Source organism: Garra rufa, chromosome 3, assembly GCF_049309525.1.
Source record: "Garra rufa chromosome 3, GarRuf1.0, whole genome shotgun sequence".
Taxonomy (NCBI): Eukaryota; Metazoa; Chordata; class Actinopteri; order Cypriniformes; family Cyprinidae; genus Garra; species Garra rufa.
Window position 1 is genome coordinate 19,047,972 of NC_133363.1, and position 288,358 is coordinate 19,336,329.

At 37.4% G+C, this 288,358-nt stretch overlaps 7 protein-coding genes across 8 annotated transcripts; 4 read left to right on the forward strand and 3 right to left on the reverse strand.

Moving 5' to 3' along the window:
* Positions 1-5,383: 5,383 nt before the first annotated feature.
* On the forward strand, positions 5,384-11,037 carry cct7 (chaperonin containing TCP1, subunit 7 (eta)). The gene is made up of 11 exons (XM_073835805.1): positions 5,384-5,445; positions 6,358-6,511; positions 6,643-6,749; positions 7,155-7,333; positions 7,432-7,603; positions 8,637-8,801; positions 9,032-9,220; positions 9,462-9,559; positions 9,737-9,869; positions 10,095-10,301; positions 10,397-11,037. The coding sequence occupies exons 1-11, from the start codon at positions 5,440-5,442 to the stop codon at positions 10,625-10,627; spliced, it is 1,641 nt and encodes a 546-aa protein (XP_073691906.1). The 5' UTR covers positions 5,384-5,439; the 3' UTR covers positions 10,628-11,037.
* Positions 11,038-12,638: 1,601 nt separating this feature from the next.
* On the reverse strand, positions 12,639-38,245 carry hspa12b (heat shock protein 12B). The gene is made up of 13 exons (XM_073835804.1): positions 37,966-38,245; positions 36,169-36,240; positions 33,483-33,577; positions 32,385-32,509; positions 32,088-32,274; positions 31,772-31,876; positions 28,760-28,876; positions 25,084-25,261; positions 21,207-21,293; positions 20,023-20,127; positions 13,718-13,976; positions 13,525-13,628; positions 12,639-13,436 (listed from the first exon to the last, which is right to left on the reverse strand). The coding sequence occupies exons 2-13, from the start codon at positions 36,212-36,214 to the stop codon at positions 12,769-12,771; spliced, it is 2,076 nt and encodes a 691-aa protein (XP_073691905.1). The 5' UTR covers positions 36,215-36,240; positions 37,966-38,245; the 3' UTR covers positions 12,639-12,768.
* A 4,993-nt stretch (positions 38,246-43,238) lies between these two features.
* LOC141330990 (polyadenylate-binding protein-interacting protein 2B-like) lies at positions 43,239-54,213 on the forward strand. 2 transcript variants are annotated; one of them, XM_073835808.1, is made up of 4 exons: positions 43,239-43,373; positions 51,261-51,421; positions 51,664-51,834; positions 53,380-54,213. In XM_073835808.1, exons 2-4 carry the CDS (start codon positions 51,272-51,274, stop codon positions 53,434-53,436), a joined length of 378 nt encoding a protein of 125 aa, XP_073691909.1. In that variant the 5' UTR covers positions 43,239-43,373; positions 51,261-51,271; the 3' UTR covers positions 53,437-54,213. The 2 variants fall into 2 exon arrangements, with proteins under 2 accessions (XP_073691909.1, XP_073691908.1); XM_073835807.1 differs by lacking the exon at positions 43,239-43,373 and adding an exon at positions 44,607-44,765.
* Positions 54,214-56,634: 2,421 nt separating this feature from the next.
* Positions 56,635-63,306, reverse strand: nagk (N-acetylglucosamine kinase). The gene is made up of 10 exons (XM_073835806.1): positions 63,242-63,306; positions 62,966-63,050; positions 62,751-62,849; positions 62,523-62,664; positions 62,322-62,432; positions 58,767-58,879; positions 58,587-58,674; positions 58,408-58,505; positions 58,246-58,324; positions 56,635-57,117 (listed from the first exon to the last, which is right to left on the reverse strand). The coding sequence occupies exons 1-10, from the start codon at positions 63,268-63,270 to the stop codon at positions 56,927-56,929; spliced, it is 1,035 nt and encodes a 344-aa protein (XP_073691907.1). The 5' UTR covers positions 63,271-63,306; the 3' UTR covers positions 56,635-56,926.
* Positions 63,307-64,812: 1,506 nt separating this feature from the next.
* Positions 64,813-87,771, forward strand: dok1b (docking protein 1b). Its single transcript, XM_073836885.1, has 5 exons — positions 64,813-65,165; positions 74,941-75,234; positions 77,070-77,160; positions 84,498-84,670; positions 86,087-87,771. Exons 1-5 carry the CDS (start codon positions 65,109-65,111, stop codon positions 87,197-87,199), a joined length of 1,728 nt encoding a protein of 575 aa, XP_073692986.1. The 5' UTR covers positions 64,813-65,108; the 3' UTR covers positions 87,200-87,771.
* Positions 87,772-89,544: 1,773 nt separating this feature from the next.
* Positions 89,545-152,317, reverse strand: m1ap (meiosis 1 associated protein). The gene is made up of 9 exons (XM_073837595.1): positions 152,066-152,317; positions 150,908-151,090; positions 148,309-148,492; positions 95,431-95,619; positions 95,092-95,251; positions 93,197-93,338; positions 92,864-93,061; positions 92,376-92,561; positions 89,545-91,059 (listed from the first exon to the last, which is right to left on the reverse strand). The coding sequence occupies exons 1-9, from the start codon at positions 152,315-152,317 to the stop codon at positions 90,892-90,894; spliced, it is 1,662 nt and encodes a 553-aa protein (XP_073693696.1). The 3' UTR covers positions 89,545-90,891.
* A 43,675-nt stretch (positions 152,318-195,992) lies between these two features.
* On the forward strand, positions 195,993-275,976 carry sema4f (sema domain, immunoglobulin domain (Ig), transmembrane domain (TM) and short cytoplasmic domain, (semaphorin) 4F). Its single transcript, XM_073835812.1, has 14 exons — positions 195,993-196,666; positions 256,449-256,597; positions 260,857-260,916; positions 262,696-262,794; positions 263,083-263,194; positions 263,459-263,578; positions 263,702-263,856; positions 264,108-264,289; positions 264,411-264,552; positions 270,791-271,013; positions 271,123-271,232; positions 271,400-271,536; positions 271,639-271,682; positions 273,029-275,976. The coding sequence occupies exons 1-14, from the start codon at positions 196,585-196,587 to the stop codon at positions 273,796-273,798; spliced, it is 2,385 nt and encodes a 794-aa protein (XP_073691913.1). The 5' UTR covers positions 195,993-196,584; the 3' UTR covers positions 273,799-275,976.
* Positions 275,977-288,358: the final 12,382 nt, after the last annotated feature.

Below are 288,358 nucleotides of genomic sequence, written 5' to 3' on the forward strand. Positions count from 1 at the left end.
CCTCATGGGTGCTGCCATGTTGATATCACATGATGTGCTAAAACAATAATAATAATAATAATAATAATAATAATAATAATAATAATAATAATAATGACTTTTTATATAGCCTAACACTTTCAGTAAGTGCTCTGTGCTCAGGGTGCTTTACAAAGCAGAAACATGAAAGTACCAAACAATACAACACACAAAATATATACTACTACTGTTAGAGTGATGGTATTGATTATTCAGTCCAAAATGAATGTGTTTGGCTTAGCCAATTAGACAAAAATTAAATAATAAACCTCATACATCCAGGCCAATAGGTGTCACTATAAATGTTATTTTTGTTCTGCAGAGAGTCCAAACTGTCAATGCCAGACTATTGCTCCAGTAATTGGAAGCAGTTACACTCTTAAAAATAAAGATGCTTCACGATGCCATAGAAGAACATTATTTCTCTAAATGGTTCCATAAAAAACCTTTAACATCTGAAGAACCTTACTGTTTCACAAAAGGTTCTTTGTTGTGAAGAAGGTTCTTCAGATTATAAAAACATAAAAAAGAGATGGTTCTCGAAAGAACCTTTGATGGAATGGTTCTTTGTGAAACCAAAAATGGTTCTTCTATGGCATCGCTGTGAACAACCTTTCTAAAGCACCTTTATTTTTAAGAGTGTATTTTGGTTTATTTCTTCCCATTTTAAGTAACCCAGTAATATGTCATTAATAAAACAAACCCTGTTCAGCCACAATTTTACAATACAGCATGACCTTTTGTTAAACTATACAATCTTATTATAAAGCATAGCTGTTTTTGTATCAGGTTAATAATATTTTATCACCTAACCCAAACCCTAAAGTACAACCCCAAGTCCAGAAATGTTGGGAAGTTTTGTAAAATGCCATTCAAATCAAGAATATGTTATCTGTTCATTCTCTTTAACCTTTATTTAACTGACTAAAGAACAAAGAAAAAAATGTTTTCAGTGGCCAACTTTTAGTTTTATTTTGTAAATATGAGAAAATTAAATTTTCCATGGCCAAAAAAGTCCAAAAAAGTTGGGACAAAGGCTAAATAAAAGTGAAAAAGTTATAAAATATCCAAATTTTGAAACTGTTCACAGTAAGCAGGTGAGATGGAAATAGATGAGGTTATCATGTTTGGGTATAAAAGGAGCATTTCAGTCTTTGCAAGCAAAGTTGTACTATGTCTCATAACTTTGTGCCAAATTTTATGACAAAAGTGTCAAACAAATCAAAAATCTAATTTCTAAATAGAAAATCACAAAGAATTTTGGTCTTGCACTAACTACCACACATAATATTGTGAAAAGATTCAGGGAATCCAGAGAAATGTCAGTCTGTGTAGGGCAAGGCAAGATACCTGCATGACCTTTGAGCCCTCAGATGGCATTGCAGAAGAAACCATCATGCTGCAGTTTTAAATATAGCCACATGGGCTCAGGAGTACTTCAGAAAACTGCTGTCACTTAACACATTCTGCAGCTGCATCAATAAATGCAACTTGAATTTCTGTTACTCTAGCAGAAAGCTATACATCAATTCTATACAGTGATGCCATGGGGTTCTCTGGAACATAGCTCATCTAAGATAGTCAAAAATATGATGGAAATGTGTGCTGTGGTCAGACGAGTCCATGTTTCAACTTGTTTCTGGGAAAAAAATGGTTGTTGAGTTCTCAGTACCGAAGACCAAAGGGACCATCAAGACTTTCATCAGCGACAGATGCAAACGCAAATGACTGTCATTGTATGGGGTGCAGCAGAGCAAATGGCATTGGTGACTGCATAATGTGCGAAGGTACCATTAAAATGGAGGCAGGTATTGGGACTGTACAGACACATAGTGCCATCAAGATGACATCTTTCATAGGAAGTCCATGGTTATTAGATCAAGACAATGCCAGGTCTCATTCTGCATGTGCTACAAACGGCGTAGTTTCATAGACTGAATGTGCTAAACTGGCCTGCCTGCAGTCCAGATCTGTCTCCTGTTGAAAATGTATGACCAGTCATGAAAAGTAAAATCAGACAATGACGATCACAGACTGCTTAGCATCTGAAGTTTTTTATCAAGCCAGACTAGACAACAATTTTTGCTTGCAAAACTTAAAGTATTAGTTTCCTCAATTCCCAAACAATTAAACATTGTAATTAAAAGGAAAGTTGATGCGGCACAGTGTTAAACATGCCTCTGTCCAAACTTTTTTGGAATGTGTTGCAGCCAACAAAGTCCAAATTTGGTTATATTTACTAAATAACATTAAAAGTTTGCCACTGAAAACATTGGATTTTTTTGCTTTGTACTTTAGTAAGTTAAATAAAGGTTAAAGAGAATGAACAGATATCATTTTCTTGATTTTATGGCATTTCACAAAACTTTTCTGGAAATGGGGTTGTATAGTCAAACCTGTCCACACATATACAAAGACACACTACTATACAAACTCACACATTTTGTTGTCGAAAGATTAATGGCAGGCCAAAACAGTTATTAGGACAAACACCCCCACCTTTCAGAGTGAGACGGTATTGATTATGTGATGGATTGGCTTTTTAATTGTCTAGCATGATGCAAGTGTTCAGATTAATGGCTCACCTAGTGCTGCACATTCACAACCCTTTTGGTGGCCATGGATTTGCTTGTGCAAGTGAGAATATTTACATGAAAATTAGTTAGTAATGGATGAAGAAACACAAACGTATGAATGCACACACGCTGTTATTGCAAATTAAATATCGAGCCCTCTAAACTGATTTAGTCCTGCTATACCATTTCTTGGATCCAAATCACTGCACATCGCTTTAATGTCTAAAGATATGTGAACCCTATACACATCCATCTCCCTGAATGTTGTGTCATGTTTAAATTACGGTTTGCAGCATTCTTAGAGTGGAACTATTTGGAACTACCCAGGCTTATCTCACCAATCTATAGCTGCATTTCTGTGCTAGTTGGAATCATCAAGTCCACATGAAGCACCCAGTGCTTGGTGGTCCATATAATAGACTGAGGAGGAAAAGATGGTCAGTGCCAAAAGCCTCCAACAGCCCCCATTCATCACTGGTGTTTGTGATTACAGCCTGAACTCTATCACACAGAGGACACATATGGAGTGGCAAGGCCACATTAAAGGGTACAGTAAAGGAGGAGAGATTGGAAGGAGGGTTGATAATAACAGAGGGACAAAAAAACAGGGGGAGAAAGAGAGAGAGGGCATAAAGGGAGAATAAGATCTGTGGTAGGTCTCTTTTGAGTGCTAAGGCGGGGTGCCTGAGATCTAGTTCAATTTGTAAGGGTTGTTAGGGAGGGCTCAGCTCTGAAGGCTTTGACTGGCAGTTCAAATCACATTCAGAGAGCTTGAGCTTGAGCTTGACCAGTCTTGACTTTGGTCTGGAGCAAGGCAGGTTTTATTCTGTATGTTTTTTCAGAGCACTGGATCTTCATCTTGTGCAGTCTCACAGATGGGTGGGTCAGCTGCCATAGATGCCAGAAATATCCCAGTTAAAAGGTACCCTCCATAAGGGCGAGGCAGGGTGCGTATATATAACGTCTGATAATTACATGTGTCTAAAACAGGGAACCCTGAGAGCTTCGAGTTCAGCCACAAACTGCAGACACATCACAGAAAGAAACATGCGCCACCCTCACTATCCAGAACCACTTGTAAACCACAGCAGCCTAAGCCTGTAGTTACACTGGGTTAAAAAAAAATAGTATACATATCCAGTTACATCTAAGACATCTTAAATATATAGAGACGAATACAGTGCATAAACCAGGCCAATGAACATGATGTGTGTGTGTGTGTGTGTGTGTGTGTGTGTGTGTGTGTGTGTGTGTGTGTGTGTGTGTGTGTGTGTGTGTGTGTGTGCACCTGGTATTCATCACGTTGTGGGGACCAAATGTCCCCACAAGGATAGGAATACCAGTAGATTTTGACCTTGTGGGGACATTTCTCAGGTCCCCATGAGGAAACAGGCTTATAAATCATGCACAATGAGTTTTTTTGACGAAGTAAAAGTATGCACAATCTCCTGTGAGGGCTAGGTTTAGGTGTAGGGTAGTGTAGGGCGATAGAAAGTACGGTTTGTACAGTATAAAAACCATTACGCCTATGGAATGTCCCCACAAAACATGTAAACCCAACATGTGTGTGTTTGTGTGTGTGTGTGTGTGTGTGTGTGTGCGCAGGAAACAGAGAGAAAAAAAGTATTGAAGTTTAAGTGCTGTTATTTGTGCTTTAAACACTGTGACGCATCTTGACGTCTGTACATCATGTTCGTCTATTTGTTTTAATTTGACCAGGATCTTATTGTTCTGAAGGATAATCTCTCTGTGGTTAAGCCACAGACAGAAAAAAAAAAAGTTAAAGGATGTAAAATTATGTAACAGTTGGTATGGTGATAAGATAAAGCCAGACAAATGAGAAAATTTAAAAATATATAAATAAATATATATATGTATACATACAGTCAAACCAAAAAAGACACCTTTAACATTTCTGACATTATCACAGTTTATTCCCTATAGTTTACAATCTGGTATTAAAATATGACAAGGGCTAGTTAAGTAAAACTGTGTTAACAAATTCATCTTAATAATGTCCGATAACTTTGATAGAAAGATACTATAGAGTTTGTTTGTTTGTGTAAATAAATGGAAGACACAGTGAAAACTAATAATTTAATATTTAGGATAAATTAGAAATTTTAAATAGCTTCCTGGTGGAAATGTAATATTGCAAACATTTATAATATATTATGGATGTATTAATTTGAAACATTTGAATGACTATTTTACATACAGCAGCTAAGCAGGCATTATTGTTACCTGTTAGTTAATTTATTGTTTGCTTGTTCGTTTACATTTAATATTTTAGCATGTAAACAAATCACTTACGTTCCATATCACCAAGTATATTTCCTGGCGGAAATGTACATTTCTATCTATCTATCTATCTATCTATCTATCTATCTATCTATCTATCTATCTATCTATCTATCTATCTATCTATCTATCTATCTATCTATCTATCATTTGTTTGTCTGTTTACATTTACTATTTTAGTATGTAAACAAATAACTTACTTCCCCCTTTTCACTTTACTTTTTCCTGGTGGAAATGTATATTTGTCCTCCAAAGGCAAAACTTCTTTTTTTCTTTCTTTCTTTCTTTCTTTCTTTCTTTCTTTCTTTCTTTCTTTCTTTCTTTCTTTCTTTCTTTCTTTCTTTCTTTCTTTCTTTCTTTCTTTCTAGTCACATAGTTGAAAAATATATTTTCAGGTTGCACAGCAGCAGACATGAAAACTATAGTAATAGCGCCATCGAATGGTCATCATCAGTTTAACAACAGACGCGTCTCGTGTGTTCTAGAGAGTTCTAGGTGCATTGTGGGAACCTCACCCGGCGTCGTTCTCCTCTATCCTGCAAACATGATGGTGAGTGCTCTTTCATGCCTGTTTTACCTTCAAATCCATCGTCATCTGATCGGTTGGCGCATTTCCCAGTGCTGGAAAATAAACATCCAGGGGGAATAAAGCACAAAGGACATGTCTGCGAGATTATTTCTGTTTTAAATGAGATAACACGCCTAAAGTGTTAAATTGATGCTAGTTAGCTTGGTTGCTAACGATTCATTCTTCTGTATGAGAGTGACAGGCAGAATTTAGAAATTTGCATTACGACGCGTGATGTGCAAAAGTTGACTTTGTAGGTCATACGTATATACGTTTTTTTTTTATGTTTCACTCAATAGTTTTAATCTGTGTTGTTGTTAAATGATGCTAGAAGCTTTAGTTTAGCATCATTTGGGTAGTGGAGAAAGAGCTAATGAACCGGTTACACCCTTCAATACTGTTCGTCTCTACAGTTATACTATGATAAACTTGTGACTATATGAAACGTTTTTTATGAATAAAGGCCCTCAATTTAACACGTAAGGACTCGCATAGAGAGACATTAGTGATATTTTTGATATTATCTCTTTTGTGTATGACAGCATGCAGTTTTTCAACTGCTAAGACAAGAGCAGGTATTACTGTCATACGTATTGTATTACGTTTATGCATATTTAGAGATCAATATATATGTAAAACCTTTATAAATAAAGATCACAGCACTTTATTAATGTGTAAGTGTATAAGAACTGTTAATAGTCTCCCATGGTCATGGAAAAACTTTTAAATCAGTGCATGGAAAAGTCATGGAAATTCAATGTCTATTGTAAATAATATGATTTTTCTAACATGATATGCACTTACAAATATTAACATTTTAATAATTAACATTTTTGGAATTCAGAAGATGGTGTAGTTATGATAAAATAGTGATTCATGAACATCTCCCCTCAGCCCACTCCAGTCATCCTCCTGAAGGAGGGCACAGACAGCTCTCAGGGCATCCCACAGCTGGTCAGTAACATCAATGCCTGCCAGGTTGTGGCAGAGGCTGTGCGGACCACCCTCGGCCCCCGTGGCATGGACAAGCTTGTGGTAGATAACAGAGGTAAGTCTGAATTTCTAAACAAGTGTTGTTTGATTGGTAGGGATTCAGACTGATATATTTCTTGTTTATCATATTATCATGATGCTCTGTTTTTTCATGCTGTGGTTTACGTGACATTGTTGGTCTTGCAGGCAAAGCCACTATTTCTAATGATGGAGCCACAATTCTGAAGCTTTTGGATGTTGTACACCCTGCAGCCAAGACTCTGGTAGACATTGCCAGATCTCAGGATGCTGAGGTACGATTCCCTCTTCCTGTTTGTATATTTATTCTGCTTTATAAAATATAGTTTTAGTTTTTAGTGTTGACAAAATAATGTTTACGCTATGCTAAAATACACAGTGTTGTTGAAGCCATGATGTGAAACATCTGTTTAATTGACTGCAAAGCACATTTAGGAATTGCTCTGTTGTTTTAGCTTTTGAAACTATATTTTGCAGCAAAAGGATAGTACTTTGTTTTAATGAGAAATTATTTTTTCATTTTAGTTTTATAAAATCTGTAGACAGTATATAAACCTAATATAAACTAAAGGGGCTATATGTTATGTTTAACATACCAAGTTGGGCTCAAATTGCATAATTACCTTATGACTAGTTAAATGCACAAAAATGTATCGTCTTCATTCTGTGTGTTTGTTCAGGTTGGTGATGGCACCACTTCAGTGACCCTGTTAGCTGCTGAGTTTCTGAAGCAGTTAAAGCCATACGTCGAGGAGGGTCTTCACCCCCAGACCATCATCAGAGCATTCCGCATTGCCACGCAGCTTGCTGTAAAAAAGATCAAAGAAATTGCTGTTACCATCAAAAAGGATGACAAGGAGTGAGTCCAGCTACTGTGTGCTATTATGTTTTAAAGTCATGTGTTTTTATCATATAAATGTCGCAGAGTTGATCATTTGTCCTGTGTTGCCACCACAGAGAACAGAGGGGGTTGTTGGAGAAGTGTGCTGCTACAGCTCTGAACTCCAAGCTGATTGCAGGACAGAAGGATTTCTTCTCCAAGATGGTGGTTGATGCAGTGATGATGCTGGATGATCTACTTCCTCTGAAGATGATTGGAGTGAAGAAAGTGCAAGGTGGAGCTTTGGAGGTGAGAGGGAGAAGATTTCTGGATTCCATGGAATTACATTTTTTTGTTTACACTGCAAATCAATCTTTTGGACAGACTGTATTGTGTTGGAATCTGTATGTTCAGATAGTGTAGTCATTATCTACTATCTTTATTGGTTGCAAAAGAAATGATCTAAGGGTCAGCATGGTTTGAAGCTGGAATACACCTCACATATTTTAAAATAGATTTTTAAACACTATGTGTTACCCACATTTGCCTACTTTGTAAATGGAGAAAAACTGGGCTGATTAGTATTTGAAACGCAGCAAATGGACACAAAATATAGCTTGTTAAAGGGTTAGTTCACCCAAAACTGAAAATTAACCCATCATTTACTCATTCTCAAAGCATCCTATGTGTATATTACTTCCTTTCTTTAGACGAATGCAATCAGAGTTGTAGTAAAAATAGTAAAAACTGGCTCCTTCAAGCTATATAATGCAATGGACATTTTTTTTTATATAACTCCAATTGCATTCATTTGAAAGAAAGGAAGTCATATACTCCTAGGATGCCTAATTTTTATTTTTGGTTGAACTAATCCTTTAAGAGACATGAAAATAAAATTTGTCAAAAATTGGCCTTATCATGATTTATAATCTTTGACTGGATGGGATCCTAGTCTAAAGCTAGAAAATATGCAGTCTGGTTCTGACTGTCTCCACACTTCAAATCAGGTCAAAGGTTTTGATGAGTATTCCAGCCTTTACTCATGTAGCAACTGAGAATAGATGTTTGTGTGATGAGAGAATTAAAACTGTATTTTGTTTTCGGACCTCAAACACTGCACAAATTTTAGTTGGATATGACATAAACAGATTTATCCCGCAATCTAAACAAAGCCCTTTACATTCAGGATCATTATCGTTGAATAACTGAACAGTGTGGATCTACCTAGAGTTATGTTCTCACAGATACAGAATGGGGGGAAAAGGTCGCTACTGAATTGCAGCAATAGAATCAGATGTAGATTTTAACCTTGCATTCCTTTGTTTTTGTTTCTGTCTATCAGGAATCTCAGCTTGTAGCTGGTGTGGCATTCAAGAAGACCTTCTCCTATGCTGGCTTTGAGATGCAGCCCAAGCGCTATGTAAACCCAAAAATCGCACTGCTCAACATTGAGCTGGAGTTGAAGGCAGAGAAGGATAACGCAGAAGTCCGAGTCAACTCTGTGGAGGTCAGTACTGCTCTTAACCATAACCAGTTGTCTCATTGTTTGTTGAGGCCTAATGATAAAAGGACTGGGTCATAAGCAAGTCAGAAAACGTGACTAGAAATTGATGGTGAAGATCAGGCAGTGTTTTGGCAGAAGTAAACGCTTGTTACTTTTATCTGTGTCGTTAATCCATCATAGCCCATAGAAACAAATTCAGTTGTTTTACCTCATGTTTATGTGGCTGTTTGCAGGACTATCAGGCCATTGTTGATGCTGAATGGAACATCCTATACGATAAGCTGGAGAAGATCTACAAATCCGGCGCTAAAGTGGTGCTGTCAAAGCTACCCATTGGAGATGTGGCCACACAGTACTTTGCAGATAGAGATTTGTTCTGTGCAGGCCGTGTTGTGGAGGAAGATCTTAAGAGAACTATGATGGTATGATGATATCCTGTGTTAATGCTGTCAGTTAGCGTTGGCTGTGTATCAGTACTTTCATAATTCAATTCCAGTGTATATTTATATTGGGGTAAACAGTCCAATTTTATTTTGCTGTGTAATTCTGCTATTTGAAAGCTATCACGAATAAATTAATGCCATATATCATCTCTTTTTCACGTGTAATAGTGACGTTTTGTTGACCATGTGGCAGTTAAAGCAGTTGTAATGTCTCTTCCAGGCCTGTGGTGGCTCTATTCAGACCAGTGTTGGTGCCCTGACTGATGATGTGCTTGGACAGTGTGAGCTCTTTGAAGAAGTGCAGGTTGGAGGAGAGAGGTATGTAATTATGTCCATGAAACTGGATTGTAATAATAATAATAAGCGATTTCTCGTAAACCATTTTCCATATTTATATGCATGTATATATTTATATGTATGTGTGTGTGTGTGTGTGTGTGTGTGTATGTGTATATATATATATTAGTAAGTAATTATGTATGTGTTGCATTACAGATACAACTTCTTCAAAGGCTGCCCGAAGGCCAAGACCTGCACCATCATCCTGAGGGGCGGTGCGGAGCAGTTTATGGAGGAAACAGATCGCTCACTGCATGATGCCATCATGATTGTCCGCAGAGCAATCAAGGTAGGGAAAACGTCATCTCTTGCTGTAAACTGCAGATTTATATTATTCTTAATTTCCTTTGGTCAGTATTTCTTGTGTGCAAAGACTGAAAACTTAGTATTAAGAAAGTATAATGAGCTGAATGACACAGGAAAGCAGAACTGTTTCTTAGAATGTTTTAAGAACTGCCAGCAGAGGGAGACAAATTAAAACACAAACTGTTACTCTTATATTTCCCCACAACAGAATGACTCTATTGTTGCTGGAGGTGGCGCTATAGAGATGGAGCTGTCGAAGTACCTGAGAGATTACTCTAGAACAATTCCAGGGAAGCAGCAGCTGCTGATCGGAGCCTATGCCAAAGCCCTGGAGATTATTCCGAGACAGCTGTGTGACAACGCAGGATTTGATGCTACCAATATCCTAAACAAACTGAGGGCCAAGCATGCACAGGTACATACACAAGTCATGCCTATATTTTTTTTTTCTTCATCTAAATAAATGTTAGTGTTTTATTAATCCATCTGCATAATCTCCATTTCCCTTAGGGTGGTATGTGGTATGGAGTGGATGTGAATAATGAGGATATAGCAGATAACTTCCAGGCTTGTGTATGGGAGCCCTCTATTGTGCGTATCAATGCCCTGACCGCTGCCTCTGAAGCTGCGTGTCTCATTCTCTCAGTGGATGAGACCATCAAGAACCCTCGCTCCTCTGTTGACGGCCCAGCGGCACCTGCTGGCAGAGGAAGAGGTCGTGGTAGACCACACGCCCACTAATCTACACCCATCCCCAGTACTGTCTTGGGCAGAGCCTCTGGACTCAATAGGTCAAAACAAATGCTGGCCACTTGTAGGGCCTTGATTTGTTTCCGTGACCCATTTTGTTACTCTCTGGTCCCACTAAATCCAAGCATTTCTGTGTGTTTACTAAGGCTAAAGCAGAATAAAATGCCAATCTTGCTAATTGCTCCAGATTGAATCTTCTGTTGGATAGTTGGAAATGTGAATGTTGTTTTGTTATAGTCTGAGAGCACACACAAACCATACAGACACTCAAATAAAAAGTGATCAGTTTGTCGATCTGTATAAGCACTGATATGCAGGCACTCTGCTGAGATACGTTCCTGTGTTGGTCATTCGGTGGAACTATTTATTGGACCATTAAAATCAGTACTTTTGCTTCTCAACATTTGTGTGGGATTTCATTCTTTGTGATTTAACCTTTTTAATCATGAGTGGTAATATACATTGCAATATTTAAAGGAAAATAACTTTTATTTTCAGGCACTGTGATTAGTATACAAACAGTTTCATAATATGTATAAAGCTAAAGACAAACTTTAGGTACTAATATGCCAACAGTATTATGTGATTTAAGCTTGTTTCCCTTCCCTTACTGATGTCCAACATACCTAACAGTAATTATACCAACATCTTACCTCCTGGATAGTTAAAAAGCCATCAACATTGCTTATACGATACATATGAAAAACAAAAAGTTCAAATGTCAACTATAAACGTTATAATCACTTTAAGCTTAGACCTGGAATAATTTAAATACGTGAGAGGTAGTGTTGCATAAGCTTTAGCTATTCTGCACCTAAAAAATATTTTAAAAAGCAAACCTAAATGTCTCGAACAGAATGTTTACAAATTGCATTTCATAATGTAACTACCTGTTTTGTACCTATGTAGGAAATCATAAAATTTGAACATTATTTCTGTTAACCATCCTCTTCTAAAGAGTTAGTTCACACAAAAATGAATATTCTGTCTTTAATTACTTACTCTCATGTTGTTCCAAACCTGTAAGACCTTTGTTCGTCTTCAGAACACAAATTAAGATATTTTCGATGAAATCCAAGAGCTCTCAGCTCCATAGACGGCAAGGGTCCTACCATGTTCAAGGCCAAGAAAGATCACAAGGACATCGATAAAGTAGTCCATGTGACATCAGTGGTTCAATCGTAATTTTATGAAGCTACAAGAATAAAGTTATTATTTGAGTTTTTTTGCATACGAAAAATATTTTCATAGCTTCATAAAATTATTGTTGAACCTCTAAAGTCACATGGACTACTTTATCAATGTCCTTACCTTTCTCTGCCTTGAACGTGGTAGGACCCTTGCTGTCTATGGACGGTCAGAAAGTTCTCAGATTTCATCAGAAATATCTTAATTTGTGTTTCAAAGATGAGCGAAGGTCTTACGGGTTTGGAACAACATGACTGAGTAATTAATAACAGAATTTTTTTTCATTTTTCATTGAACTTACCCTTTAATACCATTCTGGCTGATCACTTCCTCTTCTTACCTCCAGGTGGCGCAACCACAATTTAAAACTAGATGTGTTTTGATACAAGTTTTTAAATGATTAGTGTATAGAATAGAGAATATGTTTACAAAAAACGTAAGTGGCTTTATCTGATAATTAAAATACTAGTGTCTGCAAACTTAGAAGGAATACAATGACTATCTACTGTATGTGTGAAGACCACCACAAGGAGTAACTGAACTAAAACTAGTTCCTCTGTGTTAATAGGAAATGCATTTACAGAAAAATGTATGCTTCTTTGATAATTCATGTAAATGCGCTTCCCATTTCAAAGATCTCGTTAAATGTTTTGTCTGTGGTGCATGGTGTAACTGAAACTGTCATTTGTTATAATTTAGAATCTTATCCAAAGCTTGCAGTACACTTAATACAGAGACAGTCCTGATGGCTGGTGCTTTGCACAATTAAAGGGAATCCCAGTAATGCTCCAGTTTATCATTCAGCCTTCCAGTTTTTATATCTGCAATCCTTGGATATCTAGATCTTTAACCTCAACGCTATTATTTAAGCCATTAATTAATGAGATTAGCTGACGCTAAATGTCCTTCACATTCCAGTTCTCTTCAGGAACAGCACAGTAGGCTTAGTTGGACAAGAAGTCAATTGATGCCCGCACCAGTCGGCCGGTTGCCACATCAACAGCTGTGACTTTGATCTCAGTGTCTCCAAACTGCATAGTCGTGCGAATCTCTCTGCGTTCAAATGCTGATCCTTTATCGTTGTCACCAGCGCTAGCTGCCACTGCCCCTGACTCAAGCAGGTCTAGTGTGATGGCACCACATTTTCTCACCCCGGGGTCGGTAATGTAGGTTATGTCATCAGTGTCACTGCAGTAGATGTTGATGATGATCTTCCTTTGTCCTATTCTTGCTGGAGTGTAGCTCCGCCTCACCACTTCTCCCAAGGCCACCGATTGATCAACGCTTACAAAGCGGTCCAGGATGTCAGTGCACCATTCTCGGCCATCTTTGATGAGAAGCTTGTCACGAGGGTGTCGACCTTCCACAAAGCGGTTTAAAACCCCAACACCGTAAGTTAATGGGCAACGGCGTACACGGACAACAGTGGGATCTAGACCAAAGAGGACTGCACCCTTCAGGATAGTTAGACCTACATCATGTGGAATTATGATACGGCAATTCCGGCCTAGTGCATTCTGTGCTGCACGTTGAAGCATGGGCGACTCGGCAAATCCTCCAACCAAGAAGAGAAAACGCACACCCTTTACTTCCTCCTTCTGCATCAGGTTCTCTGTTAGAGTAAAAGAAATCAATAAGACTTTAGAGAATTAGCCACCAATCCGTGGTTTGGTGTTTGTTTGAGAGACAATGTGTCTTACCGATATGTTTAATGATGCTGTTGATGGTCGGCTGGAAAAGCTCATTCATGGCTTCTGCGGACAGCCTCAGCATCCCTTGAGATGACCACTTTATAAAATTCATACTGATAGAGAGATCACACATTGTTGGAGACATACTTACACTTTCAAAGACATAATTTAAGAAATAAAGTTCTCAGTGAGTCAGACGTACTTGCTCTTGCGCAGGGCAGTCTCCACACTCTGCCCCCGGTGACGCTTGTAGAAGTCAATGAAGGAAAAGGGCAGTGAGATGTTTAATGAGTTGGCCCGGCCAGGAGCCGCTGTGCGCTTGCGGGCTTCAAATGCAATGGAAAGGTCCACCCAAGCTGCTGGACGTTTAGCTTTGAAGCTCTCAATGAAGTCAGCTCCAAAGATCTGGCACAACATGGCCTCAAAGGCAAGATCCACACCAACTGCTCCATAAGGACCCCCTGAAAGAGAAACGTGTATGTACCATTTAGGTTAGGGCTACATGCCACTAGATTTGCATGTTCACCTCAGTTTGTTTCAGGTCCTAAACTACAGTGCTTTCGGAAAATTTTCACAGCGCATTTTTTTTTTTTCACATTTTGTTATGTTACAGCCTTATTCCAAAATGGATTTAATTAATTGTTTTCCTTAAAATTCTACAAACAATACCCCATAATGAAAACATGAAAGAAGTTTGGACAAGATTTGGAATTGCACACGCCTGTCTATAGCACACGCCATGTCAGAGCACAACCCAAAACATAAAGTCCGAGAAATTGTCTGTAGACCTTTGAGACAGGATTGTATTGAGGCACAGATCTGGAGAAGGGTACAGAAAAAATTCTGCTGCATTAAAGGTTCCAATGAGCACACTGGCCTCCATCATCTGTAAATGGAAGAAGTTTCTTCCTAAAGTGGACCACCCGCCCAAACTGAGCGATTGGGGGTGAAGGGCCTTAGTCAAGGAGGTGACCAAGAGAAAACTCAAGCATTTCTATGTGGAGAGAGGAGAACCTTTCAGAAGAACAACTACCTCTGCAGCACTCCACCAATCAGTCCTGTATGGTAGAATGGCCAGATGGAAACCACTCCTCAGTAAAAGGCAGATGACAGCCCATCTGGAGTTTGCCAAGAGGCACCTGAAGGATTCTCAGGCCATGAGAAACAAAATTCTCTGGTCTGATAAAACAAAAATTGAACTCTTTGGTTTGAATGCCAAGCGTCATGTCTGGAGGTAACCAGGCACCACTCACCACTTGGCCAATGCCATCCCTACTGTGAAGCATGGTGGTGGCAGCATGCTGTGGAAATGTTTTTTAGTGGTAGGAACTGGAAGACTAGTCAGGATCGAAAGAAAGATGAATGCTTTTTTGGAGACATTTGAAAATGGCTGTGCACAGACGTTTCCCATTAAACCTGATGGAGCTTAAGAGGATCTGCAAAGAAGAATTGGAGAAACTGCCCAAAAATAGGTGTGTCAAGCTTGTAGCATCATACTCAAAAAGACTTGAGGCTGTAATTGGTGCCAAACATGTTTCAACAAGGTATTGAGCAAAGACTGTGAATACTTATGTCTTTTTTTTTTTTTTTTTTGCAAAGATTTCAAACTAATTTCTTTCACATTGTCATTATGGGGTATTGTTTGTAGAATTTTGAGGAAAATAATGAATTTAATGAATTTTGAAATAAGGCTGTAACATAAAATGTGAAGCACCATTAATACTTTCCGGATGAACTGTAAATCCAATGTGATCAATCAGGACAACCTTCACCCTTTAGAGTGAAATAACAGGGTATGGCTAAAGTCAAGACTGACCACTTTTGACTCCATTCCAGCTATGGTAATTATGATTTTGCCTTGATGTCATGGAAAAAAAAACAAGCCTTAAGCCTAAAACTAGCTCTAACCATTAACTATTCCTAAAGTCAAGGTGAAGTAATAGACTGATAAGAATATTTTTTAAACCCCCAACCCCAGAGAGCAAAGTCTAACATTTTCCCTAAACAAGAGGTGATCCTGATACTGGAGGGCCATTTTCATGTAGAGATTAGCTATAACACATCATCTTAAACGTTTCTAGTGATCCTGAAGACCTTGATTAGCTGATCCAGGTGTGTTTATTTAGGGCTGAAGCCAAACCCTGCTACAAGGTGTCCCTACTGAAGCAGGATTGGACAATGCTGCCCTAAACCTGTCTGTGAAGTCAACAAGACTGTAGAGTCCTCACTTGAGGTCTAAGGTCTTAGATGTGCACCCTCGGTATGTCTTTTTGACAGTCCCACGCAAACACATCATGGCAAACACTACCTGACAGTCTGTGTGGCATTGTGTCACTAAATTGTGCACTTGGAGGAAGACAGCTTGAGCTTAAGGTGGCATTTGAGAAATGGCAGTTGATCCAGGAACATGTCCTACTTGGCAAAATCATGTTTTAAATTCAACTTGGTCACTGATGATTCACTTCAGTCATGGATCACTTCACTCTTGTCCTGAAGATCTGTGAGGTCAGAGTCATTCTTACTGATAGGCACACTGTAAAAAGTTTGCTGTAAATTTTACAGTAACTTACTGGCAGCTGGATGCCAGTAAGTTACTGTAAAAATGTTTACAGTATTATTACTGTAAGTGCATTTACAGTACTAAAAGACCTTTACTGTAATTTCATTTACAGTATTTTTACTGTAATTTCATTTACAGCATTTTTACTGTATCTTCAATTACAGTATTTTTACTGTATTTTCAATTACAGTATCAGTACTATAGAGTTTATTTTCATTTATTTTAAACTTTTTTACCTGTAAAAACAATCCAATTGTCGTATAGCACTGTATTTTAAGATTTTTACCACCCCAACCCCATAAAAATCACAATAACTCATAAGCATTAGTTCTGATAATATTCTTTTTATTTGTTGAACATTTTCTTTTTAAAAGTACAAATTACAAATGTTGACCTCTAGGATACAGCAGAAAAAAGGGCATCACCACAGTCCCCTGGAGACTTTGTATCATGGCAAACATACACATACTGAAAAGCAAAAATAAGTAAGTACACTACCAGTCAAAAGTTTTTGAACACTAAGATTTTTTTAAAGAATTCTCTTCTGCACACCAAGCCTGCATTAATTTGATGATCCAAATTACAGCAAAAGCAATACAATTGTGATAAATTATATAAATGAACTGCTATTTGAATATATTTTACAATTTAATTTATTCCTTTGATCAAAGCTAAATTTTCAGCATCATTACTCGTCTTCAGTATCACATGATCCTTCAGAAATCATTCTAGTATGCTGATAAACATATTTTATTTAATTTTTAAATTTTTCAGGATTCTTTGATGAATAGAAAGGTATTATTTAGCAAGGATGACTTAAATTGATTAAAAGTGATGATAAAGACATTCATAATGTTACAAACTATTTCTATTTCAGATAAATGCTGTTTATCTGAACCTTCTATTCATCAAAGAAACCTGAAAAAATCTACTTCACTGTTTTTAGCATTATATTAATCTCAGCAACATCATAATAATAGTTTTTGAGCAGAAAATCAGATAATTAGAATGATTACTGAAGGATCATGTGACTGCAGTAATGATCCTAAAAATTCAGCTTTGAATTAATGACATTTTAAAATATATTCAAAAAGAAAACGGCTCAAAAGTGTACTGTTTTTGCTGTACTTTGGATCAAATAAATGCAGGCTTAGTGAGCAGAAGAGACCTACTTTAAAAACATTTAAAATCTTACTGTTCAAAAGCTTTGTCTGGTAGTGTAAATAAAATAAAATCATACAGTAAAAATGAGTTTGTGTTGTGTTAAATTTTAGTAATTTTGAGTCAAAGTTGACAAGCTCTCTGATGAGAAACGGCAGAATGGGATTCAGGCTGATGCTTGTTGTTTGCACCCTCTTTCCAGAAGTCCATCTGATCTGTGACTGTCAATGCATTTGCTGCCACAAAGATTGACTGTCTGAACAAACCTGCAAGCACAAGAAAAAAAAAAGATTTTTTTAAAGCAGTGTTTATAGAATTTGCCTCAACTGTCGAACTTGATGCTGTATGCATTTTTTTATTTTTATTATATACTACATATGAACGCTGTAGTAAGAAAAAAAACTGAAGAAACTTTTTATTGAAATTTTTTATAAAGTATTTTATGAATGGGCCAGTGAATCACTGATTCAAGGTGTTTAAAAAAGGTAAATTCATTCAGTAATTAAACACTGCTGTGTGCAGAGACGCAAGACATGGCTTTGTTTAAAACCGTTTTTACTAAATGGAGCACAAAGACAATATTTTCTTCATCATTTAAATGACTTAATATTACATTCTTGTTTATCTAATTTTGTTGCCCTGACACTTAGTAAAGTCTGCCACAGACCATGCTAAATGCTAACTAATCTGTTCATATAAACATTCTAAACGTGTGTTTCCTAGAAAGTCTGTGCATATAATAAGCCTACTACGATTAAAAAAATCTCTATTTGTTGCTTTACAGTAACGATAATCTAAATTTGACAGATGGTAAGATTGCTATTATGAATTTAAAGGTTACAGTAAGGTAAAGACACCTGAAGCAGCTGCATTTTGCTGTTTAAATGCTGGTTTAATAGAAATAATTTTAATGCGCATGCAAACTCAATCTTGATGTGACAAGACATGGTAATAAAAAACATTCCCAGGGGGGTGTTCCATAAAACAAGTTTACCAAATAAGCCAGGCTTATTTCAGTTAGTCTGACTTATTGTCACTTGATTTGGCACAAAATAAGTCAGACTAACTGAAATAAGCCTGACTTATTTGGTAAACTTGTTTTATGGAACACCCCCCAGGAAATGAATACCTTACGAAATACAATAAATAACAATATAAATACAATATAACTTGCTTAGGATAAAAGCATCTGAAAAATGCATGAATGTAAATGCAATGTAAAACAAAATGTGTTTTGGGTTACCTGATTCTGCATGTCTGTAAAATGGACAGCTGGCTGTATGATGATTCTGCATCTGATGGTCAGCATCCAGTTAGTGCTTGGAGAAATCTCCTGTAACAGACAGTGTCACAACACCCTTTTAGTGTTACTATAGTTTATGATCAGAAAAGACAACTACTGTACAGTAATAAAATTTACATTTTTAATAAAATAAGCATTTATCATATTTATTAGCAAAACTTGCTATATTAATATATTGCTAGCTCGTTACTCTCTTTAAAAAGTTAACCTGTTCTGCAAGTCAGTGGAGAACAGCAGCCTGTGGCTAATTTGGCTAATTTAGTAACGTTAACATTAACTTAGTTAAATTGATGAAAGGGGAAGCTCACCTGTTGTTTGCACCGCGACGACGGCAATCACCAGAAAAGACTCTAATACACCTCCGATGCAGACGACATGACCACGAGACCACAAACTTGAAAATAAAACACAAAAGATGCAGTTAACCGCGGTGTTCAGTTTTACCTCAGTGTTTCATGTTAGCGCGCTGTTTATGTCACGTCTGTCACTGAAGGGACCGTCTATAAAGTTACATACGACATTCATACACACATTTCTTACTTAAACATCATTTGAAGAGAATTACCTTGCTAGCTATAAAGAGGCAGCGTTTAAAAGATATTATGCTGCTCTGTGACTAACGTTAAGTTTGTCAACTTCGGCTTACTGACATTATTAGCTTACCAGTTCATGTTATCGTCGATACTATGGCAGTCATTCACAGAAGAAGATCCAAAATACACCTCCGCGCTCCGACGTTACAGACGACATCCAGACCAGAAACTTGAAAATAACAAACAAAAGAAGGGCTTGAAAATACAGTTTAAAATCTCCACAGAAACAGTGGTGTTGCTTAACGCACTTTACCTCAGTATTTCACCTCAGTTTGCTGTTAAGCTTGAGTAAGGGCTCGTCAGACGAACTAACTTGCATTAAAGGGCAGCCGAATATACAAACGTGTTTCTCAGTTTAAATAAAGTTTATTTCGACTAATATAGGTCACCTTAATTTACTCACCAGTCCATGTTTTCACCATTATGGCGGCGCCCCGGCCGTCAGTCAGAAAAAAAAAGGCTACCGACATGAAAAACACGATGAATATTGTTAGTTTGCTGTTAACAAGTGAAAACAAATTAAAATTGTTCAGTTTTTCATAAAACAGAAATAATATACTAACCTTTTTGTCGAGTTATTGATGCAACATTTCTCTTTTGTCCTTTTTACCGCCACTTCCTCTCAACAGGAGAAAAAAAATCTCCCTTGCCATTGGTCAATTTTTCGCGGGCAAGTTCACTACTGTAAACGGATTTACAGTAGTGGAGAATTACAGTAGTGATCATATATTTTCCCATAATCCTTTGCAGTTTACAGTAAAATACTGTATATACATTTTACAGTATCTTACTGTAGATATTACAGTAAAATACTGTTCAAATTACAAAAATCGGTTACAGTGCAGGTAGGTGTATGAGTTTGAAGGAGTAAGATTTGGTTCTGTGCTTACCTGATGCTTTGTAAAGCTCCTTCAGAGTGCCCTGTGGCTGCTCAATCTGATGCACAGTCAGATCCACTGTCCCACCACCACAGTCTGCCACAATGTACCGGTCACCTTAAAGAATACCCACAGTTAACCTTAGTCATCTTTTTCCTGCTTAGTAACTGGTACCAGATTTTTGAAACAGGACTTGTTTAAATAACACCCTTGTTCTTCTCTCTCTCTGACCTGCTGCAGCCAGGAAGATCTTTTACCAAACAGCCTTCAGACATTTATGATACAGTCTGAGATAACAGTGGCTTAGCTTGGCTCCCGCCAGCTGACTTTACTCAACTACACAGCAATAGAGGAAAGTGCGTTTCTTGTTTGTTTACAGTGGTGTAATAACTCAGTTTCACGGGAAATGGATTGCTCTTTGTGTGTTGCTACATATGTGTGCACCATTAAGAACTGCAATAGATTATGAGAAAGCAAAGGAGATCTGTATTTTGAGTATTGTGTGAGTTCAATTGTAATAAACTCTCCCTCTCGATTCCCTCTCTCTCCAGGAAACATCTGGAGCTGAAGATCTGATTATTTTGACCCTGCACCTTGTCATTGTGCCAGTCATGCAGAGAGCACTGCACACACACACACACACACACACACACACACACACACACACACACACACACACTGTAGCCATGCGCTTAGACTGTGCAGCCAGTAATAACATACCAATGATTGCTCCATAATGAGTCTCTTACACATATGCAAAGCAATTAGAGTCGTTTAAACAGTATTATATGCACGCACATAAGGAACAAGAAAGTGTAATGGGGAAAATTATATTTTAAGAAAGGAAGATTTCACATGACACAAAGTAGTTCATTACAATACTCTGGAAATTATTACGTTGCAAAATATTGTTATGATTTTTCAGTTTTGCTTGCCTTTTTGAAATCTTAACAGTATTTTGTTTTGCTGGTCTATTTGTGGTTACTTTTATTATGATCAAAGAATCACAAATAAAAAAAGACATTCATGTGTCTTTATTAAAGCATCTTCCTGTTTAATTTGTTACAGTATGGGCACTCTATATGTTCTAGTACAGGCATCAAGAAGTCTGTTTCAAAAATACTATGGCTGAGGACATAACAAAAGTCTATTGTATAAGTTTGATAGTGAGATGTATGTGTGTCTCCATCTCTCACCTGTCTGCATCTCAGACCACAATTCTCCAGTACCACTCTCCACCAAAAAAGTTCGGCTATGCCTGGCTCTGCGGAGCTGCTCTCGGGCTGAAAGACAGATTGGCTTCCTTTAATCTGTGAATCACTCACACATGGGCAGCATTAATCAAAACCTTATCACACTGAGCCAATAAACTCAGAGAGGGGGAGAGAATGCAATACCTTAATCAATAATAAAGCAGCCTGCTAAACAGACCCTGATTTAATGAACCTAAAGCCTTTGTTTATAAAACAGGATTTTTTTAAATGTGAGCACAATTTACTTAAAGTATTGCTCTTATACCTAATAAAACAGGCTTGTTTAATGGCTGTAGTTTTATAGTGGGTGCTTTTAGTGAATAATGACCTGCTAAACTAAGAATGATCTTTGCTTCACTTTTGGGGTTACTAGGGCTATATACTGGATGCTATGTTTCCTGAGGCACTCTTTTTATGGACTGCATTACTTCTAATATTTCCTTTCAGGTACAGTCTGTGAATACTGGAGGACATTCTGCCTTACATTCCCACAGCTTGCACCAAACACAGAGAAGAGAAAACTTAACCACACTTCTGGGACAATCTGGAACTCATTTGAAACAAGACAAAGAGAGAAGGAACAAGTAAAAACAAACCAATTTGAACTTTAATTACTTTAAAACCCATGTGATTTGATACAACGGACACAGATAAATAATGCGTTCATGGACTGTAGAACTGTAAGCTAATAAATTCAGAATATGCAAAACATTTGTAGAAACCAATTACCTCAAAATATACAAGTAAACTAAATCAAAGATTAAGTTAGTAGAACTTTAAATATTTATTTTGTTCTACACAAACATGTTAACTTCAATTTAATCAAATTATTGAATAAACTATGCTAGTTAGAAACAGCACATGTTAGCAAGTGCTAATGTAACTATCAAAGAGACTATCACTATACACATGTATGTACATAGTTAAGCAACATGCAGTATATATGGCCTTGAAAGTCCATCTTCGAACTATCCACAGACTCTACTTTTCACCACAATGGTAAACCCATGTAACCCCAATATAACAGATTATTACAGTTTTTCTTGATTGCTTTGACCTGGTTAAAGAAACTAGGACCCACTCAGTTTTCATCAGACGATACGTCTTGCAAATGTGTTAACCCTTTCCGATTGGATTGACACATTTACCAAGCATCAAATTATTCTGGATCCAATTCTTTGCAAAAAGGCAAATTTGACACAGCCTTTATAGAAAGACAACAAATGGCACTGGCAATAGGCGAATGGCAAATGACGAGCAATGGTGCACTGATTCGAGTTCTGTATTTTGTATTTTGTTGTCCATTGTGTAATGATTGACTGAAAAAGCTCATATTGTTTGCAAGTTGTGTTGCTTGAATGTAAAATTTGCTTTTGTTGCATATTTTAAACGTTTTGGAGCGGTTAGAGACTTTTGCAAACAAAATGTGTCATTTTGACCATAAGTGCCACTGTTTAGGCCTGTGTGTTACAGTTTTTCTTGATTGCTTTGACATGGTTAAAGAAACTAGGATCCACTCAGTTTTCATCATCACTATCTCAGCAGAGCAGAATACACATCTTGCAAATGTGTTAACCCTTTCTCATTGGACTGACACATTTTTCCCAGCCTTTTGCAAAACAGTTAACACGGATGTCATTTAAGCAGTCCAAACTCCATTGTTTTAGCTATGGTAACCAAACAGAAACTATCTATTCCTAACTATTAGAAACTACCTAGATCAGTATGAAATCACTGAAGCACCCGTTTGACACTCCTTATAAAAAAAGGTGCCACATCTGTGTTGTTCTTTGCCAGCATGGATGGAGGAGGTCTAATGCAGATGAGAGTGAGAGTAAGAGGTAGAGGGGTCCGAGGAAGAGGAGGTGTAGTTGGAAGGGCTTCAGATGAAGTTTCAGATGAAATTCGGGCAACTGTTAGTGATCACGTTATCAATCATGGCTTTTCTGTTAGAGAGGCTGGATAAAGAGTCCAACCTGTTCTAAACAGAAACACTGTTGCATCCATTGTCAGAATTTTTTCGACTGGAGAACAAGTAATGTTGCTGTACAGTAGATACAGAAATATCTTCAGTGATATACTTTATGTAACTGTTTCCTCATTCCCATTACATGTATTCTTTATAGAATCCAAAGGCTAACATTCTCTGGTGGTAGAGGGAAATTTTTTTAGTGCTGAGCAGGCCATTGTAAACATGGTTGTGGCAAACAATCAGGGACAAACTGAAATCAGGGAAGCAGTGATTGCTTATACTTTACTGTAATAGGTTTTATTTTTATTTTCATAATTTCTTATACTCCAATAGATTTTACTCTATTTTGGTTTACATTTATTCTCTGTAATATTTACAGTATTTCAGTTTTTAGACACAGTTTGAAAAAAAATAATGTCATGGAATCAAGAAAAAAATGCATCAAAGCATTTCTTATTCTGAATCCAATTCTTTGCAAAAAGGCAAATTTGACACAGCCTATATATAAAGACAACAAATGGCACTGGCAATAGGCTACAATGACAAGCAATGGTTCACTGATTTGCACTGAGTTCTGTATTTTGTATTTTGTTGTCCAGTGTGTAATGATTGACTGAAAGAGCTCACTTGTTTGCAAGTTGTGTTGTTTGAAGGTAAAATTTGCTTTTGTTGCATATTTTAAATGTTTTGACGCGGTTAGAGCCTTTTGCAAACAAAATGTGTCATTTTGACCATGAGTGCCACTATTTAGGCCTGTGTGTTAACTGTTTTGAAAATGTGGAGTTTGAGTTGACAGCTGCATCAAAGCAATCAAGAAAAACTGTAACTGTTTTGAAAATGTGGATTTTGAGTTGACGGCTGCATCAAAGCAATCAAGAAAAACTGTAAACACTAATACATCTCCCCTATACTAATCTTGTGCAAAATGAAAATAAAAACTAAATATGTGTGAACTTCCAGTAATATTTGAGTGAAACAAACTCCAAGAAAGTTTTCAGATTCATATAAATTAGAAAAAATCGGAAGCCAGTTAAGTGTAAAGAAAAGAACACAAAAGAAAAATCCTTTGGGAGATAAAGGTGTTGAAGCTGAAGTGATTTCCTGTCCCAGTAAACACTGTCCAATTGTAAAACATGTTTTGGAAGACTACATTTTGGAACATGTATATGCTCACATACTTAAGCAAGCAAGCAAAAATGCAAGAAAGAATGAAAGAACAAAAGAAATCATCCATGGAAACTAGTGTAAGCAGTCAAGAGGGTGAGCTCATGGTCCGCAGCACCTTGTTCCAATTATGATGTGAGATGTGTGTGTATGAGTGTAAGTATATTTTGTTTGAGTGTAAAAGCAGGAATGAATAATAGTGTCTACAGTACTTTATTTTTGTTGTATATAAATGTGAAAAGAGTGTTTGTAAAAGAATACCACTTTATCTTTTGTCAAGCCCTATAAGAAAAACAGTGTCAATCCTTCAAAGAGGTTTTTTCAGCTCTGTGACCTCGGGGGACACTCTAACCTTCCAGAAAATGTCATCTCTCTCTCCTTCTGCCTTAACCCAAAACACATGCTCTTATGGTTACTAAGATCCACTTGGTTCTGAATCATTCTGACCCTAATCTAACCAACCTCCATGCATAAACCCGCACATAAAAACAAAAACAGTACTCTGTTTTCAAATGAAGAAAAACGATCCTGTATTCCCCATGCTTTAAGCATGGTTCCCATTTAACGTTTATAGAGAAACGTTATACACTCAAAGTAAGATTTGGACTCCTTCCCAGGATCAATCGAAGAGCTAGTGATATTATATAATGCTAATCAGTTGAGGGAAAAAAATCCTCTTCTTACCTTGCCTAAAACTGGAATCGAAAGGGCGGGATCCATCCATATCTAAACCATTGGTTACTGGTCGTTGACTGAGGTCAATGACCTGGTGAAGACGAAGCTTCCTGCAGTAGATGGATGCAGCCTCAGGTTCGAGAGCTATGAGAAGCTGCTCAGGAGAATCTGGAGTCACCAAACCTGCCTATAATAAAAAAAAAACATGAGCATTAATTGTTCCCAAGGGTGTGTTTAGTTCCTGAATGTATCAGCATTTGAATGAATCAGTGAAGTGAAAGATTTGATGATATAGTTTATTTTTTTGTTGCTGAATGAATCAGTATTTTAAATGAATTGGGTAATTGGAATTGAGTAAATAATTCACTGACTCAATAAGACAGTAATTTGTTTTGTTCTAAAACTAACTATGTTTTAAACAAATTGGCTGAGAGAGTAATTCAATGACTTACTCATCTAAACAGTTGCATGCTTCTTTTCCAAATGAATCAGTGTTTTGAAACAAATCAGGTAATTTAATGATTCAGTGAGTCACTCATAAAGACACTTGTCTACGCTTGGAGAAACATTTCATTCACAATGCACATTTCATGTTACTAAAGCAGATATTCTGCATCATAGCAACCACAGCATCTTAACAAAAAAAAAAAAAAACCCTGCTGCGCTCTCAAGGCCCATAGCAGGGCATTTTCAGCAGAGCACCTGGTGTTTTCAGCTGGCTAAAAACATTTTGGTGGTCAAAAGTTTACATCCCCCTGTTAATTATTTTACCAAAATAAGAGTGATCATACAAAATGCATGTTATTGTTTAATTAATACTGGCCTGTATAAGATATTTCACATAAAAGATGTTTATGTATAGTCCACAAGAGAAAATAATTGTTTAATTTTATAAAAATGAACCTGTTCAAAAGTTTACACCCCCTTGATTCTTAATACTGTGTTCTTACCTGAATGATCCACAGCTGTTTTTTTTTTTGTTTTGTTTTTTTGCTTAGTGATAGTTGTTCATGACTTCCTTGTTTGTCCTGAACAGTTAAACTGCCTGCTGTTCTTCAGAAAAAAACTTTCAGGTCCCCCAAATTCTTTGGTTTTCCAGCATATTTGTGTATTTGAACCCTTTCCAACAATGACTATAATTTTGAGATCCATCTTTTCACACTGAGAACAACTGAGGGACTCATATGTAACTATTACAGAAGGTCCAAACGCTCACTAATGCTCCAGAAGAAAAAAACATGCCTTAAAGGGATAGTTCACCCAAAAATGAAAATTTGATGTTTATCTGCTTACCCCCAATGCATCCAAGATGTAAGTGACTTTGTTTCCTCAGAAAAACACAAACGAAGATTTTTAACGAAAACCGGTGCAGTCTGCCAGCCTTATCATGGACGTGGATGGGCACCAAACCTTTAAAAGTAAACAAAAACCTGCACAGACAAATCCAAATTACACCCTGCGGCTCGTGACGATACATTGATGTCTTAAGACACGAAACGATCGGTTTTTGCGAGAAACTGAACAGTATTTATATCATGTTTTACCTTTGATACACAGCCACGTCCATCTGTCATGAGCACGAGTTTGGCATCAGTCACGTCACATGTGCTCTAGCGTAGAATACGCAAACGTCGTAAGGGGAAATCAGTGAAAAGTCCCGGATGAGTTTGCGCAAGCAAACATAATCTTTTAGCTTTAAATCGGTTTAAACAATCAGGATACGCGCAAGTAATTACCATTTTGAATAGCCGCTATACCCACAATCTCTGTGCACTGTGTAAACAATGAGTGTCGTATACACGCGACAGATTGCTTCCGGCGTTTGCGTATTCTACGACAGAGCGCGTGCACATGTGACGTGATTGATGACAAACTCGTGTTCAGGACAGATGGACGTGGCTGTGTATCAAAGGTAAAAAATGATATAAATACTGTTCAGTTTCTCACAAAAACCGATCATTTCGTGTCTTAGGACATCAATGTATCGTCACGAGCCGCAGGGTGTAATTTGGATTTGTCTGTGCATGTTTTTGTTTACTTTTAAAGGTTTGGTGCCCATCCACGTCCATGATAAGGCTGGCAGACTGCACCGGTTTTCATTAAAAATCTTCATTTGTGTTTTTCTGAGGAAACAAAGTCACCTACATCTTGGATGCCCTGGGGGTAAGCAGATAATCATCAAATTTTCATTTTTGGGTGAACTATCCCTTTAAGAGCTGAATTTGACATTTTTTGTCTTTTTTTAAACTATTTTGTCTTCTGGGAACTTTCTTCTGTAGCCTTTTAAGTGTAGTACTAAAAAAAAAAAAAAAAAGATATTTAGGCGAAATAAGAAAAATGTACACATCTCCATTCTGTTCAAAAGTTTTCACCCCCAGCTCTTACTCGATACGTTGGAGCATCAGTGAGCATTTGAACCTTCTGTAGCTAATAGCTGCATATGAGTCCCTCAGTTGTCCTCAGTGTGAAAAGATGGATCTCAAAATTATACAGTCATTAAGGATGTTTCTGAAGAACAGCAGGCAGTTTAACTGTTCAGGACAAACAAGAGACTCATGAACAACTAACACTAAACAAACAAACAAAAAAACACAGCTGTGGATCATTCAGGTAAGAACACAGTATTAAGAATCAAGGGGGTGTAAACTTTTGAATGGGGTCATTTATTATTTTTTCTTGTGGACTGTATGTAAACATATTTTATGTGAAATATCTTATTCAGGTCAGTACTAAATAAACAATGCATTTTATACGATCCCTCTTATTTTGGTAAAATAATTAACATTTTGCAGATTCAAAAAACATGTAAGCAATGAGCACAACTGGTAGCAAGTTAACCACAGTAACAGAAGAAAGGGTGTCCACATATTGTGAAAGTATCAGTTAACTGCCCCAATGGGTCATGGAGTTATGATGGGAGATGGTGGGCTGCCTCATTCCCCCTCTCTTGCTTGGCTTGGACAGGCGTGGTTTCCTGTGTTTGTGTGCCGGTCTTTTGCATTGTATAACCTCTGTGACACTGCAGAGAGGAAATTAACCTGCCATACCTCTAGTAAGTTATATAGAAATAAAGATCTGACGCTACTACAAATACTGTTCTGACATAAGGCTGTTTAGTATGTAGAGCTGTTGGCTGGTTTGAGTATAAATGCAGGGAGATTTCAGTGGTCTTAGAGTCTGAGCAGCTGGTAGTGATTGACTCAACAGTATTTATTCTTTAATGGCAATTTCTGCACTGTTGATTGTTGTATGGCCTGAGATACATATTGTGCTAAAAATAATCCTTGTGATTGATTTTCTAGTGTTTCACTCATAGGAAAATTTACAACTTTCACAAGGGCAAGCACACACACATATATAATGGATATCAGGTTATAGTCCCCTCTTGACACACTATACCTCATACACTCATACAAAAGTCTTTCAACATTCCTATTTACTGCATGTGTGCAGTGACTTTTGCATTCTTTTTCATATGCGCACATTTCCTGAACTTCACTGGGGGGCTGGAGGACATTATGTTCAATTTGGGAGTATGCATTTGTGCATGTATGCATGAGAGAAGAAAGAGAAAAAAGGAGAAAGAAAACTAGGGAAAAATAGGGAAAAAAGAGAAACAGTAACAGAAAGTGTTTGTATTTAAATGTGTAATTTTCATTTTCTCAGATTAGTTATTCTGCATTACCAAATATGCAGCTTCTCGCATGAACTGCTTGGCTGGTTGCCGCCACACCGCAGGAACAGTGATGACCCATCGTACTTCATTACCTTCCAGCACAGAGGAAGACTGGTCCTTCACCTCCTGAAAAACACACTCACAAACATTACTACTTTTCCTACTCTTATCTACACCACATTCCACAGATAACATTTTCATACGTCTATTAGGTATTGATTTCCCTTATTTCCGTTTCACTCTAAAAAGTGCTGTGATGTGTCAAACTCATGACCCACAAGCATGGCCGGAGGTTTGGGAGAAATCTCCATGTTAATGTTTTCCCACAAGCCTTCAGGGGCTCCACGAAGAAGGAGGAAGAAGGTTTGGGTCTAGCCAAGACTGACTACATACAAATTGGCCCAGAACCCCCACCTCTCCCAACCCCCCACTCTTCACAGAGACTGGATATGTTCTTGTTTGAGTGAAAGAAAAGTGCATCCTGAAAGATTTGGACCAAAGCCATGTACAGCACACCACTGCTCTACATTATACTAGTGGTTCATGTTCAGTCTGGCCCTGGAGGGAGAAGTTGCACAACTAAAATAGGAAACAAATGGCTAAATAAATAAAAGAATAACCAAAACAGTAACAACACTTTAAAAAAAGTTTCACAAATGTTCATACAATTCTTGAGTAAGTCAATAACAAGTACAAAGATATTTAATATATAATTTGTATGTAAATACTGTATATAACAAAACATTAAAGTAAATCAGTTTGGATTGCTGTCCATGGTTAAGGATTCAGTTTAAATTACTTAAAAATAAGTAAAAAATAAAGTAAAAATAAGAAATACAAGTAAAGTTGTGGTGGTTCAGCAACAGTTTACCCTACAATCTTACAAAAAATAGTGCCTTTCGGTGTGCAACTGCCTGTCACCGGGGTAGTACCTTCATAAGGCATTAATATATACCGTTTAGATGCTAATAAGAATCCTCTAGTGTACTGATATGACTCCTTTAGGGGTTGTACATATTCTCCTGAACTTTTGTTGAGAACTTGTACTTCTTCTACTGTCTTTGTACTACTCTGCCTCCCCTTATGAAACAAAAATATATGGACATATGTTTATACTTCAATATATCCATTGACCGTGTATGGCTATATATTAATTCATTGTTAAAGGAGAGTAAATGTTAAAATTAAATTTTATTTTGTGTGTTTTTGCTCAATATTAATATAGGGGGTGTTCTGTTAGTGCTTAAATGGGTCATTGAATGCCCCCAGTTGATATAATTCTTTAGGGCCTTAATGAAAAGTCTATAACAAACTAAATTTCTCAGTGGTAGTGTAAAACAACACCATTTTTACCTTGTCAAAAAAGCTCTGTTCACAGCGAGCCCTTTAAATGCTCATGAGCTCTGCTCACCCCACCCTTTCTTCTGTGGGGTGATGAGCAGTCAAAGCCAATAGTAGGCAAGCCAAAAAGACTTTAGCCAAAAAAAACAAAATGGCTAATGCTAACGCTTCCAGTTTGTGAAAGGAGACCAGTGTCACGTTGCAGGCAGGAACACACGAACAACGACGTAAATAAAAGACGTATATTTAATAAATCCAACGGAATACAGGCAGACACAGGAACACCAGGGGAAAACATCCATATAACATTAAAGACCGACAAGAATACAGGGGAAAACACACACCTTAAATAGACAGACTGATTACAACATCCAGGTGACAACAATGAGGGAGAAACCAAAATACTCAGAACTGCGGGGGAAAATGGGAGAAACCAACATGAAAGTCCGGGGGTGTGACAACCAGAGGTCATTTTTTTAATAGGTGTCAATGGAGGAGAGGCTACACTAAGCTGAATACCCTGTTGAAAAACCTCATATGCTGGTTAGGTAGGTTTTGAAGCATGGATGTTGGTTTAAGCTGGTCATGTGCTGGTCCTAAACTGGTCCTGACCAGCTTATGGACCAGCAAAGGACCAGCTCAAACCAGCATCCATGCTTCAAAACCTACCTAACCAGCATATGCTGGATTTTTCAACAGGGTAAACAGCTTTTCAGAGGAAACACCTTTTTATATAATGAATCGACAGCCTATCGGCTAATTTTCAACACTTTTGGGTTGAACTGTTTTTAATATTTAAGTTACGGCAAATCCTATTCATTCCTATGGTATCCTCTCATCTCCTAATAGTAAGACAATCTCTGGAGCAGGTCTCCCAGACTGTAAACTTTAGCAGCATTTAGCCGCGGAACTTGCTAACTAGCACATTATTAGGAAAGACGATTTGTCTTTGACGATTTTTAAAGATTCATAAAAAAACCTTATACTCAGTATTTCTGTAGGTGAAGCTAAATCATGAATGATTCGCATGAACATAGATGCATTCCCTTCAAAAACAAAAGTAACCCATTGCATCTTCAGCGGCTCAGATGTTGGGAGTAAATGAGGACTGCTATGTTCATTATTACATTCAACAGCAGAACACCTCAATCGCTAAGGAGACATTCTTGTCTACCCCTGCTCTGGCGTCGAAAAAACAGCTAAAACAGCACTGTCTGTCAACAATCGTGGGAGTGGCCTTGGTTTGTGTAATGGCACACAGCCAGGAATCTGAGAATGACTTGATCTGAGAAAGGGGATATAATTTATAGGGATTAAAAAAAGCACTAGGTTGATTTTTATAATTATAGGGTGGTTGTGTATACACACTGCCAACACACATTTATGTTCAAACAACATGTAAAAGTGAATTTTGCATCTGATTACCCCTTTAATGTTCTATTATTTTGTAATTTAAAAGGGTTTCTGGTATGTCTGAGTGTTTGGGGTTACCATAATGCTGAATAGTAGAGCCTGTGATTAGGTTGACAATTGGCTGAACACCAATAAAACTATAATTTATTTAAAAAAGTAATGGTTGTGCACTTTTCAACACAGTGATGGTCTCTTTGCTAAATATTTTAATACATGCAGGTGTGCTTGACTTGTGCTATTGTTAACTAGCTAATATGAAATGCTTACCTTTAAAGCATGCTCTCTGAAGAACCTCAAGGCGTGAGCAAACACTTCAATAGCCCGAACTCTTCTTCCACTAACAGACTCCAGCTCGGTCTCCATAGTGAGATCCTATAAAGTAAGAGAGTCTGCTGCAGAAATTCTCATGAAGATGTGACATAATACACTTCCCTTATGCTCTGCTTCAGACAGACAGTAGATGTATTTTTTGACAGTGTTGTGATTCCTCATGACCCATGCATGAGCAAGCTGAGCAGCTACTCTTCCTGAACAAAGATTTACATTAGAAACTTAGTCAAGATGCAATAGATGCTCTGCTTACACAAGTGCTGTGGATTTTCATTTTGAATTTGTCAAAGTAAAGCCAATGCCTGGCCTCCTCAGGGTCAAGGTCATGATAGCTGTCTCGAGCTGCAAAGCCAAAACTGTGGAACCGGAGATCAGGGGTCAGCAGCAGACAGGTTGGACTCTTCTGATTGGCTACACCAGGATCGCCACCCTCCCACCGTCTGTTAAAACAACAACAACAACAAAAAGAAACAAGGAGAAATGTAGGGTAAATGAGGGAGTTATAATAACTTCAGGTTAGACCATGTTTTTGTGCTGATGTCATAAATACCTCATCATGTGAATGGTCTCAGGATCTTCTGTAAAACTGAATGCATAGCCACTGGAGGTGGTGCCAAAATCTATAGCAACAACCACAGAAAATGGACGAGCCACTCGCGGTCTAACCTCTGTCCGCTACAGAGAAAAAGGGGAAAAAACAAGGTAGACAGAAAGAAAATAAATCTATTGCCTTATCACTTTTTCAAAGGGGTGGCTTTACAAAATGTTCTCCCTGGTACGGAGAGTACCTGACCCCACCTTCTCCTTCTCTTCTCTTATCTCTAGATCATTTCCCTGGCCTGAGTGTTATTGACCAAACACCTCAGGGGAGTATATGTGTAATTTAAAAAAAAAGAGCTGATTTGTTTGTATGCGTTTGTGTTTAAAAATGCAAGATGCAGGACAGTGTAATGAAAAAAAATGCAAGCACAAGAATGAAACAGTGAATATTCAAATAGAAAAACAATGTAAAAGGAGGGAACTAAATTGCAAAAGGGCTTTCTGTGTGAATAGCTCCTAAGGGGTCGTTCACACAAATGCGTTTGTGCATCGGCACTGGAATGTAAAAAAAAAAAAAAGACAAGACACTCTAGAGACACGTTTTTTAAAAGCTGAACTTTTTTAACTTGACAGCCATGCCTTAGAATGGCTTGTCATGCGTGAGATGCTGCAAAGATGTGAAACATGAGTGTTGCAGCACAGTGGAATACAAAAACATGTTCAATGTGAAAGGCCACTGGGACAGTCCTGGTTTGAGAAACCTGTTTGAAATTATTTCTACAATTCCCTTTTGTGATGCACAGGAATGATACGCTTTACCTTTAAGTGATACAGGAGTAAGCCAGCATTCTAACAAAACATTTTTGTGCTGCCTCAGATTGCAGTGCAATTCGACTGCAGGATTAGCTAATGATAGTGCTGCTTTAAACCAACTGACTGAGTGCTAAGTAAAGAAGCATAATTGCAGATTTCTGGTGGTACCACATCCTCTTTCAACATTACTGTATCTTAAAGCATCTGATTTTGGCATTTAATCCAGTTCTGAGGACAACATTTATCATTAAAAGCACTACAGACGGTGCATGGTGTGTGTCTGATGGGATCTTACTGGAGAGGGAGATGGAGTAAGAGGAGTGATACTGCACTCATTTCTGGAAGGAGATGGAGAACCAGATGGAGATGTAGAGGCTGATCTATCTTCACCTGAAGAAGACAAGATGAAAGAGAAGCAATAATAGATGAAGGAAGAAATCTTGATTACTCATACTTGCATATGCTTGCATATGCTGATTGACCTAATACCTTTATAAATGAGATGGAAATACATCTAGTTTACTTTTCAGAAGTATTTAAAGTCACGATGAAACAAGTAGAAGTGGCTTATCGAAAAGGTTCAAAAGAACTTGGTTCTATCCATTGAATATTAATTAGATTTTGAAATATGGGCATTGCATTTAACAATAAAGGCAGATCTGAATGCCAGCTTGAAGTCAGTTGTCAGTCACTACCAGTCAAAAGTTTGACAGAAAGAATTTTAAGAAACAGTAAGAATTTTAAGTCTCTTCTGTTTACCAATTCTGCATTTCTTTGATCCAAAGTACAGCAAAAACAGTAAAATTCTGAAATATTTTTTTACCAAATTAAAATAACTGTTTTCTATTTTAATATATTTTAAAATGTAATTTATTCCTGTGATCATTACTCCAGTCATGTGATCCTTCAGAAATCATTCTAATAGTCTGATTTACTGCTCAAAAAACATTTATTATTAGGTTGAAAACAGCATGAGTAGATTTTTTTAGGTTTCTTTGATGAATAGAAAGATCAGAAGAACAGCATTTATACTAAATAGAAATCTTTTGAAAAATTATAAATGTCTTTATCATCTTTTGTTTGATTTAAAGAATCCTTGCTAAATAAAGCTATTAATTTCTATAATTTCTCCAGGAATAAATTATATTTTAAAATATTTGACAATATGACTTTTACTGTATTTGGATCAAATAAATCCAGGCTTGGTGAGCAGAAGAGCATAGTGGTAGTGTATGTCACTGGAAGATTTATGAGAGAGTTATGACATTTTGATTAAAAATGACAAAGTCAAAAAAAAATAAACAAAACAATCAATGACATGCATTTAGAAAATAGTTGATGATACATTGAAAATACAATTAATTTTAAGTTCATGCTATTTAAAACAGAAGTTAAAAAGAGAATTCTGTGTTCTTAACAACATCATGACACAACATGTCATGATGTGTCCTACTCAGCATTGAACACTTTGATTTTGGGGGTCTCATATCTGTGCCAAAACTGACAAGGAAATTCAGGAACAGAATTCTGAATATTCTGTAATTCCTAACATGGTCCAATTTATGTATATTTTCCAGAACAAAATGAATTCCATGGCCAATACTTTAGTGACCCCTTATCAAGGTCGCTTTAATATGCCTGCAAATGAGCACACCCTCAAACATGGGTGGAATTTACTCAAGGGTATGACAGGAATGTTATCGACGTGTACAGATATTCTCAAGAGTGCAGAGCGTAGATAAGAGAGGGTCGCACCCCTGTCCAGTATTGTTGATGGAAAAGACAGGAATTACAGCAAAATTCCTGTGGAAATACATGTGGATGACCACAGGTTTCTACTCAGCTGCATGTTCTACATGTCTTCTGTATATAAATTCTGGCTATATACTGTGGAAGAACTTATACGGGCCATTCTACAGAATTGGTTCAAAGTCAGAGTTGGAAACATCTTTTCCCACAATCTTGTTATGTATGCAAATTGTATAATATCCAAGCCATTCACCCATTTTGCATTTTTGGCACATTTTGGAATATTTGTCCTCTCCCTTAAATAAGAAGTGTCACATTGACCAATTAGAATTTGTTTACATCTTCTTTGTAAATATATATATATATTTTCTACTTTATTTTAAAAGTTTTCAGCGGTAAATCAATAACAATGACCATTTTAACAATATTTCAAGTGTGATTTATGATATTTGTTGTATTTTGTATCCAATTTTACTTTGTAAAAGGCAAAAAGTTGATCATACTGATTTCAAACTAAAGGATTCTTTAGTTTGAACATACATTGAACCAAACACTATTATAACATATTAGCTGATAATTCAATATTTTTTTTTGACAAAACATCCCATGTTTCTGTCGTGACAGCACGTTTTTGGTAGTGACCACATCACATTACAGAATTTTAACCCACATATTAAAACACTATATTAAAACACCTTTTGTCACTACTAAAACTATGAAGTTGAAACTGTTTCTGTAGTGAAAATTTTATGTGATAACTCCCAAAAAATCCCAAAGTCACTACCTTAACTTCACCAAATGTTTCAGTCGTGACTGTTTCAGTAGAGACAATTTTAGATACGCATATAAACTAAATGTTGTACACATATAAAAACTAAATCAAAAATCAAAAATATATTTTTAAAAACAATAATGGAATAAAATGCTAAAATTATTTTAATATCATTTTCATAAGTTTAAATTTTAGAAAGGGCTTAGGGTTTGGGACAGCCACTTTCCAGCAGAGTTTGGCTCTAACCTTAATCAAACACACCTAAGCATGCTAGTCAATGTCTTACGGATCATTAGAAAATCACAGGTAGGTGAGTTTGATCAGGGTTGGAGCTCACAGCCAGATTTGAGGATCCCTGGCCTACGGTATAACCTTAGGTGCCATAGGATACTCCATAGATGTGATTTTCTCAAATCTTATTTCAAGTATCAAATGCTAAAGTTGTTCAGTAAAATGTTACCTGGCACTTGTAGACTATTGGTACTGAGCTGCAGGACGTCTGCCATTGTAGAGGTCACAGGGCTTCTTCAGCCTAGGAGTGAAAAAATAAGATTTTTTTATTTTATTAAAATCCTTTAAAATTTAAAAATTTTAAAGGATTTTTATGATGTCAAATAGTACAAAATGAAGAGAACTTTACATTTTAAGACATTTTGTCATTGGTTTTCATACAGAACAGGCATAATACACTTTTACTACACAATTTTGAATTTAAATTTGTTTTATTTTTATTTTGTTTCTCTTCCTCAAGCATCATATAAGGTCATCCTAGCTGCAACAACAAAATCATGACATGATGCTGGTGGGTGTGTATTAGTCATGCTGTCTCACTAGATTTTAAGTTTCCCAAAGCTCTTGTTGGGCTGTTTTCCAGACCAAATGATCTGAAACTGGAGAGAAACACAATAAACACTAAACTGTGTTCAATGTGATTAAACTTGTCTGATATCACACAAGGACTTCATTTCTGTGTTAAGTTACAAAATATTGGATTTGCAGTTATTTCCTTGATGAACGCAGAAGGGAAAATGTGGTGCTTTCTGAAATTTAACCTCATGTCCCCCTACCCCCCAAAGTGTTCCATTCCCTTCTATTTTCCCCATCTCTCTTGCCATAATCTTTTCTTTGGACTCTTTCCCAATTTCTTTTTCTTCCTCTGTTAATTTCAAACTCTCTCAGTGTATAGATGTAGGTTATGAGGGAAGCAGCATTCCCTTGACAGTGTGTGTGTGTGTGTGTGTGTGTGTGTGTGTGTGTGTGTGTATGAGAGAGAGAGAGAGAGAGAGAGAGAGAGAGAGAGAGAGAGAGAGAGTTTATGTATGTGTGGTGTATACATGTTGCTCAGAAGAGAAAAATGGTTTTGCAAAAGGAGAAAAGGTGGAGAGGGAGAGGTAAGGGGCCTCCCACAATGCTTGTTTAGTAAATGGATCTGACTGAAATATACTCTCCAGATGCTCATATCTGCACTGTTCTTGCAGTGCAACAAAGAACATGGTACCACATTTTCAGCATTTCAGCAATTTACTTTCTTTTACAAAGAATATATATTGACTATGGCAGAAGAGTAAGAAATACATTTGCAAATGTAAAAAGTAAAAACTTTAAAATGATACAAGCCCATTGAACTTGATTGATTTCAGATGAAATGCATTATCACTGCCTCTCCATATGGTTTCAGACACACTTCATATAGATTACAAATGACATCAAAGAGGCTTTTTGGCACTGAGTCTGAGTCGTTTGACCAAAGAAACACAATATATACAATCCATATTCCCAGTCACTATAAAATGCTGTCTAGTCAGGGTTATTATTGTTAACTAAAACTAAAAACATAACATTTTTGTTTAGTTTAAGTACTAAAACTATAAAAAGATATTAAAAAGATAACACAAACTTAAAGAGTTTTCTAGGAAAATCTTCCAATTAATTTCCACCCAAGAGCTACTTGTGACAGCGACACAGTAATATGTGCAGAAGCTAAGGTCAAGTATGATGAAGTACTGACCCCTTTATTGCTACATAGTCATTTTAAAGGATGTGCAAAGACATATTTTAATGTCTCTCAGGTAAATTCCCAGTAAAATCCCATTTGTCATTTTATGTCATACTAAAACATCCTTAAGTCACCTCTCTGGAAAGCCCCCCATCAATCGCACTCCTGTCAGTCATTACAGCATAGAAGACAAAGCAATCCACCTGATGCTGGTCTGATTAAACATTTCACTCTGTTTTAGCAACTCAAATTTGTACTTACTCTTTTGTTTAGGATCTTCTAGTGTACGTTGACTGGGGTTTTGTCCCCAAAGTCTAAAATCCCCAAAGAAATTAGAAGTTTCAGTAGCAAAGTCTGTGCAATAATGCTTTTAATAAACAGTTTCAGCCAAATGTCTGAAAGAAGAAAAGCACTGAAGGTTTGATCCGAAGTAGTTGCACAGATCCAAAGAATATTCCTGTGACTTTCTCTGTTTCTGTATCCCAGCAGTCAATCCCACATCTGCTGTGGAATGTCAGGGAGGAATGGTTGGGAGAGCCGCACGCACACACATGTACAGGGACTGGATATGAAGGTTGTTGTAGTGCAGGGGGAAAGGGAGGGGGATCTGACTTCATACTGACACAGATTCAATCACTGTGTATCGGTGTGTGTTTGTTGGACTGAGAGAGAGAGAGAGGGTGGGGAGTATTTGGAGTGGCAGCGTGCACTGATTAAGTCATCTGACCCCCCTTCTTCTGTTCCCCCTCTTTTCCTCCTGCCCACCCCCTGCATCCAACTCTTTCTTCTTCCTCAGCTTCTCTTCCAGCTTAAACTTTTTTCTTTCCTTTCTGTTTTCTTTTCACTCTCTGTTTCATTTCTTGCTGTACTCCCTTTTCCCTCTTTAAAAACTTAAAGAAACTGGAACAATATCAACTAGTTTAAAATTATACATTATACAAAAAAAAAAATATGAATCATATGAATCCAGCTCATATGTGTTCCATTAGTCTGACCTGCTTATTGTAAATGTTCTTGAACGCACACTCAAGGCATTGTTCTAACAAGGAACTCACAGGTTACAACACACAGGTGTTTTATACTTCTGGTCAGGGGGTTTTCAAATGCCTAACCTGAGATTGTAAAAAAAAAAATATGTCACTTCTCTTATATTTTATGTATTTATATTATAAACTACTGAAAGAGACAGTGTTACAAACACAAAACAATATCAGGTTAACACACGACACCAGTGTTCATAGTAACTAAACCTAAAACTATTAGAAATTGTTTTTGTTAATTCAAAAGTTCAACTAAACTTGAATATAATTATTAGATGAAGCACTTGAACTTGAAGTTGAAGTGTTAAAACTACTAAACCTAAATAATTATATTATTAATAATAATGAATTACAGCTAAATAAATAAACTAAAAAAGCTTAAAAATATACTGCATGACACTAAAATAAAGCAGAAAAATAACCTGAAAGGCCACATAAAACACTTCAGTGTACATACAGTTGAAGTCAAAAGTTTTCAGAATTTGAAAAATGTCAATTATTTTACCAATTAGATAGATCATACAAAATGCATGTTATTGTTTATTTAGTACTGACCTGAATAAGATATTTCCCATAAAAGATGTTTACATATAGTCCACAAGAGAAAATAATAGCTGAATTTATAAAAATGATCCTGTTCAAAAGTTTACATCCCCTTGACTTTTAATACTGTGTTCTTACCTGAATGATCCACAGCTGTGGTTTTTTTTTTTTTGTGATAGTTGTTTATGAGTCCCTTGTTTGTCCTCAACAGTTATACAGCTTCTGTTCCTTAGAAAAAAACTTTTTGGTTTTTCAGCATTTTGTGTATTTGAACCCTTTCCAAAAATGACTTTATGATTTTAAGATCCATCTTTTCACACTGAGGACAACTGAGAGACTCATACGCAACTATTACAGAAGGTCCAAATGCTCACTGATGCTCCAGAAGGAAACACCATGCATTAAGAGCTGGGGGTGAAAACTTTTTAAATTTGAAGATCAGGCAAAATTTATTTTGTCTTCTGGGAATCATGTAACTGTCTTCTGTAGCCTCTGAAGGGCAGTACTAAATATGATATTCAGGCAAAATAAGAAACATGTACACATCTCCATTCTGTTCAAAAGTTTTCACCCCTGACTCTTAATGTTTTTTTTTCTTCTGGAGCATCGGTCAGCATTTAAACCTTCTGTAATAGTTGCATATGAGTCCCTTAGTTATTCTCAGTGTGAAAGATGGATCTCAAAATCATACAGTCATTGTTTGGTAAAGGTTCAAATACACAAAAATGCTGGAAAACCAAAAAATTTGTGGGACCTGAAGGATTTTTCTGAAGATCAGTGAGCAGTTTAACTGTTCAGGACAAACAAGGGATGAACAACTATACCTAAACAAAAAACACAGCTGTGGATCATTCAGGTAAGAACACAGTATTAGGAATCCCAGGTAATTTTTATTAATTCAACTATTATTTCCTCTTGTGGACTATATGTAAACATCTTTTATGTGAAATATCTTATTCAGGTCAGTACTAAATAAACAATAACATGCATTTTGTATGATCCTTCTTATTTTGGTCAAATTATTAACATTTTGCAGATTCTGAAAGGGGATGTTAAATTTGTAAATAAAAACTTAAAAATACGAAGCAAAAAGTACATGAAAAAAAATGTTGGTTTCACAGAGAATTCTGAATGCTTCTTTCTTCATAAGTTATTAAAAAACATATTTTACTAAGATTTTTTACTGTAAATGTATTTATAAATGTTTGTGATAATTTATACCTTTTACTTGTAAAAGTAAAAACAAAAACCATTACTACCATTGTAAGTCAAATACTCAAATACAATTGTGCATATCAGAAATAATGTGTTCCTGGTTGTAGTTATTCATTTTACTGTATTTTCCAAAACAGACCTTCTACAGTCATACAAACTTTTAGTAGAGTTCAGGGGGTAGTTGAATAGTGGTAGGCAGGATTGCTCAACTGCTTTAACAAGAAAACTTTCCATGAATATTGAATATGATATTTCTGTTTTTCTCCAACTTAATTTGACTAAGTCTGGACCACATTACCAATAGCATTTACCTCTCTAAGCCACCAGGGCCAATCTCACAAAGGTCATTAGAGGAGCCAGCAGTCCTACTTTTTCTCTTCCCTATTTTTTACTGACAGAGACACTCACATGTTCTCTGTTCCATATTTGACTGTAAGTTAAAGTATCCATTCACAACTATCTAGGGATGCACCGATCCGGATCGGCCGATCTTGCTTGCGCGTTTTGTCAGTAAAGCCGGTTCTGTAATCAGCGGTAAATGCCATCAGGTGCGTGATTTCACGTTGAGCCATATATACTACACACAGCCGTTGTTTACCGACGAGCTGCGCACATTCACACTGATAATGAACATGGATTTGCGCATCTTGTCTGTGAACAACGGCTGTGTGTAGTATATATGTCTCAACGTGAAATCACGCACCTGACGGCATTTACCGCTGATTACAGAACCGGCTTTATTGACAAAACGCGCAAACGAATCGGCCGATCCGGATCGGTGCATCCCTACAACTATCAGCCAACCCACTCCAGCATATTCTGGTCAGGCTGTGTATAAACTCTCCAGACCACACATTGCTTTCTTGGTCAGACAGGAAACAACCAAGTGAGTTGAGAGGAAGTGAACAACCCCCGACTAAGCTACTCGTGCTGCACACTGAACCAGGAAGTGCTTTGGCTCTGATCACGAACACACCCTAAAGCTTCCTCTTTTACACCACCCTTCCGCTTTCAAAAGGCCTGCCCATAACCTTACTAACCCTCAACCTTTCTTTAGCAATTCGAATGACAAAATCTAATTGTGTAATGTATTCCACATGTTCTCCCTTTAAATCTATAGATCTATTCAAATTAATTTTAGATATTAGTTCTGTCACTCATTTTATTATTTATTATTATTTTTCATATTATGAGCACAAATACCATGCGTGTGCAAGTACCATGTACACATGAGTGTATGCCTTCCACCCTCGCCTTTCCTGTGACTGTTGTCTGTACTTGAGGAAAAGGTGGGTCCACTCCTCTGACCTCGGTCACACACGGTCACACACGGTCACACACACACACACACACACACACACACACACACACACACACACACACACACATTGCTATTTTCAATGAGACTCCTGCTTTAACTCTATTGTAATGCAAGAATTACTAGATGACTAAAGTCACACCATCAAAATCCACCCACCCATTTGAGAATGTGTAGACCAGACTGGAACAAGCTGGAAGACTTCGGGACATGGGAACCCAATGTTAGGGTGGTTTTCATGAACAATGATACTCTAGTACTGTCAGGAAATAAGTATTACAATAGGAGAAGTCCCTGGGAGAAGCATTTGGTGAACATATTGCCTTTCGGGCTGGTGGGAGTTTTGGAGAACAAAATAAATCAGAGAAGTTTGGTTGTGCAAAAAGATTTTTGTCTTAATGCAAACTAAAAACCTTTATTAAATTGCTAAGCTGTAAACTGTAAACTATGACCTTCTTCCAACAAATCAGTAGTGAGCAGTATTTCTTTGACAAACGCAACAAGATCTAGATTTTATTGGTTTAAGCTGGTCCAACACTCTGTTATGACGGAATTGTGAGAAATCACTGGAAATGTTGAAGACAACTTCTTCAAATTATGTTTCAGCAAGTCTCCATACTAATACACACCAAACATAAAATGCCCCTTGTTCTAGGCCTGTAAAAGAGTCCACTAAGGACTGCACAGTATACTAAGGAGTCAGTTAGTGTAGCTGAGGGACGAAAGCGTATGGCCTTCTCCATATATTTTGTCTCTGGAAAGTTTGAACGTTACATTTTACCAGATTGAAGCCATTTTAAATGTACGATATCAAAAGGTCCTGTATGTTTGGCTATTAATGTAACTTAAGCATTAATGCAACTGCCAGATTTTTGTCCTCATCCGAGATATTTATATGTGTGTTAAACGTTTTAATATAGGATAGAGAGGTATTAAGTATAAACAGCTTTATACTTACGCCACCTGCTGGACACCAAAATAACTTTGTGAGCTATGAAATCTTGGTCATTTTGTACATCTCACGTACTAGACCAAAACAAACAAAAAAATCATAACAAATGTTATCGAAACAACGTAACACTTCACGAAAGGAAATTAAGTTAAAAAATAAATTCCACTGACTGAGCAAATGAATCAGTAAAGTGATTTTACTGTTAACAGGCCCAAATGGTGCCTGTTCAAACGCTGAAGGTTGCAAAAAATCCACGTGCCATTGCAATTTGCAAACAACATTACTTCCAAAATCGCAAAGTTATAAAATGCAACAATACGCAAAAATCTCCAATCAATGAGTTGTGAGTGTGATCAGCTGTGGTCACGTGACAATCACATTTGGTGATTTACGTTGCACATTCAAAACATCAAGACAAAGCGACACGGTTCATCTGTCAGGACTTTATCAGTTCTGTCCTCCTTACATTTTCACAAGTCAGTAATCGATCAGAGACTATAGCCCGCGTCTTGGCCATCTTTTTGTGTCTACAGAAATATTTCCTCTGTTCTGTGTGTTTGATGTAGTTATTACCATCGGACATCGGAGGATTTGACTAAAAGTAAGTAGCGAATAATAACAGTTATTAAAACATTACACAATCACATAGAAATATAGGGAAGCATCCACAACATTATAAACCAGTTTTGTGTTGCATTACTCCGTGTTATATTGGAATTTTGAGACTGTTGAGAATGGGGAATGCCTTCTTTTCCTTGCTAAGCTTCATGTTGACATTTTGGGAAACAAATAAAGCTGTAATTTGCATGCACAAACATTTTGTTTTTCTGCACCAACTCGTTTCAAACAGTTCTGTATTTTTAAACAATGACCCCATCTTTTAAAACTACGAAACTATATTCCAGAAAACATCCTTGCATATTTTATAAATATGTCATGATCAGACGCTCAGTTGAATAAACAAAAATAGATTAATGTATTTTTGTGTTTGTGAAAGAAACGAAAAGAACGCTCGATGCATGTTTTCGACGTCCCTTTAATAAACGAATCATTCTTTTGGTTCGAATCGTTTCAAAGAAAATGATTCGTTCATGATTCACAATGAGCCGAAACAGAACATTTGATGTGAACCGACATGTGTTCATGACTGATTAAATCGTTTGATCTGTATGAGTTAACATGGATAAAGAGTATTTTTTTTATAACTTGCAAATACCCTTTTAGCCAAGTTTTGCTACCGTAATTGCTTTTGGAAAAAAAAAAAAAAAAAAAAAAAAAAAAAAAAAACTAGAACACGTGAAAGACTAAAAACACTTTTTATTACGACATATGAACACGTAATAAAACCGCAATACATGCCTGTACACGTAATATCCCAGGCTGGGGTGTCAAGAGTCAGTTTATGACGCAATTACGTAACGACGTATGGCTGAATTGTTTTCAACACGCTCCTTGAAAACAAACTATTCGAAGGAACCGATTCGCTGGAGTGATTCTGGCTGCTACTTTATGTTCAAGCATTTGTTTTCCTGTACCTTAATCAAATAAACTTAATATTATTTATAAGTGCGTTTCACACATTGTTCTTGAAAATAAGCTTGTGGATTTTACCGAATAGGTCAGGGTTGTTGTTGTTGGTGTGTTTCTAAACAATAACATGCAGTTTTTTTATAAACTCTGTACCGGACACTATTCGCCATAAATATGACGAATGATCAAACGGTCGGTTGCATATGTAATAACTGCATGTTTATGTATTTGTTTGTTTTTGAAAGAGACAAACACAGAGGGAGGAGGGTTGATGCATGTTTGTTTAAGCAGGAACCACATGACCATTTTGCTCGTAATGTGTTGTGTTTCTCTAATGGCAGTCAGCCATCTCAGCTCAGCTCAACTAACGTTACCTTGCAAATTAGGTATTAATCATTCCGTACAGTGTTAACCGAAGCTTTCCACGAGATCTGACAGACAATATAAGCGTCAGCAATGCCAGGTACGATGTTTGCACGGTTTTCAGTCTGTCTTTAGCTTGCACTGTTTTCCTCTCGGTGTGTGTATTTGCACGTCTCGACCAGACTTCACTGTGTCTGTGTGTCTCTGTCATTGACTGGACGCTGTCTTAATGTCTAAAAAAGCGGTTCCGACAGCAAACATGGCCGTGCAAACTGATTCTTGTTTGGTTGTACGTTAATTTGGAGTGCTTTTTTTCTACACGTTTAACATTGCGTTATTTTGCGTCTCGCAGTTGTGTATGAAGTTCTTCTAGATAAAAGATAACTCTAATGTCATGTCAGGGGGTTGTTGTGGCCCACTTGGGCTGTCATTGCATTTGTCAACACGACCTTTCTTCTCAGTTTACTCTCAATGTTACGTGCTTTGTCCTGTCATGAAGGTAACGTACAGTCGCATTGCTGAGAGCTAACGTTATTTGTTTGTCCTCTACATTATCCCGCTGCAAAAGTGGATTACATAATTGGCTTTAAAGTGTTTAAAGAGCGTGCAGGAAACGGTGTAAGCAATAGTCAGTTTGTATGGTTGTTTTTTCTTGAAACTTAGTTGAGATTTGGTGCGTTCATGTTTAAAGTCGTTTATTATGTTGAAAGTGCTTCATTTATTTAATGAATTTGTTTACTACTTCAGTTTATCATACAGTGCCTTAATATCAGAAGGCTTGTCTAGAAGAAAAGGTTAACTTTGTTTAGCCTTTTGTTTTTATATTTCTGACAGTGGTGTCTCTATAAACACACATGCAGTGGCGTGTTGTTGCATAAGCTTGAGATTTTCTGCAGTCAGTCTGTCACACATGCTTATCACTATGTTTGAAGGAAACATGTAACTTGTATAACCACTGCCATTATCAGCTCCTTGCATAGGCCAAGGTGTCCTGATTTAGCTGCTTTTGTTGAAGGTGTGAGGGAGGAATCTTAAATCTGTTGTCAAGTGGGTTGAATAACACTTACTCTACTCTCTAAACTCGACTAAGGTGTTATTTGTTGACCTAGTATCTTTGAACATTGTATTGGTCAGGGGCAATAAAATACCATAAAACAGTAGATAGTAGGACACTGTAGTTTTACTAAACTCTTGTTTATGACAATGGACTATGATACATGGGTGCTTGGGATCAGGCCTTGTCCCATATTTTAAAAAGAGGGCAAGCTGAGACTCAAAAGAGTGAAAATTACGTTTGTTTTTTTGGTTTGGTTGTAAAAAAAAAAATGTCAAGTTTTCCAATATTATAAATGCTATGTGTGGCTGCATTACATTTGTTTGTCTCATTAATGTTTTTGTATATGTTTGTATTTGTTTTGATTTGTGGGCTCCCCAGCTGAGTCTCAGTTTTTCCTTCATTCTACCTATACCTTAGTGATTTTTTTTTTTTTTATCACTGGCTACATTCCCACTGTTAGTGTTTGGGACTGACAACTGCATTTACTGACAGGTGTGAATCTCGAAATGTCCTATACATAGCAGCCTACAATAACATCTCAAATGCTGTCTTTATACAGTAAATGAGCAATGGGAGTCAAGCCTGTTTTCTATTTGTGACTATCACCTGTAACCAACACTGACTGAAGTAATATCAAAGATGGCAACGTCTATAAAACTAGGAAGTTTGATCACATTTGACACAACGATCAAGTGTATTCAAGGCCTAAGTTCATCCGTCAAATCTTCAATAACATCCAATAGCTTTTATGCCTGACTGGAGAATACAGGATATGAATTGCTTGCAGATCACATACCTAATGGGAGCAACTTTGTGGGAAGACCATCCTACATCAAAAAAACATAATTTTGAAGTAATAGGCTATTTTCTGTCCTGTTCTGACCCCCCTTATTAGAACGCTCCGTTTGGATGCCCACAGCTGTGATTGGCTAACGGTTGTGTATATTTGACAGCCTACATCCTTCATAGATAGACACTGCTGTGATTTAAGTTAAAACATAAATACTCAGTACTTATCAAACAATCTGTGATAACAGACAAAGCTAGTGACCATGTAATAACAGTTACTCACGCTTGTGTGATGCTTCATTACTGTCGGATCCAGTAAAGTAAGCACATCACCATCTTTTTGTTTCAATCTTTCTGAAAATCCTGTGTTGGATTGTGCGTTGTTTGTATACAGATCCGAGTTCAAATTAAGTGAGAAGCGTTGGTGTTTTGCTGCGGAGACAGTGTTTAGCCACACTGTTATAGCATAAAGTGGGACATTCCACAACCTGTCGTTTTGACAGACTGGCTTCAGTATAAGTTTGTTTTGACTTCTGAAACTAAGAGTATGTTTTTATAGTACACTGACCTCTTATATGTCAATAGATAAAGGTCATTTTCATTTCTGAGTTCATGACACCTTTAACAGAGTTTGAGAGCTGTACGTACAATAGGCAACAAGACCAATTTAACTGTCAATTGAAAGAGAGTAAAAAGGGCTGTTTACATAAGTTACTGTAGCGGTGCCCTTAATTGCCCACCAACTGTAAACTGTTGGTGTCTAAAGGACTGTTCCACAGGTGCATGTGCATGTGCATGAATTGTTTATGGTTTATTGAACAAGCATGGAAAAACATTGTATAAACCCTTTCCAATAAAGATCTTTGAAACTTATTTGAATTTTACAAAATTATCTTTAAAATACAACATCCTGATGAAAGGGACATTGCTTTTTTTGCTGCGCTTATTAGTAACTGTATATTATGCATTGAAACAGTTTGTTTATACAAACATGTTTCCTTGTGTTTGTTCAAACCTCAGAGATTGCAGCATTGATTTGTTTTGCCCTGGTACACTATGTGAAGCAATGCATGCAGTTGCACATACTTGGTACAGCCATGATCACTAGCTCTGCCAACTAGTGTAGACACGTCTGTCTGAACCAGCAAGTAGACAGGTGGCACACTGTGATTATAATGTCCTGATTTGTTTATTTCTTTTTTTTTTACTCAAGGATTTAGGCTGCAAAATGTGAATGGATTAACCCAAAAAGCGAATTGCAAATTGCAAAATAACAAATAGCAGTGGGTCCAGCTTTGCAGATGAATGTTTTGTCAGAAACCTCTCATGTGCTTGTTTTAGGTATGGTTTCTGTTTATTACATATCAGACGTGTGTGTGTGTGTGTGTGTGTGTGTGTGTGTGTGTAAGTAGGTGAGCAAGAGAGATATTTTAAGAGAGAGAGTTTAAAGCCCCTCAGTTCTCGCAGTAGCTCATCCTCTCATGTCATCACTCACAGATGAGCTCATTTCCTCCAGTGATGTCACTGCTATTATTAAGCTTTAAGCCTGATCTCTCATATACCAACTTAACACACATTAGCCAGACAGCCGCAAATGTTCTGTGAGTCTGTGGTTGTTGCTAATGAAAATGCTACCTTGCTACTGTGTTCACTGCATATTGCCTACTCTCTTTTTTCCATTTGTAATTTTGGTAAAAACAGCTGTTTTAATTTCATTTTGTGTAAAATTGCTGTAACATTAGCAGTATGATCAAATGTGAGTCAAAAAATGTTTTTGGAATCATGCCTGATTTTATTTGTGGTTCATTGATTACATTGGAAAAGGAGGGTCAAGTTGAGCATATTGTATATGGGACTTTGTACAGAATTGGTGCAAATTGCTCTCCCACAAGCAAAAAGCACATTTAAATCACACTGTAGTATTCAAATCTTAGTTTACTAAGATCCTTCTATTATCTATTAAAACCCACAATAATATTTAAAATATCAGTAAGCTTAATATAGGCCTGTATTAAAAATCATAATTAATTGGGTACTTTTAACTAGAGAGGTGCCATCATTTTAAGGTAAATGTGTTCAAAAGTCTGAAAATCTGTGTGTAACTTTAAGGAACTGTGTGTAACTTTGTTTTTTGGCGAGTTATTCCATAGCATTTAGTTTTTATGCGTGTACAACCGTTTAGAACTGTGCTAGCTAACCATGTGCTGATTAGCGTCTTTAAAGCTAAGTTCAAAAGTATCTAAAATTGTCATTACCGAAACAGTCACGACCGAAACATGTCATCTTTGTTTCGGTAATGACAAAAGGGAACACATAATCATTCATTTAGGGGAAATAAACCAATTTTAGTACGATTATAAAATTTTATTTTTGTATTTTAATATGGTTTAGTAGTGTTTTAGTATGCAAGTTAAAATTCTGTAATGTGATGTGGTCGCTACCAAAACATTACTGTCACTAGTACCGAAAATGTGCAGTTACAACTGAAACATAATAAATATGCATATATGAGTTCTCTATTATAGATTAGTGGGAAATTTTTTTTTTCAAGATTTTTCCAACTCTGCCTTTGTAACAATTCTGCAGAATGGCCCATATATGTATTGTACACACATGCTGCAGCAATAGTAAAAATAGAATGCTGCTCAATTAGTGAAAGCTTGTGCAAATATTGAAGTTGGATGTGCTTCAATGCCTTTCTCTCCACATACTGTGAGAGGCAGCATTCAGCTTCAGGTTTCAGACAATCAATGTGTAAGCAGCTGATTTTTTTTTTTTTTTGCACTGCAGCAGGTTAATGTATACTTATTGTGCATGGTTAAAACATAACCAAGTAATCATTTTAATACTATGTGAAATTAACAGTTTAATCTGTTGCATCAGGTTCACTGTTCCCTCTAGTGTTTACAGCAGGTATTACTGTAAACATTTACAGCTCATAGGAAACATGCATATGTTTTGAGTTGTGGTTGTGTCCAAATTTTTTAAAAGGCTTTAGTTGCATGCATAAGAATGCATAGTTGATTGCCAAAAAAAAACAAAACTCCAAGTCAGAGGAATTCATACAAATACAACTATTAGTATATATTTGGAAATGTGCATTACATGTATTGTGTGTTCTGTTTCTTCTCTTTTTAAGTTGGTCTTATATGATTTTCTATTACATGCGAACAGGTTGAGTGTTCAGCCATGTTGCATCATGAAATGTGATCTTGTACATGCACCAGTAGTCCATGTATGCAGTGAGTGGGTGTGGTTGTGTGTTTAAGTAACACGCTTTATGCTATTGACTCGTTTTAGCAGCCCTGCTCTTATTTTTCTGTCCTGACTGGTTTCTCAGCTCTAATTCTAATTATTGTGGACTATTTATTTATTTTTATATATATATATATATATATATATATATATATATATATATATGTACCATTCACTCACATTACTGGAATAAATAGCTATATAAATAGATAGTAAAAATTATAAGTAGTAGTTATTTTAAATTGTAATAATCTTTCAGAATATTACTGTTTTACTGTAATTTTGATTAAATAAATGCACCCTTGACGAGTATAAGAGACGTCTTTTTCGTGTGTGTGTGTGTGGGCCGGTCAGGTCACGATAACTTTTTGTTGTGCACTGTGCAGTATATTGCACCAGAAATAATTTTAAGACCATTTTATGCCACTGATAATATAACAGCATAATAATGCAAGAAGGCACACTTTTAAATGACAACTAATTTTTAATTCTTTAAGAATATATAGATCATGGAAATTAAATATTAGGTACCTTAAAAAAAGCATCTAGTAACAAAGTAACTAGTAGAAAAATGAAAAACTGAAGAATTTGTATGGGAATTTTGTAGATGGAATGCAAAAACCATAGTGACATTAATTTTATTGCACCAAAAATGATTAAGGTCATGTACATATATTGTGTGATAATATATGGTGTGTGTGTTTCGTTCAGTCTCATTAGGCTGGTTATATATATATATTTTTTTCACAGTTTGCTCACTTTGCACACCCCAGATTTTGATAATATTGGCTGAGATATGGCTGTATTACGGTACTGCTGTGATTCAGCCGTAGGTAATCACAGTGTGCCGATATACAGCCATATCTTATGTCTGAGTGTGATATTGCGTTTATACAACTGTTTGATGGCACAAGTGTGTAAATACATAAAATAACAACAGCGTGTCTTTAAAAGCCCTCTTTTGTGCAGAACTACTTCTTTCTGCCACAAATTCAAATCTAAAGTTGACAGCTGAGCCCAAGCCTCAGTTACTAATCTGAAAACGTCACTTTAAAACTAGCAATGAAGGAACATTGAGTTGCTTCATTGAAAGCTTATTGTATTACTGTATTAAAAGCTCATTGTATTATGTATTATGAGGGAGAGATGGACGAGTGTGATTACCTGCATCTGATCTGGAATTCATCCTTCAGATCGGTCTCATATTCACAATAAACATTAGTTTAAATATCTGCTGTGGAAAGTGCTATCTTTGTCGTAACGTTAATTTCCTTTTATCTGTTAAGGTTGATTTTGCTGCTCAGGGCATTTGTTCGCTGCATCAAGCTGTCGTTGAAACTGATAATAGTGTTGCACTCTTTATCAGCCAATCAGATTTCAGAACGAGAAAGAACTGTTGTATATAATATAATATAATATAATATTGCTATCAATATCAGACTTGATATCTGTGATTAATTTAGTGCATCCCTAAAATGTGTCTACGTTTTTCAGAGCCAGCAGAAATGAACGGGGCTGACATAGGAAAGATGCCAGGCAGCGGAGTTCCAGGGAGTGAGGGAAAGGACCCAGTAGCCAATGGGCATGCAGAGAATGAGTCAAACCCCTTTGCAGAGTATATGTGGATGGAGAACGAGGAGGAATACAATCGGCAGGTCTGTACACACACCAACCCACTTACAGCCCATTCAAGCCCACAGCATAAAAGCAAAAACTTGATTGATCAGGATGGGTTTTATACTTATGGCTAAGGTTTGTTTTAGGGTTTAGCACAGTTCATAGTTTTACAACCATTTTTGGACTGGACTCTTGGAATGCTGAATTGTAGATTATAAGGTTTCACATATAAGTTTTTTTTTTTTTTTTTTTTTTCATCAACTTGGACATGATATCCTAGGTGGAGGAGGAATTGCTTGAGCAAGAGTTTTTGGAGCGCTGTTTCCAAGAAATGTTGGATGAGGAGGATCAGGATTGGTTTATTCCAGAAAGGGACCTCCCTTCAGTAGGACAAATTCAGCAACAGCTCAATGGACTTTCTGTCAGCGATGGCAATGCAGAGGAAATCTTGGTAAGCTTTGAGTCCTCATGGTCATTTAGTATACAACAGGAAAATAAATGTATGTAGGATAATTCACCAAAAAATGAAAGATGTTTTTTCATGTGAAACACATAAGTAGATGTTTTGACTGTTTCTGCTTTGTTTAAACAATTAAAGTCATAGAGTGCAACAGTTGAGTTACAGAAGTAAAAAAATAATTTGTTTAACAGATTTTTAGCAATAATGTACAAACCCTTATAAACACACCTACTGTGAGCTACAAAGTTGTTAATGGACGTATTTAACAGCAGAAATTCCTGGTTAAAAACTACATTACCCAAGATTCTGAAAATAATTCTCCACCAATCAGAGAACCACAATAAACTGATCCTGCCAAAAGAAGCACTCTGAAAGCACAGGGAAAGTCAGGCTTTGCTTTTTTTTGTAGATAAATTAATATGTACTTTATATACAGTTGAAGTCAAAAGTTTACATACATCTTGCAGAATCTGCAAAATGTTAATTATTTTGTTATTTTTTTTATTTTGTACTGACTTGAATAAAAAATTTCACATAAAATGTTTACATATAGTCCACAAGAGAAAATAATAGTTGAATTTTTAAAAATGACCCCGATCAAAAGTTTACATACACTTGATTCTTAATACTGTGTTGTTACCTGAATGATCCCCTGATTTTCTTTTTTTTTTGTTGAGTGATAATTTTTCCTGAGTCCCTTGTTTGTCTTGAACAGTAAAACTGCCCACTGTTCTTCAGAAAAATCCTTCAGGTCCTGCAAATTCTTTGGTTTTTCAGCATTTTCCAACAATGACTGTATGGTTTTTAGAAGATTTGAATGCTTACTGATGCTCTAGAGGAAAATACAATGCATTAAGGGCCAGGGGTGAAAACATTTTTCTTATTTTGCCTAAAATGTCATATTTTTTGAGCCCTTCAGAAGCTACAGACGATACTTGCATGTTTCCCAGAAGACAAAAGAAGTTACATTTACCCTGATCTTCAAATTCAAAAAGTTTTCACCACCTTTAATGCATTGTTTTTCCTTCTGGAGCATCAGTGAGTGTTTAAACCTTCTGTAAAAGTTGCATATACGTCCCTCAGTTTTCCTCAGTGTGAAAAGATGGATCTCAAAATCATACAGTTATTGTTGGAAAAGGTTAAAATACACAAAAATGCTGAAAAACCAAAGAATTTGTAGGACCTGAAGGAGTTTTCTAAAGAACAGCGGGCAGTTTAACTGTTCAGGACAAACAAGGGACTCATGAACAACTATTACTAAACAAAAAAAAATCATTCAGGTAACAAACACAGTATTTAGAATCAAGTGCATGTTGATTCATGGCTTTCTTCATCATTTATAATTCATATGGGAAAAATACTCCCAGAGCCAAAGCTGTTGAAAAAGTTGTTGGCCACTGTTGCACTCTGTTTTTTCCATACAATGAAAGTCAATAGACTCCAATACTTTTTTTCTTCCATAGAATTTGTAAAAAAGGAGCACTAACTTATGTCAGATAATCTTGTGATTGATTTCTTCTACTTTTTCCCCCCCAGCGAAAGAGCATCTTAAACCCTGAAGCCAAGGAGTTTGTTCCAGGGGTGAAATACTAGGGATCATCATCGCCCTCCTCTCACGCATCTGATCATATATGCAGAGACTGTTGTGCCCATGTTTAGGATGGTCACATAAATGCGCTCTTCTACACATTTTCGAAGGGGCAGGAATACTGAATTTTTTTTTTGAATGGGAGGGAGGTGCAGGCTAATTGTCAATAAGCTTTATATTTCTGTTATGTATAAACCAAGGGTATTAAATTGAAACGTGACCTCTAGGAGGTGCTGTGACTAACTAATATCATACTCATTACCAGGCTGTTTTATTTTTCTCTACCCTTGCTGAAAGGGCTCTTCTTGTCAGCTTTCATTGTTTCACAGTTTGTGCCTGATCAGGGGGGTGTTCCATAAACCAAGTTTACCAAATAAGTCAGGCTTATTTCAGTTAGTCTGACTTATTGTCACTTGATTTGGCTCAAAATAAGTCAGACTAACTGAAATAAGCCTGACTTATTTGGTAAACTTGGTTTATGGAACACCCCCCAGGTCTTTGCTTTCCTTCCCCTGTTGTTGTTTTTCTTTTGTTTTTGTTATTGATCGTTTGTAGAGGAAAGTTTTGATGGATCTGTTCACATTCCTGTGTTTAAAGGGGTGCGGCCATAAATGACTGAGGGTGTGGTTGGTGGTGGGTGGAGCCCCTTGTTTTTTTTGTTGGATGCTGAAGAAAGGGTGTTGGGGAATTCAACTTTTGATTTTGAATTGAATTCGTTACACGCAGGACTGAATTTCATTTAAAAAAATGGAAGAACGGCAAATAAAGAAGAAATGTTTGTACTCAAATGGACCATTTCTTGTGTTTGGATGTATCTTAAATCTATCACTAAAATGTGTACTAATGGTTGGTATTAACTTTCACATTTAACAGCGGTACCGGTAAAAATGAAACATTTAACATGCATATGCATGAATTTGCATATTTTGTGGATGATAACTGAACTACACTAATTGCCTACTCTAATTAGCCTCTTCAGTAATCAGCCATTCATGTAACCTCATCCATTATTAATTTCTAGTAAATAAGCTTGAAAATATATGACCCTGGACCACAAAACCAGTCTTAAGTAGCACTGGTGTATTTGTAGTAATAGCCGATGTTTTGTAAATTTCCTACCGTAAAATTATAAAAACGTAATTTTTGATTAGTAATATGCATCACTAAGAATTTTATTTGGACAACTTTATAGCCATTTTTCTCAGTATTTAGATCACTGATAATCTTTGGTTTTCACATTGCCACTGCTTTCCTTAAATTCAGCCAAATATTTTCAATGAGAATTAAATCTGGAGACTGAACAGGCCACTCAAGAACATTCTATGACTGATCCCTGAATGAACCATAAGAGATTTGGATGTACAATTGGGATGGCTGTCCTGCAGGAAAGTGCATTGATCATCAGCTTCAGTCTTGGCACCAAAGGCATCACAGTTCTTGTAAAAATGGCCTGATATTTCAAAGAATCCATGATGTTTCACTTCCTGCTACAGTAAAATAACTCCATAACATGACTGGTCCACCTCCAAGTTTGACAATGGAGATGGTGTTGTTCTGCTTATAAGCTTTGCATTTTTTGCACCAGACATACCGCTGATCCATGGGTCTAAAACATTCCAGTTTGGTCACATCACTCCATAAAACATTCTTCCAGAACTCCACAGGTCTACCCAAATGAATAAGATGTTCAAGTCTGCCTTTTATGTTTTTCTTGGTCAAGAGTGGCATTTGGTAAGATGACCCAACACGAAGGCCATACTTGTCTACTCTAGTGTTCTTATGCATTGAAATGTTTTTCCTCTATTCAACAAGTCATCTTGCAGGTCTTTGGCTGTACATTGTAGGTTTTTTTTAGTGACTCAGATCAAATTTATTATAATATTGTGCTTTTTCTTCAACAGTCGCAAAGGTTTTGTGATACAACATATTTTAAGCTAAGGAATAAGGTTGCAAGCTGTATCTCTACAAATATTTAATGTCTTGGAAACCTTCATGTAGCCTTTGACTTTCTAATGTAATAAAACTAACTTTCTCTATAGTTTTTGAGAGAGCTCTGTTGACTTTGCCATTTTTGCTACTCAACTTCAGCACATGCTTGGGCTAAGTTTGTGTATGTGTATATTAGCTCAAGCTAATTCTGTTTTTTGGTAGTTTCTAAAGGCTTAATTGTGTTTTAAGACAATTTTGTTCCCCACCATACATAAGTGACTTAAAAACAGAATTGTTGAATGGGGGTTGAATAATTATGACATAGCTGTGTTATTAAAAAATGCCATAACTCAAAAATTCTCAAATTATATTTCATCATATATTGACATGATCACTTTTAATATGCCAGTAAACTGTTATATATTGCATTTTTTTTTAAATAAAATCCTTGATCTTCAGAAAAAGCTTGTATTTGCAAAGTACTACAGTCTCTGAGGGGTTGAATAATTTTGATTGCAACTGTATAACATCAAATTAATCCACAGTCTTACAGTAAGACCTGATTTTTAGTGAAGATGTCAAAAATTATACGCGTATAAAACAACTCATCTGCTTAATCAGTGGGAAAAAAAGACTACTAGCTTATCTGTGGCACTGAAATAATGCTGGTGTTGACATGTTCCTATGATCTCATAGCACTTGTTCATTTTCATGGTTACACTATGAATGAAAAATGTCTGAATGGTAATTGATAATATGAATCGTGGATTTTTGATCTGGCTATCAGCATTCTTAGATTGACTAACCTGGCTTAAATACTCTAAATAAGTCTTATGACAATCAGCACAATCTTGCTGTCAGTGCATCCTGTAATGAAGGTCTTTTACAACTTCACACACAGGATGTGGTGATGAAGAAAAGAAGGGTGGATGTTCGGGGGTAAGCAGAGACTGATGCCGACAGTCATTCGACTCCACCTATGATCTAAAGTTAACTTTAGAGGGTCAGAGCATCACATTGACATCACATCTTTTTAGCTCCAAGGAAACTCTAGATTTGAATACCTGGAGTTAGATTAACCAGATGTGTGTAGATGCAGTTAGTGGTAAAAATGAATCGAAACAAAACTATTTTAAGCTAGTATTTGAGCACTCAGGACAGATGCAAAGTCTTAGACATTTCCCTGTAAATAATCTTTCTCCATCCAAAAGAATAACAGAACAGTACTAAGGAATGTCATTGCAAGACTAAATGTTTACACCAAATTATAAACATTTTATGAAATCATTTTTTTAATGACAAACAAGTTTTCGCAATATTAATTAAAAAATTAAATTCCATGATAATATAAAACAAATACCAAATTTTACCCAAACAGCTTTTCATATATATATATATATATATTTTTTTTTTTTTTTCTAGAATATTAATTGCTTAATATGATATGGGTGTTTGAGAAACAGCCCCACCAAGAGGATAATCAGGAAACATTTCTTTATCAGTTTAAAAACAGGAAGTTTCAAATTCAGTTTTTCAGTGAAATCTCAAAGGTCTTTTCCTTCTAGATCATTGATTAAAGGTATGAGTGAAAAACACGTTGGCGTTGGCTGAGTAGTCCAGACGGAGGCTGGCTCCTGCATTCTGTGCCCCCATTTTGGCGCCACCCAGAGCGGAGGACTGACGAAGAGTAAGCAGGCTGTACTTACGGAACTGACTGTATCCATGAGCCTGTGCCTCTGAGAGGACCTGAGTGAAACCTGCAGCACAAAACACATCCACATCACAAAGTTTAGTCAATGTAAATTAGGGCTGGGCGATGTTATTTTCAATTAAGATTTTGGCTTCCAATGATTATGAATACAAGAAAATAAAGATTGTGTTGCTGTGCATTCTGTTTCACAATGATACTCTCATTTTGTCTTCGTTATAAATCCACCGACACCTTCTCAGCTTCCGCTCTTTCCTAGTTTAGTGGTTTTTCAATAGGTTTTGGAAGTGCACTGCAACAACATTGTTGATCTTATTTATTGTGATATGTTGTTTTTTATTTACTGTTTTTAAATGAATTATGTTTTATTTATATAATTTGCATGATTACATTAATTACTTTGTTTTTTTCAGCTGAATTATATTTAAAGTTCCTTTTTTATATAAAAGTTCAAAAAATGCATAATGGTGATCTCAGTGTTTACATAACCACGACTGTGATTTTTAGCATAATCAAATAGCCCTAATGTGGTCTTAACATCTTTTTGGGTCATGTTTCATGTGGTAACAAGTGTGTTAAGTTACAAACAGAAATTTAAATCATTCCAATATTCTGATTTGCTGCTCAAAAAACTTTTTTTTATTACTTTTTTTTTTTTTTTTACTAATTTATTATTATTATGTTGAAAGTATATTTTTTTCAGGGTTCTTTGAGGAATAGAAAGCTCAGAAGGACAGCATTTAACTGAAATAGAAATCTTTTGTAACATTATAAATGTATGTATTATCACTCTGATCAATTATTGCTAAATAAAATGATTAATTAAAAAACAAATGTTATATACATACATATACTTCTTTTATATATATATATATATATAGTTTTTCAAATGGTGTACATTTCAAAGTTATTCATCTTTTCTTCTATACATTATAAATGTTTTGGTTCCTGATCAAAACTTGAAGCACTGTAAAACAGATTGAAGCTTTCCTGTAGACTTCTTTTATGCTGGCAAAACAATATAAATTTACAATATAATACTAGAAATCATACTGGATAAAGGCCATAAAAGGAAATTACCAGCTCTTTTTTTTTTTTACTCTCACTAGTCTCTCTCATGTAAAATAAATTTTAAGACTGCAGTGAAGCTGAAAAGCTCTATAAAGACGTTACGCACCAGATTTCATCAGTTCCCAGCTGTGCCACACAGAACCGACACACAGAACAGGCAAACCAAGCTCACCAGAAAACAGATCCTGAATGAACAAAAGAGGAAATTGATTAAATAAGAAAAAGAAACTGAGAGTGAGGGTGGCTGTGTTACTATGTTTTTTTTTACCTGATGTACTTTGGGAAGGACAGCTACAATGTGTTGTGCAAGGGCTTTTCCAGCTTCTGTGAACACGAGTTGGCACAAAGCATCACCTGCATTTCCACCTGTTGCACACACAATTACAAAGAGTCAAAATGCGTGGCATAACGTGCACACAACCTCACGACCATATATCAGCAGCATACCTTCAGCTAGTTTCCTACAGAACCCTGCGAAATGTGACTTCTGAAAGTTTCTGTACAAATGAGGAAGCATTCCCATTAAATCTGACACCTGGGGATAAACAAAACGACAAGGAAATGCCATCACTTCTCTTCAAGTATTAAATTTATCAAGACGAAATCAAATGAACAGTGAGTCCTAACCTGAAAGTATTCTTCCATGGCCTTCTTAACATAGGTGATATCATGAGGGGATGTGACAAGGTTATCTTTGGCATCAAAAACAGTTTTAATAGCCAAGTGAGAAATCCAATATGCTACAAGAAGATAAGGACAGAGAAAAAGAAAAAGATTATGTCTCATTCACATCTAGTTATAACATCTATCTTTGGTGATTAGAAACGGCCAACACAGACTGTTTTAATGCTATTTTTTTGTTGTTTAAACCTGGTAGTGTCACATCAGATGGAGTAAAAAATGCTTCATATTCATTTTGAAAGAATGAAATTATTGTTTTTATTTAGCAAGAACACATTAATTAGATTCAAAGTGACAGTAAATAAAATTATTGTTACAAAAGATTTCTATTTCAAATAAATACTGTTCTTTTGGAACTTTCAATGCATCAAAGAATCCTGTAAAAATGTATCACTACACAAAAATAAGCAGCATAACTATTTTCAACGTTTATAATAATAAATGTTTCTGAAGCACCAAATCAGCATATTCAAAATGATTTCTGAAGGATCACAAGACACTGAACACTGTTCAAGTAATGGCTGCTAAAAATTCAGCTTTTGCCATCACAGGAATAAATTACATTTTAAAACAGTGAAAAAAAAAAAACAACAACAAACAAAAAAGTTATTTAAAGGGGTCATATGATGCAGTTTCTTGTTTTCCTTAGTCTTTGGACTGTTACAAGCTGTTTGTGCATAGATAAGATCTGTAAAGTTGCAAAGCTTAAAGTCTCAAAACCAAAGAGATATTTATTATAAAAGTTAAGTCCACTTGACCACGTCACGGGGAGTAGATTAGCATAACACCGCCCATATGTATATGGAAATGAAGAAGGCATAACTTTTACCGGCTGTAGTATTGTTGCAGCCGCCATGTTGTGGAGACGCTGTGTGTTTCATTGCGAAAGCGGAAGTACTTAGTTTGGCGTTCCAAATGAGGACACAACTAGAAATCAGTGGTTAAGTTATATTTACAACACTGTTCCGGAACAGTACAAAGTAAATATTCAAGTGGGTGATGCGCATATCACGGAGGACTGTTTCCTGAACCTCGGAGAGGAGCTTACAATGCCAGCTGTACACAACGGGTTAAGGCTATAAAGTGGGGCAATTCCAATGCTGTAAGGACAGTCTGCGCTTCTGACTAACAGCCTGTAAGTACGTTTTCATATTTAAAGAATTCAGTACTGACTATTTAAATGCGAGTTTTGAGCAGTGTAGAGTAACCTTAGTGCTTATTGTTTCTCGTTCTACGATCGCAAATGCAAACATGGTGTTATGTTTACACAGCGCGTTTTATTGTATTTGTCTCATCGTGCCGAGAAACTTCATGGTAAGAGGCGTAACGTTTCCGCCACAACTTGAGGTATTCGGCCAATTACAACACACCGGATAGCTGGCCAATCAGAGAACACCTCGGTTTCCATCAACAATGAGTTTTGTACAATTCGAAGCGTTTCAGAAAGGCAGGGCAGAGAGGAACAACAATGATGTACGGTATGTGGAAAATAATCATTTTTTTGAACCTCAAACTGCATAAACTGCATAAAATATACACAAAATAATGCTCCTTTTAGCAACATCATATGACCCCTTTAAAATTTAGTTCACAAATTACAGTTTTTACATTATTAGTGACCCCTGAACACCCCAAACAGCTATGTGTATGTATTACTTTTTCCAAATCTGTGAAACAATCAAGTCTTACCAAGCTGACCAAGCTTACCAAACCCTTATTTTAGAACAGTGGTTACACAAGTAGGTGATGCTTATCTATTACACAGGATGAATTGGTGTCTCTGGGTTAGTTAACACTGCTATCTGATCAGGAGTATACACATTAACAGTATGTGAAACTCGTGCACTGACAGACTTCCACGTGCGCTTTTTGTTTGTTCATCCTAAAGCTTGATTGCGGCTTCGGTTAAATGCACTTGCATTTGCGAATGCTTTTATAAGAAATTGAGGTACACACAGTTATGTTTTCAGAGCAGGCCATCTGATACATCGAAACATCGAAATAGATCGAATGCAGTCTGTTAAAGCTGCCACTGTCTATAATCTCATCAGTAATAATCAAATGGCAGATATAAATTTGATATAAAATGGATATGAAAATGTAGCCATGTGCAGTAAAATTGAAAACTGTGACTCATCGTGATATTTAGTTGATAATGAAAATAGTAATTAAATTGAATCTTGAAACCAGTGAAGATTCACACCCCTACTTTTAAGATGGCACTACTGATATACAGAGATTCCAACTATAAACTAAAAGCATAGAAACGGCAATGTTACATTTTGTTACAATGTAAAGTTGTAAAGAAGTATTTGCATTACAAGCATGCATGTCTTCCATGAGAAGAGAAAGGGGTGGTTGTTGCTGGTTACTGTTTGATGACTGAAATCACGAAATGGCCTTAAACCATTAGTAAATAAACTAATACACGCACAAACTGTATTTATTCTGACAGCGCTGCACGAGCTCGTTAGCCCGGGTTCAAAGTCTAAAGCACAAGGAAAATCTGCATGATCAGAATCATTCATAAATCTGCTGCTATTAGCAAAAAGTAGTACTGAGGTCTTTTAGCGTATTTCCGCCAAAATAAAAGTCAACATTCATAAATGTTAGTATTGTAATTTTACTGTTGTTCAGTAAAATAAAATAAAAAAGTAACGCAAAAATAATAATAACAATCATTACAACAGCTCTAATAATACATTTATTATAACATTCTCCTTTGCTCAGCAAGGCTGCATTCATTTGTACATTAAAAACACATGCCTGATTCAAAAAGGGGGTCTTAAAAATGGCCAAAGAATATTATTTTAATAACTTAATAATTTTTAGTTAATTTTTGCTTTGTTGGTAGGCTATAATGTCTACTAGAATGTTAAAAATGTTCAGTGTTAAATAAACATTTTTAAATTGTAGTTTTGTTTTGTTTGAATTGATTCTTTTCTTTGAAAAGCAAGACAAAATTGTAAAAAGCAAATATTGGCTATTTACAGGTCCTTTTCAAAAAATTTGCATATTGACAATAATTTGACAATAATTTACCATTTTCAGCAGCAATAATCAGCAAAATATGTGAGTTTGTTTTGGTTCAGTGACATTGTTTACATTTAGCGTTGCCAATATGGCCAATTGATGACACGTCGTGGTGCCTATGATGACACGTCGATTCATGACCTAGGGAGCTGATTGAGATGTCCAAGGGGTTATAGGTCATTAACCCTGCTCCTGGGGACCCACTGTCCTGGACAGTTCAGCTCCAACCCTAATTAAACACACCCGAACCAGCTAATCAAGGCCTTCAGGATCACTTAAAAAGTCACAGGCCAGGTTGGAAATAAACTTTGCAGGACAGTGGGTCTCCAGGAGCAGGGTTGAAGACCTGTGGGTTAGAGCCTTTGCAAGGAATTCATTTGTAAGATAAGATAACATCTTTCTAAGATAAGACTGGGTGTGTGATCATGGTACTGTTATGTCAATTGGTATCTCTTTTCGCATGGTTACCTGAGCCTTCGTCTCCCATCATGTGACCCCAGCCCCCACAGCCAACCTGTGTGCCATCTGGATTCACCAGCTTACAGTTCGAACCAGTGCCTGATATCACCACTATACCTCCTATGACAAAAACACAGACATAAAGGGTTATGATGACGTTTATGTGCTGAGATCCATTACTACTGCTAGTTGCAAAAACACTGCACAAACCATAGTCACTGGCAGTTGCCATAGCACCAATGGCATCGGTGGTAATAAAATAACTTTGACTCAGCTTGGGGTATCGTTCTCTCATGTCATCAATTAGCTTCTGGATAGCAGCTTTCTGCTCTCCACCACTCAAAGACATACCCTGTCAACACACAATGTATACAACTTTAAAGCAATCTGATGAAGGTGAATGTGTTGAGGATGAATGACTCAATGTATGAACCTCACCAATGAACAAACTGGAGTGTCCGGGTCCAGCCCTGCCTTGATTTTAGCTCTCTGGACCATGTCATTGATTCCATTAATACAATTATCAACACCAACCAACTATACATGAATAGAAAAAACAAAAACAAAGAGTCAAATAAACAAATAAAAATAAACACACTCGAGTACACGCTAGCTGACTTTAGTCCATATTAAATCACGTTATCTGATCTCACCCAGTGATTGGTACATGGTCCATCTGTCTCAGCGAGGATGTGTCCCTCAGCAGAAACCAGTACTGCTTTAGAGTGTGTCCCACCACTATCAAAGTCAAGAATACTGTCTCATTCATTCTTCTGAAGGTACTGACACTTTCTCTCAAACAATTAGCATGAAGCACACGCTTAAAGCGAAGCTTCATAATACGCGTTTTAATAAGCGCGTTTATGTTAAAATGCCATTAGAATTGATTATATTTGCTTTAATAAAAATGTTTTTTGTCATAAACTCACCCCTCCACTCCTCCGTACACTGCGCTCATCTTGCCTGCTTCCTCTTTAGTCACATGACCACTCAGTCAGCTGCTTATGAGTCAACTTTCAGTAACACACGGACTTTGACAGAAAGCCATTTTTATTACCTAAATCCACATAAAATCTGGATTCACACCTATTTTTATTATCTTCCGTATTTAAGGGAAAAAAAGATTCGTTTTAAGCGGTTTTTATTTGTATTTATTATTTCAATAATTGTTTGTTTGTAGTAAAACAAATTAGAAAAACAGATCGGAACCACATTTAAACAATAAAATATAAATAAACAAAATGAAAGAAAAAACATATACACATTACAAACTCTCTCCAACAGATGGCAGCATCTTGCTGTCTCAAGCATCACATGACCATGGATTTACTATTAATTCATTAAATATTTATTTTTACTTTTCTCCAATATTTTTTCTTGTAAACTTACAAATGCATCCTTCACAAATGCTGATAGATACAAGACAACAGAATGCAAATACAGTTAGGCTACAGAATACAATTAAATATTTCAAAAGTATTTTTTTGTTTAAATGCGTAAAATCTAATGTGAATGTAAAGCTGACATGTGTCAATGTAAGCAGTAGTTGTGTTACTTCCCTGCCTCCCACTGCATATGTGATTCACTCTTTGCTGACCCACATGCTGTCTAATGAAGATAAAATGACATTTCATCATCATCTAACAAAGGTTGATGACATGCACTTGTGTAAACCATTGCAGAAATCTTTGAATCACAGACACCAGGTTTATTGTAGCAGTGCCAAATGCTTCAGATTCTGATTTTCACTCTTACAATTATCCAGGTATCACAAGTTATTGATTTCTGTAGAAATTAAATTAATTTATTTTACTTATTCATTCCACTTTCTGGTTTAATAAATTTATGACAGCTATACATCATAAAAATACTTTTTGCTGGAAAAATTATGGCATTAAGTTAAAGTTTGTATTTTTCAGCCTGTTATTTCTGCTTCAACCCATTATACATACTTCCGTAACTATCACGATTTTATCACAGTGACATTAACACCACAATTTGCATCAACGTGTAATTTATAACAGAAAGCCAAATGTTAAGTACATGTACAGTACAAGATCATGGATTAAAATAAAACTAACTTGTAGCCTGTGCAAACATGTGTGCGCAAACTATGAGATCAGCCCAATGAAGGACATGGATCATAGGCTTAGACCATACAGTGCATTCCCCTCTAAAAATAAAAGGACTAATCATGGAAGTCAGTAGGACACCATGCATTTGTCAATAATAGAACCATAATTATTGCAATGCTTAATGAATGCTAATGGCTGAGAAATAAAATAACGGATGTAAATACAGAATTAATTAATGGATGTAAATAGAGTAACTGCACCTGTCTTATGATTTCTTACTGACAACATAACAGGGATGATAACATACATTTTGAAAAAATGTTCTAATTGCAAGTGAAAAGGTTTCAGGCGTCATGCTTTGCCTGTGTTTGGGCTGAGGAGTAGGTGGGAGGAAAGGCTGTGGGCGCGCGCTTCCTCTATCGCGAGGAGAGAAAGAGAGAGAGAGAGAAATTGAGAGAGAGAGAGATCAGCAGCAGAGCAGCGTCTCAAAATCCAGGACCAGCAGCATGAAAACATTCAGTTTTAACATTTCGAATTTCCCCTCCAAACTTTTTATTTAACTGCTAGAATAATTTTAATGAATTCCCGTCGAAACGCCCCTGAAGCAAAAGTTTGCCAAGCGGAAGTTCGCACGGTAGGAAATCGGAAAAAGTCGTAAGAGAGAGAAATATATATATTTATCGTTTATCTTGCTGTGCAGCGAGAGAGTATTTTTTTGAAAATGGACACTCATGTAAAGGAGGGACAACTGTTCGTCCAGCATCAGAAGTTTGGAAAGGTAAGAGCTTGTCGCATGTAACGTTAGTGTTTGATTGAGGAGGCAATGACAGATGACGACGTCTGACATGGTCAACACGACAATCTTAAAAAAAAAACACTAGTTTAAACAAATGTGCCAAGTTCTTAGATATATATATGTGTATATATAGTCTTTGTATGTACGTTTGAAAAACATTCTGTACATTTTTACGCTAATTTAATTCAGTGACTCAAAAAAAGAAGTAAAATAAATATTTAAAAACAATATTTTTCTTAAAAAGTGTTGTTTTAACAATTTTACCACATTTTTTTTTTTAAATCTGTTAATATGAATCATTACTTGAGGATTTTGAGGATTATTACTTATTTTAAAGAAAGGTCAAAATATGCGATAAAAATACTTAAAGACCTTGACACACAGTCATGAGTGTTTATGTCCTCTGTGTTTTAAGCTTTTCTTGTCACATGACAACAAAACAATGTCCTTACTTAATTGCATTGAAAGAGTATGGCAAATGACATCAGCTAACACTTCTCTGTTCTCCTTTCCAAAAATTTCAGCCAATTGATGACTTTTTTAAAATAAACTTTTTTATTAAAAAATCTTCATCATGGCGAAGAGTGGGTTGAATTTTTAAATGTATTTTAAGTAACTTTATAGTCCATGTCAAAAAAAAGAGCACATCACTGAGACGTAAACTTTGTTTTAACATTTATAAATTCAAATTATTCAATCTCATAGAGAGTAACAATATAAGAACCTACAACATACCAAAAAAATGCAATTTTAAATGTTACTTTTTTTAATATAATAAAACTAACATTAAAGATAATTTAAATAGTTTCATAAATAGTAAGGACGAAGGTCTCTATTCCTCTTCTGCAACATGAGATGGTCACATGAATGAGTACATCAGATCCTGTACTACATCACATCTTCAGATTTCACCTCTCAGCTTGCGTATTCCATGTTTTTAGGCCACTAACTACATAAACACAGATTTGAAGCTGGACAAGCAGCCTTTTCCTTCTCGTGAGTGATATCTAACACTAAACAAGAGTAGGTTAAACACACGGCCAGCTGTGTCTAAATAATTTCCACTCTCTTGACTATCCATGTGCAGTGGAAAATGCTGCATCACAGACGCATGACCACAGAAGGTTCTGTTTGTTTCTCTCTGTGATTGAATATGCGAGGCATGTATTTTTGTCATTCTTTAGACATTGATATGAGTCACATGTCTTCAGTCAGACCTGTGCGGGATCAAAAACATCTTGCTGGAGCAATGGCTTGTCATTAATTTATTATTCACTTCCTCTGTCTGCCTCTGTCTGAAACATCTTTGTTATGTGGAAGTAAGCAAATTATGAACCCAGCTACATGTTTTTACCCCCAGGCAACAGCAGAAATTCAAATTAAGCATGGTGGACTTTAATGCTGCCATTCATTCATGTAGGTTTTACTCAGATCAAAAGCACTTTGAGCTTGTATGAAGGTTTTAGTGTAGTTTAATAGCCAAGTATAAGATAACTTGTCAACAATAACACATGACTAAAAATATTCATGTGCATGGTGACGCTTCTTTACAGGCTGAGAGGCTGATGATAGACTCATAGTGTGATGGCTGAATCACCCAGGATCATATTACTGTCAGAATTACGGTTTGGTGAAGGTCTAACAGACCTGTACAACCAACATAACAAATGCAACATGTGAATAAAAGATGTAGGAGAAGAGATGTTTCATTGTGCGCAAGCATGCGAGTATCAGTCCCTGGCATCATGAAAACAAGGTTGCACTTGAGAACCTGAAACCTCATGCTCTTCATTGTTGATGTAGTGTTTTTGTTTGGTAATGAAAGTCAAATGAGTTTGTATAGTTTTGCTGGAGGCTGGAACAAGCATGTCACTTGTACAACTGTGGGTTTGTGACTCACACTGTCAAAACAGTTGAGGAGTTGGAAAAACAAGGATGGACAGGAAAAATAACATGAAAATGTTGTAAATGAAACCATGTTTAGAGTAAAGTAAAACATGAATAAACACTTTCTCCATGTTTCAGGATTTCACACACTACATTTGTAAACCATGCATACAAGTTTTTATTTTCATACGTTTGAGGTCAATAACATTGCCAAATACAGCATGCAACAAGCAGGTAACCTGTTTAAATAACTGCTTGTCCATATATGGAAATGTCACAACATAGATCTGTCATCTTAGATAAGTAGATAAGTCATAGATAAGTTTTTTTAAATAGAATAGTGTTACTTTGTCACTGTGTAACACGTTTTCTGTTTGATGTTTTCAAACAGTTTTCTCTCAGATAGAGAGACTAAGCACAACAAGAGCGTGAATATTTAACATGCGCTGAGGCAGTTTTTAATTGGTTGCTTGTTGCTAAACAACTTTCTGTAACATTCTAATGCTGCATGTTTCATACCATACACCATAAGCAAAATAAATAAATAAATGAATACAAATGGTGTGAACACTTTCATAAACCAAAAGTTTAAACTAGAACCCCTTTTTAAAATTAAAAGTATGAAATACTTAACTAAATTAAATTTAGTATTAACCCTTTTGGACACATTCACAGAGCTCTAGAGATAAACGGTATCACTGCATGTTTGAAACATGGCCTCTACTGTATGGCGCCATTCCGTGAGACATATTGTGACAAACCCTGTACTTGCCAAATGCTTTACAGTCCTTAGGCTTCTTTGTGTATAGAGAAGAGGAGTGATATCAGCTTTGGCCTTTGCTCTTACTTTTACTACAGCTCAAGGGGCTTTAAAAAAACGGAGTACTCTGTTCAATAAAAAAACAAAGAAATACTGTACAAGAAATGTAAAACTAATTAATACATTAATTGAAGTAGTAGTTCTGATCCTGTATAGTACAATCTGTAGTCTATTCTGGGCTTTATATTATTTGTGAAATGTGTCTTGCATGCTGCTCTATTGTATAACACAGGGTTTTCCAAACAATGGTTCGTGAGTTAATGAAAAGTTAATAATTATATTAAATGTGATACAATCATACATAAATGGGGCTGAACAATTAAAGCAAACATGAATTTTTCGAGGTTACTTAAAGTTTTTTTTTTTTTTTGCACCAAAAAGGTCCTATATATTTGTTAAAAGCCATATATGTTTGAGGCCGAGTCATAAGAAATTGAAACACCACAACCACAACAGTTGCAACAGTCTGTTTCAGCATAGCAGTTGCTTTGCTCACTTAAGTGCTTAATTTTCAATGTGTAGTTTTTAAAGTACTGTTTTTACTTGTCGTATTACAAAAGACGGTGTATGTAAGCAGATATGTATTGATTTTTTGTTAACACATTTTTTGTTAACAATGACATGCTTGGAAGGATACAGTATCTGTGCAACGTTTTTGTAGGTGCAGTTTCTTTACATGCACTGACCGAATAACATCTCGAGTTTGACAACCTTACTCGACATGTTTATTCAAAAGCAGTATTGTACTTATGATTGACAGAAATGAGTTGTTCAGAATGCACCTCATTGATTACATAAAGTAATGATTTCACAATTCTCCTGATTTCAAATACACACATTTCAGAAGGGTAGAAAAAATAATTCTGATTTTAAACTGGGAAGTTATGAAACTCTCATTATGTTTTTATTGTAGAGTAACGTCTTTGATGTGTTAATATCAAGAACATTTTGACTATCTTTGATTTAATGACCGCTTTAATGGAAATAAAACTGAAATAGTGATATATCTTACCAAACTGTGATTATCAAAGGTTGCAATTTAATGAAAGAGTTATATATTCATTTGTGCTACATGTTTTAGAGTGAATAGTGGCACTGTGTTAATTTACACACGTGTAACATAAAAAGTTTTTTCGGAGCGACTTGCATACAGTAAATGTTGCTTCTGACAAACTCATTCTCTGTAAATATTTTAAGTCTATGGTATTCACTGACAAAAATGCCTGTGAATGCCTGATATAAAGGAAGGTGCGACTGTGACAGCAACATAACATGCAATATTTTTCCAAGCTGCTTTTGTAGTCAAGTGTCAGTTCTCTAGTTGTACTCAAGACATACACAAAGTGAGAAGTTTTTTGTTTTATTTTATTTTTAACCTGCATGTGTGAAGCCAAATTCTTACACTTTGTGTGGTGACCAAGAAGATTTTTTGTTTATCGTCTCCAAGCATGTCACATAGCATCAGAACATTTGGTTTTAAAAAATTAATTTCGATTAAGATGTAATTAATAATATCAGTGTTTGGACAACAGTTTGATAATGCAAAAGATGAATCAAATCTAAATGTCTTGAAATTTCAATGTTCATTTCCAGGTTTTTAGAATACTTTTTTGGTAGCGGATAAATGTTTGCTGAAGGGGTAATTAATTGTGGTGCTAGAGTTGGGTATCAAGTTAATGTTTCATGTATGAAAATATATATATAAATTAAAGATTGAACTCTTAAGTTACTGAATCATTCACATCTCATTGTGACATTCACAGTAACTTACTGGCAACACTGTTGCCAGTAAGTTACTGTAATTAGGATTTACAGTACCCAACTGTATTTCAGTTTACAGTAAGGTACTGTAGTAATGTACTGCCATATATTATTGTAATTCATTGTTTTGTATATAGATTTAAATTTTATAATTTTTATATAGAATTAATTAGTTACTACTGATATTCAATTCAAACAGACACAATTATTCCAAAATATCACATTCTTTATTTAAACATTGCATATATGTGACCCTGGAGCACAAAACCAGTCTTAAGTCGCTGGGTTATATTTGTAGCAATAGCCAAAAATACATTGTATGGGTCAAAATTATAGATTTTTCTTTTATGCCAAAAATCATTCGGAAATTAAGTAAAGATCATGTTCCATGAAGATTTTTTTGTAAAATTCCTACTATAAATATATCAAAATGTAACTTTTGATTAGTAATATGCATTGTTAAGAACTTAATTTGGACAACTTTAAAGGTGATTTTCTCAGTATTTAGATTTTTTTGCATCCTCAGATTCCAGATTTTCAAATAGATGTATCTCGGCCAACTATTGTCCTATCCTAACAAACCATATATCAATAGAAAGCTTATTTATTGAGCTTTCATATGATGTATACATCTCAGTTTTGTAAAATTTAACCTTGTGACTGGTTTTGTGGTCCAGGGTCACATATAACACTGAAACACAGAAAAAATATTCCAATGCTGGAACACTGCATCTTCACTCTTTCTCCCATCAAATGGCATTCCAGGTGCTGCTCCAAAACGTAGGCCACATTTGCTCACCATCCACTTTGTTACATAGAGAAATTTGTTCCCTGAAAGAAAAAAAAAAAAGAAAAAAGAAATTATACATTTGTAAAAGAAAACCCTCGTATGGAATACACAAACCTCCCAAAATCATAGTGAAGTTATTCTCTTACCATGAATTATTAGTCCCAGTGTGGCTGGCCTGCTACTGTCCTTTGTGGTGCTTCATTTGAGTTGCCTTTAAGCACACACACAAAATGCAGTAAATATTAAATTCAATTAAAAAAAAATCTAATGCTTAAACTAGAAAGGCAGCTAGTCATAACTTTTGTTTAACCTAGCTAACATACGATTTTGTATTCTCAACTATAGGCTACTGGTGAACATTAACACCTGAACAAAATTTCACATTAGCTAACTTACTGTTAATATAAGATTATGCCTTGCACGTTAAAATAATTTTATTTGGTAATTTATTAAGCTGACAGCGTTGTTTGTTAATTGAAAGTACAGCGCAGTTTATCGTGGTAAAGTTTATGTTCCATAATGTTGACGAGTAAATGTTACTAGGTTAAACTGTTGGGCAAAAATCTGACAAACCACACACAAACAGTTATACAAATATATATTTTTACCTTGCTTGCTTGTAAGGTGCGTCAATACACAGCGCAGATGCTCTCCGGAACTTTCCCGCTCGCGGGGTCCATCCCCGGGGAAAACCCCCGGCGCTGCCTCGCTGGTTCCGTGTCCTCAGACGCGAGCATTATAATACGTGATACTATCCACAATAGATGCAGGACAGTAAATTGATGCCCCAGTATATTTCTGAAGTACAATAGTACTCTAAATACGCCGTTTCTGACACGAAGGATAAACTCCTGTGGCGCAAAATCCAGTCCAAATGTAAGAAATGAGGAAAAGAATTATCTCAATGGAGTGGCGCCAAAGAGGTCGTTACCACAAATACAGTAGTATACCTCAATTTTTAAAAATACAGTAGTCTCTGTATGTGGTGTTTGACGTCACAGAAAATTCCCATGATGCAAAGGGAATTACAGTTATTTACTTTAAAGGGAATTTGCTGTTTTATACTGGGTGATGTACAGTAAAATCTGTAGAAATTACAGAAATGTCTAACAGTGTTGGCTACATATTAACAGGATAGTTTCTGCGTGTCCTATGCAGCGTGACTGTTGTGTTTTTAACCTTTACCATTTTACATGTGTATGCTTTGCAAGAAGTAGACTGTTATCAACAAAAAATAATAATAATAATTAGCTGTTAGTATTTTCAGTGTTTTTCAGCTGGAATATTTTCATATAAGATGTATATTATGCTCTTCTACATAATTATTAAGTCTATTAAAAAGTGCAGCAAAAGCAGACTGACACATTTCATCAGATTACTTTTGGATGCAGATTTGAGGAAGTTGTCAGTCATCCTCTTTCTTTCTGATCATTTGCATAATTTCCATCCTGTACAGTATATTCCTCAAGTGTTGCCTTATAAGGCTATACAGTATAATATATTAATATACAGTTATATGTTGTATTCAGTTAATTTTGGCATCGATTTAAGAGATGTGTAATGTGATATGATTTACTTGATGAAGGTTTGTATTTGTGTCCAGTTGGTACAGTTCTCATTGAATGCACCAGTCAGACAAAAGGGGCAGTTTTTAGAAGGAAAATAGATAAACACCTGCAATGTGTGGAGGAAACAGAGCATGCTGGGTAATCTCATGCAGCATCTTCTTTACCACATTAACATCAGCTGTCTGTACAGTAGCTTTTGGCATTTTGCAATGGTCAGGTGTTGGATTCTGTCTAAATTGTAGACATTTATTATATTGTTATCTTTCAGCTTCTGCTTGTAATTGGCACTTGGCAGAACAATGACCCTTCACTTGATGGGTGAACTCTTATGACTGTGTTGTTGTGTACAAGGGTCTGATTAAAGGAGAAGTTCACTTCCAGAACAAAAATTTACAGATCATTTACTTACCCCCTGGTTATCCAACATGATCATGTCGTTCTTTCTTCAGTTGTAAAGAAATTATTTTTTTCAAGGAAAACATTTCAGGATTTCTTACCATATAGTGCTTGTATGGTGCCCCCGAGTTTGAAATTCCAAAATGCAGTGTAAATGCAGCTTCAAAGGGCTAGCTAAACGATTGGTTATTTTCAAAAAAAAAAAAAAAACTATTTATATACTTTTTAACCTCAAATGCTTGTCTTGTCTAGCTCTGTGTGCATCCCAGTTCAAGACGACGACGTTATGTCGAAAAACTCATATAATTTTCTCATTTTCCTATATCAAAAGCAAATAAATTGTAATAAAAAAAATAACAGATTGTTTCGATAGATAAGACCATTATTTCTAGGCTGGGGTCATTTAGAGCCTTTTGAAGCTGCATTTAAACTGCATTTTGGAAGTTCAAACTTGGGGGCACCATAGAAGTCCACTATATGGATAGAAAACCTAAAATGTTTTCCTCAAAAAACATAACTACTTTACAACTGAAGAGAGAAAGACATGAATATCTTGGATGACAAGGGGGTATGGAAATTATCTTTAATTTTTTGTTCTCGAAGTGAACTTCTCCTTTACGGCAGATGGATGCATGAATGACCCAAAAAGACTCCCATTCAGCTACTATTGAGGAATGTAGACTTGTGAATAGAATTTGTGGTGAGGTAGGGTTGCCATTAAAGTGAATATGTAACATTTCACATAGTTTTATAGTTATGGCTTACAGTAACTCATGTTGTTCGGATAATTCCAAGGATTAAAGTCCATTACATCTAAACTGAGGCTCATAAAATTCATCTATTTGAATCTAGCAGTTTTGATTTACACAATATGAGGGTATATGGTGATGTTCACTTTTTTGGGGTGAACTAACCCTTCAAATTGAGAATTGAAAAATCTAATCCTTCTTGATCTTTTGAAATAAGAAAGTTATTGTACTATAAAACTTCCTCGTTAATCCAAAAACAGTTTTTATTGAAACCAAATTGCCAACAACAACAAAACACTTAGAATAAAAATAGATAGATGCTAAGTTGTCCAAATGCGCAGTTCTTGGTTGTGGAAGAACATGTTTCTCTGTATACCCTCCAAAGGACTTTAATATTTAAGAAGTAGCTATTTATTTTTACAAAGTGCCTGATCATGTCATAATTATTCATGCCACAATTGAACACCATCTTTTCAATCATGACTATAATGCCATAACATGTCTCTAAAGCCTGATCTGTGATAAATGATTGTTTTTTGTTGTGTTCTATTTTTTTTTTTCAGAAAGTGATCAAAGAATGCTCCCTTTACACACCTGAGCTGTCAATCATTTTAGTTCAGTGCAAGTTCTGCTTTCCCCAAAACTCATATTTATAGTACATTGTGCCTACACTTGATGAGAGCATTCTCAAAAGTAAGCTTGTGCCAAACAAAACTCAGGTCATGGTGTTCATGTGTTGTGTGTTATAATCCACAACACTTTTCACAATTAGTTAATTGTTGCAAAAAGAAAATAAATGACCCCTTTAAATATCACAATGGTTTGTTCCTTTTTGTATTAGCGTGGCTATGATAGTGTGTAGACAGCATTAGAAAATATACAACAAAAAATCTGCATCACAATAGTGAATCAACTTGGAACTTTGCCTTTTTTTTTTTGAAGATTCTTTTTTCTTTTTATGTTATAAACAATGTGAGGAACTGACCCACGCTCCTTCTCTCTCTCTCTCTCTCTCACACACACACACACACACACACACACACACTCACACACACACACACACACACACACACACACACACACACACCCTTTTACACATAGATGTCTTTGTTTGCTGTAGAATTTGCTTTTCGTTGTCCACCTGGAGGAAGGGGTTTGAAAGTCATTGTCAATTTCCTCTTGTTGACCTCAGCATTATGATCCAGATGCTAAATAAAGTGACATAATTTTGGCACTTATCTTGAACTAAGATTTTATGGCCTTGATGAAGGTGCGCTAACATCAATAATAATTTGCAGCTACCTGGAAGCTGTTCATTTTTAAAGTCATAATGTAACATATTTTCTTTCATATATTGATATACGGTATATCCAAATGAAACACATTATTGAAAAAGAAAAAATAAGGTGGGCACTTGATTCTGTCCTTGTTGATTGGATGGAGGCAGATCTAAAAGTGATAATGAAATTGATTTTATAAATATTGGAGAAGTCCAGCATACATCATCAGATAGAAGTCTGGCATTGTCTAATTATGACATTTATAGCATTTATAAAATAGGTGGAGTAAATTAAATCTAGATGGTTTGCAATGAGGCAACATGAGTTGACATAACCTAGATTCTGTGTATGATCTGTTTAGATTTAATCTAACAGAAATAGTTTTGTATGCATGTATTTTCAAAAGTTTTTAGTCCCATAAGTGAATAATAGATGAATTCCCCCAAGACACTGCCTGTTCTTCATCGAAGAGTAAAAACTTCCTCTTATCCCTCTGTCATTTTTAGAAATGGAAGAAGAACTGGTTCGTACTCTACCCAGCCAGTCAAAACGGCATTGCACGGCTTGAGTTTTATGATTGCTCGGGCAGTTCCAACGATAAACCTAGCACTAAGAAACTGGACAAGAAGATAATTCGTCTGTCCGAATGCATCAGCATACTCCCTGCTGTCACTGAAACCTGCCCCAAAGAAAACATGGCCGCCTTCTGTGTGGAGACCAATGACAAGACGTACGTCTTTGCAGCTGAGAAACATATTACCAATGAGTGGGTGGAGAAGATGTGTGAGATTGCTTTTCAGGTGAGATGACATCATGGAGACTTTCTAGTGGTTCATGTGGTCAACACTTGAGACTTTTCTTGTGAGTTTTTAGAATGAGAGGCATGTGCTATTAAAAAAATGCATAATGACAATAATGTCACAAGACAGTCACAATAAATAAATGGTAATGGTTGTTTTACTGGTTTAACAGTGGATAAATGCTATTCCAACTATTTGACAAGCATAATAACCATTTAACCATATTTAAAAGGGTTAGTTTACCCAAAAAAGAACATTTAGCCCATGATTTACTCATCCTCCAGGCATCCTAGGTGTATATGACTTCCTTCTTTCAGACAAATCCAGTTGGAGTTATATTAAAAATTATCCTGGCACTTCCAAGTCCAAAACAAGTCCAATAAAGCGCATCCATTCATAATAACAAGTGCCTCACACGACTCCGGGGGGGTGAATAAAGGCCTCTTGTAGCGAAACGATGTGTTTTTGTAAAATAAAAATCCATATTTAAAACGTAATATTCACTTTTATTCCAGTTCACTTCCAGAACCAAAAATTACAGAGAATTTACTCGCCCTCGTCATCCAATATGTTCATATCTTTCTTCAGTCAAAGTAATGTTTCTTGAGGAAAACATTTTAGGAATTATCTCCATATAGTGGACTTCAATGGTGCCCGCAAGTTTGAACTTCCAAAATGCAGTTTAAATGCAGCTTCAAATGGCTCTGAACAACCCCAACCGAGGAATAAGGGTCTTATCTAGCAAAACGATTTGTCATTTTCGAAACAAATTGACAATTCAAAACAGCGATATAGGACGATTTTGATGAAGAAGAAAATGAGATAGGAGTTTTTCGACCTACCATCACTGTATTGACCCGGATTACATAAGACTACGCATGCACAACTCAAAGACGAGAAAAGACGAGCATTTGAGGTTAAAACATATATAAATTGTCATTTGTTTAGAAAATAACTGATCATGATGCTAGATAAGATCCTTCTTCCTTGGCTGAGATTGTTTAGAGCCATTTGAAGCTGCATTTAAACTGTATTTTGGAAGTTCAAACTTGGAGGCACCATTAAAGTCCACCATATGGAGATAATTCCTGAAATGTTTTTCTCCAAAAAAATTATTTCTTTACGACTAAAGAAAGAAAGACATTAACATCTTGGATGATAAAGGGGTGAGTAATTTATCTGTAATTTTTTGTTCTGGAAGTGAACTTCTCCTTTAATCTAGCTTGCGCCAACTTTTTATAACCAGAAACACTCCAGGCAGATGATGTTGGATGTCTGCGCTGAGTCTCGTGAAAACCAGCGTTTGTTTACAGGAGCAAAGGAAGCAAAGTTTCCTTACTTTAGAAAAAACAGTCTCCTGTTGGTTTATATCGAAATCCTTTGATATTTTCCTTTACAAATCATCGTTTTGAACTTCTAGTTCATGACCATTATTTTGTTTTGATCACTGCTCATTCATCAATTCTGCGCGGCACATGCACAATGCATTATGTCATCTGCCTGGAGCTGCTTCCTGGTACGACCAGTTGGCGCAAGCTAGATTAAAGTGAAACATAAATCTTTAAGTTTTAAATGTGGATATTTTTCTTTTCTTTTAACTTGGAAGTGCCAGGATAATTCTAATATAACTCCGATTGGATTCGTCATATACACCTAGGATGCCTGGAGGATGAGTAAATCATGGGCTAATTTTAATTTTTGGGTAAACTGACCCTTTAAGGTGTTCTGAAACATTGAAGTCCATTCCAGACATGTTGAGAATTTCCAAAGGGAATAGCACAGCTGCCCCATACTAACTCTGCATCTCTTGCTTTCTCTGTTTCTTTCGCTCTAAGGGAGGAAGTGGTTCTCTTAGTATTTCTGACTCAAATGGACAGCAAGAGCTTCAAATGGCAGAGAATCTCATTTATTTCTCCAGAGAGGAAGGTAAGAAGGGGCATGTGGCATAGTATCAATTTACTCATGCTTAAAGTGTTTCCTCCAACTATTTTAAATTGCGTAAGCCAGCTGTTTTTTTTTTTTTCTGTTCATTTGAGCTATAGAGCTCCAAGTGCTCATTTCATAATGTGCAATGTGTTTCTCAAAGGGTAGGACTTAACGTGACCTCCACTGTTAATTCAGTTGCTTTTTTGTTGCTGGACTAAAGTTATATGCACATCTAGATGGCTCTCAGTGAATAGACAGAACTGTTCTGTCAGTTAGATGCAAATGGATTGCATGCATGCAAATTCCCCTGCTCATGTTAGTCACAAAGCCTGAAATATTAGAGCTCTTGAATGTGGTTACACTTAGCTGTTTCCAGAAAGACGTAGCTGGCTGTGTCACACACATTTTATTTGAATAGTCACTGAGTGAAAGACGCAAAGGGCTAACAAATGAAATGGAGGAGGAAAGAAAGTGGAGCAAAATCTCAGGCATGTCCCCTGCCCCCTCCTTCATGGCTGGCACTTACTTCATCCAGTGCTATGCTAGGTAAACAGTCAAGGAGTCACTGTTAAGTCCACTGCACAAGCTACCTCCTGCTCCTGCTGTGCATTCTCGAGTGTTTCTAGGGAAATAGTTTGTGATCACTTCTGTTTTTAGTAAGGGCAGCACTGACTTCCTCAAAGAGTGTGGGAGCTGACATTTAAAAGGCTTGCAACGTTACAGTCTTGGCACTCAATTATCACCCTTGTATAGACCTTTTCTTGCATGACGGCATAAGACAGTGGGTAACTGAGTATGACGCATAGGTAATGGTTGTTGGTGCCCTGTCCAGTGTCTGCTGGTATTTTGTTTGGAAGCCAATCCAGAGATGGACAAGAAAATGAATGAAGATTAGAGTGGAGCAACACGTTTGAAATGTTCTCAGTTTGCATGGGAGCATTTATAGATGCAGAGGAAAGTAGGGTAATCGCTCACGGCCTGTAGTCTCTGATAAGCAGAAGCGTATCTTTGCTGAACTTAGCAGGGAAATAGCATATGGGACCCATCAAATGAAAAACATCCTGGTTGTACTTTTTTTTTTTTACATTGTGGATTGTTCCTATGTGATTTGAAAAAGACCAGTGTTGGCTAATTTCCTCAGATTCAAGAACTTTCAGTTTTACTTAGAAGCCACATTTAAGCACATTTACCTAAAAGCCACACACAAAATTGTTATAAATTTCTATGGAACTATTCTCAGCAACATTGCTTATGTCAATGTATAATTGTTTATATTATCAAATGTAATCTATATTAACGCCCAGTTCTAAACTGCTAAATGTTGACAGGTATTCAAATGGTATACAAATACACTACCAGTGTAAAAGTTTTTTAATGTTTTTTAAATAAGTCTCTTTTGCTCACCAAGCCTGCATTTATTTCATCCCAGGTACAGCCAAAACAGTAAAATTTTGAAATAGTTTTACTATTTAAAGTAACAGTTTTCTATTTGAATATATTTTAAAATATCATTTATTCCTGTGATGTCAAAACTGATATTCTAATATTCTGATTTGCTGCTCAAACAAAACATTTATTACGTTGAAAACAGCTGAGTAGAATTTTTTCAGGTTTCTTTCATAAATAGAACACTAAGAAGAACAGCGTTTGTCTGAAATCTTTTGTAACATTATAAATGTCATTATTATCATGTTTGATCAATTTAAAGCATCCTTGCCAAATAAAAGTATTAATTCTAGTGCTGGGCAACTATTTAATTGCATCCAAAATAAAGGTTTTTGTGTACATAATATATGTATGTGTGTCACAAACGGGACGACCAAGAGTGAGGATCCAAATGCAAGGCTTTATTACGATGATCGTAGACAGGCAGACAGGGTCGAAAACACCAGCAAACATGAACAGCAAAGATAATCCAATAGCGTAATCCAATAAACAAGCGTGGGTCCAAATCCAGGTGGGCAGTCCAAATGAAACAATGAAATGAAAACAAGAAACTAGAAAACTATGACTAAGACTGGGAAAACAAAAAACAGAACTATGGCTAGGGAAAACAACAAGGAGACTGGGAAAACCTGGGAGCAAGGAATAACGCTTGGTAAAGTCCGCAAATGCAAATCAATACTTCGCAGAGTGTGTGTGTCCTGAGCTTGTATTTATGGTAGACAAACAGGAAGTAACCATAGAGGCAGCAGAGGGAGCAGCAACAGTCAGTGGGGGTAAGGGCTCCCTCTGCTGGCCTGGCGTAACATAGCCCCCCCCCAAGGAGCGGCTTCCAGACGCTCCAAAAAACAACAGGAAGAAACAGTCCAGGGGAGCGGTGGGGGGGCCAGGAGACTGAGGCAGAACAGGTTGGGCAAAGGCCCTCCAGAGCAGGGCAGGAGATTCAGGAGCCCTCCAGGGCAGGGCTGGAGGCAGAGCAGTCCTTTGAGGTGGAGCAAGAGTCTTAGGAGCCCCCCAGGGCGGAGCAGGAGGCTTAGCGACCCTCCGGGGCAGAGCAGGAAGCGTAGAAGCCCTCCAGGGCGGAGCAGGAGGCGCAGGAGCCCTCCAGGGCGGAGCAGGAGGCGCAGGAGCCCTCCAGGGCGAAGCAGGAGGCGCAGGAGCCCTCCAGGGCGGAACAGGAGGCGCAGGAGCCCTCCAGGGCGAATCAGGAGGCGCAGGAGCCCTCCAGGGCGGAACAGGAGGCGCAGGAGCTCTCCAGGGCGGAACAGGAGGCGCAGGGGCCCTCCAGGGCGGAACAGGAGGCGTAGAAGCCCTCCAGGGCGGAACAGGAGGCGTAGAAGCCCTCCAGGGCGGAACAGGAGGCGTAGAAGCCCTCCAGGGCGGAACAGGAGGCGTAGAAGCCCTCCAGGGCGGAACAGGAGGCGTAGAAGCCCTCCAGGGCGGAACAGGAGGCGCAGGAGCTCTCCAGGGCGGAACAGGAGGCGCAGGGGCCCTCCAGGGCGGAACAGGAGGCGTAGAAGCCCTCCAGGGCGGAACAGGAGGCGTAGAAGCCCTCCAGGGCGGAACAGGAGGCGCAGGGGCCCTCCAGGGCGGAACAGGAGGCGTAGAAGCCCTCCAGGGCGGAACAGGAGGCGTAGAAGCCCTCCAGGGCGGAACAGGAGGCGTAGAAGCCCTCCAGGGCGGAACAGGAGGCGTAGAAGCCCTCCAGGGCGGAACAGGAGGCCGCATCATGGACTGGGACCTGGGGAGAACAGAGATAGAGGAGGCAGACAGAGCAAGGAGAGAAGTAGAGAGTTCATGGGAGAACGTGGCCTCCATAGCCGTGACCAGGCAGACGAGAACTTCAGGAACGACTTTCGTGGCAGTTCCTGGGCAGACAGAGACTTCTGGAACGGCCCCAAACGCCAAGACAGAGATGACAGGGAACCTAGGCGGTGCAGGCAGAGCAGGGAGTCTTGGCGGGGCAGACAGAGCAAGGAACCTTGGCGGAGCAGGCAGGGCAGGGAATTTTGGCGGAGCAGACAGAGCAAGGGACCTTGGCGGAGCAGACAGAGCAAGGAGTCTTGGCGGAACAGGCAGAGCAAGGAACCTTGGCGGAGCAGGTAGAGCAAGGAGTCTTGGCGGAGCAGATATAGCAGGGAACCCTGGCGGTGCTGGCAGAGCAGGGAGCACAGGCGATGCGGGCAGAGCGTGAAGCCTTGGCGGAGCGGGCAGAGCGTGAAGCCTTGGCGGAGCGGGCAGAGCGTGAAGCCTTGGCGGAGCGGGCAGAGCGTGAAGCCTTGGCGGAGCGGGCAGAGCGTGAAGCCTTGGCGGAGCGGGCAGAGCGTGAGGCCTTGGCGGAGCGGGCAGAGCGTGAGGCCTTGGCGGAGCGGGCAGGGCGTGAGGCCTTGGCGGAGCGGGCAGGGCGTGAAGCCTTGGCGGAGCGGGCAGGGCGTGAAGTTCCGCTATGTACGCCACCTCCGAAAGAGGTATAGGCGCAGCGGACATGCCTGTAGATGAGGTCTCCAGAACAAACTTGTGGGCAGACTCATGGGCAGAAGAGGCAACTGGGGCGCAGTGTGCAGCCCACACACTCAAAATGGCGATTGCCATAACAGGTAACGCAGTTGGCAGAGGAATGCCCTCCGGGTCATTGGGCGTGGGGTTTGGGAGCGTTGGCTCTGTGTGACTTGGGAGCGTTGGCTCTGCATGGCTTGGCAGCGTTGGCTCTGCATGGCTTGGGAGCGTTGGCTCTGCATGGCTTGGGAGCGTTGGCTCTGCATGGCTTGGGAGTGAAGGCTCTGGATGCTCAGGGGAGATGTGACTTGGCAGTGAAGGAGTAGCTATGACCTGACTCGTCATGACAGGAGCAGCAGTGACTTGATTTGGCGTGAGAGGGACAGCTGTGGCTTGGCTTGGCTCGGAGGGAACGGCTGCTTGACTTGGCTCTGAAGGAACGACTGCTGCGACATGACTTGGCCTGACAGGAACAGCAGCTGTATCTTGACTTGTCCTGGCAGGGACAGTGACTGTGACGTGACTTGACTCGGCAGGGACAGCAGCTGTAACTTGACTTGACTTGGTAGGAACGGCAGCTGGTGCAGGTTCGAGAGAAGCAGATATGACGTTCACAGGCAATGGCTTGGTTGACGTGGTGTGAGCAGACGCTGGCTTGGTTGACGTGGCGCTAGCAGACGCTGGCTTGGCTGATGTGGGGTGAGCAGACGTTGGCTTGGCTGACGCTGATAGTAAGGGATCAACTGAACGAGCTGACAGCAGTGGTGGGTCCTCCAAGCTTGATATTAGTCTCTGATAAGTCCTGGAAGGGTGAGAGTCTGATGCTGTAGCCACCATGTTGATTGCAGACTCAGGTATGGCGGCCATTTTGTGTGCAAGCTTGGGAGTGGCAGTCCTCCTGGGTGCAGGTTCTGGCATGGCGACCATCCTTGTGGCAGGCTCTGGCGTGGCGGCCATCTTTGCAGCGGGCTCTGGCGTGGCGGCCATCTTTGCAGCGGGCTCTGGCGTGGCGGCCATCTTTGCAGCGGGCTCTGGCGTGGCGGCCATCTTTGCAGCAGGCTCTGGCGTGGCAGCCATTTTTGCAGCAGGCTCTGGCGTGGCGGCCATCTTGACCAGGAACTCAGGAACGGGAGCCATCTTGTGAACGGGCTTTGGGACGGTGGCCTTCTTGTGAACAGACTCGGGAAGGGCGGCCATCTTGGGAATTGGCTCAGGAACAGCAGCCATCTTGTGATCAGGTTTGGGGATGGCGGCCATCTTGTGAACAGGCTTGGGGGTGGCAGCCATCTTGTGAACAGGCTTGGGGATGGCGGCCATCTTGTGATCGGGCCTTGGGGTGGCAGCCATCTTGCGAGAGAAGTCAGACGTGGTAGATTTCTGGTGAGCTGAGTCCAATTGGGTGACCATCTTGAACGCGGACTCAGGAAGAATAGTCATTCCGAAAGCAGATTCTGGAAAGGCAGCCATTTTGTGAGCAGGTTCAGGAAAGGTAGCCATCTTGTGAACAGGTTCATGAAAGGTAGCCATCTTGTGAACAGGCTTTGGTTTGGTGGCCATCTTGTGCTGTAGCTCTAGGCTGGCAGACATCTTGTGCTGAGGCTCTGGGCTAGCAGACATCTTGTGCTGTGGCTTTAAGCTGGCAGACATCTTGTGCTGAGGCTCTGGGCTAGCAGACATCTTGTGCTGTGGCTTTAAGCTGGCAGACATCTTATGCTGAGGCTCTGGGCTAGCAGACATCTTGCACTGTGGCACATCTAAATCACCCACAGTTACCGGAGTATTGCAAAACAACAAGACAAAATTGATGAACTGTGCGAGGGTCCAACTGGGGTCTTCATCAGGCAAATTAAAACTGATCTCTGGATCAAGTCCACTCCAGAAGCATTCTTTCAACATGGTCTCATCACAAGGTGCCAAAAAACAATATGTAAGAAACTCCTCCACATAATGCTCGATGGGACGGCCATTTTGAAAGATGGAGCAAAGCAGACTTACGGGGTTGGACAAACTTCCTGCTGAATCCATTCTTGGTGGGTTGTACTGCTGGTGGGTAAAGCCGCTGGATCCGGGGTATGGCGAAGTATTCTGTCACAAACGGGACGACCAAGAGTGAGGATCCAAATGCAAGGCTTTATTACGATGATCGTAGACAGGCAGACAGGGTCGAAAACACCAGCAAACATGAACAGCAAAGATAATCCAATAGCGTAATCCAATAAACAAGCGTGGGTCCAAATCCAGGTGGGCAGTCCAAATGAAACAATGAAATGAAAACAAGAAACTAGAAAACTATGACTAAGACTGGGAAAACAAAAAACAGAACTATGGCTAGGGAAAACAACAAGGAGACTGGGAAAACCTGGGAGCAAGGAATAACGCTTGGTAAAGTCCGCAAATGCAAATCAATACTTCGCAGAGTGTGTGTGTCCTGAGCTTGTATTTATGGTAGACAAACAGGAAGTAACCATAGAGGCAGCAGAGGGAGCAGCAACAGTCAGTGGGGGTAAGGGCTCCCTCTGCTGGCCTGGCGTAACAATGTGTGTGTGCTGTGTATATATATATATATATATATATATATATATATATATATATATACACACACACACATGCATGTATATATTTAAGAAAAAAATGATGTTTATATATTTATATATATATAACAAATTATATGAATATAAATATACATATCTTTGGATCTTTCTATTCATCAAAGAATCCTGAAAAAAATCTACTCAACTGCTTTAAATATTGATAATAATACATTTGATTGAACAGCAAATCAGCATATTATAATGATTTCTGAAGGATCATGTGACACTGAAGACTTGAGTAATGATTTTGAAATTTAGATTTAAAATTTAGCTTTGATTACAGGAATAAATTACATTTTAAAATATATTTAAATAAAAAACAGTTATTTTAAATAGTATTTAAATGTTTGTATTTCACAATATTACTGTTATTGCTGTATTTTGGATCAAATAAATGCAGCCATGGTGAGCAGAAGATACTTCTTTAAAAAAATGTTAAAAATCGTACTGTTCAAAAAGTTTTGACTGGTAGTATAAATTGTTTGAATCTTTAGGAAAAATACTTTAACAAAACTGCTTATTAATATTTGATATATCGTAGAGAGGACTGCTGACCCTCAGGAATGTGTGTCAAGGTCAATAAGTCTCTTTATATAGATTACTTCTTTTAGTATTTTAGCTATGTGTATGAACTTGACATGTGTTTTAAGCGTGATTTTAAAGAGATTTCCTTCTCTTTATGTTTTTGTTTTCTTTTTATCATTTGAGCCACATACAAATTATACCTGATCTGTGATATTACTGATATTACTAAATTCAGAACAAGGAATTTCATATACACACTTTCTTATCTGTTCTGTTTTGCAGTTAACGAGTTTTGGGTGAGTGTCCAGAGGACAGAAGCATCAGAGCGCTGTAGTCTCTCTGGTAATTACTGGCTTAGGGCTAATGTGGACAACCTTATCCTGAAGGACCCCAAGACCAAAAAGGATTTACTCATATGGCCCTACAAGCTTCTCCGTCGCTATGGAAGAGACAGGGTGAGTTTTAGTCACTTCTGGTTTTGAAATATCCTCAATTAACTCATACTGAAGTTTCAAACCAATACAGAATCAGAGTGAATTGCTAACCGCTAATTGATATTTAATACCACTAAATCTCTTCTGTAGGATAGTAACAGGTGATAGGTGACCTTTAACACTGACTGCATTCAGCTTCAGCCTTGACTTAGAAACTCACACCTTATAATGAAGACTGATCACAGTGTATCTAAATTAATCTAACGGCTGTTTTCATTAACACAATATAGTTGCAGACAGCTGGCCTCATACTACAGATGACATATAAAGAAGGAACTTAAGCCACTGTTGTTTCCAACTCCGCTTCCTGTCATTACTATAGAAACTGTCTTGGTACAGGAAGCTGGCCTTCCTCTCTCCTTTATGAGTGGGTGGAAGGCAAAGCTAATGTGGTGAATGACTATTGAATGCAGGTCATGATGGTTTGCAAAGATTCTAACTAGTGTAGGGACCACTTCTCACTATCAACTTTTTGCTTCTTAGCATGCATATTGCTAGCATATTGGCTGTTTATTTGTACTTATAAACACATATTAATGCCTTACTCTGCATGGCAATATTTTAGATCCCTTAATACTACCCCATACCGAAAAGTTAACTTCCTTGCTAACTATTAAGTAGGAAATTAGAAGTTTATTGAGGCAAAAGTCGTAGTTAATAGTGACAATTTGTCCCCAGACTAAAGTGTGACTGAAAAGATCATTAGGCCCAGTGTGCTGGGTTCTTTTTTTCCTCATAGAGTTATAATCATTAACCAAAACTGTAAAAAAAAAATGTTACAATAAATGAAAACAGAAATAAAAATAAATAAAACATTTTGGAAAACATTTATCATATACTGGCATTTTTGACAGCAAACCTAAAGGCACCTTCACAACCTGATTGGTCAGGTTGAGTGACTTATATTTTATGACAGAACTCGCCGAACACTTCAAACAAAAGGAAAAGGTACATTCGACTTAAAGCGGCGTTGAGGGTGTATGACAATAAAGTACCCATTCACTTGCATTCATATTTCAATCGAACCACACAAGAGTTTGTTTGGAAGTGAACCGAGACCCATCTTTTTAGCTGTCTTGGTCTGCTTGTTTGGTGCGCACCAGCGTTCGAATAGCATTCACACTTACTCAAACAAACCGCACTAACAGAGCAATCACACCAGAGTTTGTTTTAATCTAACCAAACATGATAAGTGTGAACACACCCTAAATCTATAATAGTATATAAATAAAACTGAAATAATATTGATTAGATGATGTTTATTTAAAAAAGGTTAATTCAAATAGCAAGTTTAATGTCCATGTTGTGCATTAGAGAATTAAAAAATAAAAGTGATGAAATTTCACAAACATATCACATTTCTGACATTCTCTACAGGTGATGTTCTCGTTTGAAGCTGGGCGACGGTGTGAATCTGGGCCAGGCAACTTCACCTTTGAGACAAAGCAGGGAAATGAGATATTCCAAATTGTTGAGCAATCCATTCGGGAGCAGAAAGCCCAAGCTGAAGAACGTCACCAAAGCTGTCCATCATTCGACTCTGACTGCCCAGTTCTCCAGCAGATCCGTGCTGCCATCTCGGAAGCTAACAGTCGTGAACCAGATGGAGATTCTGGTGGTAGCAAGCCTGGGTCTGCAGATGGTGTCTTTGGTAGAAAGGAGAACGATGGGAAAAATTTAAAGGGCCGAAGCCTTCCAGAGCCACCGCCTCCCGTTAGTGGGACCCCACCACGATCTCCAATGCCACGTGGGTCCAAAAATCTATTAGAGGACCAAGGGAGTCTGTACTCGGAGCCTGCCGACTCCGTCCGTGCGCCGCCCAGTCTAGGAGACTGTTTGTACTCTGACCCGGTGGACAGTATCAAAGTCATGGCTACTGCTAACCCACGCCTCAGGCCGACTGGCGACGAGGGGGGTGGCCGCCACCCGGGCATCAAGCCTGAGCCATTCTATTCAGACATCTATGATCAGATCAGTCTGGACATGGCGCAGAGGACAATGGCACTGGGACTCGATGGGCGAAACAGGCACCCTGCAGATGGAGGTCCAACAGAGCACATCTACGATGAGCCAGAGGGACGTGCCGGATCTGCACAGCCTATTATCACGCTTTATGATGAAGCGCGGTTGGATATGCCCCCTTGGAGAACCAAGGGAATGGAGGAGCCTCTAGGCCATGAGGTGGCTCAACAACCACTGCCATTGCCCAGACCAAAAGGCCCCAAACCTGTCACAGCACCCAAACCAGGCAAAGTGCCACTGGCCAAGAAAGACCCTCCTCCACTGCCGCAAATTAAAGGCAGTGCTAACCTGAACAACAATAACAGTAGCAACAACCATAACAGCACGGAAGGTGGGAGAAGAGGTGCTGGTGCAGGAAACAATGTGGAGATTTACAGTAAAGTATCTAGACATCAGCCACCTCCAAATGCGTGGCATCCTGCCATGCAGTCTCCAGACATCATCTATGACAACTTAGGTGACATTTGACCTATGTCAGCATTTAGGCAGTCTGGTCTTCTTTTTCTCAATCCTTAGATGACTGAAGGAAATGCATTCATGGTTAACAATGGAACGCTCAGCGTTAGTGCTCGGATTGAAATCTTAGTCATGTAGTCACTGACTGTCAAAATGACTGAGAGCTAAGTCTGTACAGAACTTTTATGTGGATAATGCCCTCTGAAAGGGCTTGTTATTGGCACATGCCAGAGTTTTGCACTTCTTGGGCAAAGTAGTCCTGTTTTGTAAATCCGAGTCTGTGACTTTTGTATTGGAAGAGATTATAAAGCACTTGTCATAACACTCGACTCCTTAGAGAATTTGAGTGTTGTTGTGTGACCGTTATCTGCCAGATCCAATTTAATGGTTAAAGTGCAAAGACAAAAGGGTCTGTTATTGCACGTGAAACCTTGAATTGTTTGGGATTGTAGCAAAAGGATACTAATCCACTGCTGTGAGAGTGTGTGCGTGTGTGTATGTGTTTTATATGTGTATGTGAATGAGTCAGCAGCTGTGCTGTTGTTTAACATGAAGATGATAATAAAAATTATAGTACAAGAGAATTCTCTAGTTATTCATACTTTTCCATTTCCAAAAATGTACAAGTACATGCATATCGAAAGAAAAATCTGAACTTGTTTTGTAAAGAGGGCATGAAATCACCCTCAATGCCCGATCCTTCACTCTCAGTCCCTTATTCATCTACTCCTTCTGTTGTCGTGAACAGTGTCTGACATCTGAGGGATAATCCTGATGCAAAGTGAATATTAACCATCTGTGTAAAATAGGGGCCTTACTTCAAATGGGAGTTAAATGTTGGCTGAGTTCATATGTGTCTGCCTGGCAGTGTGTGAAGGTACAGACTGTTCCCTGTCCTGTTTTCTTTCTCGTTCGCCCTCTCACTCATTTCCTTTTGTCCTCTCTCCAGTCTCCCCAAGTCTTTTCTTTCACTGCTAAAGTTTTTTTTTTCTTTTGAGCGGGGCGCCAAAATCTGATCTATTCATCACATTCTGCTGTATTTTTTTCAACGTTTAGTGCTCTTAAGCAGAAAAGCAGTGAATGTGTTGACAGAGCAGAGTCCTTCATCTAAAAAGAATGCATTCATTTGGTCCAAGGTCTGACTTTAAAAAAAAAAAAGCATAGTTTGCCATCATACTGGGTTGCAGAGTTAAATTGTAACATGGATTACTCATAGGTGTTAAAAAGGAAGTAGACTGACAACACCTCTTTACCCTTGTCTTCTTATGGTTGTCATTTATAGTCAGTATTATTTTTAATTTAGTTTTATAGTTATTTGTGTTGGAAGTTACTTGTTGGAAACAAACATACTTAAGAAATATTTGAGATGAGCTAAATTTGGTGTAAACTGGTTTATCATGCTAAGCACAGATACTTTCTATTTAGAGACCTATGTTACCACTAAAGCTTTAAATAGTTTATGTGTTTCAAAGAGGTCAAGTTATCAGTTTCAGTTTTTGCATCATGTGGATAAAAAAGGTACACGCTGGTTCAGTTTGGATGCACTTCTCATGTTGTACTAGTTCCTGTTTTCGTGAATGTTCCGTTTATGTTTTCGTTCCGCTGGCCACTTGATGCTTGGATAACCAAACGGAAAACAGAACTGAGCTGTTGTTCTCTAAAGTGTGAAGCAAATGATGGGGAAGTGCATTTGTTGCTTGAAAATGCTACATCTTTCAGCCAAAATTCAGCTAAAAGAATCTCCAAGGTTAAAATATAATGTGTACTGTACTTAAGGTAAACATGAGTGAATATTAATCAGCTAATATGTGTATTATTTAATACCTAAAATGAATATTGGCAAATATTTAACATTTATTATAATATAATAATTATTGGTGTAATATAATCAATAATAATATAATCAATATATGGTTATACAGCATATATACAGAATTTACTGCTATTTTTACAATAATATATCAATTTTGAAAAACTGAGATCGCTAACATCGTTCCTGAAATTTGAACAGTTATTTTTGATGGGAAAAGATGTTTTGGCCTACTATTTGATTTTATTTTCATGTAAAATGTCAGTTTTTTTTTAGTTTTTTTATTCTTAAAAGGACAACAGCGAAACATTAAACAACAGCAATTAATAATTTAAAATATAATATATACATGAAGTGTTAATAAATATACAGAAGTAATATATAAATATAAAGTGTTTACAAAGATGAACTAAGACTAAACAATTATTACAACGAATATTCTTAAGTAATTTGGACACTGGTCCATAGGACAACACATGCTTAAAACCTTAGTTAACCAGAAGCAGAGGCATTTGGAACAATAAAAAAAAAATCCCAACTTAATCACTTTCGTAACAACTGAAAAAGTTAGGAAATTGTGAACGTAAAATATGAAATAAGGGGAAAATGACGTGAGATCCTTTCTCTATGTCTGCTTTTTGTGCCGTTTGCACAATGCCAAACCTCAACATGATGTCATAAAGACATGGCGTAGGCGGTGCCAGGTGGGTGGAATGGCGGAAAACTTAATGAGGCAATACTGATGGGGTCTAGTAAGAGAGGCCCATTGAGTAACATTAGAGCTCTGACCTCAGTCTGCATTCACAATCACGTCCCTCAGCTCTCACAACTCTAAACCAGCGCCTCCAAAGCTGAACCTTGTTCTGAGAGGTCACGGGGCTACACAGAGCAACCTCTTTCTTTCTTTTCCCCTCTCTTCACTTTCTGTAACTCATTGAAGGTCTTGAATTCCTACTCAGCTGAGTACAGTGTGTCTCCCTTGGGGCTGTACTGAAGGCTTCCATAAAGGAAGACAATGGCTCTACTTTTCTACTACTTTGGCCTTCTTCCTTCTCAACTCTCTACAGAGCCTTCTAGCCACAGCATTTACATTGAGAAGGCAGTTTTCTCTTTTAAAACAGCCTTTCTTCTTGTCCTTTTACAATTTTGTGGTTTTGTATTTGATTTCTTTTAGCAGCCTCAGCAGCTCACAATTATATATTTTGTTTTCCCAGTTGCGGTGCAGGCTTTGTTAAACCTTATGAAACGACAGTTAGTTTAATTACTCCTCCAAAAGTGAAATCACGCTAGTTACTATGAGGACTGGTTTAATTGCAAACATTTGGGTAACAAAACCGCTTGCTTTTTGCATACTGGGTGTCTGAAATAAGAGGGCTGATTTTGCAGTGTCAGTCTCAAAGCTGCTGAAGTTTTTATTTGGAGAATTAATGAGGTCATTTAATCTGTGCTGTAATGTTTTTCAGATGTGCAGAGATAAACGGAACTGTGATGTTGTACTACTAAATTGTAAACTTAGCCCTCGTCTTGTTAGAAATAAGAAACAACTGTCATGTTTTATTTTGAAAATTATTTAAAACTTGAATTTTTGTATATTCAGTGTTTAAAACTTGCTCTGCTTTAGAAAAGAGAATCTAAATTCAGTACTGCTCTCTCTGTACAGTACAGTGTTCTCTGAATAGTAAACCAACTTTGTATAGCAAATATATGTTTCAAATTAGCTGAACATATAGTGTATATCTGGTCATGTGCAAGTAAGTAACATCCTGTCTGTGGGAGTTTAGAAACGACTGCTCTGAATTTCTAGTTGTGCACAGCAGTTGGTGTCAGTGTGAGTGTCGATGTGAATGTGCAATTTCCTCTCATAGTGAAAGTTTTATGCTTTCTCTTTTTCTCCTTACTGGATCATCAAAGGGTCTTCCTCTTCATAGCTGTCCTGAAAAAAGAGGGCAGGGGCACAGGGTCGGGAGTGGCTGAGGGTTGATAAAGTGCGAGGCATCTTGTTTAAAGGAATGGAAGGCAGCGGGGCCACTGTGGCTCGCACACGACTCTGAGACTGCCGACTCTGCCAACAAAAAATGATAAAACAGAAAAATGAGAGAGTGAGCAACAGGAAAACATAGCTCCAAAACATTTAAAACTCTCTATTACATGATTTGTCTGGTGCACTTCATTTGGCTGCACAAAGTCTTGAATGACTTTAATGTCTGTTTTGCTCCTCCTCCAAGCCTAGCTGTGAGTGTCATTGTGACCTTCGAATTCTTTTCTGTGTATGCAGCTTTAGCTCCTTTAGGCACAATTTTCTGTATTGCACAGAAAATTTGTTGAAATCTAAGTTTGAAACAAAGAACATTATGACGTAAAAACAAATAATAGATGTTCCTAAGAAAAGCATTATTTCTAGTTAACTAATCAAATGAATAAATTTACATGTTCCATTTCCACTGAAGCTCAAGATGCTCATTGGATAATCTCAATTTATAATGGAGAACATGATGATCAGGTTTGACAAACTTCTCTATCAACTGGTGGATCTTGCATGCTTTATTTAAGTATAAACTCCTCCTGTCACATTTGTTCCTCATTTGAAATTTTAACACAACCTTCTATCTATCATAAATATATTCATGAAAGTCTGACATCACAAAGCACTTGTGGCTGGAAAATTGGTCATGTTTAGTCTGATTGTGGAGAGTTTCAAAATAGGGACCCGTTTATTTTTATTGCTCTTTATCGTTTTCTTTCTCCCTCTTGCTCTTTTTGTCTTCCCCTTGCGTGGGTGTTTCAATATTAGGCCAGTGCTTGGTTTCGTTTTTGCTCTCTGGGGCAATAATTTCCCCCTTCCAGCATCACACGCACACGCACATTATTTCTCAATTCAACCCATTCAACTATCTTTGTAGATAGTTGCTTAATATAAAGATATTTCCTCTATTTATTTGCATTTCCAGAATTAGAGCTCAACCAAAATGCTTAACACGGTGTAGAAAGTAGTGTTTGAAAGTTCCTGAAACTTGACAAACACCTCTTTGCTTTAACCTGATTACATCTAATCTATGTAGGTCACCTTAGGTCAACACTACTGACAAAGTATCAGAAAGGTTTTTCATATCTCAGTTTTATATAATGAAGGTATGACAAAATTGTGCAGCATGTCTTCAATTTCCCCAACAGCATCAAGAAGTTAATCAAAAGTCACAATAATACTAATAATTCTACTGCGATCAACTCCAACTTTGTCTAAAACTTTAATATAGCAAACTGCAGATCAAATACTAGTCAACGCAGATCTTCTTTTCTATTATTCTCATTATTATGTAATGCACATAAATGTATCTTTTTACATTTTATAAACATTTTGTTAAATTCTACTCCTCTAACCTGACGCTGTGTGGAGCCCTCTGGTGGTCGACTTGCGCCTCTGCGATGGCCGCGGCCCTGGCCGTGTGCTCCAAATGGTTGTGATGAACGGGTGTGCAAACCTCTAATTCTCAGGTGCAGGTAAAGGTTAGAGTCCAGAGAGAGAGGGTTAAAGACTGGGTCTTTTTCAAGCTGATCCAGGGAGCTCTGGACAAAGATCATCAGTTATGATCAGTTTGTAAAGTTAACATATTTACTTTATTTACCTTCCAGTCACTCCAAACCTGTTTTAGAGTGACATGGATGAATAAATGATGACATGTGACATGTTTAGAGTGAAATGGATGAATAAATGATGACAGAATCGTCTTTTTAATCTATCTCTTTAATAATACTAATTATACTCATTAGAGATCCAGCTGTTTTCACAGCTTTTCACACCATGATTGTTTATGTCAGGGCCATACATTACTAGTAGTCTATAATGTCTGCCTATAATGTAATAGTACCTCCATAGAGGCGAGTGCAGGAAGTTGTGGGTCCTCCACTGAGACAGGCAGGGAGCAGGGTAGCATAAGTTCTCGTGTCATCACAGGTTTCAAAAGCAGAGACTGTGAGCCAGAAGACTGAAGTATATAGTAGGAAAACACACCAGAACGTGAACCTGACCCCGACTCTGAGCGCACCAAAAGGAACCAGTCACGGGTCTAAGTAAACAAAAATATCTAAGTTTTTAACCACATTTTTAGATCACATAACAGATTATCACACAGCAGTGTTCCATGAACACACACACACACACACACACACACACACACACAGACACAGAGTCAGACACTGACTTTTAGTATGTGGCAGAGAGCATGAAATGTCTGTTGGTTTGTTTCCATTTCATCCCAGTCCAGCTGCCAGCATGAGGTTGGTCTGATAATGAGCGGTAGTCCATACAGCACAGACTGACACACTCCACTGGCATGAAGAACTCTGTCACACACACACACAAAAACATCTATATCTGAATGTTGTTGTTTTTTTAGATTGATGCTTAATTATTCAATTAATTTTTTTTTTTTCCTGTGATGGTATAGCTGAATTTTCATTCCTTCAGAAATCAATAATAAAGTAACATTTCTTATTATTATCTTCAATGTTGAAAACAGTTGTGCTGCTTCATATTTTTGTGTAAACTATACTACATTGATTTTTAGCATTAGTTAATAAATTAGAAGTTTAGAAAAGAACAGGATATAATAAGAACTTTAACTACTACTTTTGATAAATAGAATGCATCCTTGTTGAATACAAGCATTAATTTCTTAAAAGATGTAAGCATCTCACAAACCCTGCAAAAACAGTGTGTGAATTAAAAATATGAAAAACTGTGTGAAAGGGAATTATGCAAGGATATGTCATATTGGCCCATAATGACTAGGTGGGGATAAGTAGTATGATTGTATCACAGTGCCCGGAAGAATGACCTCATGTGCATGAAAATTATATGCAAAACACTCAAGGGGAATACAGTGAATGACTGTGTATGGAAGACAGAAGACTCAAACACAGAGCTGTCTGTTTGACAAAAACCTGACTTCGTCATATTGACTTTTGCATAGTCCGTTTTTTTTCTCTCCTTCACCCTCACAGAGCATACTTGTACATTAACTATGTTTTAGAGGCCACATTCAAACTGAGTATTTGCACTCCTGTTGAATATATATGAACATTATTTGTCATCAAAACCACTGTTGTGGATTTTTTTCTAGATTGTGATATATTACAATATCATAGCAGTCTGGAAACTTTTGTGAACCTTTTCATGCTTAACCCTCAAACAACCTTCATTTAGCAGGCCCTAATTTTTCCTTTGTGGGTGTTTTTTTTTTTTTAATAATAAATGTTATATCACTCTCTTTGATAAAATAAAAACAATCAATTTATGCAAAAAAAATTTTTTACATTTATTTACCTCTAAAAGTGACATTTTTTATGTCAAATATGCTTATTTTTATTTTATATTTAATATTTTGTATACTTCAGTAAATAAAATCATTCCAGTAAGTTCAGACAGCCAAAACCTAAAGTTTTGGTGACTCTGGTGACATCTGGTGACATCTGGTGACATATGATGGTATAAAAATATAAAAAATATCAATAGCCACTATGTGGCTATAGTACCCAATGGCTGCATATAGGCTGAAATCTATAAACCACTGTTTCTAACAAAAAAAACATAAAATTTTAATAACTCAAAAAAGTAAAATAGAACCAAATGGTTCTATTGCACAGGATTATTTCTTACGCAGCTCATCCAACACATCCGTTCCTAATTCATTTATCTGTATATAAGACCTGCATTGTGTTTGATTTATAGTTTTTTATTGGACAAATTATTTTAAAAAATGCTCAGAATTGTAGTATTTCCCGTTCATGTCCTATGGGTGCCCATTTTAGTCCACAAAGGGCAAATTAAGGAGTTTTTTTTCAACCACTTAACTTTGTTGAATCAAGTCCAAAAAAAAAAAAAAAAATAGTGTGTTCAGGTGGCAAACTTAGGAAAAGTAGCCAAGTCTTCTACCACTCAGCTTAAGAAACCAATAATAAAAAAACCAAAAAATCGAAACCAAAATTATTTTGCCCAAATTTGTCCCGAAGGATGCTTGAGGGTTTAGACTAATCTATTGTGATGTGCTTGCAGCTTTGCTTGTAAAACAAAATTTAACTGCAGATGTGACTGTACTTGACAACTCGCAGGCGCTGTGGCGAGGGGTTTTGACTGGCCAGACTCTTGTTTGCGGAATGGAAATCTTGCATGCTCTCAGTCTTCACTGCAAGGTCAGGAGTGCCGGGAAGTAAGGCTGGACTGAGAAGTCTCTCCTGCATGTCACACTTCAAACAGACTGGAGAGGGGGACATGAGCATAAGCAACATCACATACCCAAACATTATGAGCAGACTCACAAAACACACAATAAAATGAACTAAAATACTAATTTTGAGCTGTGTACAGCAAAAAACTGATTTCTGAATTAATATTATTTAGTGGATGCTCATGCAGTATCTGTGTTTGTGTTTCTACCTGGGCTTGGCCTGTTGTTGGCGGGGTGTGGTGTAGAACCCTGTGATGTGAGAGAAGGGGGTAGCAACAAGTGCAGGTGCTCTCTGTCTCCACCCTGGTCATGTAGCCACATTTTCAGAAAGTTCTCCAAGGCCACAACTGTGCCCTCCACCAGCTGCAGATCCACCTCTGTACCTGGCATCAGGCTCTCTACAAGAGGAAGAGAAAGAACATTTATATAAATAAATATCACACTGCTATTTCCCTCAACTCAAACTGGCAGCGTAATTGTACATCGGTTTATAATAAAAAGGCAGTTTAAATCCAGGAAGTCTTAAACCTTGACCTTCCTCCTTCTTTATCATTATGGCCCTGTTGTAATGTTTAACCTCTGAACTCAGCTTCATATAGACGAAAAACCTCTGGCAAACAGCAATGTACTGTATGAAAACCTATGCCCTGTGAGGTGAAGGTTGCAGTACTCAAAACAACCAGTAGACGATGCTGTCAAACCAATTCTATATCTCATCAAGGATAACCATTCCAAAGAAAACTTGAAATCTCAAAATGTGCTCGAGCTATGTGATATGTATTTTTGTGAATATTTACATCACAGGTGTCAAACTTAGTTTTTGGATGGCCACAGCCCTGCAGAGTTTAGATTCAACCTTAATTAAACGTACCTGATCCAGCTATTCAAGTCCTTCAGGCTTATTTGAAAAGTATATGGTTTGTTAGAACTGAACTCTGCAGGGCTACAGCCCTCCAGCAACTGAGTTTGACACCTGGATTTACATACATCTTTGCCATGTTAGCTGTTTTAGGCCCAGTATTCTAAATTTGTAATATATGTATAATATATGTAAAAAAATAAGAATCCAGTTTCACTGTAGGGATGGGATTGGCCAGGTGATGCGGTGTTGGTCATCCTTTTTGGCATTCAGGTCAAAGAGTTCAATCTTTGTTTTATCTGACCAGAAAATTTTGCTTCTCATGGTCTGAGAGTCCTTTAGTGCCTTTTGGCAAACTTCAGGCAGGCTGTCATGTGCCTTTTACTGAGGAGTAGCTTCTGTCTGGCCTCTCTACCATACAGGCCTGATTGGTGGAGTGCTGCAGAGATGGTTGTTTTTCTGGAAGTTTCTCCTCTCTCCACAGAGAAACGCACCTCCCTGACTCCCTGTTTGATGGTTTCAAACCTCTCCCATTTATGGATAATGGAGTCCTCTGTGCTCATTGGGACCTTCAATGCTGCAGAAATGTTTTCTGTAACTTGGGCAGTATATTCCAAGTCCTCGGAAGCCACAGGACAGCTTACACTGATTTGCCACAACATTGAAACTACCTGCCTAATATTGTGTAAGTCCCATTCGTTCTGCCAAAACAGAACGATTGAATCCTCAAGACCTCTGAATGTGTCCTGTGGTATCTGGCACAAAAACATTAGTAGCAGATCATTTAAGTCCTGCAAGCTTTGAGGTGGGGCCTTCGTGGATCAGATTTGTTGGGCCGGCACCTCCCATTGATACTAAATTAAACTGAGACTTGGGGAATCTGGAGGTCAAGGCAACACTTTTTGTCATGTTCCCCAAATCATTCCTGAACAATTTTTTTTCAGTATGGCAGGGTGCATTATCCTACAGGAAGAGGCCACTATTAGCATGAACAGAACACTGTTAAAAAAAAAACCTAATTTTACAGAAAATAACTGTAACTTTTTTACAGTAGTTTTCTGTTATTTCAAGTTACATTCAAAACTTAGTAAGATTACTAACAATATCTGTAAACTAACAACTTGACTGTTCTTTTAGGTCCTTTTTCATTAAACACAAATTACAGTATTTTTTCTTTTTTATACAGAAAAAAATACTGTATTATTTTTACAGTATTTTTATGTTATTTTAAATTATGTTAAAAACTTTGTAAAATTACAAACAATATCTGTAAATTAACAACTTAACTGTTATTTTAAGTATTACTCCATTAATGACAAATTACAGGAATTCTCATTTTTTTATACAAAAAAAATATTGTATTTTTTTACAGTATTTTTTCTGTTTTCTTAAATTACTTACATATTGATGTAAAATTACAAAAACAATCTGTAATTAAATAATGTAGCTCATTAAGGTTTATGTCCATACTAACAATTTAATGTTCTTTTTGCAATTTGAAAGTAAATCTTATTAGTTTTATATTTAAGGTGTATTTTACATTAAAACTCTGTAATTTTAAATAAAACAGAAGTAGAATATATATAAAATAGAAAATCAGTCTTAAAATCCACAAATCCTGTAACCATGCACTAAAAATGTATTGCATTAAAAATTGTTTATTTTTATAAAGAACAAATTAACCAATAAAGAGCGAGTGTATAATTTATTTGCAAAAGTCAAGTCAAAAAGCAATACCACAGTAGTCCAAATGACAATAGGTTTGCAGTCGCAGTCCTCTCTGGTGGAATATACAGTAGGATAATAATGTAGTGTGAGGAGTCGGGATGTGCATATCGATCCTAAAGTATCGATATATCGATACTGATGCGAGTATCAAAAGTATCGATACTCAAATTGAAAATATCGATACTAAGGTGTGTTTTATTTACCAGTGATTTTGTTTATATAACAAAAAGAAAGGAGTACAATGTGCATTGAATTGGATGCATAACCTATGTTGGAGAATAACTGTTCACGATAGAACACTTTTCCTACTCATGTGACCGCACGCAAATGATGCAAGACAGAACCAATCAATCACAGAGAGCATTCACTCCCTTTAGACAATGCATTCAAACAGGGCTGTGTTTCCTAAAAGTATCATAAGAAATCATTGATGCTTTTGGGAACGACAGCCCTGTACAATGCTTATCAGAGGACAGAAAATAAAAACATGTTTGAGCTATTTCTCAATAAACAAACTGAAACTGAAGCTTACATAATTTGCATTTCACAAGTGCAATTACATTTCTTTAAATTAACACTTAAAGTTCATTGATCATGTTTTGTAGTAATGATGATATAAATTATACACTGGCAGAATAAAAATGTTGTATTTTATGTGTGCAACAGCCTGTCACTGGCAGCCCCTTATGAAACCAAGTATTTTCAACTGTAGGTTTTGTAGTTACCACTAAAATAAACATATTTTAACCACGTGTGGAAAATAAAATGTAATTAGTTGCATATTAAATGTTAAACTGCATTTCAAATATAAAGTGTAAAAGGTTATAAAAAGGGCATAATTACATATTTAATTTAATAAATGTAATAATTAAAAATTAAGTTTAGAAGTATCGTATCGGTATCGATATCGATGATACTGGCCTTAAAAATATCGGTATCGTATTGAAAACAAAATAAGTGGTATCGCCCATCCCTAGTGAGGAGCAGGGCATCATTTAAGTTGTTAAACGCTCAAAACACTAGTATCCCGAATTCACTTTCACTATCGCTCAGTTGACGCGCTTTTCCTTTTTAAAACACGCATTAACGGCGCGGCGGAAACACTGCAAGTCGCAATCTATGACGGTACCGGCGACAGCCAATGAGCGTTTGATTATCGCTGCCGTTAATCATTCTGGCCAATGACTAGTAGGGAGCCATTTCCCGGTCAAATTTGAATATGCTGATCGGCTTCTGCTGCAGACTGCATCGGTCGTTCCTCCAGCAACGGCTTTTACATGGATTTTATTTTTGTTTAATTCATATTTTGAGCGAGTTTTGGTTGTGGAATGAAGATTGAAAACAAACAAACGCGAATATGGACTTTTTCCAACAGCTAAAGATCATGCAAACTGCAAAAGGTAAGTACCCTTTACTATTATATAAAGTTCTATAGACTGTTACGCTAGTTACATTAAGATACAGGGTACTGTAGTGATATGCTAATCGCGATTACATATCTTAGTATCCTACCAGTGTGTTTTGTTAGTATGAGCTAATACTGTTAGCTGCAGCTAGGCGGTAACATTATATTTATGTCTTGCTGAATATATGAAGTGAAAGAAATCTGCACCTCACTTGAATAGTCAAATACAGACAGTTTACTTAAGATTTAACGTTAATTGACCTAAATACAGTCGCTAATGTTTTGAGTCCAGATTAACAAACCCGGTTGGTGTCAGTTACTGGATCTGTGCATTTTGTTCTTAAAGTTACAGCAGTATAATTACCAGCAGTCGTTCTTAATTATAATCAAACACTAAAGAGAAAATCATTAAATGTACTTAACTTGCCTTTGTATTAATTTGCTAATTTGATCGTATGTTGAATGAAATACAATATAATAAATAACTATACTGTAATATATTACTATTGTGAAATAATATGGTCATATCGTGCACCCATGCTAGTTTTAAGATCAAACTCACAAAATGTGACAGAACTTCAAAATGAGTAACCTAAGAACACTGTTATGTGAACTCATCTGACAGAGAGAGGACCTGAGTGAAAGCATGATCATTGGACTCCATGGAGAAGAATACTAGATGTAAACCAGGATTTTTTGGATCAACTGTGCAGATTTGTATGGAGCTGGTGAGTACACTTTTGCAAGCCCATGTCTGTCAGTAAGTAGATAGTGTTTTATCAAACAAATTAATTTTAATGTAATTGATTGCTTGTGTGTGTGTGTTTCCCCCTTATGATCCTGAAGTTTTGGGAATGAAAATCTCCTACATGATCTTCAGAGGAAGTAAGTATTCATTTCTAACTTTAAGATTCTACATCATGTCATTCTTAACATTAAGACACACTAACATTAATTTATTTTTAAAGGAATGTTCATAGTATTTTTCTTCTGTTTTTTTTATTTTATTTTTTCTCTTTTTTCAATTTGTTTTGTTTTGTTTTTTACCCCCAGCTGACTAAGCTGATTACTGGCCATTTGGAGGAAGACTGCTCTTCATCTGGTGTGTCTGTCACTTCTGGTGCAGAGTCATGGACCTTTTGTTGTATGTTATGGTTGTAATTATTCTCACACTACATTAATTATCAGAGCTACAGTGGTGCCCAAAATTATTAGAACACTAGTATTTTAACTAACTAACTAGTGCCTTAACTAATGGTTTAAACTTAACTATTTCTATCATTTGCTATAGTGTGTCAGTATGAAATTTGTTTACATTTTCAAGCATTCATTTTGCCATTAATTATAATAATCAGTGACACAAGGAGTATGAAAACAGACAGAGGTCTAATCTCATCATCTAAATCCAGAAGAACTGTGGCAACATCTCCAAGATGCTTAAAGAAACCTACCAGCAAAGCAGTACTGTTAAAAGTTTTAAGCACTTGTGTACAAATTCTGTAAAATGAGAATGTTGATAAAAATATCATGAATGTCAAAAATGTTATTTGTTTTCTTCATCAATTAACTTCTTTGACCATCATCTTGTGTTTAAAGCAGCTTTTGCACTAGGTGCACTTGCGGATAGTTTTTCAGGTTTGCAGGTGGCTCTCTTGAAGTATCTTGGAGACGTTGCCACAGTTCTTCTAGATTTAATCTGTCTCAGTTTGTTCTGTTTCTTCATGTCATTCTGTGCAGAATGGATGATGATAAAATCAGATCTCTGTGTGGAGCACTGGCTGTTGTCAAACAAAAATATTACTGGATTATTACATTTAATGGCAAAATTAATGTTTAGAAATATAAAATAAAATTACCCATTGAAACACTACAGCAAAAGATAGACATAACTGAATTAAAATCATTTTTAGCTGGTAAAAATACAAGTGTTCTAATAATTTTGGACACCACTGTATATGGAGCCCAAGGATTAAGATAAAATGATGTGGATGAGATAGAAATGCATTTTTAGTTCAGTTTCTCCTTGGAGCTCTGAATAACTGGTTATGAAAAATTCAATAATCTAAATTTATATCTGAAACTAATAAAATTGTTAATCTTGACAATTTTGTAGATGTACTGGTTTTGTATTTATTCAGTTCTAAAGGACTAGTTCAATTCTGATACAAATATTTCCTGCTGATAATTTACTCACCCCTGTGTCATTCAAGATGCTCGTGTCTGTCTCTTTTTCTGTCGAAAAGGTTTTTGAGAAAAACATTCCAGGATTTTTCTCCATATTTCGATGGGAGCCAACGGGTTGAAGGTCCAAAATTAATTAATTAATTAATTAAAAATGAATTGTCAATGCAGCTTCAAAGGGCTCTACATCATCCCATCCAAGGAATAAGGGTCACTGGGAACTTGTAAAGCCCTTTGAAAGCTGTATTGAAATTTTGAAACCTTTATCCTTGACCTTAATCCCACTGAAGTCTTTTCCTCAAAAACTTTAATTTCTTTTCGACTTCAAGAAAGAAAGATATGAACATCTTGGATTACATGTGGAAGAGTGAATTATCAGGAAATATTTTCTAATAGTTTTAAGTTAAACATATATTTAATTAAACGTTTTGATGAAACTGTCCCATGTTCTTTTAATGTAATTGTGCTGTATTTTTTATTTTTTTTTAATTGCTGAAATGTAAAATGTTAATTTTATACGGCATTTGCACAGACTTTGTATTGCAGACTGTTTTTTGTCTTTTAAATAAAACTGTTAATTTTAATTTATGTTAATTTTCCACCTTGAGCACTTTATTGAAGGTTTTTTATTGTAATGATTTGTAAAATAACAGTGTTTCTCTGTAGAACATTTAGTGCTTTCATTGTAATAATCTAGGTAAAATTTGTCAAATAAGGGTTTTACACTGTAAAAAAATGGTCAAACGACTGGCAGCTACGGCTGCCAAACAAAAACCATAAAGTTAAAGTAAAATATTGTAACTAAAAAAGGGGAAAGTCTGTTAAATAAGGGTTTTACACTGTAAAAGAGGTCCCATAAAAAAACGGTCAAATGACTGGCAGCTGCGGCTGCCAAACAAAAACCGTAAAATTAAAGTAAAATATCCTAATTGAAACAAGGAAAAATCATTAAAATAAGGTTTTACACTGTAAAAAAGTCCTGTAAAAAAACGGTCAAATGACTGGCAGCTACGGCTGCCAAACAAAAACCGTAAAATTAAAGTAAATTATCGTAACTGAAACAAGGAAAAATCTGTAAAATAATGTTTTTTTCTGTAAAACCTTTAATGAAAATTTCTTTAAAATTATTGTTTTTGCACTTTATTTCAATTAAGATATTTTACTATAATATTACGTTTTTTGTTTGGCAGCCGTAGCTGCCAGTCATTTGACCGTTTTTTTACGAGATTTTTTTTACAGTGAAGTACATGGTCTGCAAAAATATTTCAGTAGGTGGTACATGTCAAAGTAACATGAATGCCAGAACCCAAGGTTTGGGTAACACTACCTGCTTGCATCTCTTTCCCAGGTAAACAATGCACACACATCTGACCTACTTGATCTAAAAGAAAATGTGATTTAACAGATAATTTAAGCCTTCCATTGCTCTTTGGTCCAGTTCTGATGCTCACATGCGCATTGTAGGCATCAAGGACACTCTGTCCGTTCAGTGGCAACACAGCCCTGTATACACCAAACTGCGATGCAGTGTGTGTTCCGACACCTTTCTATCATGGCCAGCATTTTTTTTTTTTTTTTAGCAATTTGAGCTACAGTAGCTATTCTGTGCGATTGGATGAGATGGGCTAGACTTTGTTCCCCATGAGCATCCATAAACCTTGGACCGATTCAACGGATTTCTATTTAGGGCACATACAAACTGCACTGCAATCTTTTTTTTCAAAAAGTTATTTTGAGTGGAAATAACAATTGCTGTGGTATCGAAATTGGAATGAAGAATTGCAAAATTGTGCTTTGTGTCATCTGAGCTTATTTATTAGAATAAAAGATAACATGGGTCAAAAATAATGACAACAGCATATATATATATATATATATATACACACACACACTTTTTTTTTTTTTGGCAAGGACAGTTAAAATATTGGCAGGGCAAGTAAAAATTTTAACCACTGCCAGTTGAAAAAAATCCTTGGTGTTAAGCCTTGGTAAAGATGAAACATATGCAACGATAAGACTGTTCACAATAAGATCTAAAATATTAATTCAGAAAATAGATAAACATTCATTTCATGCTGACTTTAAATGTAATGTCCTGTAAGAGTTAAAGTGGAAACTGAAATGTATGTTAACAATCATGGCCACTCTATCTGAACTCTCAGTCTCTCTAAATTATTTATGTGCTCTCTAGAGCACTATAGAGTCTTCAGAGGGTAATGGGGTTTCACAGTACATCTTTAATCTTTCATTCCCAAACAAACTCAATAACTCAGAGAAAACTCTGATAGCTGGAGGAAGAGGAGGAGAACAATCTCAACCATGACAATTACTGTCATGGGAATTTAAGATCGAAAGAAAATCTGCCACATTTTCAGACCAACAACACACAGTTCACAATAATTGTTTTGGGGGAGAACATGATATTTTTTATGTCATATTCAGGTCGAATCAGCCTAGCAAACATCTGTACGTTTGTGCTAAACATACATTCTGCACAAAAGGTTAAACTTAAATGCTCAGGGTCAAATAGCTGAATTTAAATGAATTAGATACAATTTATTAAAAGTAATTGCTTATTCCTATGCCTCCAAACGAACTGTCAGCCTATATTGGAATCAATTTCTACTGTATCATTGACTCAAATGTGCACTAATGAGGTGTAGAACAGTTTAGGTCAGCAGTCCTTAAATTTGAGTTCTGAATAAATACAGCTGATATGTGCATCTCAGCACTCTATTGCTCATATCCAATAGATGTGGCCCAGATGGAGAGGGTGATAAAAATGCAAGTGCAAATGGAGAGTGTAAATGGCTTAGAGTAAATGGCAAATAACACACATCCCCCGTATCACTTCCTTTTGACACATATCTTGCATCTAGTGATGCCACTTCTGTCGTTATCCTCATTCCTTTTTCATATCAAACTATGATCCATCAAGTGATGTTTCAATGCAATATTGCCCTTTTTATTTTTATTACAGACCTATTAAAATGTGATTGTTGCATTAGTTTAAATGCCACTTCTGCATTCTTCCCTGTTTCAGATAATTTCATTCAGCTGAAGTTTATAAATGTATTCATTCAGTTGTAAGAGCTCTACTTAAATGATTGTTTTTAAACAGTGCTGTCCCTATGAGCTATGCCTTTAAATGGTTCCAGGGGGCGCTAATGTACTGATAGCCTATACCATGCAAATGGCCAACACCTGGTTTATCAAATAAGAGGATTAAAAAAATGGCATTCAAACATTGGTGTGCAGTTTTAGTTTTAGAGACATCAACCCACAGCATCATAACATTTTAGGTTTTAAAGTTCTAAGAAAAAGGAAAGAAAAGAAAAAAAAAATGCTTGATGCTTGCATTTTGCTTGGTAAAAGACAAATTTAATGCAAACTGATTATAATTACTTCATTTAGTTTTTGTGATAACTGAACAAATCACCGTATTCTCTGATAACAATTAAAGTGTTAGGTGTAACAGAGAACATTTCTGAAAGGGGGAAAAACTTATCATAATAATGGATGACAAATGGAAAATGCAGCGCCAGCATGTACACAATGAATATTAAAAGGTGATGATGACTAGCCATCATCTGTACACACACCTGTTAACATTTTGATGGAATCATTACCATACCAGCTATGACTTTCTCTGACCTTTTCCCCGTCAGCAGTGAGGGTAGTTTCCTGAAATACAGACTGCTGAATTCAGCGTTTGTACAGGATGGATACTCTTCCAACTTAGCACACAACAAAAAAACAACAATACGGAAAATTTCAGTTGAAGCTACTCCTATCAAGGCATCAATTAGTGATTAGTTCTAGTTTTAGCCAGTAAATACATTTATAATGTTACAAAAGATTTCTATTTAAAGGTGCCATAGAATGCATTGATACAATATTTTAAATTGTTCTCTGATATCTACATAGAAGGTATATGGCATAGGAAAGGGCAAAAATTCTCCAGAAACGGTTTTACAGGTCCATTTACAACCCTAGGATTTGTCCCTAGAATGAAATGGTCTGTTATTACCTTATTTGGAAGAGTCATGAATAATAATGATGAGCTCTGCTCTGATTGGCTGTTTCACAGAGCGGCTCATTTCAGTAGTTCACACATGGAGGAAAATATATATTTAAACATGGAGCTTGAGCCACTATTAATATGCGGTTTATTAATGTCACAGTTATGTCAGTTTATGTCTATTGGTTTCTTCCATTGTCTCCCCCTGCCATTCTGTTGTCACTTGGTTTAGCCCTCATCACCGTCATCTGTAACACCTGTGTCTCATTATTAGTTTCCCTTTATAAGTCAGTCTCTGTTTTCAGTTAGATGTCGGTCTTTATTCATTACATGTGGTTCGTGTGTGGAAGTGATCTGTGTTCCTGCCCGTATATCAGAAGATTATATTAAATATAGTGTTTATTGTGAATCTTGTCTCGTCTCGTCTCATCCAGCACGTCAACTTATAACAATTAACCGCCGTTTTGAATGCACAATCATTTTACTTTCACTTTTGTGATCGTATGTGCTCTGTGTAATGATATACCGTAAATCCCCTAATACAGGCCCGGGCCTTTATTTTACTCAAGCACATCGCGGTCCAGGCCTTTATTAGAAGGTGTCATGACTCTGGGCTGTGGGTTCCCTCAGCCACCTGAGGTCGCTGTTCCCTTCCCTTCCCTATCCGGACTATAAGAACTCTCATTTCCCACTCATCATTCTGGTTGCATTACATGTTTTGTGAATCCTGTCTTTGTGTTCGTGATCCCGGCTCTAGACCTTGTTCTTGTTTTGTTCTTTTGAATTTAAGTTGTGTTCTGGCCGTGTTGGCTTTTTGTTGTGTTTGTTTATTTGTTTAATTAAACTTCTATCTTACCTGCACCTGGACCCAGATCTCCTCAATCCACCAACGTGACAGAATGCAACCAGCCAAGATAGGTCCAGCGGGGAAGAATTTTTTTAGAGAGGCGGCGTCCCCCCGCTTGGTGGCGGCGTACGCTCGTTTGGTGGCGGCATCCGCTCGCTCTGCTTCCGGTGCAGCGGCGTCCGATCGCGCTGTGCCCGAGTGGATGGCAGTCGTCAACGCTCGTCTGGTGGCGGAGGACGCTCGCTTGGCGGCGGCGTCCGCTATCTCTGTTCCCGAAGCGGCAGTGACCGATCGCGCTGTGCCCGAGTGGATGGCAGTCGTCAACGCTTGTCTGGCGGCGGAGGACGCTTGCTTGGCGGCGGCGTGCGCTATCTCTGTTCCCGAAGCGGCAGTGACCGCTATCTCTGTTCCTGATGCAGCGGCGACCGCTCTCTTTGTTCCCGAGGCGGCGGTGACCGCTATCTCTGTTCCCGAAGGGGCGATGATCGCTTTCTCTGTTCCTGAGGCGGCGGTGACCGCTATCTCTGTTCCCGAAGGGGCGATGACCGCTTTCTCTGTTCCTGACGCGGCGGTGACCGCTATCTCTGTTCCCGAGGCGGCGGCGACCGCTATCTCCGTTCCTGACGCGGCAGAGACCGCTCGCTTTGTGCCCGAGGCGGCGGCGTCCGCTATCTCTGTTCCTGACGCTGCGGTGACCGCTATCTCTGTTCCTGATGCGGCGGCGACCGCTCTCTCTGTTCCCGAGGCGGCGGTGACCCCTATCTCTGTTCCCAAAGGGGCGATGACAACTTTCTCTGTTCCTGACGCGGCAGAGACCGCTCGCTTTGTGCCCTAGGCGGCGGCGTCCGCTATCTCTGTTCCTGACACGGCGGTGACCGCTACCTCTGTTCCTGATACGGCGGCGACCGCTCACTCCGTGCCCGATGCAGCGGGGTCCGCGGACGTTTCTCTGACGGCGAGGCCGGCTCACGTTCCTCTGACGGCGAGGCCGGCTCACGTTCCTCTGACGGCGGTGCCCGCTGAGGTTCCTCTGGCGGCGATGCCAGCTCACGTTCCTCTGGCGGCGGTGCCCGCGGACGTTTCTCTGGCGGCGGTGTCCGCTGACGTTCCTCTGGCGGCGAGGCCGGCTCACGTTCCACTGGCGGCGGTGTCCGCCCACGTCCCTCTGACGGCTATATCCGCTCACGTTCCTCTGCTGCACGGGCCTGGCCCGCCATCCCTCCCCCTGATTCACCTTCCCCCGTTCCTCCTCCCTCCAGATTTTTTTTGTTTGGGAACGTCTGGAAGCCGTTCCCTTGAGGGGGGGTACTGTCATGACTCTGGGCTGTGGGTTCCCTCAGCCACCTGAGGTCGCTGTTCCCTTCCCTTGCACTGCACTTCCCTGATCGTTATCACCTGTGATTGTCATTAGCACTATCAACCCACACCTGTTCAATTATCCGGACTATAAGAACTCTCATTTCCCACTCATCATTCTGGTTGCATTACATGTTTTGTGAATCCTGTCTTTGTGTTCGTGATCCCGGCTCTAGACCTTGTTCTTGTTTTGTTCTTTTGAATTTAAGTTGTGTTCTGGCCGTGTTGGCTTTTTGTTGTGTTTGTTTATTTGTTTAATTAAACTTCTATCTTACCTGCACCTGGACCCAGATCTCCTCAATCCACCAACGTGACAGAAGGAGGCCAGAATTAGAGGCAGGCCTCAATTTCTATTTGAGCAAAACGAACTACCAGTAGAATAAAAAAATTTTGCGTCTATTTGAACCTATAAAATACTAGGTGCATTTAATAATCACTCCGCACCGGGTTTATAATTTCCCACTCCCGCTCCACTCTTCGCTCACTGATATCAGAAACACAGCTCCGCCTTTGCTCCGCGTCAAAAAAGAAATAATGTTTGAAATATAACAGTCCTGTTCATAACACATATTAAAATAAAAATACTAAAATAAAATAACAGGAGAGTTTGGAACACTAGTGTGCAAACTTATAATAACATTGTTAGCATTAAAAGAGTATAACTGCTGCTTCATGCCGTGCAAAGTTTGTAATGAAAATAAAAATACATTTTCGTCAGTTATTTTACCTATGGATCGCTGCATTTCTTACAGATGTCTGTTTATTCGAAATCAGATACCATTACATTTGTTTTAATGCATTACTGACAGAGCAATTGCGTGTGAATTAGTGTTGTACCTGTTTAAATCATGCTTTCACCTGAAAATATTCATTATCTAGAAGGAACAAACTTCCTTATGAACTATAATTTACCGTTCATCCATTGCCGTCATCATAGCCTATTCTTTCTGATTTGAGTGATCCATCTCTATCAAGCTAGCTAAACATGTTTAACATATGAATTCTTGCTTAATATGCAGTTGTATTACGGACCGTTGGCATGAATTGTACTCATGATGGAGCGGTGGCGGAGCGCTCTTGGAGCGAGTGAAAACCACGACGCTCCGACTTTTCAAAAATCCGCTCCTCCCTCCATTCAAAATTACACCGCTCCTACTCCACTCCGCTCACATACTCTGCTGCCCAGGCAAACGTTGTTTCTAATAATAGCCCCGGCCGCTATTAGAGACCGGCCATTATTTACCTCAGCTGACAGCGAGACCGGCCAATGTTGGAGACCCGGCCACTAATGGAATACGTAAGGGATAATCAACGGTTTGCCGTGCGTTAAAGGATTTTAAATGCACGACGTGGAGGCTAATAACCGCCCGACGCGAAGCGGAGGGTGGTTGCCTCCGCGAAGTGCATTTTAAATCCTTTAACGCACGGCAAGCCGTTGATTATCCCGCTTATTCCATGGTTATAGACAAATTAAAACTAGGATTGATATTTGCAGCGCAAAATTTGACTGAATGGATAAAAAAGACGGTTATTTATGTAGCGATCTAGTATCTAGGATATTTTAATAAGGATCGCAGGCAAACGCTGACAAGAAGTTTATGTATGTGCGCAGCACAATGCGATCTCTCTCTCTCTCTCTCTCTCTCTCTCTCTCTCTCTCTGTGCTTTTGCGTGCATAAATTAAAGCAGCGCATTAATATAGAACGGTGATTAAACTGACTTGGAACTACCTGTGCATTAAACGGTTTTACTGCACACCTGCCAGCCAATCAGAATCCAGTATCCAGACATTCCATGGAATAAAGGCCAATATAAGAGGATTTACGGTACTGCAGCGGCAGTACTTACCACATAAGTTTAGATGCTTGTTAGTGATGCTCAGGATCTGTAATCATTCGCCATCGTCCACGCAGTCATCTCTCCAGCTCTCCATTTATAGGGTAAGTGAAATCTTATGTACTGCAATATAACAGGCTACCGCTAGCAGTAAGCTAACCATGTCTCCTTATTTTATTAGAATGCCTTTTTTGTTTTCCTTGCGTTTCTGAGTAAGTTACAGACACTAACCATCCCTGCACTTAACGTCTCCTGATCACGACTCTTATGTATAGTCGCTGTTATGTTAGCATTATATAATGGTGTTTGAGACTCACGGTATGTCATGTCCACGTACAGAACTGTTATTATTCAACTATGCCAAGGTAAATACAGTTTACCTTCTATGGCATCTTTAAAACAAATGCTTACTATTCATCAAAGAATCTTGAAAAAAAAAATGTATCACAGTTTCCACAAAAATTCAAAAACTGTTTTTAAATATTGTCAAAAGTAAGAAAAGCTTATACTACGGGGCTGTTGAATGCTTGATGCAATCTGATACAATAAAATCTATAATGCTGTCTACACTGGATGCAACGCGGCTCAACATTGGAAATCCCCGACAGTAATCTCAATCTGCTGCCGCGTTCAATTTATGACGTACTCACACAAAGTTGAAATGATTTGCAACGGTCGCGTCCGCTGTAGACAGACTTTAGCTGTTGCGTCCGGTGTGTTAGCCTTAATTGGATTGTTGAAGGTCATTTTGATGTGAATTAACCCTATTCAGACGGTAAGTTAACTGTATCTCATGGGAACGTAAGGTATTTTCAACATTTACAGGGGCTAGTCCTTGATTTTATTGCATAATGTCAGTGTTTTAGTTTAAAATTCACCTTTTGAATAATATTTTTTAACCGCTGCGGATTTACATGAACAATATTTACAAGAATATTTCATCAACGCTACACCTCAGGAGAAAGAGGGAAAAAAAACAGATAAACATTTGAAATGGGCCATACAGCAATACAATGTTATTATTAACCTACAATTAGGCTATTTTACATTAAAGATGTGAACCAAGCAACTTTATATTATATTATATTATATTTTTAAAATGACATCCATCACTTTGAGATAAAAAAATAATTTCAATAGCATGCCTGTCTTATTTTTCAAACAGGGGATTTTAATAATCACTAATAAATATGATATTGTAATATTTTCCTTTTGTTAAATTAAATATTATATTGTATTTAGGCAGACAATCATGCAACCACATGAGCAGCATGTTCCCAGGTTTGTAGGACATAAATCGACACATAAATCGACATCTGAGTATATGGGTTTTATCAAGTGCCATGCAGATTTATTTTTACAGACATATACTGTACATGAGAAACAATTACCATCCGAATAGAGCTATTGAGCACCATACCTTAACAGAACTATTGGACAGTTATTACAAATTAAAGGTCCCATATTGTCAAAATCGAAATTTCCTGGCTTTTTTCATGATAACTGAAGTCTAGGGGCTATGTAACTACCATATGAGTTTCAAAGCAGTCAATCCACAGTAAACTGCACACAGCCTGCTTAAAGTAGCTGTTTCTTTTCACGAGACGCTGTGACTTCCGTAAAGATGTGACGTCCGATCTACTCAGTCACCGCCTTCAGTCACCACCCCCAACACCAACCACTGTCCCACCCTCCTTTTGTCAAACCCAGACAACAACGCATCCATTCCATTGTTGAGCAACAACAACACGAAAACAAGTCGAGAAAATGCTGTTCAGTCCATGGTTGTCAGGAAACTACACCATTGCACAGGCTTCCGAACAACGTTAATATAAGAGACCAGTACCAGTGGTAGTCAACTTCAGCCTCTTTCACACAGCGATTCCGGTAAATACACGGATAATATGTCCCATGATTTGTTCCGGAGTTGTTTAATTTGGTTCATTCACAGTTGTTTTCCGGAATCTGTGCGTGCTTTACACACAACCCATAAAGACATGTGACATTTGGATGTGAGATGTAATGCAACGCGTATGATTCACTAAACTGAAACCTGCACAAACTGTGCTTCAGCGCTGATAGTGAGGAGCTGGCTCTGCCCGATCGCCGCTTCATTCCACTTTGCACGTATTTTTTCGTCGTGAAGAGTCGCATGATAACGTGCATCATCACTACAACACTGCCTTTACGGTTCTGGCTTTTGTTCACACAGCGCTCGTTCCCGTAATTTTCCAGAATCAGCGCGCATTGTGAAAGGGGCTTTACTAAAGCAACAGTTATGTAGCTTACTGCATTCGGTGTTTGAAAAAGAAAAAACATTAATGATCATTCTGAAATATCCTGTTGAGTATCACCAGGCTAGGCTCTCTCTATTGCTCTGAGCTCGCTTACAGCATACATGACGTAGTTACCTGTGGTTGGCCTGGCTGTGCGTCACTCAGAAAACAACAGGCCAATCAGAAGAGAGGCTCATGAATATTAATTAGATGGGTCAAAATCGACATGTTTTTGACAGAGCTCCTAAAAAAGGAGCTGTAAAAATATATTGAGATGGATTTTGGCACTTATACCGCAAATATATATTCTTAAGAACATCAACAACTAAAATAAACCTCCAGAAATGTGTACAATATGGGACCTTTAAAAACACATTAGTGAACAATGTTAACTCATGTTGTGTAGTGCACTAATGAATGTTCTTTTCTTCATCTGACTTGAGTGTTATCGTCTTGTGTTTAACTTTGTCTTTTTGGTTTCTTCAGGATGTAAATCAACAACATTGTCAGAGTGAAGCTCAAAGAAGTATTTTTTTCTTCAATTGTTTTTGGAATGTGGTAAGAGAAATTTTAACCTTGTTAACAGTGGTGGAGGTAACGAATTACAACTACTCACGTTACTGTAATTAAGTACATTTTTTTGGGTATTTGTACTTTCATGAGTATAATTTTAAGTCTGTAATTTTACTTGTACTTGAGTACAAATTAACCTGAGTGATTTACTTAATTACTTTTAAAATCACAATTCGTTACAGAGTACTGCAATTTGAATATTATATTTTAACCACTGACTGGCATTTCGGTAGCCAATAAAAATATCTCTTCTTAACGGACCAATGAAAAGCCTGGTATAGTATTTGAACCGAAAAACAAGTTCCGTTTATTTTTATTTATTTTTTTCCGGCGCACTATTGATTAGATAATCATCACTAGAACTAGGGCTGGGCGATAAATCAATTTTATATCGATTAACTCGATTAATGTGTAGTTTACATCGATTTGTTTGAATGAAATTCTCTTTAATATCCGCTGACGCTCCTCTCTGGGCTCCAGCAGTTCCGAATGGGCTCAGCCCTCCCCCGCGCATTCACCATATTAGAAACACACTGATATACTGTATATATTTGTTTTCAGAAAGGCACGGAAAAAAATAATGGGAGCCACTAAAGGGATATGATTAGCTACTTGTTAGCCAGTTAGACGGACCCGATCAGCATATTTGTGTTTGCGCTCAGGGGATCTTCAAAGGTTTCTACGTGTTTTTACAACGTAGAGTAATATATCACGGACATATCTCACAAATCCTTTCATAAACAAAGTGTAGAGAGTGTAAATAAGAGACTGATTGTACAGTATAGCGAGCGTTGTTGATTATAATAGAGCTTTGTGATATTGCGATCCAAGATGAGTAACAGCTTTTAATATTTTTTTAAGGGAGTTTGTATATGAGATATTGATTTAACAGCAGTTAAATAAAAAAGAAGTTATTGTCTGACTATAACACTATTGCCTAATTTTGCTCTATTTCGTGGTCAAATGTAGCCTGAAACAAGTCACATCTGAGCCTCTGAGCGTTTATGAATGAACGTGTGTTTTTAAACGAATCTAGTGAAATGATTCAATTTCCCATTCATAAAAACAGCTCACTTATTCTGAGTGAACCAGCGGTTCGAACGAATCATAATTTAAAAATTATTTAAATCATTTAACATTTCTGTATTCAAAATTTAATATTTTTATATACGATATAACTGCAGGAGAAAAGCATGGAAATATATATTTTCCTCCCACCGCATATTTATTTGTCTTACAAACATTTACTGTTTCCAGTATAATAAGAATGGGGACTGGTGGAAAGCGATCACTGATGCAGTTGCAATGTATATTGCAAAATATATGGTGCCCATATGTTGTGGAAAAGCTGGGGTTTCTTTACATGCTAGATGTCGGGGGGAAAAATCTATTTAAATCGTAAATCGGATTTTTTTTGTGAAAAAATCGGGGATTTTATTTTTAGGCCATTTGGCCCAGCTCTAACTAGAACATGCAAATCTATCATCATTGTAATACAGACTGTATTAATTAATTCCTAATTTGTTTATTTGTTCTTATTGCATTGCTTACTGTGCACTTGTTTTAATATCTTATATATATATATATATATATATATATATATATATATATATATATATATATATATATATTAGTAAGGCATACTGTTTTTTTTCTGCTTATTGTGTTATGTAATGAATGGAAAATATATAGGGTGATTAACCTATAATTTAATTTGTATAGCGTGTGCTTTATTGTCTGGATCTTGTCTGATTCAGCAATTATGGATAATTCAATAACCAGCTAAAAAGTAATTAGTACTCTGAGTAGTTTTTATGAAGAGTAATTTGTACTTTTACTTAATTACTTTTTTAACACCAGTACTTTTACTTGTAATTGAGTACAATTTCAGCAATGTAACGGTACTTGTAATTGAGTATACATTTTTTGTACTCTTTCCACCTCTGCTTGTTAATATCATCAATACATTTCTCTCTGAATTTTTTATAATAGTAATATATTAAGTGTATGATTGTGTATTACTAGTTTGGGTTGTATTATGTTTATGTGTGTAGAACAAGCCCTTCCTGAAGTTTAAGAAGAATGTGCAGGGAATCATCTCTATTTTCCCATACTTGGTTGACCCCAGGAGCTTTTGGTTATGTCAGTAACTATTGCCTCTCAATCTTTTTGATTTATTTTCTAACATTTCTACCCTGATCTTTTCACAAGGACCTAGTACATGAGTTGTAGATGTTCAATTAGAAATGGTTTCCATTTGGGACTTTGGGAAAGAAAATCATGTTGTTGATAAAGTTTAACTGTGTGTCTTCATTTCAATACTGGTAGAGGTTTTAGCTCAATTCATTTACACATCTGTAGTCATCAAGACTTGGTCATGAATGTGCTTTTAAGACTGAATCTGTGTGTAGCATAAACTAAATAAATAGTGAAATAAAGTGGTTAATATATTTGTACTGGCACATCTTCCAATGAAGTTAAGTCAAGGTAAAATGAGCAGGAGGGTATGTTCTACCTAAAAACTAAAAATTTAAAGGCTATAAAAAAATGTGTTTATTTTGTTTTCCATGTCTCCAGGTTGGGACAGCAACATGTCTTCCATTGTCAACCATGTCAATGCCGCAAAAGAATGGGAAAGATCTCAGCTAGACAAGCATGTGATCGTCTTCTGAAATTCATCAAGGTGATACTATGTCAAATGACACATATGTTCATAATGTTGTATTACTGTGTGACATTATACTTGCTTATTTCTCAGAAAGGTTCTTAAAGGAATAGTTCACCCAAAAATGAAAATTCTGTCATTAATTATTCACCCTCATTATAACAATTATTCAACAATCCTTCTCCTTAAAGTCACCATCCTCCGTCTTACTTGAGAGTACCACAAAGCTTGTTGCTAACGCAGGAGCCACATTATGATGTTGAACGTGCATGCACTTACGAGCAGAGCAAAGCACGGACATGCATCGTGATACTCTCATTTACGGTAGAACCACTGTTGTCAAATGGACTATTTTAACAACGTTCTTAATACATTTCTGAGCCTTGAACATGGTAGTATCCTTGCTGTCTATGCAGGGTCAGAAAGCTCTTGGATTTCTTGAAAAATGTCTTAATTTGTGTTACAAAAATTAACAATGGTTTTACAGGTTTGGAATGACACTGGGGTGAGTAATTCATTTTCATTTTTGGGAGAACTATTCTTGTGCTATTCTTTTCTACTGAGCATATTTAGTAACAATCTGTTTGGAAGAATGTAAAACATAAACTTGTGGAAGACAGACATCACTGTATCTTTATAGATGCTGTATACTTTAACTGTGTACTTTAACTGTTAAGTCACATTGGCACTAATGTGTTTTCATTCTTTCACAGACTGCTACCAGTATCCAAGGGCACTTGGACGGCATTGGACAGAGTCTCCAGCTGTATCTACTTGTTGTTGGGCTGATGAGAAGTAGGGTCCAGTCTTTTATTGTAGTTGTCCAACATGCTATTTCACAGGCCTTTTTTGATGAGCTTTTCAAAGCTCATTTTGTCTCAGGAACTTCATATTGTCACTAACTTTGCCATTCAAACACAGTTATACTGTTATATATGTGATTATAGATGCTGAAACTACCAAATGATCATGATCACAAGGCAATTAAGTGTAATAATATTGTTTAAATAGGAGCTTGAAAAATAAAATTGTGAGACATGAGTATACATTTATTTGTTGTTGACTTTTTTTCTGATTGAAAAGCAAGTTTTTCATTTATATTTTTAGGATTTTTAGAGGATAAATCATGAATTGTGTAATTTAAAAGATTAACTCTGAATAGAGTTAGTTATTCTTTAAAGTTCACTCACAATTGATGATAAACAACTCTGAAGGAGATGTACATTTTGGCAGAGTAAATTTGACTTTCCGCTGAACAGAGTTAAAAAGTAGCAGAGTCAATTTCTTGTACCTCTGAATTGAGTAAAATAGCACAAGAGTTCATTTAAAAAAAACTCTAAATAGAGTCAAATATAACAGGAGAGAGTAAAATATTAACACCAAATTGAGCAAAATTAACTCTGGAAAAACAACTCTATCAAAAAAGTAACTTTTACTCTTTTTAGAGAGGGACCAAATGTTATCTGTCATAGAGTAAAATTTTCTTCAATTTGAGTAAATTTTACTCAGGAAAATATACTGTGTAGATGGGGTGGCGTGAATGTACAGTGCTCTTTTATGTTTAATAACACGACTGAGGTGAGACCCACGACTGAGGCAGGGCACCGAATCCCCAACTGCTCCCTGGACGCTGCAACAAAAAATGGCTGCTGGCCCACAGCAGTGTGTTTGTTCACTACTCACTAGTCTCAGTCTCATCATATCTCACACAAAATTGGAAACACTTCAGGAGTTTGAAAGTCATCATCAGATTGGTTGAATTATACAGGATTTCCGGGAGAGGTGTGATGTGTTCTTTAACGTTCTGTCTGGAAACAAACATGCTGTTATGCCAAACCCCCTCATGAACGAAGAAAGCCGTCATGTTTACAACTGTGACGATGAGTGCTTATCGGGATCAACTAAGCGCTGTATTTTTTTTTTTTTAATTAAGTGAAATATTTAACTTTTGTGTAGACTCTTTAAAAAATGTCCAAGAGTTTTACATAAAGCGCCTCAAAACGAAACGTGATTGGTTGCTTTACCTGTCAGTCATATGGCCTCTTAGGTGGGCATTGGCCATTCAAAGCAGCCAAGGTTCCCAGACCTTCTGTCGTCAGTCTCAAGGTCTGGATATGCATGAATAACTACTCACTAGGGCTTCACGATAAATCACAATGAGATTACAATCGCAATTAGGCAAAAGCTGTGATAAGTCCATGCACATTTCATCAGTGAAGCACAGTTCTGTGATCAGTAGTAAATGTCCATCCGAAGGCCAGAGGGCGCTCTTGCATGGAAACTCCAAATATGCCCCACAGAAGAAATCCAGGAAATCCCTATAGAGGGATATCCACAGAGCCATAGTACTTTCAATATTGGAGAACGATTTCATAATATCGTCAATTGTACCGCTTATTGTCTGTGATTATGAACACGGTCTTGCATAGCTTGTCAGTGAACTATGGCTCTGTGTAGTAAATGCTGCTCTATGTGAAGGAGATTTACTACTGATTACAGAACCGGATACCTGCTTTTCTGACAAGATGCACATGACAATCGCATCCGATTTATCTTGCAGCGCTTCTACTCACTGTTGTTTGTGTGCACTTGGATTGGTGAAATGCAGAGCACAAATTCCAAATATGGAACACCATACTTGGCCACACACAAAAAAAGTTTAAAATGTACTAAAATATTAGAAATAATTTATTTTAAATTGTAATGTTTCACAATATTACAGTTAAAATTATCATTTGGGTTTAATAAATCAGTTAAATACCAGCATAAACTGCCTGCTCAGTGTAGGCATGGTATTACCTGTACCGAATTTAACAAAGATGTCTCTTTGTTGTGTAACAGTTTCATCAGTTGTCATTTACATTACAGGTACAGACACATCAAACTGAAAGAGTCAACAAGCAGAGCCAGGCATAAACCCCCTTGTCCTTTAAGCGCTGCATTAAATAGGTAAGGCGCAAAATGAAAGACTGCACACTGAAAATAGCTCTCCTGTTTTTGAGATGAGAGAGTCAAAGTCAGACTGAGATCAAAAGCAAAGAAAGAGAGAGAGAGAACATTTTACTTTTAAATCCTCTACAAACAGAATCATCGCCATAGTCGCATTCTCATGGGAAACGCACACTAAGTGATGAAACTGAGTGTGAGGACAGACCACCATGCCAGCCAGACGCTACCACACACACACACACACACACACACACACACACACACACACACACACACACACTCCTACACACATCCATCATCTCATTTCAAAGAGCTACATTTTCTCCATTTTGGAAAGGACAAAAAATAGAGATTGTGAGACAAACCTAAATATCCAAGATGGTTCTTTTTCTTTGCAAAAATACAAGAATGAGAGTCTCTTGTCCTTGAATCATACAAGGGCAACATGAGATTTTAGATTCTTAAAATGTTACTAGGGCGTAATACAACATGCAAGAGAAAAACACCAATTAGTTTCAAGGGCATATGTCTTTTCAATCTGTCTCTCAGGACAATGCAACAAATAACTCCATCCTTTGACTATCAATGATTTAAAGGCAGTCTTGTAGTAAAATGTCCTTCTGATGTTTTGGCACGTGGGCAGAGGACACAGATTCAACATGATCCAAGAGAAGAGCCAGCTGAATGTGTACATCCTCAAATAAAAAAAGACTCCCACTGATGAGTCACAGTTAATCTGTCATGGATGAATGGGAGTTTATGGTTACTCTTTGTTCTGCACATTTGCTTCAGGCAAAAGATGTTTTTGACATCATCTTCCTTACCACATTCTGTTTCCTTTTATTGCAGGCTTAAGTTAGTCACCGTCCTTCACACTCACACTTTGCCTCTTGTTTTTCTGTTTCAGACATATTCCTTTATTCCTACCAATCCCACTTGTTTTAATTCTCATATTGTGAACCTTATTGTTTTTTCACCCTTACATCTCTCAACCTCCAGTTCCCCTTCTGCCAGTTTCAGTTAATCTTCTTTGTCTAGAATTTCTCCATTGTTTCTTTCTTACCTTATACGTCTTTCTGCTCTATGCATTTTGACCCCTAATAATCTGATTTGTCCCACCTATTAATCCACCATTACTATTTACACATTTATTCAAAGCGGCTTACAGTGCATTCACACAAAGTTTTGTATTTGTATTCTGAAACGCTTGACCTTGGAGTTGAGCTTGAGGAACAAGGGAACACATTTTGTTAATTAGTTTGCGGACTAAATATAATATTAATTAACTAGACCTTTATAAGCCAGGGCTTATAAGAAAAGGCTCAGACTGAGAAACTATGAATGGTTACAATGTTAACCTGGACCAATGGATGAAGCAAAACACTGCTGATTCAAACAAGCAAATCAGACATTATTGAGAACTACATTGGACATGAAACTAACCACTAATGAGGCCAGATGAGGATATCTCTAACAAGCATATCTAAGACCAGTCCTGACAGAGCAATGAAAACAACATTCAATCCCTGTGGATTGATGAAATTAGTCTTGATTTGTGAAACATAGAGTGTTTCCAGAACTTGGATAAAGTGTTTACATGCCCTATAAAAGATTACAAAGTTGTCTTCATTACTCGGCACAGATAGCAAGTTACATCAGGAGTCTATTTTCATGTGAACATTAAAGAGAATGTGTATGGGATAGACTATGTAAGGTTTTTGAAAGAAGTCCCTTATGCTCACTAAGGCAGTTGCCCTGTACCAAGTCAGAGAACGATTTTCATCCCTCCCCATTTCCCTGCTGACCTGTACTTACATTGCAATTACCGTTGTGGGCCGAAACATTTTGATTTGAAGAAAACTGGGAGAAAAGTGTGAAATTATTTATGAACATTATATAATTATCTAAAGTATTAATTATTAATACTACAAGTTCTATAGCAATTAAATATTGCCTAGTTACTTTTCACCTTCCCTGTAGACAAGAAAATGAGCTCCCTTAATCACTGAAAAGCTGTCACTAACGGCACAATTAATATCTTAATTACATTTACACGTTCTAATAATGAGAGGGCTCGTGAGCTTCCAGAACTCAGGACTAAATAAAAACTCTGGTGTTTTGAGCAGTTAGTGGATTCTGACTAACTGAAACACCTCTGATTGGCCACTGTGTTCCAGCAGATATGTCTGTGACTGGCTACAATGTTCAACACTGTAAAAACACAATGAATTCTGCCTTGATGCAGCTGCCGCTTACTTTCATTTTGTTGTTTGTTTATTTAGTTATTAAAGTAAAGTTTGCCGTTTCCCATGTTTCCTTCTTTCCTGAATCACATACATATTTACAATTTCCTTAAATCATCCTGGCGAACCCCAGAGGGTCGCGACCCAGAGTTTAAAAACCACTGACTTAAGCCGGGCACACACTGTGCGAAGTCCTTTAGGATTGTACTTGTTGGCTATCGTGAAAAGTGTACAAACGGCGGCAATACCGGCGTATTTAAGAAGAGTGGTGTAAGCAGCACTACACACCTACATGAAAACAGCGGCGCAACCAGTGTTTATCATAACAAAGGCAACATATCAGATGAAATTCATGAGTGGAGGATCTGAGGGAGGGTGCAATGGAAATTATGTGGATAGCAGAAACCTCTAGCATTAATTCTGGTCATGGCTTGTCTTTAAAAATGACGACACCTTGACGTTCAACTGTAGGAGATGTCACACTGCAGGACTGTGCGCCAAAACTTCTGACACTGCCAGAATTTCTTCTGAGATAAAATTTGATCGCTAATTATCAAAGACTACAAAATTTATCCTAGGATTATAGGAATCTTTTAGGATTTTTTTTTTAAATTGGTCTCAGACGGCCAAACCATGGCCAAAAGTGCGCCCGGGCTTTAATGCATAGCATGTTCAGACTAGGGTTGGGCATCTAAGGTATAATGCCGATCCGATACGCATCTCGATACAAAGTATCCGATCCGATATATTAACGATACATTTGTGACATATTGCGATGCAATACGATACGATTCACACCCATATCACGATACGATGCGATAATTCAGCACTAACTAATTAGATCAAGTTTATGTGATTATGTGAAAGAGGATGCGGTGCCAGTGAATCAGTTTGATTATTTATTAACCAAGTAAAACCAAGACTTTTTGATTATGTATATATTTATTTATTTATATATATATATATATATATATATATATATATATATATATATATATATTAGACAGATTTAAAGCTCCTGAATTCTTTAATTAAGACATTCTAAACAACTACAGAGTACTTTTTCTAAAGTAAGTGAACCTGCCAAACAGAACAACAGGGAGATGCCAAAATACCACTCACTAAACCTGTCCATTTGAACTGGACTGACCGAATATCTACTGTTTGTATCCATCATAAAATGAACATACAAATGAAAAATACAGCAAATACATACTATATCTGTTGATGCTGGTGCTCATATGTGCATAAACACCACTGACCCTTACAAGATCCACCACTATGGGTGAGCATCCATTATAAAACACTCACAAGACATTCATTTTGACAACTATGCAAATATTTTGAAATTTCACACAAAAATACTATGGATCAGAGCCCCGAAAGCATGACTAGTTCATGAATCAACAGCGGACTTATGCGTGCCTAGACTCGATATGCAAGAGTGTCATTGTTACTATTACTCTGATCGTCTTAGTTTTACATTAGTGCGAGGGTTTGTTTCATGCAGTCAAGAGATGAAGTAGAGACCCGTTTTTCCGCGGGGGTATAGGTTACTTTTATGTGGGCTTTTGCTGGTGGGAGTGGGACAAAATAACATACATTTCTGCAGGAGCGGGACAAAAAAATCAGTCCCTTGCAGGTATCTGATGATGTTTGCGTGCCGCGGTTGAAAGTTTCGAGCCGCCGTTCAGTCTGTATGCGATGAGGCTTGCTGCACCGAGTCCAAAGCAATCAATCACAGAACACGAAAGAGGCCGTGCTTTGACCATTTTAGGATAAAATTTAAGTTAATTTTAAGCCATCTCGCGGGCCACCGGTTGAGAATCCCTGCTCTATGTGACTTTCTGGACACGCCCCGGTCTCTGTAGTGTTGTGATAGTCTACGTCATTCACGCAGCAGTGAAGGGAGACGTGCTTGCGAAACAGTTCAGAGGGGAGAAAACAATCTAACAATATTTTCCACTTTCTAAATAATAAAAGTATTGTATGTCTACTAATAATTATAAAGAAATAAATCGGGATTTACCGATGCAGATATGTTAGAAACGATGCATCGCGATACAAATGCCAATTTGTATCCGATGCGCACTTTTTAAACCGATGCATCGCATCGTTAACGTTTTAAACCGATGCACCGAGTGAATCGGGGAATCTTCCCATCCCTAGTTCAGACACATAAAATAATTTTATATATTTATATTTAATTTTGTTGTGAAACAGAATTGAGTACTAGAAAAGTATGTCAATGGTTGCTGATGTCACTTGCATACCAGCTCAAACCGCATTTTGGCTGTCGCTTAATTGTATTATAAGTCCATATATATTTGGACACTGACAGAATTTTTATTATTTTAGCTGCTGACCAAAACATATTTAAGTAACAGTTATATAATAAATATGGTCGTAAAGTGCTCTGTTCACTGTGAGCATTAATTTAAGGGTATTCTCATCTAAATTGGATAAAAGGTTAAGGAATTACAGCTCTTTAATATGTACTTTCCCCCTTTTTCAAGGGACCATAAATAATTGGACAGTTGTGGGCTATTCCTTCATGTTTTCTACATTAATTAAGCAGATACAAGGTCTGGAGTTGATTCTAAGTGTTCCATTTGTATTTGGAAGCTGCTGCACTGAAACCCACATTATGTGGTTGCTCTGCATGCAATTAAAACAGACAATTGTTAGGCTTGAAAAACGAACACACTGGTGAGTTCAGCAACATAAAAAGGCATGGACATTCACAGAGGACAACAACGGTGGATGATTGGATGATCCTCTCCATTGTAATGAAAAGCCGTTTCACAACATCCAGCCAAGTGAAGAACACTCTCCAGTAGGGCTGGGTAAAAAATATCGATTCTCCGATTTTAAACGATCTTCAGTTTAATGCAAAGATATCGATTCGCGAAATCCCCGAATCGATTCTTAATGCACGTGCTTCACGTAAGAGGATATGAATATTCACCTCTCGTCCTGAAGGTGTCACTAGTGTTCCTGCTGAGAGAGTTTTCTCAACCGTTGGTGATCTAATCACAGCGCAAAGGAGCTGCCTTAGATCAGATCAGAACATGTTGATCAGCTGCTTTTTTTTGCAGAAAAATCTGGTGATCAAAAATGATTAGGCTGTAGTTAAGAACTGTTAGTTTTATGGACAGTTAGAATGTTTTGTATACGCAGACAAGGGCTTTATGATGGACCTGTTTTGAACGTTTTGAATTTAGAAAAATGTTTTATTTCTTAAACATGTTTGAAGTTCTTAATAGATTTCACTGTTGCACATTTACAGTCTTTTTATTTTTTTTTACAGTAATGTGCATTTTGCAGTTTGTTTACATTGTGTACAATGGATGCACATATTTATGACTTCTTGTTACAGTGTTCATTTAAAATAAAAGTTGTTTAAAATAAACAACTGTGCACCCTATTATTAATGTAGATGTGTATTTCAGTAATAAACTTAAGTAGGAGAGTTTCAGTTACCAGCATTTATATCAAAATATGGATCCCATGTGTCACAAGGAGGGTCAGAGACGTGCGGATCCATTTGCAGCATTTAATGAAAATAAACAAACACCAAACAAACACTAAGAGGCAGGCAGAAATCGTGGTCAAAACAGGCAGAAAGGTCGAGGCTGGCAGCGAGAATCAAAACACGGGAAGGAGTCCAGGAATCAAAAACACAGGAAATCAAACACGGGAATAAACGCTTGGAAATAATGACCAGAAGGAACAATAAGACTTCGCCAGGTGGCTGTGTGTGTCAGTGGCTTAAATGCATGAGAGTCAATGGCTGTATCCGAAATCGCCCCCTATACCCTCAAATAGGGCACTATTTGAGGGGACAGCCATTTTAAGTGGTGTTCGAAACCATAGTGGACATTCCCGAGTGCACTCATTCAATCCCACAATGCACCGCAAAAACGAGTGTACAACCGATGTACGCTCAACGCGCTCAACAGCTAGAGATAACCCATAATGCACTGTGAGAGTCGCACGCTGACTGAATTCCCGCGTCTCGCCAGACGATGGCGCCCGCAGCTGAGTCATCATCCATCTGTTCATTTTACAACGCGCTGGTCCACTGCGTAATACAGCATACAACACAGGTACAAATTCGTTGTAAATTGATTATTAAATTGTTTAACCAGTGTTTATACACAAATTCCCTGACATAGTTCAAGATAAATCCTTTAATCTTACTACTAGAACTGTCCGTTTTAAATGATTGTTAAACAGTTAGCAATACTATGCAAAAGTGGCAGTCCTTCCGGTGCACTTAGTGTCCGAATTCACTCACTCGTTTTCATTCACTCCTTCAAGTGAACTGTATGAGTCGACTAATGTAGGGAATAGTGAATAGGGTATAGGGGGCGATTTCGGATACAGCCAATGTGAAACAGATGTGTGCAGCAATCAGTGCAGTGGGAAATGAGGAGCAGCTGTGTGCAGTGATTGGTGCAGTGGCTTATGGGGATTGCAGTCCAGAATGTGTGTGCAAGAGTTCATGATGACAAGATGACCAATACGTGACACCATGTCTGCAAAACTAACATTTTAAATGAAATATTGATGGCTAATCGATATCGAATCGAAATCGAAATCGAAACGAATCATAACCATAAAAATAAGAATCGAATCGAATTGCCAAATTGGTCAAAATACCCAGCCCTACTCTCCAGGAGGTAGCCGTGTCACTGTCAAAGAGAAGGCTTAAAAAGAGCAAATACAGAGGGTTCACCACAGTGCAAAGAAGGCCAGATTAGACTTTGCCAAAACACATCTAAAAAGCCAGAACTTCTGGAAAAACATTCTTTGGCAGCTGAAATTAAGATCAACCTGTACCTGTGATGATGGGAAGAAAAAAGTATGGAAACGGCTTGGAACAGCTCATGATCCAAAGCATACAACATCATCTGTGAAACATGGTGAAGCAGTGTGATGGGATGAGTATGCATGGGTTCCAGTGGCACTGGATTACTGGTGTTTATTGATGATGTGACAGAAGACATAAGCTGCCGGATGAATTCTGAAGTGTACAGGAATATATTCTCTGCCCAGATTTAGTCAAATGGAGCAATGTGAATTGGGCAGAGCTTCATAGTATAAATGGACAATGACCCAAAACATACAGCAAAAGCAACCCAAGTTTTTGAAGGTAAAAAAGTGGAACATTTCGCAAGTCAATCTCCTGATTTCAACCCGACTGAGCATGCATTTCACTTGCTAAAGACAAAACTAAAAGCAGAAAGACCCACAAACAAACAACAACTGAAGTTAGCTGCAGTAAACACTTAGCAAAGCTTCACAAAGGGGGAAACTTGTGATGTTCATGAGTTAGGGCAGGTATGACTGCAAAAGATTCTCAACAAAATATAAAAAATTAATACTATATTTATGATTAAATCTATTTGTCCAATTACATTTGACAATGTAAAGAAAATCCCCCCTGAAAATGGGGGGATTGTGTATAAAAATGGATGTAATTCCTAAGCATTTAGTTATATTTCTGACCAACCTCTTGAATTATAGCTTAAAGTCTACACCTCAATTTGATCCTGACTGTTTCATTTTAGATCTATTCTTGTGGCATACAGAGCCAAAATTATGAAAATTGTGTCCAAATATATATGGACCTTACTGTATATGCCTGTAATAAAGGCCTCCTGCAGCGAATCAGTGCATTTTTGTAAGAAAAATATCCATATTTAAAACCAAATAATCACTCTAACAGTTGTACACGGAAGCCACTCCGGGCAGGACGTATGCTTAGCGCATGCACCCATGAGTCTCGCAAAAATGCCTCAGGTTATGTATGTAACCATGGCTCCTTGAGAAAGAGAACGAGACACTGCGTCCTCTAGGGGGCGCTAGGGGAACACCGTCAATGTGACAATAGTATTGGCCAGCAACAGCTTATGATGTCACTTCCCACGCGACTTGACGCCTCCGGGGCGTCACTACCGGTGCGACCACAGTATACCACAGGGTGCTGGTAGAACACAACATTCGCTTCTTCGTCTGAAGCTTACGTCCAAAGCATGACGATGATACTAGTGGGCGCAGTGTCTCGTTCACTTTCTCAGGGAACTATGGTTACATACGTAACCTGAGACGTTCCCTCTCGAGAGAACATCGAACTGCGTCCTCTAGGGGGGCGCTAGGGGAACGGCGACGCAGCCATGCTGAGGGGAGTGCATGCTATATAAGGTGAGCACTACATAGCAACTCCTTTAAGTTTAAGGGAATTGCCCCTGGGACGTTAGTGATGGTTGCTGGTGTCGTTATCCCCCTTGGCCAAAGGCCTGAGCTGTTACCCAAAACTTACCTACCAAAACTTAAGGAGTCAGAAAGCTGGACCTGGGGTAGAGCTCAAGGCTTGAAATCAAGGAGACTCCTTCAGGGGGGATAGTGCCTAGTGCATCGGTTCCCAACCGGGGGGTCGCGACGCACTAGGGGGCTTCAGTGATCCTCCAGGGGAGCCGTGAGATATCTTAAAATTAATTTAAATATTATTCTATAATTGTTTAATTTCATTATTAATGTGTTAAATGAAAATAATAAAGGCACAGCCTCTCTCATGTTCTGTGATTGATTGCTTCGGACTCGGCACAGCAAGCCTTATCGCACTGTTAAATACAAACTTCCAAACGCTGTATGCAAACTAACGTTACATCTCTTGGTTGCATGCATGAAGCAAACCGCCGCGCTAATGTAAAGGTAAAGGCGATTAGTGTAATAATAACGATCTTGCGCGTGCATAATGTATAACACTCGTGTATATCAGAGTCGTACATTAGACACGCATTTGCCTAGTTGTTATTGTCCTGTCAGTGTTTTATAATGGATGCTCACCCATAGAAGGTGAGTAAAGCTGGCTTCAAAATAGACGATTTTAAGGCCGATTTTAAGACCGATTTGCACCCCTGAACGATCGGGGGGTGTGGCCCGATGCAAGGCTTGTCGCAAACTATTTTTTGTCCAAAAATCCTCTGTTGGATCCTGTGGTGTCATTACGATTATTTAACTGCTCCCGATCAAGACGGACTGTCGAATCATCTAGTGTGCGTGTTCAGAGGTATTTAGGCTAAAAATCTGTAGAAAGTGTCTTCATGTCTGTGGTCTCCCATGGTTTTAAAATCGGTTAAGATTTGAAAATCGTCTAGTGTGCAGCCAGCTTTAGGCTCTGTGTTTATAAGCATCAGGTGCACACTGACAGAGTTCACTGATCCTGTCTTTGTCGAACTTTCACATCTATGTGTTTCAACAGATTTAGAATGTATTTGCTGTATTTTGAATTAGTGTATTAATTTTTTAATGGATACAAAAAGTAGCTATTCAGTAAGTTCAAAGGGATAGGGTTAGTGGTCTTTTGGCATCTCCCTGTTGTACGGCAGGTTCACTGCCATATATATAATTAAAAAAGAATTCTTTAAAGATTCTAAGATATATTTGAAGTTTTAATTTAAAGTTTGTTTGAATTTTGAGTTTTTTATAACATGCAGTAGAAGAATAAAAAGGCAAAACAAATATTTTGGTTAATAAAAAAGGTTTAAAAATAAATACTTTTCTCTTTACAAAATTGACTGGAGAAGGAGGGGGCCCCCAGAGTAAAAAAGGTTGGGAACCCCTGGCCTAGGGTAACCTAGGCTTGCCTGTCATGCAAGGGCTACCACTAGCTCTGCAAGGGTCTGTTCCCTCAGGAACTGACTCACAGAACACTGGTAGCAGACCTGTTCAATGAAACATAGGTAGAGTGGGGCCCACGTAGCCGGGACTTTAAACCAACTCAAGAATGGGAATGAAGTCTAGCGCGTAACACATATCATACAGGATTTAGAAACCGTTCTACTAAGGGGGCTAGCCTAGGAGTGCCTCGACAAGTCCTAGGTAGCAGATGGTCAAGAGGTATCAGTGAGGATACCTAAGTGGAGATGGGCCCAAGGTGACCGGAGTTTTAAACAAACTCAAGAATGGAACAAAGTTTAGCATGTAACCCATACATACAGGATTTTAGAAAAAAGTGCCCAGAGAGTTGCGTGCGCACTTACCACTTGTGTGGATTTTAGAAAGTGCCCAGAGACTATCGTGTGAACTTACCATAACATGGATTTTAGATAGGTGTGCCAGAGAGGATATATACTTAGGGTCAACCCTTATGGTGAGGGGAGCAATGCTACGCCCAATCAGGACAGACAGCTCGATAGCTGCTAGTCGACTGATGGTACTGCCATAGAGCTATACTTGACCATCTCTTAACCCTTTAGGCGCCAGGGTTTTTTTTTTGAAAAATGCTGGATTTTGACATCAAGATTTCAAAAGCTTGTGGCTTGAAAGGGCTTAAAGATAGAGATCTACTGTAAATTAGAAAAATGTTGGGCATCACCAAAAGTTGATGTGGGGTGTAAATATTCTCATCTAATTTGCATATTATGACGTCATCATGGGGGCGGCATTATTGAAATTCATAATATTCAGGAAATAGTAGATATTGAATTGATGTTTTTTAGTTTTTTGTCTTTTTATCCACATTACAAATGATCAGAAAAGAGAAAACCAACAATAAAACAGGAAAAATGACTCAATTATTACTATATTACTATACTATATAGTAAAATGCACGTGAACAGTAGCCTAATGTTTGATTAGTTCATCAGTAATACTCAGGAAATAATAGATATTGAATGGATGTTTGAACTTATTTGCACATTTTTTGTCTTTTATCCTCATTCCAAATTATCATAAAAGAGGATACCAACAATATAACAGGAAAAAGTACTAAATTATTACTATTCTATATAGTAAAATGCATGTGAACAGTAGCCAACTGTTTGATCAGTTCATAATAATATTTAGGAAATAATAAATAATGAATGGATGTTTGAAGTTATTTGCTAATTTTTTTGTCTTTTATCCTTATTTCAAATAATCAGAGAGATGAAACCAACAATAAAACAGGAAAAAGTACTAAATTATTACTATATTACTATTCGATGTAATAAAATGCATGTGAACAGTAGCCAACTGTTTGATCATTTCACAAGTAATATTCAGGAAATAAAAGATAATAAATGGATGTTTGAACTTATTTGCATGTTTTTATTTTTTTTATCCTCATTCCAAATGATCAAAAAAGAGAACACCAACAATAAAACAAAAATATTACATATTACACTACTATATAGTAGTAAAATGATCAAATGGATGAGAATAGAGGAAACCAACAATAAAACAGAAGAAATTACTAAATTATTAGAATATTACTATACCCCTGTGTACACTATGACCATATTCACCCCTGCCACCCCCATTCCTTTTGGGCAAAGGGACGAAATGATCGCTGGTTATGCTTTGTAAACACTTTCTCGTGGTGCGCAGCGGCACCACTGCGAGGCAAAGATGTACCGGGAGACGCGCGTCTATTAGACGGCCGATCGTCACTTCCAAAAGGCAAACATTCCCCTTCAGAGTGAGAATCGGCAAATAACATTTGTTTGTGCTTTATTTGTTTGTGCTTCATGAACAATCTCGTCTTACACAGCGGCACAACTGCTCCGCAAAGATGTAACGTTACTGCGAGATGCGCGTCTATTAGATGGCTGATCGTCATTTCCAAAAGACAAATATTCCCCTTTAGAGTCACAATCAGCAAATAACATTTGCAACACAACTTCACGGTACAACTTTTTATCAGCCGTTTGGTGCTTTTCTCCTCACAAATCTGACAATTTACTCTATTTACACTATGAGCTGTACTGCTTCCGCATCAATGAAGATCGCTCGCTTTCTCTATGATTTCCGCCAATACTTTGAACAGGAACAAGACGTAATTTTGGTCTAGAATCGAAGTACTACATGTCTGCCATCTAGTGGTTAGGAATACAAATGAGAAATTACACCGTATTAGGAACTACAGTCTATTTCAATGGGTATGACGTCTTGTCGCAATTCTGCGACTTTGGCGCTTAGAGGGTTAAATAGTGGATAGTGTTTAGGGACAGGTTCCTAACCCTGAGAGACAGGGAGGAACACCTGATCCGCAAGGGGTGGCAAGCTCATAAGGGACTCTTCCGCAGAAAGGGGAGCATTGCCATGCCCTATCAAAAAGGCCTGAGAAGTGAGAATCAACCAATCACTCATAAGGATAGAATTAGCATTGTCCACTGCCCTCGGGCTGTAGGGGGTGAGCTTCCGAGGGGATTAGCTATAACCAACCCAAGTGGACTATGCTTCTATCTCGACAGAAGCAAGGGCCCCGCCCTAGCCAAACCCGCAGAGTCTGCAGGAGCAAGAAGCCTAGAGAAATGTTACTACTCAGAGTCAACACTCAAGAGGGTTCCACCTCTCACAATCAAGCCCACTCCACAGAGGGGCGACTACTAGTCCTTAGAGAAGCTTGGGAAGAGCCACTCAGTCCAACACTAGAGGGGGGCCCTCACCCAAATAAATGTAAGAAATAGGGTGGATAGCTGAGAAGGGAGCCCCTCAGTGCGAGATTCTCAGAAAGGAAGCCTGGCAGGACTCCAGTGTTGTTCAAGCTCAGACCTGGACCTTCAAGGTTTTGAAAGTCGCTGAGCACGTCTTCACCTCAAACCTCTCGACCACCATGTCAACGGAGGCACCGAAAAGGCTCAGTTTCTTCGCCCTCTTCTGACATCTCCTGCTCTTCCTGCGTAAAACCCAACAGAGCACTAGCTCCTGGATCAGACGATGTCAGTGAAACTACATCATCATCATCTAGAAGCTCACTCTCGTCTCTGGCCAATGAGCATGAAAGGGAAAGCCCCTTTTTCAACTCATCAGCCAGACCTCTTAAAGGTGCCATAGAATGGAAAACTGTGTTTAGCTTGGCATATTTGTATAATAACAGTTCAGTACATGGACATGACATACTGTGAGTCTCAAACACCACCATTTCCTCCTTCTTATATAAATCTGGTGTTTGCAAGAGACAACTGAAAAATCAGGTCAATTCCAACATAACACCGACTATTACGCAATAGTCCTGATTGTTAATAGTTACAACCCCAACATTTGCATAGCCCAATCATCAGTAACATCAGTACATCAGTAAAACCACTGAAGGGACATGGTTAGCTTAATGCTAGCGGTAGCCTGTACATAAGATTTTACTTAACACATAAACGGAGAGATGAGTGCACTGATGATGGCCAATGATTTACAGATCCTGAGGATAACTAAAGCATCAAAACTTGTGTGGTAAGTCCTTCTTATGTTATACTACTTCACTGCAGTATAACGTTACACAGAGCACATGCGATCACAGTAGTGAGAGAAAAAAATGTTGCAGATTCAAAACGGCAGATTCAACAAACCGCATATTAAAAGCGGCTAGAGTTAAATAAATGAAGCGCCCGTAATTAAATATATATTTCCTCCATGTGTTTCCTTACAGCTGTGTGAGCAAGCCGCTCTGTAAGCCAGCCAATCAGAGCAGAGCTCCTCATTATTATGCAGGAACCTTCCAAATAAGGTAATAACAGAGCATTTCATTCTAGTGACAAATCCTAGGGTTGTAAATGGACCTGTAAAACCGTTTCTGCAGATTTTTTGCCCTTTCCTATGCCATATACCTTCTATGTAGATATCAGAGAACAATTTAAAATATTGTGTCAATGCATTCTATGGCACCTTTAAACGTCTTATTAGTGCTTGCCATAATAAAGAGGAAAAAATAACCACCAGTATGCACGTTCAGACAAAGCAGTCGCTGAAGACAAAGAAGAGAATATTGTGCTCTACCGGTGCCCTTTTATACTGTGGTCGCACTGGTAGTGACGCACCGGTGGCTACAAGTCACACCGGAAGTGATGTCATAGGCTGTCGCCGGGCAATACTATTGTCGTTTTTGTATGTATGCTTCAACCACGAGTCATGCTGACAGCGTTCCCCTAGCGCCCACTAGAGGACGCAGTTTGATGTTCCCTCAAGAGGGAACCAACGTTTGTTTACAGGAGCAACGGAAGCAAAGTTTCCTTACTTTAGCAAAGGAAAAGTCTAGTTGGACTTGTCTTGGTCTTTTGAAGAGAAACACCCGCCCATTGCCATTATAAAGCTTGGAGGAGCCAGAACAATTTCTTATATAACTCCGATTGCATTTGTCTGAAAGAAGGTCATGTACACCTTGGATGCCTTGGGGGTGAGTAAATAATGTATTTTAATTTTTGAGTGAACCAAATCTTTAAGTGTATGTAAGCTATAATATAAGCTATATATTCAGGAGTCTCTGTGTGTCTTTAAGAACATAGGGAAACAATCACACAGCTAGGGCACAAAACTTCACTAGGAAACTTCACTTGCACTGTTCTGTGCTGGTGGAATGAGTCACTTGCAATTTCAAGAAACATCTGCAAACTTATCTTCTCTAAGAGCAACTTACTGAACTCTCTTTATGACTCTCAATGCACTAAAGTACTAACTCTCTTTTTTTATTTTATCTATATGCTGGTCTGTATTTCAACGTACAATCCTCGAACTTTATATCACAGTACCTCACATGTTACTGCCTTCTTAGGATGAATCGCTTTGTTGTCTTGCTCATTTGAAGTCACTTTGGATAAAATCATCTGGTAAATGAATAAATGTAAATGTAAGAAAAGAAATTATGAATTGCTAGGCTATGCATTGTTGGCAGTTGTGTGGTAAATGAATTAGCATAATTGGAAATGTACAAGATGAAACCGACAATGAGAAAACTTGCAATGGCAACAGATGGTTTGTGCACACACAGAGAGAGCAAAGCCTTTTAGCACAAATAACAAATTTAAAAAATGGTTCATTCTGTCTGTTGTTGAGGCCAGTCCAGCCACATGGGGCTAATCTATGGACCTATTTTGCTGTAGGCTTCCTAACGACTGGCAATGTATCCCAAAAATTCCACACACTCACACCCACTCACACTTCTATCTTACCAAACAACAGCCTGAGTGACATTAACATAGGTCCTGCTTTTCACATCAGCATGTTATCCTAATCACGCCATGAAATTACCATGGCAACACTACAGACCCAGAGGAGGGGTGAGTTTGAGAGAGAGATGGGCATGGGTGGTACGACAGGACCCTTTTGCTCCCATGACTCTTCCAAACCACATCGCTAAATCTGTCACTTCTGAAATGGATTAAAACAGGGTTGCAGACAGAGAGGGGGAGAAAAAGAGGCATGGAACATATGAGAAATAGAGTAACTGAGATAGAGAAGTTTAGGGGGAGATGGAGAGACAGACAGACAGAGAGACAGTCTAGACATGACATGGTGTCTTCAAGTTAGTCAGTGGTGAAACTTTAATTAAGTAAAAAAAAAGTTTGAGTGAAAGGAGATGTACATTTCAATTTTTAATGATACACCTGATATTTTAGATTAGGGTTATGTAGTAAACAATACTGAACAATACTGCAATACCAAAAATTTTAATACCAGAATTGCACAAATTCTGTTAACTGAAGACAGTTTAGTGGTTTAGGCAGTATTACATGCAGTAAGCCAAGTATGTGACAGAAGTGACAGAAAACACAAACAATATCTCTTGCCTTCAACTCACTGACAATATGGCATTACTGGGTGTACAGACAACAAAAATATAAACAAACTACATGTGCTGTTCTAAAGAAAAAAAACTTTCTTACCAATTAATCATGCTTATGCCATTTATATATTTTTCTTCAGTGATAGAAGAAAAAACTTCTACAAAAATGATATATTAATATAAGGTGCAATCTTTTTATCATCTTTTATCATCCAAAATTATTCACCAAAATTATTCACAAATAATAATTTTCTCCACTCAAAAACTTAAAATAAGCTCACATCAATGATGCCAACAATCAATCAGTTCCAAAAATAAATTCAAAACCTGTGCTCATTAATATAAATAATTAAATAAAACCAAAAAAAATTTATCCAGAAACACCAAAGTAGGTAAAGGACTTTTTAAAAGCATCAGTCAAACCCTACTTTAGACAGAATCCTGCAGTACATAGTGTGAAGAAGCAATTGCATATCAATTCTCAAAAGTTGAAGTGAGGAACATATACTTGACAATAATATATTTTTTAACCAGGATTCTCTGTTTACTTCTGGACAACACACCACAAAAAAGATGACTATGGTACCTACTAAAGATGAATATGGCAGCTGTTCCACCACAATATATTTGCACAAGATCCATCCTAATGTTCCCATTTCAGAAAAAATGCAAAATCCATTTGAAAGAAAGGTATTGGGGATGCAAGACATGATGACTTGAACATGGTACTCCAAGAGCCAAAAGTTACACATCCTGAGCATGTGCATGTTCCACTGCACCACAGCTTTGAGAGAAATTTTTAGAATTAATGTAACAGAATGTACATTTCTAAGATTTCCTGATCTATATTGTTTTTGGAAAAATGTAGCAACGATCTAGCCACACTGTGAGAAACACATTTATTATGCATTAAATGAGCATTTCTCTTTTTGCACATTATTCACTTAATCTGCTGCCCCAGCAATCAGAGGTCAAGTATCCACTGGCTCCAACAGTCTCAGAGTGTGTTCATTGAATATACATAAACTTTAATGTTATGGTAATGTAGTCACTTGAGTGCACAATTGAAATCTCTTCAACTCAACAGTTTAACCACATACTGCAAAATGACTCCAGTGCCTGGTTATTATCAGAACATTCTTCATAACAGCAACAACAGTACTCCAGCACATTTTCCCTAAAGAAATTAATAAATGTATTTAATGGTGCTTTTGTAACATTATTTTACACCGTTGCAAATATGTGATATTGTTACTACAACTATGCTTTAGAGTAGCTATGTTATTATGATGTTCTACATGTTAGCCTGGTGGTAGCTGGTTCTGCCAATCAAAGGAAAGGGTTACAGTAAATCTTTTGCTGTAAGACCCCTTTTACATGCTGGCTGGCAAACTAAGGCAGGGCTGAATACAAATTTTACACAGAGTGGCCTTCATTTAGCCACTCTACCACTGAGATTCAGTTGATGGAGTGCTGCACAGATGGTTTTTCATCCCACAAATGATCCCATCTACATATTGGAACTCATTTAAAGTTATAGTTCACCCAAAAATGAAAACTTCTGTCATCATTTATTCACCCTCATGTTGTTCCAAACCCTTAAAGACATGCTGGGCAGAATGTTCATGATACTCTCACCAGTGCAATGAAAGTGAATTGTTAAAAGAGCTGCTCTTATTTCGATCTATTCCTTCAACCATAGTTTAGTATAGAAATGGTTGCAGAGAATTTTAAGCTTGTAACTTTTACCTAATTTTAAACAAATAAATTATATTTGACAAACAACTATGAACGTAATAAAAACAGCCTTTATAAGACAAAATTATAAAATGAAATTATATATATTTGTGTGAATTAAAGACATTATGTGTCACCCCCAAAGTATCTCAGAGTCTAATCAGTGTCTGAATTTGTGCACTTGTTTCCATTCACTGGTTCCTAGGGGTGTAACGATATTTCGTAGTACGATATTTCGCGATGCAAAAATGTTACGAAATGTATCGTAGAGTGATGACGATACATTTACGATATGAAGACAGTCTAATCCTATTGGTTGAGTTGTCGACGTCTCCTACTCGCTGCTTGTGCTTTCATTGCAGTTGCAAAAATCGCTTGAACTGAAAAGTAGAGCAACGTGAGTTCGGCTGAAACTGAAATTAAAGATGCCCCGTCTTCTTATAAATCCAACGTCTGGCAGCATTTTGGTTTTACAGTCACGCGACAGGACGATGGTAAAAAAAATTACCGACCTAATTACCAACATAAGCCTATTACAGTCACGGTGCATGTTATTATGAAATGAAAAGTTTCGTGCTTCAGACTCACCCGCTTTTCGAGTCATACATTGGAACAAACATTTCTTAAAGCTTTTATGGCTCTTCGCGACAGGAACCTCCAAAGATAAAAATATTTATTCTTTTTATAAGCAGCAGCCACATTAACCAGTTACCGGACAGCTTATTATTAACAACCAAAAGAACATTTCACTGAGCGCATGTCGGAGTGTTGAAAACATGATCAAGATCATTTAAAATAGGCTATAATGGAGCTGTATGATCCATAAAAAAAACGGAGAAAGCCTATAAATAAAGGAAAAAAATCCAGAACATGCGTGTAGTATAGCCTACGACTTGGTTTTGCCAGATAAAAATAAAATTATTTGTAAAATATCATAGTTAACTGTCTGATATGAAAACTACGCTAATCATTGTCCCATAAAATGATAGATAGCAAATAACACATACTATTTTCATTACGTTTTATTTATTTTGATTTTGTAAAATAAAATGAGACCTTGTAGTTTGCAACTATGTTCACCCCGAGACCGCGTCGCGAACACCGGCTTGACTGCAAAACGCTTTCATTAAGAGAGAAAGCGGCAGCCGCGCCCCCGTGACAGGGCTTTTAAACAGTCTTCAGACAGAGCGTGAACACAAGCACGGGACCGTTTGAGAGTGGCTGCGTGTCAGTGTGTACCGGATTGAGTCCAAAAAAGCAAATACCCGTACCTGTCACCCGTCCGACCCGCACCCGCACGGCACCCGACAATAATATTATTCCACCCGTTGCGTCAATTTTAGCGGGTCACCCGTTGGGTAGGACTCTGTCACACATAGAATCTTGCGTCCCAAGCAGCTTTAAAGAATTTGACATCTTGACAATTTTATCACTATCATGTTAAATTTAACATATTTTCCAGTGACAGGCAGACCTATTCAGTTGTTAATTTGAATACAGAAGGTTTTTATTAAACCATAAAATGTGGCCTTGTATGTACAACAAAGAAAGTTATTGAAATTTTTTTTTTTTTTTTTTTTTTTTATAAATCAGTTATTTAATTTTCAGTTTCATGTTTTAATTTTTGTTCAAAATATCGTGATATGTATCGTATCGTGACCTGGGCATATCGTTACATCCCTACTGGTTCCCCATATAATAAGCTATGTGGTTTCACTATGTAGTGAATAGCAAATGCATGAACCAGATCTTGAAAAAGGCTCTAGAGCTATTTATCATCTATAATAAATATATATAAAAATATATATAAAACTTAAACCACAAATATATCAGTTTCTGTATTCTTAAAGTCAACATGAAATCACAATATCATGAGCCCTTGTGATCTTTATTAAAAAACAACCTCCTCCTTGATGATGTCAGCGATCTCATGCAGTCACAGCCTCCTCAGTCACCAGCCACAACACACACCAGGTCGCACTCACCTAATCACCGCTCCTGCTGACTGCAATCAACTCACATTTAAAAGCACATTCCTCACAGTTCCACATCATCCGGTCTAGTTCACATACCGAACTGTACCTGACTCTCCCTGGTATGCTTACCTGTGGATACTTACCTCCGACGAATCCTCAGTTGCTGTACTCCCTTGTTCTTGTTGAACGATATCAGCAACGTGTGCAACCAGAAACACAACCTGTCAACAAATAGCCAAGAATCATTGAACTGTTCATTGTGGTTGACTCTTACCTGCATTCACTCCATTCGATCTGCATCCTTAAACTTGTTAATAAAACCCACTCATTGTTTTACTTACCTGTTGTCTCTATCCTAATCTGTGACAGAAGACCGGACCGTAACATAAACTCTTATGGATCCCCGGCTCCCCTCACCAGCGGTGGTTCTCAAAGAACTCATCAACACACTTTGATCCTCTCTCACACCAGTCACAACACCTCAATCTGCCTCTGCCAGTCCCATAGCCATTCCAGCTTCCTATGCGGGTGATGCAGCTAAATGTGGTCTCCTCATATAGGGACACTTCCTCCTCCAAGTGTCCCTATACATCGAGATGCACCTGCAGAAATTCACCACAGAGCGCACAAAGGTAGCTTTCTTCATTTCACCTTTCACCGGCAAGGCGCTGGCTTGGACAATATGGAACGCCAACAGTACAACAATTAACTCCTACACTCTGCACTTCTGAACGCAGGCAGCGACCAGTGGATGGAATGAAGCAGCCCTTCTCAGCGCCTACAGGCAAGGTTTGGACCCTTAAATTAGTGCTCAGATGGCAATTTACGATGACACTGCTGGATTGGAGAACTTTATGCAGAGAGCCACTAGAATCTCCCAATGCTTGTATGCTTGCCATACCATCGAAGCCACTCACCAGCCTGCAGCACCCGCCACCAGCCCTCCAGTACCAGCAACCATTGCAAGCAGAACGAACTTGAAACAAGGACTCTGCTTATACTGCGCTGCATCGGATCACTTCATCAAGGTCTGCCCTGTTCGACAAGCGGTGAGTACCCTTCAGGTTGATTCAGAAATTGCTTCACTCTCCTTGCTGTCAGTAAAACTACTCACCCCAGACAATTCTGTTACAGTCCTTCTGAATCAAGATGATTCAGGAAAAACTACTTGGGTGTGGACGGGTAAGATTCAGCACTCCACCTGCAAAACTCAAGATTGGCAACTTACATGAGGAAAACACCAACTTTCTGGTACTGGAGGGACCCACTGTGAATATCATCCTGGCTCATACCCTATTCTCCAGTAATCAGATCGGACTCATGGGAAGTTACTCGCTGGAGCAATGTCTGCCATCGTCTTACCACAGTTCCAAGACCCGTCAGTTACCCTAGTAAGGTAGACAGTGAAGTAGCCTTATCCTCTTCTCCTGGTCCCGGCTGCTCTCGAAGGAATTTCGTGCGGCACGCATCTCCATGCTGGACCAGCGGAGTGTGTATAACCTAGTTTGAATCTAAGAAGGCGACGAGTGGAAGACGGCTTTCATCACACCATCGGGCCACTATGAGTACCTCGTTATGCTGTATAGCCTGACCAGCGCTCTGCCCATATTCCAGGGATTCATGAACGAGGTGTTCTGAGAGTTTTTCCATCATTTTGTGGTCGTCTACATCGATGATATACTGATATACTCAAGGAACTTGGCCGAACATCGCCGCCACATGACGTAGGTCCTCCAAAGGCTCTGCCAATCAATCTGCCATCTCTACCTCAAACTAGAGAAATGCCAGTTCAAACTATGACATCGGCAACAGGGATCTTCTAGCCATCAAACTCGGTTTGGAAGAGTGGCAGCATTGGCTGGAAGGATGGCCAAGCATGTCTCCACTGTCATCACAGATCACAAAAACCTACAATATCTGTGATGTGAAAAAGACTCAACCCCTGCCAAGTCTGCTGGGCTTTATACTTCATGCAATTCAATTTCACCATACCCTACAGTCCAGAGAACTGCAATTGTAAAGCAGATGCTCTATCCTGCCTGCATTCTCCAGACTCACCCTCAGAACTGGAACCGATTCTCCCTCCAGCCCTGACTGTAAGCCCCATCTAATGGAACATCAATGATGCTATCCGAGCCGCTACTCTCTCCGAACCTGCTCCGCTGGGAGATTAGCACACAATGTACCAGACTCTGGAACAGCTAAGAACCATTGAACTGTCCATTGTGTTTGACTCTTACCTGCATTCACTCTATTCGATCTGCATCCTTGAACCTGTTAACAAAACCCACTCATTGTTTTACTTATCTGTGACAGATGACACAGCCTGGGCAATAATGAGAGCAAATCACATCCAGCAAATCTGTCACAATCAGTTTGCCCTAATCTTTTGACACATAAGAGATCTTTGTGCCAATCCACCTTTTTCTTTCCGTAAGTTTTATGGGTGTGGCTTCTGGTCTCACCGCAACCATCTATTTTTAACTGTACAAAACGGCTCGTTTTGTTGCTTGATACAGCAAATTGGTTGTGTCTTACAATATTATTTTTAATGTATTATCTTAATTATGAGCACACTGGTTTATACTGCAAACAGTTTTACCATTTACTGCACTATGTTTATTGTTCTCGTTAGTAGTAAGTTTCATAGCTTAAAATGTATTCCTCATTACAAAAAAAAAAAAATAATAATGTAACCAAGCTCCAAAAAATGGCTCATTTAGATGTTATGGGATTTGTGACATCCATTTGTGTACATTTGTGTATGACTGCCTCTACAGCAAGACATATACAGTCAGGTCCATATATATTTGGACACTGACAAAATTTTTATTATTTTAGCTGTTGACCAAAACATATTCAAGTTACAGTTATACAATGAATATGGGCTTAAAGTGCACACTCTGAGCTTTAATTTTTAGGGCAGTCTCATCAAATTGGTAGAAAGGTTAAGGAATTACAGCTCTTTAATATGTACCTCCCCCCTTTTTCAAGGGACCATAAGTAATTGGACAGTTGTGGGCTATTCCTTCATTTTTTCTACATCAATTAACCAGGTAAAAGGTTTGGAGCTGATTCTATGTGTGCCATTTTCATTTGGAAGCTGTTGCTCTGAACCCATCATGCAGTCAAAGGCTGCATGCTCTGCATGCAAGTAAAACAGACAATTGTTAGGCTTCAAAAACAAAAGAAATGCATCAGAGAGATAGCAGGAACATTAGGAGTGGCCAAATCAACAGTTTGGTGAATTCTGAGAAGAAAAAGAACACACTGGTGAGCTCAGCAACATAAAAACGCCTGGATGTTCACAAAAGACGACATTATGGTGGATGATTGGATGATCCTCTCCATGATAATAAAACATTTTACAACATCCAGCCAAGTGAAGAATACTCTCCAGGAGGTAGGCGTGTCACTGTCAAAGTCTTCACGAGAGCAAAAATAGAGAGGGTTTACCACAAGGTGCAAACAAGGCCAGATTAGACTTTGTCAAAAAACATTTTAAAAAGCCAGACCACTTCTGTAAAAGCATTTTTTGGACTGCTGAAATTAAAATCAACGTGTACCAGAATGACGGGAAGAAAAAAGTATGGAGAAGGCTTGAAACAGCTCATGATCCAAAGCCTACAACATCATCTGTGAAACATGTTGGAGCAGTGTAATGGCATGAACATGCATGGCTTCCAGTGGCACTGGGTTACCGGTGTTTAGTGATGATGTGACAGAAGACAGAAGCAGCCAGAAGAATTCTGAAGTGTATAGGGATATACTGTCTGCCCAGATTCAGTTAAATGGAGCAAAGTTGTTTGGGCAGCTCTTCATAGTACAAATGGACGATGACCTAAAACATACAGCAAAAGCAACCCAGGAGTTTTTAAAGGTAAAAAAGTGGAATATTCTGCAATGGCCAAGTCAATCTTCTGATTTCAAATTGATTGAGCATGCATTTCACTTGCTGAAGACAAAACTAAAGGCAAAACCCACAAACCAACAACAACTGAAGTCAGCTGCAGTAAAAGCCTGGCAAAGGTGCACAAAGGAGGAAACCCAGTCTATGGTGATATCCATGAGTTCCAGACTTAAGACAGACATTGCCTGCAAAGGATTTTCAACAAAATATAAAAAATTAACATTTTATTTATGATTATATTTATTTGTCCAATTACTTTTGAGCCCCTGAAAATGGGGGGTCTGTGTATAAAAATAGTTGTAATTCCTTAGCATTTTATGTTATATTTTTGTTCAACCCCTTGAATTAAATGATTGTATCATTAAAATTATTCTAGTGGCATACAGAGCCGAAATTATGAAAAGTGTGTCAGTGTCCAAATATATATGGACCTGACTGTATACATACTTTCTTTGATATCATCACAGTGGGCCCTGCCCACTTGAATTCAGTCCTTACAGTAGGGCTGTACAGTAATTTTTCAGATTTTATCAATTAATTCAAATTTAATGTTTTGCCTCGATTTTATTTTTTAGAAATCTAGGAATCGTGATTTTGAATAGAAGCATTACCAAACATTAGAATTAAACACTTTGACAATATAATAACAGTAAAGAGAAAAACACGATCCAACCGCGTTTAGGCGCACATGATTAACTGCTCACGTGTAATGCGCTCATATGGCTAGCACCATTCACACAGAATGCACTTTTGTGTTGACAAAGATGCGATGCTGGCAGTGGAAAAGGAAAAACGTGCAAGAAGATGGGAGTGAAGTGAACTTGAGCACTGCGAAAATCCTAGATCTTTAGATTTATTCCTTCAGTCACTTTGAATTTGAATTACTTTGACTTTTGGGGGTTTTTTTTAAGCATTTTCCTAATATTATCTCTTAACATATGATATGTAGAAGACAAGATGTAATTGTAGTTCATGCATCTTTTCGGCAAAGATATTCAACAAGCGATTTGTTTCAATTTTACATCATGTTGACAACTTCATGTGTGGTGCACTTGGAATAGAATTTTCTTTAACTAGAGTGTTAATAAAGAAAATGTTACTGAAATCATGTTGTAGTTACATTTTCAAGTTTTTGAATTAGTTAAAAAAATCGAGTAAAACTAAAAATTGAGAAGATTTGTTTAGAGGCAGAGTCTGTGCAGTAGAGTTGTGAGTTGTGAGGTGGAGCCGCAGTATCAAAGTCCCGCCCAAATTCCTGCAGACCCAATCGCAAGATCACAATCATGACACCACACCCTGTATTTATAGCATATAACTACCTAAAAGCAAACTTATTAGAAAAACGAACACTCGAACATAAATCAGCATGATAAGAACTACCTCAAATGATGGAAACCATTTTTGGAAACAAATTATTCATAGTAGGGCTGTTCAATAAATCGAAATGAAATCGTAATCGAGATTAATCGGAAGCTCCGATTGTTATGCGTATCTTTTAGTGAAGCACGGTGATCTGTGATCTCTATTTCTATGTGATCTGTGATCAGCAGTAAATCTTCATCCAAAGGCCAGAGGGCGCTCTGTCTCTCGGAAACGCCAATAACACCTGAAGGAGAAACCTCGAGAATATCTGCTCAGCAGCTAAATAAACGGAAGATTTAACTGCTTACATTCATTCAACATGACTAATAAACACACTACTATGACAATATATGGTTTACTGAAGTTCGTATTATTGTAATTTTCATTAGAATAATGTATACTTATAATGCAATGTGTTAATCACTGCTTAGAATATTATGAACTATGTTATGTGCGTTATTATGTGTAAGAAGCCACATCATTTCACAGACGGATTCATTTTAAACACTTGGCTGACGTTATGAAGTAAGTTTGAAGTAAAAATATTATTAATTGTGGTATTTGGTATTTTCACGTGCTTTGAGATGTAGCACCATTTTTTACACAGCGCCGTAGTTCACTGAGAAGCTACACAAACAGCTCTCATTATCGCAAACGATTTCTTTTCGATTTTATAATCGTTCGATTAAATCGATTTCGATTATGAACATGATTAGGCGTAGCTTCTAAGTGAACTACGGCTCTGTGTATTACATGCTGCACCATCTCAAAACAGGTGCTGGAGATTTACGGCTAATCAAAGAACCGGCTTTATTGACAAAATGCTCATGACAATCGCCTTCGATTAATCGCCCAGCCCTAATTCATAGTGTACTTCGATTATTTTGTTTGGCTCACATTCATTAGATTACATACATGGAGAGGGTGGGGTTTATGACCTATACTGTAACCAGCCACCTGGGGGCAATCAAAACGCTTTGGCTTCACTTTTCAGGACTCCTGCAGCACACTTGGGCACAACAATGGGGAGTTTATATACACAGAGGGTCGAAAATAATAGTTTTGTGAATATATCTAACTATTTTTTGCAAGAAAAACGTATAATATTAACAGTATAAGTGAACCTCAAGGAACATGAAAATAATTTTTGTCATGGACCTTTATGGTATGTTCACACTGACAGTGATTCAGAGTCCTCTTTCCTGTCAATACTGACAAAAGTAACAATTAAACTTAAATTCAAACAAATCAATTACATTTTTTTTTCAATTATAAAGTATAAAGAATGAAAAGAATGAAGTAACCTGAATTAAATTTACTATATACAGAACATGACCCAGATACAAACAAAAACAAGTAATTTCAGCCAACTGTATCTCTCTCTCTCACACACACAAGAGCTCTCATGTTGAGCTCTCTCACACATGGTCTTATTTCCTTCCACAGGCACATAGTGTCAAATGTTGATTGTGAGGTCCTCCTCACACTTCAGTTTGTCTATTGGAAGTTAAAAACAGGATGCCACACAGGGAGGGATGATAGACCTCAATGTCGTTCTAGCGCAGGGGTCCCCAAACTTTTTTCTGAGAGGGCCACATAATTTTTTTTTCTTTAATGGGGGGCCGGGTCGGTTTATAAAAGAAAATTCCATGGGCCGGACTGACTACTACTATTATTATTATTATTATTATTATTTTATTATGATTTTACCTGTATTTATTATACCTTTTAATGCTAGAATAGTTTATTATTTTGTTATGCACCACACAGAAAAATGATCATTTCTTTTTAAAAGATATACAGGTGCATCTCAATAAATTAGAATGTCATGGAAAAGTTCATTTATTTCAGTAATTCAACTCAAATTGTGAAACTTGTGTATTGAATAAATTTAATGCACACAGACTGACGTAGTTTAAGACTTTGGTTTCTTTAATTGTGATGATTTTGCTCACATTTAACAGAATCCCACCAATTCACTATCTCAACAAATTAGAATATGGTGGCATGCCAATCAGCTAATCAACTTAAAACACAAAGGTTTCCTGAGCCTTCAAAATGGTCTCTCAGTTTGGTTCACTAGGCTACACAAACATGGGGAAGACTGCTGATGTGACAGTTGTCTGAAAAACAAGCATTGACACCCTTCACAAAGAGGGTAAGCCACAAACATTCATTGCCAAAGAAGCTGGCTGTTCACAAAGTGCTGTATCCAAGCATGTTAACAAAAAGCTAAATGGAAGGAAAAAAGTGTAGAAGAAAAAGATGCACAACCAACTGAGAGAACCGCAGCCTTGAGAGGCTTGTCAAGCAAAATCGATTCAAGAATTTGGGTGAACTTCTCAAGGAATGGACTGAGGCTGGGGTCAAGGCATAAGAGCAAACCACACACAGACGTGTCAAGGAATTTGGCTACAGTTGTCATACTCCTCTTGTTAAGCCACTCCTGAACCACAGACAACATCAGAGGCATCATACCTGGGCTAAGGAGAAGAAGAAATGGACTATTGCCCAGTGGTCCTCTTTTCAGATGAGAGCAAGTTTTGTATTTCATTTGGAAACCAAGGTCCTGGAGTCTGGTGGAAGGGTGGAGAAGCTCGTAGCTCAAGTTCCTTGATGATTTGGGGTGCAATGTCATCTGCTGGTGTTGGTCCACTGTGTTTTTTAACAAACGTCAAACTCCGCCTTCAGCATTTTCAGCACTTTTCAACTGGGAATGGGGCCACTGGTTTCTCAGCTGAAAAATTTTGGGTAACTGGGGGAAGTCTTGATTTTGCACCTGTTCAATCACGATGATGCATTATGTTGAATGTACCATTCTGTTGGTGAATTTAACAAATAATTAGGCTATGTTAATAACTAAGGGAAATTTTAGTTTGAAAGCCAACCTCTATTATCAAATACCGACATGATATAAGTAAAACATGTATTAAAAATTACATTTTTACTGCCATTGTTCAGAGGGCCGGTCCAAATGTGGGGGCGGGCCGCATTCGGCCCCCGGGCCTTAGTTTGGGGACCCCTGTTCTAGCGGGTCACACCTGAATTTGTGGGGCAGCTATATGTCAAAATTGAGCAAGTAAGTTTCAATATGTGTGTGTGTGTGTGTGTGTGTGTGTGTGTACCTGGTATTCATCACGTTGTGGGGACCAAATGTCCCCACAAGGATAGGAATACCAGTAGATTTTGACCTTGTGGGGACATTTCTCAGGTCCCCATGAGGAAACAGGCTTATAAATCATGCACAATGAGTTTTTTTGATGAAGTAAAAGTATGCACAATCTCCTGTGAGGGCTAGGTTTAGGTGTAGGGTAGGTGTAGGGCGATAGAAAGTACAGTTTGTACAGTATAAAAACCATTACGCCTATGGAATGTCCCCATAAAACATGTAAACCCAACGTGTGTGTGTGTGTGTGTGTGTGGGTGAACTGACATGAGGTTCTTATCCCATTAGCTGCTTTTATGAAAGCAATCAATAACAAAGCTGGTATGCACTTGATCCAGCAAAACACAATGGACTACATGACCTCAAACTTCCCTTTACTAGACATATCTCTCAGACTACAACAGTCCAGTCAGATAAGTGAACTGTCTGTGACTATAGTGTAGACAGGACAGAGCCCCTCCCTTAAAATCTCAACTGGGAGAATTATTAGAAATTATTTGAAATAAGCTATATTTGAAGTATGCTATGAAAATCACTGGAAATTTAACAATAGGTGCGATTCATTTAAATCATAAAACCTCTGATAAATGGTTTTCTGAGTGCATAAAACACGTCTCTGAAATAAAGTGACAGCTCATTGTTTGCGCTAAATATGAACATGGACTGACATGAAAATATAATTACACTGTAATGGTGCGTTCACACCGGACGCGACTTGCGCGGAAAAAACGCGCTATTCGCGCGTAGTTGAACGCTTGAACATTTGAGTTTACTCGCGCCATTCGCGCGGTAAAATTCGCGTCATTCGCGCGTGACATTTTCTTCACAACAGACGCGAATTCGCGTCAAGGGAGGGGCTTCTGCCACTCGTCAGCGGGAAAGTAGTTGTAAAATAGGTGAATGAGCTCAATTTGCCAGCTTTAGCTTGCTTGTAGTCTCAATATGTATGTATATGTAGGTTAAATTGAGTAAAGAGCGTTTTTAAAAACTAACCAGATTGTCCGTACTCTTCACTCACTTTATTCCTAGCAAGATCCCTTTTATTCCTGTTTCTACAAAAGTCCAAAGATGTATCGTACAGCTCCGAGGAACCACAGACAGCAACGGTGATTTTGTCCGGCATTGTTGTTTCGGATTTCTGCCTCCGTCACTACTAGAGCAAGCTCCTGATTGGTTACCGCGGCGCGGAATTCCGCCGAAGTTCAGATTTTTGAACTCGCGCGAATGGCGCGGCAATCGCTTGAAACGCTCAATGCGCGCCGCGCCATTCGCGCTATTCGCGCGTTTCGCGCCGCAGGATGGCTATTCGCGTCTTTGCATTGACTTAACATGTAAATCACTCGCGCTTGCCGCTTCATTCGCGTCCGGCGTGAACGCACCTTTACAGTAACTGCCTGTTTTTGCAAAAAGAGTTTGATGGCCGGTAAAAACGTCACTGGACAATGGCAGGTGTGGCAAAAAGGTAGTTTTAGGGCCTGTGTGTATATATATATATATATATATATATATATATATATTTTTTTTTTTTTTTTTTTTTTTTTTTTTTTTTTTTTTTAATTTATTTATTTATTTATTTATTTATTTTTACAATTTTAAGAATACAATTAAGCAGACTTCTTTTTCACATGGGTAGACATTCCCTTCGACTTTCCAGAGCTGTAAACTCTTTGAGTTTGTGACAGTGGGACAGCCAGAAGCTTTGCTCTACATTTACTTAAGGAAATAAAAAAGAGCACTCCACCCATTCAGCACACTTGAGGCACTTTGGTAAATATTCAGCTTGAAAAAAAAGGAAAGCACTGAGATATTTAAACCGAACAGGCCTTTCAAAGTTGCCTCACACTAACTAGAATTTAAATGAACAATTTTTTTCAGTCCTCACTGCTGACAGTCTATGAATTATTGCAGTGTTAGGTAAATGCCACCCATATTTTAGAAGTCATTAAATGAACCCAATAGTTTATAAAGTTCATAAAAACAGTGCAAATTCCTTACATTTATGCAGAATGATAGAATTTCATGTTGTTTATAAATGTGCAGACATAAACTTGCACCATCATAAATTAATACCTATCATATCACACAGAGATTTGAATGTTTTTTGAATTGATGCCTGGTTTGCTCTTTCACCCTGGGAATCTCATTTCACCCAGTCTGTGGTATGAAATCCTGAGACCGTCAACCACAAAACCTTAATTAAAGCAATTACACAGTAAACAAGCAAGGGCTCAGAGTTTTGGCAGAAACGTGCACACAGTACAAAGCATTATGCAAAACCCCTTTTGAATTGAAATTTGTTGTGGTATGTAGCTGATTTCTTTTATTCATTGAACATATTACAAATGTCTTTTTGTCAGATGTTGCAGAACAAAATGACCATATTAGATTTCCATTGCTCACCTACCTTCTCAGTAAATATCTTTCAAGTTATGACTAAATATGTTGTCCTACCTTCTTGGTCATTTTCTGAAGATGGTGTCTCAAGGCTACAGGCTGGAGATCTGTCTGAGAGACTCTGCTGTAATGTGAAGTGAACCACCAGAAGCCTGCGCAGACTAATCAGATCAGAGTTTTTCAGGCCCTGCTCCAGCTGACGAAGGACTGTCTGTCCTGGCTGACAGGTTAATACTGTCACCTTAAAAAAAATGTAAATTCATTAGCATTAGAATGCCTTTTATATGTCAAAAACCTGCAATAATTAACTTCAGAGTTTATCAACCATGTTTTTGTTAAATGGATTCAAGATTTCAACAGTCAACAGAAAGTGATTTTGAGAAAATATGCTACATTTGTTTCTCTGTAAATCAGAAGTCATGCCAGAATTCTGCTGACATTTCCAAACAATACTCACACAGTGTACCCATAAGGCCTCAAAGCCAAAGTACTAAAATGTCGCTGTTTTTATGACTGCACGGATGAAAGCTGATTATGGTCATTAGCTGTCTCTCTTGTTGATATATATTCCAACTCAGAATGTGAGGGAGATATCTCTCACAAACTAAATAGCACAAAAACATCTTTCTCTGTGGTTTAATTGTGAAAAGAATGAGACTAGAACATATTTAAGGATACAAATAAATCAGTCATCAAAGCTGTGCCCTGTGCCACAGAAATAACTCATACAAATCATTGCTACATGATCTGTTTCATATTTGAACAGAGAGTCACACAGAGAGTGCTACAATCACATACATCAAAGCTTCTGTGTTCCTCTCATCTTATGATAGACATCTGTGGCATAATTACAATAGTACTGTTGTATCTATGTCACTGCAAAGTGGGACCAAACCCATATACACCATATAATCCCATTTAGGACACAAAAAATATTCTGTATAATCTGATTAAATGCACTTGTCCTCTGTTGTGCTTCCTGTGGGGGGACATTAGTGCTGGGTTTTAATGGAGCCTGCTGAGAGGAGAGTGGCTGCTGAGGGCCATGTGGTCTATGTCAGTGCACCAAGATCTTCATTCAAGGCTGATAGTAGAGGGTAAATGAGCTTTGGATTCATTGGTAGGAAATCTGAATGTGAATGGCTGTGCTATGAAAAGGCCCAATACAGACAAGACATTTTCTTTACTTGTGATGTGAGGTTTAAACACAGCAGTGGGTTTAATCATTCTACAATGAAGCCAGGGGGGAGATGCATAGATCGAAAGACTATGAATGCTGATCTAAAGGATGAGTTACCAGGGTAGGTCTTCATTAAGACATTTATGTGTAAATATCAAAAACACCAAACATAGTGACATTATGTTTAGGACAGTTGACCACATTTTACTCCCCAATTCTCATTAGTGTAATGCAAATTTTAGAATGCATATCACGTAATTAAATGAAAGTAACAAATCCTTTCATTTCTTGGCAAACTACACTAAAAGTACATTCTATTGTACAATAGTAATATATTTCTTTCAGAATTTCTTCAAGTTAAAACTTTTATTTTGGCAGGTTCAAGTGAAGACCTTTACGTTTCTGTGTGTATCTGATGATAGTTTTATCAAATTAAATGGTAAAATGCTCATGAAGTGAACCCTCAGATCTATTTTTCATGCATACCGTTAACAGAGCACAGCCCTCTGTTTCGTTTATTTATCCAAATTTTGGCAAATTCTATTAAAGTTATACAACAAATTCCATTTTCCACAAAATCACAGGCCCCTAAATAGTTAAATAGGTATTTTTATTGTATTATATAACTATATTAAATAATTGTGCAGTGAAATTTATTTTAAAAGCAGTACCTAGATGGTGCCAGAGGTTGCGTTAGACTTTAATAATGTCTGTAATTTTGACGGACAGGGTCATAAAAATTCTGTCATAATCTATTATTACTCGTCATTTTACAATGATCGGGAGTATTTGAAAGCTGCGTCTATCAGCGGATCCCTAATATATCTGTACATAGACGGATCCGCTGACAGATGCCTGCTTTCAAACGCTCCTGTGTGCTTCTGTGTGTGTAGCCAAAGACTATAGAAATACAAAGATGGTTCACTCCTACATTTATGAATGGGATCAACTGCAACACACAATATGGGGGAATAGTCCATCAATAGACCATCTAATTTCAGATTTTGTTGCTGATTTGAAATATGTCATTTATTTACGAGTTCAGCGAGCCGTTTTTGAGATTTCAGGATTCCCCCATTCATTTAAATAGGACTCGGTCTTGTATGAGCTGCCCGGAGGTGTTGCAAATATGGTCACCAAGTGAAAGGGACTTTGATTGTAGCGAATCACATTTATTTATTCTTATTTTTTTTTTTTCTATGTTACACTGCTAAAAACTAGACTGTCAAATTAGCTTAACTATCCAGAAAATGTCAATATCACTCTCACAATAGAAAAATGTACAGGTCCTACTAGTTGATTTCTTTCTGCACAATACAATTTCTTTTTTTCCCTTGACTTTTGTCATGAACTGTGACCAAATATGACTTAATCATGAGATTCACCTATATTTCATTTTAAATAAGTCTTTTTAATTTTTTTCTTTACAGATACAGTACTGAAAGCACTTTTAGTTTTAGCTGTGAAAGTTCTCACCTCTACACAGTTGCTGTTGAAGACGCCATGAGCTGTATGGCACATGTATTGTTTAAACTGCTGCAGGCTGTCCAGCACTGCCTGTTTAAGGAGTGCACCTCGTTGCCGAACGCAGCCCTCTTGAGGCAGAGAACGCAGCTCCTCTATACAGGACAGCAGACGTGCCAAATTGCCTTTAACTTGCTGAAGAGAATGAGATGAAGAAATGAAAAGGTTAAAGGGAGAGAGATACATAGCTTTGTCTATTAAAGGGTTAGTTCACCCAAAAATGAAAATTAGCCCATGATTTACTCACCCTCAAGCCATTCTAGGCATACTGTATATGACTTCCTTTATTCAGATGAATCCAGTTGGAGTTATATTACAAATGTCCTGGTTCCTTTAAGCTTTATCATGGCAATAGGTGGGTGCTTCTTTTCAACAAGTCCAATAAAGTGCATCCATCCATAATATAAAGTGCCTCACACTGTTCCGGGGGGTGAATAAAGACCTCCTGTAGTGAATCGATGCATTTTTGTGGGAAAAACTTCGATATTCAAAACATAATAATCACTTTAATCTATCTTGCGCTCACTGTTATACACAGAAGTCGTTCTGGGCGGATGACGTAGTATGTCGGCGGTGCACATGCGCCTGTGAGTCTCGTTTCCTTACCAGTCTCCTTTTTTAATATCGAAATTCTCAGACATTCTTCTTAACAAATCATGCGCAACGCTGGCATCCTACGTCGACATCTGCCCAGAGCTGCTTCCTTGTACAATAGTGAGCGTAAGCTAGATGAAAGTGATTATTACGTTTTAAATATAGATATTTTTCTGTCAAAAAACACATCGATTTGCTATAGGAGGCCTTTATTCACCCCCCGGAGCCGTATGAGGCACTTTTTTTTTATGGATGGATGCACTTTATTGGACTTCTTTTGACCTGTTAAAGAGAAACACCCACATATTGGCATGATAAAGCTTGAAAGAGCCAGGACATTTTTAATATAACTCTGATTGGATTCATCTGAAAGAATGAAGTTATATACACCTAGGATGGCTTGAGGGTGAGTAAATAATGGGCTAATTTTCAATTTTGGGTGAACTGTTTAAAATCCAACCTACTGTATAGCACCTAGTCAATCATTGATGTTAATACACACATACTTATCCTTACCACAAAGGGTAGGAGGCACTCCAGTTGTACACTGATGGCAAAGACACTTAGCAGTGGCAGACGAGCAGGTCCTGCCAGACTGCTGGTCAGATAAAAAAAATTCTCCAGGGCCTGACACAGAACAGTACATGTCTCTGACCACCAGGGTGGCGAAGCATCTACTATCAACACACGAGAAGGCTGTCTGGTAAAGGATGATGAACTGCATGCTTGGAGAATGGAGGAAGAGCAGGATCTGTTTCTGGCACTCATGGCTCACCTACACACAGAGAGAAACACAAAAATGGAAGTAATTATACTAGCTAACTAGCTAATCTAGGAATGTCACAGTAAAGGTACAAAAGACATTTAATATTCATTCACTGATTGCCTAATTTACTGTTTTTACAGATTAATTGTCAGTGAAGAGCAGTCTGTGTGGGTGCTTTTTTTCCTTTTTTTGGGGGGTGATGAAGTATCAGTCATTCACCACACGCATACAAATCCTAACCTGCAGAGCTGAAAAACTGTCAAAACCAATATACCCCCTTCCATCTCTAACAACTGAGATTAAAATCTGATGGAGGAAACATTTGGAAAAATTAATGACTGATACCTGATATACTGGAACACAAAGTGAATATTTCAACAGAAGAACACAATGTCTTGTAATATCACCACGATAACAAAAGAAGCCACATTAAGCTTAATCACAGTCAACATGGAGAAAATGTTCTTCTGAGAAAATAAGAAAGACTGTGGAAAAAAAGAAACTCCCTATAAGATCTTTTTCCAAAGCTGTAAAACACAAAGAGTGATATTGTTGGCCATACCAGGGCAGATGGGGCAAATTGGTTAAATAAGGCAGCAGCTCTCTGCGATCTAAGGACTCATCAATGCTATCCCACTTGACAAGAGAGCTCTTTGAGCGCACTAATGCTGGCCTCGGGCCTTTCCCGCCGCTTAAGCACGACACAGGCGACAAAAGACACTTTGTCTGCTCTAAAAACAGCTCCACAGACTCGGTGCCCAGAGATGAGCAGAAGACAGTACTGATGAGAAAACTGAGGAAGGATGACGAAAGAGGAGAGCAGGTGTTTCTTCAGTATTCATGTACAGTTCACTAGAAGTGCGTGTAAGATTCGGCGATAACGGATGACTCTCGCGCTCTCTCTGTCGGTCGGTGCATTCTCAGTCATAGCCGCGGCTTCATTTATTTACAGCGCGGAGGTAAAGTAACAAATAGCTTTTTACATTTAAACATATGTTTATTTATTTAATATTTGAGAGGTGTATTATAGAAATATTTGCCTTTTTTCACCTGAATTTAACACAAATCTCGCGCCAGCTGGGTTACAAAAAACTTCCTGTTATTGGACGCTCCAAAATATAACGTTAGGCCGAGGTATTACAAATATTTATTATTTCTGACACTTGGAGTGGTTAAATTATCTTCGCATGCTTTATATTTACCTTTAACTTGTGACAGACCGCAGAATAACTCAGGAAAGAGCAATATACTGATCAGTGGCTACTGGCTACATAGCATATTCTATTTTCATTGTTGAATTCTCTCCACGCGGCGCGCCCGCTCAAAATTAACGAATCTTTTGAGTCGGATCTTATCAATGAATCGGTTAAATTGGTCTGACTGAATCGGTTCTAGTGGTTCTCGAATGAATCGTAAATTTTAAATCAGTTAATTTAAAGTCATTTTTTCCGGTAATCATGGAGGTGTAAATAATAATAATAACAACAATAATTGTAATAATACAATTATAGGCTAATCATATATTATATTATTTTCTCTTTACTGTGGTTACTTTACTTAAATAAAATAAATAAAATAACTTATCCTCTTTCTCTTTAAATTTACTGAGGTCACTTTTCGATTCTGATCACTTCTCCCCAGGTGCAGGTTCACAACTTCCATGTAAGGGGCTAAGTCAAATTATGAAATCTAATCTGTGCTGTTCAGTTTCCTGCATGAATAAAATCAGTGATTTGCACAGGGATGGTTGCAGACTCACTTACCGAAGCCTTAAGAGGCTTTAGCTGAAGGCTGTGTTGTGAAATCAGTACTGACACATGAAGACACATCACCTCTTCGTTATAGGCAGGAATCAGCGTGAAGCTCCCACGTCTGTTCATTGGAGATAAGGGAAAGCAGGCAGAGGCTTCAATCCCAGTAGTGACGTTGTTGCCGAAATTGGCAAAACGGAAATCCAAGCTTTGGAATGCTTGGGGACATTTCATAGTCTACAAGTTAAGAGGGAAATGGGAACACACAACGTTTAAACACGGAGTTTGTTGAGATGTTTTGCACTGTGGGACTTACTTTGCCACTGTAACATGTTAACAATTACCAGAAACAATTTAACATCTCACTAAGCATTCCAGAAACCTCTCTTTAGCTCAGATTCCTATGGCTTTAACCAGTGCTATTTTTTCACATACATGCACATATCTCACTTTTTCAGATGCAAACCCCCTAAGGTATACAGTATTTCTGGAGAACTCAAACAATTACTACTCACTTCCTTCTGACAATTGCAAAATTGAAACCTGTTTTCAATTCATCAAAATAAAAGCTTCACCCATGTTATTTGCATGATATTTTCAATGTTAATTTCTGATGCAACCATTATTATTACAGAAAAGGGAATTGCTTTTAAAATCATGCTCAGAAGTATAACATTTTTTCACTACAAATATTTTCAAACTGGCACAAGGTATAATTAAAAAGAAAAAGTTTTTTTTTTTAAATAAAAGTTGCAAGTAAATAAATAGTTACCATTTCAATTTTGCATAGTTTTGTTCAGCTTCATTTTTTTTCCTTTCTTCATTTCCCTGCCTCCCTAGCAAGTAAAAGTAAAATTTCAAAGCATAAAATAGTCTCACTAAGATATTTTTAAACAATAAAATACTTTATTGATTACCTCGGGAGTCCAATTACACATAATGGTTAGACTAAAAGGAGTCATATAAAAACTGTCTGTGTTGAACTGATTCATTCATGTTATAAACTTTACTCTCATGAAACAAGTAAGAAAAAAAAATATAAGAGGAGAGATTATTTTGCATGACCTATATATTCATTCTCCATTTTCACATTCTCAATGTTTGATTACCCTATGCTCAGTACCCATAAGCTTCTTAATGTGAAATCTGTTCAGTCATGAACCAAATTATTTACATAAATAAATTCTTACGTAAAGAAATGTTTGTTGTGCTTGTGTTGATAGACATAGAGAATCCCCACTCAGCAGCATTTAATTGTACATTTATTCTGAAGGTATATATTAAATAGACTTTTATTTTTTTGCACATTTAAGGAGGTCCTGTGCAAGCCAGGTAACTGACACTAGTATAAATAACTAGGCTATATTATATTAATAATTATATTATAATTACAGTAATTATGCATTATAGACCTTCTTGAATTAGAAAAAGAAGATGAAATAACCTCCTTTTTACTATACCAATATGTTTGTTGGACTGTATGGTGTTTAATCACTTGACTTAAGTGAAAGTGTTTTCTATGCCTTGCTCTCTGCCTTTTTGTGTACACTGTAAAAAAAAATGTTTTAATGGTAAAATACTGTAAAATGCTACAGTAATAATCTTTGTCTCTTATTTGCTTAAAACGTTTTTCGATTAAATCTTTTTTGGTAGATTTTTCATTTGTGTACATTATAACCTTTTATTTGCTTAAAACTTGTATTAAAATGTGCTTTTATTTGCTTTTTTCAATTAAATCATTATGTTTCTTAGTAGATTTTTGCTATTATTTGTATACATTAGGGACTTATGTTATTATCTTATGTTGTTAAATTGATTTTTATTGCATTTTTTTAGTATCATGTGTTACCATGATGGTGTTTCTTGTTTGTTTGTTTGTTTGTAACTTTCTATATTAGTATTTACCTCAGCTTGTGGAAATTTTACTTGAAATGAATTTCCACCATGCGATTCATCCTGTGACTACTGTGTTTTTATGGTGGTGTCAGTATAAAGGTTTAAAACAGTACTTTTGTACATGATACATAAATATACCTAAAAATAAAAAACCTTATCATAGTTTTATATTTTATTTTAGGAAAAATGATTTTAGTTTTAATTAAAGGTAATTGTTTGCACAGATACTATTTGAACTAAACTGAGCTGGACGATGACATCACTGTTGTTTACTCCTTTTGCATTATTACACACAATTTTCCTATTTAATACTGTAAAGCTGCTTTGACACAATCTGTATTGTTAAAAGCACTATATAAATAAAGCTGACTTGACTTGAAAACCCTGTTTCAGAATCTCATCTGTGTTCCATTTTCACACTCAGTCATGTGCTTAATCCTTCAATTTAAGATTTACTGTTCTTGACCTCATTTTCTAGCCCACTGCATGGCCTTCTGGGTGATTACATCAGATCCAGATTGAGTTTCTCTTTGACAAGGTCACGGCCTTTCCAAAGAAGTGCCATCTGGGTACAGGTGTCTGGGGTGGATTTACAGTACTTTTGACATATTTTGTTATATCAGGTCATTTGCTCACAGATTTAAAAAAACACACACATAAATGTTTTTCTGTCCTAGATGTGTTGCATTGTGCTTATGTGCCTTTTTTTACATTGTTAGTTATTTCTGTAATGTTTACATATTAAGAAACAGAAATGCTGTACATTTAGCTTAAAGTGTATTATGTGGTAGGTGTGATGCCTTGTTTTTCCCCCACATGGAATATGGCATGCAGAGATGGATCATAAAATTGTGTGTACACGTGTTTGCATGTGTTTTAAAATATATGTCCAACAGTTACATCTTTAGTTGCATTGAATGGCTCTATAGAGTGAAAGGAAGTGCTAAAAGGAATGCCAGCTAACTTGGAAGCTAAAGGGGTTTCCCTCATTATCCTATTCATGAGTCCATTGCATGCTGTCTGATTATGTCGTTGGAGAATGGAGGTGAGAAGGCAGAACCGAAAGGAAAATGGAAAAATTTCACACCTCTTCCAAAAAAAAGTACTTCTGTATGACAAAAGCTTTTGAAATTTGTGTTTTTATAGAAAGTCTAAATGGAAGCCATATTTAAAAAGACATGTAAATACAGTCCTCAATTTTTATCCCAAAACTGCAGTGCTTCGGTTTTCCTTTGTGTTTCTTTTTCAGTCACCCTCTGCTCACTCCCCTCAGAAATCATCAAGTGCCTTTGAGAATCAAGGGTCTTCACAATTGCAATTGGTGCAAGTATTTTTTTTTAAACCTAATCCAGTCCTGTTGTCATGGAAATGCTCCTCTCAAATAGAGCTTTTGAAAAGTCTTGCATAAAAGATGATTTTGAGGGGGCTGGATTTGAGTCGTAATCTTCTCACATATGGAAAAAAATGACGGTAAGTAAAGGTGAAAAAGATTATTGAAAAAAATTGCTTTATTTTTAAAATGCTGAATTAGCATTTTCTTATTTTTCTTCTACAAAGTGTTTCATTTAATGAGAAGGCACCAGCATTTTCCATTTCAGAGTGTTTTTTTAGGAAAAGTAATTTTATAAGAGCATGCTACTTCTATAATGTAAACATTACACAAAACTTATACTTACTTAAATTGTCACTAGATTATAACATATTAGCAATGTCTGTGAAAATTCTTCATCTTTTTCTTTTTTTTTTTTGGTGTTTTACATCAAAGGTTGGGACAACATGTGGGACAAAATTACCAATTTTTGGGTAAACTGTCCCTTTAAATCAACTATTTACTTGATGTTACTTACATACAGTATGTTGCCTTTGAACTTCCAGTATTATCACCCTGAAGCTGAAGGGTGTGTGATTTTTCCACAACTGTTTTTCTAGTAACCCGGTTTCTTTAAGCAGGCCCAACCCCGTCACAATATGGAACACCATCCCTGTGGATAGGAAGTGACACTGTTGACACAGGAAGTGTGCTAGTCATTACTCATGATGTACACTGATATGTTTGTTTTTATCCACTGAAATACTTTGCTCATTTTTCCTCTTAAGAGAGCCATAACAAAAAACTGAATTGCATCATCAGTTCAACAGTTTATGATGTGCTATTCTTATCTTAATTTTCATGCATTCTGGTTAAAAGCAAAAAACCAACAACAGTGGGATCCAACTATTGAATCACTTCGGAAAAAGGGTTGCTTTAATGTTCTCTATAATTCACCGCCTTATCTGTCATGTCCCCTGAGGAGTCTACCAGCCTTTCTCAAGAGAAGATAAGAAATTGTTGGCTGGGGAACCTGACCTCTGAAGTCCTTCTTTTGTTCAAACTGTGTTCCTGATTGAAGTATGGAGAATGAGAGCAGCAGGGCATGGCTAATGACTAATTTCTGTTCTGAAATAGGGCATGACATGTGTTGAATGCACTGCAGTTACAAAATATAATGCAAAGTGCATTTGAAATGCATATTATTCAAACTAGAGACGTGTTAAAAAAAATTCAGAGTGTCACATGTGCACAGATCTCTTTAGGAATGCAAAAGAAATCTCTGTCTCTCTCTCATGCTGTCTTTTCCCCCACTCATTCAACAGTGCACCAGTTGTAGTGCTGGTTTCCTCAGTTACAGCCCCTGTTGCTCAAGGAACAGGAAGCAGGTAGCCGAGATGTGTGCTTCCTCAGGTCAGGAAGAACAGGAACAGGACATAAAGCCCTTGAAGACTGATTTTTTGCTCTGCAAAAACAGTGGAAAAGAAATTATACTGTACTGCCAGGAAAATGTGCCAAACTAGCACGACTTAAGGTTACGGGTTCTTGGTGTAGACATGGGCAGTTTCACTTGAACCACATAAAAGACCTATTGAATACCAGAGTGGCAGGTGGACTTAATTTGCATTGTGTAATGTCATAAAGAAAAGTTTATTGTAGGACACAAATTAAACTAAAGGCACTGACAGGTGATATACAGTGACAAAATATTCATTGCACTTCTGTAGGCTTTTATGACAGGCATTTAATTATATATCTTTAGAATATTGTTTTTGGGACAAAATATTAATAGATATAGGTTGTCCAAAATACTACAGTGTCTTGCGAAAGTATTCATTTTTTCATTTTTTTCACATTTTGTTTTGTTGCTGCCTTATGTTCAACTGATTTAAATTACTTTTTTACACATCAATCTACACTCCATACACCATAATGGTAAAGCAAAATTTATTAAAGATAAAAAACTTAAATGATTCCATTGCATAAGTATTCATACCCTTATCTGGGACAGTTGAAATTTTGCTCAGGAGCATTCATATTGCTTGTAGATGTTACTATATTTTGAGAGAAGTTAACCTGTGGCAAATTCAATTGAATGGGTATGATTTGGAAAGGCACACATGCCTTAATGAAAGGTCTAACAGCTAAAAATGCATATCAGAGCAAAAACTAAGCCCTGATGGACCAAGCTCAGAAACAGGACTGAATCAAGCCACACATCTGGGAAAGAGTTCAGAATTGCTGCATTGAAGGTTCACAGAAGCATGTAATCTCCATAACCTTAATGGTCTCCTGGCATCATGTTTGAAGGAAACCAGGCACTGCAGAGTACCATCCCAAAAGTAAAGTGTGGTGGTAGTAGCCTCATGCTGTTTTTCAGTGTCAAAGACTGAGGGACTCATCAAAGTAGAAGGAAAGCTTAATGTACCAAAATATTGAGATATTGAGCCTTAATGAAAACCCAGTCCAGAGCATTCAGAACCTTCAGCAGAAGGTTCACTTTCCAACAGGACAATGATCCTAAGCACACAGCAAGAGTGATTAATAGACAACTCTGAATGCCCTTGAGTGGCCTGGACCTGAACCCAATCAAATATTTCTGGAGAAACTTGAAAATGTGTGTCTTCCCTCATCCAACCTGGCAGAGTTTGGGAGTGAAGGAGGAGAAGAATGACAGATAATTGCCAAATGTTGACATGCAAAGCTGGTCATCATACCAAAAAGACTTGAGGCTGTAAAGGTGCTTCGGCTAAATACTGAGTTATAAGTTGAATACTTATGCAATGTACTTTATTTTATTTTTTAAATAAATTTGCGAAGCTGTGACAATTCTATTTTTACTTTGTCAATATTGTGTATGGAGTGTAGATTGGCGTGGAAAAAAAAGTAATTTAAAGCAGTTTAAAATAAGGCAGCAACATAACAAAAATGAAAATGAAACAAAACATAACAAAACATAAATGAAAAAAATGAAGGGGTATGAATACTTTCGCAACGCACTGTATAATATCAAGTTATTAAGTTAACATTTTAATGTTAAATTATCACACTAAGTTGCAAATGTGAACATTATTACATGTAATATGATTTAAAGTAAACATTATTGTAATTTTTATAATATTTTTTTTAAAACTGTATTGGACTTCCAATCTTAACAGTCATTCAATGCCATTATAAAGAGCCAGGGAATTTTTAAATAAAACTGATTGTATTTGTCTGAAAAAGAAAGTCATATACACCTAGGATGGCTTGAGGGTGAGTAAATTAAGTGGTATTTTTTATTTTAGGTTGAACTATCCCTTTAATGATCTGTGAGGGTTTTTTGTGTTTATATTGGTATCCTGGCAGATGCTGATAAGTTACAGATAATTATTTTTAACAGTCAATATTATACCCAATAATTATAGGGGTAATTCACTAATATATTATAAAATGGCTGTAGGGAAAAAAAGTAAGAAAACTTAACACCCATAATGTACTGGGCCTAATCAGACTATCTATGAGCAGGATACAAAAATGTGGAAATATTATCTGTAGTTTTTACAAAAATCCTGGAGCTGTCCACCAGATTACATGTTTTATGTCAAGTCAAGTCTCACATTTGTGTAGCGCTTTATACTATACAACTATGGTCGCAAGTTCCGTTGTTACCAAAAGAGTTCAGTGAAACTAACGACCATAGTTAGCTAGGTCATTTCAAAGCAGCTAAAAATGATTTAATAATGGTTCAGAGATCAATTCTGCTATAACGCAGCTCTAAAAATACAACAGTGTCACAGTTCTGTTCAATAACGGTATAAAGATCAGTAAATGAATGTAGTTCAATTCAACTGTAAAGCAGCCCTGTTCAAAACTGTGATTTCATCATCCAGCTCAGTTCAGTTCTTATCCTACAGTTAATTCAATTCCCCAACTAAGCAAGCAAAAGGCAACAGTGGCATCGAATTTAAACTCCATTTATGATAGAAATGGAGAAAATAAAACCTTGGGAAAATCAGGATGAGTCAGGGCGGGGCAGTTCTCCGCAGGCCAGGCAAACCAAAATGGTGTGGTTTAATTCCAACTTGCATTACAAGCCAGATCGTGGATTGGTATCATTCAGAATATTCATACAGTTGCTTTTGCTTGAAGATTGGAGTACATCACAAGGAGTCAAAGCAGGCCACAGGAGCTGTGCAGAGAACTTTTTTGGTTCTTGTGGTCTTTACTGAGGATCTGTGCTGATGGCTGTTGTGTCGATGAGATCTTCAGAGAGGATCTGTCTCTATGGCTCTCTAGTTGTATGGTCTCATCAACATTCAAGTCTCTTGTGGTCCTCCATCTGATATGGAAACCTCAGAATAAGGATGAAACAGAAAGACTGTTGATGCATTCTTCTTACAATGTAAGAAGTACATTGGATGTTATGGTAACTGTTCCTAGGTTAAAGAGATGGGTCTTATTTAAACTGAAGAAAAATAACACAGAAAAATAATATGCATTGTTCATTTACTTATACTTACAACATTGTAACAATACAATGATAGCTAAATAAATTGTAAACTTAATCTGGCACATATAATGTTTTGTGCAGCTCCAATTTTTGTGCTTGGTGTCATAAGATTTTTTTCTCTCATAAAATAACACTGTGATTAGTTGTTATATTGAAAGAGCAATTGATTTTTCATTTATATGGTATATTCACCAATGGGAAGTAAGTAAAACTGATGACTGTAAAAGACTCGTCATTGGCCTTGTGCTTCAGGCATACACCTACTTCCACAGAAAACAGATGGGCCTAAATGGTGCTCTGAACCACTAAAAAATAGTCATGCCTGGCAAACTTATAGTCATGCCTGGTTTCTTTATGTAAATGGAACTGAAAGCATGGAGAAATGACAGACTTCAGAAATGATGCCCTCAATTCTGTCATGTGCACTTTCAGAAATGAAATGGCAGAGAGAGAAAGACTGCCAACTGGTACTAAGCATTCTAATGCAGTGTCACATCGCACCATTCTGCCAGCAAGCTGTGAGGCCTTATGGTTCTTTCAGAGAGATGCATGCTGGTACTGTGGACGTGTCTGGTCAGGCTTGGCTGCACAGATGAGGGAAGCAGTCGAGCTTCCTCTCCTTCCTCCTCCTCTAGTGACTCTCACCGAGACGTCTCTCTGTAAGGGTCTGTCAACTTTACCTACCCTAGATATATTTAAAGAAGCCATTTTAATATTGCAGTATTTTATTTCTAGTAGTGCATTTTTCTTTATTGTTTTGTTTCAAATCCATTATATTCACTGCGAAAAAGAATGTGTTATTATTCTTCACTCTCTGTGTTTAAAGTTACTGAAGTCTTTAATTAATTAACTGACTACACCCTGTTTAGTGAAAGCAGCTAATTATCGAATATCGGTTTATTTATCTCTTCCCTGGCACCCCTTGAGTTGTAGATCTACAGCAGTGCTGTCATTTCATAGCAGTCACTATATTGAGTGGTTATATCCCCTGTAGAACTGGTTGCTAGTGGCAAGACAAAACTACTAAACAAGATAACAAGGCAACCAATGAGAAGACAGAACTGATAACAAGACAATGAACTGACAAAAACATGACACATAAAACAACCACATGGTAATATCACATGACAAAACAGAAAACATAAATAACATAAAAATAAAATAAAAAATGAAAACATCAGTTAGACTGAGGTTGTCGGAAGTTTGCAGCTGTGTAGCATTGGAGAAGATTAGGGAACAACAGGGCTAAAGGCATACTTTATGAAAAAATGTGCTTTTCACTGCGCCCAAAATGTATGATTGCAGAAAAACTATACATTTGGATTAGACATTTATGCAGCAACAGATTTTGTGTGAAAATAAATCATACAAGTAATTTATTTTATTTTTTTTATTTTATCATGAAATTATAACAGTGCTAAACAGGTGTGATACCTCTTCTGATTGTGGTGGTCTTCAATGGTCATTAAAAGGACTTGTTATGCTCCTTTCTGGGTGCAGATCAAGCATGTGGATCTGGTTGACTACAGTAATTGCATAGTCATTGCACACTGAGTAGTTTTTTTGATATTCGTCATCCTTTCCTATCAAAATGCTTGCTACGGATGAGAAACCTACAGAAAAGTGGAACCTAAACCAAACTTTTTTTATGATGGACGAAAGTTTTGGAGACAGTGTGTAAATGTGATTGACACAACGTGAACATTTCTGACTCATTGTACAATGACCTTAACTTTGGGATAAGGATGAGACAGGCAAACAAATAAGACAAATATAAATGTAGATGCCATTTGTCTTTCAATGTAACAACAACACTGGGTGTTATGAAAAGTTCCAGTTCCACTTCACTAAATTAATGTAGCCTAACAAACCCTCAAGAGGGGTCATGAATTGGAAAATCAAAATGTTCTTGATATTAACACTCAAAACTTTTAGTTTAGTTTAAAATATTCTTTTCAACCCTACACTCTTAAAAATAAAGGTGCTTCACAATGCCATAGAAGAACCAGTTTTGGTTCAGCAAAGAATCTTTTAGTCAAAGGTTCTTTACAGAACCATCTCTTTCTTACCTTTTTATAATCTGAAGAACATTCTTTATGGAACCATTTAGACAAAAAAGGTTCTTCTGTGGCATTGTGAAGCACCTTTATTTTCAAGAGTGTATGAAAGCTGGGGAATCATGAGGAGGTGTATTCTGAACAACTTAAGTCTGTTCATCAATCACAAGAGCAATACTGCTTGCATATATAGCACATGCTAGATACAGCAGAGCCAAGCATTTCATCCTCGGAGGCAACGCAGTTAAGTACCTTTATTTTTTAATCTTACAGTGTGTTTATAATAAACATAAAACCATCGTTTAATACTATAAAGACATCAAGAGTGTCATATGGTGGCATGAACAAGGTGCAATGAAATTAACCATGCACAGTAGTGGCATTTTCTGCAAGATAGAAGTGCCTTTTTCTGTTTTCACAGAGAGTGAAAATGAGAATAGAAAATGGTCAATTTTACAAATATTGGACCTTTTTTGATTCAAAAACCCATCTTGGTTCAAAAAATCTGAAACTTCATTTTATGACCCCTTTAAGGGATTTGAATTACTGAAGTGTGATGATGTGTCTGCCTACTAAAACAATTCTAGAAAGACTGCTCTAGAGTTTGAAAAGTAATTTAATAAGCTTATGGTACAATTATTTTCATACATATTACAAAATAACATATACAAATATTAAAAGTATATCAGTGTTGTTAAGAGATCATAAAATTTTATTATCAGTCCTAGAAAATACCTAAAAGACTGGGCATATAGGTTGTCTGATAGGTCACTAACAATGCCAGCGATGATGCACTCAGTCATCTATGTAAGCATTTACAATCCCAAGAGCAGTGCAATCATCTTAGCTTCACCCTGAGGTTTAGCGAGTACATCTCTCTACTTTTTTTCTTTCTCTCTGTGTCTCTTCTCCCCAGTTTTTCTCACTTCCCCACAAACAGGCTTTAAAGCTCAAGATGTCTCTGTGAAACCTAGTGCCACATCAATAAATCATGTTGTGCTCTAACATTAAAGCAGAGTGACACTTGTAATAGTACTTCTTTTCTAAGAAAACCCGAACTAAGGAGAACATCCAATTACTCTCTAAACACACCATAATCAGGACTAGGATACACTAGTTTCTTAAAATCAGTTTCATGAAATGTAATTTTTTGGTGATTTGATCGAATGCCCCATTTCATTATACATAAATTCTATAAATAGAACAAGACAAACTGTGAGGTTTTGATTAAATTTAGCCTATTTGTGCCAAAGCAGCAAGAAGGCATTGCATCGCTTGGATCTCTAAGCCCAAATGGCCAGGTGCCAGCCTCACTGACATGACATCATAGATTCACAGCAGTGCACAGCTTTTGTGTCTGTTCTAGCTATACGTCTCCATGGCTTCATTGTCCTGTGTGATTATTTCAGTTGCCCCCTAGACTTTGGCTTTTTACCACTGAATATTGCCCAATAGAACCTGCTGCCTGAAATCAAAGATGTCTTTTCTTTTTCTCTATATTTACGTAGATTATTCTGGCTTGCATGCAGTTTTATTTATCTACCACAAATTCAAACCAATGTCTGGGTGGAGCTGTGACAAAATATGGTGGACCAATTAAAACCTACAGGGCCCAGTTTTAGGGTCCTGATGGACATGCGGTTTACTCAGCATTGAGTAAGTGGATTAGTTACCTCCCCACTTGGAAGAGCAAAAAGAGAGAAATAGAAATCAGGCCATTAATCCTATTGTTCGAGAAGAGGAGTAAAAGAGAGAGGAAGAAAGCACGAAAGAGCGCCTTTGTGTCTCCATCAGATAGAGAAGGTCAGCTTTTCAGAGAAAAAGTGCTGCACTTCTCTATCTCTGCCTATGAGTTGCAGAGGAGTGGGAATGCTTTTGATAACCAGAGAGAGTGAGGGTAAGATTCCATTATTATGCCTCCATGGGCGGTTCAATTATTTCTTCTCTCCAGCGAAGTGTTTTTTAGATTCCTGCTTTCTTTCTGCTATGATTCAACTACCACAGATGCCTTTCCTTTCTTTTGTTCTCTCAGCTTTAATAAACTTTCATAAAGGCGAAAATGTTCACATCACATTAAATGGAGGAAAATAACATTAAAATTACTTTGCTATATTTACAGTAATGTTGTGGTAATATTGTGAATAATGAGATTAATAAGTAATCATATTTCTCATATGGATTTTATGCTTGAGAGTCTGGCCCACATCAGTGAAGGAATCTGATGGCAAATCCACAGTGTTGATCCACAGTCTGTGCTTTGTTCTGTACCCATCCTGTTTGAGGATAACAAACTCTGTAACTTTAGTGAGTATTTCACCTTAAATGTCATTATTAATCTGACTAATGCCCTTTCTGTGACTGTTTGATACACAGATATATAAGGGAAAAATGGATTGACATAAATGGACCATAAACTGATTCTGATATTGATTTTGTTTGATTTTGTTCATATACTTTTGTTTTAAAATGCAGATTTGAAAACTGGTTATGAACAAATCCATTAAATCTCTCTTTTAACAAAATAATGTAATGTATCAATCAAGCATAAAACAAAATCAAGTCATTAAAATGAACTTCTAAAACAGGAAACACCTTTCCCTTGTCTGTCAATATACTTCCTGCACTGACTGCCATTCTGTTATCCCTTTTATGTATGCATGCATGCACAGTGCATTCAGAAAGTATTCAGACCTCCTTCACTTTTTTCAGTTTTGTTATTGTTCACATACAAGCACACGCACGATCAGTCGCACACACCAACATCCAGGAGTCACAACGATGGCAAGTCCAACAAGTTCAAAGGTAGCTTTCGCAAACTGGAACTATAAGCACTACTTTTCCTTCGCTGAGGTGAAAGGCAAAAATGTTTATGTAACGTGCAACTTATGCCCAGGAATAAAAGAGTCTCTCTGCGTCGGTCTGTGCAATAAATATTTAAAGTTCTAAACCATCTATTGTGCTTTATTGTTCCACTAATGATAATATTTATAATAATATGTTGAATTTGATAGTTGTCTCTGACGTTGTCCCACAACATTAAAATAGTGTAGATTAGTGTACAATGTTTTATATTTATTTTATAGTTATATTAAATTCGATTTTTTTTAAGTTACTTTGCCTGGTAATTAGTTACTTTTATAATGATGTAACTCAGTTACTAACTCAGTTACTATTTGTGAGAAGTAACTAGTAACTATAACTAGTAACTATGCAGCCTGAGCTCTAACCTGACTTGATCCAAGCTTAGTCAGTCAGGTTGGATGGGGACCGTCGGTGAACAGCCATTTTCAGGTCTTTCCAGAGAAGTTCAATAGGGTTCAAGTCAGGGCTCTGGCCATTCACAGAGTTGTCCCCAAGCCACACCGGTGTTGCCTTGGCTGTGTGCTTAGGGTCATTGTCATGTTGGCAGGTGAATCGTCAGCCCAATCTGAGGTTCTGAATGCTCTGGACTAGGTTTTTATTAATTTTATTATTAATCTCAATAATTTGGTGCAATGAGTTTTTCTTGTACTCTGACGTGTCCCTCAGTCCCTGCTGCTGAAAAACAGTCACACAGCCCCACAGCATTAGGACTTTTGGGATGGTACTTTGCCGGTGATTAGCAGAGCTGGTTTCCTTCGAACATGATGCTAGAATTGAGGTTCATCAGACCAGAGAATCCCATTTCTCAGATTCTGAGGGACTCTTAGGTGCTGTTTTGCAAATTCCTCAAAGTGTTTTTATGTGTCTTCACTGAGGAGAGGATTAAGTTTGGCCACACCGCCATAAAGCCCAGATGGTTGGAGTGTTGCAGTTATGTTTGTCCTTCTGTAGGTTTCTCCTATCTCCACAAACATCATGGAGCTCAACTAGAGTGACCATCAGCTTCTTGGTCACCAGTCTAGACAAGGCCCTACTCCATCAATTGCTCAGTTTGGCTGGGTGACCAGCTTATGGAAGAGCCCAGGTTGTGCCAAACTTCTTCCATTTGAGAATTATGTAAGCCACTGTGCTTTTGGGAACCTTTATCACAGGCCCAGATCTGTGCCTTGATACAATCCTGTCTCTGAGCTCGGCAGGCAGCTCCTTTGACCTCATGGCTTGGTTTTTGCTATTAGGCCTTTTATAGAAAGGTGTGTGCCTTTCCAAATCATGTCCAATCAATTTAATTTACCACAGGTGGTCTCCAATCAAGGTGTAGAAACATCTCAGCAATAATCAAGAGAAATGGGAAGCACCTGAGCTAAATTTCAAGTGTTTTTGCAAAGGGTCTGAATACTTATGTAAATGTGGTATTTCATTTTTTTCTTTTAATAAATTTACAGAGATTTCTAAAATTCTGTTTTCACTTTGTCATTATGAGGTACAGAAAAATGAATGTCTCCGTTTTCAGTAAGTATTCAGACCTAAAGTATTGAATACTTTAGGTCTGGATACTTTTTGAATGCACTGTATGTCTGAGTTATGGATTAGGCCCACCGTAACATCAACTGTCTGAATAGGTCAATCAATACTGTTTGAGTGTTGTCCTCCCTCCAGTAAAGCCAATATCTCTAAACATATTCAGAATGTCTGAAAACAGTAAATGCCAGCCGGATTTTATCATGTGATCATTCACAACAGTCCGTAGCACTTTACAGATTTCATTTATGTTTATTTATTTTGTAGATAATGTTTTATGCATAAACATATTTATTTTTGACAAAAAGTAGTATAAACAGAATTTAAAGGTATAGATGTAGCTGTTTTAGAGTATGCTTTTTAACAAAGTAAACATGATTTAAACACCCATCTGGTTATCTTTTTAATCTAGCCTTGTTTAAATTATAATCCAGGATTTAGTAGTCGTAATTCAATGTAGAAGTGATTACTCCTGTCTAGATAGCTTAGACATGGCCTAGACTGGTTTTGTGTCTTGTCTCGTCTCTCTAGGTTTTATTTCTGTCTCCGTTAAACAGCAAGACAGTGAGCATCTGCTTTACCACAGGCAATTGAGAATACAACAAATCACATCTGCACCAATAATATGCTTGATTTCAACAACAGCTTCAACATTTCATCATTTTTGGCTAAGAAAAAAAAGAAAACTATAACAAAAATGGTCAATGAAAAGTTAATAAACAGATATCTTTTAAAATTCAATTTATTGTAGTTATTGTCACCACTATTGTCCCATTTTCTTTGGCAATAATCCTGTGACATCTCTTAATTTTTTCAATGGGGATTAAGTGATCCCTGCTGAGAAAGATCTTAGTTTAAGCTGCATGATCACCAGCAAGACACTTTTACTAGATTTAATGTGGAAAATCTGTCTGTTAGTCTAATCTCTGCCTGTGATGACATCTTTGCTAAATGTTATCTTTGATGTCCTTAATATCCTGTTAACATGCATAACATTTATTGTTTACATCTCCATTAACCCTCATGTTCTGTTTGGATACATAACACAAACAACAGTCTTAACACTGAAATATCTGAATCATTTGACATGACATTTCCTAATCCTACGACAACTGATAATAAATAATATTTCTACTTAATGTAATGTCTATCAAATGCCCACTATATAAATTTCAATAGAATAAAAGTCACTTTCTCTATGTGGGTGTCTAGTTTGTGCTACAACCAACATATTAAAGCTTAAATAATATCTGATTAAGGTTTTGATTAAGTCGGAGATCATAGATTAATTTAAAAAGGCTAAATAAAAGTTAATATTGAAAACAGTATTAGGTCTCAAACACAAAGAACATACAGTCGCTCTAAAAATAACACAAGTTAAAAAAAAATAAAACTTAAGTTCAATATTTCATGGAAGAGAATGGTTTAAAAGACCTGACTTGTTATTTTTTAAATCAAAATATTGACAAAAATTTAAAAAGTTGTTTTAAAACAGAATTATGAAACTCAAGAGTACTTATTGAGCAACCAAAAGCGAGGCAGGTTCTCACATATTCCCTTCTCTGTTTTACTCTCACGGTGCATTGCTTTGATCTGAACGAAGAAGAACAAAGACAAAAATTAGGTCAAGTTGGTGGGAAAAGAGGGTTGTCATCTTTGTTTGTATGTAAACATATACTGCGGGAAATGGTTTACAGTATATCCTGCACTACACAGCTGTATAATTTGACCACACACATCGAGGCACGGTCACATTTATCATTTGCCTGTTCATTGCCTTGTATGGCCATACTTTTTTCAGCCAGAATAGAGGTAATTATCATTAAAAATTAACAGTATAATAACAACAGTGAGCTGTCCAGTCAGCAAACAAATTTGGCCCAGATTTGGCATGCATCTGGCACAGCTGGCATTTATCCGGCACTGGCATACAGCATGTGGGCCAAACATGGCCCGAGTTTGGCAGAGGTGGTACCGGTTTTAAGGCGGCACACAAGACCTGGGCCAGATGTCAAATGTAGTATTTGGCCCAGATGTCAAATATAGATATGTGGCCCACATAAGTATGGCCATATTTCACCCACATTTCAAATATTTTTAAATAAAATCCCAATGTTTTAATACACAAAGAAGTTTCCATCTTCATGTTTGCATTCTGGGTCTAATGTCGCGTTCCAGACAACCCGTAACCCGTGTTTTTCCGACCTTCTACCAGTGAAAGTGCACTGGAACGGCAGTCAAATCCGTGACTTCCCACTCGCGAACTCGTACTAGATTGATGTACTCCCAGTTACGAGTTCTGACGTAACATAGCCCGCGAAACAACAAATGTCAGCCCTGCATGCGGTGTTTATGCAAGTGGCACACGGTGGAAAAATAGAGTTTAGGACAATATAACGTTGCAATCAAATTAATAATAATATGAAAATAATAGTAATTCATAAATGTGCCCAGGCAGTTTGGCGTGACTTGCCTGGAACGCTACAAAGTCGTGAGTCGTGGTTTGAAGTGGTGATTTACCAGTTAAAAAACCTGCCTGGAACGCAGCATAATGCCTTGAAGTTAATCCAGGCAACAATAAAGATTTAATTATTTAAATTATGAAAATCAACTGTAATTGTTTGATTTCAGTTCATAAGTTTTTTTATGCCATGAATGTACACCAGTAGACTTTACTTTCCATAATTTATTAACATTTCTATGATGTGATTAAATCCTGCATTCAAAATTATAGCTAACCCTGGCAGATTAAAATTTTCAACACCACACAACATTATTTAATCACAGTCAAAGTAACTATGAAATGTGCAACAGCAACAATACTAATGGCTTTGTGGTTTTTATACATTTAAAATTAAATGTATTGTTTTTTCGTTTATTTGTTCACTGGAAAAACTTTTACCCAGCGCGCACCATTCAGGATTTCAAAAACCCGGAAACGCGAAATTTGCCTTTTAGGGCCCATCAGAGGGAAGTTTTCCAAAAGGCGTTTGCAGTGCTTAATGGGATAAGCCTTTTTCACAAAAATCGGAAATTACGTCAGCGCAGGGTAAAGTCAGTTCCGCTACAGGTCTGTGCCTGTTATATTAATATGCTCTTGTCTCAAATAATGCCTTTTACCTTTTCTGTTTTGTCTGTTTTCCAAGTTGTTGTTATATAATCAATAAAGAAACAACATTTTTACTTGTTTGTGATTTATATGGGTACTGAGACCGCTGACTTGTCAATATAATATGCGCAACATAGCGCCAGCTATAGTTTCTGTTCTCAATCTCTGGTATATTTAAGCTATTTTCTCAATTTACTCAGTCATTTCCCTCGAATCACTACATCATGGTAAATAATGACAGCATTTGACAGCCTTTATATCCAAATGCACATTTTCCCAAGATTAAATTAAACGATTCTGTGTCCGGATGATGCCTAAACTCAATACAGCAAAGTAATCCAGATCCAAATGGAATAAAGCCATTAATCGGAGTATTGTCTTGTTTAGTATTATATTATTTTATTATGTATATCCCTGGGCACATTATGCAACGTACATTTACACCGTAAAATGAATAATGCAAAGGAGAGCAAGTAGAAAATACAATATTAATTTAATAATAATAACAACATTAATAATCGCGAAAAAAACTGACGTGAAGAGTCATAATGCAGAGCCAGCACCAAATAGACAGAACGGCAAAACTCAAAACTGTACTGTATTATAAGTGCTATCATTCATAATTAAATAAACATAGTCTTTGTGATGACCAGAAGCTGACACAAAGTTTTTGAAAAAAATGTTTGCTATTTTTAGAGTAAAACCCGGTATATATCATAGTATCATAGTATCTATTTTGTAAAAATAGACTTTGATTCCCGAACTTACGCATGTTAAGTAAGGCCGCTGCTGTCACCGGAAAAACTTTTACCCTGCGAGCGCTAATCCGGAAGCCAGAAACACGGAAGTGTGAAAAAGGCTAATTGTAGTTTTATTTTTGTCTTTTTGACTTTTTTTTTTTTTTTTTCAGATCGAATGTTGTATATGTTGTGATTCACGTTGTACATGGTTGTTATGATTTATGACTATAACGCTTTGAATAACAAATCTCCAATGAGGAAAAGTGAATACAAATACTCCCGGAACCATATGTCTTTTCCAAAAAAGCGGGCGGACGCTGTAGTCTTGCTTGCACAGACTTCTGAAACCAAAGCGGGGAAAAATGGGAAAAAGCCAGCAGAGTTGGTAAGTGCGAACATACGCATATGTATCGTTGCAAGTTTACTATATTCTTCTTACATTTTGCTTCGGATTTAATAATTAATTGATGCGTTCACGTTCTATCGATATTATCCTAAATCCTAAATAAAAATTGCACGCGAGTGACCTTGTTTTCTACGTGTTGTAAATACACTAAACTATGTCACTAACGTTACTCCTGAAAAAGTCAGTATTTTTCTTATGTCACTTAAATGTAATCGTCTTCGACAGATGATTAGGGTTGTAATTAATTGTAAAAGTATTTGTGGTTGGAGCCAATGTATGTAACGTTATATATTAAATTACAGATAAAATTATGCATTTTTGTCGGACCAATGTTTTGGAATTTCATTAGTGGTGTACCGGTATGTCATGTTGAAATTGAGTAAATGCTTGGAAAGGGGTATACATGTTTCTTTATTCTACTTCACCTTGAATGTAATTTATTTGAATTAAACTAAACTATTTATAAATGGGCATCAATAATCATTGTCAATACACTCCAAATGTTAAAATAGATTAATTGTTGTGGAAAAATTGGTATCACCTTTATAGTTACCAAAATGATTGATCACAATAACCAGTTGTTATTGATGTTCAAAAGTGCCTGGAATGACACCCAAATTATTTCAAGTTTTATGTTTAAAATATGCAAGCAAAAAGTAATTTGATTTGTTGTATGTTTAAACATAATCAATAATGTGCCCATTTTAAATTACAACATGACTAACATTTTATCTAGCATATATGAAATGTTCAAAAAAGAATAGTTATAGATATTTTGTCTGCTTCATAGCCCCATAAGGCCAGAATTATTTTCACATCTTGTGAGTTATGCTTTGCCACCACGTCTTTCAAATTGAATTAATAGTAATATTTAAAATCACTGTTTTACTTTTTAAATTTCTTCTTTTTGTTATGCTACTTTTCCAGATGACTACAAGGAAGCTAGACGTAAACTACCTCTAGCTGTTGATCACACAGATATTGATCAGATTAATGGAAGGAACTCACTTTTGTACTTTTAAGCAGAATGTATTCCATACCTGATGCTCCAAATATTCCTAGACAGCACAACAAATTAGACCCTGGGAAGCCAAATTCTCCTGACATCCCTAATGATGAGATGGAAGGAACATTTAAGGAACAAAGTCAAAAAACAAGTAAGAAGTGTCAGCTTTTTTTAAATTACAGTGCTTATTACAGCTGTTAAAGGACTAAGACATTTTGTATGTTGCAGGAGGTATGCCTGGCATCATGTTCTCTCTGAGAGCTGTACATCAAGTATATCAAGCACTGAGGCCCTTTTAAGGCAAGCCTACGTCGAGGTCAGAAGACCACCCCACAAAAGTTGGGATATCCAGGGCACTCTGAACCTTCAAGGCTCCATGAGCCACACTACACCTGGGACATCCAGCAAACATCCAGTTACCAAAGTTGTGAGTATATTGTTTAGCCCTTTTCAGAATGCACTGATAGTGTGTCACAGGATTAGCCTCAGGACCATCTGATTTTGGTTAATTCACATTGCCAGTGATTTTTGCAATCTGTGCATGCTCACACACATAAAAATTCTGTAAAGACATGTGACATCAGTGTGACAAGTAATGTACAAATAGGTGTTGCGTCTTTTCCACTTTTATGTATATTCCACTTTTTTCCACAATTCTTTGTGAAAAAACTACACTATCACTGCTGTTTTTAATTTGATTATGCAGTGCTTCATGGGATTGCAGTTCTTTCTAAAGCCTTTAAGTACACAGTCTTGTACCTTTTGTCTTTTTGTCCAGTTTTCAAAAATGTTTTTGGTGTGGAGATTGTCATCACAATTTTTTCTATCTCTCTTTATTTAAATGCTTAAAGAATGAATGCACTCTATAAGAGATTAAGAAAATGACAGAGAGACAGAACATTTTATGTATATAGTACCTCAACACAAGCTCAAGGTTGCATAACAAAAACATACACTGAATTTAAAAGAAGTAAAAATCAACAAAATCCCAAGTAGAATTAATCTATACATATTTCACACAGTCATTTTTAAGCTTAAACTATATACTACAAAAGAAAGTGGTAGTGTGTTCCTGAGATGTGTAAAATTATCTTTTACCCATAGTAAAGAGTCAGAATTTGGGCTATTTCAGACAATCTAAACGATGAAGGGCTGGGGGAAGAAAGAAACGATAATTAAAACTGGAAGATGGGTAGATGGTAAAAGACAATACAGAATGTTTTTCTAAAGGTCATTGGTTCGGTTTTTGTGGTAATATTGTATTTTATCCAATAGCCATGTTACCTGTTACCTGATGCAAAAGCTAATTATACACCATGTGTGCTTGTGTTTTTCAGCGGCTGTGAGGTGCAACTGTCTGATATCTGAGGCCAAAGAAAAATAATTTCATGCCATCATTAAAAGATGGCTATATCTGGCCCCAGACAGAGATGGTGGCCGAAAAGATAGGATGAAGAATAGAATGTGTGGGGGTAGAGTACGACTGGTTTACAGACTTTAGGAATGGATGTTCCAAGGATCTGTTCACAGTGCAACTTGTTCATTAACAGAATCATGAATGTTTCAGAGTCATTTGAAGAGTGCTACTTCCTGACCATAAACCTGGACGCTCAAGTGTTACGTGAAGTGAAACTGAGTAAAAACATGGATGTTCAAGTGTATGTCAAGTAAATTTTGTTCCTAACCAGAAACATGGACAGTCAAGCTTTAGACAAAGCATGAAACTTCATGATCAGAAACATGGATGATCAAGTGTTACATTTAAAATAAAACTTTCATGAACTAAAACATGGCACAGAACTTCTACTTATTTCATTTTTATTGTAGAACTGACAAGGGAGTGGTATTTCAGAGATGAGTTGTTTGAACAAATTTAAAATGTCAGGTATCAATGCTTTGATGTTAACATGATTAAATATTTGTTAAGAATACTGTCTTTGTTGTGATTATTCATCTAGGAGGTTATGGCTGACATGTGGAACCCATCTGGTCCAGCATATAGGGCCAGCTAGGGGTGGGCGATATGACCTAAAATTAATATCATGGTATTTTTCATCTTTTGAACGGTGACGGTATTTTTTGGTACATTTTGGGAGGAGTAGCCTGTCCTGTCCCTTTAGTATGTGAATAAAGTTAATATTTTTATAATATAATAAGTAAATGGTAGGTATCCTTATCAAAAAGAGACATGGAAGAGTATTATGCATTCTCAACATATTTCTTTTGCAAAAAAACATAAAGATCTTACTTAACAGTGTACAAAAAAACAAACAAAAAAAAAAAATATATATATTGAAATTTAATTTCTGCAATATTTAAAACCTTTAAATAACTGGGGGAAATCAACCCATAGCAACAGTTTAATAGTAGACCAATTCTGTGGGGAAAAACGCGGACTTGGCAACCCTGCATCCGACACGAGCTGCTGGAGTTTATAGGTGCGTTCGACTTCATGCGGCGCCGCAAGAAATCGGCTGCCGCCTTACAAAACAATGCATTCTGGTAAGATCATTTGTCCGATCGGCGCTGCAGCCGTCTTTCGATCACGTGTGCCATCAAAGTACCGTGAGAGCAAAACGAGAGCAGTCACAGAGGTCAGGCGCTGCAGCTGCTTAAAATCGGCTGCGAAAGCCTTGATGACGACACACTTTATACTCATTGGTCAGATTATGTGACGACAAGCACGACGTGTGCTGCGTGTTTTTCTTAAAAAAGTTCCTGTATGTAATCAATCTTTATATCGAATATCTAATATTCAAACAAAACATTAATGATGAAAATGAAGATTAGGCGATATGGTAAATATATATTCTTATTGTATAAGAGTAAATTTTGGGAAAAAAACCTGGTCAACCAGAGGCCGTTTTTTTTAATGGATGCTGTGAGAGGCTTCACTACACTGAATAAACTGCTTATATTTGTAAAAAATGTCCTATAGCTAACTACAAAACCAAGATGCAAATAATAAACGTCATATTGCATTACATTAAAGTAACTCACATACTTGATATGATCAACAAAAAAAGCAAAACGATTGTAGCCTATAGAATAAATGATAGGGTAATTTTTTTTCTTTTATTTATTTATCTTATGTAGTTTAATTTCTTCTTTTTTTTATTCCTTTTTTTTTGTGTGTATGTTTGGAATACAGTTTCATCCTCTATAAGTGTCCGACTTGACGGCCGTCTCTTTACTCCTCCCCCGACTGCAAGCGGCTGCTCTCGCCAGCCGGCGGCAGGCTAGTGTAGTGCATCTCGAATTCACCTAATGTCATTGCACACACGAGTACGCAATTTTCGTCCGAGATTTTTGCACGTAAAAAAATACAGGTTATGTTAATCGAGTTTACACACTGCCTCTGAAACTTTCGTCCGTCATAAAAAAATTCGGATCGTGTTTGATTTTCTGCATTTTCGCATCCATAATAAGCATTTTGATAAGGATGGCGAATATGAGAAAACTATTTAAAAAAAAACGCATTCGAAAATCGGATTCAGTGTACAATGACCTTTAGATTTGAATGATCACGGGTCGAAAGTAAGAGATGACAAAAATAGACTGGAGGATTTGCTGCAATCTTGTACTCACTGACAAATATCTATTATATGCGCTGCTCCCTTACACAGAGTGTGCGTTATCGCAAAATCGAAAGTAAAAGTAAACAGCGCGAGCACTCATTTAAAAGCGATTTCTATACCCTGCATATTGAAAGTGCGAAAATTATATACAATATTAGCTCGCCTCGCGCCCGCTCAATTTGTGATCCGCTGTATAAATTCCTCGGCCGGCCGACCGGGAAAAGTCCCGATTGCCACTCCGCCCCTGGTATAGGCTACAGGCCCGCAGTGTTGCCAGATCAGGTTGACGATTTCCAGCCCAAAAGCTCACCAAAACCCGCCCACTTCAACAAAAACCAGCCCAAATTTTAACTGCCAAAATAATGAGAATTTTATTGCCATGTCAAGGTTGATAAGGACCATATTTATCTCTTTAAAAAAAGAATAATGACAAAATAAAATAAAGATAAATCAATTTCACAGGAATATGGATCAAAACAGTCCGAAAATATGCGTAAAATGTCCAGAAATCAAAGTCAAAGTGGAAATTAACCGATGACTTGGAACCCTTGGAAAAACGCATGCATCATTTTCAATGTCCACAGTAAAAAATATGCTAATTTCTGTGCAAAAAGTGCACAATAAAGTGATGAGAAACAAATGTAATGTAAAACCCCGTCACTCACAAGTCATCACATCTCACTAACGTAAAAGACGTAAATTGATTGACAGGTCTCTGTTAAACTAAAACAGTAAGGGTTACGTTACAGTTTTTCTCAATTGCTAAAACACTATAACCAGTCTTTTGAACTAAAATTTCAAAACTATAACGCCATTTTTGAAAAAGCACACCCATTTCCCTAAACTATAAACACTATTCCCTGCTTTGACACATGAGTTATATTTGGTGAACTGTTACTGCAAAACTCTACACACAAATCCCTACATTTCTCAGTGCTTACACCATGTGGTCATTTAGAAAGCACAAGCATTCAGTATTGTTCACTCAAGTCTGCGAAGTTTGAGCTCAATTAGCACACAATTACCCAACTGGAAACACTAGGAGTCAAAATTTAGCACACACCAATCAGAAGCTTCGGTGGAGATAAAAGAGCCAAAGTCAGCTTACAGTTTTTCTCAGTCACTTTGGTGCATTTCTCAGATCAGAAATGAAATTGTCACAACTACTTGTTCAACATCCACATCATCTAGTCTTTTGTCCTGTTGCTCAAAATGTATTATATACTGTATTTCTCTGTGCAAGAGTCTTACCCCTCAAAACATCAAGTCATTAGCTCATCGTATAAGTCATCACCTAAATGCAAAATTTTTGATCTAGTTGTCATAAACTGTCAATCATATATTCTACACATTTCTATTAGACTTTTTGTAAAATTGCCATTATTCAAGTGAATATTGACTTTCACTAATGAAGATAATATAGATCAACCAATGATAAAGCAGTTCTCTGAAATAGATCAAAGGTACAGCTCATGAACCTTCAATTAGAATGCATATATAGACAGAGGACAATGCAGGAGTTACAAATTCTGACAGTGGACTTTCTAATTTTCTAATTTATTTTCACCTTTGTGCCCATATTTCTTTTTCATTTCTGTTTCACAATGACATTGTAATGTGTTTTTATTTTATTTTTATTTTTTTATAATTTTTTTGTCTGACCACTAGTACAAGTGTAACTGTGAATCCTGTCCAGTTTTTTCAATCAATATCCCACATACAGTAATGTGTAATTTTGAAGAGGAAGAGTAGGAGGTGACAGAGGAAGAGGAGAAGAAGAAGGATTATGACGATGACAACATGGAAGAGACAGAGGAAGGGCAAGGGCAAGAAGACAAGCAGTCTCAAATATTTTAGTTGAGTACCAGGGTTGGATCAGGCATGCAATAGGATATTACCCCTGCTGCCTGGCCAGGGCTAATTTAGTGATGCTGAAGAGGTTCTTTGGCCTGTCCCAGACCAAAGACTGGATGCTGAGCAGAATAATTATTTTTGTTGTTGTTTGCTGTTTTGTACTGTACTCTACAGTACATTAAATTAAGGAATAAAACAATTGCAAAGGCATAGATTTGTTGTGTTCATCATGTGAAAAGATTTTTATTTGTATTGTTTTCGTAGTATTGTTTTGAATTTATCTCATCAGTGTGGAAAACTGTGTTGTAGTGTGTGTGTTTTTGAGGATTTGTGTGTCATGTCTGAGAGCAAAGTTTGGTTTTTCAGCAAGATTGAATTGTTTTGAGTGGAGAGCTTCATTTTGACATCAATATAGGAAGTTTGGGGAATTGAGTTAGAAGTTGTGGATTTGTGTTTAGAGTTTCACAAATAAGAGGCATAATTTCAAGAAATGTGTTTAAGCAATTGAGAAAAACTGTAAGCAAAAATGAGTTGATGACTGCACTACACATTATATTACTGTGATACTTTGAGCTCGAACATACTAAAATAACATGACTAATGATAAAAGCGAAGAAAAAAACAGCTGATTGGGCGGCTTTTAATTTTTTAAAGCAGCCCAAATTTTGTCTACCCGCCCAATGCGTTATTCTCCGGTCCAAGCCGATCAAAACACTGCAGGTCCGACCTTTCTTCACAATGTTTCACCAGTCGTTTAATGACCACTCCCCTTTTACCTACCACCTGCAAAGCTGATACGAATATGTTTTACTTTTTTATTTACAACAAGATATATAATATAAGGACAGGTATTCAGACCACAACTGCACGTTTGAAGAAAATGTAATGCCTTATTATTTAGAATTAGCTATTATTGATGTAAATGCAGCCGTTCGAGACACATAATTGATTTATTACGGTATTGACGGTATTAGAAAATCCATGTCATGGCGCAATGTCACACCGGTGCTGACTATGACACTAGGGCCAGCTATGGTCAGTAGGTGGCAGAGATATGGATCTCTCATGGCCTTTTTATGGCCCATATTTTGGCTGCTAGGTTTAGTTCACCTGTAGATCAGGCTTAGGTGTGGCTCAGTTTTGGGCTTTCTGGTTAAACACTGGTTTTGATGTGGTTTACTTAAGGTTGTGTTTTGGTTCAAATGTTACATTTTGATCTGGCACAATTCAGGGCCAGTTATAGTTAATTAACTTGGCTGAGAGTTACTTATTGTAAATGAAATGATCACAGATAATAGCTTTGATGTCCTATGCTTGATTGAAACTTGGCTAAAACCAAACAATTATATTGGTCTGAATGAGTCTACTCCACCAAACTACTGTTATAAGCATGAGCCCTGTCAGATTAGTCGTGGCGGTGGTGTTGCAACAATATATAGTGATATTTTCAATGTTACTCAGAAAACAGGCTACAGGTTTAATTCATTTGAAGTACTTCTACTTAATGTTACTCTGTCAGATATGCAAAAGAAATCTCTCCTATCTCTTGCTCTGGCTACTGTATATAGACCGCCAGGGCCATATACAGATTTCCTAAAAGAATTTGCAGATTTCCTTTCAGACCTATTGGTTAATTTTGATAAAGCATTAATTGTTGGAGATTTTAACATTCATGTTGATAATACAAATGATGCGTTAGGACTTTCGTTTACTGACCTGATAAACTCTTTCGGAGTCAAGCAAAATTTCACCGGGCCCATTCATCACTCATCGTTTTAATCATACAATAGATTCAATTATATCACACGGACTTGATCTTACTGATATAGACATCATACCTCAAAGCGATGATGTTACCGATCATTTCCTCGTATCGTGCATGCTGCGGTTTACTGATATTAACTATATAGCTCCGCACTATCGTCTGGGCAGAACTATTGTTCCTGCTACCAAAGATAGGTTCACAAATAACCTGCCTGATTTATCTCAACTGCTCTGTGTACCCATAAATACACATGAACTAGACAAAATGACTAGTAACATGGGCACTATCTTCTCTAATACATTAGAAGCTGTTGCCCCATCAAGCTAAAAAAGGTTAGAGAAAAACGTACTGTGCCATGGTACAACAGAAATACCATTCTCTCAAAAAAGAAACTCGTAATCTTGAGCGTAAATGGAGAAAAACTAATTTAGAAGTTTTTAGAATTGCATGGAAAAACATGTCCAGCTATAGACAGGCTTTAAAAGCTGCTAGAGCTGAGTACATCCACCAACTCATAGAAAAAAAAAAACAATCCAAGGTTTTTATTTAGCACAGTGGCTAGATTAACAAATAACCAGATGCCGCCTGACCTAAATATTCCTGCACAGTTTAATAGTAATGACTTTATGAGATTCTTTACAGATAAAACAGACAACATCAGAAATACAATAACAAATATAGATACTACAGCAACTGATACTTCAGCATTATTCATTACACCCAAAGAAACCTGCAGTGCTTTACAACTATAGAACAGGAACAATTAAATAAACTTATCAGCACATCTAAACCAACAACATGCCTATTAGATCCTGTACCCACTAAATTATTAAAGAATTGTTACCTGTTGCAGAAATACCGCTTCTTAATATTGTTAACTCATCGCTATCTTTAGGCCATGTCCCAAAACCATTCAAACTAGCGGTTATTAAATCTCTTCTTAAGAAACCACAGCTAGACCCTAGTGAATTGGCAAATTACAGACCCATTTCTAATCTTCCATTTATGTCTAAAATTTTAGAAAAAGTTGTGTCCGCTCAATTGTGCTCCTTCTTGCAAAATAATAATCTCTTTGAAGAATTTCAGTCAGGTTTCAGGCCCCATCATAGCACAGAAACTGCACTTGTAAAAATCACAAATGACTTGCTACTTGCGTCAGATCAAGGCTGCGTCTCATTGCTAGTTTTACTTGATCTTAGTGCTGCATTCGACACTATAGATCATGACATACTCATAGATTGATTACAAAGCTATACAGGTATTCAAGGGCAGGCTTTAAGATGGTTCAGATCATACCTGTCCGATCGCTACCACTTTCTTTATTTAAACGGGGAGTCATCGCAACTATCACCAGAAAAGTATGGAGTGCACAAGGATCTGTCCTAGGTCCGCTGCTATTTTCAATTTACATGTTAGCCCTTGGTAATATTATTAGGAAATATGGGATTAGTTTCCATTGTTATGCTGATGATACTCAACTATATATTTCAACAAGACCAGATGAAACTTCTAACTTAGCAAAGTTAACAGAGTGTGTTAAAAATGTGAAAGACTGGATGACCAATAATTTTCTACTATTAAATTCAGATAATACCGAGATATTACTTATTGGCCCAAAACACAGTACACAGAATCACTTAAACTGCAATTTGCAACTAGACGGATGCACTGTTATTTCCTCTACAGTAAAAAAATCTGGGGGTTATATTAGACAGCAACCTGTCTTTTGAAAATCATATTTCTCATGTTACAAAAACAGCATTCTTCCATCTTAGAAACACTGCTAAGCTACGGAACATGTTACCTGTTTCTGATGCAGAAAACTTAGTTCATGCATGACGTCTAGACTGGACTATTGTAATGCACTACTAGGTGGTTGTCCTGCTTCTTCAATAAAGAAGTTACACGTAGTCCAAAATGCAGCTGCTAGAGTCCTTACCAATAAAAGTTCTTACCAATAAAATGATCAATAAAATATGATCATATTATCCCAATTTTATGGTCTCTACACTGGCTACCAATTAGGTTCCGTATCACTTACAAAATATTACTTCTTACCTATAAGGCCCTAAATGGTTTAGCTCCTAACTAATCTCCTACCACTCTACAATCCCTCACGCTCCCTAAGGTCGCAAAACTCTCGACTTTTAGTAGTACCTAGGATAGCAAAGTCCACTAAAGGAGGGAGAGCCTTTTCACATTTGGCTCCCAAACTCTGGAATAGCCTTCCTGCTAACGTTCGGGGTTCAGACAAACTCTCTATGTTTAAATCTAGATTAAAGACTCATCTCTTTAGCCAAGCATTCACATAATGTATCTCATAATGTTGTACTTCAGTTACATCTGATCACATACAGATCAACATTCTTCAGCTTGGGCTAAACACATAATTTTTGCTTGGTTGGAACAGCAGCTATGCTAATTATTTCTCTATTTGTTTCTCTGTTTCTGCCACGGGATTTCCATCCCGTGGTAACTAGAAATTACACAAGATTCAGTCTGGATTCAGAACAGCCAAGAAGAGATGATGCCAACCCCTCAGAGGACCGCCGATGATGCCAGCCTTGAAACAACATACAGCACTACACAATTTTTCTACAAGTTTGATTGCAACACATAATCATTACTATTAGTGTTCATCATCTGTTTTTGATTCCACCATTACTATTTTTAATATTTTAATATTTTTTTTTTGTTATCAAATATTTATTAAGGAAAACAACAAAATATCACAAAGCATTTCAAACAGCCAACAGGAATGATCCATATACATGTATATCAAATACATATAGACAACCCTGTATTAATAGAAAATAACAAGTAAATTAAAAGGAAAAAAAATAAAATAAAAAAATTATAATAAAATAAAGGGGGGGGGGGGGGTACCCACATACATACACTTAAGGGGATTTGCTCATATTCAGGAACTCCAACTAAACCAATTTAAAATACAGGTAAAGAGAAGAGATCATCTCAACCAGGTTTTCAGTGACTCCGCAACAGTGTGCCAACTACAAAGGGTCTTTTCATTTGCACCATTTACTCGAGCAGTAGACAGTTCTAAAAAAATTACATCCAAAAATGTAAGAATCCAGCATTTAACAGAAAGAGAATGAGGGGGTTTCCATCTTAATGCAATCATCTTTTTGGCAGCTGTGAGGCCAGCTAGTAATATGCGCTTGTTCTGATTGTTAATATTCAATATTGTTAATTTATTCAATAATAAAACCGGGACAGTTACAGGTACAGTTGTGGAAACCAGATCAGACATTCTTGATGCAACCCTAGACCAAAATTGAGCAACAGGTGGACACTCCCACATCATGTGTAGAAAAGTACCTGGAACCTTCAAAGTGCACAAGGTGCAGTTTGGGTCAGTTAACCTCTTCATTAGATGAAGTTTACGGGGAGTTAAATACGTTCGATGTACAAAATTAAAATGTATCTGTTGGTGGTCAGGATTACGAGAAGCCTCCTTTATATTTACCCAAACATCCTCCCAATTAAAATCTAAATCTAAGTTGGGGCAATCATGTCTCCACAGTCTTTCTAGTGGCAGTTTAGCATAAGAAGCTTCCAAAATAAAAGTATATAATGTAGACACTAAACCGCTATTATTTCTTTGAGCAATGAATAGTTTATACAAAGGATGTACAATTAAAGGTTGTTGCCAAGGTACGCCATATGCTTTGAGGGCCGATCTAAGCTGAAGATAAAAGAAAAAAAGAAGAAGCTGGCAAATTGAATCGTTTTGAAATGTCTTGAAAGGAGCAAAGTCCAGATTCGGTATAAATGTCTTTTAGATAATGAATTCCACTCCTACTCCAATGCGAGGAAGGAATGGGTCTACCACCAATAGTCAGACTTTTATTATTGAATATGGGAGACTGTGTATGCCACCTACAGGAGATCTTGCATACAGATTCCACCATCCTCCAAGTCTGAATAAGATGAGAAACTATGGGACCAAAACGTAGACGACATTGCTTATCTGACACATTGGAAAAAAGGACGTTTTCCAAATTCCATGGGTGGACTAAATTTTCTTCTATCTTACGCCAAGAAACAGATGTGTGAGGGTTAAACCATACAAGCAAAGGCCGAAGCACAAACGACCAAAAATAAAACTTACAATTAGGTACAGTTAAGCCCCCGTGTGCCTTCCTCCTCTGTAATGTAGACAACTTTAAACGAGGCCTTTTTTTATTCCAAATGAATTGGGAAATTTTACTGTGGATTTTGTTCCAGAAATTGACAGGAGGAGAGAGAGGTATCATAGAACTAAAAAAATTAAGCCGAGGTAAAATATTCATTTTAACTATAGAAATTCGGGCCTGCAAAGAATTGGGCAGGTTGATCCACCTGTCCAAATCTCTCATGATGTCCTTGCTCACGTCAGAAAAATTGTGTGTCACAATTTGGTTCAAGGAGGGAAAAATTTGTATCCCAAGATACTTAAAGTGCTGAACAACAGAAATATCAGGTGGATAACCCAACAGTTTAGCAGACTCATTTAAAGGTAAAAGGGCAGATTTGGACCAGTTAACCTTAAAACCAGATAAATGACCATACTCTTCACAAATAGACAGCAGGCTTGAAATAGACTCTATTGGTTTTTCCATAAAAACCAAAACATCATCAGCATACAATGCTACATGATGCAAAGTATTGTGAACAGAAATAGGCTTTATCTCAGTTGACTGTCGAATCATCTGGGCAAGAGGTTCAAGGGAGAGAGCAAATAGAGCCGGGCTTAAGGGGCACCCCTGTCGCGAAGACCTAGTGATAGAAAATGGTGAGGAGAGCAACTGCCCTGTAAGTACTAATGCAGTTGGATTAGAATAAAGAATTTTAATCATATTTATAAACCCTTTACCAAAGCCCATATGTTCCAGAACACACCACAAAAAAGACCATTCCATCCTATCAAAGGCCTTCATTGCATCAAGGGACAACACCACTGAAGGATCTTTGGTACCTACTACTGCATCAACTATGTGAAGAATTCGCCTGACATTATCCGTTGCCAGTCTAGATTTAATAAAACCTGTCTGGTCACAATTAATTAACATAGGCATGTGGTCCTGAATGCGCCGAGCAAGTACTTTTGAGTAAATTTTTAGGTCTGAATTTAGCAGACTTAGGGGTCTATAGTTTGCACATTCGGTTGGATCCTTATCCTTTTTCAAAAGTAGAGATATCAAAGCAGTATTAACGTCTCTAGAGAAACTGCCTTTTTCAATTGAAGCTGATATCATATCAAGGAGCAAGGGGCCTAATTTATTCCAAAATACAACATAAAACTCAGGAGGTATCCCATCTAAACCAGGTGATTTATTCCTTTGCATGGCAAGTGCTGCCTCTTTCAATTCTTCTAAAGAGATAGGATTGTCAAGAAAAGTGGAAACATTTGTTGCCAATCGTGGTAAATGTAACTTTTTAAGTAAATCATTACATTTATCTTGTTCAGGCTGAATCTCAGACTTGTATAAACTGGAATAAAAATTACGAAATATCTCATTAATTTGTTTAGGTTCAGTAGCGGTAATACCTGTTAAGGATTTGATGGAAGAAATATCAGCAAATTGCTCATTTGACCTGATTTTCATAGCCAGTAAATGACTAGGTCTGGATCCATGGAAATAATATCTCTGTCTAGTTCTGTGAATTAAAAATTCAGAACGTCGCTTCAGAATATCATTTATTTCTTTCTTAATAAGATCGCGTTCCAACTATTTTTAATATTTATATCATATGTACATCGACTTAACATACAGTAGTCACCACTAACAAGCTACTAAATATATTGTAGTAGCCTACATTTTTGTACAGCTGCTTTGCAACGATTTGTATTGTGAAAAGCGCTATACAGATAAACTTGAATTGAATTGAATTGAATTGAGACTTGGACAAGTTATGGTCCATGTGTGGCCCTTGTCTGGAATCCAGACCTGGTCCACACTATAGGACCGTAATTCATTGCGGTATGTGGGCCAAGCAAAAGCTGGTTGTGTGGGCCAGAGCTGGGCCAGAGAAAAATTGCTATGTGGGTGGTTGTTGTTATGCTCATGCTAATATATTTCCTTCTTCTAATGTACTTCCAAAGCATTAGTCCATCAAAATGTCACTTCTTACTTTATAATTCCTTTGAATGTGATCTGTCATATGCCTTGAGGTCAACATTCCCAAAAATATTCCCCATAGAATCAAGAATCGCAGCTAATGCAATCCTCCCGTCATACTGAGTGGCAGCTTGCACTTTCAGCCCTGCTCACAGCCAGACAGTCTCCATATGATGCCACATCTACGCAACACCTGATGCCCCCCACCTGTGTATTTGCTATGCCTTTTGTGCAATTCCGCCATCTTGGCTCTGCAGGGGGTGGCCTGCAGTATTGGCTTAGAGCCAACATGGTGGCAGATGGTTCGTCTGCTGCTGGCCTCAGGGTCCTAAATCCGCTTGTATTTGACACAGCCAAGGCCAAACAGCCTCTGGTTAAACGTCTCACAGTTTACAGTGTGTACATGCAGTTGCCATGGCAATCGAGCGGTTATCCACACTGAAGAGAAAGAAAATAATTATCTACATATATAAAAGTGCTTTTACCAGCTGTTAGCATATTTTTCTAAAGAAAGTGGCAAGGGTGACGCTTCTCAATTAAACCAGCAGCTTTAGTTATTATAATATTGAAGCAGCCACTTCTGTACATCTGCTTCCCATTTCTACATGTTTAAATAGTGTATTTCTTTATGAATTTACTTCGTCATAGCTTGTCTGGTGTCTAGAAGTCTTGATTTTCAACAAATGAACTCAGTCTTAGTTCGCTGAACTAATTAAAATTACTTGCTGGTGGACTGGTATGAATTTGACACTCTCCCTATCTCTGTTTTTTGTTGTCTTTATCCCTCTTTCACACCATCTCCTTTTTCAAAAATGCATAGATGTTGATCATGGCATAACACGATGAGGCTGCAGGCCCAGTTGATGTCTTTGTGATTTCATTGGTTTCTGTGATCTGTATTTGGCAGAGTCCCTGTGCACCATGCTGAATGCAGTATGTCATTTGGTGTTTCCTTGTACTTTATGATCTGAGGTTACAATGAGGCAGTTACAATGGAAATGAATGTTGGAAAACATTGTAAAAATGAATTTAAAGTAACTTTACACAATGGTTAGTATGCATTTTTTAACACTGAAAATCATGTTAATATCGATATTGCTTATGTTGTGTGGCTATATTATAACACTGAGTGTGAGTATTTTAATATATGTGACCCTGGACCACAAAACCAGTCATAATGGTCTTTTTTTTTTTATTTCATACATATATAAACACAATAAATAAGCTTTTCATTGATGTTTGGTTTGTAAGGATAGGACAATATCTGGCCAAGATACAACTATTTGAAAATCTAGAATCTGAGGGTGCAAAAAAATCTAAATATTGAGAAAAATCGCCTTTAAAGTTGTCCAAATGAAGTTGTTAGCAATGCAATATTACTAATCAAAAATTAAGTACTGATATATTTACAGTAAGAAATTTACTATTGCTACAAAAAACTGGTTTTATGGTCCAGGGTCACATATGGATTGACCCTCATTCACTTTCATTGTAACTGCATCTCTGTAACCCAGATTTATGCTTTTTTCTACTTCTTTTTTTTTTCTTGTACCAAACCCAGAATATTCCTTTAAGCAGTGATGCACCATCATGATGTGATAGCCATAACATTTTTTGTGGCATATATATGGTCTAAATCAGGTGGTTTATACATATACGCAGATGTTTATACTCATTTCAGAATAATTCCATACATGATCATTATTTTTGGAAGATAGTTCCCTCATGATCCCAGATGCATAACATTCTAAAATTATCCATCATAATTCATCATTAGCACAGTACCAGCATAACATCATGCATAAACCAGTAGTTTATTGGATATGAATTGCAGAACTTTACTGAGTCCTAGTTTGGCTTCATTTGACCTGTAATCAGAGAAGTACATTCCCAAAGCCGCTTCAGGGAAGGACTATGGTTTCTTACGGAGCGTTCTGTCATCTTGTGTTTGCAGCATTGGGGAGTGTATTTGTGGAAACATGATCCCAAAAGCAGCCATCTGCCCAAATCCCTTCCTTATGTGAAAAACATTTTTTGAAAGTTATTTATTTATTTTAAAAATGTGACGCATAATTATATATTTATAACCCCTATTTATTTCATGCTTGCACTCTAGTTAACTGACTTTCTCTTGCCACATTTAAATTTAATCCAAGATACGGAATATATCATCCTTGCTTACCACTCATGACATTGATTCGCTCTATGGTGACTAAAAAAGTAAACAACATTTCCCATAAACTTATCCACCCTCTTCTTTGGCATCCCTAGCTGTTCCTCATGCATATTCAATCCTTAATTAGTGGGGGCGTAAACTGAAAGCATAATATCTGCCCTTCATTTGGATTTCCAGATCAGGTCTTTCATGGTGGATTAGTGCTAATGACTTATTGTAAAGAGTATGTATGGTGAAACCACTCACTGACATCTTGTCTTCTTTAAATGTCCTCCTTAATCTATGCATACCGTCTGTTCATACATATTCATCAACCCTTATAAGGAAACCTGGTTTATGGCTAAAACTATGCTTATTCAATCCTATAGGTTTTATCAACAATGTAGAGAAAATACCTAATAAAACTCACACTTATTGTCTTGATAAGACATGACAATATATATATTCAGAATTTCTTGTAGATACATTTTACTCAAAGTTTGTTTGCAAATCTATGAGCCTCATACCACCAGTATGACCACAATCTGACATAAACAGCTCTACACAAAATTCCCATCCTCCCCTAATTATTGTAGGTCACCCTTCCTTCTTTAGGTTATGCAGATTAGTCATGAATATTCCGCCTTGTTTTGTGAGGGCATGTTTATTAGTTCCTGAGAGACCTGTAAGACCCTGATGTTTGCTCAGTAATAATCACAGTGATTTGTTGGTGGATGATTTGATATTTTGTGTGGCAGTCGAGGCGTGAGATTACCACAATCCCCTTATCAAACCCCCTACTGCGGATTTCTGTATTGCAAATTGTGGTATAAAGAAGTAAATGTTTTTTTTTTTTTTTTTAGAAATTTAAGCAGTTTATGGATTTATTACATTGAGTCATGCCATAATTATTAACGCTGTCACAATTATTCTTGGCATTTTAGTTTCATTTAATCATCTAGTTTACACATTTGTGCATTTCATAAAGTCCATCAGGAAAAGTAGTAAAATCTAATTCTGCTCTGTCTCAAAATTTAATCTTGCTCTCTCACCACTTTCCTCTATTTCACTCCATTACCACCTTACTTTCTTTGTCTCAGATTTCCTATTCAGCCTTCATTTTTTCTGTCCAAATAGCAAATGGGGTTGAAATGCAGAAATGCACACGAGTGGGCAGCATGTATGGGGAGACTGAAGAGAGGTAAAATGCATGTGCATTATGTTTAATGGGTAAAAGCAAGTTTTTTATATGGGAACACACAGTAGAAACGAGTGCATGTATTCAAGCGTGTGAGTGTGTGTGTGTGTGTGTGTTTTATTTAGGCATCAATGTGACTTCCTGTCTGAGTAATGGGCTAATTAGTTTTAATGGAAAGCTCATCTTTATAATTTAGCAAATGGCTCTTTCAGAAGGTGCTTATTAAATCAAACATAGTCTTCTCAGTACAAGAACATACAGTAGTACATTAATTATATAAACCAACATAAGAGGTGACGTTGTGTTGGCACAGAATGGCTCGACATTTCTTTGTTTGTGTGTGGGAGTCGATAGTCCAAGGTTGTCTTTTTTAAAGAATATTTTGACTACTTGATAAAGCCTATTTTCAGCTGATTTGCTGAAACAAAGTCACAGTTATCAATTCATGTAATAAAAAGTATGCAGTAAAAAGAATACTTATTGTATTCTTAATACAACTGTTCTCATGTCTTTAAAACAATTACTATGTTCTATACAGTATGAATATGAGAAGAATAAAGGTAAATTCACTTTTAGTTATATTGCTGTTTTATCTATATCAAATAAGTTAGTGTAGTGTTGATTCAGTTCTGTTCAAAAACTGTGTAAAGATCTTTAATTATGAAATAGATTCAGTTCAGCCAAGCAGCTCTGACTGTTTTATGAATACTGTGAATTTGAACATACTACTCTTTTCACATAGTGTTTTTCGCCTACTATATAGGGAAGTATGCATATTCAGATGCAGCCACTGTCTTTATGAATGAGTCACTGATTTAGTCATTCAGCTGATTCTTTGAAACACTTGATTAATTCATGAATGAAACACTACCACTATGTGCTACTTAAAAAACATCTACCTTCATTCTGCTGTGAATTTGTGGATCTAAATGATCATTTTTTTTCTAAAATATATTTCCTGATTTATTTTCAGTTGTTAAAATCCACCAAATCAAGACTTATATTCTGCCAAATCACGTCTGCCATTATGATGCAAATGGAGAATATTCAAGGTGTATTTTTTTCATTTAGTTACAAACTAACCATTAAGTCTTAAATGTTTTAAAATAATTCTGAATATGATCAAATATTACCTCCCTTATTCTTTGTTTGCATGTAATAAGATGACATGGAATCTCCTCTTGACATTCTTGGTGATTCCTTTCCTTGTCAGGGATGGGGGATGGAAAACATACATGTAACACCCACACCATCCCCCTCACCAAGCACCAGCACAGAGCTAAAAGTCATATGACATGTCTGTCTACTCAGGGGCCACAAACCAGATTGGCCATTTGGAGATGTGGACCAGTGATAGTGAACAGATATCGCTAGAGATGGTATCACATCACCTGTGTCCTGCTGGTTCAGTTGCCTGAGGTGAAAGACAGAGTAATACTGTTATTACACGGGTGGAGAAGACCAGGGGGTGAATGGCAGGACCGCTTAATGACCTGCAGTTCTGCTGCTGATGACTCAACACGCTCCCTCAGCCAGTCAATGAACAGTGCTAGAGTAATGAGGTAGAGGAAGGTGAGGAGTTATTGGAGGTGAGAGGTGGCCAATGTACTGGAATACACACACATATTGATGGAAATGGAAAAATATTTGGCTCTGAAAATGTGTGCCCATATCTGTGCGTTAAATGTTTTAGATTGGGTGCATCTGGTTGTGGACACATTCAATTGTGTTTTGATGATTTCCTGTTTTGTTCATTTCTTTCCATGGGTGCTGATATTCCATTATTATTATATGCATTAGTTTTGCACAGTGCTTTCCATGTTCATACTATAAGTCAGTTTGATTTGAATTGGTACATGCTGAGTTGGCTTGTGTCTGCCAAAGCTATCCTGGACAGCTTTTGGTCACACAGCACTGTCTGCTTTATAAAATTATAGAATATTCTGTGTTCAGTTAAAAATTATACTGAGTTATACAACAGTTCTTTCTGGTCCTCAAATCTGATTGGCTGATAAGAGTGCGATATTAGAGTAATATCAGAACTCCAACAGGCGTTTCACAGTTTGAAATTGTATCACTCCACTGGTACTTTGTGGTTTTTGTGTCACAGAATGTAGTTTTAAGAGGTTTTCAGGTGAGAATGTACTTGTTTATAGTTTAAATACACAGTTTGTTAATACAGATATTACTTCCGTGAAGAAAGCCGTTACAAGGAAGCGTCAGGTTTAAACTAGAAATAAGGCGATAAAAGACATTAATTTAAGATGAAAAGGTTTCAGAATCTTACCAGTTTGTTAGTTATTTTATAATCCATTACAGTGTACAAAACAGTCGTTACAAAATGACAGCAGCCGCATTTGTATGAAACAAGAGAGCAAGTTAGCGATAAAAGGATGACATAATTTATTAAATAATTGTACCCATAATATTAAATTGAGTTTTAATATTTCATTAGCCAGCCAAACGCAAAGTTTCCACAAAGAAAAAATACCTGGATGTGGTTAACGCTATAAACAGAAGTTGCTTTTAGTTTTAACAACAGCTTGACACAGCAAACAAATGCACTGAGCAGCAAAATCAACAGTTGAAAGGATATTAACATTATGACAAAGACAATGCTTTCTTCAGCAGATTTTCAAACAAATGTTCATTGTGAATACGAGACCAATCTGAAGAATGAATGCTGTATAAGATCCAGGTAATCCCACTAATCCAGTCCATCTCTCTCTCATAATAATCTACATAATACAGTGAGCTTTTAATACAGTAATACAATAAGCTTTCAAGAGAGCAACTCTATGTTCCTTCGTTACTAGTTCTAAAGTGACCTTTTGGAATTAGTAATGGAGGCTTGGGCTCAGCTTCAGATTTGAATCCATGGCGGAAAAAAGTAGTTCTGCACAAAAGACACTCCGTTGTTATTTTGTTCATGTATTTACACACTTGTGCCGTCAAACTGTTGTATAAATGCAATATCACATTTGTAGATGTGAGATATGGCTGTATATTAGTAATCACAGCGTGCCGATATACAGCCATATATAACGTCTACAAGTGTGATATTGTGTTTATACAACGGTTCGACGCCACAAGTGTGTAAATAAACAAAATATCTCATGTCTACTCGTGTAATATAGCTTATTTAACAACATTTATGGCATAATCTTTATAACAAACAAATAAATAAAATGATTTAAAAGTAAAAATATGAAGCTTAAACTTTTACAAAGCACTTAAATTCATTCTTCTGCTAAAACTGGTGTATTAACTGATCTGTAAAACAGTTCTTGTTTCAGATTTCTGTGTAACTTTAAGGTTTTATGCATTGTATGTCATGGCAACAAAAGTATGTAAAATTGGATATAACTTTACACGATAAAAGGTCAAAGTCATTTTTTTCCACACTAAAACCATGGTAACATGCATATAATGTAGTTTACACCTTGTGCCTTTTTTAAGGAAAAAAGAGGAGAAAGTCAACATTATGCCACAAGTGCTGTCAACTGAGCTTGATATGGAACCCTGATTCTTGGAGCTCTATTTTGAAAGACCACTATGCACATTCCTATTTTCCTGTTCCTATTTTTATTCTCATTTATATTTTTGAACTCTGAATTGGTATCCTCATTAACATTTGCTGCACTGTGTTGTCACTGACCTCAGTGCACTAATACATTATCTTGTAGGCAAACATTTTTAACTCTGAGATACATGCACACATCTAATTAATGAGGGTTTGTATGGCAGTGACTGCCCAGACAAAGATTTGTGATACTGTTTGTCCAGAGCTGTGTCTGTTTATGTTGTCCTGCAAGGTCATCTTTCAGTCTGGGACTGATGGGCACTAGCAGATACACACACATATAAACATAATTAAAGACCTTGCTAACCGTTTAATTTTTGTTTAATCAATGACCAAGCAATTCATTCAGTCTAATTTTATGTTACAAACTTTAGTTTCAATCTTGACTCTGCACACATTGATATTGATAGATATACTTAGTTTTGAAATTTAACTCATTTCGCACACATATAATTCTTCCACTTCCCCCCATTAAGATATTACATTGTGGATGTGACCCTTTAGAAATATCCCAATCAGAGGTCTCTGTAGGGGTCTCTGTGTAAACCGCAATGCTTCTTTCTTTATGCTCAGGGGACAGCAAGACCTCACTTCAAGGGTTCAGGCCCCACACTGTGTGTTACTCTCTCAGCTCAGGGGAAGAATAATAATGTCCTCCACCAGATAAGTTCCATGACAATCCCTTTAAGGTCTTTTCAACATGCCATAGCTGATTGGTCTTTCTATAAATGACCTTTCTATAAAAGACTTTAGAAGCTGATCAGAGATCAGTTGTTGCATGTTGTAGTCTGTGATGATAAAGGCATGGGAAGCTGATATGGGAACAGTTATTAAAAGCACACAGCACATTCGGGCCTCCAGGAATTCACCTATGCCTACTTCTTTTCTTTTGTTTGGTCCATAAAAGAGTTTTCTGGAGTTCAGTAAGGTTGAGTGGAACTCGTGTCCAGCTAGTTGAGAGTTTAACAACATAAGGCAGAGTAATTAATTATAGCTTGGTTATTTAGACAATGGCAAGAAAACAGTGTGGCAATAAAATAAAGCCATTATTTACTGAGGGACTGAAAGTAAGCTTAGGCTACCTAATAAGGGTGTCAACAATTTTTTTTTCAACCTTTTTTAAAAGATCTTTTGAGTATTTTTTTACTATTATAATTATCATCACAAAAATTTCTATATAAAAAAAGATGACACTACCTGGAAAACAATGTCATTAACAGCCCAGATTTTGTCAGTTCAAAACATTAAAAAAGACAAAGAGGAAGAAAAGTGAACACAGAAAAGAAAATTTAAATGACTAATTAAAGCAAAATTACCAAAACGTTCTCTTTAATTTTGAGAAAGAAAAAGACATCCTGTAAAACAGGATTCTCACCTGTCCAGAAGGGGGCGTCCGGAGGCGTGATTAGCCTGCAAACAGACTGTAGCTATTATGACAATCGTTTAAACTGCAGTCCTCGTCTCTGATTTGAGCAGTCAAAAATTAGGTGAAGAACCTGGATGTTGCTCAACAAAACTTTATCTGTTTAGTCCGCAACTTGTTCCTCTGTCACCTTTGACCGCTCGCCGCCTCTCAGATTCGCTGCCCTTTGTCCTGCTGCCCCGTGAAATCCAGAGAGTGCTGAAGCCCTTAGATGTCGTTGTTCTTGCGCGGATTACAGAGAGGCAGATGGACAGCGGGTCGTGGCCTGCGCAAATCCGCCCTCCCCCTTGCTTTTGTCGGGAATAAGAGTGGATTTATCAAAGCACTGCCTCTATGCCTTTTCATTCTTAATGCACGTTGACGTAAATTAATCATAAATAATGGAAATGACACATCTCCTTATGCTCATGACAGATTTTATATTTTAATTTCCAAATTTTGGAATATAATAAATAGAGACATTTAATAAGAAATGTGGAAAATTGATGATATCATTATCATTACTGACTGAGATATATAATATATAATTAACAAAATATTTTCTTTTCAGTAAATTAACTGTATTTTATAAAGAAAGAAAGAAAGAAAGAAAGAAAGAATAGAATGAATGAATATTTTAAGCTATCGCTTTTTGTTTGTCTGATAGGCTTTTGCTATTCAATATATAGTTAGGAAGAATTGTTTATTTACATGATTGCATGCATCTCTGCATGTAATTAGTATCAGAACCAGAAACGTTAAATTCCTTACGATTCCTTTGAACTCAAGGAGCTTTACCTGTTGTTTTATGACGTAGACCAACGGGGCGGGGCACGCTAGGACTTCAGTGGATCCTCTGCTGCCTATTAGAGATTATTGAGGCGGCTGGAAAGCGAATTCACGCTTTTGGATTTCTTTCTTAGGCTGGTACATTTGGCTTTCTGTTGTGTAGGTTTTGAAATCTCACATTGGACATAATCAGAAATCATTTACTCGGACAGGAATATCGGATGGTCATACGGGACAATTGAATTTGTGTTCAGCACGGACTGGAGGATTTGAACGCCAGGCTACAAGCGCTTCTTCTGCTTTAACCTTCTGACAGCGAATGTATTACACATTGGATTCAACTTCGAGAAAGTTTAACATTTGCTCGGAAGCAGGCAGATTTGGTTTCTACCCATATTGTGGGATGCGCTGAATTGTGCTGGGGAATATTTCGGGACTCAAAGAAAGAGAACATCGTGGACGTTTTGAAATTATGTTCTATTGTCAAATACAGGAATATGCTGACTCTAAATTAGTTTTGTAAAACTAAGCATCTATATTTCATATCTTAACTATTTAATCCATTTAAAATCTACGTAGCCAAATCTACAACATTACTGCTATAATGACCTGGAGCTGAGATTGGAAATAAAGGACTGTCTCCGAACTTGTAGAAGAGCGGTTCGGGCTGTCGGAACATGAAGTCACTTACAGGTCTGTTTGTTGTAAGTGTGTTGCTGTTTTCAACGATCTCGTCCTGGAGCGCGACCAGCTATGGAGGTGAGTTCAGTTCAGTTGATGAAGGAAAAATAATAGCTATTAGAATGATCTCTCTCATTTAAAACAAGGAGTAGCATTACTCAAATTCAAATGTTTTAATAAGTAAAAAAAAGTAAAAAAGTGTTTTTGACGCTTTTGGTGTGTTCACTTTTGCATTTTTCGAAACAACGAAAAGTCTATTAATGTAATAGGCGGGAGGCAGGTGACAACCTGTGTGCGCACACTTTCTAATCACCGTAAGATTAGAACACATGACAGGTATTTGGTTCTTGGAAGTTGTATGTTCTGTATTATTTTTGTTTGGTGTTTTGCGTAATCATGATCTTTATATATCTTTGGTATCAACGTAGATAGATAGATAGATACTTCATAGTCTACTTCACCGTGTGCAGCTAGACAATAATAACACTATACACTAGCTACGCAGAAGTAGCCTACCACATGCATTGCAATAAATGCGTGACATTAGCAGGTAAACAAGATAGGGAAGTTTACTCAGTGAACACATAATATTATTATTACAGCAAATATTACGTATACCAATTTATGGCAAGTACACGTTTAATAAAATGACATGTATGCCTAATTTCAAAGGAGAAATACATTTGCATATATAGTTTTTTTTTTTTTTTGTATGTGTGTGACAACATTCAGGGCAGTCTTGTTTCCTCCAACTTTGTTTTTCTAGATTTGTAAATGTGAATGATGTGTTTACTCTTGTGTTTACCTTATTTTGCCAAGACTCTCACTTTCTCAGCAGTATACTTTGCTCCTTGTGCAGGTAGTCAGACTTGCACATTTATATGTAGAACACCGTGAAACAGCAGTTGACAGTTTGGGGAAGACTGCATAATGCATACTAGACAGTGTTTTGTGCTTTCCACAGGCATGTTGGTGCTGAAATTATGTGAAATGCCACTCCAAAGGAAGGTCAGAAGAAGAGCTGATTTTACTTAAAACACTACATCAGCTTGATCATCCCTCCTCACCTGTGCACTGTTTAAACAGATTCTGTAGTCCACTCACTGGCACATTTTAAAAGACACTGAACTCTCAGTCAGACTGTACAAGTGTGCTTTTTGCGTTAAGCATATTCTGGCCAAACACATTTTGTTGTATGAAATGTATTATGCAGGGGGACCTGCACTGAGAACATTATCTTAAGCAGACTGCAGTCTTTTATTTGTTTGGCTACTGGTAGAGAAAGTGATATGGAAGGCCATGATCATAACACTTAGCTTTATTCCTGTGATTTTTCTGGCTTTACTGCCTGAGTGTTTGAAGGAAAATCCTTGGCTTATATGGGTACTCTCGAATAGTGTTATTTCTAAGACTGCTCACATGAAAATGATTAGGAGCTGAAACACAATGGCCACCATTTCACACATTAATGTGGCATTGTGAAGCATGACTGAATCAAAATCTCCTGTTTTGGAAACAAGCTTTAGTCAGTGGTAGACGATTTGTAGAATTCAGCATTTCCATTTTAACATTCAGGGCTGGTTGTTTGGTGATGTGGAATGAACTTACTCATGCTGACTTCATGTCTGTAGTAGAAAAAGAGTCTCAACACAAACATCAGAACAAAGCAGTTTGAAATATAAAATGGAATGCAATGGAAACAGAGAAACAGCAGTAATAAATAAAGGAATGTAAAAGCAGAAAGGTTTAATAAGGTGAATCTTGTTCCTAGGTTTCGGATATTTCACTTCCACCTACACATGGTCATGACTTTTGCATTCTTCTCACAGCTCACTCCTACAGTGTTATATGGTCTCCTGTGCATCAGCAGAAAACCTCACAGACGTTTTGTGCTGCATTCCTAACAAAGAGGCAATGGGCTTTCTGTGTTAAATGTCATAGCTAACGTAAGCAGACCGATGAGTGCTGTATTAATTTTCATGGTGTAACAATTTAACTTTGTGTTAAGAATTTGTATCAGAGGATGTATATTGCAGTTTTTGTGTCCAGCATTTTGCCAAATTCTTGAACTTTCGCTTAGTCCTGCATAAATAAACCAAATATTTTCTGTGACACAAGGTGCACAGTTGATCCTATTGTCATAAACAGCAATTTTGCCAATGTTAATGTTTTATAACTGTCTGAGAAGGGGCTCTCTTGGGAATTCCTCTGATTTAATTTCATGTCTTTGAAACACTTTAAAGTGCAGTGTTGATTAGATTATCTTTTTTTCAAGGGTATATTCATGCATGCTTAATATGATAAAAACAGCAAAGCAGGCTAACAGTACACAAGGTCTAATGAAGGTCCTTCCAGGCGTTGGAGGGTAAGACCAGTGTGGCAGACAGCTTGGGTCAAATGTCAAAGGTCACACTGCTTTTGTGAATAGGTTGTCTAGTCTGTTTAGGGATATGGCCTTTACTTAAGCTTTATTGTCTTTTTATTACACTCTCTTACTCTTAGTTTCCTCTCAGTTTGTGTAATCCATGTTACAAAATGACTTGAATGAACTGAAAAATGGTCAAGCAGATTACCTAACAGCCCAGACTGACAATTTCAGTCAAGACAGCACAAATCCACAACCTCGTCCCAACTGACTCTCAGACAGGGAGGATAAATCCGTTACTGAGAGAGCCAATATGCCATGTCAGTCTATGTTTGCCGTCTGCTTGCTTGACCTTTTGTAGTTTGTAATGATGGTAAAATGGTGTGAAGGCACATTTGATGCTTGCATTCACAAAACTTTTCTTTGTGCACTCCTGTACAGATTTTCCAGCTATAAAGTATTTTAGTTTTTAGCCTTTCATGTATGGAAAAACATGACTTTATTTAGAATCTTACTATTGGAAACTTTTCACATTTTTCGAAATTGAAATTTATCTCCAAATATATGGTTCATAGTCTGCCTTTTTAGTTAAAGGTACATTCAGTAGTTTGGTGATAATTTAAAAGGTTTTACACATTGAAGGGGTCATGACATTGATATTTTAGTTATTTTAATATGTTCCCTAATGTTAATAAAGGTTTTACCTTGTACAAAGGCCATGCGACTGAACCCCAGTAGGGGTGTGCTGTAGTGCAGTGATGTGTCGAAGGCAGTCATATGCAAATGTATTTGCCCATGTGATGTCACAAATCCCTCAGTATGCAAACAAGCTGTTATGGAGCTGGGATGGAGAGTAAATGCCTTGAAGAAATATATTGTGTTTAAGACAAATGGAACACACTTACTATTATGTTAAATCAGTGGAGACAATGGGAGAATCAGTACCTGTAAGGCCGAAGAAGCAGAAGACAGAAATCGTGACAAAAACAAAGAAAACATTGTTTTACAATTTACATAAAACTCCAAAACGACCATGCTGATAGTCTTTAAATAATGGCATTGAGCATCAAATTATGATATTGCTACTTAAAGTACATGAAATACAGTAATGCTAATGCCAGGTAATACCGAATGCATCTTTGAAAGCTATTGAATGCTTTATGTTTGCTCATTATTGTCATAGTTCGTTCTTCACTCCAGTGCCTTTTAGTTAAATGTGTGACGCACACATCCTACACAAAGTCTCACACCCATAAGACACACGGCATCATATAGTACTTCCAATCCATTAGTGCTCAAGCTTAACAATCAGATTAACTTTCTGGTACAAAAGCATTTTGTGTTGCAGGAGGCTTGGAGTAGATCCTATCTCCAGATTTATCAGAGTTACAAAGACAGATGTTTCTGTCACCATCTGTTCTCTGGCACACACAGCCAGACATCTGTCCCCAGCAGACGATGAATGGACAGTAATGCAGTGTCCTGACTTGTCGATATCTGTTCAGTGCTCACAGGCTCCTTTAAACTCACCAATTTCCAAAAGAATATAAATACTTGTTGGTCCTAGAGCAACATTATTATCAACCAATTAAGAACAGTTACCATCTGATGTGTCGACTTTATGAAAATAGCAAGAATTTGTATATTCATATCTAAGATTATGTATTATTAATTGTATATGAATATTCCTTATGAATTATTATATTTATATTATTATTAATCTTTTTGAGCATATGTGTTCAATGCCCTAACAGTTTTACTGACTGGCCTTTTGAGACATGAGACTGTATGCTGTTGCTATGTAGCATTGTTATTTTCATATCTATATTTGTAGATATCTATAGTTATTTTCACATTTTATCATATCTATCATTAACTCCGACACATACCGATGTTCTTAGAACAAGAAGTACTTCTTTGTAAATGTGGCAAGGTCTTTAGACGATTTAGACAATATATCTTTTTAAAGATTAGAGGAAGTTTGGGTCGGTGGGCAAACATGCAAATTAGTAACATCTTTGGTCTTGACCTGCGAAGACATGACTAATATTGCTAATCAAAATTAGACATAAAACCGAGCTGTGAACTTTGGAACAGGAACTCACTCCCAAGTCGTCAAATATTGACGTTTGGTCAGGACCCTTTAGCGTCACATTTTGACGCACAGGGTACCCCTTCAGCGTCATTTTTGGACGTGCAGGGTCCTCCACTGCTTTAAATAAGAAACCCTTGGCGTCAATAAGCTGACGCGAAAGGCACTGTGAATTTTATCGTCATGATTAAATGATATATTGGTAACACTTTCTATGAAGCCCGTATTTATAATGCATTATAAGGGTATTCTTAAGGCATTATAACGAATGCATAATGCATTATAAAAAACCTTATAATATGTTATATCATCTCATGAGTATTCATAAGAACAGTTTTAATGTATTATAATTTTTACTTATTTGTGGTTATAGCTTTTAAGAGTATGATTACCTGCTCATAGTTATAACGTATTATAAGTCCCATATCTTGCCATGTTTCTCATGTCACTTTACTTGAAGCATACAAAGACCACTTATAAGTATATATAATAAGATTTCCCAAAGAACCCTAAGATCAGGCATCAGATCAGATGAATGTGTAATGACACATTTGTATTATCAGTTTGATTATTTTGATGGTACCCTTTAGACAGCTTTTGATAAGTAACTCTGCAACTGCAATGTCAGCTAGCAGTAATTATTATTAGTAGTATGCTAAATATATGCTAACACTACATTTTGATGGTTCCCCAAAAGACAAACTATTATATTATAAGCAACTTTACAAGTACATGCAACTTCTACCTAGCCTAACCTTAACCTTAACCTAAGTCTACTAATACTCTAAGGAGTGTTAGTTGACATGTAGTTGGAAAGTTTAAGCTTATAGTAAGACTAAGTGGACCATCAAAATAAAACGTAATATAATGTAAAAAATAAATGTAAAATGATATAGTCCATTAGAAATTAAGTAGATTTAATATGGCGTCCATTGTGTGTAATAAATAATCATAATCTTAAAAGTTATAACCTCAAATACTCAAGTATTATAATGTATTATAATTGTTGTTATGATTATTCATGAGATGATATAACATATTATAAGCTGTTTTATAATGCATTATGCATTCATTATAATGCCTTAGAAATACCCTTATAATGTATTATAAACAGGGGCTTCATAGAAAGTGTTACCGATATATTTTTGTAATAATATTGCCATTATTGCATTGGGGTGTATTGGGGTGTGATTTTTCAATGCAAACAGTCACAACAGTTTTATTTATATTACACTATTTACACATTTACGAGCAGGTAACCCAACCCCTGCCCCTAAACCTAACCATTTGTCAATAAAACACAGATATAACAGGCAGATACAACTACAGTCAATTTATTTAAAAAATATGAATATTCCAAGTCTTCCAAGGCAAAACGATTGATTTGTGAGAGGAACAGACGCGATCGCCGTCTCCGTCCACTGTAAAGCTCATCCTGTTTTGCCGCAGTCAGTGCGCGAATTCAAAAAATGCCGCCAGACAGCAGAAGCATTACGTCAGCCTTGGTTGTGAAATTCTATTGACTCTTGTGTGTCTCGGGACCGATTACGTCATGCTAATGCTCGGGCGTATTTTTCTGAATAAGAATGTGAGCACGTTAACGAAGTGGGATAATTTTTAGCGATTAAAACCTTATGTTTTACTTTCTTCTTCGCATAAAGATATCGTATGGCTTCAGAAGACTTGGAATGCAACACGACTTGTTTGTAATGCTTATTTACTGCTTGTTTATGGTCAGTTTTTGCAATAAATACACGTGACTGTACTTATATTTGCCTATGCTTTATATTGTTCAGAAGTGGGTAGGTTTAGGGTAGGGGTGGGTTTAGGTGCTCCAGTCAAAGTATAAATTTATATAAAATTGTTTACATTTTTACAAATGCATGCAAACCAGTAAGACAAACAACTGAAAACAGTGGAGGACCCTTCACGTCAAAAAACTACACTAAAGGGGTACCTTAAGCGTCAAAAAGCGACGCCAAGGGGTCCTGACCAAACGTCAATATGTGACGACTTGGGGAGTGAGACCGTGTTGGTTATCTGGTCTTGTTTTAGGGTATAAGAAGTGTTCAAACTGCACCCCTGATTTAGACTTCTTTACTTCTTTCTCTCCGCTCTCCTTCTTTCACTGATATTGAGTGCACTTAGATAGTCTAATATTTCTTTTAGACTTACTTTTCTCAGATTTCTGATACGACATAGGTTTTTAATTTGACTCAGATATTTAATTAAACTATATTTGATTTACACTTTATTGAATTTGTTTAGATTTGATTTGGCTGTATTTGATTACAATGATTCAATCATTTACAACTTAATATTTTATTTGATCAAATTTACCTGTATCTCTAATAATGAGACCGTTGTTCATGACGTGATTCTCGTCATTCTTATTCTTTCTATAACCATTGCATTTGCTTTGATAATCAAAAATCTGTATATCCTTTGAAAACTTTGAAGAAATTGATAACTTTTCCAACCCACCCATCTGGGTTGGAATCGTTCATTTGCATCACCATCTTTTGAGGTCATTTGTCTGCTCTGTATTATGATGCAGCACAGGTGATATTATTGCTTTATTCTTTATAACTTATAATAAAGTTTAAATTGTCCCAGAGTAATAACTGATTTCAGCAGCCCAAGGCAATGCAATAATGCTGCTACTAGGTGTTTATATTAGCAGACCTTTGAGCTTCTGTGTGCCACACCTGGAGATATAACGACCTGTTTCTGTGGTGGAGTGTGGTTTATACACACACTATGTGTGTGCTCCCTCTGGGGGAGGTGTGATGGTCCCTACTGTGGCAACCCTTGCTAGAAGAGCTGAGTAAAGACTGCTGCACCCTCAATAAAACTCACACTGCAGGGTGGTAGGAAACAGCTCTCTGTGTCTCATTAAATGTTTCATGCGCTTATTTTAATGAGTGTCTATCTGTTTTCCTCAGCCTGGATCTGTCTGGTACAAAGGTGTAGTATGTTTCTGTGCGTGGTAGTCTGGTGTTATAGTCTTTACAGACAATAACTAGCACTTACAACATGCCATTCAGAAGTTTGGGATCTGCAAGTTTTTTTTTTTTTTATAAGTCTTTTACGCTTTTCCAAGCTGTAAAACTTACAGCAAATATTATTACCCTTAGCTGTTTTGTATTTTAACATATTTTAAAATTGAATTTTTTTTAGTGTGATTTTCAGCTGCCATTACTCTAGTATTTAGTGTCATTTTGTCCTTAAAAGACTTTGTGCTCAAGAGCACTATCAATGTTGAAAACAGTTAGAAATCAAATAGAAATCATGTTAAATGTCTGTACTGACACTTAATTAATTTAATGCATCCTTGGATTACAAAAAAATAAAAACTCTTACTGACCCCTTATTGAACTTTTGAATAGTAGTGTTTATCAGTCAAAGGAAAATATTTAATTACCTGCTCTCATTGGCCAGTGACTGACTCAGCTCATGAATATGTGATAAGCCATCGTGATTGATGGAGGTGCTTTGGGTCAGCGGGAGGGACAGAGTCTAGAGCTGGAGAGCTCTGCGCTGATTGGAAAGTATTGATCTGAGAGAAAGATGGGACATGATGACACAGTTCAAGGAATATGTGTGTATTGATCTCTTCTTAGATATTATTGAGTTAGTTCTGAGTGTCGACCCTTACTTTTAGTTTGTTTGATGCACTCTCTGGCATGCCATTACTTTTTCACAACCATTCTTTTTTTAGTCATGCACTCACTGCTTATTGGGAAAGTGATTTTTCAAAACTCATCAGACTTTGCCATCTTCTTCCCTCCTATTTCTACTATAGACAGGAATCATATTTCTTTCATGCACCATGTTGGAGAGAGTGCTTCCTGCACTGCTTTTTTAGTGGTGCTGCATGCTGCTGCTGAATCTACATTCTTACGGCAATTAATATTTTAGCCAAGTTCGCAGTCTGCATTGAATGTGATGAAATAAAAATTTTGAAAAAAGGCAAGAAAACTTTCTGTTAAGTCCTCGCAGACTGCTGCATTCCTTAAAATAATATAAATAATATAAATATACATGCATACATAATAACAATTTCTTTAATAAAACAGGTAGTTTTTCAATTCATGAGTAAAATGAAGCCTGTGGTAAACATAAATTAATAATACTTAATTACGCACACCCATACTGAAACACAAATTTATTTTGAAGCAGTTGTGTTTATTTCTGAAAACATATGTTTTTAATAAGCAGTGTTGGGCATGTTACTTTAAAAAAGTAATTAGTTAAAGTTACTAGTTACTTCTCACAAATAGTTGTGAGCTGAACTGAGTTAGTAAGTTACTGAGTTAGTTACATCCTTATAAAAGTAACTAATTACCAGGGAACGGATGCCCCCAATATTAAATATGTTAAATGAATAAAACACTAATCTACACTATTTTAATGTTGCTGTGGGACAGTGTGAGAGACAACGTTCAGGGGCTAAATGTCATGTTATTGAGGTCGCTTCAACCCACGGACATGAAAAACATCCTGCGGCAACACCGTTAATCGCACTGGTGCGGTCTATCTTGTTTTTTCTTGAAGACCACAAAAAGAACTAAAAGTACTCCATAATTTTTGATCGTACAGATAAGAATAAGGTAATGTTTGAAACTGCAAAATCTGATTTTATTTGTGTATAAAACAACAAACAATGTGCTTTTGTAAAGAAATAAACAGGGTGCGCTCTCTGCCATCCCGTCTCTGTCACCTCTCTTCACAGACATGTAAATAAAACAATCTGAATCTCAACGAATACCGGCCTCATAGACATGAGAAGTATATGTATAGAAAGCTCGGAAGCTTGAAAAATGTCTACCTTTAAATAAAGTTAGTCATGTCGAAAACAAATATTCTCTGATAAGAAATCTGTATGATACCAATGCAAGCTTAATTTCTTCATTTATTTCAAATGTAATGATGCCTACGAGCGGCTCCACTTTTTCCACTTTAAATTTTAAACATCCACGTGAGACCTCTGTAAACAAACATTAATATTCATAAAGTTCATCTTTTCGTTTTTGGAAGACGCACTGAGAGGAATAAGCCAGAACTTACCTCAGAAGAAGAACGCGATGCAAAGTTTTGCAGGTCTTATGGCTGAGAGAGAACCTACTCACATTAAAACTGCTTCAGTGAGCTCAATTATAGTAACGGTGCATTTTATTGTAATTGTAACTGTAATTTTAATGTAACTGAAATGGAAAAGCATTAACAGTTTAAATCAAATCCAACTGTGAGCTTGTGAATCATCAAATGAATATAAATTAATTTGGAAAAATATTTACTGATAATCTAGCCTCAGTCGTTTTGAAGTCATCACTGTAATGGTTAAATATGACAGGATTTCTGGGAGACGTGGAAACAAAGATGCCGTGATGCTAAACCCCCTCACGAAAGAAGATAGCCCATGTGTTTACAACTGTGATGATGAATGCTTATCAGGATCAACTAAACACTGGATTTTCAAAAGTATGTGAAAAAATTTAAGTGCACGGCATAGAATCTTTGAAATGTGTCCAAGAGTTTTTCTCACTGGTCTGTTATTGTGCCGACATTCCACTCCCGTAAACACAATGACGCGGCACAAAACGAAACGTGATTGGTTGCTTTATCTGTGGACTCTTGGGCGGGCCTTGGCTATTCAAATGGGCCAAGGTTCCCAGTCTTTCTGATGTCAGTTTGTAGGTCTAGCTACATGAGACTATTAATAATCAGACCTAGTGAACTGACTTTTTTGCCTGGTGGACATTTAAAATAAACATATTGTTACACTGAAGGAACGACCACCTAGATCACAAAAATATATTGATGCTGCAATAAGCATCACTCATATTTTATTCTGAAACTTTAAAGTTCCAGGTAAATTGAATGAAATTCAATATTCTCTTTCTCTCTCGCTGTCTTGCTGTCTTTTCCCACTTGCTGTATCATTGGTTCTTTCTCTCATTCTGCTTGTTTGTGGCTGGTTGGCGGTGTTGTTTTCGGGGTCTGCTCCAAGCATGACTGTGCCAGCAAGGAAACCCATTCAAACCCTTAATGGCAGGATGCAGCCTTGAGAGAACAAAGGAAGACTGGAGTTCTCCCTACACATATGCACACACACACACACACACACACACACACACACACACACACACATACACACACAAACATGACCCTCCCCGTTTCAATCAGAAAAGGCCTGACTAATGGAAATCACTGATTGTGCTGTGGAGGTGGAGGTGAAGATGGAGGATGTAAAACCCATGCCTTGTTAGGTCCCTTCTCTCTTTCATCCCTTTCTTTATTGCTGGCCTGTAATTGGCCACTGGAGGTGGTAATTAAAACAGGATGGCATGTGAAATACTGAGGAAGGTTAAGTTGTCAAATGGAGGTTTTTCCCAACTGGTCTCATTGCAAGTTGCCTGTTTATGCTGATCTAGGATCAGCCCTTCCGACCCTGAGTCTGGGATCTGATCAGTGTGCAAAGAAAACCACTAAAGACTCCCTGTCGTGGCCATATGAGGAGAAGTGGATGCTGGGAAGTCCAGACGCAGCCTGAGCTTCTGTGCGGTGACTGTAATATAAAAGGGAAATGGGAAAAAGATGCAGAATGTTTTTTTGCATATGTTTCGGATGGCTGTGCAACAGATGCCACCCCCCTCTCTGAGGCCTCTGTCTTTCTCTCTCTCATCAAACTAAAAGGTTTGAAGTATCACTTTAGAGCGAGCAGAAATAAACCTCAGACAAAGAAAGGATTTTGATGCATGTCTCTCTGGAGAGATTCTTTCACAAATTGAAATGATTTGGAATGAAGCCAAGCGGGGCAAGGAAAGAGTGTTGCAGGAAGCAGAGTGTGTTTCCTGCTCTCTATGTTTCTCTCTCCTCCCTCTGGTGCATGTGCGGCTGCTCCTCTGGTTTTGGTAAAAGCAGCGTGGTAGAAAATCATTATTGCCTTGTTCCATTATGGTAATTCAAGTGTTGTGTTTTTGCAATGTAAAAGGCTTTCTGAGTCGGGCACGATCAAGAGATGCATAGAAAGAGGATGAAACTCTAAAAAAAGCCCTTTGACTTTACTGATGAAAAATATTAACCAGGCTGAAAGCTTTGTGATATGATGAGAGTGACTGGAGTTAAAGAACATAGAGAGAAAAAAGTGAATGGAGGGATGAGGCAGGTAAGTGTAACAGAGAGGATCGAGAGTGTCACCAGATGAGACTTTAACGGTGTGAGGTTCATTTTTGTGCATTATCCACTAATAGGATTGCATTAGAGAGGTCTGTCTCAGTGTGAAATACACAATATTTGCCCCAAAAATGATCAGTTCTTTCATGTGAATCCTTCAAAACCTGTCAAGAGAATGAAAAATAAGAAGTATTTTGCTAAAACAAAATTACGCCTATAAGACCATTAAGAATTTTTGCATTGTGACAATTAAGCACTTTTTTTAACAATTGATCATATATAATGATCATTTTATTTTAGTTAGTTGTCAGTTTGGGTGGGATGGGAGGGGAGGGTAGATGAATACACCACAAAGAAAATTCAGTTGGTTTATGAGGGCGTGACTGCGACCTGCATTATTGTTCACATGTCTAACAGTCAAATATTTCAGTCAGCATAAGTTCACAAAATATTGCAGTGGCATCCTTTAGTTTAACACTCTTACTGATTCATTGGAACTTCAGCTTGTCTATTATATTGCTGAACTGTGAATGACTCACCATAAACCACCTCTTACACATTTCCTCTAGCCTGTGTTTGTCTGTCCTTGTTAAGAAAAGCTAACATGACGCTTTGCTGGTTCATTTCGTGGTTAGACACTCTGTGCTTACTGGTTAGTTATTTAGTGACCATTAGATTTGCATAACAGAAGCTTTAGGAGTCTGTAATTTGTAGTTTGTAAACCCAAATATCATCACTATTGAAATTTAAATGCATCAAGGATTTGAAAGCAAGATAAGTTATGTAAAAGTCTCTCTGATTCTCTCACACTTTTACAACAGGAAGTTGCTTTAGATGTCACCTACTGAGCTGTTCATAGTATATTGCACATAACTATTTGTATGCATTGACTCATGATATTATGGATGGTATCAGGCTCCATAAAATATATGATTAATAGGACATCTGAGAAAGAACAGATATAAGCAGCTTTGCAAAAACTCTTACACTGTGAAAGGTTTTCACCAGTTTCAACTTAAAAACTTAAGTTCAGCAGCTGCCTTAAAACTTTAAGTTAAATCAGCTTAAAACTACAAGTCATTTTAACTTATTACACTAAAAATGAGTTGATTTAACTTGTGTGTTGAAATTACTTAAGTTGATTTAACTTAAAATTTTAAGTTTTAAATTTTAATTTGTTTTCACATAATGCTACATTGTTCCAGGTAGACCTCTCCTCTTCTTTTGTAAAAAGCAACCAGTGGTTTAGTTGACCTGTTTCTCTAGTCAACCTCCCTTTAATCTGAGATATTTAAGTTCATGCTTCACCAAGTAGAGAACTGTGGCCAAAAAATTGCATACTGAGTACCACATTACCACATTAGGTACCTTCCATTTAAGAAGAAGTTAATTTGTGGCTGTTAAAAAAAGTGTTAAATAAAGTAGTATGAATAAAATCAGCCATGCTGTCAATGAGATACTGTAAAGTGTCATCATCTCTGACTTTTCATCTGCAGTTTTATGAATAGTGTGAATTGGGACATACAACTCTTTTCACATATAGTTTCTCACCTATTACTGTATATAGTATCAGAGGCGAGCACACAAACAATACTCATTGTGAAATATTTGAATATTCAGGAGTCTCTAATAAGTTAAATTGAAGTTTAAACCTGTTGTATAATATTAATAAAGTGAGAGACTCTTCTCAACGACAGTGACCTCATCACAATTCTAGGACATTAACTGACACAAAGTAACATTCGTTCAATAAACATTAAACCACATGCTAATGGAGTGAAACCGGAACACACCATATGCACACAAGAGACAGAGGTCGATCACATCAATTTATAAATATATAGCAGATCAGCTTACAGATATATAGTGGGTGTCTATAAGTATGTGTGGTCTCTGTAAAGCTTAGCATTGCTGTATAAACAGTGATGATGTCACTCTGAAGATGTACAGCAAGGAAAGTCTGAAATAAACCAGGTAAAATTTTGACTATCTTCTGTTATGACATTTAGTCAAACATTTTGAATAGGCTAGTTTTATTTTAGCCACTAAAGCATATTTTCTATAGAGGTTTGACCATATATAGTGTTTGGGCCTGAGCTGCTTCAAATGACTGAATGCAGACAATTGTGTTTGTTTTACATGTACAGTTTCAAAGGCTGTGATAGTGGACACAGGCGGCTGTGTTTTACATCATTCTCTCTCTCTCATTAATCTTGAGGGCTCTCAGTATAAGACGTAAGAGCTCATGTCCAGAGGTACCAGGCAACCATGCCTGACACCAGTCAGCTGAGATTTGCGTCTGTGCTTGTTTGTTTGTGTGTTATAAATATAGCCTCTAAAATATGGCACAGCTTGTTTACTTGAAAAATTAATGTTTCGTTTGTTTACTTCTGACCTACATGTTTGAGAAGGAGCAAACAAGCAACAAATTACACTAAAGTTTTAAAAGAACTGGTTTATATTGTAGAAGAACACTCAGTGCCACACAACCTTCAAATAGGGGAGGCTGTCAAATGAGACTGTTGCAATATATCTATATATCAGTAACTAGTAACCTAGTTACATTTTGAGTCAAAAGTCCACGTTTGACTGTGTGTGAATGTGTGTTGAACACTGGGTGTGGTGTTCTCTTTTACCAAAAATTTCAATAACCATAATTCAAAAACCAAATCTGATTTTGTCACCACCCCACTGTCAATCCAAGTGTCTGTGGGTGGGGATACAAAAACAGTTATTTTATATATTCCCTTTTATCGTTTTTTTTTACAATATATGCAAGTTAATTGCAAGTCCCATTGTGACAACTGACGCCATATAGAATGAGAAAATGTCATAAAAGGTCAACATTTGTTCAATGAATTGCATCGTTTGTCCTGAATAATAACCTGGAAATTACCTGGAAATGTTTTCTTCGTTTTAAATAGCTATACTTAAAGGCCTGTGTCTATGCAAAAATTCACTGTCAAAAAAAAAAAAACTATACTGGAGTGAAAAGTGTGACAACTAGGCCTCTCCCTACACAGGTTTTCCCATGTACATGTATGATCACACATTAATGTGCATTAAAGTGTTTTCACTTTCAGTATTAAAGGGTTAGTTGTTAAAGATTAGTCCATGATTTACTTACCCTCAAGGCCTAGGTGTATATGGCTTTCTTCTTTTAGACAAATCCAATTGGAGATTGGACATTAAAAATAATCCTGGCTCTTCCAAGCTTTATAATGGCAGTGGGCGGGTGTTTCTGTTCAACAGTCCAATAAAGTGCATCCACCCATAATAAAAAGTGTTCCACACAGCTCCGGGGGCTGAATAAAGTAAAGTATAGTAGCGAATCAATGCATTTTTGTAAGAAAAAGATATGAAGCCAGCGCAAGTTCTGCCAGGAAGACTCAATCATTCGCTTCACTAATTACCTCCCCATCTATCCAATCATATCATCTTCTATATAAAGGGAAGCGCTTACACTTGTCTGAGTTCGCAGATGCTGACGCTCCAGTACCTCCATCCTCCCCGCCTCCACCAAGATGGGATCTTTCCTCCAACTCCTCCACTTCACCAAGCCGGATCTTCCCTTCATCAACCACATCACCATCAGTCAGGCGATCCCCTCCATCCCGGTGACTTCACATCACTCTTTCCCTCCATCCACCCCACCACCACCAGATGGCCCCTTTCCTGACTCCGCCGGGGGTGAGCGGTGCCCCCGCCTTCGTCTTCAGGCGGGACTCACAGATTCCGTACCCCCCGAATGCGAGTTACGAACGGGGCCTACGCCAAAGAACCTGATTGCTTGCTGAGTTTCTAAATAAATGTAATCGTTTCAGTATTAATTCTCCCGAGTCTTTCTGGTAGAACTATATTTAAAACATGATAATCACTTTTCTCTAGCTTGCACTAACTATCATACGTCCACTTATCCTCCTTTTGTACTTCTAATTTATGACCGTTGTTTTATTTTGCTCATTCCTCTGCACTTCCATATTCGTCACTTCTCAGAGGCTCATGCGCAATGCATATGTCCTACGCCATCTGCCCGGAACGGCTTCTGTGTACTGTTCTGTGAAATGTTTCTTTATTTACTACGTTTTTTTAATGTAAATTACGTAATTACTGAGGTTTTTTTTACGGATATTTTTCTTACAAAAACACATCAATTCGCTACAGGAGGCCATTATTCACCCCCCGGAGCCATGTGGAGCACTTTTTATTATGGATGGATGTACTTTTTTTGACCTCTTTTGGGCTGTTAAACAGAAACACCCGCCCACTATAATTATAAGTATTGAGAGAGCCAGGATAATTTATAATATATCTCCGATTAAATTTGTCGGAAAGAAGAAAGTCATATACACCTAGGATGCCTTGAGGGTGAGTAAATCATGGGTTAATTTTCATTTTTGGGTGAACTAACCCTTTAATGTTGAAAGACGATATAACCATCTTATTAACCATTTGAAACCAGTCTACCTGTATGTGTGACATGCATAAATATTTCTTAGGGTGTGTATGCTGTAGACAAAATAATATAATAGCCCTGAAGAGTTTATTCATCACATCCTGCTTTTATGACACATGCACAAACTACGACCATGGCATTTGAAGGTGAAATTCAAGACATGCTGAGAGAGAATGAGGCCTGATAGAAGAAGAGAGAGAGACAAGAAAAAAGAGAGAGGTCAGATGTTGGTCCGTGGTTAATGCGTTTATCTCAACTATGTTTGTGCTGTCAGATGTGTGCCATTGTTTTGTCCAAGGACACTAACTGGGAAAGTCAGTGCACTGCTGATAAATTTATTCGCTGCTATTCTACTGTTGAATGAGATGTGTGTGTGTGTGTGTGTGTGTGTGTGTGTGTGTGTGTGTGTGTGTGTGTGTGTGTGTGTGTGTGCTACGCTGAAAGAGCATCTATTCATTCTCCACAGTGACAGAGAGACACACACTGATGTGAAGTGATCTCCCCTCAAGGGGTCTTACGGAAAGAGAATAAGAGCAAAAAGAAAGACATGCAGGGGGAAAGCAGGATCTAAACAGGATTGCAGATACTCCTTCATTTAGATAATCATTAATAATTAATGGATGAGTAAATGAACACACTGCCTTTTCTATCCTCATAAGCAAATATTTTTGAACAGGGCTTTTTAAATATGATTACTGCAGTATAACTGTAGAAAAAAGTATGCTCCTTGGATTAGAGTCTGTGATAGAGATTAACAAACAATGCCACAGTGTGAGTGTGTTTGTGCGCCATTGTTAGTAGTGGAAGTGAGCCTTTGGCTCAACATTATCAGTGTGTGATAAAGTGCAAACAGGAACGCAGCTAAAGTGTAAAAATGACTGCTATTGACTACATAAACACACTCTCTCACACACATAACATAGCAAGGCTACATTACTGCATTTCTAGGTCACTGTACAATTTTGGCCTTCATCCCTGAATGGGTCTATGTTGTTTTTGGTGTGTTGAGTTATAAAGTTCTGGCCAAATAATTAACTTGGCTGAAGTGTTAAAGGGATAGCAAAAGTGAAAACTCTGTCTTAATTTACTCACCTTCATGTCATTCCAAAACCCACAGGACGTTTGTTTATCTTCAGATTAAGATATTTTAATGGCATTTTAGAGATTCCTGTCCTTCCATTGAAATGGCATGTAACCAAAATAATCCATATGATTTGACCAATTTAATCTTTAATCAAAAAGTGTTCTGAAGAGATTGATGATCGCTTTAGAGGATGAACAGATTAAATGTATGATTTTATTCACATATAAACAGGTCAACAAAAATACATAGAGCACATCAAATACGGTAAACCGGAAGTATGGTTTACCATATTTTGTATGCTCTATGTACATTGATCAGTGTTTATAAATGAGTTGCAGTGTCTTTTTATACTTTATAATGCATTTAAAGTTGGTTGCATGTACTTTTAATATATGGACAAAAAGGATGAGAGAATATTAAAATAACTTCATTTGTGTTTAGAAGATGAATGAAAGTCTTACGGGTTTGAAACAACTTGAGGGTAACTGATGATAGAATATTATTTTTTTTGGGTTAGCTATCCCTTTAAGCTTTTTCTGAAATTGCATACTGAGTATGTACTGCATTAGATGTTTTTTTTTTTTTTAATATTTAAAGTATTCAACTTGCATCTCAACACTTAATGTAATTAACCAACGTATATGCTCTGTTGGTATGCATTTATGCAGTACGAATACAATCTGTACAAAAGCATCCGTTTCTCATATCAATTCTTGCCAGGGAATAATTCAATAAGTGTTTTAAAATATTGTGTGTTTTTCAGCTTACAAATACATGAAGTCATCTGCTTATGCTACACATAAAGTGAAACTTAATAAATGAGACACTATAAACTTGAATCCTGCCACCCTTCTACAAACAAAACAGCTGTGACCTCACTGTCATTAATCTTGTCATAAAGAGACTCTGGGTGTGTACTGGTCTGTACACACACACACACACACACACACACACACACACACACACACACACACACACACACACACACACACACACACACACACACACACACACACACACACACACACACACACACACATATATACACACAAACCTTTGTTCAAACCACATTGACACATTGCCACCTTCTATTTTTTTTTTTTTACAGTTCTTTCCATTTTTCCATCACAGTGAAACTCAGACTTAGTGAAACTAATGTTTGTGGATGATTTTATTACCGAAAATTATGTAAAAGTTCTGTGTAAACACATGTCCTCCACTGGTTAAATATAATATCATCTTTGGCAAACAGACGCATTGTGTATTATAATCTGCTCATCCTTCATAGGTTCTGTTCAAATCCTGGTTCTTGTCATTTTCTACAAGACAAGTTTAATCCCTGTCTCACTAGTTCATGTGTTTTGTGTGTTTGTGTGTGTGTGTGTGTGTGTGTGTGTGTGTGTGTGTGTGTGTGTGTGTGTGTGTGTGTGTGTGTGTGTGTGTGTGTGTGTGTGTTAAAGGCAGACGGGCTGAGACCACCAACATTCCCTCATCATGTAATTACAGTATAGGGGTCAGGTGATTAAAGTCTGGGGCATCATGGTTTTGGAGGGTAAAGAAGATTAGCAACCAGACTGCAAGGATTACTATTTATTTTAAAGAGTGCAGGCCAAAAAAAGAGGAGGGAAATCTAATATGCCCATAGATGGAGTAAACAGAAGAGGCTAATGAAAGACTTATGAAGTATGACAAATTGTACAAATTGTTTAAAATAATGTTGCAGTCAGTAATTGCTTCCTTATTAAAACAAGTATTACCAATAAAGAATTGCATAGTCCTTCAGGAATATTTAAAATGATATGCACTACCGTTCATATCATAAGGTTTAGGGTTAGTAAGATTGTGTTTAGATTATATTTATTCAGCAAGGATGCAATAAATGGATTAAAAATAACAGTACGTTCGTTTTCATTGTTTCAGATAAATGCTGTTCTTTTGAAGTGTCAAGTGAAATCCTGAAAAAAATGTATCATGACTTCAACAAAAATATTAAGTAGCAAATCTGTTTAAGCATTAATAATAAGAAGAAATGTTTCTTGAGAACCAGTTCAGCATGTTCGAAGGAAGGATCTGAAGGATCATGTGACACTAAATACTAGAGTTAATGGTTGCTGAATATTCAACTTTGCCATCACAGGAATACATTTTATTTAAAAATATATTAACTTAAGTTATTTTAAATTGTAGTAACATTTCACATTATTACTTTTTTTACTCTATGCTTGATCAAATGTAGTAATTGCAACCTTTCAAAAACATTAAAAAATCTTATTACAGTTTTTCTCAATTGCTTAAACACATTTCTTGAAATTGTGCCTCTTATTTGCGAAACTCTAAACACAAATCCACAACTTCTAACTCAATTCCCCAAACTTCCTATATTGAGGTCAAAATGAAGCTCTCCACTCAAAACAACTCAATCTTGCTGAAAAACCAAACTTTTCTCTCAGACATGACACACAAATCCTCAAAAAAACACACACTACAACACAGTTTTACACACTGATGAGATAAATTCAAAACAATACTACAAAAACAATAAAAATAAAAAACTTTTCACATGATAAACACAACAAATGTATGCATTTGCAAGTGTTTTATTTCTTAATTTACAGTAATGTACTGTAGAAAACAGAACAAAACAGCAAACAACAACAAAAATAATTATTCTGCCCAACATCCTGTGTTTGGTCTGGGACAGGCCAAAGAACCTCTTCAGCATCACAGGCTAAATTAGTCCTGGCCAGGCAGCAGGGGTCAAATCCTCTTGCATGCCTGATTCAACCCTGGCACCCATCAACTAAAATATATGAGACTGCTTGTCTTCTTTCCCTTGCCCTTCCTGTCTCTTCCATGTTGTTGTCATCATCGTCCTCCTTCTCCTCCTCCTCTTCCTCTTTCACCTCCTACTCTTCCACTTCAAAATTACACATTACTATAGGTGGGATATTGATTGAAAAAGACTGAATAGGATTCAAAGTTACACTTGTACTAGTGGTCTGACAAAAAAAAATGCATTACAACGTCATTGTGAAGCAGAAAAGAAAAGGAAATATGGGGACAAAGGTGAAAATAAAAATAAGAAAGCCCACTGTCAGAATTTGTAACTCCTGTGTTGTCCTCTGTCTATATATGCTTTCCAATTGAAGGTTCATGAATTGTGCCTTTGAGCTTTTTCAGAGAACTGCTTTATCATTGGTTGATCTTTATTATCTTCATTAGTGAAAGTCAAGATTCACTTGAATAATTCATGGCAAATTGACAAAAAGTTAATAGAAATGTGTAGAATATATGATTGACAGTTTATGACAACTAGATAAAATTTTTTGCATTTAGGTAATGACTTATACGATGGGCTAATGACTTGATGTTTTGAGGGGTGAGACTATTACACAGAGAACTATATAATACATTTTGAGCAACATGACAATAGCAACTGATAATGTAGGAAACCGCAGACAAATGTATATAATCAGTTGTATGAATGTGCCAAAGCAATCACAACTTGATCAAAAGAAAGAGAAGCTTTTTATGATGTGCACAAGAGACTAGATGATGTGGATGTTGAACAAGTAGTTTTGGCAGTTTCATTTCTGATCTGAGAAATGCACCAAAGTGACTGAGAAACACTGTAAGCTGACTTTGGCTCTTTTATCTCCATTGAAGGTTCTGATTGGTGTGTGCTAAATTTTGACTCCTAGTGTTTCCACTTGGGTAATTGTGTGCTAATTGAGCTCAGACTTCGCAGACTTGAGTGAACAATATTGAATGCTTGTGCTTTCTAAATGACCACATGGTGTAAGCACTGAGAAATGTAGGGATTTGTGTGTAGAGTTTTGCAGTAACAGTTCACCAAATATAACTCATGTGTCAAAGCAGGGAATAGTGTTTAATGTTTAGGGAAATGGGTGTGCTTTTTGAGAAATGGCGTTATAGTTTTGAAATTTTAGTTCAAAAGACTGGTTATAGTGTTTTAGCAATTGAGAAAAACTGTAACCCCAAACTTTTGAACCGCAGTGTACATTACAATAAAAATCATATGAATGATCTAGAAAAAGCCATTTGACTCTTCCTGGTGGTCAACATGCTGAGACTTTATCTGAGAAACCCTCATGTTATTGGAGACTTGCTGACAGAATAAATGAATCATGGGTGGCATACACCTGCAAATATTTCTTCATAAAAAAACTTTTGATGTAATATCCATGCTGATGGGCTTCATGTGTGTAAATATAGTATTTATACATTGTTATATATTTATGTCTATGTAACCTATATATTGTTTTATACAAGGATGTCCATGATGATATTCATCTGAAAACTACTGGAGACGATGTCTTTGTGAGCTTAGCAGGTGCTCTGCTCCTGAATTTATAAGCTTTCAATAGAAGAAAAAGACAAAATGAAATGCTGAGCGAAAGAGGCTGGATGTGAATGATTATACTTTCCATTGGTACACAAAAGCAAAAGGACATTAGCAGTGGGCTGGCAGTAATCTTGGCTGCCCTTGGGTACTATGGCCAACCCAGTATGAATACAGAAAAAGGGTGAATTCAATCTCCATCTGGCCTTTATGACTGAATCATATTAGGCATAAAGAACTGTGGACCCCTCGGTATTCAGTAAATGGACTGATCCGATCAGGCAGTGCTGTGGCCAAAGGGAAAGTCATTGAGAGGGGGGAGGAGGTGGATTTCTGTCACTGTGCTGTTAAAACACAAATGACTCTACAGGTGTGTATTGTCATGTGATCCATCTTCTGATTGGCTCATGTTAGCTGGGTGTGCTGGCAAAACATTGTTTGTCTTAATCAGCAGGTGCCACCAAATTGTGCATCATGTGTGTGGCTCAGACAAATGGAATTACTGATCACTGATCCTGAATATAGCCTATATTCCTAACATTTATAATGCCTCTTGTGTCCTTTTTTATTCTCAGACTTTGGGATTTCATCCTGTGTCCACATGGAGGGATGCTTATTCATGGTCAACCTGTGTTGCTTTGTTATATAACACACACACACACACACACACACACTCTCTCTCTCTCTCTCTCTCTCTCTCTCTCTCTCTCTCTCTCTCTCTCTCTCTCTCTCTCTCTCATAGGTAGATGGTTTTATTTCTGCATCTGCCTTATTCACACAACGTCATCATCATCCTGACTCAAAATGCAGGGACAGTCCACAACTTCCACCCTAAAATGTGTGTGTAGGTGTGTAGTTGAATATTTAAGTTAAATTTTAAGGAAACAGGTCTGTCAGCTTGGATGTGTAAGGCTTAGAGAATGAAGTGCAGCTGCTGCTCGTGGGGGGTGTTTCTTGTTTTCATAATAAAGCATGAAAAACATGCAGAGGAGTAACTGAACCTGTTTGTCTAGTCTTACTGTAAACATGACACCAGGAAAAGAAGATCAGGTGTTTGTGCATTTGTATTTTGCTGGACTTGTTCACCTGTGCATATCACAAAATGTCAGTTAATACATGTCAAAAGTTCCTTCATGTCATGAAATCTGGCAAAGTGACCAAAAAAGGTGTTTGAACATTTAAGATAGTTCAATATCTTAAATGTAGTATGAATAAAGTTCAATATCAATATCTTAAATGTTCATCCAACATCCTGTCATCAATTACTTACCCTCATGTCTTTCACCCCCATAAGACTTTAATTCATCTTCAAAACGCAAAAGAAAACTACTTTTAATGAGAGACTTATGTCCTTAAATCAATTTAGTCCATTCCAGTACAATTTTGACGCAGATCATAATTCATATGAATCAAATGGTTTAATCCAAATAATCCACAATCATTTTAAAGGACGAACAGATTAAATTTAGGCTTTAATGCACATATAAACACTGATCTATGCACAACAGATATGCTAAGCAGAATTAAACTATATTTTGTATCTCATACAATGACATTGTGACATTTTAGTGTACTTAAGTGTCCAAATACTTAATGGGGCCACAGTATGTCTAATATAAAATATCTGAGCTAAATATATTTCTGCAGGCTCAAAATGTGATTCACTAACAGTAATGGGCAGTATTTGTTTCTGAAAGAGAACAATTTCTGCAGATCTAGTGTCGCTTGTAGTCAAACAGTCACACACACAGGCCACAGGTCACTCTGCATCTCACCCAAACCTTCCTGTTAGTCTTCAGTTCTCATTTGTGTGCGGCAGTTTCCCAGCAGTGCTCCAGCATTGTTATTGTATTTGGAAAACCCTCTTATTGTGCTGACAGCCAGGAAGGAAGAAGCCCCGCCCCCTGGCTTCCCAACCACCACCTATAGTATGCTGATGCCATTGAGGGAAGTGCCTTCTAACCTTTTGCTCTGCTGTGCCATTGCACACTAGAACACGGGGAAGTGAGAGGGGTTTTACATTTAGCCAGTGGCATTGATGCTAATATGGAGATGTGTTGTAGAGAAGATCTTAAGCCGGGCATACACTGCCCTGTTAAAAAAAAAAAACAGCATATACTGGTTAGATATGTTTTGAAGCATGGTAGCTGGCCATGTGCCAAGCCATGCTTCAAAACATACCTAACTAGCATATGCTGTTTTTGTCAACAGGGTGTTCGATTTTCATTTAACTTTGAGCAGATTTCTGAGTCATACGAGTCATTGACTCTTTTGAGTCAAGCCGAAATTTCAGCTTTGTCATGCAGTGTATATGGGGTAATGAGAGGTGATTAGCCTTTCCCAACTGGCAGTCAGATGAATTTCTGACATGTCACCCCTTGTGAGGGAATTGCACAGTTGAATCAGCGCTACAATCCGACTGACTCACAGTGTTTGCATTTTTCATGGAAAGGCACAATATGTAAGTGTTCACTGCTAGAAGGAGCATATTCAAAACAAACAAAGAACTAAGGCGTAGTTTGATGACGCCGTGCTGGAGTGTGGAATCATGTGAGTTGTTGTCTTTGTCCCCACAGCTGATGCAATCTGTTAGGACTCAGGCAGAAATCATGTCTATGGATGAGCTGATGTATTAAAGACTTATTAAGGTCACTGTAGTATGAAGTAGGGTGGCATGAAAGTCATGGAAGCGAAACGAGGATGCTGGAGTGATTGCTAATAAAGAACAAGTGCAATACACGGCTCGAAATCAGCAGAGCTTTTATTATGCCACAGTCGACCGTTTCTGCTTCTTCGGGTCATGTGTATGTAGGAAAAGCAGCGCTGGTTTATCATACTAGATACATTTGAGTGTGTTGAAAGTTCTGTTATAATGCTACTCTGTGCGTTTGTCACCTGTCTAATAAAATGTATAACGTATTAAAGTGTCTTTGGGGTTTCCATGTTTTCTACTAAATAAAAATGGAAAATTAAGGGTGTATGACGTCATTGACAGGCGACACAATGACACAACCCTTACACTAGTTAAAATTGCTTATTTCTCTGGATTTAAACATTCTTCGAAACATGGGATCATGTTAGTACACAAGTCAGCAAAATATATAACACTGTTCTAGTGTTTTTTTTTAATATTTTGATCAAAAAATCTTACATATTCTGTCTTTAACCTGTGAATGGCTCACTAATATGACATTCAATATTAATATACAATATTAATCCTGGATAGAAAAAAAAAGAAAAGTATTATTCCACTATTGCTGTTATGTTGATTGGCAAATTTTCATAGCCAAAATTGAGTCTTTCAATAGAAATCCAGATCCACACAGTTTGGAGTTTTGTGTCAGGGTGAAAGTGGTCCCCTCACAGATTTTGCAAAAGGTTCAAGTTGGTCACTTAAATTCACTGCGTTGACCAACAGAAAGCTGCTTGGTTTGAAAGTGACCTCTGTGTGAGCCATCTTCACACTGATATTCTGTAGCTCATAATATGGGAATTGTGGATTGTTGTGTGTTTAGAGCTTTTAGCTGATGGAAAATGAAGTGCTTTCATTGGTAGATGTGGTTTACAGTCAGGAAGCATTTTTTTCTTTTTGCATTTTGCTCTGGGCAAATGGAAGGTGTAATGACCAGACAAACATGGAAGCAGGGATGTAATTGGCCTAGGACAGGCCATAGGGTGTGTGTGATCAATCAGTACTACACATCTGCTGAGAGTGGTTTGTATTGAGCTTCATCAGCATTTCTTGCTATATGTGTGTCTCTGTGATTATAAGAGTATGGTAAGATAATGGCTTGTGTCACATATGATTGATAACAGGATGGGCTTAAAAACATCACTGCGTGCATGTAAGAGTATGAACGTGCGTTGTGGCTGTGTGTATTGTAATGGATTGCCAGAGAAATGTCTTGTATTTGTGGGGGGAGGGGGAGGGCCACTACAGTCCATACCGTCATGTCATTCCCTGCAGGCCAGCTCACATCTCCTACTCTGTAAGTTTAGACCTACTGACTTTATTGGCTCTTTGCCCACTGAGAATATCATAATGTTCACTGTTGGTTATGGGCACTGTAATTATATATCTTAAAAATATATATCCACCACACTACTGAGAAGCTCTGCTAAAAGAGAGACAAACACACACACTGTATATACTGTACATGACCTTACTGATTTCTGGAATCATGCTGTTGCATTGCCTAATATTTACATACAGTTTCAGATTCAGGTCTGTAATCTGGTTAAGCCTTTTTTTGTAAAAAGGTGTTTACATGCTGTACAGATATCGGAATATTTCTTTTTTTGGAGTATTCCTAATACATGTAATCAAAAACTAAGAAATTCTGGAGATGCTCACTTTTGGCATTTATTTTAATTCATTTTAGTTTTTTAGCTCAATTGTTTAGAAATCTCATTGATTTTCATTCATGTCCTTGACAGTAGCACACAAGAGCGCGGTTAAATGCTAAATGTAGGTATACTGATACCCCCCCCCCCCCCCGTATATGTGAATATTTAATAAATCAATATTCTGAATATGCTCTTTACATGAAACAAAATTTAGATTAGCTCATGCATATGCTACCTGTCTTATTAACATTTTTAGAAATATTACTGTCTTCTATAAATTTCTATTTAGGTAATGGCAGTGGGGGTCCTGTGTTTACGTGATGCAAAATAACCAGAATATGATAATATTCTGATATTAATTTGAATTTACATGTGTCTCATTCAGTCTCTTACTTTTGCTTTGTCTCTCAGTTTATCTATTTCTTCTGCAATTCCCTTGTTCTTTTAGATGGATGCTCTACAATAGTGAGTCATGTGAGCAAGGGTTTTAAGTGGAAGGAAAGCTTTATTGATCGGTGTGAAGGATTCCACACACACACACACACACACACACACACACACACACACACACACACACACACACACACACACACACACACACACACACACACACACACACACACACACACACACACACACACAGCTGTAAAGCCTCTGAAGTTTCTCTGTTGACAATGTATGTTTGAGTGAGACGAATTTAGGCTTGGTTCTGCTCTCTATCTCTCATTGTTTAAGCCATTCTCGTACTGTGCCAACCAAGTGTGCAGTGCTATTTTTTCTCTAGATCTCACTGGCCTCATATCATATAATCTGACAAGAAAAAGAAATTTAATAGTTGAATTTCCAATACACACTCCAGTATACATATTACATTTTTCCTTTGCTTCTGTTATGTGGTTAATATATTTTATTATTGTTTACTAAACGTATTTCACGGTTTTGTTTGCTGTCTCCAGCTTTGATGTTTCGGTCTGCATCCTCATGGCTGCAAGGGCAGGCTTTTATTTTTAAGCACAGCTCTTGTTCAAGTAGAGCATGATAATTTTACTCTATCACACTGCCTAAGCAGATACTTTATCAGCTAAAGTTAAGCCTTTCCACTGGCCTGAAGTTCATGCCTAAAAACTACTGGGCTTGATCTTCTTGTTTCCACAAGAAAAGACTTTTAAAATCTACTCCTCTTAACATTCACTGTGCCGTGGTCTCTCCTATGCGGGCCATTATGTTAAATTTTTAAGTGTTCCCCATGTCCTCTCTGATCTCAGAATAACTCAACAGCTCAGTGAATCATAAAAAGATTCATCTGTCCTTTTCATCATCATCACCTACATCATCGACCTGATGTGAACCTGAGAGTTCATCCATTTAGAAATAAACTATCTCTCTGTTTAAATTATTTATCTTTTCCTCTCTTCTTCTCTTTCTTACCTCAGCTTTTTCTATAAATTTCTATATAAATTTCTTCTATAAAAGTCTATAAATTTCTCAGTGCATAATTGCTGTAGTCTTTCTAGTTTTTATTTTTGGATTGGCAAAAAATAATAATGAACTAATCGATGATTTAATGTAGGGATGCACTTATATTAAAAGGCTGTAATTATTTTAATGTTAAATAGTCAGTATTAATGATTGAAGATAAAAATTGCAGATATTAAAATTCTATACCATGTTTTGTAAACAAAAAGTAAAAAAAAAAAAACACAAAATCAAAAAATCTATTTAAATGTAAATGTGGCACTACAACGTTATAATGTACCGTACATTATATAAAATAGATACTAGTTTCGAGATTTGCTAAAGGATATATTGAACAGTGTTAAATGTGTAATTATTAGTGTTTTTAAAGACATAATTCACCAAAAAATGTAAATTCCGTCAGGTATATAATATAAAATATTTTGAGGAATGTTGGTAACCAAAGAGTTTTTGAACTGTTCTGCTAAAGTTTAACTTTAAATCAGCATGAGATGACAACAAAGATAACCTAAATGTAAAAATATGGAAAATGAGCATTGACAGTTAAGTTTTATTATTCGAAAACAAACTATAACTGAAAGATGATATATCAAATCCCTAATTTAATTTGATTTCTAGCACCTCCTCAGCAAACACATAAACTCTATGCAGTTTCTGATATATTATGTCATTGTAAAATATGTGTTTCTTACCATCTAAAGTGATTTTATATAGTTCTTTGATCTCAAATTGTGAATTAGTTCATAAAACGGGCGTTAAAGACAGAAAACACTATAATCCCATTCATCAAGTTTCCCCTTCGCTTTAGAAATTGAACATGCACTCTTGTCTAGTCAGGCTCTATAAAAACTATATTCTCTTTTGTTTTGACCAATGAAAGGCAAATGAATTAGAATCAAAGGGGCTCTTATTTCATTACGGCCATGCAGTAAAATCATCTTATAAAGGCTCTGCATATTAAAGGCCATTAACAAGACGTGTGGAGTCTATTTATGCTGAATTACCCATTTCAAGGGCCTCATCAAAGGCTGGGATTAATGCTATTTTGAGCCTGAGCTGAATATTGTTTTTGAAGACTTTTAATAACCAGCTCTCTCAATCTCTTTCTCTTTAACAAGCATCTTTCAAATAGCCAATTCTTCTCTTCTCTTCTCTTCTCTTCTCTTCTCTTCTCTTCTCTTCTCTTCTCTTCTCTTCTCTTCTCTTCTCTTCTCTTCTCTTCTCTTCTCTTCTCTTCTCTTCTCTTCTCTTCTCTTCTCTTCTCTTCTCTTGAGGTCTGTAGGTGTGTAAGGCTCTTTGAACTGTGACAGCAGTACCTTCAGTCAAATCTCTCTCTTATCTGGGGTAGGGGGCGGTTCGTGACAGGGCAGGTTTACCCCAGCACACAGTGCCATGGCCCTGGATTCTCCCTCCCACAGCACGGCCTTAGATGCCTGCTGCTCTGAAGAACCAGATCTGACACATACGTTTCGTGCTTGTGAATGTGTTGATGAGAACAGAGGGAATGAATGAGCGGGACTGTTTGCAAGGAGCGAATGTCCTTTGAGTGTTTTTAATGAGACTACTCTCAGACTAAACCCACAAGCTTTCTCAGGTGAATCCTTTGAGTGTAGTTAGCATGCATTTTGTGTGTGTGTGTGTGTGTGTGTGTGTGTGTGTGTGTGTGTGAACTGTCATTGCCTGAGGTCTGGTATGTGTAAAGATAATCCACACAAAAACAGGAAGGAGAAAAGCTTCCTATCAAACTGACCTGTGAGGAATGTATGTATAGACACACAGTTCAGTGCTGATACCTTTACCTTTGCGCTTCTCTCTACAAACTTCTTCATCTAATGATGCCTGACAAACATGAAAGAACAACAAAGAATGTACCACAAAGCATTCACACACACATTCACATATATGCAGAGTCCGCCCTTTCTCAGAACTGTAGAATTATACAGAAATGTCAAGTCACGGAAAAAGGTTTTTTGGCTGCTTTGGAGTTTTAAAATTCTCCATTATAGTTTCTCTTTCTGTCTTTCATTTGCATGAATTAGTCATTGTGAATAGACTTTTGCATATGGATTTCCATGTGTGTGTGTGTGTGTGTGTGTGTGTGTGTGTGCAAGGAGGAGTTTTTTTGTCAGTGTGTGTGCATTTTGTGTATAGATCTAATAAACGTGTCAGTTTGACCAACTTCTTTTTTAAATATGGGTCAAATATCTAGGGAAAGTTTGTTTTGCTAGAGTATAATTGTAATACAGTAAGAATAATAAGGTCTATAAGGCAAACATCAATAGTGCTTTTTCTCGTAGAGCTATAAAGTTTCAGCACGTAATTAATCTGGCCCCATTTGGTTCCGCAAATTATACTACACTACACTCTGTGATAGAGTGTATGAATTTTAGAAGGGTAGTGTCATCTCAAATGGAAAAATATTTTTGTTGAAGTATGTGAAGTGAGACACACCTTTCATCTTGGGCTAACAAAGAAGACTTCAGCCAAAAGTATACTTCTGCTGAAGTCCATGCACACTGTTCATGTGCAGCCTGTTTTTTGTCCGCAATTGCTCAAAGCATCTCTCTGCCGTCTTTATCAACGTAGTGTACTTTAAATGCTGTGCAAGCTCAGTTGTGCTCTAGACAGAATAGAACGTGGGAAAGATATATCAAAAAAGTATATCTAGGCCTAGACCTGCAGTTTTGTGTACCTTATCACTAGAAAAAAGTAACCAAGCTGATCCACGTTTTTTCTTTGCAGAAACTTTTGTTACGTTTGGGTTCAGATGCTTTAAAAATAATAAATAGGTTCAGTTACTGGATTTTCTGCATGGGTAAACAGAAATGGAAATTTGCTGTGCCAAAGATCATGAAGTTGAAATAGGCATGGCTGTGATAAATGGTTGCAGTGTAAAAGAACCTCTGGGCAGGAATGCATTTGAGTCTATGTTATACTTTGAAGGATTAGAAGGCCCTGTCACCGTAAAGATACCATTTCACACATTTTAACTGAGAGAATTAATCTGTTCGGAAAAACTGAGATGAGTCAGCTCTAGCCTATTTGACTGTTTTTGAGGGAAGTTTTGTTAAATCTCAATTTTAGCCGCTCTTTTACCCTCCCCAACTGTGACCATTATCTTCCCTGCTCTAAATCTCTTTGATGAGAACGGAGTAGCAGGAATTATTCATTGAAGATGCTTTTATGACATGTAGGCGTCCAACATATTCACAGCCTCAAAGTCTGTGACTGAGTGTAATGGACAGGACAGCATGAAAGAGGGTTTTGTTGACTGTCAATGAACATGTCCAGAAGCTATTGATCTTAGAAGACAAACATGAATGTTGTGTGCTGCTTTTTAATGTTGAAGCATGCATTACTTGCACTGCAAATTTATATGAATAATTGACCGGCAAAGGTTAGGCGCATGAGTTCTTAGCTCATAAAGTACAAAGTGGGTCTATTTTGTAAGGTACGCCTAGATGTTACTTAAATGGTCTGATTCATGGCAATGTAACTACAGTCAGAACCCTAGTGTTCTAGCTCTGTTTTAAATGGGTCTTTGGATGCCCTTTTTTTTAAGGTGATATGATTCTTTAGGGTCTTAATGAAAAGTCTATAACATACTTTGGTTAAAATTTCTCAGTGGTTGTGTAAAACAACACCCTTTTCACCTTGACAAAAACAGCTCTGTTCACAGCAAGCTGTTTTGGTGCATGTCCTTTAAATGCTAACAAGCTCTGCTCACCCACCCTCTTATCCTTGGGGTGACGAGCGGTTCACTTGAGACTGTAACTTCATCCTCATTTAGCCGCGGATCTTGCTAACTAGCACATTATTAGCAAAGGCGATTTACAAAGATTCATAAAAAATCATTAAACTCAGTTCTTCTGTAGGTGAAGCTGGATCACGAATAATTTGCACAAACATAGATGCATTTAGGGATTGTGGGGCACATTCCCTTAAAAAATCTGCGTTCATTAAGTAAATAAGTAAATGACGACTGCTATGTTCATTATTCCATCCAACAACAAAACACCTCAATCGCTTATAGGAGACATTCTTGTCTCTGGCATTGAAACAATGGCTGACTGTTTACTGCTCACTCAGGGCAGGTCTAAGGTAAATCAACAATCATGGGAGTGGCCTTGGTCTGTGTGACGTCTTAGAATCTTAGAATTTTAGAATGGCTTGATTTGAGACAGGGGTAATGATTTATGGGGATTTTAAAAAAAACACTGGGTGGATTTTTATCGTTATCCACACACTGACAACACACATTTATGTTCAAACAACATGTAAAAGTAAATTTTGCATCCGATGACCCCTTTAAACCATACTATGACACATATAGACTACATTTTAAGGCATAGGCTACTAGTCTTCTGAACCAGAAGTGGTTTCATATGGTAAACAACAGTTTAGAATACTTCATTTTAGAAAATCAACTGTATTGAATATATCCTTTGTGTAGACAGCAATCCCAAAATGCATTGTGACAATTCTAATTAATTATAATTCTATATCATTCAGTGCTGAAATTTTACCAATCAAATTTTGCTCGATTTTACCATCAGACATGAGAGTCACTATTTGTTCGACATGTCAGAAACAGGCTTCCTATTAAGACAGGTTTCATGATGATTAGAATGTTTCTTTATAAGGAAACTCTCTACGTAGACAGTAGACAGCAAGATAGCTCACATGGTTTTAGAATAAGGCTTGTGTGTCATTATATGGTAGCATTGTGCAAAATGTGCACTGTTCCAACAAGTTTGACATGTAAACATCTGCTACTCTTATCAAGTAAGGACACTGAGTAATAAGACTTTAGGCCAGTATCTGATGACAAGGCTGATCTTATGTCTGTGACGCTATGGTGTGCGTGCTCAGCACCTGTGTTGCCTCAAACAAAGACTTTTGTGTTTCAACCTCCTGGAGAAAAAACAGAGTCTGATATTTAACATCATATGATATGAACTCTCCTTTTCATGAGATGGCTTATAAACAACTCATGATGAATGCAGTTCATCAGCTGAACAAACTAATAAAGGCCTCAAACAGTTTACAGTTTAAAGGCAAAGTAGAATTGCTACAGTCCAATACCATCTATAGTTAACCCTACTTACCCTCATGTTGTTTCAAACCTGTATGCTATTTTCCCTATGGAGCACAGAAATGTTTTAGATTTTTACAACTTTATTTTTGATATTATGAGTTTATAGAGTCTACAGCTGTCAAACTCCAAATGGTCAAAAAATGTATGGCAGGAACTCGGTTCTATCCATCAGTTGCTGATTTTGATGAAAGCAGATTTGAATATGAGCTTGGAGTTTGTAAGGAAAGTGGAAATGATTGGAGATGTCAAGTTATGACGTTTAAAAAATAATAATCAGCATTCACAATAGGCTTGCCACGATAGACGGTGTTGACGGTGTTGCCGGTTTTAAGACGCAACACCGGTGACATCACTTTTCCACCATGACACCGTCTCCACTTTTTTTTTTTTTTTAAGTAATCGTTTTTTCATTAAATATTTATTTGAATTGAATGGAAAATATTATTCTAAATAATTTACTTAAGACGAGAGCATGCAATATAATTAAAAACTGAACATAGCTACAATGCGTCATATTTCATTTATCATGTGAGGAGTTCGCGCTTACATATAATAAACAGCGTAAAAGTTAAGCATGTTTGGCCGAGCACGGGGCACTCCCCCTGCCCAGGGAGAGGGATGCTGAAAACAAGAGATGATGAAGGTAAGACTGCTTGGCTATTTAAAGGGATTCTCTTGTAGTGCTTGGATACGGAGTGTGATTGCTGATGGTGAATTGGCCGTGTTAATTATCTGTGCGAGGAGTCGAATTTACAGAAAGAGAATGGCGGACGATTTAGTGTCCAAAAGCACCTGTTTGGCAATATTTTGGGTTCAAAGTTTTTTTTTTTGTAGTTTCGTTGTCGTCCATTAAAACAATTGACGCCGAATTGCCAATTCCCGCAAAACTGAAAGTGAAAGTATAATACGCACGCATTTATAAGCTATTTAAAAGCAGGAAAAAAAGAGCAAACCCCCACCCCCACGGTGATACCGGTATTACCGGTGTTGTCACGTGCCGATTAACCGGTGGGGAAATTTCCTCATCGTCACAACCCTAATTCACAATAAGATCTAGAACATGCATTTAGAAAATATAATTTCCATTTCATGCCGACTTCAACAGATCAATGGAGAGGAAGGTCTCTTGTTAAATAACAATTTTGGTCTAGTTTTCACACAAAGCTACTTGGAACATAAGCACAAGTCATTTGAACCACTTTGATGATGCTGTTGTTACAAAAGGATGTGACTAAGTAAAGGGTTTTCTTTCTCTTTCAGGTAGCTGTTCTACAGCATCTTATCATGAACTTTTGTGTTTTGACTCTCTTTCTGTATGTGGATGAGTGCATGAGACCTCATTTATCTCAGTGTTTTTTCCAGGTTGTTTTTTCCTTTTTATCACCTCTCGTTTTTCTTCTTTTTGTTCTCTCTCAGTTCTTCTAATTTCTGTTTTTTTTTTCCTACAGTCTTTGACTATCACTGTGTGAAAACTATTGCTACTGTAGATCATTTTGTCCCACTGTAGACTTTAACAAAGTTTTACTTAAATCTAATGTAAACTTTTTAAAATATAAGCTGTTTTCACTGTCTCCCATACAAGTTAACCCTGCTACTCTACGCTGGATCTTCAATGGCAACAGCACATGAGGGTTAATGTTCCATGTCTATGAGAAACTTTCATTTGTATTTTAGTTGTAATTTTACTGACATTTCCTCTCACCGTGACCCAGGTCATGTTTTCAGTCTCCTGTGGTCTGAATCTGCTCAATCGGAAAAAAAGCATGTTCTACACCTGCAGATGGCTTATTTGCATTTCATCATAAACCGTCTCATGCTGCGTTAAAGAATGACTTTTTTTTTCTGCAGTCATTTTCATTTGTTTATTAAGTTTCACCTTCTCTGGCAACCGCTTTATCAGTAGTTATTTCCAAAATCCTCTCTCTCTCCATGCTCTTTACTGAAAGCAGACAGTAAATAATATAGATAAAGAGACTCTTTCTGAGAACAGAAACAAGATATTGTTGTTTTTATGTTGCCTCTTCAAAATCTCTGTTTAAGGTCAAAAGCAGTCAGTCTAGTCTATTCAACAATCACCTAGTTTATTCAAAGAGTTATAACATTTTTAGGGGATTTTAACATAATCTGTGCTGGTTATTCAGCACTGAATCTCTAAAGCTTACTGTCACTGACGAATGATGGTATGCATGTCAGGTCTTTTTCAGCCTATAGTTGTACAGCCTTGGTGAACATAACAGAGTTCTTTTAGAAACCTTACCCCAAACTTTCAAACGGTAGTGTATACATTTAAACAATTTGTTTCCCAACAGACTGATAACAGCTTGTGCACATTCACTCTCATAAGTCATAGGTCAGGCAGTCTGATTGGAGCTTGTGATTTTTGCAAGTGGAATCCAGCTTTGTGTGCAGTATGTATCAGATGGTCAGTGATTGGACTGTGGGCACTTCTTGGACATGCATCTGATGCTGAGACTAATACTTGCTATTTTTCTCAGTTCTTTTTTTTTTTCCTGAAAGTCACTAGTTCCAGCTCTCTCTGTTTCTCATCCAGACTTGACTTCTTTCCTCCAAGCTGTTCTCCTCCAGTACTGGCTTGATTTCGACCTCCTGTGGAGCTAGAAGACAAAAGTTTTTCCTCACGGTTTCTGCATTTTGTTTGCAGCCCACAGCAAGTCCTGCACAGCTTCACTAATGTCCCTGAGCTTTTTGTCTCGGAGTGTGAAACTCTAATGAAGGACAGGGATGAAATTCCCAGGAGAGGCTTCCCGCTGACATGGGATGGGACAGGGATAATAGAGCCAGATTTGTGTGAACCCAGACGAGGGAGACGTGGCAGAAAGAGGGAATGAGGAGGTCGGGGAACCCAGTGGTAAAATAGCACAGAATAGATGAGGTTGTGCATTAGAACAAGATGTGAAAATAGGTGATAGTCAAATAGCAAACAGACCAGACACAGAACACTCGCAAATAAAAAAATAAATAAAAAGGAACAGAAGAAGAGACATGAGAAGTGAACATTTAAATTTAGAGGTGAACATTGAACACAGCTGTTTAGTTCCTTATACTATGTTTAGTAATCTTAATATGTGACCCTGGACCACAAAACCAGTCTGTAGCACGGGTATATTTGTAGCAATAGCCAACAATACATTGTATGGGTCAAAATGATCGATTTTTCTTTCATGCCAAAAATCATTAGGATATTAGGATAGAAGTAAAGATCATGTTCCATGATGATAGTTGTATCTCAGCCAAATAATTATGTTGATTTGATTATGTACAAATCTCAATTTCAAAATAAATTGAGACTTATTTTGTGGTCCAGGGTCACATATAAGGACAAAGTAATGGTAAAGCTGATATTTATAACCTGTTCAATGTTAAAGTCGTTTCCACTTTATCAGTTCAGTGTGCTAAGATCCTCTGCCTAAAGCCAGAGACACTAGAATAGGCTCCAGCATCCCCATGCCCTATAGAAGACGAACAGTTGGGAGAATGGATTGCAACAAAGTACATTTATTTGTTTGTTTATGTTCATTTTATATAAAATATATGTTCATATTTAAAATATGGACTTAAGTTTTTCTTATGTCCAACTATCAACCATCCAGAACATCCTAGAAATGCCCTACCAAACATCCAGAACACCCTAGCAATGTAACAACACAGATTTTACATGGGCAAGCACCACTTACCTTTCAGAAAATGTGAAAATCAGTTTTTGCAGTTTTATTTGTTGCTGCTAGCAGTACAGAAATTACGTACAGTAGCTTTAAAGAGGCACAGATACACAAACACTGCCTTAATCATAACCATGACTAAACTAGACCTCACCCCACATTTTTAGGCAAAGACAAATATAGCAGACACAGTCGATTAAACCCTCCTTGGCCTGAGGCTTCGATGCTCAGCAGACGTGAAACAGGCTGCTGTTCTGGTCTGCGTTCAAATGAATGTGTGTGGATGTGGGGGTGAATGGGGACACAGCATCCCTTATATGAGGTTAGTCTAGCTGGTCTGTGTTTTATGACGTGGGACGAATTAAAATGTGCTTTGTTGAAAACACACATGCACATATATGTCTGTCAGCTTGCTCTGGTTGATATGTAGCTCCATACGATCTCATTAAACAGAAGATCCGTGAAATCCCTGGAAAATTGTGCTTAATGGACAGGCCTTTTCACCTCCCATGGGTCAAAAACACACACACACACACACACACACACACACACACATACACACACACACACACACACACACACACACACACACACACACACACACACACACATACACACTATAATGGACAGAGGGGCTCTGTTCCCCTCTGTCATTTTTTATGAAATGAAGAACAATGAGTAACTTTGCTAGCTTTTAGGAAGTGATGTGTGTGTGTGTGTGTGTGTGTATCTGGTATTCATCACGTTGTGGGGACCAAATGTCCCCACAAGGATAGGAATACCAGTAGATTTTGACCTTGTGGGGACATTTCTCAGGTCCCCATGAGGAAACAGGCTTATAAATCATGCACAATGAGTTTTTTTGAGGAAGTAAAAGTGTGCACAATCTCCTGTGAGGGCTAGGTTTAGGTGTAGGGTAGGTGTAGGGTGATAGAAAGTACGGTTTGTACAGTATAAAAACCATTACGCCTATGGAATGTCCCCATAAAACATGTAAACCCAACGTGTGTGTGTGTGTGTGTGTGTGTGTGTGTGTGTGTGTGTGTGTGTGTGTGTTATGTCTGACCGGCTCATTCTTCTGGCCTATCAGTGAAGCATGACATTGTTATGTCCCATTTCAAGGTCTCCAGACATCTGCCTGCTTATATTAACTTGCCACAGGTGGAAAATTTGGATTTCATCATCATTGTGGAAAAATCCTTTATATAACAGCCTCATAAATCACTGTGATATTACTGAAAACCCAGTCATCCAAGAATTGCCTTTAGATACACTAGTGATCATCGGTAGCTCTCCTGTGTGTGTTGAGTCTCTGGTCTTTACCATACTAATGTTTGGAAGTCATCTCCATTTATACGCGGCATTTACAACAGACTTTCCAGAGCTGCTTAGAATTTCAGGTCGTAGTTCTTTGGATGTCAAACAAAAGGTGCTCAGAGGTTGCTTTTTCAAAACTCAGGAGATTTAATGTAGATTTCAGTTGATTTATTTATGATTTAGCTTTTTCTTCAATGTTTAGGACCAATTCACACCAGGAACAATAACTATAGAAATAACTTTTATAAATAACTGTAACAATAACTATAATAACACAGACGAATCACCTGCGCCTGTTCTATTAAAGTTATTATTTTCGTATTCGCTTTGCGACCCTCTATCAGCCATAACAGCACTATGTAAGTTTGGGTCGTCGGGTCGAGGTTTTGTAGTTCAAATGATACTACAAATGTGACTTGCTTCACGGCAGGCTTCACAAAAGGTTTTCATACTTTTATAAAGTCATACAACATACTCTACCTTGTCACTGGACATCGTTATTTCCAAAGCCGGTCCTGGATAGCCTTTCAAACAAATAACGTGCATGTGACACGACGGTAGGCTAAATTATTTTCGACAGCGGTAATGGACAATTCCGCTTCTAACCTGTAGAGGGAGCATTGAGGGAAAAGTTACTTAGTGTTGCTTTAATGCCCAATAATGGACTGCACATAAACCCTGCTCACCCATACAGTCATTGTCATTTATGTACTTGTTGCAGTTTAAATTTAGACTCTCTGAGATTGCCATTTCCCTCTGTATATTCCTCTTGTGCTTTCTGTTTGTTGTTTCCATTGTTGTATATTAAAGATACCTGGACTTCACTATTCTCATAGAATCAGAATGGATTATTAAAATGTTTTAGTTATAGTTATCATTAGAATTATAGTCTTTGGTGTGAGCAGTCCTTAGGTCCTAAAGTTTCTTATGCAAAATAAAAATAGACTTAAAGAGATTTTAAAAGAATATGAAGAGTGTAACTCTTATAATAATTTGATTTTGAGAAAATTTAATGAGAGCTAATCAATAGTGAGATCATATTAAAGTCTCTGATCTTGGCAAATCCTAGCACAGTTACAGTAAAGGGAAAAATTATTTGATCCCCTGCTGATTTTGTATGTTTGCCCACTAACAAAGAAATGATCAGTCTATATTTTTAATGGTAAGTTTATTTGAACAATGGGAGACAGAATAACAACAAAAAATCCAGAAAAAAAGACTTTAAAAAAAGTTCTAAATTGATTTGCATTTTAATGAGCGAAATAAATTTGACCCTCTCACAAACATGACTTAGTACTTGTTGGCAAAACACTTGTTGAAAATCACAGAGGTCAGACATTTCTTGTAGTTGGCCAACAAGTTTGCACACATCTCAGGAGGGATTTTACTCCTCTTTGCAGATTCTCTCCAAGTCATTAAGGTTTTGAGGCTGACGTTTGGCAACTTTAACCTTCAGCTCCCTCCATAGATTTTCTATAGTATTAAGGACTGGAGACTGGCTAGGCCACTCCAGGACCTTACAGTTTTTCTCAATTGCTAAAACACTATAACCAGTCTTTTGAACTAAAATTTCAAAACTATAACGGCATTTTTGAAAAAGCACACCCATTTCCCTAAACAATAAACACTATTCCCTGCTTTGACACATGAGTTATATTTGGTGAACTGTTACTGCAAAACTCTACACACAAATCCCTACATTTCTCAGTGCTTACACCATGTGGTCATTTAGAAAGCACAAGCATTCAATATTGTTCACTCAAGTCTGCGAATTCTGAGCTCAATTAGCACACAATTACCTAAGTGGAAACACTAGGAGTCAAAATTTAGCACACACCAATCAGAACCTTCGATGGAGATAAAAGAGCCAAAGTCAGCTTACAGTTTTTCTCAGTCACTTTGGTGCATTTCTCAGATCAGAAATGAAATTGTCAAAACTACTTGTTCAACATCTACATCATCTAGTCTCTTGTGCACATCATAAAAATCTTCTCATTCTTCTGATCAAGTTGCGATTGCTTTGGTACATTCATACAAATGATTATATACATTTGTCCGTGGTTTCCTACATTATCAGTTGCTATTGTCATGTTGCTCAAAATGTATTATATAGTTCTCTGTGTAATAGTCTCACCCCTCAAAACATCAAGTCATTCGCTCATCGTGTAAGTCATTACCTAAATGCTAAATTTTTTATCTAGTTGTCATAAACTGTCAATCATATATTCTACACATTTCTATTAGACTTTTTATAAATTTGCCATGCATTATTCAAGTGAATCTTGACTTTCACTAATGAAGATAATATAGATCAACCAATGATAAAGCAGCTCTCTGAAATAGCTCAAAGGTATGAACCTTCAATTGGAAAGCATATATAGACAGAGGACAACACAGGAGTTACAAATTCTGACAGTGGACTTTCTAATTTTTATTTTCACCTTTGTGCCCATATTTCTTTTTCTTTTCTGTTTCACAATGACGTTGTAATGTGTTTTTATTTTATTTGTATTTTTTTTGTCAGACCACTAGTACAAGTGTAACTGTGAATCCTATCCAGTCTTTTTCAATCAGTATCCCACATTCAGTAATGTGTAATTTTGAAGAGGAAGAGTAGGAGGTGAAAGAGGAAGAGGAGGAGAAGAAGAAATACGATGACGATGGCAACGTGGAAGAGACAGAGGAAGGGCAAGGCCAAGAAGACAAGCAGTCTCATATATTTTAGTTGCGAGGGTTGGATCAGGCATGCAAGATGATTTTACCCCTGCTGCCTGGCCAGGGCTAATTTAGCCTGTGATGCTGAAGAGGTTCTTTGGCCTGTCCCAGACCAAAGACAGGATTTGGGCAGAATAATTATTTTTGTTGTTGTTTGCTGTTTTGTACTGTACTCTACAGTTCATTAAATTAAGGAATAAAACACTTGCAAAGGCATAGATTTGTTGTGTTCATCATGTGAAAAGTTTTTTATTTGTACTGTTTTTGTAGTATTGTTTTGAATTGATCTCATCAGTGTGTAAAACTGTGTTGTAGTGTGCGTGTTTTTGAGGATTTGTGTGTCATGTCTGAGAGCAAAGTTTGGTTTTTCAGCCAGATTGAGTTGTTTTGAGTGAAGAGCTTCATTTTGACCTCAATATAGGAAGTTTGGGGAATTGAGTTAGGAGTTGTGGATTTGTGTTTAGAGTTTCGCAAATAAGAGGCATAATTTCAAGAAATGTGTTTAAGCAATTGAGAAAAACTGTAATGTGCTTCTTCTTGAGCCAATCCTTTGTTGCCTTGGCCGTGTGTTTTGGGTCATTGTCATGCTGGAATACCCATCCATGACCCATTTTCAATGAGGGAAGGAGGTTCTCACCCAAGATTTGATGGTACATGGCCCCGTCTATCATCCCTTTGATGCGGTGGTCCTGTCCCCCCAAAGCTTAATGTTTCCACCTCCATGTTTGTCGGTGAGGATGGTGTTCTAGGGGTCATAGGCAGCATTCCTCCTCCTCCAAACACGGCGAGTTGAGTTGATGCCAAAAAGCTTGATTTTGGTCTCATCTGACCACAACACTTTCAATCAGTTTTCCTCTGAATCATTCAGATGTTCATTAGCAAACTTCAGACGGGCCTGTACATAGACTTTCTTGAGCAGGGGGACCTTGCGGGTGCTGCAGGATTTCAGTCCTTAATGGCGTAGTGTGTTACCAATGGTTTTCTTGATGACTATGGTTCCAGCTGCCTTGAGATCATTGACAAGATCCTCCTGTGTAGTTCTGGGCTAATTCCTCACCATTCTCATTATCATTGAAACTCCACGAGGTGAGATCTTGCATGGAGCCCCAGACGGAGGGAGATTGACAGTTATTTTGTGTTTCTTCCAATTGCAAATAATCACACCAATGGTTGTCACCTTCTCACCATGCTGCTTGGCGAAGGTCTTGTAGCCCATTCCAGCCTGGTTGTCCCTGATATCCTTGGACAGCTCGTTGGTCTTGGCCGTGGTGAAGAGTTTGGAATTGATTTGATTGCTTCTGTGGACAGGTGTCTTTTATACAGGTAACAAGCTGAGATAAGGAGCACTACCTTTAAGAAACCTACCATTAAAAATATAGACTGATAATTTCTTTGTCAGTGGGCAAACATACAAAATCAGCAGGGGATCAAATAATTTTTCCCCTCACTGTACAGATAATGTTGAGATCTCTTTTGAAACTCAATAATATGTGATATTTACTTTTTCTCAGTAGAAGCAGAAGACTTAAGTGAAAGTCTCTATTTGTTTTCTGTTTAATTCTGCTGCAGTAGAAAAAACAAATGTTGTACATTACTGTGAGTTGTTGGTATGAAATTTGTTGTGATGAATTCAATTTTATGACAATAAAGTGTATATTGAATATTTATACTAGCGTATAAATAAGAATGCAATAACTGGCATTTGCAGGCTAAAAGCAACGCTCATTAATAATTGATAAATTATATATTGGTAAGAGTGATGATAGGAAAAGAAAGGAAAGGAGAGATAAACAGTACAGCAAGATAGATTTGGAACACTTCTTGGTGTGGGTTTATTCTGTAGTTTTGGGAGAGGTGATTGTCAAGAGTGTTTCATTAGTTTAATCCATCGTTGCACTCTGGGGATGGTTACGCCACAGTGATAATATCTTCTCTTTTCCTTTGAGTCTCAAAACAGTCTTACCATTTTACACTTCTTTCTTTTTCCTTACCGTTCATTTTTGAGAATTTGGTATTTGGGGGGCATGGTCCCTAGATGTCAATTTAGTGAAGTTAATCTACACAAACCTACACAACCTTAGTCTAATTCAATAAAGAAATGTCAGAGGTCATCAGAGCATTGATTAATGGGTAAATGATTAGACAAGGATGGAGCAGGGAAGAGGAGGATGATGGGAAAGAGAAAGAGTTTTATGTAATACCACTCTTGTGCCAAGTAGAGCACAAGTTTCCGGAAATGAGAATTCAGTTTTAGCCAAGTGGCTTTCAGTATGTCATCCAAAGAGTGAAAGCAGAGGGAGGCAGAGAGAGAGAGAGAGAGACACTCAGACAGAGCAGAGGATTTTCGGTAAGAGAGAGTTTGGATTCTGATCTTAAAACTGAGTCATCACTAAACCATCTGCTATCTGTGTACATGCACATTTGTGAAATACTCTCATCATTGATTTCAAGATGGCGGGCAGAACACACGCAGGTTAATATTTAACACTAATGGAGGAAATGATTAGAAACCCCATGGGCGCTTTGTGTTTCCCGTGTTCAACCCTTCAGTGAAATTGATGAAACAAAGTTGAGAGAAACATTTTGCATGTCTGTACACTTGAATACTCTTCACTCATCTGGGTGCACTCTGTCTGACAATAAATATTTAGTGGTCTACTCAACTTTTCACACTAATCGTTGTGCTTATATTATAAGTTAATACATTTTAAGATACACTATACAGATAATCTTTCTCTAGATTTATAAATTCTAATAATATATTGTTAAATGCATAATATGCATAATAGAAACATTCTATTTTCTATTTAGACCTCACTGTATGTTTGCATTTGGCAGCGTGCTTTCTGTCACTTTTGTCTTTTCATATACAGCTCTCACGAGGTAAATCACACAGATAATTCTTAATCGAATATATGCAGTGCTCTGAGCACTGGGGGAGAAGATGACTTATGAGAGCTGCAGGATGAAAGCTTGTCTTTTGATACTTCCATGAGAGAATATGCGCCACAAATGGCCCATAGTGATTTCAAATGATGAGGCTCAGAAAACCAATTTTTAAAATGTTCACTGCTCTGTGGGTGAGAAGCATGTGATATTATAACTGTCCCATGTAGCCTTGTGACAGAAATTTGCAGAATGGCTTTCTTTACTGCTTAACAGTTTGCACACTATCCATACCACATAGTATGTCCGATTTCAGTGCATCTCAAATTATAATATAACATAATAAGATCTCAGTACGCCAGGTGCTAGAATCAACAAAAGGGTCTGTTGTATTAAGATGCAATTTATGATATGGTAGTATGACAAGATCATAAATTTAATCTTGAATTTTTCGGGTATTTTTTTTCCTATGTTTTTCACCCGATCAGAACCAAACCAGTGCAGAAAGATTTTCTGGTAACTGAATATCAATAATTATCAACTCACTGTCGTAAGGGACGCCAAAATGTTCGAAAGGGTAGGGCCACGTTTAGTAAAACTGGATGGAATGGAATGAGATACAGTAACTCAGAACACACATGTAAGAGCTCAATGTGAGGTCTCAGGAAAAAAATTGCAGCGCTTAGGCACTATTAGAGGTAAAAAAATAAAAATGGCTATAACTGTGCAACCATTTGTCCTTTCGACATGAAAATTGGTGTGCACGGCCTTGATCCAGAGTGCCACAAGTGTCTATAAGGACATTTGCATATCTCAAAAAAACATGGCTGCCATTGGCTGCCGAATATCACATTTGTCAAGTTTGTAAACAATTGTACGCCACACGTTTTTTTACACATACACGCAATATTCATATCATACGATAGAACTTCTCATTCTGGATGAAGTTGCCTCTACAAACACTGCTGTCAGTCAAATAGTTTGTTACATGATGGAGAAGATGTCAGAAACCTACATTTGCGAACTAGTCTGAGTTTTTTTTTTTTTTTTTTGCTTAATCTGAAAAAAAACAAACAAAAAAAATGCTGCAGTACAATTCTCTGGACTCTCTAGGTCAATAATGATCAATAAAATGTTGAAATTTACTTTGGGAGGCTGTAACGGGGGCATTTAGAAAAAGGGCCTGTCCAAATTTACCCCAAATCCTATAAAGCCTAAAGGAAAACTCAAAACTTCACGAAACCTGAGCACATGCAACAGGTGATTCTAAACAAGCATGCACGGTTGTAAGGAGATCAGACAACTGGCGCAATAACAGTCAAAACCGTTAAAAACATACTTTACAATAGAAATAATATTAATTTTAAATAATTACAATTTTTTAATTAAAATTAATTTTAAATAATTGATTTAGGTGGTTACAAGCTTGATAAATGTGCTTGAACCCGGGTAATTGCTGCTTGCAGCTATATTTTCCTGTTTATTATTGTGAAGCAGCTTTAAAACAATCTACATTGTATAAAGCACTATATAAAAAATACTTGGCTTGATATGGGAACTCCATCAGTTAAAAGTATCACAGGATGCACCTTATGACGTTGATTTAGAGAAGAAACAGAGTGTGCCGATCTGTTATCTAGACAAAGGGTGACGTCTTTGAAGAACATAAATTATACAATAGTACAACATTCTTTATTGCTAATAATTGTGAAATGTTCATAAAAATAGTCAGTTATATACTTCCATTATTCCTATGCAATGATTCCATTGTGTCCCAAAATATAATATGGAAATATAGGAATTACTGTTTTTATGAACATTTTAAAAAAAGTAGCAATAAAAAATGAGTTTTTTAAACTGACATTGTAAGTATCAGGGTTGGGGCCATTCATGAATTGAATTGAGAATGAATGGTAAATTCCAATTCACTTCCTGGAATGGAATTGGAATTGGAATTACATGCAGCTGACAGGAAATGGAATTGGAATTGAATTGGAATGCCAGGAAACAGAATTGAATTCAAATAAATTCCACTAAATTCAACTTGAGTTGCTAAATAAAATAATTTGACTTGATTTGCTTAATAGTTTATAGTACATTAAATATTGTAAATCACATAAACAAACATATAAAAGAAATACAAAGTACTGTATGTTTAGTATGTTAAGCGTGATCATTTCACATGCCAAATTTCAGGAAATGATAATTCGATGCAATAAAAAGTGAATGAAATACATGAATGAACATGACTCATTTTTTGTGAGTTGAGACATAATATATGTGGTAATCATATATTGAATGTATAGTACATCCACAAGTTCTCATTTTTATTTACTTGCATTTGATCAACTCTATTTAATACATGGTATTTGTAAAGCATCATAAATAAAGTTCAAATTTATGTCTCTAAATGTAATCACAAATAAATGCTCAGAAACAGCAATAAACGGAATTCAGTGGAATTTCCCTGAATTGAATTCCACTTCCTGTAATTCCAATTCAATTCCAACTCTGTTTCCTGTAATTGTTGTTGAATTCCAATTCCAATTCCATTTCCTTCTTTGAATTGGATTTGTTGAGTTCATTCCTGAATTGACCCCAACCCTGGTAAGTAAGAGTATTTACCATCATCAGGTAAGTGTACTTTTAGTATGAAGTAGAAGTATGCACATTGTGATTCTAAATAGAATTGAATGCACTGTTTAAGAAACTGTCAGTGAGCATGAAGCTAAACGTTTAGTGACTGCTGCAGTAGCTGTCTACATTGATCATTGGAGAAACATTAGAACTTTTAAAAGCTGAATCCATGGCAACAGCCGTTTGAACTCTGAACTCAACCCTTTGAGGAAGCTATGTAGATTGACATGCATGGATCACTCCATCTGCTGTGTGATCATATCACGTTTTTCTCGTTGAAAATCATCTGTCATTCCACTCTACCATCTGTATTTAACAGATAAATGGAAACAGATTGGCAGGTAAATAGATACACAGACAGACGGGTAGACACATGTGTTCAAGGCTGACTGAAGACTGTGTTTGGTGCTCCCAGCATTTAGGGGGATTAAAAGCCTATGGCACAGTCTTAAGTACTAAGACCCACTTTAAAAATGACCCGATGACCTAATGACACACTGTCTTATGGATCCAGTTTTAATACCAACATCCTAATCAGGTCACAGAGGAGCACAGCACTGTATGTATTGAATATGTGTCCAGAATTGCATAGTGGTGAGATTATGAAAAAGTTGATGAGGATTCATGCATCACAAATTCTTGAAATTTGCATTAGATTAATAATGTGATAAATCCATTAGTCATTATCACAGTCAAAAGCTCAAGCCTCAGCTTAGCTGCTTTAAATAACATATTTTAATTAATTTTCTAATTTGTTCACTGACCCATAGCTTAGGAAGTAGGTCATATTTTAATTTTGATTCATATTTTTTTTTAGATAGTACTATTGTTGTCTAGGCATATACCATGAAAATAGCATATTTTTGTACCACTGAAAACCATGTTTTTGGATGTGTATAATGATAATACTATGCTTCTGGATATACTGTATGATCATAATACAATTTTTGTTTTTGTCATTAAAGTGCCCCTATTATGCCATTTTAAAGATAGCTAATATTGTTTTATGAGTCTCTTAAAACAGGTTTACATGTATGCAAGTTCAAAAAACACTTTAGTTTTCTCCAAAAATAGATATAATTTTACCCCGTTTCTAAATGATTCGTAAACGACTCGTGTGAAGCAGTTCGAAGAATCAGTCTCTCTAAACCCCTCCTTTCCGTGAGCCCTCACTGCTGTGATTGGTCAGATGGTGCAGTCCTTCATGATTGGTCTACCGCTACAGCACAAAACAAAACGCCCATTGCCATAACTGAATGACAGCTGTGGAGACCTGTCAATACATAGAAAAGATGGCCTTGATTTTACCCTATCAATTCGAGCCGGAGTCTGGCAATGAAACGGTTGAAGTGGCACATCAACAAGAAACTGTTTTGCAAGCATGACTGGAGCAGGACATTTCTCAGTGGTAAGTGTCATATGTTAACTGTGGAAAGTGCTTGCAATTTGCTTTTGTAAGCGAACCGGGCACACCTCTACGTTGTGAACTTCAACATTGTATAATGCATAACACTGCGTTAAGCCATCGTTTATCATTATCATTACTTAAACTAATAAGGCAGACAGACAGTCAAGCTGCATCAATCACAATTTTTAGACTACATTGCACTCACAGCTGAACAACAGAACTACAGAAACAGAAAGTTACAGCTACAGAAAGTTAGCCGGTTACCAAGACATGTGCGGGGTTGTTACACACCATAACGTACACAAAGACGTATTTTGAACGATCGCTAGAAAATACAATCATCAATTATTAATCATACTTACAGTTAGAAGTTCAGAGGAGCAAGCCGGTCCAAATAAACTGGGCATTGATCCATTTTTTAAAACCAAGCATTTGGTGAATCCTGCATTGTAACGTTACTCCCCAAGTTTGGAAAAGCAGTCATCAGTAAAATGACGCGAACACAACACAAGATTGGAATTGTACTGCTGAGGTGTTGTTGAAAAAATGAATGTTAACCACTCATTCTTTGTAGATTCATCTTTCGGAAGGGCATATAAAACAAATTTACTCTCACAGCACAGGATACAGCGTCTTCTTGACATGATGTAATCGACGTGAAAATTGTAGTGTTTGTGGGCGGGCAAGTTGTTCGCGACATAGAACGTGGGCGGACATTATGCAAATGTGTTAGTTCGTGACGTGTGGCCGTAACAGAAAAAGATTCGAATTGCTGACGACTCGTTTAGGCGAATGTGAGCCGACTCTTTTTTTTGATAGACAAAAACTTCATTTATCGTGCACTGTCGGCATCACAACTTTGCAGATAGTTTATGTTCACATACAGCTACATGACACACTACATGAAATATCATATTTGAAAAGGCATAATAGGGGCACTTTAAGATTTATCAAGGTAATACAATGCTTTTTGGTCATCATAATACAATCATGCCATCATGATACCAAGTTTTTTTGGACATGTACCATGTTTGTAAACATATAATTATAGTTTGGACATTTATCATGATAGTAGTGTGCTTTTTTGTACATGTACCATGGAAAATCTACATTTTTGAGCATTCATGATAATGCCATCCTATTCTTTGAACTACCTTGGAGTACCTTGTAAATAAATGCTGTAGTATATAGTATATGTCAGTCATATACACATTTTGTTAGCTTCTAATACCATGACTATAACCTAACACCCTGATAGTACTTACTAGTTTACTTATTCTTATCAATAACATCTGAGTGCTGAGTGAATACAACTAAGAGGATGGTAGTTTAGTTACTTGCACTTATAATAAAAAGCTTAAGTGGTTAAACTGAATGTACAAAAGATGCACACATGCTTGGTTAATTCAAACCAGAGATTATAAATCTGATAATCTGCAAAGATAACTCAGTACTTAAAGAATTATCAAGACTGTGCTAGTTTTTGCTGTTCGAGTGCTTTAAGTTGAGCTTTGGTCCCACTCTTCTCTGTAATCCTCTTGAGCAGGAGTGAATTTAGGGCAAGTGCGATTAGTGACGGCCCCACACTCTTATCATATTCTCTAAACAGAACATTATGGAAATTAAATAAAACAAATCAGAAACATACGGCAATGATTATCAACCAGGGACATGTGTATGACAGGTTTTGGGGGTATTGGGAGAGATTTCAAGTTTGCAGTTGATAAATGTATAAATACCAGCTTTAAAGATATTAGGACAAATATTAAAGGATTACTCCTTCCAAAATTCAAAATTCCTGAAAATGTACCCCCATGTCATCCAAGATGTTCATGCCTTTCTTTCTTCAGCTGCAAAGAAATTAAGTTTTTTGAGGAAAACATTACAGGATATTTCTCCATATAGTGGTCTTCAATGGTGCTCAACAGACTGAAGGTTAAAATTTGCAGTTTCAGTGCAGCTTCAAAGGGCTCAACATGATCCGAAGAATAAAGGTCCAAACAATCGGTTATTAAAAAAAAAAAAAAAAAGTACAATTATATTCCTTTTAATCTCAAATGCTCATCTTGTCTAGCTCTGCGATACACATGCGTACTCTTTGCACTCCAGTTCAAAACATTTAGGGTATGTCGAAAAACTCCCATCTCATTTTCTCCTCCAACTTCAAAATCACCCTTTACAAAAAAAAGTTGCTGTAAACAGCGATGAAGGACAATTTTGAAGTTTGAGGAGAAAATGAGATGGGAGTTTTTCGACCCTAACTGTGTTTTCACTAGTTCGCTTTTGCATATAATAAACAGCGTAAAAGTTAAGCGTGTTTGGCATGCTGTCCGGGAGAGGGCTCCGAGCTCGGTAGTCATTCCCGAGCCCGGGGCACTCCCCCTGCCCAGGGAGAGGGGTCCGAGCTCGGCATTTGGCCCGAACCCAATAGCGCTCCCCCCCTTTGCTGGAGGTGAAGAAAAATAAAAAGGGGGGGTGGGAGGGATGCTGGAATCAGAGATAGCTGAAGGTAGGACTGCTTGGTTATTTAAAGGGACTGTAGTAATTGGATAGGGAGAGTGATTGGATAGGGAGTGATTGCTGATGATGAATTGGCCGTGTTAATTATCTGCGCGAGCTCCTCCTGAAATTTGTTAATGAAACATCACAAATTGGAGTGCACAGAGTACGTATGCGTATCGCAGAGCTAGACAAAATGAGCATTTGTGGTTAAAAGGTGTATAAATAATTTTTTTTTTAAAGAAAACGGCCAATCGTTTCACTAGATAAGACCCTTATTTCCTCGGCTGGGATCATGTAGAGCCCTTTGATGCATTGCAACCTTCAATCCATTGAGCACCATTGAAGTACACTATATGGAGAAAAATCCTGGAATTTTTTTCTTCAAAAAAAAAAAAAAGATTTCTTTGTGACCGAAGAAAGAAACTCATGAATATTTTGGATGACATGGGGGTAAGTAAATTATCAGGAATTTTTTATTATTCTAGAAGTGGAGATAAAGATTCTATGTTCTTCAGACCTATTTAGTTTCTGAAGAAAGCAACTCATCATGTCTGTTTTTTTAATCCGCACTGAATGGTTTCAGTAAAAATGCTTATTTATTTTTATTATGGCCATTTTAAGAACATTAATGATAATCTATATAATCTATATATACTGTCATTTGAATTCAGAGGAACATGTTTCTTGTTTGGTCTTGATGAGGAGGTACTAACTTACATTTGAGGAAGGAGTGAACACTCGTCACTTGTCTATTGTCTGACTGCTATCCTCAGTCCTGCTTTAGCCTCATTTCTGTCTGAAGTCTTGTAATCGCAGCTCTCTGGAGGAGCTGCTAACTACCTCTGTTGAAGACACTTTCAAAGAGCCTCACTGAAAGCCAAAGCGCTGAGCTTTTGTAGACTTCAGCTCTAAGCCAAAGAAAGCACACTCGATTTCTAGGTTTAGCATAGATTAGCGTAGGTTTAGTGGCTACTGTATGCTTGTAGGTGCTGAAAATGCATGGAATTCTTAAAACGTGAATTTAATAATCAATAAGAGTTATTACATTACTAACCTGTGTGTTTCATACCACATATGGTACATGCAAAATACAATTTTTGACCTATTGGTTTTCCTTGGTTTTATTGATCTAAGGCACATCTTTAAAATGAATGTGCTGTGAATTCAAAACCTTATTCAGTATTGAGCTGATTTATTAATAAATTATGAATCATAACAAATCCATCGAATCATAAGCATATTTCAAATTTCAGAATATATTGCATAATTTGGGTGCAAAACATAATCAAATAATTTTTAGAGCACATATTTATGCAATATTTAGCAGCAGTCCTGAGGCATTGGACAGTGAATAAGCAAGTTTTTTATATGTGAATTTGTCAATTGTGTGTGTAAGTGTGTTCTCAGCACTTGCAAATGAAGGATTCTGATAAACTGAACATGAAGAAACTGATAAACATTAGTGTGAATTTTCTGTGTGCATGCATTTTTGAAACCAAAGAAATGCGTTATTTCTGTGAAAATGTATCAGGATATGTCAATTCATCAAATGAAATGTCAATTCAGTCAATTCAATTGTGAGACAGCAATATTACTGTAGGCAACAACATATAGTTGCATATTTGTAAAATGTAATGACAAGAAGTCAGAGGTTTTAAAGGTGAAATTTTCCCCTGCAATAAATCCCAAACAACCCCAAACACTAATAAAATAATTAAATAAAACAATAGGATATTAAATAATAATTACTTCATCCTGTTCTAGCACTGTTTTGCTTTTAAAGTATATCTAAAATATATATTTATTACCTGGTCTTTGCAATAATGTGTATGCTAACTGACAACAAACTACATAAAAATACAGCAATGAATGAAATGTTACTAGTCCAACGGAAGCATTTGAAGAATGGAAGGATCACTAGAAGACAATGCAATCTTTTAAGCCCAGTGTGACATGCACGCACGGGTCGTGCCTCCTTTTCTCTGCTGCTGTCACACGCACACATGCTCTGTTGTGAACAGGATGTTGATCAGTGACTGACCTCTGCCATCAATCACCACACACACAATGCACTTCCGTGTAACAATGCAAGCAGTTAGCTAATGTCAAATGCACACACATACATACACAAACAAAGCGAAGGACAATAGTCTCTCTTAAGTCAATGTGTCATGTATCTGTCCGGTACATGAATCTGTAAGAATGTGTATAATCTGTGTAACTGATATGAACCAGGTTAACCATGTGAATGTATGTCTGTGTGGTTGGACAGACATTGGAAACATTTTGTGGTATTTTATCTGTGGGTCCTTATGAGTGTGTGCATGTGTCTATTTTAAAGCTACAGGGTAGCTATTCTTTTGGGGGCAAAAAAAGGTCCCCCTGATGAAATACAGGTTGTTTTTTATTGCTAAAAAGTTTAGAATGAGCATTTAGGTTGGAGTTAGTCTACATGCTAATTATAATTAACATAACAATACAATACAATACAATACAGTGTGACCTTTTTTTTGTTAAACTTTGCAGCACACACACACACACACACACACACACACACACACACAAACACACATACCAGCAGCCATACTGTATGTGCAGCTGGTAAACGTCTATCTGCCAGCTGGGTTCCGTTGTTCTGAGAATGTGTATGTATGTGGGTGGGTTAAAAGAGCAGGTTTGTCAGAAACATTAACCATTCTGTATAGAGTGACTGATGAAAACCATTACATGGCCATTACATTTTCTAAATCTTGTGACATTAAATTAGTTTTGTTATCTGTCCTCACTTCTTTATGTAGTTGAACTTAAGTCGTCAACTGATGGTTCATTGCTGTGAATGAGTTCAAACTGTCTTCCTCAACCAATCGATTTAAAACTGATTCAAAATGTTCCAAAATATTCTTTCTAATGTTCTTTTACTGAATAACAATTTGGAAAGCATCTTGATGTATAACATATTTGAAGGAATTTCTGAACAGATACATCAAGGAATATGTAAAATGTTGTCAAACAAATCATATATATAAAAAAATCTTACCAGATGTATATTTGGCTATATTGTCCAGCTCTAGATGAAACCACTGAATGCTCAAGGCTGGTGTTCTCCTTGACACAGCTGGTAAAGTTTTTTTTTTCCTGTACAGCTGTTGAGTTTATCTATTAATCCCACTCTCAGGAGTTATGAGAGTGTTTGCAGTTTACTTCCTTGCTTCCGCTATTTGTTTAATGTGGGGTCTGAGAAATTCACTCTGTGAAGCTGTTAAATGTTAGTGTTACTCATGGACTTTTACCACACTACAGACCCTTAGCCTGTCTGCAGTCGAGTCAAGTTAACCCTGATGTTTTTACACTCTCCCCTTTAGGCCACCTGCCATTACAGATTATGTCAAACAGACCCTTGTGTGTGGTCAAGTCAGGCCTCATTTGGAAATCTTTCTCTAGAGTATTTTTGTCTAGCTCAATTAGAATAGCATATCATTAGCAATACCAGTGTCTTGGCTTAAAAAGAATGATAAAATACACATTAAATATAGTTAAATGTGAGTCAGAGAGGGAGAATCCAATTTTATGAAAAGAATGTAGAGACTACTAATAATTCAGATTTGCAATTGTAATAATATTTGACAACATTACTGTATTTTCTGTATTTTGAAACAAAATGCAGCCTGTGCGTTTATTTAAAAAACGTAAAAAAATTGAACTTAACATTATATGAAAAAGTAATAATAAAAACTAAAACTAATGCTACTAAATTTGCCACAATTCATTGTGTCTCTATTGTAACAGCCTTCAGAATCTGTAAATGATTACAGAATCGATTCTGTAGTTGTTGAGAGGTGGAACATAACTAAAATGTGATCTGACATGAAGTGATAGACACTGATTGTGAGATAAATTAGCGAACATATATGTATAGCCCACTACCAGACTGTTGTCATATAATCTGTCCACAACCATTAGACTCAAAGTGCTTTTAAGTAGAGAAGCAAGAGAAGAGCGCACACACACACACACACACACACACACACACACACACACACACACTCACATCAACCCAATGCCCTGTCAAGATGTACAATAGAATAAAACTCTAGAATTGCTTTTAACCTTGAGCTGTAGGAATAAATCTCCCTTTTAACCTCAGGATAATAATGATATGTGTTTGTCAGTTACTTGTGAGTGAATAAATACAAAGTTTTTCCTGTGACTCATAGGTATCAGTTGCATCATTGTTGTCTAAGGAAATGTTAGATGTTTTTTTTTTGTTTATTATCAATGATGTAACCAAGGGTGTAGATTTGCTTTTGACAAAAAAGGTCTATATTATGATAGACCTTTGACCACCTTTTAATGTCACTTTAAGTCTTTATTTATAGCTTATGGTAGCCAACATATTCGTAGTTCATAAAATATATTTTATTTTAATAATAATTGAACTGGACCCAGGATGATTCTGAAAGAAAACTGCTGCTGCTGTAGAAACGAACACAACTTTCACACCCTTTTTTTTAAACATAGCCGTTTACTTTAACTTTTTAGGCAATATCAATGGTATGACATTTCAGATGCATCCGGAATTACAAAAACACATACATTTTAATTGTTTGAGCAATATGATTGCTAGAGACAGTTTGGTAGGGACAGGTCTTTTGTAATGATGCTTGTGAGAAGATACTGATCTTACAGCTCATGTGTAGAGCAAAATTGTTTTTATATGCTCCATTACCTGGGATAACTTGACGTGTTTGCTTTTTTCCATTAGAGACAGAGGAGTGTGTTTGTTGTCTGTTTGATTGATGTGCATCTGTTCTATTTCAAACCCAAGTATTAAACATCTATTTCGATGTTATATTTACACTGTGATTTTAGATTAATGTGTGAAGCGCACTGTTACTTTATTATTATTATTATTTTTTTACTATCTCAGTGTTTTGAAGGATAATCAAACAATATCATTCATGAATCAGAATTATGACCGACAGTGACATAATTTGGAGCCACGTCTGGCATGCTGGCGCCACTTTTGTAATAAGTCACGGCACAGTTTTAATGGTTTATGAAATGCATGAGGTGACATTTATTACATTCGTCTTGCAAGAAGTCTTGCTTTTCTTTGCCATCCATCTTTTTTCTCTCTCCCTGACTCTCCGAATTTGCTTTATCAGTTCAGCCACTCAGCTGCATCTACAGTCTCCACAGTAACCAAGAAGTGATCATGAGGAATAAATCATAAATCATGGCTTCAGCGTTTTATTCTCTCTGTTACTCCTGACACAGCAGATAAGGCTCAGAAAATTCCCAATGGGGAAACCATGGTAGGAATGGCCATTTTGGATGAGTCAAGGTTGAAGGGCTACTGGAAAATTAAGAGTATGTAATTAGAGTACAGTATGTTTATGAACAGTGCAGGGGTTTGCCTTGTTGGCACATAGAGAAACATTAAATAACGGATGTAGTGTAAAGCTCTCTTTTTACTACCTCAAACAACAGACCAGAAATCATTCATTTCCAGTGGACAGTAATACAGGAGCTACATTAGTTATGATTATATGCATATGTGCAAGTTCCAATTTAAGCATGCGTTTGGACTTTATGTGACCACCAGACTAGATGTGATGTATTTTAATTAAAACTATAAGATTAGAGAAAAACAAAGTGGGAATTATGAAAATGTGGTGATTATGACAAATTATATTTGAAACAATCATTTGATAATAATTATAATTATATAATAAAAAAAATTACATTGATTATCACTACTCTCTAAAAAATGCTATTTACATTTATACTGTAAGCTACATTTTGGAATTTTATTGCAGTGTTTTTCTCTGTGATTGACAGATTCAGTTTTAGTGTACATTATTCAGGAGTAGTGAATCCCCCTCCTTCTAAAACGGCAATTCCCAAAATCCCTCAGCAGCCAGAGCCAATCAGAGAGCATTTATGCAGCCCACTCAACACACTGTGTGGCCGTACAACATGGCAGAGAAAAAAGAATGATGGAAATCAATACGATTTTTGGAGTTTGGGCATAAGAAGGCAGCAAAGGAGAAAGAAAATATTTTTACAGAGTAGTATAAGGGGAGACCAAACACACCGAATTCACTTCTGCCCTCTTCTCCCCCTTTTCACCCCCTCTCTCTCGTTCGTCATTCATGATTAATGTGCTGAGACTGAATGAATGATTAATGACGGGAGGTTGGCTTTGGCTGCTGCATCAGCCTATGACAGTGTGGCGCTGTGGCCTTAGTGACAAGATCCATTGCTCTGTATTTTACCATTTTAACTTGCCTGAGTATGTGTGTGTGTGTGTGTGTGTGTGTGTGTGTGTGTGTGTGTGTGTGTGCACCTTGTATTCATCACATTGTGGGGACCAAATGTCCCCACAAGGATAGGAATACCAGTAGATTTTGACCTTGTGGGGACATTTCTTAGGTCCCCATGAGGAAACAGGCTTATAAATCATGCACAATGAGTTTTTTTGAGGAAGTAAAAGTGTGCACAATCTCCTGTGAGGGCTAGGTTTAGGTGTAGGGTAGGTGTAGGGCGATAGAAAGTAAGATTTGTACAGTATGAAAACCATTACGCCTATGGAATGTCCCCATAAAACATGTAAACCCAACATGTGTGTGTTTGTGTGTGTAAGACTGAAAGAGAATTTTGAACATTTGTTCTTGCATCAATTCCTGCTGAGCATCTCTAAATGTGTCTTCGTTGTCTGTCTCAGTCACACTCTCGCTCACTCACACACGTACTCCCTCACAGACGAGTGGTCAGACACACAGTTGTATGGGATTGGCGCTTGCTTTGGGGGATCGGGGGCAGATGGTCTAGCTCTAGGATCCAACACCACATCGGTATGCATAGCAGAGTGGCGGGAAACATTTCTGGAAGGTCCTGGAGAAAAAAGGAAGGAGAGTGACATGAGGACATTTAACAGGACCTTGCCTACAGCAAGTGTCTTTGTCTGTTTCCATCTACTGCCTCCATCATTCGCTTTTCACTTCTCTGTGTCACTCATTGGGAATGACAGCTAGAAATGATGGAAGAGGGTGAGGTTTGCTGTTGGCAGATTGTGATGCACAGATTGAAAGAGAGTTGGATGGAGAAGGAGAGTAAACTGTGGGTATGTTAGCTTAAGCTCTAAAATTTTTGGTGTGGAAAAACAGGTTTGGTGACTGCTAAGAAAATTCCTGACAGAATTCTTCTGACACTATTGGATAATAGTGCTTTTGCATTTTGTGTCTGCAGAGGGTTTCACAGTTGCCTTTTTTATATAAAAATGGCTGCTTGTGATGGCTACTTTGTTGAAGGTAAAGTGTACAGTTTATCTCAGGTCCGGTCTGTGTCTATCCATGCACTATCACACATGTTTGTTTGTTACAGAGTATTAGCAAGGTATTATAACATGACACATTTGGCTTGGCAGCTGTCAGATATTAGCTTTAGATGGAAGTGATTATCTCACTGTATTAAAGGCTGTTCATCCACACTTAGGAAGCTCGTTGTAGATGTGTGTGTGTGTGTGTGTGTGTGTGTGTGTGTGTGTGTGTGTGTGTGTGCACCTGGTATTCATCACGTTGTGGGGACCAAATGTCCCCACAAGGATAGGAATACCAGTAGATTTTGACCTTGTGGGGACATTTCTCAGGTCCCCATGAGGAAACAGGCTTATAGATCATACACAATGAGTTTTTTTGACAAAGTAAAAGTGTGCACAATCTCCTGTGAGGGCTAGGTTTAGGTGTAGGGTAGGTGTAGGGCGATAGAAAGTACGGTTTGTACAGTATAAAAACCATTACGCCTATGGAATGTCCCCATAAAACATGTAAACCCAACATGTGTGTGTGTGTGTGTGTGTGTGTGTGTGTGTGTGTACCAGGTATTCCCTACATTATGGGGACCAAATGTCCCCACAAGTGTAGTAAAACCAGTAATTTTTGACCTTGTTGGGACGTTTTTGGTCCCTATGAGGAAAAAAAATTATAAATCATACAGAATTATTTTTTGAAAATATAAAACAGCAAAAAGATTTTTTTAGCTCTCCATAGAAAATCTGTTGCATTAACAGCATTTAGAAGTTCATGTCAGTCTGAACAAATGCATTAACTGCTATTATTCAAATAAAACAGCCGTCTTGGTTTAAATAGGCCTTCAAGGAGAAATTCACTTCCAGAACAAAAATGTACAGATAATTTACTCACCCCCTTGTCATCCAAGATGTTCATGTCTTTCTTTCTTCAGTCGTAAAGAAATTTTGTTTTTTCAGGATTTTTCTCCATATAGTGGAGTTCTATTGTGCCGTGAATTTGAACTTTGAAAATGCAGCTTCAAAGGGCTCTAAATGATCCCAGCTGAGGAAGAAGGGTCTTATCTAGCGAAACAAATCAATTTATATACTTTTTAACCTTAAATGCTCATCTTATCTAGCTCTGCATGTACTCTGTGTATTCCGATTAGAGTGCAGATCGGGCCGCATTTTTCTGTCCGAGCCCGGCCCGCGTCCGACAGAGCAGTAACCGAACCCGATCCGAGCCCGACAGGCATTAAGATATTTATGTCCGAGCCCGATCCCAGCCTGACACAGTTAAAATCTAATTTTTTTCTCATACTAATGACACGTGCACTTTTTTGTGTGGAAAGCCCGCTTTTATTAAGCAACTGTAGGAAGGCGTTCGGAAATGTCAACAGATGAGAGCATCAGCGCACACGGGGCAAAAAGCGCCGTTATAACACAGGCGCAATCCGCACACAGGAAGACAGATTTGGGGTAATATTTTACATTTATTTTAATCACAAAAACGAACCTTTGCATCAAGTGAAACAGGCCAATTGGCTACTTACTAAGCAGTTTTAAATTTTAAATGGTCAATGCCTTATTGCGCTGATGTGACCGAGCCCGAAAGTGGAGAAGAAAATGAGATGGGAGTTTTTCGACCTACCCTAACTTGTAAGTCTTGAACAAGAATACAAAGAGAACGTTCAGAGCTAGACAAGACGAGCATTTGGGGTTAAAAAATATATAAATTTTCAATTTTTTTTTGCTAGATAAAACCTTTCTTCCTCAACTGGGATCATTTAGAGCCCTTTGAAGCTGCATTCTGGAGGTTTAAATTTGCAGGCACTATAGACATCCACTATATGGAGAGAAATCCTGAAATGTTTTCCTCAAAAAACATAATTTCTTTACAACTGAAAAAAGAAAGACATGAACATCTTGGATGACAAGGGGGTGAGTAAATTATCTGTAAATTTTTGTTCTGGAATTGAACTTTTCATTTAATAAATAGGGATTGTTTTTAGTGTGGGATAGAATTGTCTAAACATTTTCATACAGGCCTGAACTACAAAGAGTATGTGTGTAGGAGAATCTCTGTTTAATGTTATCTCATGAGTTCAGACACTGAACAGATGTGACACAGGATATTAACAGTCTGAACTAATCAAGAAATGAGCATTCTTTTAGTAAATACAATTTCTGTAGGTTTCATGGTGAGGACAACTCTAACAGATAAGACTTTTATGTCTCTTAGTGTCACTTACTGTGGTACTCTGACACTCATATCACACTGCAAGATGAGTGTGAGCTGTCCTCTTTTCTCAAATCTTCTCTACCGTCCTCCTTCTCTTGCTGTTTCTATATATATATTTCTCTAATCTCTTAAATACAGAGACATGGTTATGATTACAGTAATGGAGCAAATGAGTGTTTTACATTTAAAAATAAGGAGGAACAGATTAAATGCAGTGTAGTGTAGATGCTGTATTACATTCAACATGGCATCAGATATAGCACATCTTAAACAGCATTTAAATTTCAGAGCCTCAACCCACATGCTAATATACATATCTGAACAGAATTACTAATCCTCACCAGTGCCAAACAAACATTCAGAATGTGTGTATGTAAACGTTTGTCTGTTCTTGTAAGAAAATATCCTGACAAATATAGTAAAACCAACTTGTAACGGCATTTGAATTGGCTTTCACTACTTAAAAAGGTTCATGAATCATATTTTACTTTAAATTTGATCATAACAATAGGTTTGTGTGAGGGTTAGAGTATAGACTGTAGTAAATATCATTATCTTAATATGAATAGCTTCGAAGGTCTGTGTGTGCATGAATACAAAGAATAAAGTGTCTGTTTTTAATTTTAATACATAATATGACTTAAGAATTAATTTATTGTAAAATTGCTATGATAAATATTTTGAAATGTGAGATTTAATCCATGATCCTTTCTTTTTTTCAGCAAACATTTCTAGGCTTGGTCCCCCTGATTTTAGTGGCGTAAATAACTTCAGCACCTTTCTATTGGACCGTGTGTCTGGGATGCTCTACCTTGGTGCGCGGGATGCAGTCATCGCTGTGGATACTGCTAATCTGTCGAAAAGGAAGATGGTGAGCTCTTTTTTTCATGCAGTGAATGTTCCAACTTTTCTTAATTGTCTGTCTTATTTATGTAGTAACACTTTATGGTTACATTTGTTAACATAGTTTTGTCATGACAACTCTCGGAGGGATTGGCATGGTAATGTACATGAGTGTTAGTGTGTTTGGTCTTGGCAGAATAGATCTGCTACGCAGCTTTTGCTGGGCCAGTACCTAGACTTACTTCTGCCAATACATCCACAACATGCTGCTGTGAGCATGTAAGAAATACTGCTACTGCACATATATGAATAACCCCCGTAGCATATGTGATCCCTCAATAGCAGATCTGTACAGGTGGAGCTGGGGAAGGTGGAGGGTTTCTGAAGTTCACTGCAACTGCTACAGCAAGCACTGGTCATATATTTGAATCTTGAGTAGCAAGCTCATTGGCTACCAATACAGGAGAGAACCAATCAGCTGTGCCATGTGATATTGATATCAGATTGAGTTAGACCTATCGAACTGTGCCATCTAGAGTTTCATGCCAGAATTTTGGATTTAATACAATGGTATTATGAACTAAAACTGATCTAACAATGAATTACAGCATTTATTAATCTAGAGCAGGGTGGCGAACATTGGACCGGGAGACCCGCAGCCCTGCAGAGTTGTGCTTTAACCCTAATCAAACATACCTGAACAAGTTAATCAAAGTCTGAAGAGTTGCTAACAAGCTACAGGCAGGTGTGTTTTTATTAGGGTTGGAGCTGAACTCTGCAGGGTTGCGGCTCTCCAGGACTGAAGTTCACCACCCCTGATCTAGAGAATAAAGTGAATGATTTCTAAAACCCAGAAATGCCTTTGCATTTCTGCATTTTCGGATCCACTCTCCCTACGTTAATGATTTTTTTAAAAGTTTTTTTGGTTAAATCAAATCACTAAATTAAGGTCTGTGGTTAACACAAGCTCAAGATATTTTCACATTTTATTCTATGACAAAAAAATGCATTCATAACATTAAATCTACTTAGTTTGTTGTTTTCAAGCTGTATTTATACTGGGTTTATACTCTCGCTCCTTCAATCTAACTCAAGCTAAAAAATGTGTATTGTATAAAGTGCTATATAAATAACTATGACTTTAAATAATTGATTTTTTAAATAATTGATTTTAAATAAAGACCAAAAGAGATGTAAGAAGCTTAGTTGTGGTGATATTCAATCGTTCTGTAGATTGTTTTATAGCCTAACTTTAGCTTTTTACTTCTGTTGATTGTATTTAGGCTTCAAATGTAGAAGTTGAGTTCAAAAACACATAATCTCTACAGAACTCTATTAATTTACATATACTAATACTAATTTATAAGTTTTTAAAAGTTGCATTATTTACATTAACATTACTTGTATTATGAAGAAAATTAAATTTATACATCTCTAAATCTATTAATTGTTAGCTCATGACACCTAATGCATCATTTATGTTAACAAATTTGGACCTTATTTGACCTTGGAGCAAAGAGGACGCTGACAATGCGCCGACAGACAAGACAGAGCAAGTTACTTTTGGTATGAAACAAAGTGCCAGCTCTCAAATGTTGTCAATTATTTAACAATTGAAACAATAAGTATTGTTTTGTGGCTCTTTAATGTGTCATGATCATCTCTTCCTCTAGTTATAGCACAAAATAAACATGCATAAACATCAGAAGGTGTCTTGTTTCAACCGCAGAAATATGTCAGTACACACAATTTTTTTAAAAGTTCAAGTCCACCAATGTTAAAATACTCTCCTGTCTGGTTTGATTATTGAACAAAATAGCATATTTGGTGTTATGATTGGTCAGATCGCCTCTCAGTCAAACTCCCAGCGAAGGGTCATTTGTGTTTGTTTAACTGTCATAATGAATAATATTTAATTAAAGTGGAAAGATAAAATTAGCTAAATCATTACATAAAATCCTTTGTGCCAAATAACAGCATCCAAACAGCACACCAACACACTCACATACAGTCATCATAACAGACAGCCTAACTGGATTCAATACACTGCTTTTCATCAAGCTAAACTAGATGATCTCATCCCTGGTTGCTAGTGCATCTCTCTAACCAAATTAACCCTCCCCAGCGTCCCTCCCATTTCCCCCAGCATCCATCTCTCACTGTCTCCTGTCATCAGAGTCAAAATTCATCACACACTGTAATGTGGCTTCACGTCCATTTACCCTCAAGCACACATGAATGTGTCAGAGCCTCCATGCTTGCAACATACCTCCATCTGCACTGTTCATTGTCTGGAAGCAAAATTACTCGGTGAAGTATCATGTAATATTAGATATTAAAATTAAGGAGAGCAATTGTGGTGAGATCATAGCACTATTATCATGGTAACTCATTTCCTGTCTGTAAATGTACAATCTTGTCCCTAAGCAAAGTGGTTTTAGATTTTGGGGGTTAGAATTTCTCTCTAAAATATGTTTTACCCCTTTGAGAACATATTAATATAACCTCATTTCCATAATATACAGACAACCAGTCAGTAAAATAAAAAAACAAATAATTCACTATAAAAAGATAATCAGGTTTTGTACCATCCCAAAGGGGTGTAATTTTCCAATTAAATAAATAAATAATTAAATGGACATGAAATATTGATTTGGTTTGAAATTATTTAATTATGTGAGTAGAAAGACCAAGATGCTGTAACAGATGTGGAAATACTAAATTATAGAATCTCAATATACAGTATTTTTACACAGCCCTCTGGAATACTTGATTTTGATTGATCAGTCATGGCATTCTGTGGTCAAATACTTATTGACTTATTGATATAAAGATTCTATTTGTCTTCATACACTAAATATTTTGACTGATTTTTTTCTGACAACCAGTCTCTGCACTGTTAGTTTAATATATCTCATAACACTTTGTTGTCCCTTTAATCTTACGTCAATATTTTAATGTCTGTTTTTATTTTGTCAGTTATGTAATATTTGGTATGCGCAAAGAGCAGGCAGGAAAACATACAGTCTGTCAGTCTGTATTTTGTTGAATATTGATGGCCACACAGTGACCAGGGTCTGTCAAACTCCAAAAATGGAATGGCAGTTTTTGTGAGTGTGAAAGATTTCTGCACTGTTGAGAAAAAAAGGGTGCTTTAGAAGATTCTTCACAGCGATGCCATGGAAGAACTATTTTTGGTTTCACAAAGAACCATTCAGTCAAAGGTTCTTTACGCACTCTCTGGAATACTTCATTTTGATTGAACCATCTCTTTCTTACCTTCTTATAATATGAAGAACCTTCTTTTGCCACAAAGAACCTTTTGTGAAACAGAAAGGTTGTTCAGATGGTTAAAGGTTCTTTACCATTTAGACAAAAAAGGTTCTTCTATGGCATCGTGAAGCACCTTTATTTTTTAAGAGTGTGTGCACACAGATTTCGCTACAAGTTCTAGCTGGTCACACAAATTTGCCACATTGACCAACAGAAAGTAGCTTGGCTTGATTGGTGAGCTTGGCTTCTGGGTGAGCCGTGAATAGGTACTTTGACAATAAAGAATTAACCTCAAAAATGTTGTCCAAATTTCACTAATGTGACTGCACCTTATAACAGTTGTTTTCAACCTTTTTGAATTCAATGCCTGCTATAATCCAACACAATATTTGCATGGAAAAAAAATTAGGCCAGTTTAAGTCATGTTTTATAATGAAGATGTAAAGTCAGTGTTGTTAAAAACCACTGGTGTATAAGACTACACTCTTAAAAACAAAGGTGCTTTAAAAGGTTCTTTAAAGAACCATCTCTTTCTTACGTTTTTATAATCTGAAGAACCTTTTTTCACCACAAAGAGCCTTTTGGGTAGCAGAAAGGTTCTTCAAATGTTAAAGGTTCTTTATGGAACCATTTAAACAAAAAAGGTTCTCCTATGGCATCGTAAAGCACCTTTATTTTTAAGAGTGTATACTATACTCTTAAAGCCAAGTCATAGCTTTGTCTGAGGAAAATGTTAAGATTTGCGTTATCATTTACTGAGAATTGAAATTCATATGTCACAACAGGTTCACTCAAATTATCTTTTTATGAGAACTGTCTTTTAAAATCTGTTGTTTAATATTGTGTAAATGACTACAAATGTTATTTTCAGTTTCTAGCTGAATGTATTAATATATTTTATTTCTAAATAAGTAAATAACATTTGCTGGTACTGAACACAAATTTTGAGTGTTATAATCCTCTGTATTTAACTGTGCTCTCTCTCTCTCTTTCTCTCTCTCAATATTTATGTAGATTGAGTGGAGTGTTCCAGAAGAAAAGAGGAAATCTTGTGTTGCTAAGGGGAAAACAGAGGTAAACTCATATGGTGTATGGTCTGTGTGCTTAACATGGGGGGATGTAAAGAACTCAATAGCAAGTAAACAAACAATATGAACCTTTTGAAAGGTTTAGAAAAGATCTTTATTCCAAAATCTACAATTTTCCAGCTTTGTCTATTATTAAGAATATTTTTAAAGGTTCCATTAGCACTTTTGGACCAATATTATAGTAGTAACACTTTCACTGACACCTTTCGCTGATGCAGCATTGTGCAATACCAAATATTTTCAGTTACGGATGCCTCTGTAGAAATGCACTATTCACAGTAAGCAATGAATAATTTATTCTGTAAGTAAAAGTGTCCAGTAACAGGGAGGTTACCAAGATAAAGTAACACTGTTATTCAAAATTAAAATTAATTTTAAACGTTTAAACGTTATATGTTAGTAATGATAATTAAATATATCATTCCATGTGTGTATATTATTCTCTCTGTCCTTCTGTTATTAGAGAGTGGCACATGTGGCGATTGTGTGTGTGAGAGAGATAATGAGCTCACTTATTTGTGGTTAGCATTCACTGCTACGTTGTTGGGGGGTGGGGCCTTTGGGTGATTGACAAGTGGGCTGAGGCCCCAATGGGGGAGGGTCAGAAAGGGTGTGATTAGGCAAACAAAAGGTATGTCGTGATAGAATTTAGGAGAAGGGAAAAAAGGGAAGGAAAGGGATCTGAAGGAGTGAGCTAACTGACCCTGGAGACCTGCGACTGGTCATTTAAATACTTAGATATTTAATTTTTTTTCTCTCTAGCACATTTACATTTGTTTAAACCACATGGAAAACTCTGAATCGATGCAGGCTGGTCTCTCATTAATCTTTATTGATGTATTTAATGGTCTGTCTACTACTGAAATTTAAACTTTTAAAATAAAGCCAACTGGATTTAATCAAAATTAGAGCCTGGCATATGTGATAGTCAGGATGTATTTGTGAACGAAAACCTCTTGTGTGCCATATCAGTTATATTGTGAAATGTCAATCATTATTACCGATTAACTGTGCCCTTTGAAGGATAAAAGATGGGGGAGGTCTCAGTGTAGAAAATGCCTGTGGGTCTCAGATACAGCCCATTGGGGTTCAGGTTACCAATCACTGTTATTGATACAGAAACACTCGTGTTCTTCTCAGCAATGGTTTCAAAGTCACCTTTGACACATTCACATAAGTCAGGGGTGCCTAATCCTGGTTCTAGAGGGCCAACATCCTGCACAGTTTAGCTCCAACGTATACCTACCTGATAGATTCTAGTAATCCTGAAGACCTTGATCACTTTCAGGTGTGTTTAATTGGACAGTAGCCCTACATGATCAGGACTGGATGCCACTGACATAAGTTGTGAAAAGTATCAGTGCTCTTAAGATATGAGACATTCTGAAAAGGCCTAGAATGTTTTGTTTAATCATTGAAAAGTCTTATACATTTGCACCATTAATCAAATGATTACAATGAAAGCTGCAAGTGACCTTGACTGTAATTCCTATTTAAATGTAAATTAGTTTGCTTTTGAAATTTTAAATATATCTTTGTTTGTAATATTGTAACATATAACTTAGAAGCTTTGAAAGAAGTCTTTTACCAAGGCTACAATTATTTAATCAACAATACATCAAATATACACAAAAATAGGGATTTTATGACAATTTAAAATATCTGCTTTCTATTTTAACACATAAAAGAAAATCCCTATGATAGTAAACTAGTATATGTTATTTGTCTCACAGTATGTCTTACCTTACTCTGCTGCCCCTTACAGGACGATTGCAAGAACTACGTCCGTCTGCTGGAGTTTTTGGGTGATGGACACATATATGCCTGTGGGACCTTTGCCTTTGACCCCCAGTGTGTGTTTATTGTAAGTCTCTGTGCTTCCACAACTACACTGACTCAAGTCTTGTCATATTTTTAAGTAGGAAAATTAAAAAGAAATGCACAAAATAAGACAGCTATACACATGTATGCTTCAATAAACCTATTAACCTCAGAATGATTGACTTTGAATGGTTTTCCATCTGTGGTATATGACTATAAGTATGTACTCCTCTCTCTAATACATTTTCTTCTTCATCTAATTTTAGCACATTTTTGAAATATTGAAGGACAGACAGTAATTCCATTTATCTTTCTTCTTTTTCTCATTTAGAACATCTCTTCATTCTCTCTGGAGAAACATGAAGATGGTAGCATGAAGATGGAGACGGGGAAGGGAAAATGCCCCTTTGAGCCCAGCCAGCATTACACAGCAGTCATGGCAGGTATGAAACACACATTTATTCTAAATAAGGGTATACGAATTGTGACATCTATTGTTTTTGTACCTGGTAAAGCTAATTATAAGGAGCCCTTTAACACCGTCATATGTTTTCCGTATCTAATCAAGATTGGTAAAGGCATTTCCATAGCATCAATATCATGATGCAAGGGCTCGTTCCCTTCTCAGGGATATATATATAACATAAGCTTAAAACATATTAAAAATTATTTTCTGTTTTTCCTCCCTGTATCTCTTTCTCTTTTAGGAGGGATTCTTTACACTGCTGCCACAAGTAACTTCCTTGGCACAATGTATGATATTTCCAGGGCAACAGGCATTGAGCAGGAACGTATCCGCACTGAACAATCAATCAACTGGCTTAGTGGTAAGACACTCATTAATCCATTCACCCAGACATTTACACATTAAAGCCAAAATTAAATGTGTATTTACACCCAGATTGTTTATAACCACACTCTTCATGACTCCTGCCTGTTTTTAAACTCAGATCCAGAGTTTGTCAGTTCTGCCTTCATCCAAGAGGATGAGAAGAACAATCCATCTGGTGAAGATGACAAAATTTACTTTTTCTTCACTGAAGTAGCTAAAGAATATGACCTTTACACCAAGGTCAAAGTGCCCCGAGTCGCCAGAGTCTGCAAGGTAGGAACTAGAGCTGGTCTGTTTTCTTGTCTAGTCTCTCTAGTTTCCATTTTTAATGGTTTGGCTTGGTTGTTGTCTCAGAGGGATGTTGTACAGTAGTTCTGTGTCAGCTGATATGCTATCCAATTGCACTGTTCCACTTGAGTTCAGATTTCTTCAGTCATAAAGTTCTTCTATTCTTTGCCATCTGTCTGTTTTTCATCATTTATTTTCTAGCATGTCTGATCTATTTTGGTCTCTCTGTTTTCTAGTCTGATGTAGGTGGTATGAAGACTCTGCAGAGGCGGTGGACAACATTTCTGAAGGCCCAGCTGGTGTGTGAGGATCGAGCAAGTGGACAGCGATTTAACGTTCTGACTGATGTGTTCACTGTACGGCACCAGCCAGGAGACCCTAGCAGCACACACTTCTATGGCATATTCACCTCACAGTGGTACTTTGTTCTGTTTCTTTTCTGGTTCATTTGTTGTTTTTTTAATTATTTCTTTGCTTTTCGTTTATCAATGATTGCTGTTTTGTGTGTTCATCCTGTTGTGTTAATGTGTGATGTGCAGGGAAAGAGAGGAGCTGTCAGCCGTGTGTGTGTACAGTCTGGAGGAGATCACTAAGGTGATGAATGGACCCTTTAAAGAGCTGAAGAAGACCTGTGAGAATTGGATTAACCCAGAGCCCATACCAACACCTCGACCAGGACAGGTATACAACTGCAAGTCAAGATTATTTATACAGCGCTTTTTACAATACAAGTTGTGTCAAAGCAACCTTACAGTATTAAAATAATAAAGTAAAATGTCAATAATAATGCAAAAGTTCCATATTGCAACAAAGTCAAACTGGGGAGGACTCATGTGGTTCCCATGGCCTTGTGCTGGTGGCAGTTTAGGGTAGGAGTTCTTTCTTGATGATCTGTCTCTGGGGCTCATCTAGTTGACACGGTATCCGCTGACATTCGGCTTTAGGTGTTGATCCACCATCTGCTCTTGGTTTGGACTGGATCCGGGGGACTGCAGTGACCATCTGATCTGGATACGGACTGGATCTGGTGGCTATGGTGACCTGGGAATAAGAAACAAACAGACTAATATTAATGTAGATGCAAGAGTTCCAAGTTGCCACAAAATCAGATTGGAGAGGAATCTGGTTTTCGCTGTCTTGCGTCGATGGCCGTCTAGGTCTTCACTGATGATCTGTCTCTGGGGCTCATCCAGTTGATGTGGTCTCTGCTGACATTTAGGGCTGTAGAGGATATCTCTGGGTGCTGATGGGCACGGACTAGATCCGGACTAGATCCGGGAGACTGCAGTGACCGTCTGATCTGGATACAGGTGGCTGCGGTGACCTCGGAATAAGAAGGAAAGATACTAATATTAGCGTAGATGCCATTCTTCTTCTAAGGCAACGAGTACATCAGGTGTTATAGGAAGTGTCCCTGGTTCCGGTTGACCTAAATAATGCAGCCTAACAATCCTTTAACGGATTTGGAATAGGAAATGTATTAAGTGTAGGCCAGGTTAAAGAGATGGGTCTTTAATCTAGATTTAAACTGACAGAGTGTGTCTGCCTCCCGAACAGTGTTAGGTAGATTGTTCCAGAGTTTGGGCGCTAAATGTGAAATAGATCTGCCGCCCGCAGTTGATTTTGATATTCTAGGTATTATCAAATTGCCGGAATTTTGAGAACGCAGTGGACGTGTGGGACTATAATATGATAAGAGCTCGCTCAAGTACTGAGGAGCTAAACCATTGAGGGCTTTATAAGTAATTAGCAAGATTTTGAAATCTATACAATGTTTTATAGGGAGCCAGTGCAGTGTTGACAGAACCGGGCTAATATGCTCATACTTTCTGGTTCTAGTAAGAACTCAGCTGCTGCATTTTGGACCAGCTGGAGTTTGTTTATTAAGCGTGCAGAACAACCACCCAATAAAGCATTACAATAATCTACCCTTGAGGTCATGAACGCATGGATTAACGTTTCTGCATGACATCGTGAGCATAGGTCATAATTTAAATAGATGAATATATTTTTTAGATGAAAAAATGCGGTTTTGCAAATGCTAGAAATGTGGCTTTCGAAAGAAAGATTGCTATCGAATAGCACACCTAGGTTCCTGACTGATGACGACGAATTGACAGAGCAGTCATTGAGTATTAGACTGTGTTTTAGGTTATTACATGCAGAGGTTTTAGGTCCAATAATTAACACCTCTGTTTTTTCAGAATTTAGCAGTAAAAAATTTCTAGCCATCCAATTTTTTATTTCAACTATGCATTCTGTTAGTTTTCCAAATTGGTATGTTTCGCCGGGCCGTGAAGAAATATAGAGCTGCGTATCATCAGCATAACAGTGAAAGCTAACACCATGTTTCCTGATGATATCTCCCAAGGGTAACATATAAAGTGTAAAAAGTAATGGCCCTAGAACTGAGCCTTGAGGTACTCCATACTGCACTTGTGATTGATATGATACCTCGTCATTCACTGCTACGAATTGATGCCGGTCAGATAAGTACGATTCGAACCAAGCCAGTGCACTACCCCTAATGCCAACATAATTTCATAAAGTCTATTTAAAAGAATACTGTGGTCAATAGTATCAAACGCAGCACTAAGATCCAGTAGTACTAATAGAGAGATGCATCCATGATCGGATGACAGGAGAAGATCATTTGTAACTCTAATAAGAGCAGTCTCAGTACTATGATACGGTCTAAAACCTGACTGGAAATCCTCACAGATACCATTTTTCTCAAAGAAAGAACACAATTGTGAGGACACTACCTTTTCTAGTATCTTTGAGAGAAAAGGGAGATTTGAAATTGGTCTGTAATTGTTTAATTCATTGGGATCAAGTTGAGGTTTTTTAATTAACAGCCAGTTTGAAAGTTTTGGGGACATATCCTAATGATAGTGACGAATTAATAATATTCAGAAGAGGATCTATGACTTCTGGAAGCACCTCTTTTAGTAGCTTAGATGGAATAGGGTCTAACATACATGTTGTCGGTTTAGATGATTTAATAAGTTTGTACAACTCTTCCTCTCCTATAGTTGAAAATGCATGGAATTGTTCCTCAGGAGATTTATAGCATATCTGATGTGATACTGTAGCAGATGGCTGCATAGTTACAATTTTATCTCTAATAGTATCTATCTTGGTAGTAAAATAGTTCATGAAGTCATTACTGCTGTGCTGTTGGGAAAATTTAGCGCCTGTTGGTGCTTTATTCTTTGTTAATTTAGCCACTGTATTGAATAAATACCCAGGGTTATGTTTGTTTTCTTCTAAGAAAGATGAAAAATAATCTGATCTAGCAGTTTTTAATGCTTTTCTATAAGATAAGTTACATTCACGCCAGGCTGTACGGAAAACCTCTAGTTTTGTTTTCTTCCAGCTGCGTTCCATTTTTCGTCGTGCGCTTTTCAGTGCACTAGTGTGTTCAGTATACCACGGCGTCGGACTGTTTTCCTTAATTTTTCTTAACCGCAGAGGAGCAACTATATCTAAAGTGCTAGAAAAAAGAGAGTCAAAAGTTTCTGTTGCATCATCAAGTTTTCCTGAGCTATCGGGTATACTGAGGAATTCAGATAAATCAGGAAGGTTACTTACAAAGCAGTCTCTTGTGGTAGAAGTGGTTCTACCGTACTTATAGCGAGGAGTTAGTTTTACAGTTTTAGTTATCTGGAGTATACACGAGACTAGATAATGATCAGAGATAGCATCACTTTTATGCAGAATTTCAACGCCATTAACATCAATTCTGTGTGACAATATTAAATCTAAAGTATGATTTCGGCAGTTAGTAGGTCCTGACACATGTTGTCTAACCCCAGTTGAGTTCAGAATGTCTATAAATGCTGATCCCAATGCATCTTTTTCATTATCAACATGGATGTTAAAATCACCCACTATTAAGACTTTATCTGCGGCCAACACTAATTCGGATAGAAAATCAGCAAATTCTTTAATAAAGTCTGTATGGTGCCCTGGTGGCCTGTATACAGTAGCTAGTACAAGCGTCACAGGAGATTTATCATTAATACTTGATTCTTTGGATAATGTTATATGGAGCACCATTACTTCAAACGAGTTATACTTAAAGCCCGTTCTCTGAGAAACACTGAACATATTGCTATAAAATGTGCAAACACCTCCCCCCTTACCGTTTACACGTGGCACATGTTTGTAACAGTAATTTTGGGGGGTAGCCTCATTTAAAATAATGTAATCATCTGGTTTTAGCCAGGTTTCTGTCAAACAGAGCACATCTAGCTTATGATCAGTGATCATATCATTTACAAAAAGTGCTTTCGTAGAAAGGGACCTGATATTTAATAAGCCAAGCTTTATCATTTGTTTCTCAGTATTATATACATTTTTTATTTGTTGAACATCAATTAAATTGTTACTCTTACATTGTTTTGGACGTTTATTGTATTTTCTAGCTCGGGGAACAGACACAGTCTCTATAGTGTGATATCTAGGTGAAAGGGTCTCTATGTGCTGAGAATTAACTGATTTCTGTGACGTGAGGTGGCTAGCAGACGGTCGGTTTAGCCAGTCTGTCTGCTTCCTGACCTGGGCCCCAGTTAGTCAAGTGCAAACTCTAAGACTATGTGCCATATTTCTAGATAAGAGAGATGCTCCACATCCGGAGGGATGAAGACCATCTCTTTTCAACAGGTCAGGTCTGCCCCAGAAACTTTTCCAATTGTCTATGAAACCTATGTTATTTCGCGGGCACCACTTTGACATCCAACCGTTTAATGATGACAGTCTACTGTGTATCTCGTCACCACGGTAAGCAGGGAGGGGACCAGAGCATATAACAGTGTCTGACATCGTACTTGCAAGTTCACACACCTCTTTAACATTATTTATAGTGATCTCTGACTGGGGAAGTCGAACATCATTAGTGCCGACGTGAATAACAATCTTACTGAATTTATGTTTAGCATTAGCCAGCACTTTTAAATTTGCCAAGATGTCAGGTGCTCTGGCTCCCGGTAAACACTGGACTGTGGTGGCTGGAGTCTCTATTTTCACGTTCCGTACAATAGAATCGACAATTACTAGAGAACTTTCATCAGGTTTCTCAGTGGGTGCTTCACTGAGTGGGGAAAACCTGTTTGATGTTCTGATCAAAATGGAAGAGGTGGTGTTTTGACCCGCGACTATGCCGTCTCACAGTCACCCAGTTGCCCTGCTGCACGGGCGCTGTAACTACCGGAACCGAACAATTTGCATGTCTCCCTAAGCTAGTCACATCCAAAGCCGTATCTAAGTCCCTCACATTCTTACTATCCTCCATTAAAATTTGGATGTGTGTCTCTAGTTCTGAAATCTTCTCTGTCAGCCTAGCTATTTCCTTGCATTTATCACATGTAGAAGGCTCACTGCCGACAGAGATAGATAAGCTATACATGTGGCAGGTTGTGCAGACAACAATAGCAAGAGAAGAAGCCATTACTCTCCGTTTTTGTTGAATGGTTCCAACTTACCACTGTTGTTTTGATGAACTCTTCAAGAGAGGGATGTGAGGAGGAACAACGGAGTGAATAGGACGTAAAAGGAATCGTGATTCGCAATCGTGATCGGCTAACTGAATGTTAACTTGTTGGAAATCGTGGTTGTGGAATAAAAGTGAAACGGTTCGCGAGAGAGAAAGGGGAGCGGTAGTAGGCGCGAGTAGAGAACGTGAATGTAAATGCAAATCGCCAGTGGCAAGCTAAATAGCTAAGCTAAATAGCTAACCCACTGCAGTCGCGGTTAACAGGTAAAGTGAGCGGTCAGATTAGTGTGACGGATAATTTCACAAGTCTGTTAGGAGTAAAGCTGTTTTTAATTACTTTAAACAGCAGAGAGTAATAATAAGATAGAGATTTCTAAAGAAAAACAAGCTCCAGAAAGCTACAATCACAGAGAGCTAAAAAACACAAACCACACAGCAGCTCAGCAAAACCAACTGCAAACTTAGAACCATACTGTACCATACCATATAATAATATTATACAGTAGATTTAGTTTGTGTGTTATTATATTTACAGCACATGCAGACACATAGAGTGCAATTCTATTGTAGTGATTGGTACTCACTTCACCGATGATGTTGTGATTTTGGATCACGTACCACTTAAAATGCAGTTATAAATACATCAGATAACCATTTCCCCCACTCACATAGTCCTGGAGCATTTAGTCAAGGAATTTTACTGTTTTTCACCTGTTGAGTTGATTAAAACAGCTGTTCCCAATGAAACAGGGTAATTAGGATGCTTTAGAACAGCTTGGCCTATTTGGAATGGTATAGAACTTTGGATTTTCCCATAGACTGTGACAGTTTGCAAAGGGTATGAATAGTTTTGGACATGCCACTTTTTGTTCAAATGTAAATAAAAGCTGAGAAGCATTTTTTTCCACAATGTTGCCTCTTGTACATCCTCTTATTATTTTTTGGGAGAAGCCTGTGTCATTTCCAGTCAAAAAAAAAAAAACTTGGTGGTTGAATACACACACACACACACACACACACACACATGTTTGTTTTTGTGAATTGTGGGGACATAGGCGTAATGGTTTTCATACTGTACAAACCGTATTTTCTATGGCCCTACACCTACCCTACACCTAAACCTAGCCCTCACAGGAGATTGTGCACACTTTTACTTCCTTCAAAAAAGTCATTGTGCTTGATTTATAAGCCTGTTTCCTCATGGGGACCTGAGAAATGTCCCCACAAGGTCAAAATCTACTGGTATTACTATCCTTGTGGGGACAGTTGGTCCCCATAATGTGATAAATACCAGGTACACACACACACACACACACACACACACACACACACACAGTAATAACCAGTTGTTAGCATTATGTTTTTACTATCATTACTTACATTTTTAATGATCTATTTCCTTTCTTCCTTCATAACTCTCAGTGTCTGAATAGTGCTCTGAAGGAGCAGGGCTTTGAGTCCTCCCTGAAACTGCCTGATAAAGTGCTGACATTCGTGCGTGATCACCCGCTAATGGAGAACAGTGTGGTGGCAGCACCCCTGATGATCAGAAATGGCATCACATACACTAAACTTGCCGTTACCTTAACAATGGCCTCCAGTGGCCTGAAGCAACACATGACCACTGTTTTGCACCTTGGAACAGGTAAGATTAATTAAACTGAAAAAATGAAGAAAAAAAAACCAATCATTTAATAATCATCAATAATCATTTAATCATCATGTCTTTTATATCCATGTGCATGTGTTGATAGATCGTGGAGAGCTGCACAAAGTCGCTGTAGTTGGTCCAAATGCAAATCTTATTGAAGAAGTCCCTCTGTTTTCTGCACAGGAGCCAGTGAATAACATATTGCTATACAAAGTAATAACACAGTTTTTATGTTATTTAATGTGATCTGTTTTGTTAAATAAAAGAATACTGTATCTTCAATCTGAATTCATAAATTTAGCCTTACTCCTAAATCATGTAACTATGGTTTAGGGACTAGTAATTTCCATTAACTAACCCTCTCTGTCTCTTTGCTGTAGGGTGAGGCTCTGGTGGGCACTCCTTTCTCTCTGGTGAAGATACCCATAGTGAATTGTTCTCTGTACTCTACCTGTGAGGTGTGTGCACGTCTTGGCTGTGTATGGAGGCATAAAGAGGGAGCTTGTGCTATAATGACGTATGTCACACACATACACTCATTCACACAGAAGCATATCAGAACATACAGATTAAGTCTTAATTTGTTCATTGTCATCACACAGTTACATTTATGTTTCAGGGATGATAAAGAAGATTTGGTCAGGCAATGCAACAAAGGTGAAGGTAAGTCTGACAGTTACCTAATATCTATATTCCATACCTGTGGCATGCTGTCGATCATGATAGCCACTCATTTTATCTCTCAGTGTTTATGAACTAGAAATAATCTTACAGTAAATACATTTACCATCAATTCAGGTGAGCAGACTGAAAGGTTTAAAAGCAAAAAACTTTAAATTAATAAATGCATTTTTAGAGATGCAAAATGAAAACATTTGTTTTTATTTATTTTATGTTTATGTCTTTATTCTTAAAGCATAGTTTGTGTTGTATCTTTATTATCTTTATAAGTCTCTTATATTGTAATATTGGGTAGACAATGATTTGCTTTTAACTAAATGCAAAGTAGATAATACTTTTTTTAAAAATAACCTTTGATTAGGGCTATAAATACAATTAAAGATGTACATATTCATTGCCGCTTAAAAGTTTGGGATCAGTTAAGATTTGTAATGGTTTTTAAAGACATTTTATGCTCATCAAGGCTGCATTTATTTGATCAAAAATGTAGAACAAACTTATATTGTAAAATATTATTTCAATTAAAAATATTTTTTCTATGTGAATATATTTTCGAATGTAATTTATTCCTGTGATACAACGCTAGGATTCTTTGATCATCAAAAGTTTAAAAAGAACAGCATTTATTTAAAATAGAAAGGTTTTCTAACAATATACACTACTGTTGAAAAGTTTGGGACCAGTACATTATTATTCTTTCTTTTTTGAAAGAAATTAATACTTTTATTCACCAAGTATGTGTTAAATTAATAATAAGTGATAGCATATATTTACATTGTTAGAAAAGATTTATATTTTGAATAAATGCTGTGCTTTTCAACGTGTTATTCATTAAAGAATCCTGAAAAAAAAGAATCACAGGTTCCAAAAAAATATTTGGCAGCACAACTGTTTCCAACACTTACCATTCTAATAATGAATCAGCATATTAGAATGATTTCTGAAGGATCATGTGATACTCAAGACTGAAGTAACAGCTGATGAAATTGTAGCTTTGCATCACAGGAATAAATTCTATTTTAAAGTATATTAAAATAAAAAAACATTAATTTATATTGTAATAGCATTTTGAAATATTACTGTTTTTTCTGTTTTTTTTTAATCAAATAAATTCAGCCTTGATGAGTATAAGAGACTTCTTTAAAAAACATTACAAGTCTTTGTGATCCCAAACTTTTGAGTGTCAGTGTATACGTTTAAAGCTGAAAATTCAGCTTTGTCATCATTTTAAATCATGCCATCATTCAAGTCCTTGGCATTTACATTTTTGAATGGAAAATTAATTGTGAGCTAATGAATTGTGTTCTACTTTTTCTCTATAACTTTAGATCTTTGCTCCCCACCTGTAATTGAAATGCGAGTTGAAAATGGTCAGCGTGTCCTGCTTTCTTGCGTGCAAGTGTCTCCCCGTCCCTGCCACTGGGACCATCCTCTGCATAGTCACACTCGCCGCCACAACTATGACCTGGAGGTGCATGTCATGGCAGACAGTGTGGGCACCTATGTGTGTCTATGTGATGAAGTGGGCAGAGATCAGCCACCCTGTCGCAGAGCAGAGTACCAGCTGACCCTTGACAACCCCAGCATGGGAGAGAACGTGGCCATTGCAGGTGGCCGACACTTCCTGGCCTCGCACATCATTTTTTTTGTTGTCGGTTTTATAGTGGGTGGCATACTGTTGTTTGTAATTTACAAACGGCAAGGCGGCATGAGAGGGGGTGGGCACTCATCATCCACATTGGAAAAGGGGCGGGACTTGCTTCCTTCTACAGACACACCACAGTCTCCAAGCAGTGCCAGTTTGTTGTCTGAGGCGGTTCCTCTAACTGAGAAAAGGAACGGGACACTGAACGGTCACGGACACAATATGCACTCGGGCGGGCACAGTGGCAGGCATATTTACTCCAACTCCAGTGGACTGAAACTGCAAGAATCAGCTGTGAATCTAGCAGAGGAGCTGGATGGTAGAGAAAGGGCAGGACCAGATGGTGAGGAGGAGGGATTGGGGGATGGGCTAAGTGAGATGGAGGAAGAGTTATCTAAGATGCCTTGTCTAAGAGGAGCACCTCTGGCACAGTGTGAAGAAAGCTCTATCTGAAGACCGGCAGACATGGGATTTTTGAGACTAAACTCTGTGAAAGGTTCACAAACACAGATAGAGGGCTGGAGGAGAAGAGGAAATCAGACAATCAAAGAAACTGATACACATTCCAAATATACGTTTAACATACGCAGTTGCACAAAGAATTATACAAACAAAAAAATTGCATTTGCTGGATGCTCCTCTACTACTCCATTACATCACTGTCCAGTCCATTCACTCCTGTGTACATAACATGCTGTGCAGATCTGTCTATCCTACCGTTTCTGCATGTATTTGATCAGACGAATAGGCACTACCATTCTCAAAGCCATATAAATACACAGTCTGTGCATCTGTGTGTGTAGTTCTGTAGTTTCTCGGTCTGTTTCCTCTTTGAGGATTCAAAGTCCAAAAGGTCTTTTTAAGGGGAATCATCAGTCCACAGCCCAGAGCAGCTCAAAGCCAGGAAGAATCTGCTCATTCTGGGCCCCATTACTGAACTAAAATAATCTGATGTGTCACCAAAAAGGGCTTTCTAGTACAAAACCCCTCTGTGATTGATGCTTCACAACGGCAAATAATGAAGGATTGATGGAGATACTGTAAACATGATTTTTGCCTTACAGATAAAGTGGTTTGAGTACTGCTAATGAAGGTACTGTGGCCTATGACAGGGCTGGATTGTAGGGTCCCTGCTAGTAAAAGGGGCACAAAGGTGCCCTCAGAGCATAGGACAAGCTGACTTCCTGGGCCCCTTGGTGTAGGATATATGAAAAAAATTACTGAAATGGACCACCAAAGAATGTGCCAAGGGGCGTCATGGGACCATGATTCGGTCATGACCTATAGTGCCCAATTTTAAATGAAGAGAGAAAATGAGTAACAAAACAATTTATCAGTTTCTCCTGTAGGAGAGAGCATGTCAGACCTGTGAACTGATAGTAGATAGTAAAAAATCGGGCTTTACTTGAACACTGCAAAATAAATCAGTCACATTCCGAACAAGGCAGTTGTAATTCTCTGGAATGGGGCTGGCAGTTTTTTGTGGTGTCACGAGAAGCAGTCAGACCACTGCCATCCGTATGGGACCAGATGTAGCATGTTCTGTTCTTTATAATCTGCACAGACAAAGGACCACAAGATGATGGATTTCGCTTTATATAGTTTAGCATGAATGCTTATTGAAACAAGGAAATCATCAAAATGGAAATGAAGAATGAAGGATTGATTTTTGACATAATTATTGATTGTTTGAGTTACCCTTTAAGGACAGAGAATGTGCCTCATTTGAAGGTATATTTATCCCCAGTAAAGTGCATGATACAAAGTAGCCATGAATAAAGAGCTAAAGATTTGTAATACAATGATGAGGGGCTACAGGTTAACCTAAATCACACCTAGTACAAAGAGTATTCTATTTATATGTAGCCGCAATGATGTCTGTTTCAGGAGTATGTAAATATCTGTGAATATAAAAGAAAATGGGAGTAAGATCTTTAAAAACATGTTTTTTATTCTCTCTTTTCATCACTTGTTGGGTGGGGACTGGGGGGAGGGGGAAGAGTTGGGTTCAAACAGTGTCAATCAGTCCCTCTGCCACATTTGGACCACATTTAAATGCCATTTCCTGCCTTTTTTTCATTAGAATAACTTGGATCTGCTCACATTCTCCATTTATTTATTTTGTATTTTCCTTTTAAATATTTGTAACATTATGTCAAAGTAAAGGTAACACTCTGGATTATGTACAATATATATTGTCTTCTAAATCTCATTGTCAGCACTCAATAAAATATTGACAACAGGTACATTCAACATAATAAACTCCTCATTTACAAAGTCCTGATCTTTTTTTTTTAGATGATAGTGATAGATTAAAATAAACCTTCAACCCTCTCAGTGTACCATAGTAAATCTGCTGTAGTTAAACTTGTTCACATGGTTTTATGTTAATATTATTGAAAATAACAGATCATTTGTTACATGCTCTTTGTTGTTTATTCTGAATAAAGAAGTATGTTAATTAATGTACAGATATGTTGTATTCTAAGTTTCTATTTTTATAATTTATATATAATGAAGATAAATGTACATTTGTGTTTCAAACGTTTATTGAATGTGTTTGTGAGAATGGCTGTATGTGTGAATGCCTTGTGATGCTCTTTGGAATAAAAGAAAAACTACCTCTCAAAACAGTGTTTTTTGATCATTTTTAAACAGTTAAAACTTTGACGGATCTTAACACACACACACACACACACACACACACACACACACACACACACACACACACACACACACACACACAGTAAGCTATTGTAAAATAGCCTGCTGTTTATTTCATTTTAAACATCCCAAAATATTTACATTTAAAAATACAGATTATTTGAGTTTTTTTTTTATTGCAAAAAGTAAACAACTTTATAAGTGACAACGTTCAAGTCATTTGCCTCTGTTATTACAGCAAGGTGACATTGATTCAATGTTGAAATTCCATCAGAATCATTATTTTGGTTGAGGTTGAAAAATCAATGCTAAATAAAATTGGATCAATGTTGATAATTCAATGCTTTTCTGTGTTGAAATAAAAAAAAAATATTGACTCAATGTTGATTTTTGGTCAGCATTTCACTAGTGGAAGTTAGACTGTCAATCCCTCATTCAACACTTAAATATGCAGGGCCGCTGCTGGCCAAATGGGTGCCCTAAGCAAAAATTTACTTTTGGGCCGGGAAATCAGGAACGGAGGCCATCTTGGCCAGGAATTCAGGCTTGGCGGCCATCTTGGCCAGGGATTCAGGAACAACGGCCATCTTGGTCAGGGATTCAGGCTTGGCGGCCATCTTGGCCAGGAACTCAGGAACAACGGCCATCTTGGGGTCTGCCCGGTTAGACCGACGGGCCTTGGGGTGTCTCTGGGTTGGCAGGTGGCCGGAACCATTGGTGAGGTATGTGGGAGGTCCAGGCGAGGGATGAGCTGGTGAGACGTGCTGGGTTTCGGAGGGGGCTGGATGTGGAAACTTACAACCACTCTTAATTTCTTTAACCTCGATACTAGAGCCATTTAAATAAAGAATGAGGTTGATTAATTCAATCAAGGAGAAATCACATGTGGGAAAGTCACAGCGGATTGTCTCCTCATCCAGTCCCAACCGAAACACAACAGCAAGAGAGACGTCGGGCCAGCTCACCCGATGGGAGAGCTCAAGGAACTCCTCCACATACCTCACCAATGTCCGCCCACTCTGCCGTAGCCCCCATAGCCTGTCCTCAGCCTCAGTCATCTTTAATTGGTGTCTTCTTCTGTCACGGTTTGTGCTGAAGGATGAAGGAGCCGAAGATAAATCAAAACAAAGTTCTTTAATAACTTGAATCCAGATTACAGGGGAGCACACAATCCAAAATAATGATAACATTAAGAAGACACAAAGAGACTAAGGGACAAACGACTTATAAAGAGTGATACTAATGACTGACAGGTGGAGACAATAATTAGGGAGAAACCAAAGTCAACGGAACAGCAGGGGGAGACAATGGGAGAAACCAAAGCAGAACAGTTCAATAAACAGAAACACAAGGAGACATGTGACATTACACCCCCCTCCCGGTAGGCGCGTCTCGCGCCGTGACAATACTACCAGGGAGGGAGGGTGGGCGCCCTGGAGGCTAATACGGGACAGGGACGTGGTGATCTGGGAAAGCCTCCAGGGTGGATCAGAGAGCCATGGCGGATCGGGGAGTTCAGGCAGCCATGGCCAGGCAGACAGTTCATGAGACCATGGTGGGTCAGGGAGTTCAGGAAGCCATGGCTGGGGAGACAGTTCTGGAGGCCATGGCGGGTCAGGGGGTTCAGGAAGCCATGGCTGGAGAGATAGTTCTGGAGGCCATGGCGGATCAGGGAGTTCGGGAAGCCATGGCTGGGGAGATAGTTCTGGAGGCCATGGCGGGTCAGGGAGTTCAGGCGGCCATGGCCGAGCAAACAGTCGAGGCGGCCATGGCGGATCAGAGGGGTAGCCCCCCCAAAAAATTTTCTTGGGGAAATCTAGGGCGTAGCCTGCCCAGGGGATCATGGGAAAGCATGCTGGAGGTGACGCCGGCTCTGGAGGGCGCGCTGGAGGCGACACCTGCTCTGGAGGGCGCGCAGGAGAGAGCTTGGACACTGGAGGGCGCGCAGGAGAGAGCTTGGACACTGGAGGGCGCTCTGGAGGAGCGGACACTGGAGGGCGCTCTGGAGGAGCGGACACTGGAGGGCGCACTGGAGGAGCGGACACTGGAGGGCGCACTGGAGGAGCGGACACTGGAGGGCGCACTGGAGGAGCGGGCTCTGGACGGCGCTCTTGAGGAGCGGGCTCTGGACGGCGCTCTTGAGGAGCGGGCTCTGGACGGCGCTCTTGAGGAGCGGGCTCTGGACGGCTGGACGACCCCAGCGGAGATTCAGGAGGGCTGGGCGTCTCCAGCGGAGACACTGAAGGAGCTAGCTCTGGGCGAGTGGTCACTGGAGGGCGCTCTGGCGGCGCGGTCAATGGAGGGCGCTCTGGCGGCGCGGTCACTGGAGGGCGCTCTGGCGGTGCGGTCAAACGACTTATAAAGAGTGATACTAATGACTGACAGGTGGAGACAATAATTAGGGAGAAACCAAAGTCAACGGAACAGCAGAGGGAGACAATGGGAGAAACCAAAGCAGAACAGTTCAATAAACAGAAACACAAGGAGACATGTGACAATAGGGGCCAAAATAGAACTTTATTCAAATAAAAGTAAATACATAAATAAATTGTATCATTTATAAATTACAATTGTAGCTCTACAGCAAAAAATACAAACTAAAATTACACTTTAAATAAAACTTTTAAAAATGTGAAATCTTAATAAAATAAACAATAATAAACTGAAATAAAATCAACACTGTCATCTGCTGGAGCAGTTCAAAATTTACAATAAAGCAGAATTTGACAATAAAGCAGACAAGGGTTATGATGTCCACATATTTTTGTTGAGGAAATGATAGGAAAGATTATGTGGATATTTTAAATGTTTGGTCAATATTAAACAAGGAATTTGATCATCATGTAAGTGTAACAACTGCATTTACCAGGCCTTTGGTGCCCTTTTCAGGCATTTCTATTAAAATTGTAATGTAAACTGTTAATTTTGTATTAGATGGGATGAAAACGCTTAACGTGAAAAAGGCTTAACGTGGCTTAACGTACGTAAAAAAACGACCAGGAAACACCACATTTCTGTCAAACCTTACTTGGAACAAACACTAACTACTATCAAAAGAATGAGCCCTTATTCCACAGAGAAAGTTAATAATATCACGTTAAGCGTTTTCTCCCCCATAGAAGTCCATTATAAGGAAACAGCTTAACGTGGTTTAACTTATCTCAACAAAGACGAGGGAAGACCAAACCAAACTTCTGTTAAATTTTACATATAATAAATAACGAGTTCTTAGTCAGCATATAAAGTGATCGCCCCCCCATAGAAGTCCATTATAAAAAACATGTTAAGCTTTTTCCTTAATGGAGTTCTATAGGGAGAACACGCTTAACGTGATATTATTCACTTTGTGCTGAATGAGATCTCATTCTTTTGACAGCAGCAAGTATTTATTATAAGTAATATTTGACAGAAGTTTGTTTTTCCCCAGTCGTTGTTAAGATACGTTAACGTGATATTATTCACTTTATATGCTGAATAAGAGCTCATTCTTTTGACAGCAGCAGGTGTTTATTATAAGTAAAATTTAACAGAAGTTTGGTCTTCCCTGGTCTCTGTTGAGGTACGTTAAACCACGTTAAGCTGTTTCCTTATAATGGACTTCTATGGGGGAGAAAACGCTTAACGTGATATTATTCACTTTATCTGTGGAATAAGGGCTCGTTCTTTTGATAGTAGTTAGTGTTTGTTCCAAGTAAGATTTGATAGAAATTTGGGGTTTCCTGGTCGTTTTTTACGTACGTTAAGCCACGTTAAGCGTTTTTCACGTTAAGCGTTTTAGAACGTCCCGTATTAGATTATGTATTTTAACACTGTTATTTAATGACACCATATGGTCATTATTAATCAATAATCATAATTGCCTTTTTAATGCATTTTAAGTCACTGTGTTTACTTAGATCTGCTTGTATTCATATTAAGAAAGTTGCGTTAGTCGTGAAATTATTACCGACTTTAAAACACATTATTAACGTTGACAGAATAAAATAAAGTTTCACAGGATTATGAACGCACCTGAAAGTGATACACGGGCTTCATCTTGGGCTTTTTTTTTCTTTCGTTTCTCGGCGCCGGACTGTTGATGTCTCTTTCCAGGACCAGGCATATTGTCAATCAATTATTATCATCATTTTTCGCCAAATAGGCAGCTGTAAACAGAGGTGAGGGCGCGTCGCGGCGCAGATGCTGCGCGTCATCACATGTGCTTACTAGCCTATTCTGCGCTTACCGTGAAAATGCAATATGTACGTTTATATTTTTGTTTATTTGTATTTGTATATTATTAATATTAATTTATTATTATAATATATAAAAACGATTTTTTTTTTAGCAGCCGGGATGGTGCCCCCCTGGGAGTTGGTGCCCTACGCAGACTGCGTAGGCGTATAGGGAGCGGCGGTACTGTAAATATGGCACATTTTCCTGAAATGTATTGAGCACTTGCTCATCAAACCATAAATTCTGTTAATTTTGTGAACTCATCACCACTAGCAGCACCAATAAATACACAAATAAAACTGTTTGCAGAGTGTGAAGATTAATAGAACTGTTACCATTAGATAGAAGTCAGATAAACCAGCAGGATATTATTAGCAGCAGTAATAGTAGTAGTAGCTGCATTTAATCATCGCTCCATGTTGAAATCCCCACCTTGTACAGTGATGACAATAACACAGCACAAAGAACTAAAGTCCATATTTCCAAATTGTTAATAAAAATATTTTTACACATAAAATGGTAGTAAACCAGTTTGTTTAGACATTATAAAGGCACTTTTCAAAGATTTTTGAAGATTTATTAAAATCAATGTTTGGACAGAGGTGTTAGAGACATTTGATGGATATATATATATATTTTTTTTACATTTTCATTAAAAATTTAGCGAAGAAACGAAGGTGTCCCAGTGGTGCTGGTTCTGTTCCTCATCCGGCTGGGCCTGATAAGTGATGATGAAGTGATAAGTGAATAGGTTGGCAGGTTGTGGGTCGCTAGGCTGTGCAGGCCAGGGAGTCTGGACAAGGGGACAGCAACAAGAGATGGTAGGGCAGTCGTTGGGTTGGGACTTCAGGTGCGATGAGGGCCAGTGGGACATCAAATACAAGGATGGCTGATGACTGGAAAAGGTTTACCTCACAAGTGAGGTTAAGGTAAAAGGTGATCCCTCGGGTTCTCGTTTCGAGACAACGGCGGTTACAGCAGCCATAGGCGGCACAGAAGTCTGGCATCTTGTCAGCAATTTCCTGTAGAAATCATAATGTAAGATGTTTTAACAAACTGACCAGACAGGAAATCATGTGTAAATTCAGTTAAATCATGTTTATAATGTGTGTATTATATTGAAAAGAAAGCGTAATTCTGCCTGGCCCCAAATTACTGGGACCGGGGTAAAGTTGGTTTTATATTCGCACATTCGGACTTTTTCTACACATTTCTGCGTTCAATAACTTTCTAATTATACGTGCAATTAAGTAATTTTTTGCAAATTCTGATCAGTGACATGATTGTCAACCTACTTCATTTGTTTTTACAATCGATCAAAATGGATAAGTATTGTTTTAATGGCGTGTTTACTTGTGAATGTCCGCTGAATGTCCAATTTAGAGCTGGAAACAAGATAGGGACCATCTAAAAAGTTCTTATTGTTTTTCATTGTGTGCAAAGTGCAAACAGACAACTACATTTTAACAGATGGACCAGCAAATACTCACATTGTGTCTTCCAATGCTATAGATGTTTAGCAAAAATAAAAATTGCATTATGATGGTGTTTGAAAAGATGTTTAGGAAATTAAAAATAATGAACATGTACATAAACGGTAATTTGGTGACAATCTAGACAAGTGGAAAAATCACTTAATCTCCTGAACATAGTTAATTGCTTACGTTTACAGCTATTTTCATTCATTTATTTTCCTTAAAATTAACAAGAACTGTGTTGGCATGTTGGTTTTTACAATGGCATACGATTTATTTGAATAGGTTTTTAAAGCATGGGTTTACTGCTCCAAAGCAAGCTGGAACATCTTGTCTGGACCCTACAGAACATACTTCAGCCCATGTCTTGTTTTATTCACTCTGTTTTATTCTGTTATTTTCTGGTTTTGCATGCGATAAATATTTCACAGTGTTAACTGTGTTCTCCAGGTGTTGATAGAATAACTAAACTATCTTTTATGTTTTTTCTGTTGTATGACTTCTTTGTTAACCAACTCTGCGGACCCGCCGGCGGGTCCAAAAAGTGTTTCAAAATGTTGCTGCTTCATTTACATGACCTTCCTCATATAGTATCAGCCCATATATGGTCTCATTTGAAAGCTTAGAGTCTCCTCTTTACTAGGAATACCATAACTTTTAGTTTTATGATTCATAAAGTAGTAAAATTATGCTTAGAATTTATGTTGTTCCACACACAAATTTCCGCCTAACGATTGTGAAGAATTATTACAAAAAATGTGTATTTCTTATATTTTTCACAAAACAGACAAGTCATATATCACAAGAAAGCTCTCATTCTCAAGAATCTGACCATATAAATCATTTTATTGTGTGACAAACACAGATCGAATAATCTTCAATTGAATCACGATGTCAGAATATAATAAAAAAAAAATTCAAAATGTTGCTGCTTCATTTACACGACCTTCTTCACATAGTATCAGCCCATAAATGGTCTCATTTGAAAGCTTAGAGTCTCCTCTTTACTAGGAATACCATAACTTTTAGTTTTATGATTCATAAAGTAGTAAAATTGTGCTTAGAATTTATGTTGTTCCACACACAAATTTCCGCCTAACAATTGTGAAGAATTATTACAAAGAATGTGTATTTCTTATATTTTTCTCAAAACAGACAAATCATATATCACAAGAAAGTGCTCATTCTCAAGAATCTGACCATATAGATCATTTTATTGTGTGACAAACACAGATCAAATAATCTTCAATTGAATCGCGATGTCAGAATATACTTGAAGAATATGATGATATATTATATTACTTTCCTCCACATACTACTGCTTCAGTTAGCCGCAAATAGCCACAAACTCCATTTTATCTTTTAGATTAGGATCTCTTCTTTCAAACAAGACCATTTTCACGTTTCTGCGTTGCACCATTGCTGAGAAACCGTTGTTTTGCCAGATGCGCTCGGGCGCGGCTTTCCAAACGCGCTCTGAACCGCTCAAGCAGGTGTGTGTGTGTCTGCGGCTGCACTTAGAGCGTGTCAGTAGATCAGATTACACCCTCCGACCGCATGCCGTGCTGCTCCGAGGTGTGAACGATGACAGCTCAGCCTCTCCAGACGCGAAGAAGAAGCAGAGCCATGGAGAGGTTCCGGGTCACAAAAGATGCTTCGACGGTGCCGGGCATTGTGGGATATGTAGTTTTTGGACTCTTACACCGGAGATATGCGTCTGTTGGCGTCTCAGAGGAATATAGCGGTCTCAATTATCCAAAATAGACGCTAAATGAATAAATAACGGGCCGTTTCCATTGAGAGCAGAGGATCCGCGGCTCATAAGCGCGTCTATAAGTATAACAGTGCTTCTATTCAGGTTTGTTTTATTCTTATAATTACTTTGAAACGTAAAGGACACCAAAACAATCTGCTAAGCTATGTATTGAGTGTATATTGAATGTTGACAGTAGAGTACAGTATGTGTTTCAGTAAATACACAGGCAAACATAAAAATGAAACATAATTCAGTCAATTATCATGAAAAGTGCTATGGTACATAGTAAAATAGTATTCTATTCTATTCTATTCTCAATAATGTGCTTTATAAAGCCTGTTTTTGCAAAGAAACAGAAGGACACTTTTAGGGGGAAAAAGGGGGAAAAGGGGCAATGCGACTCCCTTCGGTTATAATTCAATAACTTTCAATTAGAAACTGTTATATGAAAAAATCTTTTTTCTGGTATATCCTGAGACCTAGTGGAATCAAACAAAACAATTTGCAAAGAACTGAGACACCTAAATCCTGAGTTATAGACTTTCAAAAAAAAACTTTTGAAAAAAAAATCAAAAAGCGCCTATGTTTTTTTTGTTTTTATTGTAATATTTGAAATCTATATAATGTTATTTATAAAGAATTACACTGATATTATGTAGTTTAAAAGGTTTTCTATACAATGAAACCATTTTTTTTTATTTCCTCCATTGTATGTGTATAGGGGAACCATTTGAATTTAGGTAGGCCAAATGCAGGCGGAAATCCCCCAAATAGCCGCAGAGCTTAAGGGGTTAAACTCTCACAATAACACAATTCATGTGCATTGATTCCTGTTTACAGTCCTGCAGAAATAGGCATTGAGACAACTTTCAGTTCAATAGCTTTCCAAAGGAGGGTCACACTGTTCCAAAACAAATGATAAAATATTTATCTGACCCTAAAGAATATACTTCAAGTCTTAAATATACAATTATTTACTGTAAATGTTCAAAATCTAGCATCACTGTATTCTATGAGTTTCTTCAGTGGCACACCATTTAGTTCAATAACTTTTGAAAAGAGGGTCAGATCGCTCCAAAACAAGTTGCTAAATATTTATCTAACCCTAAAGAACATATTTCAAGTCTTAAATATACAATTATTTACTGTAAATGTTCAAAATCCACCATCACTGTATTCTATGGGTTTCTTTAGTGGCATAACATTTAGTTCAATAACTTTTGAAAAGAGGGTCACATCGCTCCAAAAAAAAGTTTAAAATACTGATCTGACCCTAAAGAATATACTTCAAGTCTTAAATATACAATTATTTACTGTAAATTTTCAAAATCCACCATCACTGTATTCTATGAGTTTCTTCAGTGGCACACCATTTAGTTCAATAACTTTTGAAAAGAGGGTCACATCGCTCCTAAACAAGTTGCTAAATATTTATCTGACCCTAAAGAACATACTTCAAGTCTTAAATATACAATTATTTACGGTAAATGTTCAAAATCTAGCATCACTGTATTCTATGAGTTTCTTTAGTGGCACAACATTTAGTTCAATAACTTTTGAAAAGAGGGTCACATCATTACAAAACTAGTTGAAAAATATTGATCTGACCCTAAAAAACATTATTCAAGTCTTTAATGTAGAAGTATTTCGTGCAGATGTTCAATATCTATCATCATTGAAGAGGTTTCTTCATTGACACACCTTTCAACTTCACCTTTGGAAGTTGTCTCAATGAAGAAACCCAAAAAATACAGTGATGATAGAAAGGAAAAATGGTTTGTAATGTCTTTCTCTAATTTAACTGAATATACTATTGCTAAGCATTAAGCCTCAAATGTACTTGACAGTTATATAGACCTAAAATAGTTATTTCCTAATTATGATGCAAGAATACTAAAAATAGTATAGTTTATCTAAATAAAAGTACAGTTTGCTTAAAACAAGACTAATTATCTTGTCATTTTGCTTATGATGCATCTTAATTTAAGAATAATTTAAGAATATTTTGACTAGAAACAAGACAAAAATACTAAGTAAGATAAGCCTATTTTTGCAGTGTGTCTTCACTTTCACATGTTTCCCAGTCTTTGGATCGGGTAGTTTCTTTAGGTCTTGGAATTATACTCTCCAAAATATACAGACTTTCTTTGACAAGGATTTGTGTTTTGTGGGGTTGTGAGGACAGGGCACATTTGGACATTTTGGAGTCTTTAAGTACTTTGTCATCTGTTTGCCTATCGATTTCCTGTCTGACAGCTTTTCAAATGTGATTGGAAACTGAGTGACCTATGGAGAGCATTTCACAAATGGGAAGAAGTGGTGCATCTCAAGCCTTTCCTGGAAGAATATAGACTCAAATATAGTAGAACACATTAAAAAAAATGATTTTACTTGTTTCCACCAGCTCACAATAAGCAAAAAAAACACACATCTTTAGTTTATACTCAGCTGTCATTTGCACTCAATTTTATCACACTTTAGAACCTGATAAAAGCACTTAAACATTTTAGGCAACTGATTACCTCAAAGCATTTGAAGAAACAAACTCATTTATTTTAATTTAAGAGAGCTTAAAATATTTGTGATGAGTGTGGTGGGGCTGAGAACAGTGGGAACCACCAAGCTTTTTTTCATGACTCTTAGTCCCACCCTGTACATTTCAAAGAGATTAACATCATTTATACCTTGACCTTTAATTTTTAAGTGCTGTGAATTTAATAACTAAAACAAGTCTTACTATATATTTACATATAAATAGTTAAACAATATGTACTACATCTAATCTTAAAGATGTGCTGTCCATCCTCAAGCTGACCACAGGCTCTACTCTTCACCATAATGGTAACACTACAAAAACAACAAAAGACACTTCTGATAATCCTGAGACTGAACAGTGGATTTCTAGTTCCCAGCATGCTTTGCACATAGGGCTTGATCAGGAGCAGAAATGTGGAAATTAAGTGCTGTTTAATGTGTTTTTAGCAAAGGAAAGGGCTTCTTAAAGTGTGTTTTTCAAATTTATTTGACATTTAAGGGTTGTTGTTTATTTGGATTTTTGAGGTTACCATTATGGTGAAGTGTTGAACTTGTGGTTAGACTATGGCTACATGAGCCTAAACTACATTGTTACCATCAATGAGTAACTGCTTATATCTTTGTTAAAAGCATGTTGTTGTAATCTATTACTTGCATGCAGAAGTTGTGTTCTTTAAATTTAGAAATCTCGTGGTTATGATTATTGTTCTTAAAAATCATGAAACGTGCAATTATGATTATAAATGAATGCACAGTTTGCGTTTGAGTATCCTTTAGCATCATACTACGATTCCACATGTGCCACTTCTAGCTGTAGTAGTAGATCAGTGTAACCCTTGTGTGACCTTATGGACATTGTCCATTTCAGTTTTGTTATAAGTGTGTCTGTGTTAATGCCAACTGCATAAATCTTGGCTCAGTTGTGTATTTTTATTGAAATTTTAATATTTCACCCTGTAACAAATGTCCACTGAGACGGCGAGATGTGATGAACCCAAGTGCAGTTTATTTACAGTGACGATAATCCATAATCCAAACAAACAATCCAAACGTGAAATCCAAACAACAAACGTAATCCGAACAATGACGAGACTAGACTTGACTTGACTTGGCATGAAACAGACTTGACTTGATAACTTGACAAAGGCTTGACTTGGCATGAACAGACTTGACTTGACTTGACTTGACTTGATACAGACTTGACATAAACTTGACTTGAAACAGACTTGATAAACACTCACCAAACAGCAGATTACAACTTCATTACAACTTTAATACGCGACAAGGACCATTAAAACACAAGGGCTATTTATACTAGACAAGGAGGATCACATGATACAAACAAACCAATGAAAAACAAGGAACAAGACCATAGCAACCAATCAGAACAAGACACATGGAACAAAGGGACCAATGGCAGGAATACATGAGGGAAGGGAAGCAAGACACAACAGCATGAAATGATAACATAATAAAAGACATGAAAACATGAACATGAAACAAAACCCCAAAACAAAACCAAAAACACCCGTTACATTTCCCCCCCTCTAAGGGCGGCTCCCGACGCCCAAAACAAAACCCTAAACTAAAAAGTCCAGGAGGGTGGTAGAGCAGGAGTGAAATAGGGGGTAGGATGGAGGGCCAGGTCCATGTAGGGGAACAGATTCAGAATCATGGCATGGAGCAAGAAACAATGGGCAAGACCAAGGGTACAGTGGTGGACCTGGGCAGTGGAGTAATGGAGGACCTAGACAATGAAGCAGTGGCAGACAGTGGGAAACTGGAGGACCTGGGCCGTGGAGCAGTGGCAGACTGTGGAACAATGGAGGGCCTGGGGCATGGAGTAATGGCTGACAGTGAAGCATGGGAGGACCTGGGCCATGGAGCAGTGGCAGACAGTGAGACAGTGGAGGACCTGGGCCGTGCAGCAGTGGCAGACTCTGGAACAATGGAGGGCCTGGGGCATGGAGTTGTGGCAGACAGTGGAAACTTGGAGGATCTGGGCCGTGAAGCAGTGTCAGACAATGAAACAGTGGAGGGCCTGGACCGTGGAGTGATGGCAGACAGTGAAGCTCTGGAGGATCAGGGCCATGAAACAGTGGCAGACTGTGGAGTAGTGGAAGCCATGGCGGGGCCGGCAGAGCAGGAAGCCATTGGCGGTGCAGGTAGAGCGTGAAGCCTTGGCGGAGCAGGCAGAGCAGGAAGCCTTGGCAGTGCAGGCAGAGCAGGAAGCCTTGGCGGTGCAGGCAGAGCAGGAGGCCTTGGCGGTGCAGGCAGAGCAGGAAGACTAGGCGGCGCAGGCAGAGCAGGAAGCCATGGCGGAGCCGGCAGAGCAGGAAGCCATGGCGGAGCCGGCAGAGCAAGAAAT

Coding starts and splice junctions, on each gene's coding strand:
- hspa12b (XM_073835804.1), bottom strand. CDS start 36,214: ATGGCAGACGTCCTGCAGCTCAGTACCAATAGTCTACAAGTGCCAG. Junction 33,578..36,168: donor CAATAGTCTACAAGTGCCAG/GTAACATTTTAC, acceptor TGTCTTCTTCAG/GTGAAGATAGATCAGCCTCT. Junction 32,510..33,482: donor TTACTCCATCTCCCTCTCCA/GTAAGATCCCAT, acceptor TTTTCTCTGTAG/CGGACAGAGGTTAGACCGCG.
- sema4f (XM_073835812.1), top strand. CDS start 196,585: ATGAAGTCACTTACAGGTCTGTTTGTTGTAAGTGTGTTGCTGTTTTCA. Junction 263,579..263,701: donor ATCAATCAACTGGCTTAGTG/GTAAGACACTCA, acceptor TTTTAAACTCAG/ATCCAGAGTTTGTCAGTTCT. Junction 271,233..271,399: donor ATAACATATTGCTATACAAA/GTAATAACACAG, acceptor TCTTTGCTGTAG/GGTGAGGCTCTGGTGGGCAC.
- dok1b (XM_073836885.1), top strand. CDS start 65,109: ATGGACACTCATGTAAAGGAGGGACAACTGTTCGTCCAGCATCAGAAG. Junction 75,235..77,069: donor TGTGTGAGATTGCTTTTCAG/GTGAGATGACAT, acceptor TTTCGCTCTAAG/GGAGGAAGTGGTTCTCTTAG. Junction 77,161..84,497: donor TTATTTCTCCAGAGAGGAAG/GTAAGAAGGGGC, acceptor TCTGTTTTGCAG/TTAACGAGTTTTGGGTGAGT.
- nagk (XM_073835806.1), bottom strand. CDS start 63,270: ATGAGCGCAGTGTACGGAGGAGTGGAGGG. Junction 58,880..62,321: donor GATGGGAGACGAAGGCTCAG/GTAACCATGCGA, acceptor ATCTTCTTGTAG/CATATTGGATTTCTCACTTG. Junction 58,325..58,407: donor TCCTTCCCAAAGTACATCAG/GTAAAAAAAAAC, acceptor TTGTTCATTCAG/GATCTGTTTTCTGGTGAGCT.
- m1ap (XM_073837595.1), bottom strand. CDS start 152,317: ATGAGTGCCAGAAACAGATCCTGCTCTTCCTCCATTCTCCAAGCATGC. Junction 95,620..148,308: donor TTCAGAAAATGACCAAGAAG/GTAGGACAACAT, acceptor TTCCTCTTGTAG/AGAGCCTGATGCCAGGTACA. Junction 93,062..93,196: donor CTCTCTGCCACATACTAAAA/GTCAGTGTCTGA, acceptor TTGTTTACTTAG/ACCCGTGACTGGTTCCTTTT.
- LOC141330990 (XM_073835807.1), top strand. Junction 51,422..51,663: donor AGGAGGAATACAATCGGCAG/GTCTGTACACAC, acceptor ATGATATCCTAG/GTGGAGGAGGAATTGCTTGA. Junction 51,835..53,379: donor GCAATGCAGAGGAAATCTTG/GTAAGCTTTGAG, acceptor TTTCCCCCCCAG/CGAAAGAGCATCTTAAACCC.
- cct7 (XM_073835805.1), top strand. Junction 8,802..9,031: donor TCCGAGTCAACTCTGTGGAG/GTCAGTACTGCT, acceptor GGCTGTTTGCAG/GACTATCAGGCCATTGTTGA. Junction 9,560..9,736: donor GTGCAGGTTGGAGGAGAGAG/GTATGTAATTAT, acceptor GTTGCATTACAG/ATACAACTTCTTCAAAGGCT.